At 39.2% G+C, this 288,358-nt stretch overlaps 5 protein-coding genes across 7 annotated transcripts; 3 read left to right on the top strand and 2 right to left on the bottom strand.

Annotated features, from left to right (window-relative positions):
* Nucleotides 1–43,756: 43,756 nt before the first annotated feature.
* On the bottom strand, nt 43,757–71,645 carry ndufaf6 (NADH:ubiquinone oxidoreductase complex assembly factor 6). The gene is made up of 9 exons (XM_006791751.2): nt 71,432–71,645; nt 69,323–69,422; nt 68,943–69,065; nt 68,656–68,712; nt 68,215–68,317; nt 67,247–67,380; nt 55,425–55,526; nt 49,957–50,013; nt 43,757–44,773 (listed from the first exon to the last, which is right to left on the bottom strand). The coding sequence occupies exons 1-9, from the start codon at nt 71,635–71,637 to the stop codon at nt 44,645–44,647; spliced, it is 1,011 nt and encodes a 336-aa protein (XP_006791814.2). The 5' UTR covers nt 71,638–71,645; the 3' UTR covers nt 43,757–44,644.
* A 393-nt stretch (nt 71,646–72,038) lies between these two features.
* On the top strand, nt 72,039–98,998 carry nagpa (N-acetylglucosamine-1-phosphodiester alpha-N-acetylglucosaminidase). Of its 2 annotated transcripts, none has more exons than XM_006791750.3 (12): nt 72,039–72,236; nt 75,998–76,203; nt 76,367–76,634; nt 78,668–78,807; nt 81,224–81,332; nt 85,316–85,444; nt 85,618–85,823; nt 87,270–87,317; nt 87,652–87,780; nt 89,975–90,106; nt 92,986–93,067; nt 96,178–98,998. In XM_006791750.3, exons 1-12 carry the CDS (start codon nt 72,154–72,156, stop codon nt 96,443–96,445), a joined length of 1,800 nt encoding a protein of 599 aa, XP_006791813.1. In that variant the 5' UTR covers nt 72,039–72,153; the 3' UTR covers nt 96,446–98,998. The 2 variants fall into 2 exon arrangements, with proteins under 2 accessions (XP_006791813.1, XP_087704508.1); XM_087848382.1 differs by lacking the exon at nt 72,039–72,236 and adding an exon at nt 72,295–72,370.
* Nucleotides 98,999–114,489: 15,491 nt separating this feature from the next.
* On the top strand, nt 114,490–126,358 carry tp53inp1 (tumor protein p53 inducible nuclear protein 1). The gene is made up of 4 exons (XM_006791747.3): nt 114,490–114,717; nt 117,239–117,628; nt 121,167–121,704; nt 122,060–126,358. The coding sequence occupies exons 2-4, from the start codon at nt 117,496–117,498 to the stop codon at nt 122,280–122,282; spliced, it is 894 nt and encodes a 297-aa protein (XP_006791810.1). The 5' UTR covers nt 114,490–114,717; nt 117,239–117,495; the 3' UTR covers nt 122,283–126,358.
* A 5,584-nt stretch (nt 126,359–131,942) lies between these two features.
* On the top strand, nt 131,943–139,051 carry ccne2 (cyclin E2). 2 transcript variants are annotated; one of them, XM_087847814.1, is made up of 12 exons: nt 131,943–132,068; nt 133,565–133,604; nt 134,260–134,344; nt 134,453–134,506; nt 135,320–135,462; nt 135,768–135,903; nt 135,991–136,137; nt 136,246–136,341; nt 136,438–136,572; nt 137,135–137,246; nt 137,380–137,537; nt 138,803–139,051. In XM_087847814.1, the coding sequence occupies exons 2-12, from the start codon at nt 133,591–133,593 to the stop codon at nt 138,914–138,916; spliced, it is 1,194 nt and encodes a 397-aa protein (XP_087703940.1). In that variant the 5' UTR covers nt 131,943–132,068; nt 133,565–133,590; the 3' UTR covers nt 138,917–139,051. The 2 variants fall into 2 exon arrangements, with proteins under 2 accessions (XP_087703940.1, XP_087703942.1); XM_087847816.1 differs by lacking the exon at nt 131,943–132,068 and adding an exon at nt 132,826–132,856.
* Nucleotides 139,052–146,759: 7,708 nt separating this feature from the next.
* Nucleotides 146,760–286,829, bottom strand: si:dkey-22o22.2 (neural-cadherin). The gene is made up of 34 exons (XM_087848380.1): nt 285,591–286,829; nt 229,833–230,021; nt 225,028–225,253; nt 222,625–222,829; nt 217,044–217,155; nt 216,103–216,352; nt 215,508–215,650; nt 209,860–210,032; nt 209,608–209,776; nt 208,871–209,041; nt 207,131–207,303; nt 204,665–204,832; nt 196,959–197,208; nt 195,715–195,842; nt 195,445–195,631; nt 195,147–195,290; nt 181,918–182,201; nt 177,931–178,560; nt 176,842–177,838; nt 174,435–174,528; nt 171,003–171,187; nt 170,285–170,523; nt 165,969–166,246; nt 164,905–165,119; nt 162,706–162,833; nt 162,475–162,578; nt 162,044–162,155; nt 159,031–159,211; nt 158,449–158,615; nt 157,897–158,152; nt 157,289–157,469; nt 156,832–157,082; nt 154,301–154,458; nt 146,760–152,510 (listed from the first exon to the last, which is right to left on the bottom strand). The coding sequence occupies exons 1-34, from the start codon at nt 286,552–286,554 to the stop codon at nt 151,839–151,841; spliced, it is 8,784 nt and encodes a 2,927-aa protein (XP_087704506.1). The 5' UTR covers nt 286,555–286,829; the 3' UTR covers nt 146,760–151,838.
* Between the last annotated feature and the right edge of the window lie 1,529 nt (nt 286,830–288,358).

Genomic DNA, 288,358 nt, shown 5'->3' with positions numbered 1-288,358 from the left:
ATGCTCCAACCTTCACAAATAATTTTGGCTTGCAAAGATCCGATAAATCTTTAAATCCTACAGAGCTGCAACACATTACAGTTCACACCTTTATTATCAGTCTCAAAAATCTACAGTAAGAAATTTTTACAGCCACAAGATGAATAATTAGCAGAAGAATAATGTTTGACAGAAGCTAGACTTTCCCAGTTTGCAGGTTTAAAAATAGGTTGTAAAACACTGGTGAGGACTTAATCAATAAACAATGCTCGGTGTCACAAACCTCCCATCACAAGGTAGCGTAAGCCTGTTTTCAGAAACATGAGGCATTTTTAATGGGTAATTTGTAATGGGTAAATGGCTATTAAAACATAATACAGCCAACACTGCCTTAACCCTTCATGACAGAGAGTCAACAAGGTGCTGGAGAAATTGGCATGCAGTTGACACACAGTTGCTGCTGATTTGTTGGCTGAACATCCATGATGTGAATCTCCCGTTCTGTCACATCCCAAAGGTGGCCTGTGGGATTTGAGATCTGGTTTCTGTGGAGGTCTATGTCGAGTACAGTGAGCTCATCGTTATGTTCAAGAAGCCGGTTTGAGATGATTTGAGCTCAGGAACATTCTGCGTTATCCTGCTGGAAACAATAATCAGATGATGGGCCCACTGTGGTTATAAAGGGATGGATATTGTGTCATAGTGGTACTGGTATTAAGGGGCTTAAAGTATGTTAGGTGAAGTCCTCCCACACCATTACCCCACTAACAGCAGCCTGAGCCACTGATACAAGGCACGAAGGATTGCTGCTTTTATGTTGTTTAAATCAAATTCTGCTGCTATCATCTGTATCATCTGAATAAGCAGAAATTGAGAGTCATCAGACTGGGAAACGTTCATGTCCAGTTCTGATGAATTGTAGCCTCAGTTTTCTGTTTTTAGTTGACAAAAGTAGCATCAGATGTGCTATAGCCCACCTGCTTCAAGGTTTGAGGTGTTGTGCATTCTGTTCTGCATACCTTGGTTGTAACAAGTGGATATTTGAGGTAGTGTTACTTTCCTATCAGTTTGAAACAGTGTAACCGTTCTTCTTTGACCCCAACAAGGCATTTATGTCCAGAGAACTGCCACTCACTGGATATTTGATGTTTTTCAGACCATTCTCTGTAAACCCAAGAGATGTTTGAATGGGAAAATCCCAGTAGATTAGCTGTTTCTGAAATAATTCGACCTGTTCGTCTAACACCAACAACCATGCCACATTCAAAATGACATTTTTTCCCCATTCCGTCTTGACCATGTCTACATTATGTGCTGTGAGGTAATTGGCTGGTCAGATATTTGCATTAACAAGCAGTTGAACGCGTACTTGATGTGAAATTACATATAGAAAAAATTTAAAACTGAAAGGACAGTCAGTTTTCATGTCAGAGGCATCGTTAATCAATGAAGCAATGACAGATGAAGTGTTAACCTTCATAATTCCATTATAATATCCTGCTAGCTGGGAGTCTTGGGTCTTGGCATTCATCTAGCTGTTACTTTAACTTGTACAATCCACGTCAACATTTTAACAGAAAAAGCACGCAGCCGTTACAATCATTCATAATGTATATTTAAATATTTTGATACAAAATTACAAATATGATATTTTGCTGTGCTACCACAGGCTAGCACCAAAAACATTACAACACTGAATTTCTGCAAGAGGTTTTATATACCGGTATCAACCCATGCCGATGTGCCACGAGTGAGTATACTCAGTGGCAAACCCTGAACTCTCTCTCTCCTTTTTAATTAAAAATGCATCAGAAAGTGGAAAAGTCGAGCAGAGCTACAGTCCACCTGCTGCCTGACTGCTGTAAAGTTAGGATGCATTAATGCCACTCTTATTTTTATGCATGTGTAATGACAGTTAATATCAGCGACTGCATACACAAAAAGGTAATATTGATGTAGATGGGTTATTTTCCACTGCCACTGTGACAACATTATGCTGCTTAAAAGCAAGAGTAATTGTGTGCAGTGCTTGAGTTGAACACAGGCTAATTTGCGAGCGCTAATCAAGCCACCAGACCCCCTAACACACAGACGAGGCCTATTTGGTCCCCTGCCAGTGATGACTCCCAATCTAATCAAATATCACTGTGTAGGAAAAGGCACAGTTCACAAAGGTACCACCCTGCAATAAACAAAACCCCAAGAATCAGATGCTAATGCCACATGTATACACCACAGGACTCCCCCAGAGAAGATCTATACATGCTCCGACATATAACAGCTCTTTTAGTGGCACGAGGGAGGGTTACAAAATATTAGACAGGGGGATTTAATGTTGTGGTATTGCTGTGTGGGATTGGTTTCTTAGTCTTGGGCAATTTCACAAGAGAATTACTGGCTCTATAAGTATTGAACAAGTGTTATTTAGAGCCCTGTGGCGTGCTTTGTGCCCCTGTACAATGACTTGTATTACTTCATTGAATTCTGTAATTGACTGTTAATTAGTTTGGTTAAGCTCAGTTTGTTCTCTGTGTCATCCTCAGCGATTCAAGACTCTTTTGAGGTTTCTGTTACAGCAGGGTTACACTCACACAGACCTCCACACTTTGCTTAAAGTAGATTTATTACCATGTTTCATCAGCGGGGCTTTGTTTTCATTCCCCTTGGAGCGAGAGGAGGGATGGGAAGCACACATTTTTCACCCTGAAGAAACAAAAGGATGGAAAAAAAGGCTATTTTTCTGCAACTGAGATGGAAGGGGAGAACAAACACTTCTATGAATCTCATGCAGCGTTTAATGACATCTTATGTGAATATGCTTGTTGTTGTTTTAGACAAATATTTTTATTTTTTTTTAATTTTTTTTTTAAACCTGTCCCGTTTGGCTCTTTTGCCATCAGAATTATTGTCTAAAGGCGAAGAAAGATGCCCAACGGATTTTCTTTCCCAAATTGACCATCCCAGCTTTGCCGTAATGGTCCATTTGATTCACCTTTTATTCTTTATTTTATTTTCACTTGCTGAATACGGGACAGACTTGACTGGGGGAAAGAAAAGGGAGAAAGAAAGAGGGAAAGAAAAACAGTTGAGAAGAGGGACGGGGGAGAAGGGCAAAAAACAAAAACCAACAGAATAAGCAGAAAAAAAAAAAAATACATGTATCGATCACCTGGATCACCTGTTGAGAAAGAAAAAAGAAAACAAGCAGAAGAAAACGAGAGTAATAGAATAAACAACATCACAATGATATATGGGAATATGACAGTAAATACTAAATATTAAACATTATTGTGCAGCACGTAAGATCGACAGCACAGTGTGCTTTGAGGTAGGAGCCAAAAAGGGTGTAGTTTGTGTGTGTGATCACCCGTGTGTACACCTGTGAGCATGGACGCGCTTGTTTTCTTAAAAGGTTCCTTCATGTAATGATCTGCTAGAGGGTGTGGGGGGCCACTGCCCCGTCCTCCAGGGCATGAAGCAGGTATGGAGGAAATCAAAACACCAGACATCCAGAGGCCCCCAGAACACAAGAGACCAAGGAAGACCAACAGAGGGGCAGCCGTGCCACTGTCCCAGAAAGAGCTGAGGAGAGTCCCAGATGAGAGGTAACCCAGCAGCCACGGAGCAGAAGCCAGGGGGGGTTGCAGTGACGTGCCCGTGAGCCCCGCCGGCAGCCAGCTGTGCCTGAGTGACCGAGCCCCAGGCCGAGAGGCCGGGGGCACCCCACCTCCGAAGTGGCCCAAGCGAGCCCCAGGCTCCAGGCCCCGATAAGCAGCCGCCAAGGAGTGAGCCGGTGTGCACCTGGACGCCCACCCCCGGACACAAAGAACCACCAACGCACCGATGTCTGAGGGAGTCCGCCCCCGGCAGGGGAAGTGGTGGGGGGAGATAGGCCTCTAAACCTTGGAGGGCCTGAGATGTCCTCAGAGAGATGGCGTCTGATACCCAACCTGACATATATACACAGACATACAGGCACACACAGATACAAACATCCATTCCCACCCTCATGCTCTCATATGCATTTACTCCACACTCAACCAACGTGGAGACAGACATAAAGAGACGCTGTACACACAATCACACTCCCTAAGCGTACTCTACGAACCGGGTCTAGGTACCCTTTCCCCTGGAGGGGGGAACCGCACCCAGACCCAGGTTGTGTTACCCTTTTCCCTGAGGTGGGGAGAAGCAGACCGCCCCGACTCCGCAGCAGCAGGGAGGCCCCACTCCCTAGACAAATATTTTTAACTCTGTTCCTCTAAAGCAGGTGTCGCCAATCCCAGTCCACGAGGGCCGGCGTCCCTGCAGGTTTTAGATGTGTCCTTGATCCATCACAGCTGATTTAAATGGATAAATTACCTTCTCAACCTTTCTTGAAGTTCTCCAGAGGCCTGGTAATGAACTAATCATGTGATTCAGGTGTGTTGACCCAGGGTGAGATCTAAAACCTGCAGGACACCGGCCCTCGTGGACTGAGATTGGGGACCCCTGCTCTAAAGTATCACAGTTAAATAGTAAGAAAGTCACCTTTGTGAACAACAATTTATTTATTTTTTGTTGAATTCGAATGTTGAGTTGTTTGAATAAAGAAAAGGAGGAGGGGAGATCGATTTGTGCGTCACTCTGAAAAAGTCATTCTGTTTTAAAGGGGTGAAAATAAGCTTTCATCATGGCTATTGTTTTGGTTGTTCTTTGCCGGTGGAGAGAAATATTTTTCCAGTGAAAATTGCTGTTTTAATTCACTTTTTTGTTCCCTGTAATTATTGTTTGTGCTTCATTTTTTAAAAGCAAATGTTAATTTTGTTAATGTTTCATTTATTTTATAAGGTTAAATAAGTTGTGTGAAATACACTTTTGTCATTAGCTAACATATCATTATGATATGCTTATCATAAGGGTGAGCTTATCACCCAGAAGGGTGATAAGCTCACAGCAATGCAGGTGGATGCTTCTCTTGGAAGACCAATGTGGACATTGTGGAGGACTATAAATATCTTGGAGTACACATAGACAATAAACTGGACTGGGTTAAAACCACCACTGCACTCTACAGGAAGGGCCAGAGTCGTCTCTATTTTCTGAGGCAGCTGAGGTCAGTGTCAGCTGTGTTCCCACCACCATCCACTGTGTGTATATATTGTCTCCGATCCCCTCATTGTAGCTAAGTTCTGTGGTGCTGTCTCACTTTTTGCCTTGCTGTCAGTGAGTCAGTTTATTTTATGTCTCTGGTTGATCTGGATCTTTTGCTGATGCTTTTTCTGGGATTAAAGCTGCGATTTTTATTTCAGTTCTGTGTTGCACAGTCCTGCATTTTTGGGTCCACAACTCCACCTGCAGCACACTTACACTGCAGCCATGATAACAAAGCCATTCTCTCCTTTGGTTCCCCTCCACTGCAAAACTCCATTTTGCTTGAAGTGTCATTTGGAGTCATGGCACCTGTCACAGGTGGTGTTTAAGTGGCAGGTTTATCAGGCAGGAAACTATGGTTTATTTTTCCATTTGTTTGTTTTCCATTCGTACCTTTCAGTTTTGCAATTGGTTTTGCTTTACTTCCACTCACTGGTAAGCTTAACTGTCTCTGCCTTTTTTACTTCACTTTTCACCCACACCACCTGTGACACAGTGCATGGCTGAAACATCCCTGCAACTCTGACGAAACAGAATATTTTCATGGTAGTGTGAACAGCCTGAACAGAGTAGTTGAAGTCATTAATAAAAAATGTATTGGGTGATAAAATGTGCATTAAGACTTGCTTATCATAACTTTGATATGTACTGATTTCAAAAAGTCTTGTGTGATGTTTGATTTGAGCTGGCAGGTCATGGTTTGTATTAAATATGAAATGAAGATTATTTCCAATCAATTTGCTCCACATTTCCATCTGCTTGCTGCATGTCTGGAGGGTTTCTTTCTTTGGAGGGGAATGAGCACGGCTGTTCAATAATCTAATCATACTGCCAGTCAATCAAACGAGTTTGTCTAATTGAGACCCGAGTGCCTCTCCTGTCAGCAGGAGCTCTGACTTTTTGCATCAGGCCATGTCAGTCTGAGGACCCAAAAGCAGAGCACTGGTTCAGATGCCAGTGCAGAAGAGAGCTGTTATTAAAAAAAGGGTTTTTTTTATAACAAGTTTGAAACTGAATCATAAGTGGGCTTAGGCTGACAGGAAATGGTGGCAGTCACGATAAGAAGCAGGCAGATGGGTGCTGTGAGCAACACAGGCTCTCCATGAGATGTCTGAGAGAGACACTGGAAAGCTGTGGTAACTCGAGTGGTGCAGAGTTGGCCTGCACCCTAGTTGGTTAGAAACAGCCCCAAAACACAGAGAAACCTTTTCTCTCCAACAGTCAGTAAATACTCCAAATATTGTTTTTTAGTATATGAGTTGAGTCCAGTATACTGTGAGTATTTCCCAGATTTGATCTGTATACAGTAGATCAATTAAATTCAACTCTACTACGGCTGTTTCATCTACAAAAAGATATAAAATTATTAAACAAATTATTAAATCTTAAAGCTTATATGTAACTAAGGCTTAGCTGGTGTCTCGAAACTAAAAATAAATATCTATTGTTATTGCTTTTATTTCAGTAGCTGTGCAATCATTGGATTCTTATATGTAGGAAAAAACAATCTCATATAATCACACATTTTGAAAAGCAGCAATATTTTCACTTTTGCTCCATCTATGCTGTTATACTAACAGGTACACTTTTGTCTTTGGTACTAAGTGGAAGACAAACGCCATAAAATTAGAAGCTTTTTTTATCATATAGAAAAGTAACCTTTCATTATTTCATCAGTTGCACTCCTCTTCCTCCTCAGTATCTGTATTTTCAGTCAGGAAGAGCTGATCGTCAGGGGAGATGAGGAAGCGGAGAAATTCCTCTTTGTCACTTTCCTCATTAAAGAAATCTACAGGGCTCTTCCTTGACATTACATAAATTTCTTGTGCAGTGGGGAAGAGCAACTTGCACCACCTTCCTTTCTTCTCCATCACGTTATGAGTAAAGGCTCCCACCTGTGCAACAGCCCTTTATGAACCGAGCCACTCGGGAGCCGGTATCTCTGCTTGGGCCAAATGATTGGATTGGAAATATAATCTTTATTCTTGGAACTGTTGATCTTGTTACCCCAGAGCACAAGAAACCGATGTAATGTAGAAGACCCCTCCTAGAAATGTTCTAGGTTTTTACTTCAGATTGAATTTTCTTATGAACATTTTTATTGAGTTTTGTTAGGAAAAAAATGTAACACCTTCTTAATGTTTTTTCTTTATTTTCATGGCTATTTACATTGTAGATTTTCACTGAAGACATCAAATGCTTCACGGTGGGTACCATGCATGTAGAGACCATCTATTCACCTTCTCTGCATAGCACAAAGATTCGGCAGGTCGAACCAAAGATCTCAAGTTTGGACTCATCAGACCAAAGCACAGATTTCCACTGGTCCAGTGTTCATTCCTTGTTTCCTGGCCCAAACAAATCTCTTCTGCTTGTTGCTTTTCCTTAGTAGTGGTTTCTTAGCAGCTATTTGACATAAAGGCCTGATTCGCTCAGTCTCCTCGGAATAGTTGATGTAGAGATGTGTCTGCTACTGGAGCTCTGTGTGGCATTTATCTGGGCTCTAATCTGAGGTGCTGTTAACTTGTTGTTTCTGAGGCTGGTAACTCGGATGAATTTATCCTCAGCAGCAGAGGTAACTCTTGGTCTTCCTTTCCTGCAACGGTCCTCATGTGAGGTAGTCTCATTGTAGTGCTCGATGTTTTTTGTGACTGCACTTGGGAACTAGGGATGGGTATCATTTAGGCTTTATCGGATGCCGGTGCCAAAGCGGTACTTTTGAAATGGTGCCGGTGCTTAAACAGTGCTCGAACCAGTGCTTAAAGAATGGAGAACACAAACTTTGTCCTAAAACCTCTCATGTTTAGCTGTTTTTTTGTAAAAAGATAACAATTTAGCCTTTTCTGCAGCTATAGGGCATGTATGGTATCACTCTTGGCTGGAAGCAGCGCTTAAACAATGGAAAAAACACAAACTTTGTCCAAAAACCTCTCATGTTTAGCTGTTTTCCACTTTTTCTTTGGTCATTTCAGCCTTTTTGGCCAGGGTGAAGGGAGTATCTGCCATCAAACAAGAAGACAGCCACATGTAACTACGACTGTGTTTGCTAGTTCACCTTACATGCATCAATTTAATAACGTGGTTAGCCTACTCAACGTAATTTACACACAAACAACATTAAGCTACTCATCCAGAGAAGAACGGCTGCTGCTGCCATCATCATCTGTCATCATTTCTGCTACACTGCCAGGGCTGGGGGCCAGGACTCTCCTCTTTGGGTTCTTAGGATATGTTGCTATCTCCGGGTCCGATAACAGGCACCACACCCACAGTAGATGTGCTCGGTGTGAGGTCTCGCAGCAAGCTATCAAATATGGTGCATTTCTTGGCTTTTAAAAAAATGCTATGCATCGCCAGGTGTTTCATCAGATTTGAGGCATTACCTCCTTTGCACAGTATCACAGTATCACTTGTTGCAGGCTGCTGAGTTTGCATCTTTTGCTGTGAAGTACAGCCAGACTTTTGACCGCTTAGCCTTGGGCATTTTTAATCTGTAGCGTATGTACCTGGCCCCCCCTACTATCCTCGGAAAGGTAAAATGATTGGCTAGAATCCAAAGTGTATGACAGCTCAGGGAAAAAAAGCACCAAAATAAGGCACCGAAATGTGCGCTGCTTTTCGGTCTGGTTACTACCGTTTATGTCAGAACCCGTGCCATTATGGCACCGGATACCGGTACCCATCCCTACTGGGGACACATTCAAAGTTTTTGCAGTTTTTCAAAATTGACTGATCTTCAGTTCTCAAAGTAATGATGAACTGTCATTTCTCTTTACTTAGCTGATTGGTTCTTGCATAATATGAATTCTGTGTACCAACCTGACTTCTGGACAACACAACTGATGGTCCCAACCCCATTAAGACAGCAGGAAATTGCACAAATCTGTATGTTGTGCATGTTGAACAGACCCTGAACACACAGAGCAAACCAAACTGGAGTAAACTCTGTGACATAAATCTTCATAGGAAGGAGTTAAAGAGAGACAAACTTCATTATCTGGATGTCAGCAAGATGGGTAATAGGCAAAAAATGGTGAAAAACCTATTATGTACATATCCATTTTGTAGGAACTGGAGTGTGACTGATAAATTCTGAAAAACATCCCTAGTTTGTCCACCACTTCTTTCTTCTTCAGGATCGGTTTAAGTACTTTCTGTTGCTGGTGGGGTTTTTTGTTTGTGTGTTTTTAACAAGAAGAAGAACTCATTTGCTCTCTTCCTTTGCTTTTCCTGATAATGTTAGCAGCAATGAGAGGGTGTCTGGTTCCAAATTGAGCTGCACTTAGAAGTAAGTGATGAAAAAAAAGCTTATTTACAATGTCTAGGAATTTAAGTGCAGGTTACATGTTTTGCTCAGAAATACTGGAAAAGGTCAGACATTCTCTTTCAGGCTTTAGTTTCCTTTTTTTTTTTTTTTTGGATTATAACAGATGATTGACGGTCTGCATGCTGTTGCCATAAATTGTTTGTCTGGTGGTGTGTGAAGCTGAGATCTTTGGTCTTTTTTTAGCATTTGCTCTTTACATAGAACAACAAAAGTTGTGAAATTGATTCACAAACACTGTGTTTATGCCACAGCTGTCTATGGACGAACCTTTTTTTCTTATATCATGATACATATACCCAAACATGCTTACCAAAACCTGGTAGCTAATCAGTTTTTAAAGTCAGGTATTATGTTAAATTTAAGGTGGTGTGCTTACTGAAGCATATACCTGACATTAAATGTGAAATATGATCACCGAGAAAATGTTTCCAATCTGCTCGCTGTCTGGGTTTAGACCTCTGGAGGGAATGTGCCAGGCTTTTCATTAATCCAATTAGACAGACAATCAATTTAATTAATCACTATAATTGAGACCTAAGTGTCTCTCAAGCCAACAGCAGCTGCAGCAGCAGGGTCATTTTTAATCTCAGAGTTTTAACTAAAAGTAAGTTGGTAATTAATCAAAGAAACACAAGCACATCAGAAGTAGTTTCAAGAAGTAACTTTGTGTATGTGTGTTTGTCCTTATTCTTCACTAGCTCTCACTGACAATGAAAAATGTAAGCCTCAGTTATGTTTGTCATTCAGAGACAACAGGATTAAGGGCAAATGGGGGGGCATGTTTGGTGTTTGGTGCATGAAAACTTTAACAAATCCAGAAACCTGAAATCTCTCCATACTACATCTTCCACATGTACCTAAGCAAAGTGAAAAATCTCCAGCTACAATCTGAGTAGTGAACTCAAAAGTTTTGTGTGTGCTTTATAGATAACGCTCTGAGTGATTTAAGCCTTAGCTGAAAAGTACTTTGGGTGCTCAACAAGTATAGAAAAGCAACATAAAAGCATGACTTTCATTCTGAGGACCAGGGAGCTTGTGATTTTGCAGACTCGCTATCATTAAAAATGTCTTGCCATGATCTTCTCCATGTTCATCCAACAATGTGACTGCATTCATTCAGACTTCATTGGAAGTGGTAGTGAAATGTTACAACTACGATATTACTTTTCACTTTCACAGAAAAGTAAATGGGCGACTAATTCAAACATGAGGCCAGTGTGTCAGTGTCCAGATTAATGGCAGGGTTGGATGCCTCAAATCATGTCCAAGGCTGTAAACTGACAGATGATTGTGCAGACTAATTTTAGATACATATTTCATACCATACTGTACGCTATGATCCTTTAATAAGAAATGGCAAAATAAGGGATTTTTGAAAGTTTCGGATGTGGCAAAAAGGATTTTGACTCTAAGGCTACGTCCACACGTACACGGGTATTTTTGAAAACGGAGATTTTCCATTTTCGTTTTAAAAAATAATCCCGTCTACACATAAAGGCAGAAATGAAGGAAAACGCTGCTAGGAACATGCCAAAGCAACAGGTGGCGATATATTCCTAACCGTGCAGAAATGTTGGCCAATCAGAAGTCTAGAAGCCTCTGTGGGAAAAAGTAAACAAAGATGGGGCATAGAAGCAGAACCGAGTCGTATGTGTGGAGGGACAGTAACTGTGTGTGTATATGTAAGCATTTAAACACTGCAGAGAGTACAATTAACAGTAACAGTATTGTAGAAATTCATTTCACCGAAACAATAACGTGGTGCACAGTGTGACGTCAAAAAAATGCGCACACCTTTGACGCTGCGTTTTCTGCGTTTTCTGCGTCTTCTGCGTTTTTTCTCGTCCACATGTAAATGCAAAAACTGAGTTTTCAAAAATATCCACCCTGGCCGGAGTTTTTAAAATCTCCGTTTTCAGTGACCGAAAACGCCGGTGTGTGGATGAAAGGTGCAAACTCATAGAAAAATCTGCGTTTTCAAAAATACCCGGGTACTGTGGACATAGCCTAACACATATTTGACGTCGGTTTTGTGTGTGTGTGTGTGTGTGTGTGTGTGTGTGTGTGTGTCATCTCTCCCAGCAGCAGAGTAATCAGCGCAGCAGGGAGCTCTGTTGAGGAGCATTACAGCAGCTTGTGTCGATATGGATTTAGTGTCACTGTGCTGAAGCTGCACCAACGTGTCTCTGCCCATTCACAGCTAACAGCAAGAACCAGATTTAACTGCTTCAACCTGCCTCTAACACAGCCAGATGTTCTGTTTTAAGAAATATCACAGAAACTGTTTTTGTTTTGTTTTTTCAAGTCAGTCATGTGTTAAATCAAATCCCAGGCTGTTGGTGAAAGGGTTTGCCAGTGTAAGCTGTTTCTTGCAAAAGCCTAATTTTCAGTTAGCCAGTTAGCTAAACTCAAATCAGCCATTTAGCAATTATTACAAACAAATATGAACTAATTTATACACTCAGCAGGTTTTTCACACAAAACTGGATTCACTAAATGCTCCTAAATGCATAAAATATCATTAAGGAATTTCAGTTGAACCTGATGAATGACATGGAATCTTAAATAAATGAAAGGAAATGGGACTATAATTCAACATTTTGAAGTGTTACTTTGTGAATAAAGCCTGCCCATGAACACACTTTGAGTTTGCACATAGAGCCGTCTAACTCATTTGGGTGACCTGAAAGAGCTATATTTAAGAAAAGCCTACTGTACAACGCAGCAGAATTCAAGAGATTTTAGTCAAAATGAGGACCTGAACTTTCTGTGGAGGTACCAGTGGAGAACGGGCAGATGTTGTCAGTGAGGAGCTGGCAGACTGAACAAAGAGCTGCAGTTTGCCATGGTTGTATTTTTTATTGTATAAGGAAAATAGGATGAGCAAACAATTCTAAAAACACAGAAATAAATATGGAAGCTGAATGTTTTTATCAATGTTGGTGACAGAACAATAAGACAAATACTGAATGGATGAAAAGTAGAGAAATACTTTGGGGGTTAATTAGTTAATGAGTGTCAAGTTTGCCCGTCAGGATCTGGTGGGAACTGGAGCTGTACCAAACCTCCAGCACTCCACATAACCTGAGACATATACAGTCATAAATGGAGAGAGAGAAAGTATTTTGAGAAAAACAGGATCTGCAACTGTTTCTATGCTGACTATAACTTTTTTTTTTATCTGTTTGTTCTCTACCAATTTACGGTAGAAGAAAATACTTGGCTCTTATTTTTCACCTGCTATACGACCTAATTTCTAACTCAGTTTGCTTCTAAAGCTGGACATTTTCCTAAAAGAAAACTTTTAAACTAAAGTCCACTGTAGGGCTGGGCCACGTGCATGCGCAGAGCCACATGGTGGAAAAAGCATGGCCGCGACAGAGAATGAGAAGGGCGAAAGCGCAGATTGTTGAATGAAACGGATGAACCAGAATTGGTTTGTAAAAATGGTGCAACTTCAGTGGTGTGGAACTGGTTTGGCTTTCGTCCGTCAGATACACAACAAAGAACTATTTTTGGTAGAGCATGCTAGCGGGCCGTCATTATTACTGTTATTACTGAACTGATTTTAAGTGGTACACGGCACTCGAAAATCTGTCAATAATGTTTTAGTACAACTTTGCTAAAATACGAACCCAAACCACTTGATGGATTGTCGGAGCATTCAGGAGTCAGGAGCCTCGCGGAGTGATACGTACTGTGCTTCAACATAATATTACTGTATTGTATGTGTATAACCTCTTTTTAAGTTTTGAGGATATTATACATGGTTATGCTGAGGATATGTCGGCCAATTTCCACTGGAAATGCCTTTTGGTTAAACTGGGTTAAACTCAGCAAGGAATTTGCATTTGCACTGTTAAATCTTTATATGGTTTTAATGCACATAAAAAACAGCTGCTTGATTAAGTGAAAATACATTGATGGGGGTTTTTTTGGCACTAAGTTGTGGAGTTGTAAAGTATTTTGTCTCACGTCAATTATATCGTCAGTTATATCGTTATCACGCCAGTTAATAAGCATTTAATTTGAATTAAATAGCTTTAACAACAGTGAAAACTAAATTCCTGATTTTTGCCTTTATTTGACTGAATGAATGAATCAAAACTGAAAACATGACAAGTATGTTAATGATGATTGTCACTGCCAGAATGGCCGATGTGTTTGAGGAGTATGGACCCAAATGCAGACACAAAAGGGGCAGGACTAAAGTTTAACAAAAAGCGGGCCATTTATTTTGGCTGTTAACTACCACAAAAACAAAAGCACGGCAAACAAAGGTGAAAAACTAAACAATAACCTAAACTGGGAAGAAACACAAGACATGGAAAAGATCTAATGATCACCACAAACCTAAACATGAGCAGTGTGTATGTGTAGTTTGGTGATGGAGTTTTTATTATGAATGAATGATGATTTTTTATGAATTATTGTCTATTTCTTTATGTTTAAGGACAACAGGTGGAAATTAGCCTTTGGCTATAATCTGGCATGTTTACATTCATGTAATTTTTCTTTTTACATTTATGTTCATTAACATGCACTGTCCTAAATAAATAAATAAATAAACATGAGAAAACTGAGATGAGAGAACCATGATATCCATGGACCATGAGGTGAGAATAAAAGATGACCTGACAATGAACAAAGGGAGACAGATGACTTAAATACACAGAAGGGGAATAAGGTAAGTGGAAACACCTGGGGAAACACAGCTGACACAAAAGAACATGACGCCACAGGGGAAGCAAAACTAAACACACCCAACATGGAAACAAAACTTTCAGAATAAAACAGGAAACATGGAGGGGCATGAACTGTGACATGCAAGCTTGACACAAGAGACAGAGAGAGGGACAGAGTAGAGAGACCCAAGGGGAACCTACATAGATGAAGAGATAGCACATGACAAACAGAAAAGACTTATAAAAATGGAGAAAAGGTGAAACATAAACTAGACTAAAACTCAGCTAAATCTTAACTAATAATAACAACACAAGAACTTCACATATTTCAAATATAACATCAAAAATACAAAATAAACTCAAAATGCTGGGTCACAGCCCCAGCCCCTGACAGATGATGGGTTTCAAGTGAAGATGTACCAGTGCTGAGACTCAATAGCAGTGGTAGTTGAACTAAAACAGTAATGCTGTGGAGCAAACAGCTGAATTGTAGGCTAAAGGTTCATATACTCTCTATAAGGTGATGGGAGCTGAAGACTGTTTGCACCTCTAATGATTTTTCTTTGCTATTTTGCAAAAAATCTGAGAAGAGAAAATCCAAAGAATTTTTTTAAACCCAGTTGTGCCCCTCAAGGACAAGTATGAGTCACTCTTGAATAGGGTCTGTTATAAATAAAACACATGCAGTCAGGGACTGCATGTGTTTTAGCTCTATAAAATGTTCAAAGAATCTGAGAGGCTGTGAAGGAAGCTCTTAATGGTTGTCTTGCTGTGTATCAAGAAGGAAAGAAAATAACCATATTCTAACTAAATGTTTTAAACTCAAGCTCACTGAGAACAGAAAGCAGAAAGCGTAGCGATAAATCACCTGCAAGGAAAGAAAGTATCCAGCAGTTTGCTACACAGCTGCAGTTCTTCATTCTTCAGGAGGTATAATCAGATCGGACTTATTTCTGACCCCACTGGGACCCTAATCACCATTCTGCAGAAGCCTCACCTGACCTATGAGGCATTTGCTACTCCCATACAGTCAAGCCCCAATTCATCCATCACAATAGTCCCTCCTTTAAAACAGTTTGCAAAATCTGTCAGTCTAAGAATAAGCAGACCTATGCAAAACAGAAGATGGTAAATGGCCTGTATTTGTATAGCGCTTTACTAGTTCCTAAGGACCTCAAAGCACTTTACACAACCAGTCATCCACACACTGGTGATGGCAAGCTACATTGTAGCCACAGCCACCCTGGGGCGCACTGACAGAGGCGAGGCTGCCAGACACTGGCGCCACCGGGCTCTCTGACTCTCCAAGCAAGGGCTCGAACCGACAACCTTCCGATTACAAGGCAAACTCCCAACTCTTGAGCCACGATCGCCCGTAGAGAATAACTGAATATTGAATGTATTTTTTTATAGAATCATAAGTGAATGTCAACAAAATATATAAAATGTATTTTATGGTAACTACAGTAACTTAAGGGCATGCTGGTTGAAAATGCAATCACTTAATTTTGCCTTCAAGTGAATTGACGATTGAAAAATATCATTGAAGAATTCCTTTACTTTCAGAAACTTGTGGGTCGCTTTTGTGGTCTGCTGTGCGTTATTGATTTGCAGGGTGAAGCACTGTCTGATCAATTGTGCAGCTTAGTTTGAGCAGAGAACATAGCTCTGTGCACCTCCAATTTCATCCAGCTACTTCTATCAGCAATCATATCATCAGTTACACCAGTGACCTGGTTCAATTGACAGCCATACAGTCCGTGGCTCAGTATCCCCCACATAATGTTTCATAGATGAAGAGGTGCTTCAGAGCATGAGCTGTTTTCTCTTCCCATCATTGTGGTTGATTAACATGTTAATCTTTGTTTCATTGGTCCAAAGACTTTCAGGCTCATTTAGAACCTGTCTTCCTGTTTTTGAGCATAACCAACAGTTTGTACTTTGTATTTACATTCATGAAGACGATTTCTGATATTACACTTTGACAATAACAGAGTTTGAAGAATGCAAAGTAAGTATACCCTTGTTTGTTTTTGCAGGATGTTTCACAATATAAAAATATCTAATTTATCACAACAGATCATAAAAAAGTCCAACGTGTGAATAAAAATGACGATATTACAGATAATCCTCTCCCCTTCTGTCTGTCTTACATCTTTCTCCATCTCTGAGTGAACTTATTTTGCACTCTCTTCTGTCCCTGTGAAATCCAGAAGCTAGACCTTTAGCTAGCAACGCAGTGTGTGACAAACTCCACACAAACAGTTTTTGTTGTTGTTGTTGATCTTTGTTTAGCTGATAGAAATGACCTGATAGCTGTGATAAAAATTTTAAATTACTTGATTTTTTTAAAACATATAACTTTTTGGGGGTAAATGTAAGAAGTAGAAATTACAGACATTTGTTTAAAAATGTAAGGAGTAAAAGTGAAAAGATGTTGGAAAAATACATATTCTTTACTAGAAGGCTGAACTAGAATTGCTATGCGACTGGGACGGTGAGGAACAGCAAAGGGTGACCAGTTATGTAAGTTTTGGGGGGTTTACTCCCTAAGGAAAAGAGAAGCAGAGATGTGGCTGACAGACTGAGGAAGGGCACAAAGAAAACCCCAGTTAAGCACAGTAAATCACTCAAAAGCTCGAGATAAGCCTGGCTACTACTACTACAGACTGGTGTAGTGATCTGGCAGGGAATGGGTGAATAAGCTGGTGTGTAAATAGGCAGACCTCCAAAGGGACCTCATGAACACAGGACAAGCTAGCTACAGATGCTCATTCACACAGAGAGCATAAAGAGGGAGAAGGTTGCAGGCTGGCACCAGCGGCATGGATAATTTTTGTTTGTGTGCATGTGAATACATTGTCATGCTGCATTGATAAACTGTTTTTTGAAGTTTATCAAAGAAAGTCACAACACCACAGACATGTAAGGGGCGGCCAGGCATGCAGGGCAAACACAAAATCAGAGGCTCTGCCCAGTTGTACTTGCAAGCGAGAGAGAGAATATAAAGAACTGAAGTCGAGACAGCAGGTTTTGCCTGTTTCTGGTATCACCAGCTTACTTTTTTTTAACCCATTCATATTCTCATCAATGTAGGATGGCATATTATGTCCACATTAAGAAAAAATATATATTATTGATCATTTTGAGAATAATGTGGAATTTTAAGAAAAAAGTTTAAATGTGGAGATTAGTTGTCTCAAGGGAAACTGCCTCGGCTGCTAAACCCTCTACAAAATGCCTGTAGATGAGTTAGTGAGATTGTATTTTAGAATCAGATTTTTTACTTACAAGGAAATGATTTGTCTTTTAGCACATAAGCAGTGTGGTGATAAGTATAAGGACAGTAAAAAGATGGTGCAGAAAGCTGCATCTGGTCAGAAGGAAAAAAAAGAAAAGACATAAAGATATCGATGATTATACCGTTGTGCAGTAAAGAGGCTGTATGTTGTATCACAAGACACAACAAGACACCTGCTTGCTTTGTTTCACTCATCTGCACAAGGAATTTTGTAGAGGGTATAATAGTTTTGTGTTGAAACAACTGAAATCTCCACATTTTTCTTGAAATTTCAACCTTATTCTCAAAATGATGAAACTTTTTTTTTCTTAATGTGGCCCTAAATCGCCTTCGTATTAATCAATTTCAGCAGCTGGATTGTGCCCTCAATGTTTCCCTGGAGCACCTGCATCAGGTATTTAGACTAGAAATCATTCACAGTTGTTTAAGCAGGGAGACATGAACAGTTTCAGATGGCTACACACTCACAAAAATGCATATGCTCCCAAAAACTGGAAAGTGGCTACAAAGGATGCGGTGCATACCGGGTTAATGTGATTCTTTGCTCTCATTTAGCAAGAAAATGAGAGGAAGCTATTTTTCTTGGGGGTTATTTCCAGTTTGGGATTCATACACATGATGTGCAATAATGCCTTGTTTTCTTCCTTTTCTCCCAGTAGAGCAATCATAATTCCCTGCAGTCCATAGAGCACCTTGACTTTTAGATGCAAGTGTCATTTAAATTTTCTGAAACAACTGAAGCGGCTATTTTCTCTAAGAGGACAGTTCCTGTTCAAACTTTTCTCCTTCTGTCCACTAAAAGGTAGCTGGTTCTTGAACGCTCACTCTAAGTTAAGCGCTAAAGTTCCAGATGGATTTCACCTAAATTGACAGTTGTATTCAAATTAATTATATTAGATGCAAAGAAGTGAAACTTCTTGGATGGAAATGTCCTAATTATATTCCATAAGAAACTGAATCAGATTTAACTTCAGCTTATTTGCAACTAAAGGTTAAAGTAAAATTCAGTAATAATGACATATGGCATCAAATGTTCCTTCTGTTTGAAAACGATTTAATTAACAAATGAAACTGTTTCAGCAGGGTTCAATATGAGGATAAAGGTTTTGTGCTTTTTTCCACACAGCCAAAGGCCCACAGTCTCTGGTGTCGGAGGCTTAGAAACACTGAAGAAAAAAATTGCAATAGCGATCCTTATCTGAAACAGAGCATTGATTCGGTGAGGACTGAGTGCGTGCGGCCTGTGAAAGACTCTGTTGGAAAGTGCAATCAGTATCACTTAAAAGCTAGAGATATTCAAAAAGAGTGTGATCTGAGAAGCAGAATGACTGAAACTTTGCTCTTTAATGTTCAGAAAATCATTGTCCTCTTGGATCGATTCCAGCAGCTCATCTGGGCCACCAGCTGCATCTCAGTGATGAATTTTCAAAGCTGCTTCTCTTTTGGATGATGACCTAATTATTCATTATTCTAATTTTTACTCCTTTTCTCTTACACAATCCTTGACCTGGTCTGGATAATATGTAAAAACAAAGTTGGTGCCAGAAGGAACAGGTGCACTTTTGCAGGAGGCGGCTCTGTGAATTCATTACGTGGCGTTTATTCACAAACGTTCTTTCCTGGTAGAGAATAAGAATCATACTTTAGCCACGTTCTACCTCCATTAAGCTTCTAGAAGATAAGAGGTGCGTAATGAGAATGAAGCAGTCTCAAGAACAATAAAAACTGTCCAGTGCAGTAAACATAAACTGACATGGCTCTCCAGTTCTCTAATTACAATACTCAAAAAAATTAAAGGACCACTTTCTAAAGACACTATAACATTACATTAGTGACATTTCTGGTCAGTTAAGGAAACAAGGTGGTTTTTAAGCTTTTTCAGCTTCTTTGGCGTTAATGACATCAACAACACATGCACTAGAGGGTCTACAATGAGACAACCCCCAAAACAGGAATGGTTTTACATGTGGAGGCCACTGATGGGATCCCAGATGGTTTGCTGTGTCTCCCAGCACATTCTAAAGAGCATGTCAGAGGAACAGGACAAGCATTGCTAAGAGCTATACGAAATGAGCTCCTGCAGGCCATTGGCATGAATTTCTCTGTCAAATAATAAAAAGCAGACTTCATGAGCATGGCTGAGGGCCCAATGTCCTCTAGTCGGCCCTGTATTCACTGCCCAGCACTGGTATTCTATGGCAAATTGGTATTTAACAGTCACAGTGGTATAGTGTCTCTTTAACACAACCCAAGTCGAGGGTTAATGTTGTCATCGGTATGCGCCACTGCCCTCTCTGTGATTGTGTGGACATGTGCTTGCACGCTAGTGCATGAGGCGGGACGGATTTCATGTTTTACCAGACAACGTTATGGGTTGTACGAACACTGCGCGCTATGTTTGTTAAGCTGCAGCCGTTCAACCGGGCTTATATGGTTGACAAAGAGAAGGTATATTAAAGAATTCCTATTTGCCAGTGTGAGTGTGTATTCTTTTGACTATCCTGCTAAGTGTTTTTGCCGCCTCCTCTCAACCACTAAACACAACCCGACGTTACAGAATACCAGAAATAGGCAGGTTCACCACTGGCACCCTGTGGTTTTCACAGATGACAACAGTTGTAAAAGGGTCTGGAGAAGCTATAATTTGGTGGTGAATCAGTGATGGTCTTTAGGTATTGGGATGCAGGCAGTTCAAAGGAACCTGATTTATGTGATCGTATTATTGTTGGGTCTACCTTGCAATATAAATCGCCTTGAGGCGGCTGTTGTTGTGATTTGGCGCTGTATAGATAAATTGAATTGAATGTTGTCAGGCATGCATATAAGCATGTGGGGGCCATACAAACCACTCAATGCCATTTTGAGTTGCTGCAATTAAATTTGGGAAAAACCTACTTTTTTTCCACTTTGATTAATTCAGAGCTGTGGGTTGATTTTTTTCATTTCCATCAAATAATGTGGCATAGTTTTCTCCTAATATTCTTTTTCTGAAATCATAAGTTTAAGATTGCCACTCAGCTGGGGATTCTCAGCCAGACTGGAGCTCATGGAGTATTTCACACCCTCTTCTCCAGTCGTAATTTTACAAAATGTGATTTTCAGTGAACACACTAGTCTGTCAGCCCAGTCAAGTTAATCATGAGGTTAGTTTCTTCTCCTGCAGCTCAACGTAAAATGTTGAGAAATGTGGAGAAAATATTTTTTGCCACAATTAATGAAGCAATTTAAACCCGATATGAAGACCTAACACCAGGGAAGACCAGAGAAACAGAACTAAATGTTGCTGTAATGTCAGTTATAGTAGTAGTATTTTGAGACAAATAAAAAGTATGCAGTATTAGCTTTTATTTACTAAGAAAACATTTAAATTGAAGAAAAGTTAAAAATATGACCTTTCATTTCTAATTAATATTATGGATATTTATTTGCTTCTGAAAGATTTTCAAGGACCACAGAGATTATTTCTCACTACAGAGATGTTGAATTGATTAAGACAAACTACAAGAAAATATCAGAACTTGATGGGGTTTTTTTTTTAATCCAAACCAGTGACTGCATAGGCATATATGAGAAAACTATCCTACTGAAACTTCACTCAGTGTAACACTATTTTTATTTTCTTTATGGATTTATGCTCTCAGTTGTTTCCCTTGTGGAAGGCAGCACACTTTTTGTTGTTTTGGATGATTATGCATCAGTTTCTGTATCTGAGCTGATAATGCTTTGTTGGGGTTTTTTGTTTTTCTCTGAGTTGCAACACCTATAATCTGAGTCTTTCTGATTTGCTCATTGTGTCTTCTGGCCAGGACTGTATATGTTTAGCACCTATCAATATGTATTTTACCCTTTTCTTATCTATTTGATTGTTTTAGGGTTTTTTTTGTTTTGTTTTCTTAATCCATAATAAATAAATAATAAATAATCTTTTTTGAATTTCAATTAAATTTCCAATTCAATTCAATTTTATTTATATAGCACCAAATCACAACAAAAGTCGCCTCAAGGCGCTTCATAGATACAGAGAAAAACCCAACAATCATATGACCCCCTATGAGCAAGCACTTTGGCGACAGTGGGAAGGAAAAACTCCCTTTTAACAGGAAGAAACCTCCGGCAGAACCAGGCTCAGGGAGGGGCGGGGCCATCTGCTGCGACCGGTTGGGGTGAGAGAAGGAAGACAGGATAAAAGACATGCTGTGGAAGAGAGACAGAGGTTAATAACAGATATGATTCAATGCAGAGAGGTCTGTTAATACATAGTGAGCGAGCACCACTTTAGTCACTGTGAGGTTTTTTTTTAGTGCTTAATAAATAAATTTAGACCTGGAACCTCTTCCAACTCTTATCTAGGGATAGATTCTAATTTTGGGTGCAAGAGGTCCCACATCCAAATCTTCATAAGATAAGACACCAAAGAGGGCTGATGTTAAGCAGACAGAAGACACAGCTGAGTTGCATTAGCTGGCAGTTCCTGCTGCCAGTCCCTTGTCAGAATAACTGGCTGGGACCGCCTTAAGACGGTGGCGGCTACGTCACAATTCTGACTCATGGCATTTTCATGTTTTTCTGTTGTTTAAAATTAGATATGAGTACAATCATTCATACGTGGAGAATTGAACTTCGTAGTTTGAAAATGCGGTGGGGTACATTAAGTTCTGTCTCACCCCCATCTTCTTGAGTCAAGCTGTTTTGTCTCTTCACGTCCAGAAGCACCATAAAAGCACCATAATGACAACCAGCAGATGCAGTCATTCAGTTGCCCAAGTTAGATTCAGCTAAGAATCAAAACAAAATAGATACGTGAGATGTTCACGGAGTGAGTGAGTTTCAGGATGTGACATTTCCGAGCTTTCATTGTGCTTGATTTAATTTGTTTTAAGTTTTTTGTTCCCTTTATTAAGAAGTCGGCTGCAGGTGTTAGTTGAAGTCTAATTTATGAGTCTCTCTGAAGGGTTTTATATGCATCAGGTAAATAAATGGAGATAAATGAGACGAGATGTCAAAGTGACAAAATGAAAGGAGAGATGGGTCTCCGTGGCAACAGATCAGACCCAATTTGTTGTTGGAGTTTGTGCCATCACCTCCTCAGAATCTGCTGTGTGTTTCTCCTCTATTTAGACATGTAGCTGCATTACTTTCATATCAAATCATGGAGATGTTTTATTCTGTTTTTGTCTAACAGATCCCGATTTATATCTTGTGTGTTATCAAGTGAGCATCAAGCCTGTTTAACAACTGTTTTAACATCCACTTTTTTTTATCAATATTTTTAGCAGCTTACTGGAGATAAATTGTTGAATAAAATTAGTTAATCTTTAATCATACTAAAACACAGCAGGGGATGACATGGTGAACAGCAGCTTCTGCAAAGTGTTTGCTTAGCATGTTAGAAACCTTTGCATGATACTGATTTTATATTTTTCATATTAGTGCTGCATCACATCAAACACTCGCAAGATGGATCAATTATGGCAACTATACTGACAACAAAAAAAATCTGTCACCTTTCTCACCTTACTAATCTTCTAACACAGCAAGCTTTGAAATATGGAGTCCATAATCAGGTGGTACAACACAGCACAGACTTTCTTTGCATTAGCTGGCTCAACAAAACCTAAAACACCAGCTGCAGATAACAGATATCACAACGGTGGTCATCAACTTTCACTGTTAAGTTGGCCTTTCTGCTTCAGCTTATGTCTGCTCTCTATGAAAAAGGATGTTTTGGTCATAGCACAAAATGATCCCTATGGGTGCCACCTACTCTAATTGGATACATGTCAGATGATGATGATTTTTAAAAAAAAAAAAGGTCATTAAATGGTTAATAAAAATCTATAAAGAACATCAATTATATAAGAGTAAAATACTAAAGTTAATAATTTAAGTTTATTATTTGATTTCTGATAATCCTGCACTATCAGTGGTGCTGTTTTGGATGTTTGTGTCTTTTAAATTTTCTTAATGAGTCAGAAACAATATAGATATATTTTGGTTATTTCCAGTTTTTACTTTGAAGGTTACTTTTTCTCATGTGTTTTTTGGTTTGATTTACCTCCCCTGCTCAGTGCTTTGTGTGTGCATGTGTATAATCCTGTGCTCCTTTTATAATTGTCACTTTTGGGTTGTTGGTTGGTCTACAGTTGGGAGAAAATGAATTGTTCTATACAGAATGAAACAACGTTTACAACATGAAATTGGTTCAGAATAAAACATCTGAAATATTTTTTTAAAAATCCTGGAGAATGCTCCACTTCTAGACAACATTTTCTGAAATAACCTTTTTGTTGTGTTTGAATAAAGTGAAGTAAAAATAAATGTGTTTTACTGTTTTCAGAAATGCAACAATATTTTGTTTTTAAGGGTTTTTTTTTTTCAATTAATCTACGAATCCTTCACAGCATCTTCCACTAGATAGATGATAAAATATTTTATATTTTTTCATATTTTTTTAAGACTTTCATTATAAAGACTGAAACTTTAAAATGGACACATTAAAGGTTACTTTTCCATAGAGTCATAAATTGATTAGAATCAAATATAACAAGATTTATACAGTATCTGCATCACAGAACTAATACATGCACATTCTTGTCATAATTTGCATTTTTTGCTTAAATCAGTGGTTTCATCAGTAATCAGTCAGGTTACAGCTTAACAACTTACACAATAAAAAGTATATTCCCCAAGCACATACTCTATATACATGTAGTACTAAAACATGGTTAAAGTATCGTGGGTATCTTTTATATAGTCGGACTTTTAAGGGTTGGAGAAATGCACAATAGTTGAAATTATAAGAAATAACAAATGTGTAAAACAACAACAATGTAAATTGTGGTTCTTGTCAATGTGCTTTTATACACCGTATTTGCACTGCTGTTACTTCTGTGGTTGTCAACTCAGTGTATGTAGCACATAAACCAGTATTAAACTTAATGTATAATGAACACTTGTTGGAACACCATGGTTTTTATGTGGAAATGTTGTGAATAATACAAAGAATGTGAAAATAATTGGGTGTGTCAGAGATGCTGCAGAATCAAAGGCATGTAGAAAGCAGCGCCTTATCTAACCAATTATTTTGATGCCTGTGTCAAAGTCTCTTTGCTAAACCCACTGAAATCCTTGCTCGGCTATCTGTTGAAGGTTTCAAGGAGTCCAATTAAAATTCTGCTTGGTAAGCTACTTATCAACAAGAACATAACATACCCAGAAAGCGGATTTAATTTGTCACAATTACGAATAATACGTTTAAGTCACAGAAGTAAAGAAAGACAGGACAGAAGAAAGAAAATGTTTTAAAATGGGCTGTAAGAATTTAGAACTATTCCTGGAATTGCATTAAATGTATCAGGAAATATGTTCAGGACAGTTTATTTTAAATTGTAAAAAAGGTTGCATTAAAACAAGATTTACTAAACAGGCCTGCAAAACCTTACTTTTACATAAGAGATTTATTTTGCCATCATTGATCATTTTATACATTTCACTATTACTAGAACTCACTCATTGAATCAGCTAGCTAAATGAAATGAATGATTTTAAAACTAAAAGGATTAAAACAAAACAAATTAATATCTATTTGAAAGATATATTACATTTCCCAGAACCTTGACACATTCACTTTAGTCACTATAATTTTACAGAATGAATTGGTAAGTCAGGAATGTTTAATTATTAAACTATATGAAGCACTTATCACAGACAATCAGTCGATTCAATTCAAATAAATTTTATTTACAAAAAAAGTTGTCTCAAGGTGTTAAATATTAGAAGGTAAAGACCTTATAATAAATTAGAAAACCAAGAAAATCCAAACATTTAGATGATCCCCTATGTGAGCAGGCGCTTTGGTGACAGTGGGAAGGAAAATTCCCTTTTAACAGGAATGCAACCTCGGGCAGAACAATCTGCCGTGAAAGAAAAAGTCTCAACAAAGAGGTTAAACAAAAACTGTTCGTAAGTCTTGATGCCACAGACTGAAAGGCTCTGTCCCACCTAGTCATTAATCTTGTACGAGGAACAATTAGAACATTTCGCTCACTAGAGCAAGAACAACCTGTATTCATGTTGTCTACAGGTCAGAGAAAATGAATTATTCTCTGCAGGATGAAGATAAAAAGTTTACAAAGTTACAAATTGGTTCGGAATTAAATATGTGAAATTGTTAAAAGAGAAAAAAATAATGTTGAATATGATTTATGAAATAACCTGTTTGTTGTATTTAAGTGTATGCTTTACTTTTTCTGAAATGTAAGAATACATTGTTTTTAAATAAGTTATTTAAATAAGTTTTACAACTAATCTGCCAATTAGAAACTTGCAGCATCATGTCATGGAGTTATAACACACTGCTTGACTTTTTTTTTTCTTCAGTGGCAGTAATAAGCGTCATCACTAAACCTTCCCTCTTCCAAGGTACTTTTGGTTGGGCAGAAGTGTGGTTTGTCATTAAGTGCATGGATGGATGAATTACTTTCAGACAATCTTCAGATTCTCTGATGGTTTTTTATCCAACCATCCATGTTCTTCTGCTTAATCAGGTCTGGGTCACAGCAGCAGCAGTCTAAGTTATGTATTTTACAAATAGTTACTATCACATGCATATTCATCACACAAAGAATTTCACAGGGGTTGTACAACAGCTTACTACTGGCACCCTTTAATATCCTTCCCTATGGCACTATTTTTAAAATGATCCACAGACATTACAAAATACAAGCCTTGTTGTTAAGTTGCCAAAAAGACACAGAAGACAATGTACTTACATGTAGTGGTGCAAATCTAAATGCTAATGTGTTGACCTGATAAACAACTGAAGAAAATACATTACCCTTTAGTTTATGGATGGGAATTATTCAAAAGGCAGCCACTGAACAAACTGATATAGTCTCAGGCAATCTTCAGATTTTTCTCTTCTCAGACTTTATGCTCTGCCTACAGACACATCACCGCTGCTGTAAAAGCTTTACGCACTCTGCTATGCTGCTACATTTTGTTTCTTTGTGCAGCCGTGTCAGTCATTAGTGACCACACTGCCTTTAATGTTTACTAATGCATTCTCTCATTGTCAACAACAACAAAAACACCAGTATGGCTCTGCAGAGAGGTAATATGGGAGGCTGAAGGTGGTGACTCATCAGGTGGAGGCAAAAGTGCGACCTTGAATGTTAGGTGTCCACAGTTCAGCCATTTGGTGGTCCCTGCATGGATGTGACAAATCAGCCTGGTAGCTGATGTGAGCCGAACAAAGAAAACATGATGCCAAATAATGGCGCACAACATCAAAAAGTAAAGGTAAAAGTCTTCCATCTGTTCTTGAGCATATCCACAGACTGCTGGCTCTCTTAACCTCCACAGATTGACCTACAAGTGATAGCCATGGGTTTTTCAGGTTGGTGTTTTTGATTTTATCAGAAAAGAAGCTACTTTCAGCTGCTCCCTTATTCACAACGGTTCAGCACAGCAGGTATCTCAGCATATTTGATTTGACAGATTTTTACACCAGATGGCCCTCCTGACACATTATTGTTATTCAAATGTGTAAACCACCACACTATGGAGCCAAGGGATTTTCAATTTGAATATTAATATAAAAACTCTTTAATCAAAAATCTACAAAGTTGCCAAATGTCATGCACAGAAAACAATGAACTGAACAATGAATATACTGACCTGCTCACAATGTTGACAGTTACAGAGTACTACAGAAACCCAGAAGTTAGCCCTGATTCCCTTACATAGGCCCTATATAAATGAGAACACACTCTGTTACGGATTAATGCTTGGGATTCTTACACAGCAAGATAACCTCTACAATTTATTGTAACTTTCATGATTTTTAAACCTAAATTCAATAGCCCAAATCGTAAAGGCTAATGTCTGTGAAGGTTCTCAGTCATCCAGGTCATCGTAGTCAAAGGAGCTTGCAAAGAAAAGCGTCTGGACTTCTTTAAGTTACTTGAAGACGTTTCACCTCTCATCCGAGAAGCTTCTTCAGTTCTAAGGTCAAATGGTGGAGAGTCCCAGATATAAACCTAGTGGGAGTGTCCCCCCACAGAGGGACAAAAGGACCCCCTGATGATCCTCTAATCGCCTGAGCCAAGGTGTGAAACTGGGTGTGGGTCCCAATCAGCCAGAGTTTCGGGTGAGTTCATTGTGAAACCTGGCCCCACCTTATCATGCGAATTCCTGAGGTCAGATGGCCCAGGGTGTGAGTGGGCGTTAAGGCGTCTGGGAAGAGATCTCAAAACTGGATTATAGATGGCAGAGAGTTGGTGTCGTAAACAACCGCCTCTGTTCAAAGATGGTCGCTCACAGTGGACATAGATGGCTTCTTTCACTCCTCTTTCAAACCATCTGTCCTCTCTGTCCAAAATGTGAACATTGGCATCCTCGAAAGAGTGTCCTTTATCCTTAAGATGCAGATGGACAGCTGAGTCTTGTCCTGTGGAGGTGGCTCTTCTGTGTTGTGCCATGCGCTTGTGAAGTGGCTGTTTGGTCTCTCCAATGTAGAGGTCTGGGCATTCCTCGCTGCACTGTACAGCAAACACCACATTGTTAAGTCTGTGTTTTGGCATTTTGTCTTTCGGGTGAACCAGTTTTTGTCTGAGCGTGTTGCTGGGTCTGAAATGCACCGGGATGTCATGCTTGGAGAAAACCCTCCTGAGTTTTTCTGATACACCGGCTACATAGGGGATGACAATGTTGTTGCGTCTGTCCTTCTTATCCTCCCTCACTGGTGTCCGATCTTCTTTTCTGTGCCTCTTTGCTGACTTTAAGAACACCCATTTAGGATAGCCGCACGTTTTGAGTGCTTCCTTTACATGTGTGTGTTCCTTCTTTTTTCCTTCAGGCTTAGAGGGAACATGTTCTGCCCGGTGGTGTAGGGTCCTAATTACTCCAAGTTTGTGTTCCAGAGGGTGATGGGAGTCAAAGAGGAGGTACTGGTCCGTGTGTGTGGGCTTCCGGTAAACTTCGATGTTGAGGTTGCCATTCTCTTCAATGTGCGAAGAGAATGGCAACCTCAACATCGAAGTAAAGGCTAATGTTAGGCCATACGTGCACTACATAAACTGCAGGACTTTACTTATACCACAGTTAAACTTACCGTGTTTGGTGAAATTATGTTGAATGTTTTTGAAAACCGTCTCCGTTAAACCCACCATGCAGATTTTTGAATTTGCATATTGCAAGTAATAACAACAGTAATTATCTTCTAATTTGATTACAGTAACACAGTAACACCCAATGCTGTTTACGATTAGTTAGCTACAGATGCCAATAATTAAGCATTCATTAAATCAGGTTAACACAATTTTAAGTCATATACTCTATCGGTTGGCTTTTTGTTCATAAAAAGCCTGGGGGGGGGGGGGGGGGGGGGGGGAGATGCTACTGTCACCAAATATTTGACTATGCGGACTAACTATTTGTTAGCTGTGTAGGTATACTTCTGACTAGTGATGTGACGTTCTGTATCGAGGCTTCGAAGCTTGTGTCGAGTAATGGAGGGGGCGAACTTTGCCGTGAGCTACGACAGCGATATAAACCCCTCAGACTTCATTCAAAAATGTAGGTGTTTGATGGAGAGTTGCGGTTAGTGAGAGTTTGGAGACAGTTGGGAGGTTTAGGAGAGTGAGGAGAGAAAGTCAGGAGAGAATGGAGCCAGCTAAGAAGAGGAGGATGTCCTCCCCTGTGTGGGAACATTTTGATTTTATTCCTCCCAACAAGGTATGTAAATTTCTACAGAAGATGTATTTTCATAATACTGATGGTGCAATACAATTTATGTTAAGCGGCTTTACTTTTGTACAAGGTGAAGTGTTTGCTATGTGCCAGGGAGCTGGGATATAACAACAACACCTCATCCATGCTTAGGCACTACAGAGCTTTGCATGAGAATAAGGGGAACACCGATTGTGGAGCAAGACCAGGTGAGCCATCAAATGCCATGATAATATAGCATGCAGTAATGTTACTAAATGATATAACAATATTATACAGCTGTAATAAGTTACGTGTGTGATATTTATATTTGTGCTTTGTTTTTGTTGTCTTTCCTCAGGTGAACAATCTCAAATAGATAAAAACCTGGTTAGCATGGTGATTGAGGACTCCCAGCCATTTAGCATTGTGGAGGACAAAGGATTTAAAAGATTTGTTAAATCATTAAATCCTAGCTAGGTTCTCCCCAGTAAAAGGTCATAAAAGCAGTGAAAACGTAGTTTTTACAGAATAAAATGTGAACAGGCAGTGTGTAGCTGTCCATACCTCAACGTTACAAAAGCACAACCACTGTCCACACCCCAACCACACCTCACCTCACAGTAAATGATCATTTCCATTTTAAGCATTTCCAAACGATCATTTTCCATACTGCCAATATAAATATACACAGTATACTACCATCACTACAATATACATGTTTTACACACTCCTTTTGTTGTTGACATTTACAGGCTGTGTGCAAAAGGCCACACTCTTCAAATTCATGCCAACTAATATTTTTACGTCCAGTAGATGTCCTACTAGAGCAAATGAAGCTTCAAGACGCTTTGTGCTGGGGTGAACCAATTGGATGAAAAGCTTCAGTGCTTCATGAAGCTTCATCTGCCCATCACTACTTCTGACTGTAGTAAAAGTGTTGGAGAAGACTTAAATACAGACTACAAGTACAACGCCGGAATAATAAAAGATGCATTTATAAATGACAAAGGAAGGCACTACTTACAAACAGGGCTGACAGGCTACTGGAGACAGCTGGGGAATGAGACACAGCTGAACATAATTAACACAGGTGAAAACAATTATGGCAGGACTGATAAACAAGTAACTAAGGCTACGTTCACACTGCAGGCGAAAGCGCATCAAATCCGATTTTTTTTTGACCCTATGCGACCCATATCCGATCATGGTCTGACAGTGTGAACGGCACAAATCCGATATTTTCAAATCCGATCTGGGTCACTTTCGTATGTGGTACTGAATCTGATACATATCCGATGTTTTAGAAAGCGACTGCTGTTTGAACGGTCATGTCGCATTAAATCAGTCTTTTACGTCACCGACACAAGACAGACGCCCGAGAAGCGCCCGAGAAGACATCGTGAACGCTTCCTGGCCATCCAGTGTAGATGTTAGTGAAACTGTTGGGAAGACAACGTGAACATTTTATTTGTATTGTTTCTGACAGAAATCTGCAACTATCCTTTGAAGCACCGCTCCTCTCTAAAACAGCAATAAGGATAATTATTAGGTTATTTACATTATTATGTAATTATTATGTTATTTACATTATTATGTAAATAACAAAATAACTTAAAGCAAAAATTGGGAAACGTAAAATTCAAAGTCTTTATATTAAGGGCCAGAAGTCAAACAATACTGTTTGCTCTGGGTCTAAACAGCGCGTTATGTGTGACGTCTTCTTTTGCGCATGCGGGCCGCTTTGAGCGTTCACACTAGAGCGCGTTTGCTGTCGCATTTTATTTGTAGTGTGAACAAGCAGACAAAAAAATTGGATTTGATCAAAAAATCGGAATTGAGCATTAAGACCTGCAGTGTGAACGTAGCCCACATAACAAAATTCTAAACACAAAGACAAGACCAACAATAGGTATGACTAACAAACAGGAACACGCTGAAACAGAAAGATAAGACTCACAGAGAAACACAGAGGAAACTAAAAGTACTACAAAGAATAAATTTTAAAAACAAAAATGTGAACAAAAACACAGGATAGTAAAACTAAAGCTCAACAATGGAATAACGGTAAGATAAAAGGAGCAAAAGATTAAAAGACTAACAGGAGGAAGCAAAAACTGAATCACAAAACATGAATCCAAAGCTGAAAAACATAATTAGATTCAGACAATATAAGGGGTTTTTCAGATTGTCTGTTTAAGTTATTTAGGAATTTGTGGAGCTTGGTTGGCTTACAAACTTTGTGGCTCTTTGACATTATTTGTTGATGGGCTTTTTTTTTTTTTTTTTTACCCTTTTAGCAATTTCTATTTTTCTAAAGCACCTGCTGAAAAATCTATACTTCATCAAACTTTCCCCCAGCGAGTGAGCACAGAGCTCTTTCCCTCTGTTCCTTTCAGTGAGTGGGCACCCAGATGGAGGCTGTGCACTGTTCAAGAGAAAAAAAAGAGAAATGTTTCTAAGATTGGACGCACTTTAATTTTTACCCATGAACTTAATGAATCGATCCAGAATCATGACTAGTTCACAAAATGCCTGTCAAATTCTGTATTTATAACTTGCTCTTAGACGGTGCTGAAGCTGTTGTTCATGTGGATATATTGGAACTTTGGGTCTATGGATACAAATAAATAGATTAAGGTTTCTGGATGTTTACATGTTGCCATGATGCTACAATTACTGCTCATGAGTTGATTGTTGGAGGTCTCTGCAAAGACAAAATTACAGATATTCATTGCTTCACCCTTACATCCAACACAACATTGCAGTATGCAGTACAATAACCATAATCTGTTATCGTAATCTGTTTATTTTTTTTAGAAAATAATTTATTTTACTATATATATTAAAATGTAGATTTATTCCTTACCAAAGCTAAACAACCCAGTAATATCACCGTAGTACTGCTGTATCACTAGTATTTGAACTGAAATATCCTGACAAACTGTAACATTTAATGTGCTGCATCAGCTTAAGAAATATGGAGCTCTTTTTTTGAACTCATCCCTTGAGGCAGGAGTAAAGGGAAGCTACAGAAGGCATGGCTTTTAGTACCATACCAAAAGTAATGCATCTAGATCATTTTAAATATTTACATTTATTAAATTTGCTTCAAAGTTTATGATTAATTTGAGTAGCATGCCTTGATACTACCGAGTTTGACCACCTTTTGCTAGCGCCACAAAGTTACTGCAAATTTGAGTCTACTTGGTAAAGATGACATGAAGGCTTGGATGGACTTGGGTGAGGCAGAGATGGAAAAGAGGCTGCAAGGTAGAGTAAAAGATGCACAGTGTGATTTAAAATATGCAGAGTGGATGCTGATTGGCTCGAAGAGGCTCAAAGAGGCTGACCAGAAAGATGACTGGACTAGAGCAATGATGTCATCTGCTGCTTTAGTGTTTGATGTGCTGTGCACTCAGAGATGCTCTTCAGCATGTCTCAGTTATATTGAGTCTGGTCATTGTCATCAGACATCAGACATCAACAATTCATTTCAGCCCAAAGAACTGCCATTCATCAGATATCTTCTCTTTTGTGGACCATTATCTGCAAATCCCAGAAGACACACAGTTTCTGAAATACTTAGACCAGCACATCTGGCACTAACATTCATGTCACGTCCAAATCATATTTCTTCCTCATTCTGATGCTTGATGCCTGAGTTGTGTAATGTTGATAAGACATTTGCCTTTAACTTATTTAACATCAGCCAAAGTGGCTGTTGAGTGTATCTTATTAATGTGACTACAAAGTGCAGTGTAACGTTCAGATATTTGCATGCACTTTGTTCTTATTATATCTACATGTTTTCCATTTATTGCTTCTCACTTTCTGTCTCGACCTCCTCATTCAAAAGAAAAAAGAACATACACGTCTGGAATTGTAAACATAAATCCATTTTACTTAGTTCAAATCAAACAGTTTAAAGGCTTTTTCTTGTCTATGTTGTTGTATTTGTTTTTTCATTTTTATTCTGTTCAAGGATAAAAGAATTGATTGTCTTCTTCTTTTGATCTGACAAGTCTTTACTTTACCTGATGTCCTCACTATTGCTTCTCAAAGCCACTGAATAGTTGCTGAACTGAAAATAACTGTACTATTTTTTTCTTTAATAGATTTTATACAGATGATATTCCTAACTTGGTTATTCTTACTTTTTTTTTTTGCTTTTTGCTTCATAACTTTTGCACTGTCCACTTCCTGCTGTGACAAAACAAATTTCCCATGTGTGGGACTAATAAAGGTTATCTTATCTTATCTTATTTTCACAGCATGGGCTGGAATGGGAAAAAAAATAACTCGGTCTTCGAACAACATTTTTGTGTTTTATGATAACCATGTTAGAGTAAGTAATACCATAGGGAAAGATAAAAAGAAATTACTTTGTATGACACACAATAAGATATAAAACAATCAGCTGCCATGTAGAATTGTTATGCTATTTTCATTCCCAGTCCAAACCATAACCAAAAGACAAAACATCTTCTTCATAAGTTTTAACACATAGGCTTTTTTCTTTAGTGGTGCACACACCTGCAACTGTTTAAATACTACTGATCTGAAACACTATTTTGTGAATCTTTATCTAGTCTATTTGCAAAGTGACTGCCCCATGTTCCATGCATGTAAAGATAACACCATAGCATTGTGCTATGTCACCACATCACTCCAAATCAGTAAAAACTGTATCGTCGTTCAGGAGTTTTTATTTCTGGAAAATCTGCCATTTTCTGCTTGACTAACTTTTATCTTTGGCATCTGTAGACTTCAGAGTTTGATATGTTTCATCTTATTTTTATTTCCTGCAGAGCTGATATATGTAACCTAATAGCTCCTGCAGGTTCTGCACAATTTTGAGAGAGGATGATTTCTTTATGCATAACCCAGCTGATTAGTGTCAAATAGAGCACAGCTGTTCCCTAGAGATAATGATAGGATGTTTAGTGCTATCAGTCCTTGCTGCCTTATTCCAACTCTGATCAGATGCAGATCCAACTTATTTTTTTTCTCCATTTTTCCCAAGCCTGTCAGATGTCAGTGCACTCATTTCGCTTACAAACCTTTTCTGCTGACTGAAGCAAATAATGGCTGTTCCTGCTCCCTTAAGATGCTCCTGCAGAGCAACTGTCACCTAAAGCAGTCAGCGCAGAGAAAAAGTAATAGAAGTTTCCAGTAATTACCTTCTTTTAAGTCCAGCAGATTCCCGGTCAACTTCAAAATCCATTCAACTGTGCTTTTTAGCTCCTTCTAGGCAGTAAATCTTATCATGAACTGATGAATGACATTTGAGATGCTGTTAATTACAAGTATCTTTCGAGTGCTAGCAGCCAATTAACAGATTTTTTCCAGATACTCTGTCCCAAAATGGTTAAGTTCAAGTACCAAACAGATGTTATACCCTCAATCTTTTTGAAGCATCATTTGCTCTCCTGAACCATCCCCCAAGACTTGCGTGTTTCTGAATTACAGCTCACATGTTTGCTGGCATATCAAAAGCTTCTTGATACATTTAAGCTCTTCCACTGCACTGCAGCACTTCTGAAGACAGTGAATAAAGTTGGCATGCCTTTGACATGTTCAACCTTTACTAAGAGCCATTCATGCATGTTTCTATATCTGCAGCTTTGAAATTTATTTCATTATCAAACTGCCCATACAGCAATTCCTCCTCTGTCATGAGCTACGTGTTGCCAGTCTACATACAGGTTTTTGTGGCTGCCCTCATGCGTATAGCAATAGTAAGATGAGACACTCTTCCTTCTCCTTGGTTTTGTCTCCCACACAGTGAAACGCTCAGATGGACGCTCTGTATGAAGGAGCATCTCTAGAAGTTGGACTTTGCATGTTGCAATTTCATTATCTGATTTTTGTCTATGCAACAGACTATAGAAATCATAATCAAACAAATAATTCAACATTGGCTGCAGCACCCAGGATTAAAATATTCTTCTTCTTCTTGGTGCTCCATCTTTCGAACCTAGTTTGTATGAATTAATGTGTTAACTTGTCTTTGTTGTTAGTTCATTCCCAGTGTCCAACAACCAATTACAGCTGACATTCACTTTTATTATTAGTATAAAGCTCGGTGCTGTCAGCCACAGTGCATGCAGAGACATTAAAGATTGATTAATCTGTTGTATTTTCTGAAAGACCGAATTGTTGCTTTTTGACCTCTTCAGCATTTGAATGAAAGTCTTTAAGAACAGTTTTGTTTTATGAAACTGACCGTAAGAAATTGGTTTTCTTGGGGCTGCAGTCACACTACAAAGACCTCATGGATAAATCTGAACAGAAGTCTCCCTTCTGTGTCTGTGGATTGGAAAATTAGTCCCACAAACATTGCCTCAAGCCGGAAAAAAAAACGTCACAGGTTGAGTTAAGCTTCAGCTGAACACACTGATCTGTTGTGATACGCTGTCCTGGTGGTAATGCAAATGTTTGTTATTTCAAGGAATTTCAGAGTTTGGTGTAAAAGTCTGATGTTTGGTTCTTTTAATCTATTTAAATTGTGTTGTTAAAATCCACCATGGTGGTGTACAAAAATTGTGTCTTTGTCAAAAACATTATGGAGGGAACTGTAAATTATTTAAATAGTCCCTACATCTGTCTTCACTTAAAGCTGATAAGCCAAACCATGAAGCTATGAGGAAGGGTTGTTGACACTAGCTTAAAAAGAGAGGTGACAATCAGTGAGCAGCAGCATCAGAACCAGAATACTTTATTAATCCCTGAGAAAATTATGTAATTGCCTAAACTAAATGAAATAATACAATATATCACCAAGTTCCAAAATATAGTAAAATATCTTTAATATGTACAAATAGTTATAAATACCCCAGTGTATAACACAAATTAAATATATATGGTTGAAAAGTAGCTATCATGCAGTGAAAAAGCGTTCGTGGAAAATGATAGAGAAGGTCAGAAAGAGCAGCACTGAGTCTTTATGGATCTAGAGAAAGCATATAATAGGGTGCTAAGAGGGAAACTATAAGAAGCCAAGAATGAGAAGTATGTGAGGGTGGTGCAGGTCAGGTATGAGGGCAGTGAGACAGTGGTAAGGTGTGTGGTTGGAGTGACACAGGAGATTACATCAGGATCGACTCTGAGCTCAGTCCTGTTTGCAGTGGTGATGGACAGGTTGATAGATGAGGTCAGGCAGTAGTCTCTGTAGACTATGAAGTTTGAGGATGACACTGTGAGTATGGAGCAGTTGGAAGAAAGCCTGGAGAGGTGGTAGTGAAGGTGGATGATTTTAAATACCAAGGGCCAGTGAGCACTAGACACTGTGCACAAAAGAAGTGAAGGAGCGAGAGTGTAGAGAAGGTGGAGCACGTGGAGATGAGAGCCAAGGGTGATTTGTGACAGTAGCATAGCAGCAAGAGTCAATGTGAAGCTTTAAAAAATGGTAGTGAGACCTTCCTGGAGGCCGAGCTGGAGATTTTCATTGGGAGTGATCAGAATGGACAAGATTAGAAATGAGGTTACATTTGACATGGTTTGGACACGAGGAGAGGACGGATAGTCGATATATTGGGGATGTAGAATATGTAGGAATGTTTAGCTGATTTAGAGTTGAGAAATGTGTTAACATAGAATCTAGAATTATTGTAGAGACACTGACACTGCCTTGGATATAAATGAAGGCTGGACTGTGTCATGAACTTAGGAGTAGATTGTAGGAAACCCTCCCCCAGCTGAACTGTGAAAGTAAGACAAAGAGGAGTTAATGCTGAGTGGAAATTCCCCAGAGGATACCTGGGTGGGGGTCTCAACATTTGTAACTGGATAACTGTGGTCTGGAAGGGAGATGGGTTTTTATGACCTCTAGGGAGTCACCTACACCCACAGTGTTTTAACTGTCACGTACACACATCCACACGCACACTCACTCACGTGCACTCACACATACATACAGGTACGCACATACATTCACTCACGTGCGCTCACATAGGCATACGGGTACGCACACACACAGGCATTCACGTGCTCGTGCATAGACACAGACACAGAGTTTGCAGCACACCGTGGGGGGAGGGGGGGGGGGGGGTTATGGTAGGGTCGCCCCTACAAAACTGTGTTTCACAGACAAAGGAGTGAAGATTTTGCAGAGGGACACACCGGCCTCGTCTTCCCTTCTAGAAGTGCATGCTTAAATGAAGATGAATAAAGATGAATAAAGGTTTTGTGAAATAACTACTGAGTTCTGGTGCCGTCTCTGGATGCCTCGACGAATAAAAGAACCGGGGTAAAACTGATTTTGCAACAAATATGGTGGTTCCAGGCAAGATGAAAAAGAGGAAGATCACAGAGAGGGTTCATGTATGTAAGGAATAACTGCAGAGGCTTGGTGTGTCAGAGTAAGATTCTAGGAAAAGGGTGAAATTTAGGCAGCAAATCTCTTTGGGGTGAATATAAATATTTATTCATGACCGTTCTTGTCTCTAAATATTGATTTTTCTTTTTTTTTCATAACAGAACTAATATTTATCTGCTTTTGGCATCACTAAAATTAGCACTGCAATTAAACACAACATTTGTTGTCTTGTTGCAGCAGTATGTAGGAGGGCTCTCTCTTTTAAAATCCCAACTTCTAGGAACAAATGTGGCCTTGGTGTGTGTCAGGGCTCTCGTGGTCTGATTCTCGTTGAGGTCTTCAGTCCCATAATGGAAAACACATGTAAATTAGAGCAGCATTTCAGTGACTCTAAAAAGGTTCACAATTATATTGAATGGAATTGTGAACACCCCGCCTCTCGCCCTATGACAGCTGGGATAGGCTCCAGCGCCCCCCGCGACCCTGAAAAGGATAAGCGGAAGCGAATGGATGGATGGAATTGTGAACAATGAGGCAGATATGAATTAATTAACGCTTTCTGTTCTCTTAGTGAAAAGTAGGTGCATCTGCTGATGAAAGCAGCGAGCTTCCCTCGGTCATAGTTAGTAATTACAGGTCTTGGTGCTGACAGTGACAGCTTAAGGCGGAAGAGATGAGACTTAATTATGGACTAACGAGACACGTGCCACGTCAAGGTGAGGGTAGGGTGAACAACCCTGCTCATCTTAAAAACCATTATCCAACATGAGACCATTTTGATTTGTTGCTCCTGTAGGATCTACTTGGCACACTTACAGTAAAGGTCATGCATTTATCTGTTTTGGCTTTTAGTAAAAGTCTTTTCAACCTCCTTTCTTATATACTTGCAGAGTAACACATTACATTTCTTTGCTTTTTTTTTTCCTTTTGAGGAGCTGAGTTTTATGCAAATGTGAAATTATAGAAAGCCTAAAAAACTATAGAAAATTGTCTTCAACCTCTTAGAGCTCCAATTATGTTGTATGTTGATGAATGTGAGAGGATGGTCAAGTTAGACTTCAGGTTTTCATTAACTCATTTGAACATCTGAACCCAGGTGAGTTTTTCTTTTAATCTTGATATAAAATTCTGTCCACGTGTTTCAATAATCCATGAATGTCCATGAGGTAATATTTAATTTTATGATCTTATAAATTCCTTTCAGGCACATACACAGTGGGTAGATACCGTGAAGTGCATTGAGCTCAAAAAGGCATAATTCTCATAATTATCAGATTTTGCATGAAATTAATTTTAATGGCATCTGAATCGCCTCTTTATGCTTATGAACGGCCTGTCCCTGCTGTCCTACAGCTGACAGTAATCGCACGTTCATAAACATGCTACACACAAGTCCCATCTTCTCTATGCCCATCTGCTCAGCCATCAAAAGCTAATTTACATAAACAAATCTCCAGATTGTGGTTCAGGTTGTGCTAAACTATGTTTACTGGTCAAAACCTATTTTGTGTGTTCTTTAAGTTAAATTAAATTATATTTATGTAGTCCCCAGTTCACAACAAAGTCAATTTATTCACTAAGATAAAGACACTACAATATTAGAAAGTGAACTCTTGGAACTTGGTAATGGTTTACACAGACTCTGACCAGTGCACAGCCTTGCATTTTCACCTTTCCACCTGACCCTCTGATTCCAACATGTGTTCTCCAAAGCATACCTCCACCTCTCCAGGCTCTCTTGCACCCACTCCCTACTTACACAGCAGGACAAAGTGTTGTCAGTGACCCTCATTGCCCAAAGAGACTATTACATTGTCAAATACAGAACTGTAAACCAAAATCAGCATCTTCCTGTGACCTTCTTTTGTTATGTAAATTATTCTAAAACTGAACTGCATGCACTTTGCTGTAAATAATAACTCATTAATGAAAAATATTTGAAGTAGTCTCTAGATGTATGTCTCCGTTCTTACTTATATTTTTTCACAATTTATAGCCACATTTTTGTTATTTTTGTCAGATTTTTAACTGGTCTAATCCGGTGCTTTTGTACATTATAATGACTTTATGTCTTACAACTTGCAAGTTTAATAAATAAATAAACAAACATGATTTTGCCGGTGCTAACATATCTGTAGTCTCTGTGTCAGGTTTGGCATAAAAAGGCCAAGCGTCTGAAACCACACACGTCATAGGTGGACCACATTAACATGCTAATAGCATTCCAAGCATTCAAGATAACTTTCATTTTTATTCATTTTGTGGCACTGTGGGGTCGCTCGATGCCCAGAGGTGAATTTCCCACGTGATTTCTTTTTATCATAAATGCACATCTCATGAAATATACAAAATGACACACAGAGCCACAAAAACAGCATCAGGATTGTGCAAGAAGATTTTAGTATTTAAATCTTTGCATTTGAGCTACGACCTGTCACATAATGTACTGTCCAGTGTTTTCTCCTTTTTTAAACAGGCCATGTTTTCTCACCACATAAACTGATTTTAATCAACCTGTTTCAAACATTTCAACACGTGCTCAGAGCAACTGCTCTGGAGTCAGAGAGGCTTAAAGGCTTGCTGATATCTGTGGACGTGAAGGAAGCAACCAAATCGATCCAGATGGTCTGGGAATTTGTGAAGTTCCTTTAGAAAACACAACGCTGCTTCTTCTGCAATAGTTAATGAAATATTGCAATATGCAGTCCTTGATGTAAAAAGAGCCCATGTAGCCCACATGTTCCTAGAATGGCCATCATAGTTTTTTTTTCAGGTTCAAATTGGATTTTTCCAGCCAAGATTTAGCTGAAGCAGTTTTAGCAAGTACAGTAAATTTAAATAAAATATGAGATACAAGAGGCTGCAAACAAATTGCTCGTTTCTTATCATTTTTTTCAGACTCGATTAGCTAAAGGGATGTTCTGCTGTAAAAAAAAATTTCATGTTTTTAACCAGATCTGACAAGCAGAACGTGCTCCTCTAAGAGCAAAAGTCCTTCAGAAATAATGAAATGGGCTTTCACTCCACATACACAATTTATGCATCAAAACGTTTCTTTAACTCCCTGTGGAGTTAAAGCTTTTGTGGCTTTCCTGAACCAACTGTATATAGAAAAATACCTTGAAAAAATGTAAATTTTTCTCTTTTTTTGCTTCTCCTAAAGGCAGTTTTGACAATCTGGAGATCTGGAATTACTTTGGACTTGAAATGTGAAAAAAAAGAAGCAAATAGTATTTTTATATAGGAGCTTCTAGGGTAGGGAAAGCTGTACATTCATCTTTCTTTTGGACAAGGAAGAACTGTGACTATAACTCTTTGAGCTTTTTTTTGCATCGTCATAAATATCTTATTTAAATAATTTTTATACTTTTAAAGAAAGTTAAAATTGCCTCTTTTTTGGTTAAAACAAATAAGTATCAGAATCGGCATCAGAATAATTATTTTATTTCCTCCTTCATCCTAAGACTTGAGAGAACGATTTAGTGAAAACAACTGATTCCCTTTTAAATCACTCTGTGATTAAAATTTGGATTTGGGTTGGGATCACCACCAATGACAAATTCATTACTGAGCGATTTAGCTACATCTTAACTTTTCCAGGTAAACAACAACATTCCTAGGACATCATTGGTTACTTAGAAATTCACTAATCACAGAGCAACTTTGTTCTAGCTGGGGTTGGTGTATGAACCACGTGCAGGATCTTAGAAACAGCAAAGATCTGATTTTTTAGGGTGTTTTAGTAAGTGAATGACCTCCATCCATCCAACCATTCGCTTCCGCTTATCCTTTCCAGGGTCGCAGGGTTGCATCTGAACTTATTGATGTATTTTTGCTCGAGAGAAATGACGAATATTTTTCCAGTAAAACTAAAAAAAAGGAAGTTTAGTAAATGGTTTTGCCATCGAAATGTAGGTAATGCACCTCCGCGTATCTCAGAATTGCAGCATTTATCGAACGACAAGAATAACAGGCAGGTCAGCTTCGTAGGAAATAGCTGAAACTCATTATATTTAAAGGCTCCAGCGGTATTCTATCCCACAGACACAACAGGCATGATGTGGGGGTTGTTTCAGTCTAGAGAAACTTGATTGGTTGCAATTTCCTAGATGTTTTTCCAGCCTCAGTGTGAAACTGAGCTGACGTGCTGCAGCTCTTTCTTTTCTCTTCGGGGCTGTTTGGTTTGATAACAGCTGCAGAACATTAGATTTATTTTAGGTAAGACACCTGCTGATACAGTGACTGTAACACACACAGACAGAGGAACCTGTCTGAGTACGCCGATGTATTGTGCCGTAGAAAACTTCAGACTGCTCTCCACAGGACTGTTCAGAGATAAAATGTTTCGGGTTTGAACGGCCTGCTTCCTACGTATGCATCTTCAGTCTCATTACCTTTTGAGTTTCTGTACTTATATGTGGCTCCATTCTTTGAGAGGCTCCATGGGCCTCCTGAAGCCAGGAACAAAACTATATGAAAGCTTTGAGTCATATTTTCCTCTCCTGCCTCAGCAATTCTGCATTTAAAGGTAGGAAAGCAGCCTAAAAACCCTTGTATCAAACAGTCTTCGAAATTACTGGCAATGACAAAAATAACAGGATTACAATTCAGACTGTCTCCCAAAAAAAATGCATAAAAGTTTTGCAGAATTTGCTACAGTTGCAAAAGCTTTCCCCAGCTTTTCTTGTATTCTTTATAAGGTTGTATTTTTGTAGTTTGTAGTGTACTCAAGACAGTGAGACAACGTGGGAAGCTGTGAACAGACCAGCCGTACAAAGTATCAACAGTATCCAAATGATGGATAAAGACACCTAAGTTAGTGACGTATAGCATAATGTGAGAAGACTCACAGTCTACTTACTTTTTGCCGGTAAAAGCAACAGGACTTTTTTGGCAGTAAACTTTCATCTAACTTAATAATGATCAAATAAAAAAAAAATGACAACAGGTGAAAGGTCGACGAGTGCTGTGTGAAGTCGGCTTAATGGGGTTTTTCTGCTACAATCTCACTACTGTGGTCCAATGTGTGTTCGGCTGACAGCTGCTTGGGATTTTATAAGTGGCCTATGACCAGAATACTCACTCTGCCCATATGAAACTCTGATGCTTTGACATTACAGCTGCCAAACAACAGCATTAAAACACGGATCTTTGAGCTAACAAAAGGATCTAATGTACTATAGGCTGGTATAAGAGTTTAGTGTGTGTCAAAGGTCCCTTTGCAGCAAGCTGAAATGACACAGTTGCAGAAGACTGAATGTATTTGTAGGTAAGGTACTGACAATAAGAAACATACAGTTGAAGTCAAAAGTTTTCATATGCTCACATGCTTCATGGACATGAATGTTATGGTAATTTCGGGCTTTTAATGATTTTTTGAAGTGTTCTTTTTCCATACTGGAATCATTATAAAACTTGTCTAATCATAAAGACAATTATTGGGTTAACAAATTTGAATTCTGATTTTCTCTAATCCACATAGGGTCAAAATTATAGCTTTGATATGTGTTTGCGATCACTGTCTTGGTGGGTGTCCCAACCATATAACTGTTGATTTCATTTGAAGTTGAAGAATTTGGAAATAGTCTTCCTTCTTCATTATTCCATCCAAGGCAGCAAACAGCCCCAGCGCATGATGTTACCACCACCACTGAACATTCTAACCAATTTCTGATCTGAGGGTGACAGTTTGGGTTTTCTTCAGACACCTTGGCAAAGTTGTGACTCATCTGAATAACTTGCACTTGTTTGAACAGATAAACTCTAAATCAGCAGTTGTTTAAAAATGGCTCAAAGAGACCTTCCCAAGTTGGTGAATCTAGTGAGAGCTGTCAAACAGATCCTTTTATGCTGCCAAAGATTGTGCACCCAAATCTTGCTTTTAGTATGCTGTACAATCATTTTGCCCTGGGAAAAGAACAGTTAAAAAAATTTAAAAAGATGTACTGTCAAAGAAGAAACTAGGACTGTTCTGGGGGGCCACAACAACAAGCTTAACTCAATTTTGCTCATATTATTTTTCTCTCTTCATAAGCCTATTGGTGTGGCCCTCCATAACAGTCCCAGTTTCCTATTTAAGCTCTTGAGAACATTAATTGTCCAACCCTGGTCTGGCAGACTTTTACTGAGAAACATCCACGTGTTAATGCAGTCAAGCAGGCATTACTTATAGCTTCAATTCATCAGTTACCCCAAGCTTTATACTGCAAGTTGAAGACCCCAGCTCCTATGAGAAAGCACTCGGCATTTGTAAGAGCAGAAGAGACAAGAGAATCATAGGGAAACAAGGACAAAAAAAAAAATATTGCAGAGTTTCTTTTTATTTATTTTTTTAATGTAACCGTCCCGAGGTCTGTCCCTCAGGCTCCTGTCAATTCCACATACAGTAGAAATCATATCGGTAGCACAGCTCACAACAGAATTAACACGTCTGCTACATGTATTGTGTTCCTGGGGAGGCATGATGTTGGTCACTAATGTTTGAGAGTACCTGCAGACAGTTATTTTCAAAGTGTTTTTCTTAAATATTCACCTAGAGGTTTGTTTCCAACCCACCTGACTGCTCCGGTTTTATCACCCACTATTTTCTCAGATCTCAGAAGCTGAAGCTTGAAGTCATACCTCAGCGTTTCATGTTTCAGTGAACATGTCCACAACAACAGCACAGTAGCAGCGTCGTATTCATCAAATAGACACCTTGAAATAACACTAAAAAGCTACAGAGATGTAAAAAAAAAATTATGTGTGACTAAAAATAGAAATAGATTTTAGTGTAGGAAGAGAGTTAATACAAACAATGTACAAGTCCAGCTCGGCAGAGGTGACTTCTAACATCCCACAGGTCTCAACTTGTAAGTTTGTGTTTATTACAGAAACGACGAGTGAAAAAACAACAACAATATGACCCAATTTGCAATTAGATTTTTCTGTAAGCCACGAGAAGACATCTGATCAAAGTTTTCATACATTGTGAATAAAACATTACACAAGCATTTTCTGATCAGCATGGCAGGACACCTCCAGTGAACTTGTGGATTAAACAAATATTTCAAAGATATAAGCTGTTGTGGGAGCCACAGACTTTGTCTGGTATGGTTTGTGGTTTTTTGGTGGTAGTGGTGAGATAAATCCCCTGCACTTCATTTCCTGCAGCAGTCCTTAAAAAGGCTGAAGGAAGAAGAGAAATGAAGTCAATAAGTCTTCTTCCAGGAGCGGATGTACAGCTGGATTGGGAGAAGGGGATTTCTGTTCTGTAGACTCTTGTGGAAAACATCAAAATCCACCCTCCTCACTCTGTGAAGATAGTCCTCCAACACCACCTGAAGCACACATCACAGGAGAGTTTGGTTTCAGCTTCAACAGGTTTGACCTAACAAGCTCCAGTGTAAACACCGACTCATCTTCCTACAGGTATTGTTCATATGGATATGACTCAGACCTTCATAACATGGTTTAGTTGTTGGCTTGGGTCCTTGAACAAGTTTTTAACTGCAATTGCGGTAGAAATAAGTAAACACATACACCACTGGCCATGTCTTTTTTTTTTGCCCCTCCATATCCTGTGAATCACTGAGCAAAATGGAGGTGAGTCAGAAACCTGAAAGTAGCCAAAAATTGACTATGGCCACAGACGTACACTACTGAGTCTTAAAAATGCTATTTTTATGGTTTTATATTTGGGTATGGAGGACAAAATTGCAGCTTGACTAAAGTAGGAAAACAAACAAAATGTCACCATATGATTTGAAAACCATCTGCATGACTACATCAGATAAGAGCATTTTAGCTCTCTTAGAAATCTGAGTGATCTAGGTCATAAAGAACTTTGCATTCATATTGCTATGGCATTTGTCCTCAGCTCTAAAAGGTACCCTCTCAACTGTAAGGTTTAAATAAACTACTCATGTGTTAATATAAAAGAACCTAAGCGGCGGTTTGTGCGTTTCATGTCCCTCAGACTTCACTAGGACTACTCTGTTTTTACCCTGCTGTTTCACATGACTCATCCGAGCCTGCGGTTCATTTAAATCAAATCGTCGGCGCGGTGAGAAAACGTGAGTGTCTGTGGCTTTCTTGTGCGGGCAAGAACACAGAGCTGGAAAAGTATCAAGCACATGCATATGGACAAATAATACAAGTCCACCGCAGAGTGAATATCATAATCTACACTCAGGAGAGCAGAGTGAGTTTTGCTGCAAACTGCAGAGTTGGAGAGCTTTTCAGCTCTGTGCTGTAGTAGATGCAGGTCAGTACATCAGCATCATTATCATCTAAAATCATTGTTTTAGAATCAGAAAACAGCTTCTGCATGCAGGTATAAACAGTCAGCTTAAAACAGCGTATTCCTTTTAGGAACCACTTGTGAGATAAAAGCAGTGCTGCATTTTTAGCTACTGGGAAGTATTGACTAACCCTTTGGTGAATTACATCACTTCAGTGTTGTAGAGTAAAAATTTCCAGGTACTCACACTTTAGTAATGCTGTTAATAAAATTTTAGAAACTTTTTTTTTTTGGTAATTCAGCTTTAGTCATATAATGATGCAATTTCATCTCCAAACAGATGAGCTGCAGTTTGCTTACACAGCACTTAGTGCAAGTTCTTTACATTTTCATCTGAATACATCTACTCTGAAAACACAAGATACATCCTGAGTTGGCAGATATTTGATGATGTATTGTTCAGATTTTACGCAGGTAGCAACATAATGACATCAATAATTAAAAACAGGTGTTGATTCCATAAGTTGTTAGTTTTTTGTAGGCAACAGTCTAACATATTTGGAGGACAATAAAGCAGATTGCTTTGATTGATCATATTGTGCTTCATTCTCATGGTACCAAACACTTATTACTTTAAATTCAGTACGCTAGAGTACTAGTGCATCTCAACTAACTCAACTGTGAAAAAAAAAATTATTTTTAAATAATTTAAGTCAAAAAGGTCAACTTTTACATCTTCTATATCCACAACACAAAAAGTGAAACACCTCAAGCTTTAAAAAAAAAAAAATTGGTTGAGGCTCCTTTATCACAAATTACTGCAGTGATGCGTCATGGAGGTGAACAACTTAAGTTATTATTGATCTGTTACTGAAGCCCAGCTTGACTTGATGATATCAGTTTCAGCCGTTTCTCATCTTCCTTAAATGTTCTATTGGGTTGATGTCAGGAGAGTTGGCTGGAACACTGAAGCACAGTAATCGCATGCTTAGCAAACCCTTTGGTAGTATTTTTGACTTTTCTGCTGGAAAAGGACTTTGCATCCTCATAAAGCTTTTCAGCAGACGAAAGCATGAAGTGGTCTAGAATCTCCTGGTAGATGGCTACTTTGGACCATTGAGCACGAGTCCAGTAGTTCTTCTCCTTAGCCCAGGTATGACACGTCTGTCTTCTCTCATTCAGGAGTGGGCTGATAATAGTTGTGGCTTCTTTCCTGAAGCATGGTGGCCCTCGATGCACCGACACCAGCCTCAGTCCATTTCTTGTAAAGCTGGTATTGACTTTTCTTGACAATCCTCTCAAGGATGAAGTGATCCATGTTGCTTGTGCACCCTGTTTCTGACAAAGTTTTACTTTCCAGTCGATTTTCCATTACCTTGCTTTCATACAGCGCTTGAGAAGCCAGCCTTTCCAGAACATTCTGTGACTCACCCTCGTTGTGAAAGATGCTGATGATTGTCATCTGGACAACTGTCAGGTCAGTGTCATCCCTGTGATTGTGGTTGTGTGTATTCACACTGTTTAAATAGTTCTAACAAAAAGGCTTGAAATTTTCACTTTACATGTCATAAATATAGAATTTGACAGTTTACTTTTTAAATTAAATATTAAAAATGAACTTTTTTAAGCTATTCATTTTTTGAGATAGACTACAAATAACAAGGATCAAAACCCTTCTTCACCTCTTTGAAAGCATACACACAGCAAAGGACTCAACACATAAACACATAACCCTTTAAAAAAAACAACAACAACAAAAACAAAAAAGCAGGCAGCTTAATCACAGCCTTTCTTGTGGACACTCAACTCTGACTACAACTTTTATCTGCATCATGAGAAAAATACTTTGTTGCATACTTGTCTGTTCTAAAAGTGAATTTCTAAACTACCATCTGTGATTAAAACCTTGCGGGACTTGAATCATTGGAATATTTGAATAACGCTGAATCTGTGATTCAAACATTGACCTGAAATTTTATCTATCAACTTCTGTGTCAAACTGACCCAGCTTTTATGCTGAAGATCACTGCTGGTGATAAGAGCTGCCTTTATAGCTACAAGTCACTGTCCAAATAGTGTTTTGATTAAGAGTCCACAGTGCCCAAGTCCAGAGGCAACAAATAAGGTCAGCAGTGCAACAATGAGCATGCTCATGTTTTTGTTTTTAACATTGTGTGCCATCAATTTTCCTCCTCGGCTCAAACTGCAAATGATGAGTAACATCCTGAGGCATCTTGAGAAAAGACATTCAGCTAAAATGAGTTTTTTGGCCATAAGCAATGATTGCTCACTACCAGGCCCAGTGGCCAGATGTAACCACCATTTGTTGTTTTCCCCAAATGACAGCCAATCTGAAGGGTTGTTTTCACTCTTCCCTGTATATGGTATACAATGATCAGGCATAACATTAGGACCACCTGCCTAATACTATGTTGGTTACCCTTCTGCTGCCAAAACATAGCCCCGACCTGGTGAGGCATGGACTCCTCTTCACCCCTGAAGGTGTGCTGTGGTATCTGGCACCTAAAGGTTAGCAGCAGATCCTTTAAGTCCTGTAAATTGTGAATAGCCTCCGTGGATCGCATTTGTTTGTCCATTATATCCCAGAGATGCTCGATTGGATTGAGATTTGGAGATCTGGGAGGCCAAGTACTAACACCCGAAACTCATAGTATTGCAGGATGCATTATCCTGCTGACAGAGGCCAAAGCCATCAGGGAATACAGTTTCTATGAAAGGGTTGGTGCTTTCAGTGACGGATGGGGGGTCAGCGTGGGCACCCTGACTGGTCTGCAGCTATGCAGCTCAACACGCAACAAACTGCGATGCAATTTGTAGTGTGACACCTTTCTATCAGAGCTAACATTTACTATTTATGCAATTTGAGCTACTGTAGCTCGTCTACTGGATCAGACCTGCTTTTGCTCCCTGCATGCATCAGTGAGACTGTCACTGGTTCACCACTCGTTCTTCCTTGGACCAGTTTTAGAAGATACTGATATGCACACTGGGAAGACCCCACAAGAGCCACAGTTTTCGTCTAGCCAGCACAATTTGGCCCTTGCCAAATCTTTACACTTACCCATATATTCCTGCTTCTAATACAACAATTTTCAGGACAAAATGTTCACTTGAAAGAGATGATCAGTGTAATTTACATCACCTGTCAGTAGTCATAATGTTGTATCTGCAGATCTGGTTTAACTGTGCAGTCACAGTTAAAATCAAGTTTTCCCAAACTCATCTTTGGGTACGGCAGCTCATTGGCACAGTGGGTTTACCGTTTATGTGTTTTTTTTTCTGCCACTGAATACATAAAATTTAACAGATTTTTAAAATATGCAAATTAAAAACTATTTAGGCTTTTCCAAAATTAAAAGTTGAGCTTCCAGAGATATCGCATGTAACAGCTGGAAAACTAGAGAGAGAGATATTTATGTGCCCTAATTTTAAATGTTTTCTTCTTTAAGCAGAACGCCATCACGCTTTTTTTTTATGATTTCTCGCAATTTACATCATGGCTGCACAGAATAATCAGTTCTGTGATCTCTCTGCGGATCCTCGTTTGTAAGAAGGCCTAAACTGCTATTGCGTCTTACAAAACCATGACTTGCATTCATTTTGAGTTAATACGCAAGACTTCTAAACATTTTTAAACCTCCATATGTGATCTGTCCTAAAAAGAGAAAAGTGGGAAATCAACTGGGAAATATAACGTAATCCAATGCAGAAGCTCAACTAAATACAACTTTATGTCCATAATTGAGGTCATGGTGCTGGAGGTGCACTGACTGAACTGCACTGCTGTTAGTATTCTGGATACTGGACACCTCATTAATATCCAAGAGAGGTGATGTGGATTTTCAATTTCATTATCTTATTTTAGCCCCCCAAAATAAATCTTACAGATATAGAGCCGTAATTTTCAAGCCTAAAGATAAGAAGTGATGAGGATAATATGTTTGGGCGCAACAGAAGCCTGAAAAATCGCTTTGCCTTGGCCTCAGTGGAAGTCTGTTTTTCTGGTAGTCTTTCTGAACAAAAAAGAGGAATCCACTAGAATAAATTGATGGGCTCACTTCTTAAAAGTTTTTCATAGGAGGTTAATTAAAGCTTTGAGTCATTTTAAGACTTTTTTTTTTGGGCATATTTGACATTCAGATCAATTTTTCTCCAAAATAAATATAGAGCGATTTTATACGAAGCAGTTCAGGAGGCATACAGAGAAATGTCAGCATCAAATTGTCAAAGAGCAAACCATGACCACATTATTTGACTTACAGTGGGGAGGAAGGCTGGAGTGGCAGCTGCTGGAACATTGTGGCTAAAGGATCGTGCCTGAAGGAGAGAGCACAATAAACAAAAATTAAATGGAGAGAGAAAAAATTATCTACACTCACCCACACCAAATATTTTAAAACGCGCCCACACCGGCCTTTTAGGGTTGCTTTTCTAAAGATCTTTCACCCACACAGAAACAACAGGAAACGGTTACATCTCGTGTTTGTCTGCAGTCACACAGCACATACCTGAAGCTGTGGGACGGACTGGTTACAGTGAAGAACTCAGGTCTTTTTTTTGTTCTCTCATGGACACAACTTACACATTTTTGTGCTTCTGTTGTTATACAAAGGAGCAAGTGAACATATTGACACACTGGCAGCTCATAAACTACACTTGCTGCACTGAGTCGTCAATTAAATCACTTTTTTATGAGCTAGATGACTTCTGCGATTTTCGCCCTGGTTATTGGCTTCTCTTTAATTTTCAAAAATAAATCCGACATATTTGACTTAGATGAATGAAGTTTGTGGTATACCACACCGTAACCAAGAATGACAGTAGAGACTCTTACAATGAGCAAAGATGAAACATGTATGCATTATTTTGGTGGTAATTTGTTTTTCATGGTTTCTTGGGAGAGTGGCTTGTCAGCTCCGACACCATATCGATGGTATGCAGTGTATCTTTTAAAAATTTGATACTGGACAAGTGGAAGTCAAAAGCGATGGCGACAAGTTCTATCTTATGCTTTGACGTGTCATCAATGTTCTTGCAGAGCAGCATGACTCCTACTGGGCGTTTAGGGAGGCTGAATACTTTTTCCACACTTAATCAAATATCCCTGAATTTTCAATCAATTTTTAAGTGGTTTGGTTAGACTTATTGCTCCATCTTGGGCTACCCAATTTTCATGCAGTTGATTCTTAACAGTAAAAATAAGCATATAAGAAACACTGGCTAACTTAAAAGCTGCAGGTCAAGCTTAAAAACATCTTAATACAGGAAAGTACCCGACACTTAGATCCAGCAAGGCTTAGAATACGGTGATGAAGTGTGAGACCTTACTAGCCAACTTACTTGTAACTCAAAGAAATAGTAATATGAAAAAATACAGAAGGTGTTTCACCATAACAAATGCACAGCATGTTTAAACCCAACCATTTTTTAAATTATTCCTTAATGTTAATTTTGAGATTATATAAAAATATTGACTTGTAAAGAGAATAGTTTGCTTTTTATCCTTTTAATGAATTAATTTTTGATTCAAGTTTGGTCTTATATTCAATTTAAAGTGGCATTAAAGAGATTTTAAAACCAAAAAACAATGTAGTTGTTCATCTGGCTCACAGTAAGTGTTCCTATCACTGGTGTTGCTACACAAGTACTGCAAATAAGAACTAAGACCCATTGAGAAGTCAGTCTTGAAAAGAAACACATCAAGGACAGATTAATCTTGTTTCAATGACCAACAGTGTAGGAAGAGTACCACCTCTTTTAGAAAGGTGTCTGTAGAAAATACAAATGTGACTTTAAGCACACTGTGAATAAAAAAAAATAAAAAAAACCATTAGGAGTCATCATTAAAATTTCCAGTTGTTTTAATCATTTTAAATATGCATTTATTTTAATTATAAAAAAAACAACAACACACAGACACACTTTCATATTTTTGTGGGGCATCTTATTGACATAATGCTTTCCCTAACTTATTGTAATCCTGACACTAAAACCACATTTTGACTCTTAAAAATGGGGGCATTTGATCCCCAAAAACATATGTAAACATACCACACACACAAAGAGTCATTACTTGCATAATTTGTGTAAACTGGCTCTTTGGTTAATGGGTATAGCCACAATAGGAAAATAAATAACATTACATCTATTCATGGCAGAGAAATCATTTACATTTTATTGTTTACACTTTAATATCACACGTCCTTTAACTGTTGGCGACACTCCTAACTGGTATAAAAAGGCTCAAATTAAAACAAGTAACTGCTGATGAATGTTTGGGAAGCCACTTAATGAAAAAGCCTCCTAAAGTACAAAAATCAATGAGGCATGTAAGTGGAGGTTAATAAGTCTCCCAACTAATTAGCTCCCAACTAATTAGAGCTACATTAGTTAGACAATACTCAAACTCAAGACATTTCCAGGGCATTTTCAATGTGCAAGACGCACATCACAGCATGTCAAGGCATTATGCGTCACTGGTGTTCATTTACGTTATAGCACAGCTTTTTGTTCATGCTGTTTTGAGTGGATTAAGAGGTGTTCAAGAGTGTTATAAAACACAGTAATGCGGAGGAGAATTTTACTTCATCTCGTCTCTGAAACGAGTCATAATTTCAATCAACAGGTGCTGCAGAGGCATTATGCAAAAATATACGTTGTGAGCTTGGCCAGCATACTGGACAACACTGACAAATTAGAGGAAGAGCAACACAACGACAGAGGTAAAGACCAACAAATTTTATGTTATTTTTGTTTGAAGTTAAACACAGTTTGGAGTTCAAACATAACCGTGCATATGTTGTGTGGAATTTGTTTGTGAAAGATCCAAATGTTTTTATTATGCAACTTAAAATACACTTTGTAACTGCGGAATATTAGAATATTTCTAAAAGCTACTGTGGTCAGCTGTTTTAAGCCCCAGTCACACACGGTTACAGACCCACGGACATTCAATGGGTTGCTAGGGGAAAAAAGTGTAATTTTATATACATGAATGTATATAAAATATACACTCATGGTTCCAGTTACTATGTGAAATTGGTCGCAAACTGATATATCCCGATCACATTGCTGTAGTTGCCTGTATTCTGCAGGGAAGATGCTAACTTGTAGTGAGCATCTTCCCTTAGCATCTTGCATGCAAACAACTGCCAACTACTTGCTAACTGGTACTGAAACTGTGTTGCGCTTTACTACTGCAATAGTTATGTATCAAAAAGCGCAACTTTTATTTTGAAAGGAGATATTCTCCATTTCCCGACTGCTTCGAACTTACTCGAGTTTCACAACTGCTTTCTCCATAGTTGGAAAATGTTTGCAGACAAGTTGGTGTCTTTCATGCAAACTATCAGCAACCTACTAGCAATCAAAGCATTCACGAGGTTGTTTTTGGTTTAAAGCCCTCTTTGTGACTGATTTCACCTCCAGCAACTACCTACCGACCCATCAGGAAATACAGTGGGGCAAAAAAGTATTTAGTCAGCCACCGATTGTGCAAGTTCCCCCACTTAAAATGATGACAGAGGTCAGTAATTTGCACCAGAGGTACACTTCAACTGTGAGAGACAGAATGTGAAAAAAAAAAATCCATGAATTCACATGGTAGGATTTGTAAAGAATTTATTCGTAAATCAGGGTGGAAAATAAGTATTTGGTCACCTCAAACAAGGAAAATCCCTGGCTCTCACAGACCTGTAACGTCTTCTGTAAGAAGCTTTTTTGTCCCCCACTTGTTACCTGTATGAATGGCACCTGTTTGACCTCATCATCTGTATAAAAGACACCTGTCCACAGCCTCAACCAGTCAGACTCCAAACTCCGCCATGGCCAAGACCAAAGAGCTTTCGAAGGACACCAGGAAAAGAATTGTAGACCTGCACCAGACTGGGAAGAGTGAATCTACAATAGGCAAGCAGCTTGGTGTGAAAAAATCAACTGTGGGAGCAATCATCAGAAAATGGAAGACATACAAGACCACTGATAATCTCCCTCGATCTGGGGCTCCACGCAAGATCTCATCCCGTGGGGTCAAAATGATCATGAGAACGGTGAGCAAAGATCCCAGAACCACACGGGGGGACCTGGTGAATGACCTGCAGAGAGCTGGGACCAAAGTAACAAAGGTCACCATCAGTAACACACTACAACGGCAGGGAATCAAATCCCGCAGTGCCAGACGTGTTCCGCTGCTGAAGCCAGTGCATGTCCAGGCCCGTCTGAAGTTTGCCAGAGAGCACATGGATGATACAGCAGAGGATTGGGAGAATGTCATGTGGTCAGATGAAACCAAAGTAGAAATTTTTGGTATAAACTCAACTCGTCGTGTTTGGAGGAAGAAGAATACTGAGTTGCATTCCAAGAACACCATACCTACTGTGAAGCATGGGGGTGGAAACATCATGCTATGGGGCTGTTTTTCTGCCAAGGGGACAGGACGACTGATCCGTGTTAAGGACAGAATGAATGGGGCCAAGTATCGTGAGATTTTGAGCCAAAACCTCCTTCCATCAGTGAGAACTTTGAAGATGAAACGAGGCTGGGTCTTCCAACATGACAATGATCCAAAACACACCGCCCGGGCAACAAAGGAGTGGCTCCATAAGAAGCATTTGAAAGTCCTGGAGTGGCCTAGCCAGTCTCCAGACCTCAACCCCATAGAAAATCTGTGGCGGGAGTTGAAAGTCCGTGTTGCTCGGCGACAGCCCCAAAACATCACTGCTCTTGAGAAGATCTGCATGGAGGAATGGGCCAAAATACCAGCTACTGTGTGTGCAAACCTGGTAAAGACCTATAGTAAACGTTTGACCTCTGTTATTGCCAACAAAGGTTATGTTACAAAGTATTGAGTTGTATTTTTGTTATTGACCAAATACTTATTTTCCACCCTGATTTACGAATAAATTCTTTACAAATCCTACCATGTGAATTCATGGATTTTTTTTTCACATTCTGTCTCTCACAGTTGAAGTGTACCTCTGGTGCAAATTACTGACCTCTGTCATCATTTTAAGTGGGGGAACTTGCACAATCGGTGGCTGACTAAATACTTTTTTGCCCCACTGTACATATTTTTCTAGTCACCAGAGATTCCTATGTATCTAATGCATTGGGAAATTAGGCCTCCTGTTTTTGTTTATTTTCGTGAACAGTTCCTGAAATTAACAATAAGTGCCAATGAGCTTTAAGCAAAAGCAAGGCAGTCACAGAGTGGCTGGATGATGAGAAATATTCAAATTCTGTTGTTCAGGTTTAAAACGCTTCCTCTATGGTACCATATTCTCAAATGAGCAACAACTAGCCCTCAAACTCCCACTCAAACTTCAAAAACCACACAAGGGTGCTTACTCATCTAATGTGCTCTCTTGCTCTCATCCCTTACCTCTCGGGAGAAAATGAAAATAGGTCATTTGCTATGCACTTTATGTTGTTTCATACACCTGCAGGCTTGTGGCACTTGTTTCAAATGGGATATGGTGCTGAGTGTTGAGTTAATTATTCTCAAAGCTTTTCTTTGATCTGTTGTCCCTTACTTTAGACAAAAGCCTGCACCAACTGAGTACATGTCGATGCATATGTAAATCCCAGAAGCCAAGTTTCATAAACTAGTGAATCATATATAAAAGTAGCACTAAAAAGAACATGTTTTTGCCATGTGAAACATCTATACAGGAATATGCCATGTGCATGTGCATGCAATGTAGACCTTATTGTGTAGGTGAAGTACATACATGTTGCAGGTGCACGTGAGCCTGACTGGCGATGTCATACACAACATCCCGAATGTTCTGCTCCCGGCTGCCGCGGATGAAATCCTCCTGAGAAGCTCCGTGCTGGAGAGACACACAATAACAAAAAACGGTGATGTTTGTGCATTCAGTTCACAGCTGTTGTTTCAATTTAACAACAAAAACCATCTCTGCAGTTCAGCTGTATTCATTGTAGCTCCACTTCCCACACGAGCCGAGTCTTCTCTTTAATATGTTGAAAAAGGTTTAAAAGCACCGAGTTGGCTCCTGGAGCTCTGGCAATAAGTGTGACATTGTGCTATGGGGTCATACCACCCCCACACTTGAATACTAAAAAATAAATAAAAATAAATAAATACACACACTGTAGCAGTGTTTACATTACAGTTTTTTTTAACTTGTCAATAGATAAAAATGCTCTGCTTTGCCTCTAGTAGCCCCTAGACATCTGCTGAACTGCAAAGGATGTTAATTTTATGTTTGGTTCCAGGTGCCTTGCTTCAGTGCGTAGTCTGCTCCCATACAGCACCAACAGTGTGCAACATTAGCGCCTCATCATTTCAAAGAGTCCAAAAAAACAAAGAGTCCAAAACCCATGTGTGACCATCTTTTTATATATAGTCTATGGTCACACGAAAACATGAATAGGATACTGAGTGCAGGCCATTTAATGACCATAGCTGTCTTTAAGAGCAGAGATTTTGTGGATGTTATACAGGAAGCATTTTGTTGCTCCTTGATATTCTTATATTGGAGCCTTAAGTAGCAAGAAAACGGTATTAAATGACATTTTCGTATAAATAAGTATACCCTGTTAAAAACCATGGCAATTTCCATGTTAGCACCATGTTATTACTGTGGAAAAATTTTGCACGATATAATAGTTTTTTGTTGAGAACCAGCTGCGCCTGGCAGAGGTCTCTTCCTGTTAAAAGGGGATTCGTCATTCCTGCCATTTACCAAGCACTTGCTCACAGAGGGGGTGCGATTATTTTTACCCTGGAAGATAAAGCACTTGAATTTTATTGAAATGAATTATTTACAATTCAGTGACAATATACTTTTTTTTAAATTAACATAATGTAAGCATCAAATCCTTTGCAATCCATTTAAAAGAGGTAAACACTTCAGTTATTGGTGTTTAGTGCAGTAACTAACGTCACACAAAATGCAGTTTGACACCCCAACCCCACCCCTTTAAAAAAAACAACAACAAAAAAAAAAAAAAAAAAAAAAAAAACAGGTCACTGGTAGAAAAAATAATAAAGTGTATATGCAGAAATGCATATCAGAACAACCAATTCAATCCCAGACTAATTCCTATTTTTCCATAAATGTATTACCCTGGATCCAGATAAGCATGATTTTCAGAATTCCTCCCACCTTTCCAGCGACACTAGCGACTGTGTATGAAACTCAACAAAAAAGTAGTGAACATAATCCACTGTTACAATCCCACATTTAATGTCTACTCGTATTCCTGTTGATGTTGAAAGTCTAGCAGGAATGTTGAGCCTATTCCAAAGTGGAAAACACATTCATGAGCTAAGATTGAGATTTTATTCAAGACTTTAATTCCCATGCAAGGGACTAAATTTTGTGCTTTTCCAGACCTGCAGACATGTCGCGTTTTAATAAGTTCTTTCAACTTGTTGGATGATGTGGTATTAATGCAACTCCCACTGGTGCGTTTGTATATGTGGCCACACATAATGATGTGACAGCAAGTCATGGCCACTAAGAAGAAGAGAGAAATCAATGGCTGGTGTCCATTATTGACATCCTGCAGTTTGCATGGATCATTAAAGCAGCAAAGCCTGTTCTATTTATTTCACATAAACTGAAAGCATTGATTCCTCTGCACCATGAGCACTTTTCCTCCAGCAGAATCTAAAATATAAAATCTTACATCCATGACCATTTGCAGGTTATCTTATAGCTGAGATATAAAAAGGAACAAAAGTGATATTTACAGCAGAATTTAGAAAAATTATTCCCTACAAACAGAATTACATTAACAAAGATTAATTCTCTTTGTCTGTAACATCTTTATATTGTTCTGTGATTATTTAATGAATATTTCATGACTCTTATGTTTGGTTGGTAACAATGATATATTCTTTTTGTACCTAAAAAAATATACTCAGGTGTTCAAGGGTTTTTGAATTGAAATAAATAAATAAAACTTCAAGAAAACTTGAGAAAGTGCTAAATGAGCTTTTGGGAGACACACAAAATAACTGTTTCTGTAAACATGATAGGCAACTGTTGGACGTCTGGTAGCCACTGGGACTTTGGAGAGAACAAAACAAACTATGAAAGTTTTGCTGTGTACCAACAAAATTACATTGAAATATGTCACAATAATTCAAAACAATGGGGAAAAAAAGCCCAGAAAGCCACGAAAAGCTTAAAAAAATTTTTTTTCCATATTTGCAAATCGACCGACAAAGAAAGAAAGAAATTGCCTTCAGACCACATGGTTGTGTGATTAAAAGTTTCAACTTTCAGCACATAGCATGTAATTTTTCTGAAACCGGACCTGTAAATCACAACTAGGTTGGACCTCCTTTGTCTTTAGAAGTTCCTTAATTCTTCACGGCACAGATTCCACAAGGTGCTGGAAACATTCCCCAGATATTCTGGTCCACATTGACATGACATCCACTATTTGAACCTCCTGACCACCACATCATACGCTGATCTACTGGATTGAGATCTGGTGACTCTGTGGGCCATCTGATTCATTGTCATGTCCAAGAAACAAGTTCCTGACTTTGCACATTACCCTGCTGTAAGCAGCAATCAAAAGATAAATCAGTTAGTATTAGTATTAAGGGACACGACCTGTAGCGATCAGCCTAAAGTATGGACACGAGGCAGGATGGATCTAAGCTTTTATGTTGTTTTACTAAAACATTTTGAACTTAACATCTGAATTGAACTCACACCAAACAACGATTTTAAAATCTCCTAAAACTGCCACTCATTAGGTATTTTCTCTTTTTCCAGACCTCTCTGTAAACCCTGGAGACTTTGTAGGAAACTCAGACCAGCCGATCTGGCACCAACAACCACACCCCGTTCAAAGTCATTTAAATCACCTTCCTTCCACTTCCTCCAGCAGGTATGGGTTGCCACTATGCAAATGGCTGAACAGATATTTGTGTTACCAAGCTACTCAACAGTACCTAATAATGTGACCAGTGAGAGTATATCTGTCTTCTCTCTATTTAAATCTTTATTGTTTTATTTAAAATCTGTTGTGGTGGTGTAGAAAAGAAAAAAAAAAAAAAACTTTCTTCAATAAATGATGGGCTTTCCCATATAATGTTGCATAATTACACAGTACAAAAACGTAACAATAACATTTATATTAACCATGAAACAATTTACAAGCTGGCTTGATTTGGAAAATGGAGACGTACTGTATCATTAGTTAAATTGTCATTTGTTGTAATCAGCATCTTTTTGAATCAAGACAGGTTTCTTTTTGGACACATCAGGAGATAAAAAAAAAACCAGACATTTGACGAAATCAGCTATCATAAGCTTTTATTAGCATATTCACCACATACAATGAATGACTGTTGGATTAATAGTAATTATTAAGTATTGTTAGCCCTATATATGATATTCTGGATTACTTTAAAATATTTGAGTAGTAGGAATCATAATTTAGCAAATGGATATCTTCATTGTTCGATATAACGATATATATCGGATGACGATATAAAAACGTCTATAGTTTCATTTTACGCTATCGTTTGTTTTGTGGTGTCGCAAAATAAACTGTTTACAGCTATATTTTTTCATCGTTTTGATGGTCACTGTAGTGGCTATATTAATTTCTTAAAGTTATCTCTTTCTCTTATATTTAATATAACCACTACTGACGGACAAGCGCCTGTTTTTATGTGTTGTGGTTTGCAACAACGACGGTAGCAACAACGACGGTAGCACCATCGCGTGTCCGCTTGTTTATGTTCCACATAAACCTTTCACAATAAAGCTCAAGATCCTGTTGAGACTTTTCAAAATCAACTGAATCACGTGAAAGAGCAGATTATTTACAGATGAGAATTAAAAAAGAGCCGTCAGGTGCTAAAAAATAAACCTTAGACTCAAACGTTAGAACAGGCTTTCCCCGCAGCACGCCGTGTAATAAATACTCACAAAGAAAACGGCGGCTGTTACAACTTATGTCTAAAAATGTATCGTTTCATGCATCGGTTAAAACACTCGACTCCAGCTACATGACGCGCATCTGGAAACACTTCCCGCAAGTCGAGCTGCCCGAGATTCACAGAATTGACAGAAAATGTTAAATATTTATCGTTATCGGGACGATAGAATTCTTATATCGGGATATGAGATTTTGGTCATATCGCACAGCCCTATGTGTTTACATCTCAGACAAGCAGATAGTAGGGACTAAACTGAGACTCTCAGCTCTAGGTCTGCTCTGGGGGGGAGTTGTGAAGGATGAGCTATTGCGGGAAAATAATGGAAAAAAGAAGAAAAGGAAGAAAAACAAGTGGAAGGTAATAATAAAAGTGACGTTGAATATGACAAATTATTTCCAGGAAAGATGATGAGGGGTTCCTGACCATCCAATTACCTCTAACCAGACTACCTGCAGTGTCTGCCTATTATCAGGTGTGTAATTTCTACCTTTTTCTCAGTCATTTTCAGAATTCAAGCATCAATGAAACACAAAGTCACACAACTTGTGTACCCACACTGCCCAGCTGTTACACCGTGTGAGTGAGAAAAGTCAGGTGACAAAATCCAGACGAAGCAATTTGGTCCTGTGTTTGGATTTGTTATTTTTGCACTCACAACATAATATTTATGAATGTAATGTCGGAACTTCGACAGAGGCAGACAGATATTGAGCAGAGTGAAGAATGACTGCAAACAACCTACAAAAGCTGTGCCGCAGCTTGTAGTTCAAGTGTTATTTATGGTGCCAAATGGAATAAGAGCACAAAGGTGATGATATCTCACTGCCAGCATAACTTCAATCAATATTTCATGTGCCTCATTTAACAAAAGGATGGAACAATCCAGACTGTTAAAGCTGTTGCTATTCTGAAAGTCCTTTGTGCCAATTTCAGAAAATGATAGAAGCTTATCATATGCCAGTTTTTTGCTGTATTTTTAAAGTGGACTGTTCGATGCACTCACACTCACTATGCTTCAAAAAACGAGAATGTCATTTAATACCATTTTCTTACTACTAAAGGCTCCAATATAAGAATATCAAGGAGCAACAAAAGGCTTCCTGTATAACATCCACAAAACCTCTGCTCTTAAAGAAAGCTATGGTCATTAAATGGCCTGCACTCAGTATCCTGTTCATGTTTGCATGTGACCATAGACTGTATATAAAAAGATTGACACACACTGGTTTTGGACTCTGTGACTTGAAATGATGAAGCGCTAACGTTGCATAATGTTGGTGCTGTTTGGAAGCAGACTATCCACTGAAGCAAGGCACCTGGAACCAAACATAAAATTAACATCCTTTGCAGTTCTGCAGAAGTCTAGGGGCTACTAGAGGCAAAGCAGAGCACTTATATATATTGGCAAGTAAAAAAAAAAATCCCACTAACAGCACTTTTCACATCCCAGTTTAGCAACTTTTACAACCCTATATCCTCTTTTAAATTACTTTCCACTCAATCAGTGCAAAACAATCACTCTGAATAATCTGTACTTCATTTAATTAAAACATCCACCACATAAGTAGCATAAAATAGGATAGATGATTACTGCATCCATTCTTTTTTGCTGCCCTTTATAAACATCAGGCTTTCTATGTGTTGTACCAATCACGGTGTTTCCTGCAGTGAGTGATGGTGATTGAAATTCTACAAAGGGCACTGAACAGCCTCCTGCAACTAAATCTGATTTAAGTTGACAAGTGTATAAAATACAATTGACATTTGTGCATACTATTAAATTTATTTCAATGAAACTAAATACACTGTGACCTCGTGCAACAAGTGAGTGGGATTTACCTTTAAATCTTGCAGATTTTGATGCACGTCACTCCCTGTCAGAGTGCAACAGAACTGAATGGAGCTCACAATGAAATAAACTGCAGGACGTCAGTCAGTGTTAATGAATAAAAGATGAGAGAAAACTCTCACTGTTCAGACTGTATATTCTAGTAATCCTGCATGTAAATAGTTCTTTTACAGACTCAGGCAATTCACAGCCTTTTACGGTTCAAGTAACAGTCACCCACACGCATAGTATTTTCATTTTGTACTTAACAAGGTGCTTTCGCCATCACATAAAGATGACACACATCAAGTTTTTATTTTTAATGGAGGATTTAACCCAAAGCCCAAAGGTACTGTGACATGCTGACTGGGGATCAAACCACCAATCTCACAATTTATGGACAATCTGAACCACAGCTCCTTAACCAACTGTGGGCTTGTTGGCCCAAATATTAAAAACAGTCCAAATTCTTTCAACCAATAAAATGATCCATGTAGTGCATAAAGTATCGGTTAAAGTACCAAGTATTAATCACTCCAGTTGTCTGTGAAAAAAAAAGGTTTTATGAGATCGAGGCGATTCAGAGGTTAACAGCAAATTAGCTACCTAGGTGACAGCTACAGATGACATGCCTACAGTCATGTGAAAAAAATATTTTTTTATATATTTTTTTCAGGAATCTCTGCAGTCGGGTAAGAAAAATTTAAGTACACCCACACAGCTTCCAAGGGAGTTAAGAGAGTAAGCGACAGGTGCTGCTAGTCACATGCACTTAACCCTCTCAAGGCAGGCGTTGCAGATTTGCAACAGCTAAACACTAACAACCTGATTACCCCACATACATATTTTATGAGTTTTTTTTACTCAGAAGTACCACTGCAGGACGTGGTTGTGCATTAGCAACTAAAACTTAATTTGAGCCTGAGAGGGTTAACTGATAATCAGCAAGAGTGAGCACCTGTGTAAAAGCCAGATGTTTGGGCAGTTTGCCAGATTGGCGCATTCACGTGTGTGTTAACACAATGCCAAGGAGAGGACGCCCCAGCAAATTCACTCCAAGGTCTGACTGCTCAGTGAAAGAAACTGCAAAAAACTCAAGAGCTACATCTCTGCAGGCCTGATGTGATACATCAGCACAAACATCCCATGCCAACTGTCAAGCACAGCAGTGGAGGTGTGATGATTTGGGTTTACTGCATTGTGCGTAGGGCTGGGCTATATCATACCGTTCACGGTAATACCATGTAATTTTGGGCAACGATAGGAAAATGAAATATCGCGATAGAATATGGGTAAAACGTGCATGCGCAGTGCCTTTGTTTACATACGCACATGGCGGCGACGCAGAATGAGAAGAGCAAAAGCGGATCGTTGATTGAAACGGATGAACCAGAATTGGTTTGTAAAAATGTTGCAACTTCAGTGGTGTGGAACTGGTTTAGCTTTCGTCCGTCAGATACACAACAAAGCACTATTTTTGGTAGAGCATGCTAGCAGGCCGTCGTTATTACCGTGTTGTTTGGAAAATACAGCACACTTAAAATTAATCCTTTGATTTTTCTGAAAATCGACAGAGCCCCTTATAATCCCGTGCGCCTTATGTATGAATTCTGGTTGTGTTTACTGACCTCGAAACGATTTTATGTACACGGCACTCGAAAATCTGTCAAATGTTTTAGTACGACTTTGCTAAGCTACGAAGCCGCACCGGTTGATGGATTGTCGGAGCATTACGGCTATCGTAGGCAGGAGCCTCGCGGCGTGATACGTACTGTGCTTCAACATAATATTACTGTATTGTATGTGTATAACCTCTTTTTAAGTTTTGTGGATATTATACATGGTTATGCTGAGGATCTGTCGGCCAATTTCCACTGGAAATGCCTTTTGGTTAAAATGTCAGCAAGGAATTTGTACGGTTACATTTTTATATAACTTTAATGGACATAAAAAAACAGCTGCTTGTTTAAGTGAAAATACATTGATGGGTTTTTTTGCATTAATAAAGTTGTGGAGTTGTAAAGTATTTTGTCTAGTGTCAATTATATCGTCAGTTATATCGTTATCACAAATTTGCAAATATATATTGTGATAAATATTTTTGGTCATATCGCCCTGCTCTAATTGTGCGTTGACTGAACTGCTGCTGTATACCAAAGAACTCTACCGTCAGACTGAAATGCTGTAACAGGACCTCAAAAGAGCTGTGAACAGAAATGTGCAAACCTCAATGAACTGAAATAATGCTGCAAACAAATTCCTCAACAATGATTTGAGATGCTGATAAAGTCATACAGAAAATGATACTACCAGTGGTGGCTTTACAAGTTGCTGAATTATGGGGTGATTACAGTTTTGGTTCTCATTTTCACAAGACTGTGACACCACAATTATAACTTTGGAGATGTTAAAGACTAAAACCTAATTACCATTGACATTTGGAGAGTTACTGCAGTTGGCTGACATAACAATGTGTCATCTTCTGGGTAGCTACAGAGTGTTTTTTAGACTAGTACATTAGCACAGTGAAGCTCTAGGATGAAGGTTAAATTTTCCTCCATAAATATACATAAGGATGCTCAGCAGGCAGAGATAAATGCCAGAGCTTGTGAAATTAGCCCATCCATAACACAAAAGATGTCATTAATATGCAGTTGTGTGGTTTGGATTACTTGCTGTGAAAAAGTTTTGATCCCAAACTTCATGCCGACCCTGCCAAAGAGTCATTGGAGAACAATGTGAGCCCATCAGCTGCAGCATACACTGTCAGTTTCTAACTAATCCAGGTGATTGGACCTGGAAACAGGGTTGTTACCTCATCTAACCTAATAATTTAACAAGCAAATAAATATGAAATATTTTTTAAAATAAAACGCAGCAAAAGAGAGCAGACCTCTTAGATCCAGTGGAACCTAGACATAGATAGTCAGAGCTTAAAAACCCTCTTTGGGGAAGAACAGCAGCTATTGTAACAGCAATTTGAACAAATTCGATACAATTACAGCCCATTAGACTTAGTTGAACAGAAACATCCCTGTGTTAATCAATAAACCCTGTTTATGTGGCATATTACAACCATGAAAACAAATCAGATGTTTTAAAGCCTGTGTAAGTGCAATGTGTGATTTAACTGCAAAGGTTCACATGAGGCTGTGGTGTTGTTCTAACAGTACTATAAATCCAGCTTAACCAGTGAGCTGTGCTGGAAAAGCATTTTCTGTTGCTCTTCAATATAATTTGCTATAACATAAAAGTTTTTGTCCTGCCTTTGTGCTCCATCCTTCCTATCCAGCAAAACCAAAAAAGAAGAGGTTACCAATTAAGTTTTAATATTATATTGTGGTAATTGATTAAATCTTAAGACTCATATATGAACTGAAATTTAATGAAATTCAATCAAGCAAATCTTTGTAAATAGAAACAAAAAAGAAAAGATTTATGGTAATTCAAAAGATGAATGTTGCATGAAAAAAAAAAAAATCAGATCCCCTTGTGAATTTTTGCAGTGATTTGATTGACTGTTTAAACAAGATTGGCTCTTCAGTCTACTTACCAGCCCTCTTTTCCCTCCTCAACTTGCTCCCCTTGTGCTTTTTTAAACATGAGTGATTGTTCGAGTATCGGGACAATTTATTCCATCACGCCTGTCTGCTGTGTCCAAGAAATTCAACTCCTGTTTGCTAATTGAGGGAACATTACATTATAACATTTTGTTAGTTCATTAGTGATGTGCAAGTCACCCTGCATGGATAATATGAGCTGAAGTGTGCATGTGTACATGTGCAGGGTATTACAGCACAGCACACCACCAGCGCCCTCTTAAGGCAGCAGAGGGAGATGACATGAGGTAGGTTTTGTCACAAGGCTTCGAAGATTTTAAGGGCAGCACCTGCATGCTACATTCAATAGTCCAAACGCATCTGCACAGTAAATACAGCCCAGCGCATCCTGGCTCCCTCTGCATCGCCGGATTGTTATTGTTCTGGGTGTGTGACAGATGGCTCAGCGTGTGGATGCAAATTGTTTAAGGTGTCATTTGTTTTTCTGCTGTGCCTGCAAATATGCAAACTAAGAGGGTTTTGCCATATTGTTGTTCTGTAATAATGCCTCACTGTTTTGTTTTCAGTTTATGGTGGACAAAAATTTCAACACTGTTCCAACAAGAACGTCACTGACAACACGTCAGAGTCGTGCCATGAGCCGGTCAAATGTTTGCCGGCATGTGTGGATTGCCTTATGTTACTTTTGTGAGGAAGATTCAGACTATGCTAAATATGAAGTAGCACTTAAAAGATCCTTCACTGAAAGTACTCTTAGGTTTCTGTTACAAGGCTAGAAATGCTTAAATTACACCCATGCCTTCTGAAAAAGCCTTGCAAAGTTTATATGCAATTCAGGCTTCAAGTTTTCACATCGCTCTAGTGTAAACTGGACCATGATTGGCTTCTAAACTGGATGTGATGTTAATAAAAATTCAAAAAAAATCCTGCTTGCATACACACAAAAAAACCTTTGATTTTCACGGGACTTGATTTAGTTGCCTGAGTAAGGCAACGTTAAGGTAAACACTAGGGTATGACTCTTGGGAAATGAATTTAACACAATAAATAAGAAATAAATAACAAAGGCACAATAATCTGCTGATGATGATGCCAAAAAAATCATCTGGCTCAAGTCCTGAATTTGTGACAGGACTTGTCATGGTCCTGTCACATCAACACCATGGTGAAAAAGGCCCGACCGTGTCTCTACCACCTCAGACGCTTGAGAGACTTCCAACTGCCCTCCAAGGTGCTCAGGAACTTTTACTCGTGCACCATAGAGAGCATCCTGACGGGAAACATCTTAACCTGGTTTGGGAACAGCACCATGCAGGACAGACGAGCTCTACAGAGGGTTGTGCGATCAGCTGAGCGCACCATCCGCTCCGAGCTCCCTGACCTGCACTCAATCTACAGCAGGCGGTGCTGGACCAAGGCCAGGAAGATCGTGAAGGACCTCAGCCATCCCAACAACGGACTGTTCTCTCTGTTGAGGTCAGGAAAGCGATTCCGCTCCCTGAAGACCAACACAGAGAGACTGAGCAGGAGCTTCTTCCCGCAGGCGATACGGTCTCTTAATCACACCACCACATAGTACTGACCCACACATACGGTTCTTACACACACACTGGACATTCTGGACTTTGTTTACACTAATTCGATTAGATGCGTGGTCATCTAATCGAATCACTTCATCACTAAATCACTTTAAGCATATTTGCACTGCACAAGACACTTACAAATGTGGATTGCACAACATTGGACATTATATTTCTTCATTTCCATTTAATACTTGTACAGCTGCTGTTATTGTGTATATATATATTTATATTTCTTCATACATTCTTATATATTTCTATACTGTGTATTGTGTATTTTGTTGTACAGTCATTTCATTTTTAACTTTAATTTTTATATTTTATTTTATTTTATTCCTTCCTAGTTAAATTGACCATTTTTAAATGTTATATTTATTTCCTATCTTATTCATAGCCTTTTCTTTTTTCTTTAGGTCACGAGCAGTTGTGTAAGCATTTCACTGCATATCATACTGTGTATGACTGTGTATGTGACAAATAAAATTTGAATTTGAATTTGTTGATTTCCTGGGTTTGATTTGGGTCAACAAAACCAGTTTATCAGACGTGTCACCTTCATTAAAGTCTCAACAGCTGCAGCTCAAACCTCACCCAAGTTTTGGTAAGATCGCTCGTTTGGGCCTGAAATCAAAGAAAAAGTTCAACTTACCAACATGCAGATGTCCATGGGCAGGTAGACTTTCCGTCGGCTGCTGTAATAAGGAGTCGCTCTCAGACATGTTATGATTCCCTGAGCTTTACCGACGTGACTCGCTGCGTGGTCCGCTTGGACATTTTTGACACCTGCAAAGAAAGACAGCCACACAGTTTGGCATCACCTACTATAATTCTTTTCGTAACACCAAAGTACACCAATTAAAGCATCTAAAACAGACTTTTCTCATTTTGAGGGGCCCAATCCTAACTATAGTCCTTTCATTTTGGATGTCTCCAATTCATAATCCAATCTGACACCTATAAATTTACTTCAGTGTTGATTAAATATGTATTTGGCACATTAGAGTAATAGCCACAGCCTTCTTCTAGCCTCCTGGCATATTTACTTACAATGTGACACAATTAGAGGGAGGGGTCTGCTGGTATTACAGAATAATGAATCCACCAGCACAAAACACCAGAAACAATATTTGGCAGGATACAGAATGCAGAAAGAAGACAAAATAAACAACAGACCATTTATTTTGACCTATATTTAAGTTTTTAAATGGCTTAAATGGTGAAAAGGAGAATTTGTGCTGGCTAAAATGAAACTTTGCTAAGAGGGTTAGAAGAGCTGGCTTAGGCCGGCACAGCTGTCAGAGCAGAGACAATCACTGGTGTGACCAGATAATTTCCCTTTTCACACTCTGTTAACTTTCACTCTCATATCCAGTGAAATGCTGCTGTGTAAAATCCGGCTCTGATTAAAGAAACCTGCAGCCACACGGGCACACTGAAGTGACAACACACAGGAGAGCTGAAAAAAGGAAACTACTGGATTTTGACTGGATTTGTTTCAGCAAACAATGACCCATAAAATATGGATGGATCTGCCCAGATAAAGGTCTTTAGGAGGGACTCAGGACACCCCTCAATTTATAATTACTGTTTGTCTTTTAGCTATCAACAGTTTCTTACCTAAACACTCCAGCAGGAGGTAAATCAAGGATGACTGTGTGTTCTCTGAATATGCCTCCAGCTCCTGAAGGTTCCTGTAGGCTCTGTCATCCAAGTCCTTTTCCTGGTAAAACAAAGTTTTAATAACAGAAATGTCACTTTTCCCATTTTTAATTACACTAAACGGCAGCTGGCAAGTTTAGTTTTTATTTCCATTAAAATAAGGCATTATTTAACCTCTACGGGCACAGGATGCAACCATCTGACAGGTCTTGTAGATAACCCACAAAGCGAAAATAATAAATGAAAAAAAGCAAAATATACACATGCAAAGACAAATTTATATTGTCACATTTAAGCAGTTATTCGTGTTCAGTTTCACTCATCAACAAATTCATTTATTATATCACAATTTAAACTTGCAGAAAATTGAATTTAATGATCATCTTAATTTTGTCTTACTCTCTCTGTTATGATCCTCAGCAGCCATCTCTTTGTCAGTTTATGTGTCCTCACTGCCTGAAAAACACCACACAGACTGTTAATTAGCTGAGATGCAACACTGATTCAGATTGGTGCCCCTCAGCTAATTGAAGCCGAGGGACAGAAACACAGAAATCCGACACACTGCATGGCACGTTTAAAACTGAAATAAGACATCCAACATCCTGACAGTGTTTCCCCTACATATTGCTAACATGAAGAAAAAACACCTTAAAATACTCTGTATTCTGTTGGCTAATATTTACCCTCCACAGCTCAGTGCTGACTGGTTGGTTCGGAGGCTCATCTCTGTAGATTTCTTCTATAGCCGTCTTCCAAAACTGCATTCGCATCAAACCAATGGTCTTTTGGGAAACAGAATCCTTCACCTTGTAGAGAAACAAATGAGCAAAACAAATGGTTGACGAGACAGTTTTAGAAGGACAAGGATCTGAAATTAGCCACTGTAAGGATTTCATTAAATTCCTTTCTTTTTTATTTTTAATTAAGAGGAAAGTCAGGATAGAGGATAGTCAGGAATAGTGGCGGTATAACAGTAGCAGCAGCGGCAGTGACGCAAGTAGTAGAAAAACAGCAGTATTATCAGTAATCATTCTGCATTCAGCCTGATTGTACCAATACCTGCCTGTGCCAGCTCCACATTAAAGGCCCTCAGAGCCAGAGCAGAGCGCCGTGCCTTCTCTGGGAGGAGGAGAGAGGACAGGAAACCATCATAGTCTCTGGACCTGAGGAGGAGAGAGAGAACGAGCTGATAGGAGTGCCGGGAAGCAGGAGATGAGATTTCATGTTTTATCCAAAAACATTTTCATACCCATATAACAAAATAGTCCCATTAACTTGGTACTTCTGTATAGCCTTTTTTGACAACACTGTAATTTGGCACAAGTTGGACAAGATAACTTCAAAAGCCACATTTTAAAACAAACACTTAAAAAAATTAATAAATAGGAGATTAAACAAACCAATTAACTTAAATATGTTCAAACAAAAATAAGTTCACATCAAACACAACCGAAAGAGCTTATTACCTCCAGTGAGTTTCTGACAGTTTTACTAAAAACTAAACAAAACTACCTGCAAATAGGGATCCCAGGGAACAGTTTGGGATCCCAAAATATTAGGAAGTCTTAGTTGTTAGGGATCCTTTAAAAAAAAAAAAAATTCAAGTGACCCACCCATATTCCTACAAAATAATAGTATTTTGAAATGATTTTTTTTCTAAAACATTTGATCTGCAAGTTCTCATATAAGAGCTCAAGCAGCCAATGTTAATGGGTGGAGAAAATAAGGGCACAATATGTCTTTTTTTCTAGCACCATTTAGAAATTGTAATATTAGAGATCAGCTTTATAACATAGAAAAAGTGAGCGCTGCAGATTTTGTTTAATCTTAGTGACGATCATATATATCCAACAAGGGGAGGTATGTGATCCTCGTAGCCTTTGTACAGCTGTTGTTTCCATTTTAGATCATTTTCTGAAGATGTCAGGATTTAAATAATGATCATATCAGTTCATAACAAAAATACAACTGGTAGTTTCTCATTGCAAGCATAAAAAGGCTTTGTTTTTTTACAGGCCTCATTGAACTGACCAGCAATGAAAACCAGAAAATCCAAGGAATCCAGTGCAGATCTAAGGAGAAGTGTTGATTTACACAGGTTGGGGAGGTCTCTTGGAGCCATTTCTAAACAACTGCAGATTCCAAGATCATTGGCTTAAAAAAATGTATGAAAGTACAAGTTATTTGGATTTGTCACCACTTGGCCAAGGTCTGGAAGAAGACCTAAACCAGGGGTCGCCAATCCCAGTCCCCGAGGGCCGGTGTCCCTGAAGGTTTTAGATCTCACCCTGGGTCAACAAACCTGAATCACATGATTAGTTCATTACCAGGCCTCTGAAGAACTTCAAGACATGTTGAGAAGGTAATTTATCTATTCAAATGGATCAAGGACACATCTAAAACCTGCAGGGACACCGGCCCTCGTGGACTGGGATTGGGGACCCCTGACCTAAACTGTCGCCCTCATATGAAAGGAAATTGCTTAACGATGTTCAAGAAACCCACTAACCACCAAGGCCCAACCCTGCCATCAGAATCAGAATCAGAAAGACTTTATTTATCCCCAAGGGGCAATTAAAATACAACAGAGCAGCAATACGTTGAAGATAAGGACAGGGCATAAACAGGCAATAAGAGTGAGATAATATGAATGAACTATAAACTGCTGGCGCATCAGCGTCACTGTCCACAGGAAAGAGAGCTCTATATCAACAAGGACTGAGAAGTGAGAGAGATTATCCCTAACACAAATCAAAACTCGTTTTGTAAGGATAAACGCCACTGAAAATTTATGGAATAAGTTTAAAAGTCACGAGCGTGTCAAGAAACCAACCATAATCTTTGCTTTTTTAAAGTAATTAAACCTGTATGCTGTATAGTCATTCTACCCTGGAAAGTAGAACAATTTAAAGAAATCATTAAAATGACATACAAATTATATTCATTTGAATAATTGGTGTATGTAAACTGTATGTGTGCGATATTTGAAAGAAGTCTTGCATAGAGATGTGTCCCCACAAAACTTAAAAACTTTAGATTGCTTCTATATTTTATTTTTCAATAACAGGACAAAGTTTCTTGCTATAAGTGACCGGATTATATCTGCTTTCTATAAACACAGATTACCTAATTAACCACTAACCCAGTTTGTGTTGCTAGCAGTCAGACCCACCTAACCAGATCCAGGCAGTACTTTTCAGTGTGTTGTGAGTCTCCCGTCGTGCTGGTTGATGTCCTCACACTCTGTATTTCGGCTGCTCGCTGGATACAAACACTATAAGGTGATATTTTCCTCTGAAGACCATAAACCAACCGGGCTTTGCTGCATAATAATCCATGTTTCACACTAACACCAGCCGCCATGTTCCCCTTTACCATGCACCCCGACCTTGTGTTACATCAAAATAGTTCCCCGACTACCTTGAACCAGCAGATTTATTTATTTATCAATAAAATAGCCAGCGTCCGTGTTGTTAATTAATTTCCCTAGTATATTTGAAATATAAAATATAAAAAAATACATCTGATTTGTTAATTAGGTATAAAAGTCCTAATTCAATTGAACTTATTGTGGTTACCGGTAACACCACCGGATATGGCATGACCCTGCTGCCAAAATAAGAGCCGGTATCCTATACTCACATTTACCACAAATAGTTTATGATTAAAATAAGGGGAGATTCTGTTTGTTTTTGAATGATTTACGAACATATTACAAAAAAGACATGAAATAACTTCCATATCTATTCTTCTGACAATGATGTGCAACATAGCAACCATTATTTTGAAATTTAGCAGGAAAAGAGGTTTGTCGTGTGTTTTCTGCTGGCTTTGATAAGGATGTGGGATCCACGGGAGGAGACAGGAGTTTGACAGGCTAATTTTCCTCTTCATATGGCAACAGAGTCGGTGAAATGTACGTGTGTCTGGCTGCTGTTGTGGCTCTGTGTCCGGCTGTCCCAGACCACAAATACCCGGTAAGGCGCTACTTCCTGGTTGAGCTAACCGTTATATAGAGTCAACTGCTAACTAACTGTTGTTAGCCAAGAATAAAGATTAAAAGAAACGTGTCTTCTTCATTTTCTTTTTCTGGTTAAAAAAATCACTTGAGGTAGGTGGCTGACGATATTTCGGGATGAAGTTGACTTAATGTACAGTGTTTAATTACCTACACGTCAGCATACAAACTTAGGTAAAGTCACTTGCCAGCTGTTGGGCAACAGTGTCCAATGTTTAAAGTCTTATCAGAAGAGTCCAGAGTTTACTATTCACTCTTGCGGCTATTCACTATTAACCGCAAATACAGTACGTAATTTAATGTGCTTATTTAAATACACCTAATAATAAATAATAACAGCATTAACAAACACGTGTAAGTCATTTGTGGTTGGCTCGATTGAATGTCTTCACACTAACTAACAGTGTTCTTTACACTTAACTTTTCCCGTGTTTCTGTGATTGCAACTGTACATAATATTTATTTAACCCAAACTTTTGGTCACAAGATCAGCCGTCATGTTTTTGGTTTCATTTAACACGGAAGTTGACGGCTGGAGAAAAATGTTGACGCAGTTGGATTTATTGGCCACAAGACGGCGCTGATGTATCATAAACTTGAAACTTAAATTGGATCAGTTTTGATATTTGACAGTAGCAAGTAAAGCCTAAATATCATTCTTTTAGCCAGAAACGTTATGACTTCTCCTAAAATTAACCAAAATACACAAATTACAATAATTTAAGGTTTTATACTATTGTACAGGTGCTACAAATTTTTGTACACAGAGGCTCACCACTCTTTGAATAAATGTGGGTCAGTTTGACCCATATCTATTCAGATGGTTTTTAGATCCAACAATCATGTATGTGTATTTTTTTTTATGGGACAGCAGTTACAGAGGTTGAGGGAAAAACCGGAAAAACAGGTACTGAGCTTTCTCTTGGTAGCCTAGCTTCTTTCCACTGTCTAAATGCATGTGTGTCTGAATAAGTAGGAATTCTGTACTTACAGGCACATGAAGTCTATGTATTAAAGTGTTATATAAATGTATAGTTAAAAGTGTGACTTGTTGTTAGAAGCTCTTTGAGGTCAGTTAGACTACAAAAGTACAATATAAATTCAAGTACATTACGAGTCCGTCAGCGCTGACAGGTGCAAAGCACAAGAACTCACAATGTAAGAAAATATACAAACAAAATATAAGCCAGTATTCTACACCTAATGAGATTAAACTAATTCAGAACAGCTGAGATTAAACACTCTCTGAAATGGAACCCCCTTTGCTTTGAATGCACATACTGATTTGCAATAAGCAAGTTTTATATTCTATATGTTAATATTTAATTAATATTAATAATTAATTAAGAGGTAAAGGACTGTGTTTAGTGGTTGCACTGGTTATATATTGGTTATACAATAAATCCTAGTAGTTCTAGACATTCCTAGCACAGCTCAACTGGTATTATGAATACACTGTTATTATTAAAGATATCTGCAATAAATAGTTAAATAATATTATTAGAGTTTCAGTTAAATACAGCAAAGGAACAGTACTAGTGGAGGTTACAAATTATTTTCCTATGCCTCGGACAGTGGACTCATCTCTATGCTTGCCCTGTTAGACTTGACTGCAGCATCCACTGACCACAATGTTTTACTGCAGAGATTAGAACATACTGCTGGTATTAAAAAGAAACTGCACTGGAATGGTTTGAAACATATCTATGTGCAGTACTATCCATGCATGCTTGTAATACTGCATACATAATCTTTGCTATGCAGTTGATACCCAGCTATATTTATCTGTGAAGCCAGATAACACATTTAAGCTACAGGCACGTCTTAAATATATAAACGCCTGGATGTCCTGTAATTTTCTTTTCCTAAATTCAGAGAGAACTGATGTAATTAACCAGATACTCACCTAGCAACACTGTGAGAAATCTTATTGCCAGGATATCTCCTTCAGTGCTCACATTAAACAAATGTGTAGGTCTTCCTTTTTCATGTAAGCAATACCTCTAAAATTAGAGACATCCTGTCTCAGTGTTAAGCTGAAAACTAGTTAATAGATTCTAGGTTGGACTAGCTTTTTTTCCTCTTCTCTTCCCCAAGTTGTCGTGGGGTTTTTCCTTTCCACAATCTCAAAGTGTTTGCTGATAGGTGGTCGCTTGAATGTTAGGGTTTTCTCCTAAATACTGCAGGATCTTTACCTTACAGTATAAAACAACTTGATGTTATTGTGCATTGACACTGTAAAACACACCTTAATGAAGAAACTAGAGGTAGATGTTAGGAGGTCCAAACAGGTGGTTTGAGAAAGAACATTTATGGCCCTTTTAGTGGAAAAAATACTGGCTACAGCAAAAGTTCTCAGTAGGGAGGGTTCATTTCAGCCAGGTTGGTTCACATGCAAACTCAAATGGTGGAAAAACTGCCAGCTGGCCAGTGACATCGTTTTTATTGGCTCTGGGCCATCAGGCTATTGGTTTCATTGAAACCTGAATAAAAAATATAGTTAAAAGGACCAAAATATTCTTACTGGGCAGTGGGCATACATACAAGTTATTTGTTTTGTATATATACTTCAGAATATAAGAATTCTAAGAAACCAAATTAAGGAGTAAGAGTTCAACATTCAAGTAATAATGGGATCTTTGAAGATTTAGAAGAAAAAAAAAACAGGCTGCGCATGGACTATTTTTGCATGACCCTGAGCAGAAACCACAAATCAGCACTTTTGAAAACACATTCCTTCATGTGATGAAACTGTGATTTGACCAGCTAAGGCTGTGATGAAATTTGCTCCATTAAAATATGTCCTCACATGATTTATTTGTTTAAAGATTAACACGCAAATGCGTTTTTTATTTCCACAGCGTCCCTAAGGGGAAGGGGTTTTTTGTAGCTCTTATTTTTGGAGATGTGGGAATGTTTTTCTTCCTCACAGAGAGCCAATGGGACACACTGAGCTACTAAAGGGTTTGTTGACATTGCATGTTGGTGCAGTGGATATCAGGATTTGTTATTTTTGTTGCTTTTATTTTTCTAGCGAAACTGCAGCATCTAATATTAGTCGAGGTGTCTGTTTTTAACACATATTTGTTGGCTACTAACTAATGATTACTAATGATTTCAATAATTGTATTTTTTTTATTATTATTGTTTTGGTTATAAAAGCATGGAGCCCCTTGTAATCTCAAAGAACCCATAGTAATATTCAATTTGCTGGCATTGATCAAAAAACTGTCCAGAATAATATGATACGTGATAGGTTGGCAGTATATGACAAAACAAAGCACCAGAGCTTTGTTGTGAGAAGCTGGAACTAGAAAATATTTGGCATTTCTGCACAAAAACGTACACAAAGATTCAGTTATGTCTTTATATCAATGAAGGGATTAACAGGTCCGTTCATTTATCTGTTTTTTTTCCCAGTAAAACCTTTTTCAGTCTCCAGACAGTCTTGAAAGAATTGTGATGGAACATTGTCCAACTATCTACTAAGTTCACTTGAGAAATGTTATTTCTACATTGGCCTTTGTGTAGAGACAGGGTGTTTCCTTTGTCTGTCTATAGGTAGAGTTCTAACATACAAACACTTGGGTGCAACTTGGAACCAAAGGCACACCCACACACACATAAAATGTTTTTGCATGCAACACCTGCCACAGGTGGCACTTTCTAATTGACTTTTGTCACTTTCAATTAAGACCAACAACTCTTCTCTCGTTGCAGAGAGTCTATGGACGATGACATCCTGCTGCCGTACACACAAGGCCACGGCCCCTCCCACTCTCATCGCTATGTCAGGGATTGTCAGCCCATCATTCATGGCAACACCACCTATGAGAGTTGGGCCTCCAGTAACCGCAGCGGGCAGCCGGTTGCTGAGGCCAAGTTGTTTGTGTCGAATATTCCGGGGAGCTCCAGAATTGTTTATGGTTAGTGATGACATCATAAGTTAAAGGAACAAAAAATAATATCAATCTCTGGTGTTTGATTTATTGATCCCTCCCCCTTCATCTCAAAGTGTTGGCAAGAATCCTTTATTATATATCACTGAAGATTCAATTTCACCTCATCCTGCTGCGGCTTTCTTACCAGGACACATGACAGTGGTCAACGACCCCCTGAGGACGGTGTCTGTGTTGGAGCCAGGGGGGCCAGGCGGCTGCGAAATGAGAGTCAGGGCAACAGTACGAGAGACGGCTGAAGCGGCTGAGTGCCTGTATGCGCAAAATGCTGGTTTCTTCAATACAGGAACAAAGGAGTGTCTGGGAAATGTGGTGAGCAACGGCAGGGTGGTGCGGGACAGTGGAGGACTGCAAAATGCCCAGTTTGGAATCAGAAAAGACGGCAGCCTAGTGTTTGGGTAAGAAATGCGGCTTGAAAATGTAAAACAGAGAAATCTATTACAGTGATTGTTGATTCACCATTAGATCATAGCCCCAAAGACAAAGGATGAGTTCATCCAAATACTCAAAGATATCTGCGTGACCAGACATGATCCGAGGTGAGGTAATGTTTTATATGCAGTTTTACAGACAGACAGTACGTTTTCTCCTCTGACAGGTGTGTCTCAAATACCGTTTCTGTCAGGCATCTGTGCTTTATATGGCCGACTGTTGGATATTTTCCTGAAAAGATAAAAATCCTAAAACAAAGGAAAAAGATGTTTGTGTCAATCCAATTTTATATATAGCACCAAATCACAGCAACACTCACCTCATGGTGCTGTATATTTAAAGGCATAGACACTACAATAATACAGAGAAAACCCCAACAATCAAACATCCTGGTATGAGCAAGCACTTGGGAACAGTGGGAATGAAGAACTCCCTTTTAACTGGAAGAAATGTCTGGCAGAACCAGGCTCAGGGAGGGGCAGCCATCTGCTGCAACCAGTTAGGGGGGGTGAAGGGAGCAAGACAGGACAGAAGACACGCTGTGAAGTTACCAATAATTGTAGAATTACTGCTAGATTGAGCTCTCAGATTACAATATTCAACGTACAAGCCAGCATTTATTTTTACAAGGTACAGCCCACTTTCACGGTTTGTATCATCAGTGTTTTCAAGCAGCCAGAAACCACACCGTGAATAAAAACAAACCTCTTTCCATTCCCTCTTTGTTCTTATCTGTACCTGACATCATGGTGTTAAAATATCTTCTCACCTCTGCCTCTGATACTGGCCTCTTTCAGGTTTTGTCCCAAGTAATGCACATTTGCAATACAGTGACTTCCTGTTTGCATAACTTATAACCTATGCTCTTTTTTTTAATGTGAAAAACAAAAGAAGATGAGCTCATGTCTGAATCACTCACTGATCTAACTAGTGTTTATCATTGTAGCATGTTAAATCAGTGGAAATACATTAAACTATTGTCAAGTTGTTGTAGAAAAAACTGCATATCTTTACATTAATGCTTTAAAGAGATTCACATTAAAATTGAACTAGAAGTTAAATAACACTCATATGTGAAGCCACCACATTTTCCTCGATGAACAAAAACAAACATCTGCTCATCGTCTATCTTTAAACCATGAAGTACTCGATGTAACTTGTTTGTTTGATAACTGAGGTCAGAAATGCACATGATGCAACATGATGTGGTTTGTGTTGTAGGTCACACTCCCAGGGAGCGAGTGGACCTCAGTAAAAAAATAACCTGCTCACAGTCCTGCTTGGGCCCTTTGTGCCGTTCATGACCTGTCAGTCGAGCTCATAATAAACCTACCTCTGATTTAAAATAGGACGCATTGCTTCGCCCACAAAATGACAGTTTTAGGTCCTAGTTTGAAGTGACTGTTAGGCTGTTTACACCTCCAGATAGAGCTGAGCTCAGTTTTTCTTTGTAGACACAGTGTCCAAAAGTTCAGTAGCCTTTGTCTACTAAACTAAATCAAGTACAGAGTCCAAACAGCTGTTTGCTGTTTGATATGACTAATAGGCTGTTAGATAACTGAAGTGTTGATGTCTGTGTGTGGGTTGTGTTGTTTTTTTTGTTTGTTTTTTTAAGAGATGCATCAAACAGCTACAGCGAGTACAAATGTGGGAACCACTGTGCTATGCTGTTTTAACGTTATCCCTCTAAGTTAACAGAAATGCTGTTAAAGTTAATAAAGCTGCCTGAACCTAAAGTGGTAAAAAAGAGGATTTGTTAGTAGTCGTAACACAAAAGTAAAAAAATATTCTTTGTTTTCTCTGGGGTGCATAAAAAACTGTGCAAATTGATGTCAGACATTTCAGCCTGGACTAAAGTAGAGGATTACCTACCAGCATTATTTATCACCACAGATATCAAATATAGAAACATGAAATTATAATATGTACTACAGTAGTATTATATTTATTTTATTATTTATATATTTTTTGAATTCCTTTCTCCCCTGTTACCGTTCAGGTATCTATCTCAGGATGACGTTTTGGATCAGTCCAATCCGTTTGTCCAATTAGTCAGCGGGGTGGTGTGGTTACTGAGAAACGGCGAAATTTACATCAATGAGAGCATTGAGGCCGAGTGCAACAAGACACAGGAAACAGGTAATGATGCAAATCCACATCCAGCTGTATTCATTTCTTTGACCACATGTATGTATAAAGGTTTTCAATCGTAAGATTTTAGGATTTGAGAAATAGAGATATTTATAAATCTTGTCACGGTATACTGATATTAATGGTGACTAGTTATTAACTGAAGTTAAGCAAATAAAAGTAAAGGTTGATTCTGACTGGTAGAATTTTTTTAAATGTTATATGGATATTGCAGTATTATCTGTAAAATTAAGTCTTATTCCACGATACTTGCATAGTGAAAATTTGATATTAGGACCGTCCTAACCCAGATTTTTGGTTACGTTAAACTGTTTCATGGCTCCAGCCTGTCAGTAACCCCCCCCCCCCCAAAAGAAAAAAAAAAAATTCTCAGGATTTCAGTTAAAAAAACAGAGTTCATCAAATTTATTTTAGATTACTCAATGCTTGTCCAGCATCATTTTCTCTGACCTTGGAATTGTCTGGGGCTTATTCGATCAGATTCAGTAACTAACTGCCTAGAGTACTTCAGTACTGGCATAACCCAGAGGCCTGTTCATAATGCCCACAATGTCTTTACATTTATAGACAGCTAATTCTTTTACATTGTCTGTGCTTACACTCTCTGTCTTCACTAAAATTAACAGCTGTTATCATGTGTGTAGACCCAGGTTTTCTAAATCTAGCTCTGAACTAACACAGGGGGGTGTGGCATGGCGCCAGATGATAAACATGACACGTCTAGAGTCATTTGTCTTACACAAAGAACAAACTAATCCTAAGCCACTATAGTCGTTATTAAAGTAATTTTTATTTTGTCTTATTTAGCCTTATCTATCAACCCATAAATTTTTTTCAAGGCTGAATTTATAACATGGAAAAATATAGAGCAGCGCAAGAGCCATGGTGCAGCCTTTCATGTGTTGCCCATTAACAGCCAGTACACTACTATATGTCTCTGTGTACCAGCTAGCTGGAATAAGTAGTAGTTCTCAGTATTGACTGATAGATATTAGTAATGACTAAATGTAATGGCCAAAAACCACATTACTCATCAATGTCATGCAGCTTGCCTTAATTTAGTTGTATATAGGGAACACTTACAGCAACCTTAAATTCGTGAAGTGTTGGAGCACCTGGCTCCCAGAAAAAAATTCAAAGGTCACGACCTTATTGTTTCAATAGCTGCTGCCTTGTTCCTGTAGCCAACAGTTGATCACAGTATTTAAAGCTTTACTGAACTGAACTGGCACCCTGGATTGACCCTTAAATCAAACCATACTGAAACAAAAAGTGATTTTAAACATTGTTTTGGAGCAAAGACACAACATTGAAATAATATTTTTATCAAATTTTATTGGTCATTCTAATAAAAGTAATTGCTTTTTCTTCATTCATTCAGTTAAATGTTTGGTCTTGTTACTGGGGATGTATGCTTAAGTGGAAACCCTATACAGGGGTGGGCAATTCCAGGCCCCGAGGGCCGGTGTCCTGCAGGTTTTAGATCTCACCTTGGGTCAACACACCTGAATCACAGGATTAGTTCGTTACCAGGCCTCTGGAGAACTTTAGGACATGTTGAGGAGCTAATTTAGCCGTTTAAATCAGCTGTGTTGGTTCAAGGACACATCTAAAACCTGCAGGGACACCGGCCCTTGAGGCCTGGAGTTGCCCACCCCTACCCTATGACATAAACTACACTGTAACTCAACACATTTCTGACTAATTTTCACTGCAGTTTTTGAATTTATCAGTGAGAGAATAACAATCAACATCTCACTATAAGGAATATTAATGTCAGCTTCAACATAAGGACTCACAAATGTCAGCAAATTCCTGAAAGGACATTGATGAAACTATCAGTATGGATGTGAGGGGTGTACAAAGAAATGGTAGAACTTGAGGGAAAAGTATGTTGGCCCCCAAAAACAACAAAGAGTAGGGACCCAGGAGGGAATAGGGAATATAAAACGCAGGGACATGACCACAAGGTAATTGACACATAATGCACCAAGCACAAACATAAATGCCAGCAGCAACGTTGGGGACTTACATATTACATTGTAGGCTCTACAAGCATTCACTGCAGAAGTTTAAATCAGCCATTAGCTTGAAATAGCAGCACTGAGGCATTATTGAGTCATGTCTTTGTAATGCATCATTTGGATGTAAAGGCATGGTTAGCAAAAGGTGTTAGACTTTAAATTCCCAAATGTGAGGTCAGCATAAAAAAGACAAAATATTGAGTTAATTAATCACAAAACTCCTAATCTGGAATAACTGGTTCATACTGGTGTGCACATTTCTGTAGATCCTGAGTTCTATGGTGGGATAAATCCAAGACAGTTTGATTTACGGTAACAGGTTTTATTGAACTGTTAATCGTACATCATAATTAAAAAAGCATGTTCTCATATTTTCACAGGGGGTTTCCACACTTTTGTGGATGTAGTTTCAGCGAGGACGGCAGTGGGCCACGATGCAGAGGGAAGGTTAATCCTGTTTCATTTTGATGGACAGACAACAGCACGAGGGTAAGAAAAGGAAAGGACATAAACAATGTTTACAATGCTGTTTTCTTTTTAAGAAATCTGAAGCAAGAAGTAGTGATGAAATTGAAACAATTTGTTTTAAAATTTACCACACAGTGAGTGGGAAGCTATCTACTCTCCAACCATTAGAAAAGAAACGGCAAACACGGGTGTAAATGTAAGAAAAGAGTCAATTTATCCTGTTAGCTTGAAGTGATTCACTGGTGTTTGAGTCAACACAGGATGTCCCAAGTGGGAATTTAATATCCAGGAACCGATTTCACACACAGTGAAGACAAAAACAACCTCCATGTACGTTGGAATGTCTCCTGTTTACTTCAGCTCATTGAAAGACTTGACATGACCATGAAAATGACATGTTGACTGTTTGCATATTTTCCACCTGCTGGTTTTCTAATGTTGAGACAACGCCAGTCTCTGTGATTCTTTTGGTCCTGGTAGAGATCACACTGAGATGTTTCCATGTTTTACACAATCCTTTTATTACCCATTATTCTTACAGATGCATCTGGAGATCAGCACACTGCATTCCTATGCAGTCCTATGCTAAAGGCTGATCTAAAGAACTCCACACAACAGTTACAGTTATAACCTCTGGTCTCCTCCCCCCTACAGTAAACACCCCCACAATGGAAATACACTAGTACAGTGGCCAAGAGTGCTGACACCCTGACCCCCATCTCCTTAGTGCCCATTTGCCCTTTGTCTGCCCCTCACCCTCAGTAACTCTTGTTTCATGCCCTGGGGGTGGGGGTTGATTGTCCTCCTGCCCTGTACCTCAGTTCTTTGTTCCCATCCCAGGCCTTTTTTCTATTTTGTATTCTTACACTCATTAACCGCAATATTATAATGTTGCAAGCAATCACAAACTATATTCTCTTTACCTTTGATGTACATTAAGAAATCTATTCTCAACACTAAAGATGTTTAAAACCTCGAAAAAAGTGAATCTTTAAAATTTGTTTTATACCAACACCAAACTTAATCCATGAGTGTTTATCTTTTGTTGATCTTGTGACACAAGCATCTACACAAGGACTTTGCCCAGATAAAATACAGCCTAACACTGGCAGCTTCCTTGTTGAGATCAGGAAATATCAGAGAATAAGCAAGACAAATTACCTAACGACCGTCTAACAAAGACATTTTGGCTGATCTGGGCTCAGTGAGCAGCCCTAAGACCCTCTCAAACTTTTCACAACAGGTACTGGTTTGGCTGTAAGGTATTGCAAACATTTTGCAGCAACATCCTACTGATCAGTTTTTATTTTCTGATTACTTTCTTTTTTTAAACCATAAAAACAATGAGAACAATGGAGGGAATTATTGTCACAACACCAGGGTACAGCACCGGGTTTTATAAATGTAGGCAAGGTTGCTGCATTGTTGTTTTGTTGTCAGTCAGTAAAACTTCACACTGTTAATGGCGAGGTTGAAGAGGTGAAGACTTCTGGCCGTCAAGGACAAAAGGTTCAGAAATAGCCAATCAGCTTTGAGCAGAAACAGCCAAGTTAGCACTGAGCAGCAGTTTCCAGAGCCTACAAAGGATTAGATCTGCTTTTGCCTCCCCCAGGAAACAAACAAAAGAAAGAAGACCCTCAGGGATGGCTCCTGAACTCATAGCGCACACAAACCCCCCAGAGGTATTTTGGTGGGAAAAGGCTTAAGAAGACACATCACGAATGTAAACACATGCTCAAGCGTAAACACACAAAACACACATGAACACACACAGCTTATTCGACCTGCTTGTTTTCTGTCTTGTAGGTTTGTTTTGACAACAAAACATCTGTTTTTTAGAAGCAGCAACAATAAAAATGAGTCCACAAACTCTGCAGAGAAATGATATTTTCACAAGATGCAAAAAAAAAAAAAAAAAAAAAGTTGTTTAAAAATATAGCTGTTAATTATAGATTAGTTTAATCAATAACAACATCTCAGGACAGCATTGAACAACAAGATGATGGACTAATGCAGGTCGAGGTCATTTGGAGGCTGAAAAATAAAAACAAGCTGACAGTGAATGTAGTAAACAGGGGTTCTGGTAAACAGAGATCCGATAACACTATCAGGCTTATATTAGCTCAACCCTCTTAGATACTCCACCAGTCAATTGCATTGATCTAATTTTCCCTCCACCTTTAGTGCTGTGACCCCACAGACCTGCACTGACTTCAGATATTCTATTGTTGTGTTTATGATCGGGGTTTCAAAAGCACAACAATCGGACATGTCTGAACGTGTCTGCTGCCCTCTGTATATCTCTGCTCAATATAGGGCCACCTCCCACTCAATAAAACATGAAAAAGTCAGGTTGAAGGAAGCTGTGACCTCAGAAACTGACCTCTAGTTTCCATGAACGACATGCTAGTTCTTTGAAATTCTTAACTAGTTCTAGTGGAGGTTGCCATAGATGATCAGCCAGTCAGACACTTAATCTATGATTATTTTCACAATTAATTAATCATTCTGAGTTCATTATGTGATGCATTGATTAGCATTGAATTGCGAGACATCTTAACTGTGAAGAACCACTTATCCACAGTACAGTGGCCATTTTTGGACTTTTCAGCCTAATCTCCACACGCGATTAGTGAAATAATCAGGCGTCTGTTTTAGAAATTTGGCCAGACAAACCTAAACATAAAGTAAAGTCCTTAAATGCCAACAACATGAAAATATTTGACTGCAGTGTTTTTGACTCATTGCCTTTTGAAGATTTTGTGTTTTGTATATACTTTATTTCTCATATTATAGTGCCATTGTCACCACGATGATGGTAAATCATACTGAGTAAATGAAAAACAATAAATTTTGGTATTTGTTCTTCTTGTATTAATTCTGACACAAGCAGGTCTGCATGCTCTCATGATCAAGAACATATTTCTCTTCAGGGACTAAAGAGATTATCTTTAGTTATCATTTATCATTTTTATCTTAATCTGCATAATCTTAATTATTTGCAGAGTTTAATGGTTGTTTCATTCCATTTAGATTAACAAAACAAAAGTTAAGCCAGACTACTGAGATGAGGTTTTGTCATCTATTGTCACAGTTTCAATTTTAAAGTTACGTCATCTACAGCATCCCACACCTTTCTTTTCTTCTCTAGCCTTGAATCCTTGAAAAGACTCACTCTTTTTAAGGTTGGCAGGCAGGTGACACATGAAAACCTGTGGCAAACTGTGACTCCACTAGAGTTGCTTGCATCATTCACAGTGGAAAATAATGGACTTTGGTGCAGGCCCCCAGGTCATCTTCTGTCTGTAGCAAACCATGATAGCTCCTCTCCTTTAAAGGACACTGTGTATTTAGGCCAGCTGTCTTCTGCATGACTGCCTCTCAAAAAAGATTTAAATGACAGAGGGGGGCTTCTGTGGACACACACACCCAGAGCTACCGTGTACCCGAGGTGACCATATTAAGTATATCCCCCTCCCCTTGTTGACATCATACAGAATCAAGATCAAAAACACTGTTTGCAAAAGACAAATTGGAGACTAAGCTTTTAGATAGCTTTTAGAAGTAATTTCTACTGTCTGAAATATATAATCTTTGACCAAAGATGTTTGAATGTTTGTATACAGTTATTTGAGATATTCTTGTAAATGGATATCTGTTTTGTTTTATTGTTTTTGTATGTGGGGATGAGTATGCAATGTACAGCAGCATATACCAAGGAATTTGTAGCCCAAGCTAATGCAACACCCATGCATGTTTGTTTCCATACAATACACAAAGCTGAATCACTCATGCACAAGATTTTGTGAGAGAAACATGGTAGTTACATAATTACAAACACAGAACCAAAAAAATGTAGACAGACAGAACAGTAACAGATGCACCAGGCTGTTTGGCAGTCACTGATTCTGACACGCTGCCAGTATGACTAAAGTCCTCAACATGTCTATGAACACAATGTTTGTCTTCAGTTTTTTCAGTGCTGCTTTTTTTTTTTAACACAGTTTGAGTCTTTGGGAGATGGCTGATTTCCTGAAGGAGCATGGAGTGATCAATGCCATTAATCTGGATGGGGGCGGATCTGCCACCTATGTTAAAAATGGCGTTTTGGCCAGCTATCCATCTGATCATTGGTGAGTGAGTTGTCCCTTCACACTTGTGAAACTTTACACTTACTTTTTTATTCTCCAACATTTAATGTTAAAGTGTGGATATAGGTGTAGAAGATAAATAATAAATGGTTGATTTTTTTTAATAGACTTTTTTCTGTCCTTCCATGCTGTCAACACATCTCCTTCCCTCCCAGTATTCCAGATAACATGTGGCGCTGTGAGCGAAAGGTCTCCACCATCTTGTGTATCCATAAAAGACTATGCCAGCCAGCAAACTGCAGCGAGCACGGTGACTGTGTGGACGGACACTGTCTGTGTCATGATGGTTGGCAGGGTGCTGCTTGTGACTCTTTGGTGTGTCAGCCATTAGCTTGCCAACCCCATGGCATCTGTACTGCCAGTAAGTATGAAAGTGCTGGTAAAGATAAAGCAAAATAGCAGGATTACTTATAGTACTGTAATTCTAAACCTTTAGCCCTGTAAACATGTCATCAGTGATGTACTGAATTTGAGTTTTAAAGCTTTTAGTGCAGTTGCAGCTGGTTTAAGAGTAATCTTTGTCCAATGTCTGGGTATTAAGAGTACAGCCTTTAAATATTTCCAGTCATATTTGTCAGATAGGAGTTCCCCTGTGCATTTAGGACAGTATTCATTATGTGTGTCCCCACTTGGTTGAGGAATACCTAAGGGTTCTCTATTGGGATCCATTTTTTTTTAATATATGCTTCTCTTGGGGTCTATTTTTTAAAACAACAACATCTCCTTTCATTGCTTTTTAGAGGACCTACAGATAGGTGTACACATTACACCTATACTGACCTCTTTACACTGACTTGCAGTCCATTTCAGAATCCAGTTTAAAATTTGATTGGTTCTTTTTAAGAGTGTCAGTGATTTGGTGCCCCCTTACCTAACAGAACTTTTGAGACAGCAAAATCCTAGCTGAGCACTGAGGTCTTTGATATCATAGATCCAGACTTAAAATCAGAGGCGATATAGCCTTTTCAATGGTGGCTTCTAATCTTTGCAACAACAAACCTTTTCACATAAGAGCTGCCAAGTCTCTTAATCATTTAAAAACACTGTGAAAAACCTACTTTTTCTAGCTTTGGGTCTAGTTGAGGAGCCAAAAGTACTCTGGCTTTTATTATGCAAAATACTTAATTTCTTTGTTTTATTTGATTTGTGGTGTGTATATATATAATTGTTAATTTTGTGACTGTTATATATAGGGTATATTTTGCATAACTTGTACAGACCTTTGGTCAAATGAGGTTGCTTAAAATGTGCTATAAAAATACATTGAACTTGAATTGACTTAACGTAGGAGCATAGATTGTCTAGAAAAGATGTAGCCGCTATGATGTACGTGTTGTTCACCACATATGGACAAGAGGGTTGAGTGCTAAGTTACCAGCAAACACTAGTAAGCTTGGTTGGCAAGCTGCCACAATAAACAGTACTTTTGAAATCCGCAGACATGGATATCAGCTAAGTAGTGCAAAGTAACAGACTAATAAAATGTAGAATTTCAAAACTGAAGTCCAAACTTCACAAACATAATTAAAAAGTCAGATGACTCCAGTTAACAGATGTGAGTTCTAGCTGACAATGATTGTCAGCTCAATGTGTAAAGACATGCTCCAAACTCCAGAATCGGATACAAACTGCAGTTTGACTTGAGTGGTGGAAGCGTAGAGCAGCACAGTATTTACAGTTATATATCAAGCCTGCCTAGAGGGGATTATTATAAGTGAAAGATCAAACTTGTTTTCCCCACTGATTGTTGACTCATTGTTTGTCCTCTGTGATTCATGTCTTTCTGTCTGTTCCATCTGTGTTGCAGATGGCTGTGTCTGTGATGCTGGTTGGAGAGGAAAGAACTGCAGCCAAGGTAATCAAAAGCCTCATCTAGTCACACATACGCAAGAATGCAAACACATGTTTTTGTTCTTCTATACACATACGCAACCTCATTAACTTTCACCAACACCAGCCTCTAATGGTGAGTTATGGTTTGATTAAATATGGCATTTTACCCACCCGTGTGGGTCTGTTGGTCATCCCACTGCACCTTTACCGTTGTTTTTTTTTTCATTTGTGTTATATTTTGTTTAAATGTGTATGTATGTTCACACATTGTTTGATTGCTGTCCTGTGACACAAAAATAAAACACGCTCCTTACATGAAACGTCTCTGTTGTTTTGTTTTGTTTTTTTGTTTGCAGAGTGCCCCGCTGGTTTCTATGGTGACGGCTGCAATCAGACCTGCTCTTGTGTTAATGGCGGTTCCTGTGACCCCGTCCACGGACGCTGCACCTGCCCTCCAGGTTTCCATGGCAACTACTGTGAGCAAGGTAGAGCTATGCATGCTAAATGTCACTTCACCCAGACCTGTTGAAAGTCACTCGGAATTTTAGTGGAAATAAAAGGATTTTCTTTACTGTTGTGTTGAACTATTGCATGTATGTTCTGTCACATGTGTTGAACTGCAACTTGATTTCCATCCATTTTTATTTATGCTGTAGAAGGAAATCATTAACTAGACCTTTGCTGTGTTGGCTAGAATTCACACCACTTAATACAAGTTAGTATTATGTGTCACATGTGGATCACACTATGGTCTTCAAGGCATGGTCAGGTACGAAGGGGCCAAAAGTGTGCCAAGAAAATATTCCTCACACCACCACACCACCACCAGAGATAGAGATCATTGATATAATGCAAGATGGATTCATGCTTTCAATTGTAACCTTACCATCCAAATGTAACAGCAAAAACTAAAACTAATCAGACCAGGCAGCATTTGTCCAATCTTCTGTTGTCCAATTTTGGTGTGAAGGTGTAAATTGTAGACACAGTTTCCTCTCCTTGGGAGGAGTAATGGCACCCAGTGTGGTCTTCTGCTGCCGTAGCACATCTGCTTTAGAGTTCGACTTCTTGAACATTCAAACATGCTCTGCTGAAAACCTTGCTTGCAAAAAGTGGTGATTGGGGTTACTGTTTCCTTCATGTCAGCTCAAAGCACTCTGGCCATTCTCCTCTCATATCTGGCATCAAGTAGGCATTTTCAAAAGGAGAACCACTGCTAACTAGAGCAGGGCGATATGACCAAAAATATTTATCACGATATACATTTGAAAATTTGCGATAACGATATAACTGACAATATAATTGACACTAGACAAAATACTTTACAACTCCTCAACTTTATTAGTGCAAAAAAAAAAAAACCCATCACTTAAACAAGCAGCTGTTTTTTATGTGCATTAAAGTTATATAAAAATTTAACAGTGCAAATGCAAATTCCTTGCTGACAGTTTAACCAAAAGGCATTTCCAGTGGAAGTTGGCTGACATATCCTCAGCATAACCATGTATAATATCCACAAAACTTTAAAAAGAGGTTATACACACACAATACAGTAATATTATGTTGAAGCACAGTAGGTTTCACTCCGCGAGGCTCCTGCCTACGATAGCTGTAATGCTCCGACAATCCATCAAGCGGTGCAGCTCCGTAGCTTAGCAAAGTTGTACTAAAACATTTGACAGATTTTCGAGCGCCGTGTACATAAAATCATTTTGAGGTCAGTAAACACAACCAGAATTCATACATAAGGCCCACTGGATTATAAGGGGCTCTGTCGATTTTCAGAAAAATCAAAGGATTGATTTTAAGGGTGCCGTATTTTCCAAAAAACACGGTAATAACGACGGCCCGCTAGCACGCGCTACCAAAAATAGTGCTTTGTTTAGCTTTCTGACAGACGAAAGCCAAACCAGTTCCACACCACTGAAGTTGCAACATTTTTACAAACCAATTCTGGTTCATCCGTTTCATTCACGATCCGCTTTCGTCCTTCTCATTCTCCGCCATGTGAGTATGAAAACAAAGGCACTGCGCATGCGTGTTTTACCCATATTCTATCGCGATATTTCATTTTCTTATCGTTGCTCAACATTATACCGGTATTACCTTGAACAGTATGGTATGGCCCAGCCCTACTGCTAACTGGATATTTTCTCATATTCAGAACAGTCTCTGTAAAGCAGACAACCATATGTTTGTGTGGGGAAAATCCCAGCAGATCTGCTCTTTCTGAAATATGCAAATCCACCAGTGTGGCACCAAACTGCCTTTTTCCCTACTCTTATACTCAGTTTTATACTCAACTTCAGCAGCTTGTTGTGACCATGTCTACATGTCTAAATGGACTGAGAGGCTGCCATGTGATTGGCTGACTATATATCTGTATTAATGAGCAGTTGAACAGGTGTATCACAAAAAAAGTCTGAGTAAAGTCACTCAATAAACTTTTTGTTTTCATTCATGCTTTTATTTTGGCTGTAAAAATGAAACGGGTATTAAAACTTTTCAGAACTTATTTAAAAGATCCGACGATTAAACTTGATTGAACAGAAACAGAGAAAAACCAACTTGACGACCATTTCAGTCACAAAATGAACCATTTAGTTTGCTAAATTTGTTTGTTCTTTATTTAAATATTAAAAAATGTAAATTCACTTCATTTTTTTCTCTTTCTTTCAGTGTGTCCTCTGGGTTTCTACGGTCTGTCCTGTGCTCATGAGTGTCAATGTGAGGATCGGTGTCCATGTGACCCACAAACAGGAAGCTGCAACACCACACTGCCAGGAGGCACCAACTACACCTTACACACAGGTACAGACCAAGGTTATTAAAGTTAACCAAGGTAATTTTTTTTTTAAAGCTACATAAAGCCTGGAGTGGAAACAATTTTTTTTCCATACGTTTATTTAGATTTGAGATGTCTACACAACTGTGAGGCAATTTGATTTTAAAAGTGTTTCTATTGTGATATCTTCTACCTGAACTTTACCATCAGACTGAAAATAAAGTAAACTGAAAAGAACTGCTTGAAATAAAAAGAATTCACACAAAGTTGTTACAAAACTGCAATAACTCCTGTGCAGACCCATATATAGGCACACATACTGCTTGTACACACAGGGTCATATGGTGGTTGATGGTAGCGGTAAAGAGATGAACGAAAGCCTGTCCTTAAGCTCTCATCCAGCTGGTGATTAGCTGCAGGGGTTTTCACGTGAATGAACAGTTTGAATTTTTTTTCTATGCACAGCGCCTCTGTTCCTTCCTTTTCCCTCATCCCTAGCCTGTTCGTTACACCATAACTAATTATTAATTATGTTGCGAGTTGTGAAAGCAGGAACATTTATGGTTGTTTTTGTAGAGAATTTGAAGTGAAACAAGATGCAAATAACTCAGTTTCATCTCCTTTGCCTGCTTTCTTTTGGGCAAAATTCACAGCCAACATACAAGAGAGGAGAAAGATGAACTAAAGTATTATTTAATAGATGCCTTCTGACCGAATCACAGCAAGTAGCAACCTTTTAAAGCATGTGGTTCCACAGGGTTGGAGACCAAATCTTATGTTTAACATACTTTGCTGTTTCACTGTATCACATTTCAAAATGTGGTCATCTGTACTGTGTTTCAGTGCAACTGAAGTCCCACTGTGGTGTTTCTCATTTACATTTTTCTTTTTCTTTTCTTTTTTCCTGTTAAACAGCTGAGCAGATATTAAATACTGATTTGCCTGCTGCCCATAAGCACTACACATGTACACATTAACCAGCTGTCCCTACAACTGGTTACTTTGTTTCAAATAAATTTCCATTTGTTGATTCAGTCATTCTCTATCACATCTCCTTAAAGTAGGGTGAGATACTCACACAGTGAACATAGTGTAAGAAAGTGAGAGAATATGTGTGAGAAAAACAGTCAGTGTGAGAAGAGACACTAAAGTAATGTGACACTATGTAAATCAGCTTCAGTATGTGTGTGCCTGAGGAGAAAAGGCAGAGATGGTGTTTATCATTGTGTTGAAGTGTGCATATTCTCACATGAGCAAATGATTCAATATTTGCAGAGAGCAGATGTAGAAGCAGCTCTGTCTTTGTTGCCGTCTGTCTAAACAGAGGAGCACCGTGTCAGCTCATCTGGGAGGACTGGAAATGTTACTCACCTGCATGTCAGCTCTCAAAACTTTCCACTGTAACTCATACGGTTATGTCTTTCTGCTCTACAATCTGTTTTCACAATATTAGGTACATGTAGCCAAAACTAGTACAGTGAATATCCTCATAAAAGTTAGTAATGTTCAATCATTGTTTATTTGAAAGAGGCTTTAATTCCACTTTGCTCTCTACTTGTATTACATTATACCCTTTAATGTTATCATTATCATTGGTGTTGTTTTTTGTGGGGGGTTTTCAGCTTTCCTTTTTTTCCTTAAATCCTATCCTCTCAAGCACCGTTTTGAAAAATATTTCCATCCACACGAACACATTAAAACACAGTGTCAAGGGCTGTGAAGAGCAAACCATAGCAGCAACAGATGGTAATATGACCATAACTGTATAGAAATCCTGGCCAATCAGACGCCTGGGGCAGGAAGTTATTATATAAACAAAAGACGGCGCATAGAGGAAGAAGCGAGTCTTGCATTTGCATTTGTGCGCATGTGTCCACATGCTTAAAAAAAAATGCAGATAATATCGTTAACAGAAAAAGTATTTTGTCTACGTCCACCATTGCACAAAAGCAACACTTGTGAAAATAAGAGAAATTCCACAATTATCTGATGTTTTTACTGCTTCTGTTATGTTTCTAATAGAAACAACAAAAACAGAAAAAATTATCTCAGATACCGCTGTATCAGTTCAAACCACAAACCTACGATTCATATCTACCAAATGGCCTTCCTACCTTCCTAACTGCATGCTCTAACTATCCATCCCTCCAGTGTTTTCAGTCTCGTGACAACACATCTAAAGCTGTGTGCTACATGGGAGAACGTGAAGCTTTAAATACTGTCTTCACCTGATTCTGTTAACATTTTCCAAAGTTGACTTATGATATCAGTGTTAAAGACATAGTAAATTAATATTCAAATATGTCTCTCTAAGCAGTTTAACTCATTGGTCGATGCAATATTTTATCCAACAATAACTTAGGAGATGAGGTCTGTAGCAGGCATCGTGTGCACAAAGCCAACACAGAAACATAAACCTCTCCCCAGAGGTGCACAGGAGCGGGAGACTTAATTCAGAAATACTTTTTCTAAGAGTAACAAGTTGGCAAAATTTAGTGTGACTTGCATATAATTATCTTTGATTTCTTGCCTTTGTTTCTGATTACTGATTTACATGTCCAACTACATCAGTGATAGTCTGAATATCTATAACTGCGCTGGAAACCTGAGCTGCTAATAACTACTCCAGTATCCCTTTAATGGTGACAGCCTGTAGGTTAAATTTCATACAGAGCTGATATAAAAGTAGGCCATGCTGCTCTATTTGGAAAAACACCAATTTGAAATCCAAGGTTTGGCTGTGGAGATTTCAATTACTGGTGGAGCAGCCAGTGTAATTGTGGCTGAAGTCTGGGTTAGAAAATTACCTTTTCATGCAGGATGGGATTAAAAACACTGACCAGCCACGGTCAGTGTCCTCTGTCATTTACTTGTCTCTTGTTCTTTTTTCCTCACCTCACCATAGCTGGACACTGCCTGGCTAGAAAGATGTTTATATCTTGGAGGCGAGAAGAAGACGCTTACAGAGAGCGGCCTTATTTTACAGAGTAAGTGTCAAAGGTCACACAACATTAACCCACCCTCCCCTGTCACCTTTCACCCTGTTGTGCATCTTGAGGTCTTTTCAATAAATTGTCTTCCTTTTAAAAAATAAAGTGGTTACATTTTGCCATTTTGATACTATTTTTAGCATCGATTTCAGCTCTCGATGTAGTATTAATGTGTTAAATAAGAAGGAATATGAATGGGAATGAGGTTCAAGAATTCTTATTCACCCACACTGGCAGCACACAGAACCAAGAACTTTTAAAAAGCTGTTTGTGAAATCTAAAGCTTTGGCCATGTTCCATGTATATATGGTATTGCTATGTATTCAGAAAATACAGAAAATTACAGATCCTGTTAATAAGTGATCCAGTTTTTTCCTCTGCTCTAAATACTGTAGTTCAGTTTAATAATAATAGAAAACATCTGAAGCAGCCCAGACCCGCATTTGGCTTTTTCTCTCACACTCTCTCTTTTACATGTAAACAAGGCATGTAAAAGACACTCTGGGGGTGGGATGCATTCACTGGCCTCATTACCTTTCACATGGAAGTGAGGGATTGTTAGTTGTTGCTATGGTTTCTAATGTTTGGTCACTTATGTAGGAAAGGACATGTTTAAAAAGAACTAATCCCTTTAAACCTTATTTGTTAAAAAATTGGACACGTTCCAATTTGTTATATTCAGCAGTAGTCAAAGTGCATGTCAGCGTTGAAATCCCCTTCCCCCAGGGCATTCATTTCTTGTAACTTTCCAAAACCAACTCCCACTTCAGGCAGGGATCGATCAGCTGCGACAAAGTAGGTGGAGCTCTGTTATCTTTAACTGTTTCTGTCCCTTATCATCCAAACAAGCATGTGAAGGAGATACTGACTCAAGACCACGGTAACAATAATACCACCAACTTTTCAGTCTGGCAGTTAAACTGATTAGATATATGCAAATGTCATGCACAGTCTAATTGAATATTAACCAGTTTTTAACCTGCCTCTCACAAATAGTGTAAAAATCTGCCAATTCAAACATGCAGAGCTCCACATTATGATGACCTCTTTGTGAATAAGAAGGCAGCTGAAAGTAGCTTTTTAAAGCAAGTGAGCAGTCGTCCTGCACGCAGCTTCCTCCAGGTAACTGCCTCAGTACTGACAGAAAGTTTCTAGTGGTCAGAAGAAACCCTGAGCAGACTATCTCATGTTGTGTGCCACATGTGAGAAATGTCTCAGACTTCTTCTCACGGCTTGTTGCTTTTTCCTCTCACTACTTACTATCAGACAAGGAAAAGTATTTGTATTTGCACTTAACGTCTTTTTATGTTATTTTTCAGTTTTAAGGGAATAAAGGGACTGAGTTTACTTTCACAAAGGGTTTTTGCAAACCAGTGAGCAAAGCCACTGTAATAAAAGCAGACTGTTCATACAATGTATTAGTAGTGAGGCACTGCACCCTGTTAGCTTTAGTAGTTGATTGTCATGACAATTTATTTACATCCATTGCACATCTGCAGCCAGGTTACAACCAGGTTTCCACATAAGTTTAACTGCCCCCCCACCCCCTTCTTTTTTTAAAAGGACCGCTAGTGTTGAGAATAGATTCCTTAATGTACATCAACGTTAAAGAGAATATAGTTGTGATTGCTTGCAACATTATAATATTGTGGTAATGGGTGTAAGGATACAAAATAGAAAATAGGCCTGGGATGGGAACAAAGAACTGAGGTGCAGGGAAGAAGGACAATCAACCCCCACCCCCAGGGCATGAAGCAAGAGTTACTGAGGGTGAGGGGCAGACAAAGGGCAAACAGACACTACCTTAAAAGGAGGTGGGGGTCAGGGTGTCAGCACCTTTGGCCACTGTACTAGTGTATTTCCATTGTGGGGGTGTTTACTGTAGGGGGAGGAGACCAGAGGTTATAACTGTAACTGTTGTGTGGAGTTCTTTAGATCAGCCTTTAGCATAGGACTGCATAGGAATGCAGTGTGCTAATCTCCAGATGCATCTGTAAGAATAATGGGTAATAAAAGGATTGTGTAAAACATGGAAACATATCAGCGTGATCTCTACCAGGACCAAAAAAATCGGAGAGACCGGCGTTGTCTCAACACTAGCCAAGTATACAGGTGTCCACAGTCTTATAGGCTTTTTAATGTGTATATATAAGTTTGCATAACAAAGACTTCAGGCAAGGAAAATGTTGCTGTAGTGCGATTGAAGTAAAAATCCTATTTAAACAGAACTGACACACATAGTTCTTTTGTAAAATTCACTGGAGCTGAAATGGTTAGACATTTGTTTTTTGTTTTGATTGGTCACCAGACATTTAATGGGCACGCATTTTGTAATATACAATAGTTCCTAAAATGTTTGGACTCTTGGGTGAATAAAACAAGTAATAAAGATATAAGTAGGTGCTTCAGGAAATGATAAATGTATTACACTATATTCTACATATTCTACATAAACAGAAGGCTAACAAATTAGTTACGGAATTAGATACATTGGAAAAATACACTTTAACCCTAAAGCAGTTATTTTAGCAACTGATTTGGTTTTTACCAACACTTATAATCCAATTAGTAATTTTTAATGGCTCCTTTTTCTCTTTAGCATACCCATAACATTTTCTTTATATATAGTAAATGTTTTAAAATAGTCTAAATATAGTTTTCCCAACTGATGTCCATCAGCTACATTGTTTCCATTGTCACTTTGGGCATTTAATCTCCCTGCAGCAGTAAATCTTGCTACTGTAGGACTGTTAGCGGTTCACTATAAAATACTATAAAAGTGGAAAGTAACAGTAAAATCAAAACATTTGATGTAAAAAAACATGCACATATTTCCCACAACTTTATATTATCCCTGCCATACAAGTGGGTCAGTTCCTGTATGAAAAGGTGTTTAAAGTTGTAGGAGAAGGAGAAACTGCACAAGTACAACTACAGCTGTGGACATAATTGAACTCAGTCACTCAGTAAAATCCAGTTTTAAAATGAAAGCACACTGTAAGGAAACCTTGCTTGCTCTCATTACAGTGAGCCAGTGAGTGCTTTGTACTGATACATGTGGCTTCTGGATTCATCATTGAAATGATCTAACCTCCTCCACTCCTCAGGCGAACGTGGCTGATCATCACCCTCACCCTGGCTACTGTCCTCTCAGCCAGCCTGCTGGTTCACCTCGTACAGGCCTGCCGTGCCGTTTCAGTGGCATCTCACTTTCCCGAGCGCAAGGATTATTCGTACGTCCCTCTGAACAACATCAACGGAGTCACTTCATGTGCCAGAGGCAACACTGAGAGAGCTGAGAAAGAGGATTTTCAATTGGAGGACTCGGACTCTCAGGATGAAATTTGGTCTTCCTCACACTCAGGGCAGTCGTAGCTGTCAAGAGGACCAAGGATAGTGAGTGAAGACAGTTATTGCACAAAAAGACAACGCTGAACTCGGTAATCCTCTGCTTTATTTGCTCTTCTTATCAATGACAGGTTTCTATCAACACTCCTGATAAAATGAAACTGAAACTAAAGGACAAAGCACAGCAGCTTTATTGCAGTCTTTAACCCACATACATGCCTAAGGTTTTTGTTTACAGCTGTGGAACTTGATCAGCAATCTGAATGTCTCCATTCCAGCTAAACTCCAGCAAAACCACAACTTGAAAAGTTGTGGTTTTGTGAAGAACTTTAAACTCTTGTCAGGAATCTGTATTACAAGATCACATTAATGGGTTATTTCACTTAAATGTCAGTTAATTATCTTTCCACTTAGTATAAAACAGATATTTTTTCATAGCTGACTTTTTAGAATCAGATTTAATTTGAACGCATCAGCAGTATTTTTAAGATCAGTGAAGCTATGTAACCAAAGAACACCCAGACTGTTGAGCTTACTTTATGATACTGATTCCTGATAGGACGAACTTTTCCACGTGTTGTAATTTAATCAGATGAAGAAGACGAAGATGAAAACGTTTGATGTTCCAAGCAAAATGTGGTTCAATCAGACAATTTTTAAACAAGATGATAGAGTTTACTCAATTTGCACTGAGCTACATGTTTGAATTTCAAATATCTATGAGATAAATGTGAATAATCCCTTTGAATTTCTGTGTAGAAAAGTGCCAATTTTATATTAAATGTTATTAAGAAAATTATTACTATGTCATTTATAAGAATAATCACCCAGAGTGTATTTATGAGATGATTTATTTTTGTTTTAAGCAAAATAAAGTAAATATCACGTTTTGGTTGTTCAAAGTAGAAATCATTTACTTTTGTTTCTATGTTCACTTTCAACCTAACACAGTTGTCGGGGCCATTATACTCGCTGCTCTTGCACTCAAACAGCACCATCATGCAAAAGCAACGTCATCTGGTCGGTTTGTTAGCATTTAGCATAGTAGTGTGCTAATATTGTATGCTAACTGAAACACCACCATAAAGACTGACTGCTACAGTTGTCAGGAAAAATAAATTACTAAAAGAGTTGACCTTTTAGAAAATCTGGCTGCAAACACAGTGAGATGTGTTTTAAAGCTTCTGAGTAAGCTAGCAAAAAGATCTTGAGTTTTAACTTGTGCTGGTACTATAGCAACTGGTCTTTAGATTCTTCATTACCAGGCTTTAACAATAGTGTTTTGGCCACTGACTTGTTGGTTTTGTGGTGTCTGAACCAATCATATTTAGACAAGACGTTATGGTACTAAGTTGTAAGCAAGCAGGCTTGGTTAGCAAACTGTATCCATAAACTGTAATACATTGAAACAGAAATCCACTAATTACCGCTAATTAACAAACTTTACTAAACTAAAACTTCTCTCACGAAAACTGAAGTGCAAACTTTTTGGACAGCCTCTATCTCACAAGAGACCATATTATCCAATAGCAAGCATGAATTTATACAAAAGTACCAACAGTACTCAGTTCAGATCTAGTTCGATGATTTGATCCAGAGCTAAAAATGCTTTTAATGTTGTAAAATTGGGCATTTTAACATGAAAGTCTTCTGGAGCCAGCCTCAAGTGGCCATCAGAGGAACTGCAGTTTTCAGTTCACTGGAGTTTGCAGGCTCACTGGTATACGATAACATTTTTAGCATTAGCTTAAAAGTAAAATCATCTTGTTAGCATGCTAACACTATTGTATTAGTGTCCTGTGTTATATAAAGATTGTGTTTGCATGGAATTAGCTCTAGAAGTGACTTCAGTTGGCTGTTTGGGAAAAGTAAGTCTGACCACCAAAGTCAGTGGGATTCTGGGGATTCTGAGAAGAATCCACAGAACATTCATCAAGACGGTGAACCAACAGGAAAACAGGCTTAGCTTCTTCTGTTGCTAGATGTTTTGTGAAACTTATATTTCTTGATTTCTTCATTCTGCACTAACTGTCAAACAGCACAAAGAGAAGGCACTGGGTCATGTTGATGTTTTAATTAACTGTTTATGGAGTGATTTTATGCATTATGCTAACTGTTAAAGCCTATTTTGTAGACGCACTTGTCTTTTTTTTCCTCTCACTGACTGGCCTTGTCCTGTCTTTGTTTATTTGTTGTTCTATATCAGCATTGTGTTTCCATGAGGAAACTCTAGTGCTGCTACAAAGTGACAAAGTTTTAACTGTGCAGAGATAAACAGGCTGAACCTTCACCTGCAGGTGACTGGAGCATACAGTTGTCCTCGGACCTTAACCATGAGCTGCTCACTTGTCACTTTAAATAACTTTGTCCTACTTTCACTTTTACATTTTTTTTTAGTGATGATTTTTTTTTTAACTTGTTCTGAGTTTCCTATCTTCAGCTTTTTGTGTGTTGCTTGAATGCTTCACATTTTATTTGGCTTTATTTGAGAAAATAAGAGGGAATTGAGGACATTTGTATTTCTGCTCTGTAAGACAGTCTAAATGCTGGACTTAAGATTTTCTATTAATAAAATACATTTTTCACTCTTTATGGGAGAATCTATTATTTCTCTTCCTTCCCTGGGAAACATACTGTAGCTCCGGAAGGCATTTTCTTTCTCTAGCAGTCTAACAGTGACATGAGACTTTCATCATTTGCGGGCTCTGTATATATTTATGGATTCTTTATTTAATTGCCAAATTAATTATTTCCTAAGGCAGTTGCAAGAAACTTAAATGCAGTTCTAATTATGTTCAAAACTCACGGTCCAAAAGCATCCACAAAGCAATCAAAGGGCAGACCAGTTACAGGAGAAGGCAAAATATATAACTGGAGCTAATTCAGGCACAGTCCCCTTAACTTATGCAATCAAATGTAAACTGATTACAGAAGGAGTAGAAGGATAAAGCAGGACTAACAGGAAAGATAAAAATATTTGAACTAGTTATGTAGTTCACCATGGCGCTGTGGGGATCTGTGTATTATACCATCAGCTGAAGAATTGGGTCACCACTCATATGACATCTGGACACATAAAACATGCTACAAATACTCCACCACTTGCATTAGCTACTCTTACGTGATCTAACCCACACAAATTGCAGTCATCATGCCGTTAGACCAACACACTGTTGCATAATATACACTGAATAAAAGGTGATATTTGCAATAACAGAATGCTTTCTCCTTCAATGTTTACTGATTGCAACTGCAAAGTGAAGAACACCCTTTACACCTCAGTGTGGCAGTCACAAAGATGAAATAAAATCAACACAGTATACCAAAAAACAGAGGACACTAAGTCCTTTATACACTGCCACTCTGGTATGTGGACACCAGTGTTGTCAGTTTATTTACTTGCATGTTAACTTATGCAACCAGATCTTACAAATGTAGGCATCAAATTTACTGACAACTACACGTGTAAAATTAAAAAAATCATAGCTGTAAGTTAGTTTTGTAATAAATAAAAAATCCTTCAGACCTCTTTTTACTTTGAATACATGCGAGTGCACCGTTACATAAGAGTATGGACATTGCGTATGCTTACACTAACCTATCAACTTGATATTTGCCACACTTCTGTACAGGAAGTATGGGAAATGTAAGAGTGTGTTCAGTCTCATTCATCTTCAGAGAAAGAAAACCCATGCTTTTAAACTTAGTCATCCAAATAGTTTCTTCACTGTAAACCATCAGCTGTGGTTCTGTGAAATTAACAGGAAAAGCATTCAATAGAATATTAAGTCAGAAAAAAAATGTTTGTCTGCAGAAAGGAATGCTTTTGTTTGCTTTGCTGAGTTAGGCTAAAGGACAGCAGGCCATAGCTTCACGTTTAACAGAGAGACACGAGAGGCATCATACTGCTTTTGAATAAATACAGATATTTTCCCTAATGTCAGCAGGAACCAAAGTAACATCAATGTTTACAGTACCAGGACAAATTTAGCTGAACCAAGCAAGTTTATTGTTTCTGTTCCATGGATAAAAAGTTATGTGACTCTCTGTAGAGGACCTCCTGTCGGTCTCTCTGACAATGCTCTCCTGTTGATTTCTTTTATTTCAAGCATTCCTAGTTAACCTACAATGGGTATTAACACTGAGCAGCTGCTGACAGTCGCTCTGCAGAGCTCCACCATGTTTAGCAACCATGTTAGCACTGACCATCTGTGGAGAGAAACACAGAGTTTGTGACTCAGCAGTTTAGTTGGCTTCACTTCCGCGTTCATCTCAAAAGGTTCACAAGCAAACCAGCTGGAAAACAGGTTATGTAGATAGAAGACTCTCGCTTGTTAAGATTTTTGAAATTTCAGGCTTCCCAGCCAATCATAGCAGGAATACAGGGGTTTATACTGCACAAACTACCCTAACGTGGTATGTCACTGTTTTGCTACGAGAGGGTTCCACATGACATATTTAATTGTAACATATATTTTAAAAAAAAAGAAAACTGCTGTTTATTCATCAGTTATGTGGCATCATCACAAACTTCCTTCTGCATCATGATGAAAACAGTTGTGCAAAAAAGCCACACATCCTTATCTAAACATGAAATAAGAAAAAAATGTTTTATAATATAATTTTTGTCATAATCACAACTCAAGGTGTCAACATGATTCTTATTGATGAAAAACACAAATTTACAAATTTCACTCTTAAGAAGTCTCAGAGAGCAGCCATTTGGCTTTTCTACCTTTAAAACCCGCCTTCCAGCTATATCCTTAATCACCTGTGAACAGCTGCTTTTGTTATGTAAATAAGGTGGGGCCATGCTGAGCCACTTGGAGTGGTTAGTTTCCTGAGCCACAAGGAAACTTGTGTTTCAGTTTGCCATCTTAGGGAGAAATCAACACACATGGGTGTATTTCCTTTGTTGCTGAGATTTATTGATAAAAACAGTACACAAAAAACAAACAACCATTTGTACACATATTTACAAATAATAATAAAAAGTGAGTGAGTACATTTCAACATTTTCAGCAATCACTCACAATCCTGGCACTGCCATGGTATCTGTAGTCTGCATTTACCACATGTGTATCTGTAGCAGTGAACACATCGCACAGTGGCATGATTGTTCTTACATTTGTGTTTGACCTGACACATGGCTCTTTTTCCAGGGCTAGGTGTGGAGGGTTGTGTCCGAAGCAACTGTTCTTTTTTTGCCTTCTTCCCAGCTACATGAGAGTGAGCCAACTCTCTTGCAAGCTCCACCAGGAAGTCCACCCGTCTTTCCTGCGTCCCGGTGCATGCTTGATACAGCACATGTGCATTCAGTGCTGCCATGTCAATCATGTTATAGAACACGGCAACTGGCCAGCGCCGTGTTCCTCTGCGGACAGTGTACTGCCGCACCATCTGGTCCATCACATCCACGCCACACTTTGTGGTGTTGTAAAGGGTGACAGTGTTTGGCTTCTTTTTGGTGGTGTTTTCAGTCTGAACCACGCTGTGCATGCTGCTAAGAATATAGACTGTCTTCTTCCGTTTGGCCGCATACGCCGTCAGCGTGGCAGCAGAGGTTGAAAACACCTAAGAAATAAGATAAATTGTTATTTCCATAGCACTTTTACACACAATGAAACACAAACATAGAACCACAAAAGACCTGCAACATACCCGAGTGGTGAATTCATTGCAATCTGTGTGTCTAGTGGATTGAGGAATTTCCCGGCGAATCTTGTTGACTGTGCCGAGGATGGTGGTTTTCCGTCTAAGAAGTTTTTGGGCAAGTGAAAGCGATGTGAAGAAATTGTCCGTGGTAACATTTCTGCCCTTGTCTAGGAATGGTTCCATCAGCCTCATCACTACATTTTCAGACAGTCTCTCCTCACTGGGACGATTGGGGTCCTTGCCTAGATATGGGAAGACATTGCAAATGTACTTGGATTTTAGGTCGCAAGCCACCCAAAACTTGATCCCAAACTTGTCAGGTTTACTTGCAATATACTGCAGGAAACAGCACTGAGTCTTTGATGGGAAAAGCTGTTCATCAACGGTGATATGTAGACCAGGGTTGTAGCACGTGATGCAGTTGGTGACAAATGATCCCCACACACTGGAAATTGCAGCGAACTTATCAGTCTTTGCTCGATCACTGCGGGTGGACCTGTCATCAAAGCGTAGGTGTTGCATGATGTCTTGGAAGCGGTTTCGCGACATAGTTCCAATGATCTGTGGGTTTCCCAGGTTTGCTGACCAGCAGTCACGTAGTGATGGAACCCTAGTAACCCCCCGCAAGATGACAACTGCAATAAATGCCATTAGCTCAGGGAGGTCCATGAACCAATGAACATGCTCCATTTGCTTTGCATGTTGAATAGTCCATTCTTGAATGCTATGAAGCATGTCAAGAGTGATGAAACACAGGAAGCTCTGAAGGCGACTCGAGATTCTTTTCCTGGCCTTAGCCGTTGGCTCTCCATCTGCAGCGTACGCTTCTATTGGGGTGAAAGGGAGACAGGTCCCCACCTGTTCTTCACGCCACACTGTGCCATCTTTTGCTGTCTCAGTCTCCAAACAAGCTCTCTTTTTAGGTTGAGAAGCAGTCTCCTCATCTGCAGTGTGAACAAATTCAAATTGTGAGCAATGGGAAGGTCAAACGAAATCACAAATGCATGCATAGATACTAATTATAATTCCAGTATCTCCTCCTCTGTATCGGAATAATGTCTGAAATATCTTACTTACTACATCCACTTACTTGTTTGAAATGAAATAGGAAATGATATGAAATGAAATGTCTTCCTAAATAAAAAGATACAACTAGAGTTAGGGTTACTAGCTAACCCTAATCCTGCTCTGCTTTTTTAGTATTTTTCACTTACTTGTTTGAAATGAAATAATATAAAATGAAACCTAACCGGAAGACTGATCAGACAGCTCTGAGTCCGAATCCGGCTGAAATTCTAGGTCTTCTCCATCCGAGTCACAAGGGTTGACTTCACTCAGGATCATTTCCAAGGTCTGCTGAGTGGTGAGTCTTCTCTGCATTTTCTTTCCTTGGAGAGGAGGTTCGTACACCACAGAATTCGTCAGGGCAATGAAGGATTAGGCTAAATGCAGTGAGATTGTATCCACCTCAACAAAAAAGGAAGTTCACAGCTTTTAGCAGCTCCACCTCCTACACACACAAACAAAGAGGCAGTTGGCAGTTAGAAATCAGCAATCATTCACACATCCCCACTCCCCTAAAGAATTCTCAGGTAACGACCCAATTTACATATGAATTGATACTAAAAGAAGCCAAGTTAGCTTCCACTTGGCTGACAGAGGGTTAGAAAAGTCTGGGACTTCTAGTGTTTAATTAAAAGCTGCTGCAGAACAGTGAGGATGCAAATCGGATGCAAATTCTTTGTTGCCCAACCTCGGCTGCACAGTAGGAGGGTCGTCCATTAGCTAACTTCTAATCTCAAGGTGGGTGGGTCACTCCTCACCGCCTGCTGTTCACTTAGCAAAGCGTCATTGAGAAGAAACAATGGATCTTCCCACTGCATCCAATGGCTAGGCTGGTGCTGTGAATGCTACCCTGTCCTCATTGTATCCGTATGAATGGGTTAAAAAGGGATTAAATGTTTTTGTATAGAAACTCCATATCAATGCAACCAATTTACCTGGTAATTCTAGAGCAGTTAGTTTCAAAGGTACATTTATCCACATACTGTAGTGTAGGTCCTTATTTTAAGTATAGAAAGTTTGGACGTGGTGTCATTCTGGACTAATAGGAATTTTATTAATATTATCATTCAATTAAATGAGGAAATTTATAAGTCATTCAAAAGTGTCTGCATTCTTCTATAAAGTCATTTTAAAATGAAGCCAGAAAATGCTGCTTGGTCATTAGTGAGTAAATATATGTATAAAAGAGGATTTAAGTGTCCGCACCTCTACAACACAACAACTCATCAACACATTTACCTAATTTAAAAACTCACATGCATTTATGCCTTTTTTTTCTAGAAACCTGTTCAGTAATGTTTCTGAAGTATTTAAATGCTTCTTCCTTAACTTTTTTCAACATTTGAATAACCTTTAATGCTGTCTTGCAAAATATTAAACCATAGTGTCATTGTGTACAGTTGCATTGCTTTTTCACATGCAGTCAAACTCTTTTTCCCAAGCTGTGACTCATGTTCTGCCTGCAATTTCCTAAAACAGAAAGGAAACTGTCTGTGTTTTATAACTTCACCACTATTATTAACTCACTTTATGAGCAGCAGGACTGGAGCTGCAGCCAGCAGAAAAGGGGCATTAAGAGCCAATGGCCTGCTGGTTCTCAGCACCTTGTCCCGCCCCTCAGTCTGCTCAGCTCAGCTGATGCAACTCAAGAGGAGGATGTCACCTTTCAGCTTTTCAGATGTTTATATTAAAACAGCTTTCAAGCTTTCTATTCTGAAGAAACTATGGGAGGGACCTTTTCCTTTACTGCAAAGTTAACCATCTGCACAATGTGTTTCTGATACCAGTACATCAAACCCTTGTTGGAATTCTAAAGCAGCATTTTTCCACTGGGTGTGGATACATGTTTGTGTTTGTGGTCTTGCATGTAAAGGTTATAACGAGTTCGAGTGATACTCCGCCCCATCTATCAACAGCTCGAACGCTCAGGTCCTGTAGGCTTTTAATTTCTTTGCTGATAACAAGCAGCATTTTGAATTCATTGCTTATTCATGCATTCAGAGTGGACACATCTCAGACAATTACTGCAGTATAGTCCTCTCCTCTGTCTGTATACCCTACATGGCCAGAATCAGCTGATCCCTTAAATAGCAGGCCCAATAAAACACACAACAGCACTGACTAATGTACACAACACATTTAGAGAGTATAGCTAGCATCCCTCTAGAAGGATTTACTGTAGTCACTTACGATACATCATTTTCAGTGCATACTTTGAGCAATGTGTTTTTCATACAAGTTGTTTTGTGGACCCTCAAGTGGGTCAAATACCTTTGTACATTTGTGCAGCTTTTATGGGCATATACAAATCATAATAATGGAATATGAAATCAGATACAGCTATATTCACCCTTTTGTCACTGTGATCATTGTAAGATGCATTTAGTGTCTCTGATTACAGTCTTTAGAAATACAAAAGAGTTGCTAAAGAGTCTTGTTTGAGGGACAAATAATACATTTGTGTAATATCTGCAGAAAACTGTATCTATTCAAAATCTAAAGCCCTCCATTTTTAAACCACGGGAACTTAGAAATATTATGTTTGAAAGCTTTACTACTACATGTTTGTAAGATAAAGTATAAGTTGTCATTGATCGTCGTTAGTTGTGAAGCTGTGACCTCTTATGCCTCAGAGGTCAGTGTGCTACTCCCAGCCTGGCCCACATTCTTCTCTGCATCTGTACGTCATGAAGCTAAAGTGCATACTAACAGACAGACGGCTTGTCCCCATAGCAACAGTCAACATGGAGATTGTAGTGGAGATATCAAAGATAGGCACGGCTGTGGCACTGATTCAGTCTTTGAGCACTACGGTCACCCCGGTGTGTCGGCCAGAACACCACTTAAGGCCAAATTGTCCCAGAGTAGGAAAGAAGGAGGGAGCTTGAGGCTCCGTTTGAGGCCCTTTATTGTCACCACTCAATTTCTGGGGCTGTAAACACAGCGGGTGTACATAGGTGTGTGTGTGTGTGTGTGTGTGTGTGGTTTCCTACAAAGGAAATAAACAAGGGAAAATAACGATAAATAAAGAGAATAGACAAGTCAAAAACTCAAACATAAACATAATACAATATAGTGAACATAATCACATATAAAGATCAGAAAAATATAATACACTTCAAACTGCTCACACTATGCAACTAAACGGCATTAGTGCGAGGTTAAACAACCGTCAATATACAGGAACTACTTTCGGTAGTTGTACACAATAAAAGCGTCCGCCATTATAATCCGCTATAGTGCTCTTATTGTGAAGGGCAAGCGAGACCTATTTTATTAGTTCTCGTACCTAATTGTTGCTACAAACTCCGCTACGTCAAAGTAAACAATCACAAGTATCACATACAACATACAGAGAAGGTCTGATAACACAGGATTGACATTATGGACATACGAGCGACCGTACATGCGTCAACAAAGCTAAACCGGGGTAAGCTAACAACGTAAATTAGCATATGAAATGAGGGTGAACTCACGCGTTCCATGCGTGGCCTACCGCTCCAACTATGGACTACATTAGCTCCTAAATGGTAATATACTACAGTACTGACACAAACAAAGGCAAAATAGAACACAGGTCACTACTTACTTGTCATTTACGCACACATACATTCCCCAGGAATCAGTGCACCCTCTCCGGACCAACACTGCTCATCCGACATTAAACTGCCCACCTTACTAACCGGATGATGTCACTAGAAGGTGGGCTGGCCCAAACTGACAGAAGACTGAATATTAAATGAACTTTAAACTTATAAACTTAACTTTTAAACTTATAAACACCAGTAAAAGTATTCTATGAACTTTGGGGCCTTTTATACAGAGATGATACTGAAAACATGCTGAGAGGGCGCGTTTACTTCTTTGGGCGTTGCAGATGTAAAACAAGAACTGTTTTGATAAAGTGTTAAATTTGATTTAAGTTCACACTGTTTATAAAAGATGGATGTGGCCACAGTGACATTGCTTATTGGGTTGATGCTTTCGACCATTTGTGCCATCTTGACTGTTGAAAGCTTATGTCGCAAGCAAGGGGTGGATCTGACTGAGAACAACACTCATATGGTAGTGGCTTGTCAATCACAAAGTGGCCTGCTCTGTGACACATTCCCTGCTTATGACCATAATATACTAAATTAATATGATGCTGTATTGCGTGACACTTGAAACTAGCAACCTAGACCATAAACCAATCAGAAAAGTATTTATTGAGATCACTGATAAAGAAATGTTCTCCTAAATGTCTACACAACTAGTCTTCTTCTGCAACTTGTATAGAGTTTAAGTATTTCCTCGTAGTTTTAATTCTGAGACTGCACCTTTATTTACAGATAAGAGTTAGTTCTAGATTTATCAAGGAAAATAAAACACAATTACATATTTTGAAATTTATCAAGATCACAATGTCTCAAATGACACCATGTCTTTCATAAATTCCAAGTTGGATATATAATGTTCTAATGTTGGTTCTTTAGGATTATACCTTTGCTTATGCCACACATGAAAACGTTTAACATCTCCTTAGATACATTAATGACAAGTGACCAGTTAGATTTACTCAAGGTGTTTGTACATCACTTACTGTAAGAACTATTTTTCAATCATTTTATTGTTAATACGATTAAATAAAATACACAGTCGAAGAAAACATAAGAAGAAAAAAAGCACAAACAAAATCTTGCTCTACACTTGATGTTAGGATCGCTTAGGATCGGACTAAATTAACACACCTATCCTAAAAACACATTCTTTCTTACATGTACACATAAACTATGCATGCCCGTGCATGTACATATACATATGCATAAAAACTGCACATTAATATGAAAACATCCACACGCATGCTAAGAAAACACATTTTGCATTTAATTGTTGTTACACGTTACTTGTGTCATGTTAGCCAACATGAATTACAAATATGACATCACAGTTTAATCATTACTGAGTTCATTACAGTCTTTTTCCCATGGGTCTCTCAATAGTTTTACGAGTCCGGATGTTTTAGAAGTTTCTGTAAATACTTTGATACCCTTGCTCCACCTTAACACTCACCACTGCTGGAATCCCTGGAGTAAACTGAATTCTTTACAGTCACCTTTCAAAGTTGCAGCAAGTATCACTTTAGTATGAGGACAAACAGGTTCTGGTAGGTTCCTGTGATCACTGTGCAGCATATACGTTACTCAGTGTGTCTTGAATGACATCAGAACAAAGTCATTGACCTCTGCCGTCTGCTCGCCGAGGACAGAATTGTGCAACACAGACAGTGAACATTAGCTAGATTACATAAAGCCGCAGCAGAAGGACGGCGACTGTGCATTGTTGTGACGGATGAATGTGTAGTGTAACACACACAGTACTTATGTTAGCAAGCGGACATTTGGTTCATGACACTCCTGTTTACTTACGCATACCGGGGTTTGCGTCACTCCACAGGAATTCCTTAGTAAGTCTAACCTGCATCTAATCTTACCCTCATCTTATCATAACCTTAAACCAAGACCAAATCTTAGCCATTTAAGTTTTGAGATCTTTTTTGTTTGTCGCTGTAAAGAAGTCAGCTTCTGATTGTATGAAAATAGGTGTACATATGTCCCCACTGTGCACGTAATGCAAACGCACACACACACACACACACACACCCACAGGACTGAGAATATGCCTCATTAGTCCCGTAGTATTTGTTAATAAGAAACAGCTTAAGTGAACAAACTAGGTGTTCGTAAGCAGGGAACAAGCCTTAATTTAAAAGACACTGAGTACCTGAATTAGCTCATCATCCACACACCCACTCTCCTTGTGTCAGTTCATGTCTCACTACCTCTCAAGTGTTGAGGTTTAATTCAAAAAAGACTCAGGAACTTCCCAAACAAGCTTGTCATTACAGAAGAGTTCAGAGCATATTTTTTGGAACTGCTTTTAGAAAATTTGGTCCTCTGGTATGTGTTTTTGGGGTAGCAGGGCATCGAGAATGTGGTCAAGTCAACAGAGTGTGTGTGTTTTCGTGATAATGAAGGAACAAGTCACACAGAATAGCTTACTGATTAAGAGTTTCTACACAACAACAATAAAACTCTGTGGCACTGAGTTCTGTTGAAAACAGCAATAAGACTTAGAAATTAAAGAACGATAATGCTATTGTTTCAGTCAAGTCAAACATTGTAATGTATTTATTTAACAATCCTGTAACAGGTTGACATCACTACATTTGTTTTATCTGTCCTTTCAATACCAAGAATGCTTCTAGTTTTATGATGCAAGTTAGCATTATGGGAGGATGCAGCAGCTGTGATGTAACAGTGCAGAAAGAAAAATAAAACAGAGCAGTTGAGGACATCTTATCAGCGTTGTGTTGTCAGAGTGGTACAGGTGCGTCCTTGTGTTTTGGGAAATGGAAAAACATGGTAGGCTAACACGTCGGTCCTATGTTCTGCGTCCCTGTATGTTTTTTCGACATGGATGTTCCACTGGAATTTCTGTTCTGTTTGCTTGAACCAATCACATTTCTTCTGTGTGGATGGTGACGACTGTAGAAAAGTCAGGCATACTGCCAGGATTAGTGGCTCTGGACCAGAGAGTCCACTTAAAGTGAGTCCTAACAATTGTTATTGAAAAGTAACTCATCCGGAGAGCTACAATTTGACTATAAAGAGTTTAAAACTAACTAAAATTGCACAAAGATGCACAAAATGACCACAAGGACACACAGTGATCCCAACAGGGAGCAAAACAACCTCAGTGACCCATAAGCCACTGCCAAATGGCAAAAAATAATGACAAAAACTCAGAAAACAAGCTCAAACAGACATAAAGCACTCAAAGGGACGCACAAAGCCACACAAAAGATGAGTGAAATACAAAAAAAGATAGAAAACAGCTACAGGGAGAAGAAAAAGAAGAATGACAGGTAGACAAAGCAAGATTAGGGAAAACAAAATATACTCAAAACAAAGTGACAGCACAACCAGTGATCCCTTATGCATTTCACAAGTTGATTAAACTCCATGGTTTTAAAGAATTCTAAGTAGCCAGATGTGTTCAATAAAGTTAAAGAGTGTCATGTTGGGTTCTGAAATGTAGAAGAAATATGTGAAGAACAACAGTCTAAAATTACGTAAGAAGAGTAAATATACTCAGTAGCATTCCAACCCTGTAACATCTAAAAGTCAATGAGTCAACTTTGAAACTCAAACTTTCCACATTTGAAGGAAAAATAGAGAAAGCAGCTGGAGAGAGAACAAAAGAGAGAAACTTAAGCTAGTCAATATTACAAAAACCTCAAAAACAAAAGCATGAACATCAAGTGTAAATATTTAGTAAAAAGATTTGAAAATATAACATATGGATTGGAAGGAAAAGACTAAAAGGTGGAAATTTAATGGGACATTTCAAAGGGAAACATCTATTCATAAAGACTGCAGTGAGCCTTGTGCTGTATGTCAAGTTGCATACTTCAATATTTGCCATTTTGAGTGTTCCAAAGTACATTACTAATACCTGGGCTGTGTACTAATAATGGTAAAAACTATTAGTTAACGAGTTAACAATCCAATATGGCAGCATTGAAGGTAAACAGAAGTAAAGCTGTAAACTTTAAATCTGTGCTGCCACTGTTTTTTTTGACTCGCTAAATACGCTATGCATAGACCACTGATCAGGCTTTATCCATGAATGTCCTGCAGAGCAAAAAAAACAAGCATTGTGCTGTATTGCTAGTGATACACACATTTTTCTACTATGCTAAGAAGCAAAATGAATCCTGCTTTTCATTGCTTTTCTGACTTTACATCTGGAATGCACTCAACTCAAAAGTGACGTCATTCTGAGTTCTGATATCCGACTTCTGAGTTAAAGTCAACACTGGCTATGTGGAGGTACCACCGACCGGGAGGAATACATTTTCAGTTAATTAGGTGGCACTAATGCTATCAAGCTAGCTAACAGCGCCATGTGTTGTAGTCTTATTTGATATTTGTGCCAAACCACAGCCGACACAAGTCCAGTTCCTCTCACGGCCAGCTGAGGCTGGCTACAAGAATGAATCGATCTCCATAGAGTTACGTATTAAAATACTCAACGTAATACAATTAATAAGGATGTTTACAGCCTGCTACCTGCTTTCATTCCTTCATTACAGCTCACAGAGTAGCTGGTGAGTGTTTATAAAGAAGTCGCTGTATTTCATGCAAACTAAAGGTGACTGGGGCAATCTGCTGAAAATCAATGCAATCACAAGGAGGTTTTTGCCAAGCAGACGGTGATTTCTCAGTGTTTGTCAGATGGCTTTGGACATGTCTCTAGGCCTGTGACACTGGGCCTTATTCACTTAAGCTTACATTATCACCACAATTGTCAACATGCCCAAAATGGAGGAAAAGTTAATGCCATGTGGTTAGTGGTTACATGACTACGAAACCTTAATGGATACCATGAAGAGGGCTAAGTAAATCTTTTATATACAGTCCGTGGTTCATGCGTATTAAGTGTTTTTATTCCACATGTAAAATGTAAGTATTATGCGTGTTTGAAAGGAATGACAAGTATCTAAAGTACTACAATCATTGTACAAAGAAATACAGTCACCATCAAAATGCCTGTAATCATTTCTGATAAAAGGGAACATGTTGTGTTCCAATTCTGTTAAAAAACAAACACTGATCAAGCAGGAGTGAAGTATACATAGTGTACTATGTTGAAGTGTAGTAAAAGAAATATCACCTGCCTTTAAGAGGTTGAAGGTCAGCACACAATGCTCCTCATGTTGTGAACAAAGTTCTTTTAAAAGAGAATCATTCTCTTTTAGTCTTTCGTATTTGATGTGATTTCATTTGTGGTATTGTTTTCATCGTTATGTTTTTTAAATGTCCTGTTCTGAAAAGCCCTCGTGTCCCTATCGTTGGCATTTATGACCACCATGACAATTGATGTGAGCAATATCCCATAATGTACTAATATGAGGACATTTTTAAAAGCGAGTACTTTCCACTGATTATCTGTTTATAAAGCTACCTGCACTTGCTGGTGTCCACAATAGAAAATATTAGTTGACAGACCACTTTTGTCTTATCTACAATTGCATTATAGCATGTTATATAGTTAGACCTACATGTTTATGTTCACCTTATAGCATTTATGAGAAAAAAAGTTGTCTGTACTTTGAACACCATAACATCTTCATAAAACAACTTTATAGCTGGAGATAAAGAACAGAACATACTGGCGGTTCGAGATGCATAGAAGAATAACACAACTTCCTGGAGGCCTTTTGTCTGGCCTGATGGCCCTTCCTCCACAGTGTGGGTCGTGTGCAGGGCAATGGGAGGATGAGATTTTTAAAAAGGGGAAGGGGTGAAGGCTGGGTTTCCTACTTCCACCCTTCCGAAGGTAGATCCTATTAAGCCTGCTGCTGACCAAAAAAACTGATGTTATCTCCATCCTGTTAACATGATTTTGAATTTGGAGCCAAGTATGTGAGTCAGAAACTTATAAATAGTGAAAATTAGAAAGAGGTGCTGCATATTTGTCCTTCTTACTAAAGTCATGTTAATATAAACACTCACTCAAACTGATTCCCTGATACTTGATGTGGTGTCTTGGAAACTGCAGTGGATACCTATGACAGCTGTTCAGAAAGAGTGGTATTAATCCAGTTTTAAATACAGCACGAGTAAATTAGTTAAAAGTAAACTGTTAATAAAACCGTTATTAGAATGGTGACATTATGTTTATCGGGCTGCTGCTCTCTGTAAAAACGGGTCAGAGAATCAGTGGGAAAGTATTCAGTTTAAATGGAAAACAGTGCAGTGCAGGCCACACTGAAGAATTCCATTCATCTAAACGTGAAGACAAATCCAGCATACCATGTACTCTTGACATGTCTAAATCCAACAACTGTTCTGCAATAGTTGTTCATAGTATCTGTTATTACTGTTGGGACAACGCCGGTCTCTGCGATTCTTTTGGTCCTGGTAGAGATCACGCTGAGATGTTTCCATGTTTTACACAATCCTTTTATTACCCATTATTCTTACAGATGCATCTGGAGATCAGCACACTGCATTCCTATGCAGTCCTATGCTAAAGGATGATCTAAAGAACTCCACACAACAGTTACAGTTATAACCTCTGGTCTCCTCCCCCCTACAGTAAACACCCCCACAATAAACCCCCACTAGTACAGTGGCCAAGGGTGCTGACCCCCTGACCCCCATCTCCTTTTATGGTAGTGCCCATTCACCCTTTGTCTGCCCCTCACCCTCAGTAACTCTTGTTTCATGCCCTGGGGGTGGGGGTTGATTGTCCTGCCCTGCACCTCAGTTCTTTGTTCCCATCCCAGGCCTATTTTCTATTGTGTATCCTTACACCCATTACTACAATATTATAATGTTGCAAGCAATCACAACTATATTCTCTTTAACGTTGATGTACATTAAGGAATCTATTCTCAACATTACCAAGCCTAGAATAAAACATAGTGTGCAGTTTGAACATAAGAGTATCGACTTTACAGCTGTAGCTAAAGACCAGTGAAGATACCAAAGTGTATCTTTAAGGCCTTTTATTTGGAACTGATGGCCCTTCCTCCACCTCTTCGGTTGGGTGCAGGGAGGGTGATAAGAGGATGAAGTGTGAAACATGGGGGAGGGCTGCATTTTCTCACTTTGCATTTCTGAGGATTGAGACTGCTGAGCACAACACTGATCTTTACTGGATTTTTGCATTTCTTTTATGCTGAAACTGGAAGGGGACAAATATAATGTGGAAGCACATCAACCTTTTTTGGCTTTTAAACTGTTAAATATTAAGTGCTGCTGTAGCATTTTTTTTTTTACTTAATCTTAAAGCAAAAACAGTTACTCTACTGTAAACGTCACAGATACTCATATTACTTACAAAAAGCCCCAAAACTTGTGTAGTATGCTCTATTTATGTCTAAATGTCAAAACTAATGCAATCATTCCTAACTCTAAAGTAAATGATGAAAACTTTATTCAAACCTCGCTGTGTAATCGTATTTTAATAAAATTGTAAATCTGATGACTCTAAGGGGTGTTTGAACGGTTAGAAAACAGGAAACCCAGCGGCTGGACCCGGATATCTGCTCTGTTATGTAACATTAACTTGTTTTGGGGGAAAGAAACACACATACACACATAGTCTTGCTCAGCTGAGCGCTTTGTCCAGTCATGTCCCTTTCTTTTTCCTTAGGAGAGGGAGGAGGGAGTCACGTGGGTTAGTGACTGCCCTTAACGCTCGTTTGATTGGCCCCTCGAGGGCTCCGGTTGGCTCCTCCCGCAGAGAGGCGGTCCTTAACGACGTCACGGCCGATCAGCTGTTGAGCTCCACAACAACAACAAAAGAAGGCGCAGTCGGGGGCTCGAGGAGGAAACGGGACTGAAAAGAAACGCCGCACTGTGACTCCCGATGTGCAGTCCTTAAAGTAACGTTTTTATATTTTATTTCTTCCGCGAAGAAACCTCAAGTTTTTCTATTTTTCGAAAAGTAACGCATCTACCTCATTTTTAAGGATTTTAATCACGGTTTGGACTCGTTTACACCTCCTCCTCCTTCTGCCGCAGGTGAGCTCTTTGTTTTCATCTCGGTGAATATACCCGGCCCCAAAGCCTCTGATTTTGGTATTATATATAAATTGCATGCACATAACAGGAGAGGCACTTGGTGTTTTGGTAGATATGCAGCAATTAAGAAGCTATGCTCCATTATTAAGCCTTAACTGTGCGTTTTATTCGGCTTTCTCTGCCGGTGGCTTTGGTTGCGGTGGCTCTGCACAGCTTTCTGCCTTTGCTCGACTTGGACTGGAGTAAGTTTATTTTGGGAAAATATTTGATATCATATCATACGGAGATTAGTTAAAGTGAATATGCGGTCCAGGTCCAGCACTGTGCGGGTAGAATTACAGCCTCCTCCTCCTTCTTTCCTTGTATAACCATCGAAACCGGCCAACACTCTTAGGGTGCTGTAGCTCCACATTATTACCGAATCACTTCAGCTTTTATCCCCTCACAGTCTGGACGCCAAATCACATTAGCGCTTCGATCAGTCCATTGAGAACAAACTTAACTTGATAATTGGTCTTTTATCGAGCAGAGGTGTCAAGTATTCCTTTCGGTAATGACTATTTGCTGCTTTTGTCCTGTAAAGTCAATAAGAATCTTTTTTTTTTTTTGGGGGGGGGGGGGGGGGGGGCTTGCGAAATAAGATGGCATCCCCAAACATTTTTAACTATTTTCACAGAAATTAACATTTACAGAAATCATCTAAGGTGAAGGTAAAAGCGTGCGCCTTTTGAGTTTAGCTGTGTATTAACTCTTGTTTGCCAGCTAAAACGTGGGTAATCTGTATTTTATCCTCCACTGAATCCCACTTTATGGGTTTATTCTTAATCCCGCAGACCGCATACTGTATAGACATCTTTCTTTTACAGCCCGTTTCGCACTCAACACCCAAACAAAGCGCGATCTGATGTAATAGATGCATCAATTGCGCTGACGTTCAGTGACCCGTTTAACAGCATTAATCAGGCATTAACCGGGCTTTAACCAAGCCCGGGAGAGCTTTTCTTTGTGTATGGTTATTATTATAATAACAGGAATAAAGTCGTGTAAATGATTTAGACCTATCCTGAAATGACCTGCCGTAGGAGGGTGAGCAGGGGGGATGAGAAACAGGTGCTGCAGATTATCAGCCTGCTGTTGTCGGTGTGAGACAGTGAGTCAGTCAGAAGCGTTTTCTGTTTTCTGTCCCTCACAGCTGTTCGATGTTTACAGAGGCGGGGTTAGATTGTTCTTGAAAAGAAGAACGCTTTTTATTCGCTATGTGCCGGAAAATACGAGATGTAATTAAACGCAGCACAGCCAGAGGCAATGCGCCTTCAAGGGTAGGGAGAAAAAAATCGGATATCTGGGCTAGTTTGCTCCTGATGAGAATTTAAGCGTTTTTATCCAGTGCCGTGCTTTGTTTCCGCCTCCTACCGGTGATTACAGTTATTGTAACTAGATGTTTAAGTGTTCGTGGATAAACCATAACTTATCGTGAGTCATTTTGCGTAAGCAGAAAAAAAGTGCCAACAGATATATGAAATTAAAGTGTCACTTATCCACTGAGAGAGCTCGTTACTCATAACAAATGATTAGGTTGTGAATGATTTAATATAAGGCTGTTATTACAACAGTTGAGCTACTGCAGCTGTTAATGCAGTGTTCATGTGTTGCCTGACACACCTATACATGAAGTATGATGAAATTGCTTATCATATTTGCCACATTTTCTTCAGTTTACATCTAATTTACATGTAATGGAAGTCTTATAGATGATACATTTGCATCTTGCACCATCGTTTTTTTGTTTAGCCATAAGTAATGTCTATAGGGCTATCATGTGTCTCCTTATGGTTTAAACCACCCCACCACTACCTTATTCACATGGGGCTTAAACCCTGGTCTGCACTTTATCAGTTGGACAGTAAAAGAGTTCATTTGGACAGATTACATAAAACCTGAATTTGTAGAGTGAAGGCCAAAATAAGGGGGGGGGGGGGGGGTGTCAGTACACTTGGCTTCAATCTGCTAATATCTGCCAGTGGGTTCCATTTACACAGCAGCTGTAGGGTGACAGTGACACTTGTGACTTTTCATTTCTTTCTACTTTCCTCATGTGAAAGGCTGTAGTTAGGCCAACAAACAGGCTGCCAGCCAGCTGTGTCTGTACGTCCTCTGAGCACAGCAGATCCTTTATTTGCACGTGAATTAAACACAGACAGGACATCTTTTTTCTCCGCTCGTTTCCTTCAGATCAATAACTGAAGAAACTGCAGCTGCTGCTCATGACCATCAAGTCTGACAGGAAATTAATCCATCCCGGAAATTTGTGCAGCTAGAGGCGAATACTAACAGGCTTGTCATTAAAGTCGTTCTTGTGTGTGTGTGTGTTTGTGTTTAAACCATTTCTCTGGGAAGCCCTGGTGTGTTTTCAGGCTCTGTCCTAACATCTTTAATGAGGGATGGGGATGTGAGGCCTTGTGTGTAAAACCAGCACCTGTAAATGTTTATAACCGAATCCTCATGTTTCTCTGCCTCTCAGGGCTTTTTTTTTGAAGACTTTTGCACTCACTGAAGCGATCCTGACGTTGAGCGATGTCCAGCCTGCGCCTGCTGGCCCTCAGATGATCTATGACCACAACTTATTGATGCACTTTAGCACCTTTACGGAGCCTTCCCACTGCTGTGAACCCCGCAGCTGATGACCAAAACGACCGCAACACCTCCCCGCCGTCGCCCAGAGCCACGCGCCTCCCCCGACCCCTCCCTCATCCTCACGCCCCTGCAGGACATCTCAGGATGTTCCAGAGGTTCGCTAGTGCTCTCTTTGGGGACAATGTGGAAGAGGTGAGTCGAGGCGGCAGACCTGGGGACGGCAAAGTGGAGGAGATAGCGGCGGAGGATGAAGACTGGATCCTGGTCAACTACCTGAGTAAGTCTGATTCTCACAAGAACTAGTTAATGGTTCAGAATCTGTAATCAGCCAACGCCTTGCATTAGTACCATAAAGTAGAAGGTAAATAAAGATTTTGACACGCAGCAGTGTTTTTAGAACGACTTTGAGACTTGCTTCACTTGTTCAGCTGTCAGACAATGCATTTTTGTTCTCAAAACACTGTAAACTAAACTATGAAATGAAAGCTGACTCTAGCAGGAGGACACTGAGGAACAAAGGGCTCAAGCTCCAGCATTTCACTATATGGCATATGTAAAAACTTTGGGTTAAATAGGTAAACAAATTAGAAACACACACACTTCAGATATATGCATAGCAAGTGTTAAATGCCATGCATATATGCCAAAAGTAAAAAAGTCAATCAGTTTAAGGAAGATTAGAGCAAGATCCACCCCCTGATGAAGAAGACCGTGAGTTCAGGAAAGGCTACTGAGCTAATCCAACTTGGAGCAACCAGCTAGAAAGACAGTGTATAACTTTAGAGTTTTTTAATGGCAGGTAAAAACCATGCCAAGTTTCCAGTGCAGTCTGAGACCATAAAAAGATTCCAGTCAAAACAGACACGACACAGAGGAGTTCAACAAGTCACCCACCCACACACTGTATGCAGAAACATGACACACTGCAGTGACTCCCAAATGGCTCTGGATGATTCTTGGCACAGCTTTGGTTTGGTGTTAACCCACAGTGGGTCTTAACTTGAATTGACACCCCCCCCCCCCCCCCCCCCCCCCAAAAAAAAAAAAAAAAAAAAATTCCATAACCGTGTGAATATTTCTGGCACGAGGGCCGGTGAGAAAGAGAGGCTGTCTGACTCAGTTCAAGCTGGAGGGGGTGAAGAGGTTGGATGTCAGGCAGTTTATGGGCAAGTCAACCTGCAAACGGGTCAAACAAAAGTGCCTGGAGAACCAGATGAGGTAAAAATAGGTCCCAGTGCTTCCAGGAGGTAAACATGTATGGGCAGAAAGTTTCCTCGAACATCCCTCCACTATAAAAACACCTGGCTACATCATATCCGTGTCTCCATCACAAAGATACACCATGCTATGTTTTGTACAAGGCTGATAGAAGCTCAGTGTATTTGTGACTCAATGTTTTGTTGACATTTTCTGTCAGGTTTCTCACCAGCTCTGGCTTGAGCTGATTTAAGGGGGACTTATTATTTATTCTATTACAAACATTTGTGCTCTTAGATCTGTGTGGTGAAAGAATTGTGTTTGGGTTTTATCACATAAGTAAGCATGTCAAGAGCAATATTTTAAAAATGAGGATTTTATGGCCTGTCATCACTCATGCATATTATCAAGTGTGAATACAGGCTCATGAATGTGCCACACACAGTGTCAGAAATGAGTAAGAAGTAATAATGTTATAAGAAAGTATGGCTTGAACGTTGCAAATGTGGTTGAATGAGGCCAGGAGCTGAAGAAGTCTGGTTAAAGGTGATGCTGTCTGTTTGCTCTGCTGATGCTCTGCATGCTCTGAGCCTTTGTGGTTCATGGAGGAGACAGGGTTATGTGGGGGATCAGCTGGTCCTTTCATAATCTGGACTGACCTCATTAACCCAATGTACAGTGAGCCCAAGTGTACAAAACACTACATGCACCCCATTCTAGAGCTGGAGACCTGTTGTCAAGTTGACACTGCATACCATGAGCTGCTGTATTTGCAAACGCCTGCAGCCTCCGCAGGAAGAGATCAGCAGCTGATGGGGCTCGGACAGTGGGGGCTGTCCCACTGCTGCTGAGAGGATAAAGTGAGAAGATCAGCTGCTGCGAACTGAGTCAGCACCTTGCAACCTCTCTGGCCTGTTGTGGGTAAACAAGGACTCCTCTGTGAACTCCAGGGAGTCAGAGCCACAGGGCGGTGTTAATGTCACGTGTAGAAATTGAGCTTCAAACACTCCAAACACTGCTCTCACAGTAAACAGGTGAGAGCACTGAGGTCAGAGGAGATGGCCGATGAAAGGGTGGAGGTCGAAAAACCTTTATCTTCATTCTGTGTGTTTGATGACCACCAAAACATTCTAATAACAATGTTCTTTACAAAAGTAAGGCCCCATCCTTGAAGAAGACTGAAAACAAGCAGAGATGTCTGCTGTGTCGACACAAAGTTATTTTTAACATCCAGTCTGCTAGCTTGAGATCATGTTGGCCTTCCACCTCACAACTTCCTGTTTCTCTGTGAATCATTAGAAGCTGTGGCTGGATCAAAACAAGAGCCCGACCCGCAGCTTTTGGCAAGCCTCCAGTTTTGCATAAGATAGCTAGCAGCGCAGGATGTATGCGTGCTCGCTGCACACGATGATTTATGTGCAAAGGAACGAGCAGCGGTTGTGTATGCTGCTTCTTGTAGAGAGAGCTTAAGTTGCTCTCCCTGGGGTTAACAGCAGACAGACATTTTTGCAAATTCAAACAGAAACATGCGTGCAAGCCGTGGTTCGTTGGGCATGCAATGTTGAGCTGTCAGCCTGCTTGCAGCAGTTTGGCTGATCAGCCTCCAGAAAATTATTGTTTACATCTGGCAGGTTCCCTTCTGCTGCGTGGCCAAGCCACAGTGCCGCCTGCTGGTACACTGATGACATTACACAGGCATTTTACTTTAAAATCAAAACAACAGCTGGAACAGTAAATGACCTGTTGCATAAAGGAGTTTGGATTTATGATGTCTGTAAACCAAATGGTTTGAGACCTCATAGGGAAACATTTTAGAAAAGTAGGGCGCAGAACATGTTTACAAAGATACGCTGTAAAGAGAGGGACGCCTATTTTTGAATCTCTTTTCACTGGTTTGTGTATAACCAATGTATTTTAAGTTTATATGAAAACTTTTTCCAAAACTCAAAAACAACATTTTATAAGCCAAGTTTTGGGTTATTATTTCAAAACTTCGAGTTTGGTATCTTAAAATTTTGATTTATTACCCCAAACTTCTGTGAAAATAACTAAAAAATGAGAAAATAACTTTTCAAGTTAGTCAAAGTCCAAATTTTGAGATAATGACCCAAGGTTATTTTTAAAAATGGATTTATGTTTTTATTGTTTTTGTTTGTTTTTTTTTAAATAGTTTTTCTGTTTTTAGTCGTGGAAACAAGCTTCTACAAGTTAATGACATTCACCACCACTGCCTCCTGGAAGGTCAATACAAAACAGGCCTTATTGTTTGACAGATGATGGCTTTAAAGATGCTCAAAAAGGCACAAACACTGTCATGAGGTGCAGTTCACTCACAGTAGCAGACACCTAGCTTCCACAGCAGCTTGTATCCTCACAGACCTTTCAGTCAAAGCGGCCATGCCTTAATAATGAATAGGTTTAAGCCTTAAAAGCCTGTTTTTGTAACAGGTTGTTCACATGACTGTTTCTGCTGTAAACTGCCTGTAAGAGCATGTGGGGAATGACTAGTACTTGGTACTTTTCAGATACAGGTGTTACTTTTTTGATAAGACATAAAATCTGATGCGTCTCTAGTACTATTTTCATTCCATTAATGACACCTTCATCTCACCCCTTAGCTGAAGCCGGCTCCAGCCAGTGTAACGATGGCCACTCGGGATCCACCATCATCCAAGATGAAGACGAGGAGGTGGAGGCAGAGGATGAAGAAGAAGAAGATGATGAGCTGGTGATGATCCCCTCACCCATGGGCATCCCACCTGTCCGTTACGCCTCCTGCACCTCCCTCGACTCAACGGCTGACACCGACCTGGACGGTGGTCCAGATGAGGACGAGGAAGATGATGAGAGTGGGTTTCTGCGTGTGAACACCCGCTCTCTGCAGGAGAGCTGGTTTCTTACCCCCCCACCCTGCTTCACTGGGCGTAGCACCTTTCCCATCGTCCTGGAGCCCAGCCCTCTGGAGAACCTGCTAATCGAACACCCCAGCATGTCCGTCTACACTCACCACAGCATCCCACGACTAAACCATGACCCCCTGCCACAAAGCTCACATGAACCAGAATTGAATTTTTCATCCGATGAGATAACTGCGAGCCTGGCAGCTTTAAGTGGAAAGGAAAAGGCCAGAAGAACGCCAGATGGCTCTCGCCACAGGTAAAATCTGGGCTCTGTCCATGGACAGAAATTTCATCATCATTGGAAAATAGATTTCAAGCTTGGACATATTTATAAATGTGTCCAAAAGTATCAAATGGACAACACTTCAAAGGCACTAACTTCGCAATAGCCGTTTTTAGTGTTAGCTTATCCAGTCGCAGGCTTTTTGAGACATTTTAATAAAAATAATCTACTAACTGAAAGAGCACACACTGTAGCAGATACTTCAAAAATGCTCCTGATAATTGGATATAATTGTAAACCAATGCATGTTCTGAAGCAGCTGTTAAATTACTTGTGCATTGTGCTAAAAACTAATCTGCCTTCTTCTGAAAACTTCTGCCTCCTGCAGGCCAGAGGCGGCAGTTTCACAGCGGCGCTCCAGTCTTCACTCCTCCTGCTACGCCGCGGCGCTCTCCGCTCAGGCCGGCCTTGTGCAACAAAGGCCGGGAAACCCCACCCAACGCACCCAGCCCATGTCCCGCAAGGCCCTGCGACGCCTCAACCTGCTCCGCCCCCCAAAGGCCAACACCATGCACCTGCACCAGCCCAGCCAGAAGCATCTCAACTTCTGAGACATCCTCATCACTATTCATCATCATCATCATCATCATCATCATCATCATCATCATCATCAACCTCAATACTTTAAGCAGTACAGGAATGTAACACTGGCCACCCACAAGCATTCATCTCCGTTTTCTTTCATCTTCTCAACAAACAAACACCAGCAGCAAGTTAACTACGGCATCAGCCACCACTTACACACCTCACACCTAATTTCTCCTGAAAGCTTAATGGGTGGTGAAATCGGGAAGGTGGCTGTTGACTTTTTATATCAGTAATGTGGCCAGTGAAGACTTTTTCTCCCTCCCTCACTTCACTCCCCGCTTCCTACTCCTCTTGATCCATCCTCCATCCTCCTATGTATTGATACTGAGAAGAAGGGATATGTAAAGGTCATAATGTTAACCCCCCTCCCCTCCCTTTTCACAAGACCATTTCTTCTTCTATTTCTTCAGAGCATTGTACGTCCAATCACAGAGAGAAACAGAGGTCATGATGACTTCTCTTTCTTTTCTTTCTTCTTCTTCTTTACGGTCACCTTAATGTGTAGAATCAATGCTGTAGGTCACTTTACTAAGCGGCAGGTTCACTGTGTGGCAGGATGGTCCAGTGGTGTCACTTCAGGGTCTCACAGTGGGACTGCTGGTCATCTAGGCAACTTTTTGGGCTGACTGAGGGCAGTAGGAGACATTTCAGATCCTAAATGACTTGAACATAGACAGTGCAGCCGGACAACGTTTTCATTTAATCAATGCAGGAGTATTGGAGTGCAGTGTTCCCAATATGTTGCCAGTGAAGGGCTGTTCACACTAGAGGATGAAGTTTAGGTGGGTTTAAAGGAAAAATTCCCTTTATGTAATCTCACGTGCTTATAATCAGTGATCTGTACTAAATGCTCTGTTTGTGTCTTGAGTAACTTTCCTGCATTTTAGAGGAGAACAGGGTATGTCCATAACAATTGTAGGAACAGAAGCTCTGCTTTATTACAGCTGACTTTAATATAATTACGCCTTTTTGATGGTGAAAGTTTAAAGCTTTATAACATCTTTATTACAGAAGAAAAGTGCAACATTTTGAGCCTCTTTATAAGTGCAATACAAATTCTCTTCTTTTTATTAAAACACGGTTCTTGCTGTTATGTTTTAATACTAAACGCTTCAGCCAGACTTAAACACGTGCATTCAAAGGTTCTCCTGTGAAACTGGAGGGTGTGTTAACTGAAAACAGAGAGTTTCAGCAAAATTAGAGTCACGTCTGAGTCAAACCTAACTATGTACTGTAACTGCTTTGCCTGTTAGTCCATTTTCTGCTCTCGTACTTTCAGACGTAGATTTCTAGTTTCTGTGCTGCAGTTCTCTCTGTCATTCACTTTGGTTACAGAAGGAACTCGTTCCCTTCACCCAACCTTATGCTGTGTGTGTTTGACTGATTGTTAAAAAGCTACGGAAACACCACAATTGAAGCCAGTAAAGCAAAACACAGCTGTATTAAAGCCTTTTAAAGGGTATTTTTCCTTTAAGTTCCTGCTTTTTGAGCTCTGCAGCACCACCAGAGGTGAAAAACTTCCACATTGCTCATCCTGCAGCTCCAGCTGAACCTGCCTCTGACTTTATAATTCAGTAACTTTTCACGATATTTCTTTAAAGGAGAAAAAAAGAAAAGAAAAAATGGAAAAAATACTGGGTTAAATATCACTAAACGCCTTGTTTTAACAGTAGCTTTGAGATAAATAGAAATGTTAAAAAAGTATGTAAAACAAAAAAAACTTCCAAAAATATTTTTTGAAAAGAAAAAACAAATTACATATCAGTATGAAGTTGGTATATATGCGTCCATGGTTTCTTGCTTAGGTGTGTTTGGTTATGATAGTGTGCAATCTGTTGCATGGTTGTAGAGTTTTGTTAGTGTCATGATGGTGGGAAAAAAAGAAAAAAGGATAATTATTATTTTCTTTCTTTTTTTCTGTTTTGTTTTTGTTCTTAAATGAATCTGCAGTCCACTTCTCAGGGTCACAACCAATCACCTTTACTCTTTAGGAAAATGCAGATTTACTTGACGGCTGATGATTCTTTGTGTGTACTCGGACTTTTTCCAGCTATGTCCCTGCGTGCTTTCCCTCTGTGAAAACCTTTGTGAGAAATAATCAACTTCTTATTTAGTGTCACAGAAACGTCTTTTGGTCCCGGGACTGTGAAATGAACTCTGACACTGTCAGTTGACTGTTGGAAATCCACCAGGATGGAGAGAAACTTTTGGTTTTTTTCAGCTATGTTTATATATTTTGCTCAACTGTACCTAACATGGTTTTAGAAATGTACCTTATGCTATTTTAACTGTTCTCTTTTCCATGTTAACGTAGTTACATTTCGTTAAATATTTAAACCAAAAAAAAAAGTAGCAGCGATCTTTAATCTCTCCGTAGTTTTATTATACTGATGTTCTTTTTTAAAAATTGTTTGAGTGTTTGATAACAGCTCTTGGTTACGGTGCTCTAAAATGGTAGACTGTTTAATGGTTTAATGTGTCTGCTGTAGGGATAAGCGGAGCCCAGGCCGAGTCACCACACTGCAAAAGTTGAGAAATAACCAACCTTATAGAGTGACTAAAACCTTTGGAAGACCATTTCTGCCAAAAAAAAAGACTATTTAAATATATATAGGGTAAACAGGTTTAAAGTAAAGTTCTGGAGCATGTATATTTGTCTGATGTTAAACAGAAAATTTGACTCAGTCTGTGACTTTTTATAACTGAAAATTTGTTCCAAAATGTTTCATTTTTTTCGGCAACCATTTTTGTGTTCGTAAATAATTTCAGAACAGGTGAAGGACTCTACATATAACTTCACATTTTGCTTATTTATCAACTTAAAAAAAAAAATTCATTTCCTTACACACATCAACAGAAATCTACTAAACTGTAAATCTGCCTAACGATGATTTTTTGGAAACCGATCCTGTTCTGAAGATACGGAGATGCATCGTGGAACGAACACATATTATGGAGGAAAAAAGATTCAGTCACTTTTAATGGAAACTGTTGCAGTGTGGTCTTCTAATCGCCTTGTAAACCTGACTGAATGTCTCTAGTAGAGTTTCTGGGAAGGTAGCGTTGTTAACAAAGCCCTGTAAGGCATTTTTGTTATTTACTGTAAATAATCGTAAACGGTAGTAGAGTGGATCTCTTGTGTTTTCAAGCTTTTTTTTTCTTGTCCTTTCTCTAATGTCTCTCTCTCTGCAGTGAGTTTTGCAATTACGAACGATGTTATTTTGTGTCATTTGATTTTTTGAAAAAGAGAAACTTAAAGACAGAAGGGATCGGAGGTTCCTCCTGCTGTCAGGAGCCTTAAACGATTTATTTGTTTTTTTTGTTCTTTTGGTTTTTTTCTTAGTTCTTAGTTCTTAGTTCTTTGTTCTCGGCTCATCTCTCCATCATTAATCTAACAGGGATTTGTAATGCTTTTTGTTCAATGCCTTGAAATTTGTGGATCACGTGCCTTCCAGGTTGAAATGTTATGATGACAATGCATCAATGAAGAACTTGAACTCGTTTTTCTTTTTGTTTAACTTTTTAAGTGGACGTAATAATAAATTAAAACACACAGACAAACATCAGAAACCAACTATGCATCATTCGAGGAAGCTCATATGCTCTCGCCACCACCATCCGCCCAGCCCTTGTACAGCTTTTATAATGACTCGACAAACCAGACAGAATGATGTAGCAAAACCTCTTTTTTTCTCCTATTGTTTTATTTGTAAGTGTGAAGAATATTTTATGGCATTTTTCCACTAAGTGTTAGACTTTTTGGGTTTTTGTTTGTTTTGTTTTGTCATTTTTTGCTTTTCTGTGTAGTTTACTGGAATAATACTGCACTTTGCCAAAAAGACAAAAGGTGTAGGACTTTTAGGGTTACCTTTTTATTTATCAACATAACTGGTTTCCTTTGTATTTTGGATGTATGACAGATCACTCTGTTCTGACATCAGAAACAAAAAAAAAGCTAATTAAAAGTGGGGTCATCTGTTTTCACACTGTAATAGTTAATACATGTGATCTCTTATTAGCCTCTAATAAATGTTTTCATACACAATTCTCTTGTCTTTGTCTATTTCTTTAGCCTCAGTTTTGCTTATTAACACAACAACCAAAAGCAAGAAATAACACATAATAGTGCAGAAGATAACTTCATATTCTAGGGAGTGCAGTGGTTAGCACTATTGCCTCAGAACAAGAAGCTGCTGACAAGTGACTGATGGTCTTTTTCAAGCTAGTGGCATCAGATGGACAAAATGCACAAACTGATGGTTGTATCCACCTTTGAAACAATGTTACAAGTATCTGCTACATGACCATATTACCAAGAGCTTTAAGTATTTCAGTCTAAATTTTAATTCTATTGAATCTATATAGCTTGAATCAATTATGTGGAACATGAGCAAAGAAAAAAAGAGTGCATTTTTTAAAGTAGCTCTATTTTCTGTTGTCTACATCGTAGAGAGTAACTTTAATGCCACACCTAAAAAGGGAAAATGAGTACAGTCAAAGGTTAAAGTGGATTCATCAGGTGGAGGAACCCTTAAATTGGTTGTAGTGGCTCAATGTGGAGAAAAGACTCAAAGCTCACAATAGTTTTGATTGTGAGCTTGATTGTGAGCTTTAGTATCAGATAGCTCTCCTCACCAAACAGTCCACCCATCTAATGGCAACTAGCAGCCTTAAGTACTTTCAGCTGTCGCAGGCTAAACCATTATTCTATTAACAGGTGAGTTCTCAAACCCAACCTTCCACCACATTATACAATAAATCAACTCCAATAAATAAATATCTAAATACATTTTTCATTTTCATATGAATACATATTTTACACTTTATCCTTACACCATACCCATTATTATAAAAACACCACACTCTCTTAACCCATGGCCTCTCCCAGAACCTTTAAATGGTGTCTGGACCCCCAAGGAAACATTTGCCCAAACACCCTGAACAGGACACAAGAAAGAAAGGTGAGTAATCGCGTCTTAAAGTCACTTCTTTGCACCACCTTTATTTCTAGATTTTACACACACTTGCATTAGTTATCCTTACTGGTAAACCTTATTTGCTCTCAATCACAACCTTTCCTTTTCACAGACAACCACCACATTTCTTGATGAGGAGCAGCTGTGCAGGACCTGGAACAAATTCTACCAACTGATTTTAAAATACACAATAAATATTCAATAAATAATTAAACTTTGTGTGCAAATGTTCTTCCTCTGCAAATCTATGCTTAAAGTACGATGCTAAATAAAGTGCTAGATAAGGTGCTCCTAAAGTGCTACACAAATTATAATATAAATAATAGTAAGGGAGTCCTCTTCCTTACACTGCTCTTTGTGGATTTACACAATGGAATTAAAGAAGATGTAAGCATGTGTTTCATTAGCTGTCCTCTACACTTTCAGTATACTTTTATACTAGACGTTATACTAGATGGTATAAAGTTTGTATGAATCTAAGCAATATCAGCTTCAATTCATATTGATCTCTCTGCCACACTTTATGCAATCTGTCTCTGACCAGGAACAACACAACTGCTGTGCACCAGTCCAACACGCTCTTCCTTGCTTTAAATCCACCACAGTACAGCAAACTAACCTGTTTATCCTACACTGACCTTCAGTAAACTTTACACCTTCAGGTTATCAAAGTCCTCCCTGAGCAGATTTTAACTTTTAATATAACCTACTTTCTTCCTCTCCTGTCTTTCTTATCTTTTTCCATCTCTAAGTAAAGTTACCTTTCTTTCTTTTCTCTCCCTGTGAAATACACCAGCTGGACCTTTAGCTAGCAGGCAGTGTGAGACCAGCAGATTGTGTGTTTACTGATATTTGTTGAGCATTTAGAATTACCTACGCCTTAAAAAAAAAGTTACTGCCTTAATGCTCGCTCCTCTTCTGTAGCTATCTAGGTGCCAAAGTACTGCGACCACAGTTTATGGACATCTGTACTTATTCCTGTGTTGCACCAAAAAAAAGAGGCCACCAAGGAACTTCAACCCCTGACCATAGCACTACAAATTATGCACAACTTGCATGGTTTTGCATCTTAAATCTCTTTTTACACGACAACCAATGTTCCCTCTAAGCTGAGCGCGTGAGCAATCGTGCACTGCTGACAGGTCTCCCCACACAGAAAACCTGGAATTGGAATTAAAGTAAATACATGTATTTATTTTATTTAGCTGATTTTCTGTGCGCGGAGACTGTGTCAGCAGTGCGCGATTGCTCACGCGCTCAGCTTAGAGGGAACAGTGGCGACAACCCCTGGTGATTGATACACTATTAGGATTGCCTTTCCTGTGTTACTGTTTATATCAACTCCCCTCAAATACCTTATACCTAAAGTAACAAATATTTGTGTGAAAATGTGGGGAGTAACCAAAAAATATATATAAAAAAACCCTCAAGTACATAAATGTGAAAAATGTTCTTTAAGTGCAATAAAGAAGTATTTGTACTTCATTACGTCCCACCTCTTTACTGATGCTGGCTATTATCATTACTTTTATTATGATCACAGTCATACAGATTATAATGTTATATTCATTAAAGATTTCAAAAACATGTATAACAAGGAAATGTAACAATTATGATTCATTATTAGCCCAGTATAAGTAAGTAATTGGATAAGACAGTCAGCTTCAACATTACAATGCTGTTTACACATTATATTATCATAACGTATCACACTATTGTCTCCGCCCAGGAGGTTATGTTTTCATAGCGTTTGCGTGTGTGTAATTATGTCTGTAAACACAATAGCTCGAAAAGTTTTCAATGTTGAAAAAACTTTGCAATGATGTAGAATGGGATCATATTAACAAACCATTAAAATTTGACTTACATCCACCAAGGTCTTCTAGGTTAATTTAATGATTTAGTGGTTGAAAATTGACCACAAAAAACACCCAAAAACTTAAAAGTTAGAAACTGTTTGCAATCTGAGAGTTTCTTTTAACTAATATTATTGGTTTACTTGTCTGGACCATTTAGGTGTGTATTAATACAAGGCCACAATCTTCCCAAAAGTTAACATTCAAGAAAATCCACCCCAACGTCAAACAAATTCTTGACAGTACAATTAGAAAATGACTAAACAAGTAAATCTTGTTTGGATAATCTGAACAAACCACAAGTCTGTTCAGATGAAATCTATGCATCTGAAAACCAAACACAGCATATCAGCAGAAACACATCATACCAAGCGGTGGAGGGGTGAAGTTTGAGCTTGTTTTTCAGCAGCAGGAACTGGGCATCTTGCAGTCATTGAGCAAACCATGAACGCCTTTGTATACCAAAGTATTCTAGACTCAGATGTGAAGCCATCTGTCCAACAGCTAAAGCTTTTGGTAAATGGAATGGATTTTCCCCCCATCAGAATGGTGGAAAAAGAAAAGAATCAAGGTGCTGAGATGCTGACTGAACCTGACTGAAATGCTATGGTGGGACCTCGAGAGAGCTGTGTAAATACGAATGCCTGTAAACCACAATGAACAAAAGCAACTCTGTAAAGAAAAGTGGGCTCAAATTCCTCCACAACAAAGTGAGACACTGATAAAACCATACAACAAATGATTACATTAAGGTATTGCTGCTAAATGTGGTTATACGAGCTACTGAATCATGAGTGGTCTTAGTTTTACACAGGACTGCACAGAATCCTATGAAGATTTTCTGTTTCACACAACTATACACTCATAAACACTGTAGTTAATTTTTTTTCAACACTGTTAAAATTTAAACAGTGTTTTAATTATGCATCATAATTAAAACTAATGAGTAACCCATTGTACCCACAGGTAAAAGGGAGCTCTTGCACAAAAAGTTGATAAATTTGAATTTCACTGAAATATTTTTTCACCATGTGAACACACATGCTAACTTAATTCCTGACAAACAGAAATTTCTCAGGAAACATCAACTATACTGTATTTAAATACAACCACGAGGACAAACGCTGTTCTCCTGCCACCCTGCCTTTCACTGGTCTTAGCTCTCAACTCAACAACACCTGTTGAACTGAATCGTGATTGTTTAGTGTTTCCACTGAATAAATTAATATAAAATATAGAAATCTAGACTATTAACTACAAAACTTAATTTGTGAGATTTTTCCCTCAGTTTTTTTTTTTTGCAAGTGCTACTACCTGTTTACCTTTGGATGGCATTATGACTTAGGTTTAACACCATAGCTGGCTGTACTAGGAATGATAATAATGCTATGTAGACAGCTATTTAAAACTATATTTCTGATGATATATGAATATTCTAAATATCACGTTACTTTGGATCTCTGACCCATTCTTCATGATCAAATAAGGTCAAACTTTCGTAAAATGCCTTCTTTTTTTTTTATTTTAAACTATGCTTAAAATTCTCCTGCCTACATTTAACATTCGCCTTTCGTTCAAGGTGACTCGAAAATGAAATAACTTCTTAATGTACAAATTACAAGAACAAAGAAAACAAAAAGAATATGTACAAAAAATACTATTCCTTTAAAATTAAATACTGCCTGGAGAGGAAGCTGCCTTTCCGGAGGGTTGTGCTCTCAAAGTGTTTGTTGTTATGCAACTGTTTTGTGTATTTACAGCCATTTTGTGTCTACTTATGGTTATTTAATGTCTCTCTGTTGTTCTTGTAAGACTCTTTTGAGCCCTTTGTACTTGTTGTACATCTCTTCTTGATTTTTAGAAGTCTCTGTAGTAGTTGACTGTGTATTGGCAGCTGTTTTATGCCTCTCAGTGATCTTTTTGATCCACTTTAGTGTTGTTTTACATATCTATATTCTCATATTATCTCTTCGTCTCTGACTTTTTTGTAGTTGCTTTTTATCTATTTATGAGGTTTATATTAGCATTTTTTTTTAAATATTTGTGCCCATTTGTGTTTACTGGTGGCATTCTTAATTCTTTGGCTCTTTGTTTGTGAGTATTTGTCTCGGTTTTTTTGTTTTTGTTTTTTTACACCACTTTATTGTTGTTAGGAGTCTCTGTAGTGGCTTGGTGCCTTTTTTGTCAGTTTTATTTTCTCGTTACTAGTTGGTAATCTCAAGTTATTTTATTTACTTTCTTATAACTGCTGCTCTGCTATTGTTTCGTGAAGCAATTATAATTGTTGTAGTTAAAAGTTGGAATTAAGACACAGAACAGCAGCAGCTTTTCAGCACTTCTTTTTGACAGCAGATGCACGTGGTCCTCTGTTTACATTCTGCAGAAGGAGCACGCGGCTGCAGCTGCTCGCCTTCTCATTGGCTCTACGTCATGGAGCTCCCTCCCACAGGCGGGACTCGGATGCGGAAGGAGTTTCGATGCCGCTTAAAAAAGCGAAAATAACTCCACGGATTGAAATAATTACCACCTATATCTATTGCTAGTATACTCAAGGGTGTCTACGGAATCGTTAAAGTTTAACCGGAATGTACAGAAAGTGGTGTTTACTGCATAATTCATACTTCAGCTCGGTGTCCCTTAGAAATGAACGGAGGCTCCAGACAAACTGGAGGCACAGCCGGTTTACCTCCGTCCTGAGCCTGTCAATAAGCTGTTTTATCGCGGTCGAAGTTATAATAACCCGATTAGAACCGTCCAGTTTTGCCGGTTTGTACAAATCTCAATTCGTATTTAAACGTTTAGCGCGTTTCTGTGAACCGGGAACGCGCATGCGCACTGGCAGGAGGCAGGCAGATGCGGATATAAGGATTGGCGCCGGCGCCACAGCTGATGTACTCATTCATTCTTCACTAAGGAGGTAAGAGCATCAACTCGGAGACTTCAGCTATATGAATATTTATAGTTTAATATTTTATGCCTCGAAGCTGCTTAACCTTTCCTGCGGTTTTCATCTTAAGTTTCGTATTTAAGTCGTCGTTATTGGCGCAAAAATGATTCAAATGCAGACTAAAGCGGGGACTGCTTTCTTGTGTTCTTGTTGTTTACTTGTTTTTTAACTGCCCGAGCATTGTTTCCACCTCTGATGTAGTCTGTTCTACTTTAGTTGGCTCTTGCATGTCGTGCCAGATGTGAATTTAGAGGGAATCTGGCATTTTGGTGGAGATTCTGTTAAAATACTGAGGCGTGGAGCTTTAAAACTTTGTACAAAATTACGTCCTCACGTTGTCTTTGTCATTTGTGCACGTTTCCTTAAACCAAGCATTTATTAATGCGTTTGCATGCAAAAGCTGTAGATGCCCAGTTTAAGTACACATCGGGGTTAGCTGGTTATTGTTGACCTAGTTAGGAGTTACCGAGCTAAGTTTGCTAATTACAGTAGCTCCCCTCTGTATCTTTGGCCTGAGTTCGGTCTCAGTTTCTCCGACTTTGTAGCGCTTAAAAAATCCTCTTGTTGACAAATGTGCTTCATAAGGGTTTGTTTTAGGTGTCCAGGTGGCTTTAAATTATATATAGTTTATGTTAAGCGGTCTTTTGGGCTATTTTAACCCGGCAGGCTTGGAGCAGTTTCGGGGAGGTAGGGCTCAAATCCTCCCGCTTCTACGCTGCGGAAATTGGCGCGTCTTTGAGTTTCAACCCCGAATTAAAGTTAGTATTTTGTCGATTTCACTCATTCTAAATACACCAAAGATGTTTGGAGATGTATATCGTGACGCTGAAAATGGTAAATTTGATCTGAATTGCGGGATTTTTCCGCTTTTTTTGTTCAAAATCGAGGGAAAAACCAGCCCCCCTCTTTTCTGGCTGCAGATACCACACTAGCTTGCAGGTCCTGCCTGGCTGCTTTGGCTCTGTAATTATCACGTTTTTAATCAGTTTTACCTTTTCACTCTGAAATGAGACACTTCGTAGTCCTTATATGCAGTCTGTCGGCATTGTTAATTCCCCGTTCTCGGTTTTTATCGAATCTCCGTGGCTCCTAAAATGGTGGCCACAAGCTAACACTGCATATGTTATTATAAGCTAACCATCACTTGTAAGCAGGTTAGAAGTGAACCTACAAAGGGATGTCTTGTTATATCTGAGGTTGTTGAGCGTATTAGGATCCAGCTGTGGATCATTCACTTTTAAACGTTTTTTTTTTTTTTTGGTTGTATATGATCCTATAGCATCAAACCAGATGCCTAGTTGCATTGGGGGGCATTTGCTTCAGAAAGGGCCCACTTAACTCTTGAAAATTTCCACGAGAATTTGAATTATTTGTCCCAAGTGTTTGTTTTTTTTTTTTTGTTTTAATATCTCTGTTCACAGTGTTAATATTGAATTTAATATAATCTCTCCTTTTCTTCTTTACAGCGGAGCCATACAATACAGTCAGCACCATGTCCAGGCGCAGGTGAGCACCTCTTGATGATTGTTCTGAAACTGGGGGCCCGGAGGTGAAGTGGAGCCACTACCCTACAGCAAAGCTATTAAGCACATTTCTAAATATGCATAAACTGGTCCTCAGAGATCAAACTCCAGATGTTTATACATCAGGAGACTTTAATGACACCATTGTTCAAATTAAGCAGAGATGAGTGACTGGAGGTGAAAACTAATAGACGTTTGTATAGTTAGATTGGATCACATTGTCTGTTCACTGTTGCTTTTAATGGTTTGATTGCTGAAAGGCATAGTCTGTTGTAAATGTGATTAGGTTTTAGAGCCTACAGTGATGTCATACATTTTTGTACTTGTCACCAGTTCACAATCACATGTAGTAAGATAAGGAAGATGGCCAGTCACTCAAATGTAAAAGCTTTAAATCCATCAAGCTGTAATCACCCCTTTCTTTAAATGGGCGAAACTCCTAATACAGTTGCCTTGCTGATTGCTTTTGTCTCCAGTCACTGTGGCCCAGTCATTCATTATTTCCATCAATACTGGTGTTTAAGTTGATCGCCAATATTTTTTTAAGGCTGGCTCTAATTGCAGATTAATTCGATTAATATTTCAGTGAGCAAGAGGCAGATTCTTATTTGACCATTCTTATTTAATTTTAATTTCAGTGATCGCATCACGCTTCAAGCCAGAGATCCAAACAGCCCCGTCACACCAGTCGTCACAATCACGCTGAGGAAAAGAAAGACTGAGGTTTGTTTCTGGTACTAGCTGCAATCCTGCGTTTCAGTTTATCAGTGTTTGTCTCAGCTTTGTCCTGTTTTTAGCTCAAAGACACATGTTTCTGTCTTTCTTGTTTAGTGTTCTAAGAAGAAACTACAGCCCGCTGCCAAGAAACAAAGCTATGAAATACAAGTAAGTACTGCCCAAATGATATTGATGCTTAATGACTGTGTGTTTGTTACTGATAAGAGGTCAGCCCAGTGTGTCTGTGTTGTTACTTGTTTATCTGTCTGACTATCCTGTGTGTGTGTTTGTCAGCCCAGCTTTTTTTTTTTTTTTTTATTTATTTATTTATTTTTCTTTAAGGAAATTAATTAAATTTTCACCATATACTACATAGTAAAGCTTTATAGTAAATTGTCTCTGTATTTATAGATGGAATGGGTGCCTATAGTCAAAAATGGGCTTTGTATGAATTGCTTCCTTTTATTGAATTAAAATATTTTATTTAACTATTTTCTCTCATGACTTGATACATGGTCCTAAGTGACTTATTTCTGGCAGATTTGTATCTGGATAAGATCATATTATAGGAGTAGGTGAAAAGGTTTCAGTAGTAAATTTCCAGTCGTAGCCTTGCACTACCTTTTATTCAACAGCAGGTGTCGCTGTTTAGCATGATATGAAACTGAACTTCACAGTGGTGGTGTAACGTAGAGTCCTGCTGTAAAGACTTGCGACACACACACAGATGACACTTAATATTTAGGCAGTGTCAAAAATGACAGAAATGCAGCCACAGATTCCACAGAAAATCATACATTTTGCAAATTTGACATTGTGACTAGGTGAAGTCACAATGTTGAGTAACTTTGATTTGTTCAGAGTAATGGGATGTGCCAGATTAATCCCTTTTTAGTATGTTAATACATCTGCTTGCCCAACAGTCAGGTCCGGGAGTTTCCGTCTCCTCTTTTAAATTCAAGTTTTATTCTTTCTTTCCAGAAGTGTTGGTCAGAGGATGGAGCGTCTCCATGCATTCTCATAGAAACTCCCCACAAAGAGCTAAAACCAGCAAACCCGTCCAACTTCAAACAATACACATTCAAGAACCTCTTCATCAAGGCTTCGCCCATTCCTCATCTCAGGTAAGTGTAGCTTTTACACCTCAATAGGGAGGTCGTAGCGCAACACTTAATATTCCACAGCTCTATTGTTCTTGGAGATGTTGCTCCACCCAACCTGGTATTTCGGGTTCAAGGCCCTCAATTACAGTCAAAGTCACTTTGCAACTAAAAATCAAGTTTCAGATTTATCCTGTTACTTGCTTTGTCTGCAGAACTCGTTAATTCACCTCTCGGATTTTGTCCAGTCTGTAGTCAGTTGTTAGCATCACTGTTGCATGTACTTACTGACCAGCATAAATGGTTAAAACTTGCCGTTTCTCTTCCAGTTGGGCTAGTTCGGACGATGTGTGGATCAAAATGCTTAACAAGGAGCTGAAGTACGTTCATGACAAGAGCTACCTGCAGCGGCATCCTAAACTGCAGCCCAAGATGAGGGCAATTCTCCTGGACTGGCTGCTTGAGGTGAGCATGAAAATCTTTAATGTGCAGAAATTCGACTGTTCTGGTTTTGGATAAAGACTCAGCCTTTATGTCTGATTGCCTCGGCAGGTGAGTGAGGTGTACAGCCTTCACAGACAGACAGCGTACCTTGCCCAGGACTACTTTGACCGCTTCATGCTCACTCAGGAGAATATCAACAAAGACTACCTGCAGCTCATTGGCATCACGGCGCTCTTCATTGCCTCCAAGATAGAGGTGAGTGTCTTCATTCTTATAGAGTCAGATATTTCTGATAGTTAAACCTCTGTTTGTGCTGATGGCGTTTAATCTCAATAACCAACTTTGCTCCTTGTTTCTCATCAGGAAATCTACCCTCCTAAAACCTACGAGTTTGCCTATGTCACGGACGGTGCCTGCGACCAGTGGGACATCCAGCGCACAGAGCTTCACATATTAAAGGTACACAAACTCATCTACTTCACACTTTCTAATCTTGTAATATTGAGTGGTAGCAATCAAAGTTTCGGTATTGACCTCCGTGTTGCTGTCCCATAGGCGTTAGACTGGAACCTGTGTCCTGAGACCCCCATCTCCTGGTTGAAGCTCTACACTCAGGTTGAAGCCCAGAAAAATGGAGTGAACTTCTTGGAGCCGCAGTTCTCCCAGGAAACCTACATCCAGATCACACAGGTACTTTCAACAGCTGCTACATTTATTTAAATCCTCTTTTTCTGTTTATCCCTGTTTATTTATCTGTTTGAATTAAAAAAAAAATAATAATAATAATTGATGCGAACACTTTCTGATTCAGTATTAAGATAAGATAAGATGACCTTTATTAGTCCCACAGGTGGGAAATTTGTTTTGTTACAGCAAAAGTGCAAAGTTATTTAGCAGAAATTAGAAAACACTGAAATGCAATAAAATAAAATACTATATACAATAGAATAGAATAATATATACAATAGAATAAAATAGAAATACAAATGCTATATACAACTGAGTAAGAAAATACAAAAGTACAACTTCGTCAGAAGAATTGTACAAGAATTGCGCATATAGCAGTCTTATTGCACGTGTGAGGGTTGGATCAGCTGCAAAAGTCTTTGTTGTGGAGTCTGACAGCAGTGGGGAGGAAAGACCTGCAAAATCTCTCCGTCCCACACCGTGGGTGCCGCAGTCTCCCACTGAAGGAGCTGCTCAGTGCTGTCAGAGTCTCTGATTATACTGATCTTTGACCTGCATGTTGCAGCTGTTGGACTTGTGTATGATGGACATCACCGCGCTCGACTATAACTACAGCGTTCTTGCCGCAGCTGCCTTCTGCCACTTTTCCACCTTTGACGTTGTTCATAAAGTCTCAGGTGAGTTTCCCCATTCACATCATCAGATTTGATTTCTATTTTTTTTTTTTTTTTTTTTTTTTTTGCTCTATTTGTTGGTGGGATACTTTATTTTATAACTTCACTCACAATCGTTAACTCGTTTTTGTCTCAGGTCTCACATGGGATAGTGTGTCTCAGTGTTATCAGTGGATGACTCCCTTCATGGAAACACTGCGATGTGAACCCAAACCTCAGCTCAAGAACTTCCCAAAAGTCAGAGCAGATGACAGACACAATATCCAGACACACGTGGCCTATCTGGACCTACTGGTAAGAAAAAGTAGACAGAAAACTCAGAATCCTTAGAGCAACGCATGTAAAGTCTATATAATTGAAAGTTATTAATTCTTTGGCTCAAATTTCGCATTTGTACAGAACCGGTGCAGGACTCGAGCCCAGAAAGGGGAGAAAGAATATAACTGAGGCCACTTAAATTGTTTTACCACATTGTAACACTTATTGTTATTGTCGCTGGAAAAATAAGGCACCAATATCAGGCTTTTACCTGGTAAAAATGGTACTCGAGTTTTAAAAACTTGCCTGATCATTCAGGGTCTACTTGGTATAAACATTAGGGAATCTGCTTAATCCGGCTACATGTGTTCATCCATCAATGACATGAAAGCTTTGAAATTTGATTTTATGACTGACTAGACAGTAGGGCTGCACAATTAATCATTAGAAAATCGCGATCTCAATTCATACTTATGTGCGATCTCATTTCCAAATGACAACGATTTTAAAAAAAAAAAAGAAAGAGAAAAAAAAAAAAGATGACGATTGTACCGCATTACCGGGACATAATCTGCCTGAAAACAAGCACTTACTCTTCCTGCTCAACAAATGACAATGGCGGAGCCTTATACCACATAATACAGAAGCCAGCTGGCTGCTAAAATTGGCAGGGGAAAAAACAACGGAGAGCACGTGAGAGATGACGAGAAAGTGACAGGAGAAAATCCGCCCCGGTCACCCACCCAAACATCAATAACGGGAACCTTATACAACGCTTCCCTATACCCGTCAAACTCCCGCAGGCACAAAGAAATTACGGAGGCTATCACTTATCACCTGGCTAAAGATATGGCTCCCATCAACACTGTGCAAAACGAGGGATTTAGGGAAATGATCACCCTAGGCAAATGCTACACAGTTGTGTCCTGCAACTATTTTTCTATTGTTGCACTACCGGCTCTATGCACGCAGTGTCGAGCAACGGTGGAGACGGAATTTCAAGCAGTATAACATTTTGCGGCAAAGACAAAATGTGAGACATTTATTGTTTTTATGTTCAGTCTCAACTGTTAAGAAGTTGATGTGCTGTTAATAAGTGCAGTAAATATTTATATTGGAAAAGAGAATCGTGATCTCCATTCTAAGCAAAATAATCGTGATTCTCATTTTATGCAAAATCGTGCAGCCCTACTGGACAGATTTGTTTTTTCTTTTTTTTCTTTTTTTTTTTGTGTGTGTGTGTGTTAAAGTATATGATAAAGTGATTTTAATTACTAACATGGAACTGTTTCTTCCTGCAGAGAAAAGCTCAGGAGTGTCAGATCTCCGAGAGTAACGCCGGTCAGCTATCACCTGTTGCCGCAGGACCGATTCTGACACCACCCAGCAGCACAGAGAAGCCACCCAATCACTGACCAGGACAAACCCAGAGAGACGCGCTACCTCTCCTTAGTCCGATAGGAGCCACTCGCTGAATGATGCACAATTTTGGGCAAACTGACCTCATGTAGCTTTGTGTGTGCGTGTGTTGTTGATTCTGTTTGTGTTGTGTGGTTTTTGTTGTTTTTTTTCTTTCATTTTAATTTTAATTTTTTTTTTTTTTTTTTTTTTTTTTAACACTAAGATCAGACTTTTAGTAGCCATGGCGATGAATTGACAACGTTCAGCTGTGAAAAAATTGGGATTTGTCCCTGTTGACAATCCTGCCAACAGTATTGTGGTTAAAGGTGACGAAGGCTAAGATCAGCGTGTTCACGTTTCCATTCAGGTCTGACTCCTTTGATATGGTCAGAATGCAGCTCACAGGCTACCTAACTTTAAAAATTTTTTTCTTTTTTTTTTTTAAAAATATACAATTAGCAAATGTTGGTCTGAATCAGCAGCAGCTACTTCAAAACTGATTTTAGCTCGACCAAGCCCACAGATTTGCAGGGCAGCAGCTGTCATGGCTTTTCTTCCTTAGACTGGTTTTGGTTTGAAAAAGAACCAATCATTTCATATCTGGGAGTTTCACTGGTGCTATTCTTCTAAGTGATGCCTGCTTTTGAATGGTGCTTCAGTCCATCTTCTCAGGAAGATGGAAAGACTCATTTCCTGTGGTGTGTGGGTTGTGTGTGGGTTTTTTTTTTTTTTTTTTTAATTTTTATAATTATTCTTTATTAAATTGAAAGGAACCTTTGCTCTGAAGAGCTGGATTTTGAAATTTAGTGTGATTAATGTCCCCATTTCATTTTGAATCTCAATGTGCAGACCTGCTGTAAATTGGCAAGGTGGCAAACTGCTTGATAATGAACTACACAATGAGTTTCATAGCTTCGTGGGTCAAAGGAATAATCTCCTGATTTGCTCACACCTAAGTGTTTTCATGCTCGTGACCTGTTGGTGGCTCTCTCCCCCCCCCCTCCCCGTATTATATAAACTGTTGCAGCCTTGTTGCAGACTCTTGTTACATTCCTGTGAAACTTGATGATTGTGCAAATTTTTTTTTTTAATTTTAAGTGCTTGTATTTATTGAGCCTTAATATGTAATAGGAAAAAATGTTAATATGTAAATTCTTTCAGTGATTGAGCTCAGTTTGATCACAGCCAAAGGCAAAAGCTATTTATGATTTTGCTGACGCCTGTTGAATTACAGTTCTTTATAATATGTTGTACACTAGCCTGTCATTAGTGCCTTTTTATGAAAATATTAACTGTATTGATACATACTTTAGGCTAAAGCAAGCCCAAAGGCTTAGATCGAGTAAACCTGTGACTGGAAATCTCTGCAGTGAACCTTCCACCATGTAAACTGTACATAGAAGTCAAAACGATGAATGTTTCTTTAAAGCATAAAGCAATTCTGAAATGTTGTGGGTGTTTTTTTTTGTTTTGTTTTGTTTTGTTTTCTTTTCCTTTATTGGAATGTCTTAAATAAAAGAGATGTGACGAAACAAGTCTGTTTAGTTTACAGATGAAAGTTACCAAGACTTTGTTGGGAGGGCATTATTTATTTTTGCATGTAATGTGTTCATTTACATGCAACCTCACACTAAAAACATCACTGCTAATAGGCCAGAGGGAGGTTAGGTGCTATGCTTTCTGCATTGTGTCTGGGTTTCATATTTATGAATTAGATCATCTTAAATAATAACTCAGAAGGAAAAATATACATTGTACATAACCTCATGTTTATTGTGGCTTCTATTATACACAGGGTTGTTGCTTTGAGAAACAAAACCCATCCATGTGACTAATATATTTTAAATTTGGCATACCATATTGGAATATCTTCATTACAATTGTGATAACCCTGGAAAAAGTAGAACAAAAAAACAAAACAAAACAATGCGGGTTTAAAATACTAAATTTCACAAATATCATATATATATATACATATAATAAAAATCCATTTATTTTCCTTTATAATGAATATATGCATGCACACTGGAAAGCTGTCTATATATTTACATGTTCAGAAGGCTGTTGTAGTCAGCTACAACTAAACTAAAAGTAAGTTTGAAATGATATTCCAGTTTACTGAAATACTGTTAAGTTAAAATGATCATATACTTAAGACAAAAATGAAATAAATTTATACAGGGAAGATATGAAAAGTATTTGGGAGCATTTTAATTTATCAGAGTCACTAACTCATTTGGTTGCAAAGCCATTTTAGGTTAGTGCCTTAGTTCGTGGTCTTAAGTCATTACAGTGTGAGATTTTTTCCTCTTTCTTTCAGTCCTAAAGGGGTGAGGACACTATATTCATATGCAGCAGCTTGTGTCATTAGAGGCCAGCTGGGCTGTTTGTGGGCTTTTAGCTTTTAACCATCTTTACAACATCTTTGTTAAGAATAATTGTTTTTGATGTGGACCTGTGAGTCAGGGGTGAAATAAAAGCTGTGAAACACTTCTAAGGTTTCACAAACCTAACGGGGAATGTGAGGCTCTGACTGGGACATCCAACACCTTTCATGGGTGGTACAAACAACAGAGAATCATCTGCTCAGTACTGTTATATCCTTATGGTAAAATACCTTTAGGACCAATTACTCATGCAGCTTTTTTTGTCTTTTCCATCTACTGAAATGCTACAGTGAGCCATCTTTGCCTCAAATAAGCATTTCTTTGAATGTACTATAATTCTAATGTAAAGTGCAATAAAACTTCTCTGTTAGTTTTCACACTTAAGTGATGCAGGAGCATTTGTGGTAGGCAGCGGGTGTCAGTTCAGCGTGACGTTTGTTCGCAAAGCAACCTGAGAGTCTTACTTCATAGCACTCAAGTGCTAATAAGAGAGAGACAAAGAGAAGTGTTGAGTATCTATACTTAAGGATTTCACGAGTCATAAAATAAACCTGAAAACATATCGACAAGCCTCACACATATAACCTGTGACTTCCTGAGTGATTACTCATAAATAGAACTAAAACAATTAAGTCAAAGTTCAATTCAATTCAATTCAATTTTATTTATATAGCGCCAAATCACAACAAATGTCGCCTCAAGGCGCTTCATAGATACAGAGAAAATCCCAACAATCATATGACCCCCTAAGGAAATCAACTTTTGATTACTTTAGTTAAACAGCTTTAGCACTTACATTAGCATGTGCATGTTGTCATCTTTTTCTCCTCTTCATCTGCCTCCTGCTTTACTACTACATCTCCACCCTCATTTTTACCTCATCCTATTCCACCTCGACGTAGGCCTCATCTCCTGAATCAAAGTCAGAGCTCTAACACAAGATGTGCATAAATGGCTAAACAGCAGCAACAGCTGGTTATAAGCTAACATCCCAGCTAATGTAAGGGTTAGTGTCAGATAAACAATTTGATTACATTCTCACATCATATAGTAATTTATTCCTACGATGTCCAACAATATTAGATCCACATCTAAGAAAGTTTCACTAACAGTGGTAAAAACAGCATTCTTACCAACAGAAAAGCTCAGGATATCCTCAAAATTGTCCTCATTATAGCTTTTATCAGACAGAAGTGAACTTCACTGGCTCATCGACTCCTATCGGACTCCTTTCTCAAAGTTTTACAGCCAGAGCAAATACACGTGGACACACACTGACAGCTGAGGTAAACGGCAGACTGATAACCTACACTCACTACTCACTGCATGTGAACAGTGGCCAGAATTTGAGGTGGTCATCAAAATGTAAAATACCACCAAATGTTTAACTGACACAAATCCATTTTATAATCCTGATTTATTGCTAATTGTTATTGTTAAAATACAGTATATACAAAAAGTAGAAACGCTGTTGTGGGTGTAGTCTAAATTTAATGTTTTTGATCTCTCGACTGACTAAAATGTTTGTCCTACAGTAGTTAGGTTCATAAACTTGAATTGAAAGGGGTACTAAATTCACTAACATTGAGCAGTGAGATTTTACACGCTGTTACTTTAACTCACCTAAAGCCTGCAGTGTGGGCCTTTTACACATACACTGACATCTGTTACATTCATGTCCTTCCTGTTTGTTTCATATGATAGCAGCCCAGGTAAACCTGTTATAGATGGCTTACCAGAGCCAATAAGGTGAACAACCAGTGCGGAGAAAGCCACAGCATCTTGTGGAGCCTTTGGTGGATTAACCTAATTTGGAAACGTTACCTGTCTTTAATCTATCCTAAAGAAGTCAGAACTACAGTCATGGTTTTAGTTGCTTAAACATGTTTTTACAGTTGACCCCTAGGCTTTTTTTTCCAACCCTTGCTCTCCCACTTGAATGTTGAAAGTAGGTAAAGTTGTGCCAAAACCCCTGTGATGTTTAAGCTAAACTGGACATCATGTTAAACCTAAACTAATCTAACCTAACAACCTCATTGTCTCCATCCTAGATTCTAGTGATCTGTGATGATGTGTGTGTTAGACATAGACTATAGTGGCAGACAGGGGCCCCTCATGTGTGCACCTCCCCTAGAGTGAGTGCATTGTGTGGGCCTGGGAAAGCGTGGCTTTAACCTCCTCACACACAAACTGACCCCAACACACACACAGTGCTCAGCTTAACTTAAACATGAGAGAAAATGATCAATTCTATTGCCACCATCACTCAAAAAGAAGGAAATTCACAGATACTGAGGTAAAACAAACTTAAACTCAACTGAAAGACAGAAAGATAATAAGGAGTTGCATCAGCGGCAAGAGCCAAAGGCTGACAAACGAGGAAAGAAATGAGAGAAAAACACAAATGCATGGTTTTGTTGTTTTTATAAAATTAAGGAAATTATTGATTAAAACCAAACATATAAATGTATTCATACCTGGATAAGTTATAAAGATAGGCGTCTGACATGATGGGTTAGAGGTGTTTCTCTGTAAAGGAAAGTACTTGTAGATTAGCCAAAAATAAGCTTGTGTTTCCCAAATCATAAACTGAAGTTTATGATTTTGTAACGTTATGTCGACTTAAATTGTTGGATGAGCAGGAAGCAGACTGAGAACCTCTTGTTATAGAGGTCCAAGGCAATGCATGCTTCTGCACCACACAGTGTGTGTGAGACAGCCCTTATAGATACCTAACATAGATACTTACTCTCTAACCCTGATATTTGTTATTTTTCTCAATCTTGCAATTATTTCTCAATTTGTTGAAAGTGATCAGTTAAAAGATCCCGTTAAAAGATAATTCATTCTTAAGATATAATAAATCCAAATGTATGGTTGCACGAGGAAACAATGAGCACCTCCAGACAAAACATGAGGTCTCAAGATGTCTAAAATATCTTCACTCTCATTGGTTCACAGAGCAGCAGCTGCATCAGAGCACGATAACCTCTTTCCATTGTTTGTAACAATGCATATGCTTCATGTCACTCAATATCAGCTCTATATGTGTGTCAGACGGGGGCATTAGAGGGAGGGGGAAGGGTCTGAGGCTTTTTCCCCCTAAAAATTATGACAGTTTTTAAAGATTTTTAAATACATGCATTTAAAAACACAAAAATAAAGAATCGTGAAGTCTCATCTCAGCAGGAAGACCAGTGGTTTGGTTATTGTAAAGGAACCAAAGCCGAGTGCTGTTACATCATGGAGTGAACAAAAATTCAAGCTTAGCTGAGAGAATTCCCTCTGAAAACTGACAAACTGACAAAAAACCTCTGAAAAAACCCCCTCTCAGTTCGTCTTATAATCGGAAGGTTGCCGGTTCGAGCCCCAGCTCCGACAGTCTCGGTCGGTGCAAGTGTCCTTGGGCAAGACACTTCACCTGTTGCCTACTGGTGGTGGTCAGAGGGCCCGGTGACAGAGTCTGGCAGCCTCACCTCTGTCAGTGTGCCCCAGGGCAGCTGTGGCTACAATGTAGCTTGCCATCACCAGTGTGTGAACACGTGTGTGGATGACTGAATGTAGTGTAAAGTGCTTTGGGGTCCATAGGGACTAAGTAAAGCACTATACAAATACAGGCCATTTACCATTAAAGAAAGCTCGATTTTGCAGGATCATTTGTGGTGGAAAGGTTTTCCACCTAAACGATTAGTTTAATTGTTGTGCTGATTTCATTTCAGTTTTGCTCCTTTTTCCATGCTTTTAAAGTACTTCTCATTTTACAGTCAAACATGTTATTAGGTACACGTAACTAGTACTGGGTTGGAGCCACTTTTGCCTAAATTCTTCAATGCAAAGATTCAATAGGGTGCTGGAAACGTTCCTCAGAGGTTTTGGTCTATACTGACATGATAGCATCAAAGAGTTGCTGGAGATTTATTAGCTGCATGTCCACAATACAAGTCTCCCATTCCAACACATCCCTGAGGTCCATCCATTTTCTTCCACTTATCCAATTAAGGGTTAGGGGAGGGGGTGTGGGGTGTGGGGTGGGTGAAGTCTATCCTAGCTAGAATACAACAAGAGGCAGGGTACACCCTGGACAGGTCACCAATCTGACACAGGTCTAACATAGACAGACAGACAGCCATTAACACTCACATCACATCACCAGTTAACCTAACCCCACTAACTGAATGTCTTTGAAGGAAGCTGGAGTCCCCGGAGAGAACCCATGCAAACACGGGAGAACATGCAAGCTCCACACAGATGGCGGTAACTCTGGAGGCCATTTGAGTACAGTGAATTCATTGTCATGTTCAAGAAACCAGCTTGATGATCTGAGCTTTGTGACATGGAAGTTGCCATCAGAACATAGCTACATGTGGTCGCCTTGATCGTGGCTACTTGCTTAAATGCACTGAGTTGCTGCCATGTGATTAACTGATTAGCCGTTTGTGTTAATGGGCAGTTGAGCAGGTGTACCTAACAGAGCGAGAAGTGACGCTGTAAAATGACACAAATGCATCTTTATTCCCTGTGATTACACACATTCTCGAACAAAACCAAAATGTTTTAGTGTTCGGGCTCTCCTATCCCTGCTCTTTGCTAACAGTCTATATATAATAAATAAATGTCAATTATGGTGCTTTTGTGAATATTTAAAAACCAAAAAAATGAAAATCGAACAAAAAAAATCTTGAGGTCTACTTAAGCTCTTGTCTACTTTTATGCTTTCAAGGCTTCTTGCTCTAGGTAAAAGCAAGGGAAAACTGAAAAGAGCAACTTTTTAAAATGAACATTTTAGAAATATTTTGATTTGGTTTTAAAAGATAAATCAATAAAATAAAAAATATTAAAAAAAGATGATCACACAAAAAAAGCCCTATGCAGTGTTACCTATTACCACGTGGTGGCAGTATTGCGCCATATGTGTAAATGGAAACTTACTGTGATCTCTCTTTCTATGTGTACAGTTAGGTTTTTGAGCTTTATACATTGAAAACGTAAAACACGATCTCCCACTATGTGTGGACAAAAGTCTGGTCAGCTCTTACAGGAAAACACACCGAGTCCCACTCTAAGTAACAAATGCTGGGAATACTGGGCAATGTGTAACTATGAGTCATAAAACAAATCTTTGAATCACTGTGAGCCATTTCTGAAGTACTATCATGCCATATGATTTTTAATGTATGAATGTTTTTCTGTGATTAATTTTAAGAGTAAATGCAACAAACCACCACTTTCTAAAGCTGAATCTAGATCCAACTCCCTCAGAAAGATACATGGACAGCTTCAAGGATTTTTAAAAAAATGTCCTTTTATCCTTTATACTAACTTTCTTATTTTATTTAGTTATTTTTCAACTTGTTCTCTTACCAGAGAGTTAGAGTGTGTGTGTGTGTGTGTGTGTGTGTGTGTGTGTGTGTGTGTGTGTGTGTGTAAAACCACTGAACAAAAACACCAACATATAAATCATGTTCTTGGGAAGAAAAGTTTTTCTTTTTAATTAAAAGTCACATACAAAAGGAATATTCCACATTAGGTTGCTATAAAACGTTCATTTGTACATCTTATTATACAGATCAGCACAGCTCTGTGGTAAATGACACTTTAAACCTTTACTCTAATAAATGCATATGAATTCAATAAAAATGTTCACGCATCTGTGTTAAACAAAATTCAACAGATGTTGCACACATACAGGTCAAAACATCTGAAGCTTCACAATAGTTTATAAAAAGACACCTGTGTTATTCTATTTGGATGCATAGCTTTAAGTACAGTTCTTACAAGGCTTTTTTAAACATTTTTTAAAATTCATTTTCCAAAAGAAAGGGGGGGAAACCACTGAATTGAAAACATCTTATCTGTAGAATCTGTCTACGCAGTACAAATCTCAGAGCCTAGCAGGCAAATATACTGGCTTTCGAATTAAAAAAAATTATTCTGACTGTATCTGGAAGAAAACCATGACTACGTAAGTGCAAAACCTTTAAAATATCAGGAAATGTTTATCTATGTTGCCATTTTTGCTGGCTGAGGATTGAGTTACGCCGAGTTCTGTGATTGTACTTTACTTGCTCAGACTTCCTCCACAGGTTTTCTCACTCTCTCTATTTAAAAACTACATTCATCAGGCGCTGTAATGACAATATACTTAGCCAAGAGGTAGGCTGGACAACAACCATCAGACACGACACTGATCTGCAGCCAGAACCAATAAACATTTGGCTGCTTTAAAAGTTGAAGAAGGAAAAGCTGGTGTCCTGTTGTGCACACGAGAGAAGTCTAACCTCTCCTGTTCTGGTCCTCATTTATCAGGGAAATCATCTAAGAAATTTACCGTCAAGGATGGCAGCAAAAAAACATCAGGTAGCTTCAAAAGGAACAGAACAAAATGTTTGTGCTCTAAATCAAACAGCCCATTTTACAGATATGGAATATGAGAAGATTATTAAGCAGCCACTAAATAAAAACAGGGAATCAGTGCTGGATTTGAGAGAGTTTAGGTCAGGTTTGCAAGAACAGAAAGTATCAGTGTTACTCGCTTTGAGCAGTGCTCATTGGCTCAAGTTTGGTCACTTTATAATGGTTATATTCAAAACAGCGCTGATTTATTAGCTGCAGAGCATTCCGTGCACACACACTCGATTTTCTGGTACAACATGTATAAAGTTTTAATAGAAACTGGTAGAAGCTTGTTCTGCATTCACACCTACTTATTAGTATTTTAGAGGCTGCAGATACTTTAAACTGGAAGTTTATGAGCCCCACTCTTAATTTTTCCTAACAAGTAAGCAGTTTAACAGTGGCCATGTGACATCAATAAAGTTATATACTGTTAAATAAAATTTAAACAACAACGCAGTACAGACATCTTGAGTCACCTTCTTTATATTTTGCTTCCAAGCACGGTGGTGCTGAGAAATACTTCTACAAAGTTTTCCAAAGGTCTTCCAGAGTTTTTCTTTGGGCACTGGCTGTTTTTTCCATTCATTTTCAGTTCAATCCTTGTACCCGACTACTTTCAGGGGAAGGCTTTTTTGTTTGTTTGGCCATATATATGGATGATTGAAGCATAAAAGGCACCAAACTCGAGGGATGAAGCAGTGTTGTGTTCATAAAACCATCAGACCTGTTTCCATTGAGACAACTAACAGACAACTTAGCAAAGAACCAGTTCTAGTTACAATTCATCTTACAGCCATCGATAAAGCACGGTGGAGGCTGTGTCATTGTTTGGGGCTGCCATTTAGCCAGTGTAGTAGGAGTCATAGCCTGGCCTTCCTAGAGCCGGAACTTTAACATTACTGAACGATCATTCTGACAGAGCAGCCAACGTCAAACGAATATATGGAATAACTGGAATGAAGAATAAAGGTGGTCTTATTGAATATTGACTTTCAAACAGTGCTTATCTATTTCCAAGCAAAATATAAAGAAAAGATAGGTGACTCAAGACTTACTTGCACATTACTGTATTTTAGTAGGATTACTTTATAAGAGAAAGACTTGCATATAGTGAATATCCTGCATTTTCATAAAAGGAAACAAAGTAAGTAATTTTTGCCTTTTTGTTAAAAGCCATCTTCACATGTATCACAATTTTCACTTCCAGCTCACAGCAATGTCTGAGCGTGACTTAGTTTCAGTACCTCTGGCTGCCATGTTGATTTCCAAATGGATTCACAGTTTCAGTGTTTATATTTGACAGCGGTTCAGCCTTCGGAAACACTGGTCTAACAGGGTGCTCCCTGTTTTTTTTTCATTTTTTAGAAAAAGCAAAAATATTAACAGTGCACGACCAACTGCAAGTGAAAAGGAGCTTCTGGGGAGTTTCTACACGGGGGTTACAAAAATAATGTCATCTGAAAACATACTAGCAAAGCTCATTTTACACGGTGGAGACGCTGTAGGCTGCAAAGTGTTTCACTTCGTGAACTCACAAGGCTTTTAATTGTTAACTTTCTACGTCTTGAAGATGGAGAACTGACTCGCCTGCTAGTGCAACAAGAACGGCAAAGAGAAATGCACGCTGGTTACTGGAGGGTTTCTTGAGGTCAGGTTAATCTGTGGAAACGCAGAAGGTAGAGAAGCAAAAAAGATATTTCTTAGGAAAATAAAAGCGTAGAAGAAAAGCTTGACCTTGGTAGTGCTTCTGTATGAAATTGAGTTTTTGTTTACAGGTGTGGAGCTGTGCAGGAGGGTCAAAAAAAAAAAAAAAGCCATGCCAAAGATAAAAAGATTCAAATAGTACTTTAAAATTCCCTGAAAGAAGAACTCGGAGCTGTCTTTGTTAGATTTCTACATCAAGTCCTTCTTACCAGACTATTTCTCTAAATACAAAGCTCCCCTCATTCTGAACATTTCTGACATAATTTGATGTTATTTTCCTCCAGAAAAGAGAAACTTTTGACCTTGAAAGTCTGCATTTTCCATGGAACGAAAAACAGCAACCCACAAACTGCCCTGATAATTAAATAAACAGAGTACACCGCTTCTAAAAGGAAGAAGTACAAGCAAAATAAATAAAAGCTGAGTGATGTATTCCTGTGTTAAGCTCAAAGATGAACTGGTAACCTCGGTTTTGAAGAAACACGAAGATCACATAATGAACCTCGCGCCCTGTCTCAGCTTTTCTGTGGCGATTAATCTACACGGGGGGAACAGAGCTGCTGCGTTGCTGCCCCACCTGAGAGAGATTTTTTTGTTTCATATCAGGTAAGATATGATAATATTCAATCCCATTTGTGCCACAAACATACCGAGAATCAATTTAGAGATAAGACAATCTTTCTTTTTTGTTTTAGTGGTGCGTTTTGAAGAAACACCGTGGTGGAGCTTGCACTGAAATAAATGAATACACAAAAAACTCGAGAAGGTCAGTGAGAATGAAGGAAATGTCTGCCAATTTGCCTTTTACTTGAATTGTCTCCATTTTTTTCCAAAGTTAAAACATCAGAGTAATGCGATTACAGCTGTAAGTCTGCACTTACAGCTGCGATTTATGACTTTGGTGACATTTCTCAGTTTGGTTTACTCACTTTAAAGTTTCTCTGCCCAGATTTCCTGTTTGCTCCACATGACACAGTGACCACAGCATTACAGACAGTGGCTGGACCAGAGTCCTTAAGGGCTGGCAGCCAATCATGGCTGATAATTCTAAGTAACCAATCAAACTCTCCAAAGCCATACAAGTGTTTTCAGTCATTGGGGCAGACTGAACATCCTCCTTGTTGTTACCTTAGCTTTGTAGCGTATCTGCCTGACACAGCCAAATGTCTTTCTGTTCTTTTTTCAACTAAACCAGTCAATATTTAAAAGATGATACGTTACAACACAAATATTTTTTTTCATGCGCTGGTAATAACTTCAATATCAGTGAAGTAAATTTAGTTTATTAGATGTTCATGATACTTAAGTAAAGAACTTTGATGTTGTCTTAAGAGCTTAAAAATGAGTGAACTGAACTGAAAGAAGCCTCTTGGAAACGAGGTGAAACGTTTCCAAAAAGTCCAGGTTTCAAGCTCTTACACCGACACGATTTATGTTGATAACCGTTTGTTAAAATCTGTAAGAGTAAATACAAGTATGCAAACATATTTCTTTGGTCAGTTACTCTGATTTGTTTCTTTCCTTCTTGTACTTGCATGGCCCAACGTGTCAGGATTTCTGAAGGATTTACAGATGGCTTTTGCACATGTCATCCCAAAAACATGGTGATTTTTTTTTAAATCTGGCTGTTGATAAAAGTTTCTGATTTATGGAGTGCTAAAAAGACTCATGTGCCAACAAATTCAGAATCTGACTTTATCTATCCATTCAGATTCCTGTAAGATTGTGCAAATTGGCACATATTAAGATATAATGCCTCACTTGCATATTGAAACATTATATCCTTAATGTAAATAATAATCTGGGTAAATTTCATGTTGATCTATGAGTTTTTACCCTGTTTACCTGGACGACGCATGATATCTGTCATTTATCACCTGTTTCTACTTGTAAAACTCTCTTGAATAACTGCTGCTGCTGAGGGCTCGTCCCTGTCAGACAACTCTGATAAGAATGCACAGTCCTCCCAGCTTTGCTTCTTCTGCTTCATTCATTGTGTTTCTGTTCTTAATTGCTTCTTTATGCCTCGTTATTTTTAATTAATGTGGCAAACTCATCTTGCTTCACTAAACTCTGACATGAACCATAATCTGACATTTAATTAGCCAAAAGAAAATATGAAAATATCACTTGTTTGGACCAGTTTGCTTAGAGACCACAAACTGTAAAGGTTTACAGCTGAAAATCAAGAAAAAGGGTGGATTTGTTCAGGACAAACAAATTCAAATTTGTATGTCTTTAGAACAGTGAGTATATTTATATATATTTCAACATCAGAAAATTAATATTAAAACACATATTTTAAACATATTCCCAGCCATACAAAACAATACCTGACCAGCCATCCTTGTTTTGTTTTTTTTCCAAATTTGACAAGATCACAGCACTGAGTCCCTTTCCACTGTGGCAAATGTTCTATGAGTGTGTACTTGTATTTGGGTAGCACCCTCTAATGGTGATGTGGCAGGGGGTCATGGCTGTGGCTCCTCTGTATGTACGCCATTGCATCCCTGTATGTGAGGGTCAGCTGTGGTCGGTCGTACATCTCACTGAGTGCCTGAAACTTTGGGCCCCATCGCGAGAGTCTGTCATAAACAAAACCTCCATCATCTTCCTCCTCTTCCCCGTCGTCCCGATCACCGTCGCCTGTGTTGATGTTTCTATGGGACACTGCGGACCCCAGTGAACTAAGGCTTCCTGCCGACGACCCGGAGCCTTCCACGCACCAGACGTGGTAGGCGTCTGGCGGGAAAGCCTCATTGTCATTGTCTGCCTCCCAAATGATTCGCGCCACGTAGCTTCTAAAGTCCACGTGGGAGCGTGAGCCAGGCGGGGCATCAGTGTAACTGCCTACGTCGCTTGTCTCCACGTCTCTGTTTACATGAGCAGTGTAATTAGCGTAGGTTGCATCGCTGGTATAGTTGGCGTTGGCGGCATGCTGATGGTGGTGGTGATGTGGGATGCTGAGGTAGGGAGCACCTGAGCTGCACGAGGAACTGGATGGATGAACCTCTTCCTGGGAGCCCGGTGAGGATTTGATGAGCGGAGCGGTCGTGCAGGAGGATGACTGAGACAAACTGGAGCACAGTGGACGCTTCAGCTCTGTGATGTCATAACCGTTCTGGAAGGACGGAGGAAAAAAGAAGATACATGGGTACCTATTAAATCTGATGCTTAATTTTAAAATTTGTATTTTTTTTTACTGTAGTTCACCTAGTGGTCAAATAATATAATTCCACATTTTGGTTTTACAACTTCAGGAAGGGGTGCTAGGCGAGTTCATTCATAATACATTAAAGATGCTAAGACATGACATGACTTCGTGTCTGAAAGCTATGCCAACAAACTTTTCATGAATATGGTGGAAATGTTCCAGCTTTGGTGGCCCTTGAATGCTAAAAAAAATAAATTAGATAACTTTATACATGCTTCCCTTAGGCAGCATCATTAGAAGACATACATTTTCACTGCTATGCAGATGACACCCAGCTCTATCTGTCCATGAAGCCAGATAACACACACCAATTAGTTAAACTGCAGGAATGTCTTAAAGACATAAAGACCTGGATGGCCGCTAACTTTCTGCTTCTTAATTCAGATAAAACTGAGGTTATTGTACTCGGCCCTGAAAAATCTTAGAAATATGGTTTCTAACCAGATTCTTACTCTGGATGGCATTACCGTGGCCTCCAGTAACGCTGTGAAGTCATTTTTGACCAAGACATGTCCTTCAACACACATATTAAACAAATATGTAAGACTGCTTTCTTCCATTTGTGCAACATCTCTAAAATTAGAAATATCCTGTCTCAGAGTGACGCTGAAAAACTAGTTCATGCATTTATTACTTCCAGGCTGGACTACTGTAATTCATTATTATTAGGATGTCCTAAAAACTCCCTGAAAAGCCTTCAATTAATCCAAAATGCTGCAGCAAGAGTCCTGACAGGGACTAGAAAGAGAGAGCATATTTCTCCTGTTTTGGCTTCCCTTCATTGGCTTCCTGTTAAATCCAGAATTGAATTCAAAATCTTGCTCCTCACATACAAGGTCTTAAATAATCAGGCCCCATCTTATCTTAATGACCTTGTAGTACCATATCACCCTATTAGAGCACTCCCACTCTGCAGGCCTACTTGTTGTTCCTAGAGTATTTAAAAGTAGAATGGGAGGGAGAGCCTTCAGTTTTCAGGCCCCTCTTCTGTGGAACCAGCTTCCAGTTTGGATTCGGGAGACAGACACTATCTCTACTTTTAAGATTAGGCTTAAAACTTTCCTTTTTGCTAAAGCATATAGTTAGGGCTGGACCAGGTGACCCTGAATGCTCCCTTAGTTATGCTCCAATAGACGTAGGCTGCCGGGGGATTCCCATGATGCATTGAGTTTTTCCTTTCCAGTCACCTTTCTCACTCACTATGTGTTAATAGACTTCTCTGCATTGAATCATATCTGTTATTAATCTCTGTCTCTCTTCCACAGCATGTCTTTGTCCTGTTTTTCTTCTCTCGCCCCAACCGGTCGCAGCAGATGGCCGCCCCTCCCTGAGCCTGGTTCTGCCGAAGGTTTCTTCCTGTTAAAAGGGAGTTTTTCCTTCCCACAGTCGCCAAAGTGCTTGCTCGCCTTGAGGCGACTGCTGTTGTGATTTGGCGCTATATAAATAAAATTGAATTGAATTGAATAACCCAATCAGCGTGCCAAATTTCAAAACTTACTTACTTACAAAGAAGAAGAAGAAACACTGGTTAGTTGTGGGCTCAAACACAGGATGTTTGTAGACTATTATTTGATTACCTGAGATGCTAAAATGCATTTTTGACGGTGAGTCCTTGATTCTTAAAAAAAAATCAACTGTCATGTAAAATGCAGAACATTGTATCCATTTATTGTGTGTGTGTGTTTGGTTCTGTGTACCTGGTCCTGCTCTCCTCCTCCCTCTTCATTGTAGTTGAGAATGTTTTCTCGGATGTCCTCCCAGCTCTCATGCTCAGCAGGGATGTGGTAAACTCCTCGCTTCCTGAACTTATTTCGGCTGCCTTTTTGGTTCCACACTGTCACTGCCACCAGCACCGCTGAGCGCACACACACGCACACACACATGCACAGAGGAGGATGGTATGAATATGCATCTCTTCGTAAATGTGCTTCTGCACCACCGGGACAGACATTAGTTTCCTTCCTGTATATTTGAAGCAGTGGCTCATTAAAGCTGCTCTGTGGAGTCATTTAGCCTCAATAAATCAGTACCAAGTTCATTTAGAAACATTAGTATAATTACGGCAAACAGGTGAAAAATAAATGAGGCAGCCATTGGGAAGAGTATCAAATTCTAACAGCTTTCTACGCAGCATTTTTATTGAGACTACAAGGTCATTTGTGTTTCAAAAATCACCTAGAAGATATTTAATCTGTTCATGCGAGACGAAATGAAGGCTTCTGATGGAAAAACACAAACCATAACACAGTAGGTGTGAAGCTGAGGGAAACAACCGTTCACTGGTTAGATTAAGTTGATATATGAACAGCTTAAGGGGCGAATGGTTATTTTGTAACATTTATTTAACTGAATTCTCTTTGCGTCACCACAGCTTGTATTTTTAATGATTAGTGCTCCCAGAAAAAACTATTGATCTTCAAACATTAAAGGTCTGCAGTGGAGATTTGACCTGACCTGGCTGGATGTATTGGCACACTATTTTGCCAGCTTCCATCTATCTAAATAAGTTTAATTTCTGTTGATTATGCTGCCAGTGTCAATCAGAGATGAGTCATCACATGACTCATACTGAAGTCAGATGTGAGTCATACATTTGGCAAATTTCATCTCCTCCTACCGTGAGCCTCTGGTCGTAACCTGAATCTCTCAGCCAAGACTCTGATGGTCATACCACAATCTCGGCTCAGAACCAAGGTGATCTGGCTTTTTCTGTCAGGCCCTCACTCTTTTGAATATTCTTCCCTCTTTAAAGACACTTTTTTTGTGAGCATGCTTCTTCTGTGCCTCTAATTTAAGTTATGCAGATATTCTCCTTTATAATTGTTCTATCAAATTCTACCGCTGAATCTTTATTTTAGTTAACCAGTTTGTGGAAATTTGGATTTTCTTTATTCCCCACTTTTAATCTTCTTGTGCTGCCAGGATTCCAACAACTAATATTGTTTCATCTTTATCTCCTCTTAGAGCATGAGTGCCCCAGGTTGGCACGTACTGAGATGTGACCCTCTGTTTTCTGAGACAGAGAACATTAACCTTTTTCTCCCTCACACAAGACTTTGTCCGGCTCACTTTGGCCTCTTATTTCTGACCTGCTTCCTCTTATAAATAGAACGTTTGAAAAGTAGGTGGGAGGGGCTTGAGAGACTGTTACCCACCCTCCCTGAAATCATCAAGAGTCAAAAGTAGAAAAAAAAAAACAGTCTATCTTAGAGAAAAAAAAGAACACTTGTACACATGCTGATCTAATTTACTGAAACATTAATCACAACAGAAACGAAACAATTATAGATACATTTGCAGACTTTAGAATTCTGAGTTTCAAAATAACCACAGTTTTAATATAAACTACTAATATTAGAGGTGGGAATCACCATACATCCCACGATACGATATTATCAGAATACTTAACGCACAATACGATATTATTGCAATTTTTTTAAATATTTAGCGATATTCAGATTCTGTACATAAAGGTAAACTTTATCAATATTCATTTTATCTAATATCAAAGTCTCACACTCAGTCTTTCACTTATTTCAGTCAGTTTTATTGTTGACAAACTGAACGGTTTGTATTACAGTCTAGTCCAACTTAACTGAACGCAACCATCTGGTACAATTATAGCTATTCTGAACTATGCAATCTATGAAAACTATGAAGCCCCTTCAGCAACTGAAGAATTTGAAAGTAAATTAAAACAAAATATAATTTTACATTAAATAAAAAAGTTTTAAACTTAATTAAAATAAAACATGTCTTAAATTAAAATAAGTAAACTGTCATGTTTATTGCTGCCAAAAAAAAAAAGTTAAACACATTTGGACAGTGAAGGAATGTCAGGATTCTTGCTCAGAAAAAGGATCAACATGCTCTGAAGTCAGAGCACAAAAACCTTTTTTGTAACAAAATATCGATTTCTGCTGTCCCTGTATCGATACATTATTAGCAAACAAAATATCACGATACTACACAGTATCGATTTTTTTCCCCACCTCTAACTAATATGCCACCATACTTTCCTGGAAACAAAACAACAGCATAAATATTTCCCGTACTGTTAGTTATATTGTGTAATTCATGACAACATCAGAGTTTATTGTGTGAGGTTTGATTTAGTTCAGTAAATTATGTGTCATTCAGATGACTATAAACCAAAGAACTTAAGCAAAGTTTACCTCATCGTACTCTCTCTTAATTTCATTCTGTTAATGACTCTCTTTGCTCTTACCGAAGAAGACGAGCAGACACATGCTGATGGCCAAGATGGAGCTGGGGCTCAGAGCGGGCAGCCGGTGACCTTTGACCTGCCCCAGCTCGCAGCGTTGACCCCTGAAACCCTCCTGACATTGGCACCGGTAGCTATCGGGCGAAAGCGGCTGGCAGACACCACCGTTACGGCAGGAAGAAGGTCCACAGGGCGACGGCGCGCAACGCTGCTGACCTGAGTCGTCAGTCACGGTTACCTGACCACCAGGACACCTGGGACATGATGGAGAGCAGGACAGATGACAAAGTTAGTTAGCTGTGGCACTGAAATGGAAATAAATTATTGGAAAACTTTATGCGTGACTTCATAGGAAAGACAAAAAACTTTTAAGAAACAAAACTGCTAAAAGAATGAATGAATAGCTTCCCACCAGTGGAAGCTATATAAGTGTGCTGCTTTGCGTTTGTGTGTCATTTACTTGCACTGGTGTTTCCTCCATAAGTCGATGCATCGCAGCGGGCTGCGGCAGGGCTGGCTGCTGCAGGCATTGCTAGAGCACCCTGAGGTGACACCACGTCTCTCCAGCACCGTCACCAGATCCCGGCTCTGGCCATCCAGAGGCAGGACGTGACCATTAAATCGAACATCCCGCAGACAACCTGTTTGCCAAAAATTCCTGTTTAGCATTGCGTCCAATATGGTTTTTAAGATAAACTATTCAAAAATAATGCACTTGTGATGTAATGAGTGAAACTCAAGAGCTAAACTAACTAATTGCAATGCTTTATCTTGAAAGAACAATTAACACAAAAACTTAAGGAAAACACAATCATTGCTTCAAGAAAGTCATTTCTGAGTTAACTCTGAATTAAGCATCTGCACAGCTATAAAGCCTTTAAAAACTGAATTCTAAGTTTTCCCGTAACATCGTGAAAGAAAGAATAAATCCGAAGAGAAACACAGTGTATTTCAAGAATTTAAATACTTGTTACCATAGCTGTCAGACACTTAAGAGTCATTTTACTCCATTCAGAACTCACTTGAATAAACAAAGACTTTTTTTCTGAAATGAGATTCAGCTCTCACCCTGGAAGTCAGCCTTGTCTGGTCCATTACCAACCATTAGGCTGGATGGATGAACCACGATCTCCCTGCGGCTCCCCAGGCGGGCCTGCACTTCCCTCGAGCCCCCGCCGTGCTCTAACCGCAGGGTAAACATGTTGTCATAGCGACTGAGGCTGACCAGGACCCACTGCCCGACATCCACCCGCTGGCCGGGAAGCCGCAAAGCGTGAGCGCCGTCACCAAGGTTGGCACGTACTGAGATGTGACCCTCTGTGATCTGAGACAGAGAAGAACACAAACCTTAGAAAAAAGCTGCTGCTCGGGGATTTAAATTCTCGCAACAAAATCTGTCATGTGGGGAAGTAAAAACTGCCACCCATTGAAAATGCATTCATTATCTAAAAATGGTGCAGTAAAAGTGCAGTATTTGATAAAATGGTTAAATGTTCTTTAAGAAAAAGTGAGATTATCTCGATAAGTGGGTCCTGTTTAAACTGTGATATAAGCAGGCTTATTTTTGAGGATGGCTATCATGTGAAAGGTTAGTCATTGTTGTTCTACAGGTGGACTGACCTCCAGTACGATGTATTCATTGGTCTCCCGGGACGTCGCAGACAGCAGGGTCCCTGAGGTGGCTCTGGTTCGGACGAGCAGCTGAATGTTTGTGCGTCGGGAGATGCCGCCTCCTCTGAGCTGAAAGCGTACCACACTGCCCGAATCGAAGGAGAACTCTGGCATGGCTGAGGGGGGAGGAACATATAAATGTTTAAATTGTTTCACACAAAAGGACAAACTTGAACTATTAATCTTCTTTACAGACTGAAAACAAAACATGTACACATAAGGAGGTAATTGTTTTTCACAGACTGTTTGGCCTAACTGCTCTCAGTCAGATCTAACAGGTACAACACTGACTGCTTGCTGTGGATGTCACAATTATTAAGCCGACCACAGAGCCCTGGAAAAGGAGTCAGACTCTCTGTGTGTGCTATTTTAGGCTGACGGGCTTTCTTTGCTCCAAAGTTTCACAGCTTTTATGTCCAAAGGAATGTTTCTAAAATTTCCAAGGTCCATAGATCTAATTCTGTATTCCCAAAACTAAAGATTTAAAAGAAGAAGCTGCACTGATATGGACTGAAATGCTCTGACCCTCACCCCTGTCACACTTGTGCCCCGTGTATCCAGCGTGGCACTCGCAGCTGAACGAGCCCCAGTCTGCGAGGCAGGTTGCGTGAATCCCACATGAGGGTCCCGCCGCCGTCACGCACACGCCGTCTGTGAGCTTACAACCTGGGGTGCTGTCCACACTCTCACCGGGAGATCCCAAATCATACACCTAAGGGACAACAAAAGAAAGGAGGGAGATGATTATTTGTTGAAAAAAAAATATTTACACAAATTTTCTTTTATATCCAGCAAACTTTCGCCACATGCTTTACAAAGGAACCCAGTGCTGCCTCTGGTCATGTGATCCGGGCTTTTATTTTAAATTCTACCGTTTTCCTTCTTTATTTCTGAAATAGAAAAAAGACCAAATTTGACATGCACTGAATTTCTAAATGTGCCCATTCTTTCTGGTTGGCAGCCATTTTCGTGCTGTGTCAATCTACCTTAATGCATGAGCTACAAAAATGTGTTTTGAATTTTTCCGAGGGAATCAAGAAACCAGCTTTGATTACAGAACAAAGAAAAGCATGTAAGGCGGGGGGTTCTGTTTCTGTCTCTTTTAAGGTTTTAAAAGCCTCTTTCTACTGTCATAAAAATTTGGCTTTGAAAAGTGAAACTAAGGGGTTCCTCCTCAATGGAGCATGAATGTGCTCAGCAAACCTCCCACAATTCCTCACACATTTCTTCTACATAAAAAACAAAAACAAAAAGACCCCAATTGCTTCCTAATGGTGGCGCCAGAGAGATTTAAAAATGTTGGGCTCTGGATCAAAGTTTAGGATGGACAGTCTGATTTTTTTTTTATATGTATGTTGTTGATGCAGAGCTGTGAGCTTTGTGAAGCTTTGAGGCTTCAAGTGTGCTAATCTAGTTTAAAGTGGAGCTATTATGGGTTTCTTATCTTCTGTCATATACAGTTGGATCCATAATTTTTTGGACAATGATGCAATCTATTGTAATTTTGCATCTGCATATAACCCCACTGGATTTTAAATCAAACACTCAGGCTTTCAGCTTTATTTCAAGGAGAGTAAGAAAAAGTATATCTTTAACTGTGTAGGAATTACAGACTTTTTTTTTTACATATACAAAGTCATACCAATTTCAGAGGCTAAAAATAATCAGATGGTTGACAAGCAGTCTGATAAGGCCAGCTCTCGGCTCTTGATGGTGATTAATATTGTCATCTCAGGCCCACAGCTCTGGCTATGAGCACAGAATCTCCACCCACCTGATGTTCAAACCTTCTGTTTATAGAAGTAAACCAATGAGAAGAAAGCTGGCTTAAAGGAAGCGTGAGGAGCCAAAAGGGCTTCTTTCAGACAGATGATGAACCGAGGGGCTGTACCAGTTCCCAGCATTAGATAAATAAGGATTTATTTGAGCTGATTTGAGCAAAACTCATCAAGCACCTAATAACAAAAAGATGTAGCTCGACATGAGCATAGAGATCCCCGTTAACATAAAAAATATTTATGTCTATAAGTTTAAATTGATTTAATTTGAACTTGGTACAAAATAACAGCTAGAGGATGGAAAATACGCTGATACCTTCATGCTGGGTTATGCCAACTTACCATATTTAGAAAGAATAAATGTAGCCAAACCCTTAATTACTCACAGAGGACTTTTGATGCATGCTGAAGGCAACAATAGGCAGGTTTTCTCACAAGCTCAGTGTCTCTGCTTCTATGGTTACTGCATGAGCTCACAAACTGGGGATCTTGTACATGTATATTTATTGATCTTGAATGTAAGAAAACATTAAATAAACCCCGTAGCACGGTTAGAACATATGACCTCTATGCTCACAGGGCACAGCTCGATCAATCAGTCATCGCTTACAAAAGCACAGTAAAAGTACAAACAGATCCTGGTTAACTGACACCTCCGGTGAGGTTGTAATCAAACAAAATGACTGCTTTGAATCACTTGCTGAGTTTGTGAGATTCCCCATCATCAGTCACTGCACTGTGTGGAGTCCTGCTTGACCTTTAGTGCAAGAGCAGTGATATTGCCCACTGAAAGCAGTCCAGCACCCCTCTCACACTCTTCAGATTCACAATAAATTGCATACATGAGGTTAGAAAAGGAACCACTTTGCCATATTTGCCATATTTACCTTCCCTGTTTGGTGCATGTAGAAACAAAATCTTCAGTCTTCAATTAGAATTTGATACTTTATTAGAGTGCAAACACGACCACTGGAAGAAACCTTTAATTACCTTTAATCCCTCATTATTATCACTATAAATCATTTTATGTGGCAATGTTTTGCTAAAAGTTGTTTTTTCATTTTTTAATGCAAAAAACTGTAACTCATCCACCATCTGAAGGCAGAGTTAATCTTACTCCTGTAAAATCAGAGCATTAGACTGAAGGAGGCATCCCCAAAACACAGGGGATTGCGGTTTGAATGAGGTGCCACAGTGACAGGCTGATGGTAACATACTTCCACATCTTCTTGTCTAAAAGCTGGTTGAAATCTTTCCAGGGGACTATTTTGGGATATTTGAGAAGTGACTGAGGTTTGCAGCAGTAAAGGAACCACAGCAACGCGCTGAGCTTCATGAGGACGAGGGAGGTTCTTTTCATTTATGTTACATTTTGGACTGTGATGTTGTTATGCTGGCCTTGGCTGAGGAGCCGAGCCTAGATCACCATCTGTCCAACCACCATCCCTGTGGTACTCACAGGCGCTCAGATAAACACCATCACCATCCACCAAGGACTGCAAGTGAATACATGCATGAACAAACACAAACAGGTGCAGACCTGCAGACATTAAAACTGCATTTAAGGGCCAAGAAAAACACCCACACACACACAAAAAGCCTAATGATCTCTGGGATTAAAAACAATCATTTAAAGAGGCTTTAAACAGAGTATGGCTATTAAAATCTAATCATTTACATTAAGGCTTTTTGCCCCCAAAATTGAACACATTCATGTCCCCACAATAGGAACTCTACAAACCAACATGCTCATATTGTAATATTACCTGACTGTCGACCACCAGGTTGCGGATGCAGCCAGTGAAACTGCGGTAATGTCTGTGAGGGGACATTTCCTTCACCCCTCCCAGCTGCAGAGGCTGGAAAACATTCAGATACCTGAAGAGGAGAAGAAATAAGGAAGGGAGGAAAACATCAGGAAGAAGTGGAGGATGACAGAAGAAGGGAAGAAAAACAAAAGGATTTGGAGCAGTAGTAGTCAGAGGATTGGAGGGAAAAGCAGAGTTGGGAGGATGATGTGAAAGAAGAAGATTCGGAAAAGGAAAAAAAAATAAGGATGAATTGAATGAAAACAAAAATAAAGGAAAAGAAGAAAGCAAGAGAAATGTAAATTGGGTTTTTCACAGCAAAGTTTTAGAGTTTCTGTATTAAATTTGTAAGTAAGCAGTGAAATCAGCGTCTCTGGGGTTGTTCTTACTTCTGATTTCCAGGTGTCTCTCCTGCAGCTCTACAGCTGGACTCATCTGTCTCCAACTCATTCACAGCCACCCCTCCACACTGGTCCAGGATCAGCTGGACAGCCTGAGGACAAACAGAATGCACACCTTTACCTCATGTAGCACACCTTTTCCTCCTATTTTACAAGTTTTCTGATTTCCTGTTCCTTTGTTTCTTTCAGTCATCCATTCATGCATCTGCTGTGTCTCACCTTTCCGTCACTGATGATGTCGAGGCGATGCCAGCGTCGGTCGGTGACAGTGGATTTGGGAGGAAACTGCAAAGTGAGTGTTCCTGATCCGTGGTTTATGCTCAGAGCTGGAACGCCGTTTCTCAACTCTGAATGGGGAGTTGAAAATATTATCTTTGTTTTTTCTTTTCCATCTCACGGTAAACACACACACACACACACACTACAGTGACCCAAATACAGAATCCCAACAGGCCTAAATAAACAATAAAGTCAAGTCTGTAAACATCAACATAACAAATGTGTAAAACAGGCTGGAAAATATGTTTAGAGCTCATAAAGTGAATTTTGAGGGCTGCCTTACTTAAGTTGATGTGTGCAGTAAAATTGAACACAGCTTTGGGTCATTTAATACCCACTATGACAAAAAAAATATTAGTTTCTTGTGTCTTAAAAGTTGACGCATGCCCTGACATCACTTCTCCTTATTGCTACGTAAGCTTCTGGATCCCATCAACAACTGCAGTAAGCCACTTTATCAATTTTCTCTGTGAGAATCTCCCAATATCCTTTCATCTTCTGCTGTAAAATGTGTGCGTTTGTGTCTATGTGTGTATGACCTGATCAACCTCATAGTCACAATATTGGACATGTAAGTGCAAAAACGCTTCAGAGAGATCAATCCTGCAACTATCTTTGATTTTCCCCTCCCCGGACCACTGCAGCAACAGCCTGGGTTCAATAATTACATAACTTTAATGCCACAAGATTATGCAAGAAGTGTTCGAAAGGCCATCTGCAGGCTAATCCATCAGCACCACATTAGGACCACTGGGAGCTGACATTAGAGTTTATGAAGCTCCTCATCCACTGAGAAACTGTCTATACAGCAGCGGATTGATGAATGCTTTGTGTTTGCTGAAAAGCAGGACCGGCAGCACGTTCCCATCAGCACTGCGAGATTAGTATGATTGTTATAGAGCTAGGAAGTTAAAATAATTTGTCAGCTTTCAGCAAAAGGGTACTGAAGTTCAAGCAGAATGTGTTTGCTGCAGCAAATGAGCCACTCTCAGAGACTTCTGCAAGCATTGCAATAATCACCTCTGTTCCTCATTTCTCTAATGCTTTGTTGGTTAATAGATGATTCTTTTTATCTATATCATACTAAACCTAGCTGAAAACTACAATGACTAGCTGATAGTCTAAGAGTTGATAAATAAAATCAGAGCCATCTGTTCACTGAAATGTGCTGTTAGCTTTGAATCACGACAATCTCTTTGCTGGACCAACATGGTGGTTGTGTGGCCCAAAGCTTATGTACCAAAGTGTTGCACATTTGTATTTTTATTTTGCGTTAAACTGAAAAAATTAAATTAAAGGACATCACAGGTCCAGTAAATGAAATGCATTAGCCACATCAATCATCCCAGAACACACACTAAACCTAATAATTTGAATTTAATTTGATCATTTTCAGCCTTTGTACTCACAAACACCTTCCAGAGAATCGATTAGATAAAAAATTATATTTAGACAGTGGAATTCAAAAGCCTTTACAGTAACGATCTAATCTAACCTCAAATCCACATATGTCATATAACAGTTCTGACTTCAGAACATCTACAGTACAATGTGCCACTTACCGAGAACATGACGTTATAAGCTTTATAAACATGGAAGAAAACCCATTAGATCAAATCAAGGCCTTACTGTATAAACTGTGAGTTCTAATGTCACCTAGTGCATAATGGACAATAAAACATCTCAAAGGTTTTGAGAGCTGTTGTATAGCTGCATGTAATCAGTGGTGCATTTTCTGATTCTTCGTCGGATTTGTCACTAAGTCTTAAGATGCAAAGAATACCAACAGAAGGTTAGTAAGGGTGTCTGTAAATCATTTATTTATCAGACTCAACACCGGCTCACACTTTCATGTGTGTTTTTGCAGCTATTTAAGAGCACCTTTACTGTCACACTGACATATTCAGGCCAAAATTTCTACTTCCATCCAAGTGGCTAACTTCAACTGAAATTACTAGATCTGGCCTTATTAGTTTATTTGAAAATACTGACTGTTTGATCTTCATAGATCTTCCGAGTAGAACTCTTTGGATTTGTGTTTTAATTGAGTTTGACTCCAGAGCAAAGAAAGTTAAGACGTTAACTCTTAATCTACAAAAGTAGAAGCTTTACACACGAGAGCCTCAGCGTGAAACTCACCAATGGCAATGAAGTCCTCCTGCACCCCAGAGTGAACATTACCAAGCGGCCCATTGTAGAGGAGCAGCCCATTGGCCGACTCAGCCAGGAACTCCAGGGAGATGTGGCTCTGATAGCAAGGTTTGATGGGAGGGAACCAGGCGTAACCCTGGCCGCCAAAGCTGTGTTTGGTCTGCTGACACTCGGGGCCGTCATACATGGGAGGACACTTGCATCTGAGACAGAGAGTTAATCTACTTTATTTTCTAATTATATTATTTATTTTATTATATTTCTAATTAAAGACTTTTTACTGTCCATTAGTACTGCTGCAAAGCAAATTTCTTTTCTGACAGGTTCATATGAACTGAGAGAGATCGACAGACAGAAAGATAAACAGACACATAATCCACATTCAAGAAACCTTAATAGAAATGCTTAAAAAAAATAATATAAATCTATATTTGCCAGTGTTGATAAGTTTTTCAAGTGCAAGAAAAAGAAAGAGAGCAATGGAGAGTGAGTCATCTGTCAGCTTTAGCAGCTGAAATGTTTCATCCAGTATCTCAACCATTAAAGTCATGTGACAATTCAAAGTCAGCCAGCTTACTTTCAGCTGAAAATGAGGCTTTGGAGTGTTATTACTTTAAGAGAAATCTTCTGCCTCTCTTTCAAATGTTTGACAGATATACCTAGAGTTAATCACTGAACAAATACAAAATTTCTGCGAGCTTCACAAGGTGACTTTAACTGTTCAGGGCTTGAATCTGCCGCATACAACCGGCAGACTTCTAATCAGTACCGTCAGGTGAAAACTATGTAAACACAGAGCAGCCACTGAGAGAAAAGTAAGAAAAAGGTGATTCACAGTATCTCATTATAAAGAAAACTTTCCCTTCGATAACAAGTTTCAAAGACACAGCACTTTAGAGACTCTACTTGCTGGAATCAGATAAGTGCAACAGTTCAACCTCCAGGTAACATACTGGAAAAATGACATGTTCATATTTAATGTCATCCTGGATGCATTATCATTTGAAGAATTACATGGAACATGCAAAGACTCCTCCTTGGCTTAAACCTACCGGTATCCCAATGGTCCGTCCTGGCAGGTGCCCCCATTGAGGCATGGGTTGACGGGGTAAGCAGAACAGGACAGGTGAACTGCCTCACGGCCCCGGCAGCCACATTGCGCAGTCAAAGAGGCCGCCAGTGACACCAGAGAGATGTTACCAGAGCTGAGAGCCACCGGTGCCTGGCTGAATGAAACCTCATTGCTGCAACCTCCAGACTGGCTGCAGTCTGTGTATGGGCAGTCATCCGCACCCACCTGAGAGATGGACACGCCCAGAATGGCCTCCAGCTAAAGGTGATAAAAAAAGGAGGACAAACAGAGGAACTTTCAAAATATGATAAGCTAAAAATAGAGACAAACTATATAATGAAACAAAAAACTAATGAGGGAAAGTAAAACAATGTTGAAACAAAGTAAAAATAGCATGGAGCAAAACGGAACCTCAGCTCAATCAAAGATAGATAACTCAAGATTTTGCTGAATGAACTGAAGAAACACTGCAAAAATGGGACAAAATTTCTCTGCAATGATCTGAAGGACTGATAAAGTCATACAGAAAACAATTACTGGTAAATTTGGTTCTATAAATCACCGAAACATGAAGTGTACTTTGATATAGACAGGAGTTCATGATCAGCTCAAAGAGTGTACTGACCAGGTTCTGTGGCCCTTAAACCAAACCCAAATCAACAAGTCTCCATCAGTGTGCTCCACAATTGATATGAGGTGTTTGTGTTGATATCCTGTGTTTGTTTTTTGTCAAATGCGGTACTGTGCATTATGGCCAAACCCTGCCTTTGGTCATCTGTCCAAGAGGCTTGTCTTTTGTGTAGACGCAACTTTTCAAACTAAACTGCGCTACCATGTTCTTTTCAGAAAGAGGTTGAGGACAAGCCATATTTGTTCAATCTTTTTCTAACGTTACTGTCATGAACTTGAACATTTAACATTTTACCCAAGGCTGTGAAGTCTCAGATGTAGTTCTTGTAGTTTCTCTGAACATTTCACAGTCTGACCTTAGGGAAGATTTTTTGGGATGCCTGCTGCTAGGAAGATTGTGGCACTGTTTTAATACACGCCTATAAAACAATAAAACTTCTGTAGTTTCATTTGCTTCTGCAAGTGTAGCGATTTCTAAAAGAAACAATAAATGTGTACTTAGTTTTTATAGGACTGTTCAGAGTCTGGTGAAAACTTTCTTTTCCACATTGTAGGATTGTAGGTATCCTCGAAACTAGGATAAGCTTGGCCAACCAAAACTAAAACAACCATGAAGCTAAAATTTAAGCTGGCGTTTGGTCCAAACCCATGGACCAAGGTTTCACACCTTGGCATTTTTTGTCTTTGATTACACTGATGAGTCCAATTCAGTTAGGTATAAAGCTGACCTATGATTAAGCAGAGGAAATAAAACTAAAACTGAAATGAAGATGAAAAATGGCACACAACTAATTAAAAATCAAATATAAGCCCACCAAGACAGATTAAGTGTTAACTGTGTCGTTAAACTTCAAATAAGACTAAGTACTGTGTGTGACATGAGTGAAACTAAAACTAGCGTGGGGGGAAAACAAACTCAAACTAACAGCATTGAAGTCATGAGCTCTGTTTGAACATATTAGAGAATTTCAGAGAATGACAGGAAACGTCTTTGATCTGATGTCTACCTGCATCAGTGAAATCTGAATTTACTCTATTTCCCTTACTGTTATTTATGCACTTTGGTGTTTCTCTGTCATTTTCTCTTCCTCTTAAAGTTTTGCTGTCATTTGCCAAATTCACTCGCTTCCCTGCTTGTCATCCTGATTCTTTTCTCTCGTTTTGTTACTTTTTTGGAGGGGGGGTAGGGGGTGAGAGGTTTTCATCAGAGTCCCTCAGGGTTTCCTGTCTCTCTCCAACTGTGTGTATTCCTTTTTTTGGGAGTTTAGCTATTCAGCTGACACTCTCATCCACTGTGACTTACACTCCCCAGGCACGGCTTTAGATTTTGGCTCCAGAGCCAGTTTCAACATCGTCTTTTTTCGTGATGACTTTGTATCTCTCTGACATTTTTGTTCTTAATCAGCCAAGACACTTTTCCTCTTAACCCTGAGATAATTAAAGACGTACCTTTCATCTTCAGCATTTGATGGAAGTTATTTTAAATCATGCTGTGTTATTTATACTTTAACTAATTTTTATTGTTGTAGGTGCTGATTAGGCTTTTGAGCCAAGTTGCATTAAAGCTGGAGATGTGCTAACTATCTGTGTCTTGACACTTTGACAGGATTTATGTTAGCTTCAATATTTGAACAATATTTGCATCTCTGGTAATATGAAGGCTTTTCTAAACACACAATATGTAGTTTGTTTTGCAGTTATGTCTTAACATAAGCATTATGTACAAAGTACTCAAGTAAAACTAAAACACTGCTAATACCCTGCTGTAGAAGGCAACAGTGTAGAAAATTTGTATACTTCAAGAAAATCATCAAGACACCCCGACAGCTATGTAACCAAAGTGGGAAGGAATTATGTACTTATGTGTTATACTTCTACAACTAAGTCTAGTTAATCAGCAGTAATGCCACCAGGCAATTATTTAAACCTTGATTGAAATGAACTTTACTTTCAGGATATTTAAAAAAGTGTATTTATTACACAAACAGTCACAATATGATAATAAAACACATGCAATAAGGTGTTAAAGGTTCCTTTCAGCTTCCTTTGACTGTTTTGTTTTTCTCTTATACTGTCTCTGGTGTTATGTATTTATTCCCAGTGCTGTAGTGTTTCTGTGTATATTATCAGTATTATTAAACACTATTATTTAATCATTAAGTGAAATAGCTTTCTGATGTAATTTCCTGCACTGTTTCCTTCATGTGAGCATATGTAATATTGATTCACTTTATCCCCCAGCATATAGCTACCCCTTCTTGAGGCTGAACCTGTTCTTCTTCCTGTTAAAAGGGAGTTTTTCCTCCCCACTGTTACCAAGTGCTTCTTTATACAGGTTCGTCTGAGTGTTGGGGTTTATCTCTATTATTTTTGGGTCTTTACAATATAAAGTGCCTTGAGGCGACTGTGGTTGTGATTTGGCGATGTATAAATGAAAGTGGATCGAATTAAACAGAACCAGAATTAACTGAACTGAATCGAGCTGTGTGTATAAACGGATATTTGTACAGACATGTATTATGACAATACATTACACATTTCTGAAGCTATCTTTTGCTCCATTGTCAGTAATATTAGATAGTTATGTTTTAGTAATATACTTTTCAGTTTTTGCTCATATTTTGGTTTTATTGGCCACTTGGAAGCAGAAGTAAATTATGAACCCTACAGTGCATATAGTAACTGAAGATGTTAATGTGAACTGCAGTTATATTACAGTATGCTACAAAGCTCTCTTTCTCCTAATAGATTTATTCACATTATTGCTTTGCCAGTGTCATAACTTTTATGCAGTCTTTTAAACAAGACGTCAGCTGAGCGACAGCTGACAGTTAGATATTTGATCTAGCTCGGCTGTCTATGTTTGTGCAAGTGTGTTTATTTAATATGCATATTTATATGATTCACCAACTGCCATCATCTGCCTGCCTGTCACAGAAATGAGATCAGAAGCAGCTCCCAATGCTTTAATGGTAAATTTTCATATAAAAGTATACAAGTGTGTACATATGCACGCAAGTATGTGCGTGCACATGTGGGTGTATCACTGAAGAGAGACATGCTGAAGCAACATGTCCACATATTAATGTATGATCAGTTTTTCACCTTTCCACGCATGTGGGTGTGCATGAGTGTGAAATGGTTTACACTTCGTGTTAAATATCTCTGCTTGTTGAACTGCACATATGAATATGTGAATGTAATGTTTAACTGAGTGTAATTAATGCATCATTAATCCTATGGCTGAAGATGTAAACAGGATGGCTCATTTTTCCTGTCAGTTCACCACGTTTACATTTTCACACTTCACCTTGCTTCACTTTATTTAGCTTTTGCACAATTATCTGTTTGCTTGTTGGATTGGGACACTTCCTCTTTGATTTTCCTGACCGAAGAGAAAGTAAGTTCCTGAGATTTCCAGTAACAAAAATCACAAATTAGCCTTTAAAGGTTTCGGATTAAATAACTGTTTTTTAACTTACAGAAAAAAATGTAAATAATGGATTTTTATTAAACATCAAAAATGTGCTCAAGAATTGCCACCTTTCAACTGAAACACTAGAGAGAGTGGAAAAAATGCCAAAAAGTATAATAATTTAATATCATTTATATTCCTACTTTTAAATAGTTTAAAGTGTATTTTCCAGACTCTAAGTCTTTCCTCACCTTGGCCTTGTTTGCTGCCACGTAGCCGTGCAGTTTCTCAGCCTTGTAGTAGGGAGAGCCGTGGGCAGCAAACCAAACATTAAGCGCCCTCCCACCATGTTTGCTGGCATCACCCACAGAGAAGATCTGGACGTTTTCCGGCAAAGTCTGCAGGAGTTCAGCCAACGTCAGACCCAGACGGGAAAAGCGACTCTTCTCACCTCCACCACTACTACTGAAAAACTCCTCCACTGTCAGGTCTGGAAGAAGAAGAAGGGGAGGAGAACAGATTTGTTTACTAGCCTCATAAATCACCATGGGAAATTAGAGGCAGCATAAAAAGCAGCGGACAGACAGAAATATCCTGATACTACAAGTTGAATGAAAAGGTGAATAAAACAGAAGGAAAAAAGGGAAGAGACAACAAAGTCTGAAGAGATGGAGCTGAAAATAAACAGCAGGGAACACAAGAGATGATAGAAGAAGAGGAGCAGGGAGTTATTTCCAATATTGCGTCTGTGTGCCAATGCTGATGGAGCCTGATCGAGCTGACAGCCCTGAAACTGAGACCCTGAAGCACTGTGCCACATCGACAGTCACAGGAGGGTGTAAATGTGCGTCTTGTGTCAGTGCGCTGAGATGTTGTTAAGTCATTTCCATGACTAACAACTGTTTTGTTTGAGGATAAGAAGTGTATTTTCATATGTTAACAATTTGACATCTTCACTTTGGGACTCACTGCTCAGGCGGATGGAGGCAGCATGCTGCAAGGCAACGTGGTGCAGCTCTGTGACGTCTACTTGGGCGGTGGAGGTGACGTCTGGCCAGGTGCTGTCGGATACACGAACCTGCAGGTGGTATGAGCCGGGGGGAGTTCCCTCCCTAATACTGAGCTGACCCGAGCTCTGGTTCAGACTGAACAACCTGAGAGAGCGAAAGAAAGATTAGTTTGACTTATTTTCTGTTGCTGCTTAGATTTATATTTGTTAAAATACATCATATCTGCTGCTTTCTTGCATAAGAAGCGGGTGCTATTTTCAGTCCCAGCAAAAAAAAGTGTGTGTACCGTTTCGGATTTTCGATTTATGTATGTTACATAAATACTTATGTCTGGATTTCCAAAAAAAAGCAGTGCAGAAATACACTTTATTAACCTCTTCCACTCTGGAGGTCTGTCTGCAAGGAACCATTTATTATATGGCTATTAAATGTGTGATGGATAGGTTGGATATTATAATTGTTGAGCAGAATTCCTGCTGCAGAAAATGTATTAGTTTAAGGACTTATTGTTATAAGGCAAATACAAATTCAGACATTTCAGTGAGGAAAATGTAACGTCAGTATATGAGAGGCAGCTGTTCCTCATGCTTGGAAAACCAAACACATTCATAAAGTTCCCAGTGAAATCTTCAATCCGGATAAAATCTTTCTCAGATGGGATTTGTCAGATCAAACTCTGACCAGATGGAGGTCAGCTGTTGAACATGGATCCAGGCCGGTGGGGGGGACTCTTGATCTGGAAAACTTTGGCAATCTCCGCTCTGCTGCACTACAGAGCGGATCCCAAACCTGGCGGAGAACATGTGCCGCTGGCTCATGTTAATATTTAACCTCTTCACACTGAAGTGACCTTCAGAGCTCAGACTAGACCAATTAATTAAACGTTACTGAACTGAGGCCAAAATGAGTCTGCGGACGGCGCTTGTGCTGCCGCTACAAAACAAGCTCTCATGTACCATCTCCTGGAATACCGTCACGCTTGAGAGATTTCCAAACATGTCAAAGCACTTCACAGACAGGAAACAAATGAAAACATAACATACCGATCAATTCCAAACAAATCGCTGTCTGCTGAGGCAGAATGCTGAGGTCTTCTGGTTATTTTGTGCGTTTTGTGATTTACTAAATGTCCCAAAATAGCACTTTTTAAATTTTTTTTTTAGCTTTGACATGTTTTTTGCCCAGCACGGTGGCACGGTGGTTAGCACTGTTGCCGCACAGCAAGAAGGTCCTGAGTTCAATTCCATCATCAGGCCAGGGTCTTTCTGTGTGGAGTTTACATGTTCTCCCCGTGTTTCTGTGGGTTCTCTCCGAGTACTCCGGCTTCCTCCCACTGTCCAAAGACATTAGTGGGGATAGGTTAATCCAAATTGCCCATAGGTGTGAATGTGCGAATGGTTGTCTGTCTCTGTGTGTTGGCCCTGCGACAGACTGTCGACATGTCCAGGGTGTACCCCGCCTCTCGCCCTATGACAGCTGGGATGGGCTCCAGCGCCCCCCGTGACCCTGAAAAGGATAAGCGGACGCGGATGGATGGATGGATGTTTTTAGCCCCTCAGGCTCCTTCACCTTACTAGAACGCTTTTTCATATTTTCCCCTAGATTGTATCTTTTTATATGTAAATAATATTCAGCCTAAAGCTGATCTATACTGTGAACAAACTGCTATCTGCTGTATGCTCTGATAAGGGGCGGCAGTTCAGGAGCATCTATGGTAATTCTCTCTCTCGTGGTTCCTTTGTTCTCGGCCATTTCTTGTCGTCTCTTGTCGTCCCTCTTTACAGGTATCTCATTAGAAGAAAAGGTGGCAGGGAGCGCAATCAGGCTCTCCTTTCAATGCGTCCGCGTGAAACCTTGCCTCATCAAACAAAATGAGTGCGCCCTCACCGTGCTTCACTGGGAATTTTCAATACCGCTGGTTATGAAGTATTAATAGCACTGTTCCTGACAAGTCAGATCCCCTTTTCTATCTCTCTCCTTCCTGTCCTCTTCCCCTTCATTCCCTTTCACTCTTTCTTTGTTTCCCCCTTCAAACTGCCTGTTTCTCTGTCCCAATTTTCTTTTCTCCCCTTTGTCGCGCGGCACCTTTGTACTGTCTCTCCCTCTTTATTTTAAATCTGTCAGCTCCTGTGCAGCTCTTTTATTTTCTCTCTTTTTCTCTTGTGCATTTCTTGCTGCGTGTCACATGAGAAGGGACACTTTAGCAGGGAATCTTTTCTGTATTAGTCCCAACACATCGTAAAACTACTTTACATCTGTCGTTCTCTGGATTCTTTCATCCTAAACTGGTCACAATATGCTCAACAGGAGTGTGTAGATTGGTCCAAATCACACTGTATATTGTGATATCGTGCATACATCTTTAATCCCAACAAAAAACATCATCTTGTCATTCATGTTTTAAATTGTTTCATTCCTTGTTCAGAGTTTCGTGAGCTGTATTCTACATTTACGTTGGTTTTCCAGTGGAAGGTGCAAACGGTACAATTTTACATTTTGGATATATTTTATAGTCTTATTGTGCAAATTAAAATCAAAAGGAACATCTGGTTTGCATTATTATTTAATTATGAGTAGTACGTTAACTAGATGAATAAACAAACAGATTTGAAATGTCACTGCTTACTTACGATATTGCACAACCACAATCCTAAGCTACAAAGGAATACATTGAAACTGCAGCCTGTCTGGAGTCATAAAAAATGCATCTGCCTGCCTAAAACAAAGCAGCATTTCCATTTGAGAACATTCAAAATGTTTAAAAGAACCAGCCTGTATCTGTTTCCATCTCTTCTCTTCATCATGAATCTCTTTCCTGTCCTCAAAGTGTTTACACGCATGATTCTCTGTGACTTAAGCTGAACTCCAGACAAGGTCCAGACGATCAGGTAAGGACATTATCTGAAGTTGCACTTCCTCACATTCAGAGCACTAAAGCAGATCATATCAGATGTGTTTGCACTGCTGGAAATTCTCATCTTGAGGACGATTACATGAAGATTTACTTTAAAGCGGTGAAGGGTCAAAAACTATTTAACGCTTGATCTAACTGGCTGCCATGGACGTTTGTGTTCTCACATATGCCTCAGCTGGGGAAGGACTAGAAAAGTTCAGGGCTGCAGTGCATGTGGGAAAATGGCCTTATTCAAATTTTTCTTCTACTTCTTTTCCTTCCTGTCTTTTCTTTGTTTCGTCTTTAATTGTGATTTAATTAAAATAATCTTTCTCTATATTTTCAATATTATTGCCATACTTCTGAGGTTATCTATCTCTCCTTTTTTTTCTTTTTGCATTACTTAATTTATCCATCTGTGCTTTCACCTCCATCACTCCCTTTCTGCAAGTCACCTTTCAGGCATCTCAGAGTTTTCAGCTGATGAGATCAAAGTACCTGGTTGGTTTGCCTTCAAAACGGTACACTTTCTCACTCCAGTCATCAAGGTCGGGGGATTGAACTTGTCCGAGCACTGCCGTCTGGAGAATACCTGTCAGGAGGTGGGAAAAAAAAAAACAAAAAAGTCCAAAAATGTATTAGCTTTGAGAGGAATTAGTTTTGAGCACAAAGGGTCCCTCCGGTACAATCCAAATATTAAGAGTGAAGGGAAAAAAGTAGAGGCTTCTTTAAGGAGATAAGGTGACGGGCGATGCCTCATTGGCACACACGGTCATGGTTTGATGGCACAGCAGTAATATGTTCACGCATTAGTTTCCCCCTCTTCCAAAAAAAGCTGAACACAGCTCTGTAATCTCTTTAGCCGTGAAATCAGCTGCCTTTTAAAAAAGCCTCCTGTTTATGTGCTCATCAAACCCGGGACTTAAGCTGGTCTTAATTGTTTGCTTCATGGTATGTTGTTAAGGTACGTGATGGATTCATATTAGCAGGTTAATGCACTTTCATGTGGAAAGGCCCTCGAGAGGGAATTCACTAAAAATACATTACAGAATACCTTAGTTTTTCCAGCAAATTACAGAGGGCCGACAGATGGTATGAAACGCTAAATAAGTGATGTGGGCTGGAGCAGGAGGCTGTGAGCAGTCGACTGTGACAAGTACAGTTTTAACAACATGAGCGGAGAGCGCTCAGAAGGTGGTGGGAGGGCAACTCGTGCTCACTCCCAACACATTACATACTGACGCTTGGTCAGGACCTGCAGGTGTCACATGTTAAAACATAGTGGGTAACGCTTTAGTGTCATTTTTCAATATTGAAGGCAGTCTGGTGGACTTTAAAAAGTCCCTAAATGTCAGAAGGAGACAGCAAGAGACCATAATTAAATGCGCTCCGCTGTTGAAGGACGCATCAATATGGTGACCAAGAAAACTGAGGAGATGCTTGCTGCAAATGGGAGAAGTTTGACTTGTAATGTGTGATTAATGCTGTGAAAGAGCATAAAACACAATCTGTTCCTAAACCTAAATAGTGACAGAACAAAAAGGCAGGCATCTCAGTTGGTTGTAAATGATAAATGGCGATATATAGCGCCTTTCTACCTCAAGTCTCATTTACCCAATCACACACATTCATACAGAACTTAATCTATGCCTAGCTTCCTAACATTCGCACACACACTCGCACTTCGATGAATGCATCTGGGGCAACTTGGGGTTTAGTAACTTGCCTGAGGATAATTCGGCATGAGGCTGGAGAAGTCGGGGATCAACCGAGCTACCCTCCTGGTTGTAGTTGTGTGATTATGCCTTCCACCAGCTCAACTGCATCCATATTTTTTTCTTATGTGGAAAAATGAAAGTATGGGTGAAGACCCTAAACACTGCACTGAAAAATGGCACTAAAGGGCCACTCAGTGCATTAAACGCTTGATGTGAGGAGATTTTTATGTGATAGGGTGGGATAATAGAGACCTAAAGGTTTAAAAAGAAACCATGCTGAATCCCTCAGAGTGACCAGGGAACTTTTAACTGGGACAATATAATATAATACATTATGTTCTGGGGTAAAGGCGTGTTCAAGCAATAGTACACCCAAACTTTCTCCACTGGAGTGTAAAATACTAGACTGAACGGTGAGACTCTCATGAAAGAAAAATCCAAAACCAAATGAATGCCTAAATTTTGTGGATACAAACAGCACACATTTATTTAAACATCGTGTTTTCATCAATTTCCAGTTTTCAATCAGTTTTCATCAGTGTGCAGCTAGTTTACATTTATTTTACACTGGTTCCCTTTGATGCCTCACTAAATCAGAGAAAAGCCTGGGGCCAGTTTCACAGTTTTTGCAGCTACTGTTCACACCACAAATGTTAGCAGCATTATGTTTCACAAATCACTGCAGCTCACAAATTACAGATAAATTTACAGACCCTACAGGGCTCTTGCATGCTTACTGTTTTTACAAATGAAAAGCATCGCAATGAACAAAAACACTTTGTTTTCGCAAATCACATTGTGCATTTGGCAAATTTAGTGAAACATGTCCACGTTTAATTTTCTCTGTTCGGGGACAACAATGAGATCACTGAATGAAAATGTCATAGATGCAACAGATGAATAGTGGTGAACAATGAAAAACTTGCCGTCACATCTAAAATCAACCCTTTTTTTTGACACAGCACGCTTCATGTGATCTGTGTGTAGTTTTATTTGATCATGGCCATGAAAAAAAAATTTTTTTTCACAGACTAGGACTTCAGAACCTATTTTCATAAACCTCAGCAAACTCTGTAGCTTTGGACATTTGGAACCAAATTATGTAATAATATATATAGGTTTCATGGAGCTAGTCTCAAAAATGAAGCATTGGAATCCTCACTGAAATAGATAAAAACAAAACATACCTTCATAACTGTAGACAATAAAGTTGGTGTGTCCAGGTGAGTGGGGATGATCATTCCTGTCGCCGATCACAACTGTCAACGTGCTAGTAGAGCTCATTGGAGGAGAGCCGCTGTCAATCATGAGAATTGGGAGGCGGTACTCCTTCTGCCGCTCACGATCAAAAGCACGGAGCGCGGTGATGGCTGCGCTTCCGTTCCGAAAGTCCGTCAGGTTAAAGTTGGTGGCGTCTGAGGTGAGCATCAGAAGCCGTATGGAAAATGGCCCACTGTTGGTGGAGGTGTCGCGATCGGTGGCATGAAGGAGCAAGGAGGTTTCATTCATTCTCACTGGCTGAGGCGCAGCTGTGTTCTCCCAAACAACAGGCTTGTAGAGGACCTCAAACTCTGGCCCGTTGTCGTTAACATCAAGTACAGTCACCACAACAATGGCAGTGCCAGTCAGGGGGGGAATCCCTGCGTCTGTAGCCAAGACCATGATCCTGTGCTGTGAAATTTTCTCCCTGTCCAAAGAATCAGCAACTACAACCCAACCAGACTGGTCCACCAGGAACTGATTGTAGGGATCTGACTCTTTGGATATACTGTAAGAGAAACGCCCATTTTGGCCAGAATCTAGATCAGAAGCTGTAACTTGAGCAACAATTGTCCCCACTGGCACATCTTCAGACATAGCTGGTGACTCATAGAATTGTGGAAAGAAGACAGGAGGATGGTCGTTGGAGTCTTCCACTTGAATGAGACAATAGGCGAGGCTGAAGAAATCAGCATCTTCGGCCTTCAGGGTCAGATTGAAAGTCCTTTCGTTAGGCTTCTCAAAGTCAACTTTCTTCTTAAGTTTTATTACGCCACGTCGATTCACTTTGTCTGTCTCCACAAAGAACTTTCTGTCTTCATCACCACCTACAATGCTGAAGGTTACCACAGCATTCTCACCCTCATCTCCATCTGTGGCAGAAACTACAAGAACCTCGCTATTCACCTCAAGGTCCTCAGTCACCTGATCAACACATAGAAGTAAGTGATCTATTTACATGCATCATTGGTAAAATAAATGTAAATGTTTAAAGAAGGTTAGCGAGGTTGACTCACCTGAGTATTGTAGAGTCTCTGAGTGAAGATGGGTGGATGGTCATTGACATCTGAAACCATAATGGTGGCTGTCCCTGTCCCTGCCAAACCCCCTCCATCACGGGCCTCCACCACTACCAGATACCGGTCCTCCATCTCCCTGTCCAGAGAGCGTAGTACTGTGTAGATGGTGCCCGTAGTGGCATTGATAGAGAACAGGTTGAGGTTGATCTCGTTGCGAATGTTCTTGATGATGCTGTATGTGAGCAAGGCATTCCTGCCCTCATTGGGGTCATCCAGATCCATGGCACGCATCTCCATGACGGATGTGTCTGCAGGTGAATTTTCAGGCACTTGACCAACAAAACAACCATCTACTTCCAGTGCTGGGCAGGGGAAGAAGGGAGCATTGTCATTGATGTCTCTGACTTCTAAAAGTACATCAGCAAATCCTGTGAGACCTGCCCCTCCCTCATCTGTGGCGAGGACAAGGAATCTCCAGGCAGGGCGCTCCTCGCGGTCCAGTCGACGTTGAGCATAGATTCTTCCAGTGCGCTCATCAATGGTAAACTCACCACCAGCGCCCTGGCCATGGAGGGAGTAGCGAAGAGCACTCTGGTCAGCTTCCTGATCGGGATCTGTAGCTGATACCTACAAAAATTACACAGAAATATAACGGTAAAATAAAATCTAAAATTCTCAAAACACTGAGTTTGTAGTTCAAATTAAAAATGAAAGATCAAACTTGCTGTTACTAGAAATTTCCAGGTGATATAAAGCACTGTGTAAATGTTTCCCCTGATTTCTTTCAAGGAGCCAGGCTTTCTGGAAATATTTTAAAGTGGTCTTAAGCAATAGTTCTCCAGGCTTTCTGCACACTGGCTGCTTCTTCACTCATTTTGAATCCACTCCTTGTACCTGATCATTTTCAGATGATTGTTTTTTTCCCTAAGCCAATGAATATTGACCTATGAACCATTTAAGCATAAAAAATCCCATCTATAACTCCATGGATGAACCAGTGTTGCATATACACATAACGGATAGCTTAGCAAAGAGCTATCTTTGGGCACATTTTTTAACTAGCAGTCTGCAAAAACTGCAGGTTCTGTGATGGTTTGGGTTTGCATTTCAGTTACTGTTATTGGGGATTTTGTCAAAATTTGTCAGAATTTTGAACGCAGAAAAACACCATCAGATTTTCATTTACACATTGCCTTCTAGCCTGTCTGATTGGAAATAGTTTCATTTTTCAGCATGGCAATGGTCCCAAAGTCACTGCCAGTGCAATAAAATATACCTAGATGGAAAAACAAACAATGGAATTTCCCCAGAGTCAACATTACTGAAGCAGAATAGAAGGCAGCCAACATCTAAAGAAGAGGTTTGAATGTCCTTGAAGAAGCCTGAAGACCACTTAAAGAAATGATGTGAAAGCTTGGCTAAGAGAGTTCAGGTTGTGTTGAAATATAAAGGTGGCCATACCACAATATCAATATTGCTAATATCACAGTATTACCAATACTAATGGTCCCTCACATTAATATCCTAAAGTATTATGTTGTTAAGCGTAAATAAACATATTCATTCCTAACTTTTTCATTTACTAGGAGCACATACTTTAAAAGATACCATTATTGTTAACTGCTATGGTTTACCTTAAGGAACTGTTTTAATATTTGATGTTTCATAGAGCCTTTGACAACCTGTTTCTGCACGAGATGACAAAATTTATGTCACACAGATTCCTCTGGACACACAGATGCATGAACTGTATTCTGGGCTTTAAGCCAGATGCTGCATTTTATAACATCAGATCTTTATTCAAATTATTTGAAGTGCTTTTGTGTATGAAATGCTGACTAGTCCCCATTTTCAAATTGGAAAAGTGGAAAAAGGGCTGAAAATATCTTCAGAATTAAAGCATGAAACGTATTGCAGACTTACTAATCAAGCTTTTGATGATGTTGAAAATAATTTTAAACTTAAAAAATTACAAATACATAAAAAATAATCATCAAAAAACACCATCTGAACATTTCCTTGTTAAAAAAGTGGCTTCATTATAGAAGGACTGCAGCAAAAGTTAATTGCAAGCTGTCACATTTGTCGTCGCAAGTCCATTCAATAACATTTTTCTTCTTTAAAGAAACAGTTTTTTTTATTGTTCTTTTATACATCAGGCAGTTTCTTATTAAAAAAGCTGAACTGCTTTTTCATTATGTACAAATGTCAAGCCCAACAAACAGGACACGAGGCACGGAGCTGATTGCAGCAGCTGCCCCTGCACAAGGGGACTTGCCAACACAGGAATAAACATTTCTCAGTTGCTTTGTCCTGTTTGCTTAATTAACCAGCCTTCCTGCTATCTCTCTGAACAAGGGGACAAGAGCAGCAGAAACGAGACGAGCTCTCACATCTGTCAAGGAGACACACAATGCAATTAAAAGTTAATAGACACAGACAAAAGCAAGAAAAAGTACACTTTTACCCTTTCTCTTCCTCTTTTCTCACCAGAGGGTTTGTTTACAGAAGGCTTTGAAGTCATCCCCCCTTCCTCCCTTCCCCAGCCACCTCCCCCATGTGGGTTCTTTGCATTTCTTGACAACGTGATGCAGGTACACAATATTGAAGATGAGCAGCCGCGGCACCGCAGAGCAGGCTGCTGCGCAGGTGAAGTCAAAAAATATTCATTTCAAATTGGATTTTCCCCTCTGTTCGCTATCTGCTGAATTATATTTGAGGGCAAGGGCTGAAAGTGGCGGGCGTTAAGGGAGGCCCCGGTCGCCGCGTAGCAGAAAAAACTATCGAGAGCGTTAGAGAGGAACCAAACGCACATCAAATCAATTCCAGCAGGCGAGGGGAAGCAGGCCCAGGTTGAGGACTTGGTGACACATGCCTCTCTGACAGAGATTACTTCCCTGGCCTCCCAGACGCGCTTCCACCTTTTTAATCTGATTTAGCTTGGCGGCACATGCATATTACTGTGAATTACCGGTGATAGGTGTGACGAAATGAAAGCCACAGGAGGAGGAGGCTGACTCTGACTTTTCTGAAGCAACTTTTCAAATGGCAGGCAGTTCCTGTCAGGAGGTTTTGGTTGGTTAAACACTGGCGCCTCTGTCAGCTAATATTGTGCTAACCAATTTCATACATGTGCGATGTGTTAGTATGTTGTCACTTGATCTCAGGTAGGTTTTTGCTCCAGGCTAATACAGCTCGATGTTCCTAGTGTAACAAACATAATTAGGTTTGTTTTCAGTACATCTGATACATTTTCACATATTGTTCATATAAACACAATAAACTCCTTTATCTTAAAGATACGTTTGGGAGGTGCTACTTTCTCAAGTTTATATGTTAAACAGTTTCATCTGGACTGAGTGGACATGTGATCAGTGCTTACGGCTAAAGCTAATGGCTAACAGTTACAAAAAAATGAAAACATGGCATCAATCCATCCATTCATGTGTTTTGTAGTTACGCTGTATATGGTCATAAATTGACTAATCCATTATTTTGTTGTGTGAAAAGAGTAAACGCTGGGCACTTATTAGTAGTGGAAAACAAAGAGAACTTAGCTTAGTCTGGCTCTATTTGGGCTTCTTGGCTGAGTTCAGTCCTATACTGTTTATGGGAGTTTCCTAAGAGCAGCCAATCAAATTCAGCTTAAACTGTTTGTAAGAATTTGAAAAAGACAATGCTGTGAGTGTGACTCCTTTTAGCAGTTGCTCTGTCTGTTGCATTGTAAAAGTCATAAAAATTCCCATTAAGCATCACCAGAAAAGGAAATGTCAAATTCTTAAGAACATAAATTGCTGTTTAATTTTATATGATTTTGTATAATTTTTTATGACTCGACTAAAACCTGAAAAACCGCATTGTCTATTCTAATGTCAGTGTTTTAAAATCACAACTGAGTTGATTATAGTGAACATAATCCGATCTAAAATGACTAATAAGAGTCCTTTAAGTAACTTTTAATACGACACAAACAGATTCGCTAACCTCTAGGATGAAAACAGGAAGCTGGGTGAGTTCTTCCATCACAGCAGCGTGATACTCGGTCTGGCTAAAAACTGGTGCCTCATCGTTGCGATTTACCACCTGAACGACCACCAGTGTCTCGTTCTCCCACTTCCCGTCTGAGGCCACCAGCCGGAGCTCGTAGCGCTGCTCCATCTCATAGTCAAGAGGTTGAGCCACAAAGATGGTGCCCACTTCAGGTTCCACGTCGAAGGTGCCCATGGTGTTTCCTGATGTGATCTGGTAGCGCAGCTTGGCATTAGCACCTGGATGGAAGACATTAAGCACTTGTCAGTTTTTTAAAATCTTTTCTACAAAACTGATTTATCCGATCATACTGCTTAGTTCTGGAGACGAAGATGAAGGAGGAGGATGATCTTCCTGTTGCTTCCAAAAAGGACTGTTTAATTTTATTGAAAGAAGAAGGCTGCAAAATCCGGCACATATGGTGAAGAGTTGTATATGCTACTATCACTCAGATCAGTTGAATGCATCATTGTTGTGTTGCATTTTTGCTTTGGTAGAGTACGAGTTGGGCTTTCTAAAACTAAAATTTCACCTGGTAACAGGGGCATAAATAAAGAAGCTTTTGACATTTTATAAAATATTAAGTTATCATAATTACATATAAGTGTATAGATGTGATACTAAAATTGCAACACTAATGACCAGCGTCTCATGTTATGCAAATGCTCTTCCTGTGGTGCTAGTCTGATGAAAGCTCTAATTTTTAAAGATCAGTCACAGTCAAGTGATTATCACTGTGGTAAAAATGTCTCCCATTTTTTCTTATCTATTCCCCATTAAAAAAATAAAAAAAGTTAACCAAAAATGTGAACCAAAAATTGAGGTAAGACCCAAACTGTGGATTGAGAAAATCCTTAATCCCCTGCACACAAAATTATAATAAATTGAGGTTTTGTAAGAAGCCATAATATAAGCTTTCTGGTCAAATTCTTCAGTAGAATCAGGTATTTCTCTTACAGTTGGGGTTATTAATACCTTGGCCTCCTCAAAATCTCCTCACACAAACAGTCGTTTCCCCATCACGCAATTCATTTTCTAGAGACCTACAGAAAGGCTCAGAATTAAAGTAAGATGTGCTTTTTGTTACAGCAGAAACTTATTCTGTTGTGACTATTTAAGATTTAGGTCCATTTAAATTGGATATTATGAATAGACACACTTCTTGTATACTGAAACTCTCACACGTTTTCCATTGTGTTTCCAGAACAGATGAGTCGGACACGAGTCGGCCTTTAGTCGGCCCGAGGGTCCAGTGAAAGGTATTGAGAATGCATCCTGATCAGATACCACTCTCTCACCTCTGCTGTCAAAAATGTAGCTGTTGCTCTACTCAGAGAAAGAGTAAAGACTTCAGATATGTGGTGGGAACCCACATAAGGAAACTAATTTCATATATTATTTGCAACCACATATTTTCAGTCATGACCACAGGTGATGGCCTGAATGTACACTGACTGTTCAGTCTGCAGCTTTTTCCGCTCACCACAGCAGCCAGTTATGATGTCTGCTGTACCGCTCACTCTCACTTCAGTTACCCTCACTACTAAACAACGCCTCAAGAACAGCAGCTCACTTGGGACATCGACTCACTTTCAACTCTGACACGGTTACAAACTGTAATTTCTTCATTTCTCTATTGTCTGCCATTTGATCCCATCTCTTCCTGCAATCTTTGGTCTCCTTCCTGCTTTTTTTTCTGCTCCTGAAGGACTGGTCGCAACAGAAAGTGGCAAACTTCTGAGAGCACTGTTCTTTAACTGCATCATGCGTTGTTCTTGGTGGATTTACCCGACAAATGTCACAGGGACAAAATGATTTTCCAGAAGGAGAATAACAAAAGCAAAGTCCTCTTTCAGTTGCTCCCTTTAAGGGTCGCCACAGCAAATCATCTGCCTCTCACCTTGTCCCCAGCTGACTCCTTCATCCCACCAACCCCATGTTTGTCCTAAAATAATAAAAGCAAAGCGAAACACCCTTTTCTAGTTTTTACCTTTACTATTTCTACTAATATTTTCAATCACACGTTCAGTGATTTTGCAGACTAAAACTATGGTTGGCTTTTATTTCAATGTGTGTTGTAAATACACATTTTTTTCCATAAGTTCTCTAAGTATTAAAAATGATTCTTTGAACTGATGCCACAATATTTTTCTATGTCTTGCTAACTGCTTTGATGTCGAACCCCAACCAAAAAGCTTGTAAAAATGAAAATGATGTCATGTAATGCAAGTAAAGTCCAAAACAGAAACTTTATATTGGCTAGTTTTAATTAAGGAAGTATAGCAGATTATCTGCTAATTGGAAGGTTGGTAGATCAATCCCTGGCTGCTCCAGTCTCCCTGTGAAACAGACTGAACCCAGATCTGCTTGTGATTCATTCACTGGAAAGTTAAAGTTAGAAAGAAAGCACTTAGATAAAAACATTCTTGGGTGAATGAGACATGTTGTGTTGAGTGCTACATTAAAAAAATAAGCACTAAATAAGAATCAGTCTATTTAGATTTAATATCTAGGGTCAAGTGGATTAATCTATGTTACTACTCCGGCTCCCAAATGCCGAATCTTGATGTTATTCTAAGCTGAAAACATATTAAAGATTCTGCTCAGCAGAGTAAAATAACCTTCAGTCAATGAGGCGATACTGCCTTCCTAGTAAATGGAGGAGACCCACTCTTGGTGACATTCGTAGGACTCACAATGGCTTATCAACCGTTTAATAAAACATAAAATAACTGAAACAGCAGTTTTTAAATTATGGGGGAAAAAAGTAGATTTCCATTTTCTTATAATGTGAATACACTTTTTTGGTGACTTACATCTTTGCCTTAAATGCTTTGGTGACCAGTTTTTGAAGATGAGTTTACATGAACCACAGTGTATAAATCCAACTTGACTAATTTCCCCCTCTCCTTCTTCTCTTCTCACATTAACAGTTCTTTAGTTTCCTTTCTTTCCTGCTTTCTCCATGTGCCTCCATCCCTCTAGCCTACCGTTTCTTTCAGCTCTGCTGTGCAGTCCTGTTTTCTTCCTTTGATTATTTTTTCTTGCCACAGTCTTTTCTTCCTTCCTTAACTCTCCTTCATGTATCTTCCTCCCAAATCTTTTATTCTCCTCCTACTTCCTTTTGTTCTTTAGGCTTTTTGTCCACTTGTTTTGATAATCTACTTTCATCCCTCTTTCCCTTCACTTCTTTCATCTTTCTGTTGCTTTTCCATCTCATTCTCTAGTCTCTTTCCTTTCCTTGTCTTTCCTCTGTTGGCTTTCCCTCTACTTTCCCGATGAACTGAAGAAATGCCAGCACACACACACATAGGGACATGGTAAACATGGCAAACACATCAGATGTATGTTCAGGGCCCAGAGGCAGGTCTGTCTTGGTCCGGCTAGCTCTCTGTTTACCGGCACCAAGGAGACTTTAGGAGACAAACACCATCTGTGGAGACATGGAGGACCTTCATTACGACACTGGAGAGTGTGTGTGCTCGTGTGTGTGCGAGGAAAAAGCTTAAGTGCACTGGTCCGTCACAGCCTCCAAGCACGATGTGTTGTGACACTCAGCGAGCGAGTTAGAGTGTGTGTGTAAATGTGAGTGTGTGTAAATGTGTGTAAGGAGAGTAGCTCCAGCGGTTTTTGCCTCCGGCAGCCTCCCTAATGATCAGTCTGGCCATATGGTGTTGCCCTCTTAACACATACACACACATATGAACACACACACACGCACATGCTAGGGGATAGAGCTGATTTAATTCGCAGCCTAGCAGGAGGCCCAAATTGAGATTAAGGTCAGATCTCTGCTCCTTGTGAGGTGGACCGGAGGGGAAAGTCGTCCCTGAGCAGTGACTGCAGGTTGACACTCTGAAGGACTAAACTCATATTTGGAGGAAGTTTCATTTCGTTTTACAACCACATTAGAAAATATCACATGTTGCGGCCTCAGATGCCTGCAAGAGATACTGTGGATATTTGAAATTCAGCTGGCTGCAGTACCCAGAAATCTTGAGTAGAGCCATGTATTTATTCCAACATGACAGAAAACATTAAGCCTGATATATGGTGGTAGATTTTGGAGTAAGGTTTCCCCAGTAATCGGTAAAACGCATCCTAAAATGACAAATTCGAACACAAATAACCAAAAGCTAAATATACAGTGTAAAAATTAAATATTAGTCTGCTGCATGACTGAGCAATTGGAGGGTCCAAAGATATTAGACCCTCCAGACATATGCATCTTCCAGGTTGTGACAGATGGTGACAGCTGTGGTTCCAAAGAGACTTTCGATGCTATAGAAATCTATGTGAAAATGACTTTCTGTCTTGATCGCTGTAAACACTGACGTTATGGGCTCAGTCACTCATTTTGGGTCATAGTGAAGAAGAATTAAGTCTATTTTCCAAATCTTGGTCATACCATGTTTAAAAATCGAAGGTTATCTGTCACTCACAACTAATTAGTTAATGGGCATGTGGTTTCACAGTCAGGCTGTCCCTTCTCATCACATCTGTTTTTTTGGGTTCTTTTTTTTTTTTTAGCAAAAGCAAATATGCTCATCTTGAGGCTTCAAAAGAGGACTTAATGAATAGATACATCCATCTTCTCCTGTTATTGTGTGATCAGCACACAGATTCTTTCCAGATAGAAGGTATGTTAAATTTAGTAGCACTATTCCTGCTATAACTGTTATTCATGTCATAATAAGTTCTGTAAATATTAATTTCTGACTTTTCGATATAGATTCTAGCAAGGTGCTAGAAACTCCTGAGATATTTCTATATTGATATGATCTGTAATATTTACTCAGCACATCAATGATGTGAATCTCCTTTTCTACCACATTTTCAAGGTGCTCTGATCTGAAGAAGATCTGTTGACTGTGGAGGCTATTGGAGAACAGTGAAATCACTGTCATGAAAAACAAAACAAAACAAAACAAAAATATCTATCTATCTATCTATCTATCTATCTATCTATCTATCTATCTATCGTCTGCCTGTTTCAAGGTGTTGTGCATTCAGACATACTCCTTTGCATATTTGGTTCTAATGAGTTGTTACGTGAGCTGATGTTGCTTTCTTATCTGTTCGAATCAGTTAGAACCATTTTCACCCACAGAACTTCCAATAACTGGATATGTGAAAATTCCAGTCGATCACAGGTCTCTGAAATACTCCGACCAGCCCATCTGGCACCAACAACCATGCTGCATTTAAAGTCAATTAAATCACTTTTCTTCCACATTCTGGTGTTTTTTTCCTCTCTGTCTACATGTCTAGATGCACTGAATTTCTTCCACGTGATTGGGTCATTAGATGCAGTTGAACAGGCGTACATAACAAGTGAGTTTAATTGACAATTTAACTGATACAAAACTAAAAAAATAACGCTCAATGTTTTCACAAGTAATAAATATTAGTATAGTTTTAATTTCATAAAATGTAAACATAGCATTGGCCTGGAGATGAGGAACTGCGATAGAGCATTAAACACTGATTACTCATAAACTGTGTACAGTGGTTAGTAAAGATGATGCACAGGAAAGGGCAAAAGCATGGGATTTTTGCATTTTCTTATTGCACGCAAATCATCGTGGAGCATCTTAACAGTCTGTCTGGAGGATAATCAAGGCCTGCAAACAATTTGCAAGTATAAAGGGGGAAAAACTCAGATTTCTGGGGCTCTCCTACAGGACACATCTTTAAAACACACTGTTTCATGTTTATTAGTTTGAGGCTATGGTTTCGTCTGTTAGTAGGAAAAGCTAGAACAATAGGTATGTGCACTGCTACCAGCAGATGATGAATATTTTGCTAAAGACCAGATGGAAGGTCTAATACAGAAAGGTGTGTTACAATTGTATGTATAAGTATGACAAACACCTTCAACATTAATTTTGGTTTTTCTGGGCTTTGACCTCATTGTCCCCCCCTCTCCCTGCTGAGCTAAGGTCAGGAAGCCAATATGGTTTCCTGTTGTGAAAGGGTGATACAAACTTACCACCTCAGGGGACTCAGAGACTGCATTAAAGGCAGCAAGGAGAAGAATAAGCAGCTCGCTGAGGGCTTAAACACTGCTATGATTAAAGCTGTGTTGCAGTGACTGAAGTGTGGTATCTAAATGCAGCAACAAACTCAACTTAGCAAAGAGGCTAAGCTTCATTTAGTAGAATTGTTACACACTCTGATGGCTTGACTTTGGACTGCAAATCAGGAACCTTTGTGTCCCAGATCCATCCAATCCTAACCATCATAACCATCACCTCCATTCAGTACAATGTAAAATTACATGACCAATCACTCACATTCACACATACCTCATTAGCTCAACTTCACTGCAGTAGTAGGTATTTGTGCATGTGTACTAAACCCAGGGGCGACGCGAGACTGAAACGCCAGACTCAGCAGAATTTTAAAAAAAGCCCCTTGATCTCATTACAAGATGATCTTAGTTCGGCAGTTTTTTTACACTAGTAGGACCAAATTTACCCAGAAAACACGACGGGTGACAAAAGCTGCTGCGCCTAATCAGCTTTAGGTTGGAGAGGAGGGGGGTAAAGAGAGGTAATCTAAACCCGCCCTTCCCCCGTCACCTCAACTCTACCTTCGGTTATATTCCAACAAACGCCAAATCAAGCTGAAACAAATGCAGGAACTATTCAGCAAAGGAAAGCGTTGGCGTGTGTGTATGTATGTGCGCTTAGTCCCTGGTAATTGTGTTTGTGTGACCTACAGTTTATGTCTGGAATGAAGGTCACCGGTGCTTCAACATCTGTCAGCTTCAACAACAAACTGTGGTCATAATGTACAACACACACACACACACACACACACACACAGCTGCAGCCAAGGTGACGGCTGCTTTGCTGCATTTTAGAGGATAAAACCTTGAGTTCTGTTTACAGCTAATCAAACTTGAGATTGGAGCTTTCAAGAGTTTGATTTTTTTCACCTTCAGTTACCATTACACACACACGCACACTTTTTAATCTGCCTAACATGTACACACATGCTCTACACATGCATATAAACAATGTATCTGATCTCCATATAACATGGGAAGGAATCTGACTGAAAAAACACCAAAATGCATCAGAGGTAAATGAGCCTAAAATTTGCATAGCTTGCAATAAGATGATAATGAAAATGACTGATTTGCCATTTTGGAAACATGGACATGTTCACAGTAGAAGAATGTGAATCAGCTTGTGCAATAAAACACAAGATAGATAAAGCAACTTTTATGCATTACATAATGGAATACAGCGAGGACTGCAAATCAGTATGGGCTAGAAGTCCGTGCTCACTATTCACCACCATATTATTTTCCAGGAAAAATAAATCAACAGTTCGATGACAAATGAACGACAGATTTGTCGCTTTGCCAACTGCCATTTTTCAAAAGGCGACTGACTGATAACTTGAACAGACCTGAAACTAGAAAGCTATGGGGAGCAAGTAAAAAATTGCAAAATAGGACTAAGTTAAAAAAAAGGTCAGAGTGTGGCATGGTCTATGAAAACAGTTATTCACGGATATCATTTTTGTATTTTACAGTAATGATTGCTTTGAGTTCTTTATTGTTATTCTGTGAACATATGTGATAATGTAATTACAAAAATGTTCAACAAAATATAAATAGAAGCACATTAAAAATATTGCAACATAGCACTCTTAAAGATAACATTAGGAGGGCAGATGGCAGTGCGAATGTTTGTCTACCAAAGTGTTGGATTCTGCTAATCTCACAATAGAGACAAAGCAGTAAGAGAAAGTAAGTGACACAAGGTATTTCTCTTGTTTCAGGAAACAGTGAATCAAACGCCCGCATGTCTTCTAATAACTGTAATTACAGAAATGCAAACATCGCAATTCAGTGCAGCCACTGAACTGCAATTGTTACTTTTTAAGATACCGAGCTATAATCTATAAAAAGCAAATCACAAAAGAGCAACAACAGAGCAAACACTGAAAACAATCTAATTAAGGTTTAGTTATATCTAACCACCAAATATGACTAGAACTTAACAACCGAGTTATTAGAAGTAGAAAGATGCAGTTATTATGGATATATGATAAATATTTACAAACATTTCACCCTGATCTCCCTCTTTTACGCTCACAGAGCTGATTCAGCATGGATCAGATCTGGGGGTTTAGTTAATCTCACCCTTAACAACGTGCCTGTTAGGAAGGTTTAAGGGATATTTAAGCCAACACGGCTGGTTTTCTTTATCTGAGCCTTTGGACCCCCAAGTGGTATAGGGCCGAGGAGTGTTTGTTGATTACTACGGGGAGTCTCTGGCGAGACAAAAAAAGTGGGGATAAAGCGTCAGCAAGAAAAAAAGGTTAAAGATTTGTACAGCTTTTTGCAATCTTAGCATCTCTTAATCCTGTGTTCAGCGTCTTTCAGAACCTCACGGGATCAGTCTGAGGGGGGAAAAATACTAAATCTAGACATTTCCAGGAATAAGGCCACATAAAAAAGACAATGCAATAAAAAAAAAAGAGAAAAATAAACAAAACAGCTATTTTAACTGACTGACTGAACTACTTTCAATAAAAATTAGAAAGCAAAGCAGATTTTCAGACACAAGCCTCAAAATATGGAGCGCTCCCAGAGAATTTTTTTTTTTTTACAGGGTTTATGAAGGGGCTCAAATAAATATGAACCGTAAATTAATCAACAAGTCAAGGGCCAGAAAATAAACTGAAACTTCTGTTTTCAATATATTTGTTTTCTTATATTAATCAAAATTAGGGTCAAGTGGGCCTGGAGTGAGGGGTGGTACTTCCTGGACAGGTTACCAGTGTGCTACAGGGCTAACCTTCCTTTTTTCATACCAAATATTTTAGTATAAATATTTTTTAAACTTTGCAGTAAAGAAATAGTTATAGAATAGTCTCTAACGTCCCATCACAGTGTAACTTTTTCAGCTTGTGGGGATTTCTGTTTGCATTTAAAATGTTACTTTTATTCCTCCTCATGTTTTGCGGGATGTAACCCTGTAACTTTATAGATAATAACATCCTTATATGACTTCATTTACATTATGAACAGTTGGCATGTGTCAGTCAAATGTTCCACATGAAAAGGCAAATTTAATTTTGACTCAGAAGACTATATGATCAACAAAAAAAGTTAAATGTAAGTACCTTTGCTAACAGACCGCTTTAATGGCTTATTTGAATGTAGGATTTCTGTTTTCAATAACTTCAATTACAACTGTAGTTAGAAAAGAGCTGATAGATTATTACTTTGTATTCTCTTCTAGATAAGTCTGACTATCCTGCCTACCTGTCAGACCACTGAGTGTTTTTGCTAAAGATCTCAATATTTTCTGGGTATAGTAATTAGTAGTCATAGAAATAACAGACAAACTAAAAAAAAAATGAGAATCACAACTTTAAAAAAGGGATGTGCATTCTGCAAATATGACATGACTGATGGTATTTCTGCTGTCATTCTGGCTTTATGAGTCATGCAACATGGTATTTATAAACTCTCAGTTACACATTACCCTGCTGCTACCAGCCAACACGCAAAAGTACAGGAACGACTTGGACTGAAATTCATCCAGATATTCTTTTAAGCGCTATAGCTTGTTAGCGATGCCTATAGCAAGTTTGGTCGAGTGCCGAGGTGTTCCTTATTTCTATTTTTAAGAAATTCAGTAAATGGCTTAATTCGGAAGTCGGCTCAAACTATGGGAAAAAGTATTAAGAAAGGAGACAGTGGAAGACGAGTGACTGGAAGTTTGGGGAACTCCTCAGGGAATCAGGGTGAATATAGAAGATAAATAGGAGGTAGACTGTGTCACACTGTATAAAAGTATATTGCAGTCAACAAGAAAAAATAAAGGTTAAAGATTAAAAAAAGAAAAATAAATAATAAGACATCACTCTTCTTTACTTCACTCATGCTCTGAGTATAGAAAACCTCAGAGGCGTTGATCTGACGCCAACAGCTGTCATTAAGAGAGAGAGTAGAAGAGAGAGAGGCTTGTTTTTTGTTGTTTTTTGATATTTTTCCTTTTTTTTTGCCTCCTGGTGCTTATTGGTTTAGAGCGGAGGAGGAAGAGGAATGAGGGACAAACACAAACAAAGAGACAAACATCAAAACCGCCGACCTCAAGGGAGCAGCAGCACTCGCTAACGAGCTGTGACAGCAAGAGAAGAAGAGAGAAGGAGATAAAACAGAGGAGAGAAAATAAGGAGAGTGGAGACGAGTGACAACAGTGAGGAGAACGGGGACTAATAAATTAAGAAAACTGAAGAGCATGAAAATTTTAAAATCAGTTTTTAAAACTACGTAAATGTACTTCTGTTAGCACTGACACAACTACCCAATTACCCTCCAAAAAAAAAGAAAACAAAGCAAACAACAACAAAAAAGCAAGAATACTTTCCACATAACCTGTATATCAAATATGAATGGAGCCACTCTGATGTTAGGTAAGTAGGTTAAACCAAAAATGCTATAATTCAAAATACTGTCACGTAGATTAAGGTAATTTAACATTCTGGTGCTTCCAAAATGTGGGAGGCGAAGCTTGAGAAGCAATGTTTACTTATCTAACATTATCAGTTTAACGAAGCTAAATTCTTATCAGTGTGAGACTAATTACTGTTAACCAAAACCTACCATGCATGCCACTTAGATTAAAGAAAATGCACTGATTTGAAACATAATCAAGTCAATTAGTTTTTATAAATGAGGATTCTTTGTCATGCATAAAAGTTAGTCATGGAGTTCCACAGGGTCCTGAGTTGGGACCAATACCTTTTAATTTACACATCTCAGGTAATATCTTTAGAAAACAATGCATACATTTCCAATGCCATGCAGATAATAACCAGTTGTATTTATTTGTGAAGCCAGATGACACAAATCAGTAAAACTATAGGCACGATATGTAATTTACGATGTAATTTACAGGAAGAGCTGAGAACATGCTCTATGAGGAGGATATGTTCTTCAATGTGCACATAAAACAAATATACAGGAGTGCCTTCTTTCATCTTCATAGCATTGTCAAAACTAAACAAAACATCCTGTCTGAAAGTAATGCTGACAAACTAGTTCATGGATTTATTATGTTGAGGCTGAAATACTCAACTGTAATTTCTCATTATCCGGATCGTCTAAAAGTTTCACGAAAAGCTCTCAGCTGATCCAAAACACTGCAGTGAGAGTACTAACAGGAAATAGAAAATGAGATATTTCTCCCATATTAGTCTATTTTAACTAGTTTTTCTTTTTATCTACTTCCCTGTTAAATCCAGAATATATGAACTGAGTTCTTCCTTCACACTGTCACTAAATGCTCACTCATAGGATATCATCTCATTGTTGGGGGTTCATCCTTTAATGCAATATGGTTTTCACCTTACAGTACAAGGGCCTTGAAAGAGCTCTTTGAATAAAGTTGAATTTGAATTCAGCTCAATAAAAAACATTTCTGTTCACGTTAGTCATCTGGACACCTATGGGAAGTGTAGAGCTTAAAAGTACACATGTTTTCATGTGGTATAGACTTGGGCTTTGTATTCAGTTTTATTGTGAAGTCTGAATACATTTAAACGGTTTTATAATTAGTACACAATGGAAAACAGAATAAAACTAAGACTGCTACCTCTATTTGCTGCATTAAACACAGTAAATTTACTTTACATAAGTAACTATAAATAATTAGTTAACAGTTATGAACAGATGGGTGCCACACTGGTTCTCGTGGTTTTATTTAGATATTTTTTAAAGAAGCATTTACAACTGGTGTAGTAAGTCAGAGGGCGCCACCGGTCAGAGGGCCCGGTGGCGCCAGTGTCCGGCAGCCTCGCCTCTGCCAGTGCACCCCAGGGCAGCTGTGGCTACAATGTAGCTTGCCATTGCCAGTGTGTGAATGTGTGCGTGAATGGGTGAATGACTGAATGTAGTGTAAAGCGCTTTGGGGTCCTTAGGGACTGAGTAAAGCGCTATACAAATGCAGGCCATTTACCAAATTGTACTTTCAACATTTTTCTGGGTCTTTCAGTACAATCAAGCCTGCAAACAGAGGAGTCAGCCTCTCAGCCAATGGCGATCAAAAATAATACAAGTTTAAGGAACTTTTGTTGGTGTAATTTTGCTACATCCATCTTTAATATACACTCTGTGAACTTCAACTAATGACCAGAAACAACAGAAACTGCAAACATTAAGAGTGCCATCAAAGATCATTTACTGTAATCCATATTCTGCCACACATCTAAAGCCCGATTGTCTGCACAACTGTTTACTCTCAATTCAACAGAGCATTCATTTTCATTCACTTTGTGTATGTGAACCACACTGGTTAAGCGTGTCCCACTTTGTATTACATCAACAACAAGAGCGGACTGAGTGATTTGCAGGTCTGAATAGATAATGGATAATATCATCCACCATATAAATCCTGTGTGGTAACACTTTAACACTGATCAAGTTTTCATGCGAGGTCTCACAACAACAAACTGGATAATTTCACTAAAGCAGGTAACATATTAGTTTAAACCTGGGCAGCCTGATTTTGAATTTAGACACACATAAAAACAAACAAACAAAACCTCTTCAAATTTATTGCCCACAGTCGCAATAAACAGCAGTAAAAATTAAGTGGTTTTTAAGCTATAAAACGTAGGTGCACTTTTGTTAAACTGATCCAGACTTTCTAATGTAAGATTTTACAATAAGACATGACCACCAGCTATTGCAGTGGAAGAAAAAAAATAGTCACCTTGTACAGAGCAAAGTTTATCTTAAGAAAAATCAAGAGAAGAGACAAATTCAAAAAAGAAGAGAGCAGAAAATTAGAGTGGATTGAGACAAGAAAAGCAGAGAGGGGAGAAGAGGGGATGCAAATCATCCAAACAGAAGCAAAGAGGCAAAAAGACGAGAAAGATTATATAAAAAAAGTATGAAAAGCAAACAGCGCTCAATGAGAGAGGGGAGAGACGGAGAGACAGAGAGGGAGGCACCAGATCATTCAGTTCACGCACCTAATTTCTTGCTCAACACTTGTTTTTATGACTAACTGCACACTCAGTCGGAGACTTTGATCAGTTTGACTGAAGTTCACATGAAATCACAAAGAACTGACTTCACTGCCACCACTGACAGCAACTACAACAGGTGCATCCCAGAGAGACAGAAAAACTGCCAGATTCTAACTCACCTTCATCCTCGTCGTTGGCCGTGACGGTGATGAGGACGAAGCCGACCTCCTTGTCTTCCTCCACGCTCACCTCATACACCGGTTGGGCAAATGCCGGGGCGTTGTCGTTCACATCGGTGACGAAGATCCTGACATAGGCTGTGTCTGAGTCAAAGTGGGACGGAGGCTTTGCTCAGGAATATAATTTCAACGTATCCAAACACATCCAAGATTCTCTAGACTTTCCTTTTATAAGGTCTGCAAAATGATCTCTTCTATATTAATTGGACTGCACGCCTTCTCTCTGATTGTGCGTTACCTGTGTTAGGCTGGCCCTGCTGGCCTTGTCGGGCCGACTCCGAGCCGTCCTGTGACTGCACCTCTATCAGATACGAAGCTTTCTGCTCACGGTCAAAAGAGGCTCGAGTGAAGATGATCCCACTGTGGGAGTCAATGCTGAAGAACTGAGAGTCCCCACTTTCATCCTTCAGGATCACATAGTGGATCTGAAGAACACAGAGAGATGCAGTGAAGCGGAAAAAGAACAGGAAGTAGAATATCATTAACGATCAGTGCAGATGTTTCTCACCATCCCGTGCAGACCAGAGTCCAGATCAGTGGCTGACACCTGAGCCACAGACGTGCCCATCTGCGCTCCTTCGGGAACCGTGGCCTCATAGGTGGACGACAGAAAGAAAGGAACGTTGTCGTTCACGTCTGAGGGGAAAAAAAACAAAAAGAAACAGTAGGAAAAAATATCCTTTATTTTCCCACATTCATATTTTTTTGTTGTTGAAGGATCTGGCAAAAGAACACATACAGCCTGTCATGTCCATGAAAGCTGATTAAAGTGGATTAAAAACAGACAGAGAAAGAAAATGCTAGAAGGAATGGAAAAGTGAGCAGGAAATAAACAAAGACAGAAAGAAAGAACAAGCAAGACAGAAGGCAGAGACAGAAATAAGATTGGATTTTTAAAACACCAGTAAAGGAGATTAAAAAGTAAAGATGAATTACAGTGAAATAAAGCAGAAAGAGACAAAAAGGCAAAATTGAAAAAAAAGTCCATCAGAAAGTGAAGCTGGACTGTGTCTACCCTCACTAATGAAAACTGAGTTATTAGTGAGGAATTATCCTCCAAACACCCTGAAGAGTCCACAAAGCAGCTTGTCAGCTCACTTTCAAGCTCCGCTAAGCCAATTACAGCGTCCGATGTGGGTTTGTTCAAAGCCAATCAAAGTCAGGAAGTGTTTTCTCCTCTTTCCTTCTCTCCACCCGCCTACAGATGCTGTTTGGGAAGTGAGTCACTGTTAAAGGGAGACGGCACAGAGCTGACACCACCGGTCGCTTCTGTTTTCTTCTTTTTCTGCCAGAAACGACCCTGGATATGAACCGCACTTCATCACTCTTCCTCTTCTCGTCATTTCCTCCAGCTTGTCTCTCATTACACCCGAGTTTCTGTTGCTCACCAACAGCTTCTTTACATTTGATGGTCAGAGCTGAATGTTGACTTTCATATGGAACTAACTCTGCTACTCATTTTAAAGTCCTTGTAATGGCAACGTTTAAACCAATAATACATTGCTCTGTTTATCAATATAGCATATTTAGAATTATGAACATATCTATCAATATGCAAATAAGTCAATGTCTCATCTTTGAGACTCACTCACACTGGGTGGATATAGCCAACAGGGGCCTTGTACTATTTAAATGAAAGAGCTGTAAGTTGACTGGTTACCTGTACAAACCTATGGGACTGAATCCACGTTTTTGACTACCAGTCTGGCTAAAGGAGTTGAAAATGTTTGACCCTTAACCATACAAACTCACCCGTCACATTAACATAGACTGTGGTAAAGGAGGCGAGCGGCACAGCAGCGACATTCTGCACGCGCACTCTGAGCGTGAAAAAGCGCGTTGTCTCATAGTCGAGGTTCTCGGCTACCAGGATGGACGCCGAGCCGTCGGCCCGGTTTGGTTTCATGTAGAACCGCACTGGCATGTTGGTCTCCGGTACCTGACCCTCCTCCAGGTTGTAGGTCACCCTGGGGTCACCGAGGGGAGATGTTGCCTTGATGGTCTGTTGACAGAGGGAAAAGAACAAAAGATATGTTTTTGTATCCAAAAGAACCAGCGTCTGCTCGCACATTATGACTGTGTGCGCCTGAGCTTCCTAATGTCACGGTTTTTCCTCATCACTTTGTGTGTGTCGCTTTTCCACTGAGAAAGGGGCAGAGTGATTTGAAAAGCAGAAGAAAAACTTGACAGGAAATGACACTGTGAAATATACTGATGTCATGCACACCAAGGGACAGCAAGCGTGAGCTGGCCATTGAGACTTCACAGACATGGTGGATTATACAGAACTTACCTTTGTAGTGAGGGAGAGACTGAAATTCAGATTTGAAATTCTCTCATGGTACAAACATATTTCTCACATGAGAAAGACCCTTTAAAAATAGTTGATAGCATCAAACTTGTCAAACTAGTAACTTGCTTTTCTATGTTTTCCATCTTTTCCACATTAAATATCTTGGTATCTTATTTTTATTTACCTGCGTTGATCCTCAGTAATGATCACTGTCAAGGGTGTTTCAGTGTTAAAGTACAAAGTCGGAAACTGCAGGAGCCTTGGGGACATCCTTTGAGGATCATATGATGGATTTCAAAAGTGACTGCTGCTCAAATATTCCAGATACATTAATGAGTTATAGAGTTCTCATCAATGCTAAAGCAAAGCATCCAGCTTGCTTTGATTATCAGAGAGGGAATTATGTGGCAAATCCCAGCTTCCGTGTTGAACTGTGTATCATTTATTAATTACTAGTAAATATATTTATGTTATTATTTATTTTAAATGAGCACCACCAAAACAAATAACAAATAACTTGCTTCTCACGTAGCTGGAAAATCTCATTTAAAATTCCTTTGCCAATTGTAACATCTTTGGGTGGAACCAACTTACTCTCACCCCAGGGTGTCAATTCATGCTTTTCTGTTAGATTGAACTGGCCATTCAGAAATATGCACAAGGTGTCCTTTGGCTTAAGTGCCGAGGTGTAAGTGGTTACAGCAGAATGGAGAGTGAGAGACCAAGGTCCTCTTTAAAGAGTGTCAAAGTCTGCATTTCGAGCTTGGATGAGTGACATCCATGAGACTTGGGGTATGTATGATATGCCTGAACATACAGAAGTATATAGAGGACAAAATACTGTGGAAGTAGTTAGACCTTTATGTCTGAGCTTTATGGAGAAGTTTAGAACCAAGCTGTCATGATTTGAGTACACAAACCTCAGTTTGTGTTCACAAATCAATGTTCAAGTTAGAATTGCGAAGAATGCAGCTTCTGATACAAGTACTAGAAGGCGGCATATGGGAGAAAATATATAAATGCAAGATCTATAAAAGATATATAAAAGAAATGCTGCAAGATAAGAGATTGCAGAAGACGAATGTAGGTTTGCTCAGATCTGATGTCATGCCTTTGGGTCTTAAAATCCAGTTTGAAGACTTTAAAAGTTTTAAAAATGTGTGTATTTTTAAACAACCTTTAATATTAACTGACATCACTGTTTTTGTAAAATTCAGTGTTGTTATATGTAGCCTGGTATTTGGAGTTGTTTTTAAAAGTGCATCTTTTTCAAAAGCAAGCAGAGTTGGTCGTTTCTGACTAGAATAGGAACAGAGATCATCAATCAGACAGATTACATGCAGTGCAGACAGAATAAAAGATCTCCCATATACAGACACTGAAAACTCATCTTCTCAAACCTCTGTTTACTCCTTTTGGGCTTCGAGTTTATAGAGACAGACTTATCTCCATTTCTGAAGCAGTTACTCCCACATTGCGTTATAATCCGTCAAAGGCAGAAGCCAAAGAAGAGTCTGTACTGGTTCATGATGACATCATGTTATCACACAGCTGCTCGTGTCGACAACGAGGTCGTACATCTTTATAACAGCTCCAACGGCTTCCAGATCTTTAAACTATAACACTCACCAGAAAAATGACACCCTAAAATACACAACTACATTTCAAAGAATGAGACGTTTTAACGGCCAGAGGTGCAACTCAGTCCTTCTATGGAAATAAAGCTCTCGTGGTGAAAACTTTCCAAAATACCCAAAAAGGATTCGGTTTCTGCTTTGTTGATGTTTGTCCTTTTTGTGTTTTTTTTAAATAAAATATGTGTCTGGATCAGAGTGTGTTGTCCTGATCTATTCTTCTACCAGCAGCAGAGCTTTTAAGACTTGTGTTATACTCCTGGCAGTAGACTAAACTGACCTTAGAGTGAGAAAGTGTGTATGTGTGTGTATTTATGTCCTCAGGGAAATGGAGTCATAAATCTGTTTACACAGTCACATTGTGGAGATATTGCTCCTTTCGGGCACAGAAATTAAATCATTAAACTTTATTACTATAAACTTCTTGCTTATGTTCAGAATGAGTTCAGGTTTAGGTTAAGGTCATAGTTAGGTTAAGTTGGAAGGAAATGCACAAAAAGTCAGTATAATGTCCTTTGAAGTGATGGAAATATGGTGTGTGCTATTGTCCTTCCTGACCACACACTCCCCACCTTGCTAAGGAAGGGCTGTATTTTCCATGGCTGAGTGATGCCACCTCATTTTACAGTAGCTATGACCTGGATTGACTGTGCGCACACACACACACACACACACACACACACACGAATTTCCAGTTAATTGACTCACTTTGATTTTTACCACCACAGTTTTTGTTCACTAAAGTGCAAGTGGGCTCATTTATTTTGATTGTAGCTTCAGCTCAGATTCCTGTGTCCACTCAGCTGCAAATAAAATATGTCAGGTGGTCTCGGTAGCAAGCTGCGAAGAGGGTCATTGTATGAGTAACAGCAATTAATACGGAAGCATTCTTGTATCATTAAAGCAGGATTTTTGAACTGTTGGACAGTACTGTGACCTGTTTAATTAGCAGTTTTTCTGGTAATAATAATTAATGATGATGAAATATGCTTTTACTGGAGGGAGCATGCATGATTTTTTTTAAATCTTCTTACAACGACATGACTGAAAAATCAAGGCGAAAGCAAGGGCTGTCTATGCCTGCTAAGATCCTGCAGGCAGATGAGTGGGAGAGAAAAGGTTGCTGACGACCACTTACGAATAAATCTTTTCTTAATTCAGTGTAACGGTGCATCTGTCAGCCTGACCGCCACATCTATAAATGGTTCCGTAAAATGACCACTATAAATATAAAGTACAGTCAGTACAGAATCATTTAACCCCTTTAGTTCAGGACATGGTGGCTTCGAGCAAAGACTGAAAGCAGGGGAGAACCTATCTCAGCTCCAGTGTAAGGAAAGAAAATCACCTCTGAACAACCGTCGCCCTTGTCGTCACTTCCACAAGAGGTAACATGTTTCCCCTGAGTGAGAAATGCTGTCTGCCACTTCAAACACTGAAACCCTTTCAGTCCTCAGACCCAGTGACCACAGCAGCTCGAACAGTCTCAATCTAATGCATTTACCAACTACTTAGTATGCTGGGATGACTACACACTCTCACACACAAGAGAAAAACACTTAATTCTAACATTTAATTCTTGCCTGCTTTAAATGTATATTTGCATGCATCCCTGTTCTGCAAATATTATTGCCACTGTGCTACTTCTCTACTACCTTTCAGACCATCTATCATGCAGTCTTCCTCCACTTCATCTCCATCTTATCCAGATTGCAGAACATCTCAACCGAAGCCACTTCAAGTCATTTGCTAACTTTGTTCCACTACAACTGTCTGAACTCCGGGGGTTCCCATCTCTATTTCCTACTTTTCATATCATCTGCTCTAAGACGTGGATTTTCATCAGAATCTATTAACCGAAAAGAATTTTATGTTACACGCTGTTTCTTCAATTAATTTCATCTTTACTTCCAAACGATCTCTCCTTATTATATTGATTTTTAACTGATGAGTATAAAATTGACTTTTAATCCATTTTGCTTTCTTGCAGCAGTTATAAAAGGACGGTCGGGACTCTGACTTTCTTGTTTGGTTTTTCCATTGGTAGTCTCTTAAAATTTTTAAACAGGATGTTAATTTAAAATCTCACAAACAGACCCGAGATGAAGGCATCCGGTTTCAGGTGAAGAGTTGCGCGAGGGTATGTTAGCGGAGCGTGGCTCAGCCTCACAGCAGGCCGAAGCAGCAAAGTGTATGGAATCAGGACTAATGAGAAATCATCTCATTAGACATCGGTGCAGCGTGCTGAAGTTAAGCTGATCAGTGTCTGCCTTCCTCTCCCACACAGATTAATGCCCGTGGAGATATCGCAGCAGATCGCTCTCAGCTGGTGCGGCTGGTGCTGAGAGTGATTCAGCAGCTGGAATACAGATTGCCCTGTCAGCTTCAAATGCTAACAGTTAGCAGTCAGCTGAAAAGGGTAAGGTGGGGTCATCAGGGTTGGTGTGTGTGTGTGGTGTTTGCAGGGGTCTGCTCCATTTTTTGATGCTTACATGTGGTAATTACACTTTTAATGGCTCCTTTGCTTATTTATCTGGCAAATAACATAATTAGTGTTTCTGCCTCGTGTGTTTCATGTCTTATTATCTCATTTATCAGCCCATCACGTGGGTAGCCTTATTAAACTGATACAAATCAACCGAAAGAAAGAGATGGACGGTGTCTTCCAAAGCCCTTCCACCCCCCACCCCCCCACTGTGCTCTCTGTTATCATATTCCCTGTGTTTTCTGGAGCTGAATTCAAAATGTAGTTGTTCTCGTTTGCATAAATTTCTAATAAAATGAACCAAAATACCACACTGTAGTATTACCCATGCTGACATTTAACATGAGTGATTACATAGAAGGTTCTCTGGCCCATATGCCCGATGGCGACTGGATTGTTTATCTGCAGTCTTTCATAATGAAAATATGGTGATATGAAAAGGCAGACAACTGTCCATCCCTATTGCACGTTATTCAAAAAGCTGCAATGCACACAGGTCAGAAATTCCTTCATTTTGTGTGATACTGCAATACATCAGACGTAATCTCTTTTATCAGATGCTCGAAATGAACTGCTTTTTATACTTTCCAAATGATTTTTAAGCATCAGTGGATAGCTAGAAGATAGATTTTAAGGTAAATCTAAGAGAATATTTAAAGTCATTTGTGGCCATGAGAGAAAGTGTTTGCATAAGAGCGAACACTAAAAACATCAACAGGATGAGGAAGAAAACAAGAGGAAATCAGCTGATGAGGAGGCCTATTATAACATGCGACTCTCACACACATAAGCAGGAGATGACTTCAGCTTATTGATATGGAGATTTAATACACGCGCGCACGCAGAGCAGCTTCCACCTCTGCAGCGTTTCCCTCCCTCTGCCTCGTTAACAATGTGATTAACAGACCTTATTAAGGCTGCTAAATTTAAAACAACAGTTCCTCCTCAGCGCAATTAACACCGCAGGGGAGACAAAGGAGGGAGGAGGAAGAGAGGGAGGAGACATTTCAGCCTTCCATTGTTTTGTATATGTAGCCAGGTTTGGGTAACTTAACATATTTGTCCACTGAATTTATTGCTCATAAAACATTATGTATACATGGTTTCAACATGCAGACCGATGATTCTCAGTTGATCACAGTTTTTTGTTTTTCCTTTGCCAGTATTTTGTCCAACAGTTGTGCATCTGGGCTCAGCTTTCAGGTAATACTTTTTGACAGGGAGAGCGTAGTGGAAAGGTTCAGCCTTTTCTAGAGGAATGAAAAATGAAGGAGATGAAACATTGATGAAGGGAGAAAAAGCTCACTTCCACAGTTAATTTGAACAAAACAAGACACATTCAACAAGGAACACATTGGTGTAAAGTGTATTCTTTCAGATGCAACTGGTATGATCTGATTAAAGGAGAAAGCTCGTGTTATTTTATATTTCTCCTACTGTCAACATAAAAAGACCAAAATCCACACAGCCTTTTTTTATCCATCTTTCAGTACCATAAAGCTTTCCTTTGCCTAATTTAGCTCCCCCTCCTCACTTCTTCTCACTGCATCATACAGCCTCTGTCAGGTTAAAGACGATAATTAAACCTCTGTTTTTCTGAGGTGATAGGAGTCCATTGTGACGCTCCGACAGCAGGTGTAATTTTCTTGCTCTGCTCAATCATCTCTGACAGATGGAGCTGTGGGTGGGAACCCCAATCACCATCATCGTCTTTTCAGCGAAAACACGGTGTCGAAAAGAAGCACAACAACACACGAACACACACAGGATTACACTTACCCTCCAACTATTTGAAAACTGACTAACCTCCATGAAATCGAGCAGCTGGAGGGTAAAAACTCCTCTACCTTCGAAACCATCAGCTTAGGAATAGGAAGCAAATTAGGATGGAGGGATCAAAAGAGGAAAAAAAAAATCACCAGAGGTATACAAGCAAAGTGTGTGTGCACTTGTGCGTGTGTGTGAGATTGCAGTGAGTCAGGTGAGACAGACTCGGGGCGGGTTTGTTGTTTGCTCGGCAGAAAATATTTAGAAGTGCTCGGCTAAACGTGCTGACACAGAGAGAGAGGGATGGATGAGCTGGAAAGTGAGGAGAGAGGGATGAAGAAGAAGAAAGAGTATCTCTAGCCTCCGAGGGGTGCTGTGCACAGACGTGAAGCAGGATGTAAATGAAATAGAACTCTTTTACTGCTGCAGGAGGGTGACTGAGTTTAAATATTCCTCCCTTTTTACGAGTCATCCCCTTCTCTCGCCCATGTCACCTCCGAGCTCTTAGGGCTACTGATACTGATGAAAAGAAACGTGTGCTTCAGTTCCCAGACCGGCACCTTTTCAGTCATACATTCACAAGCCACTTTGTTATGTACACCTGTTCATTAATGATCATTTGAACAGATCTAATCAGCCAAACTGGCAGCAGATATGCTCACGATGACCCGTAGAAGCTCAAACCAAGCATCAGAGTGAGGAAGAAAGGTGATTTAAGTGACTTTGAATGCCAGACTGGATGGTCTGATTATTTCAGAAACTGCTGATCCACTGGGATTTTCCCACACACAGAAGTCAGAGGAGACTGGCCAGACTGCTTTGGTAAGAAGTCAACAATAACTTCAATAGTAACACTTAATACAACGGATAGGCTATAGGAGCAGAAGACCACACTGGGGTCCACTCCTGCCATCTAAAAACAGCAAACCGGGGACACAATTTGCACTGACTCACCAACATTGAACAATATAAGATTGGAAAAAACCCTCCTCTTCTGATGAGTCTCGATTTCTGCTGTGACATCTGGATGGTAGGGTCAGAATTTGGCATAAACAACATGAAAGGATGAGTCCATCCTGCCTTGTATCAGCGGTTCAGGCTTGCACACATTGCATCACCAAAGCATACCCAAGTATTGTTGCTGACAATGGGCATGGAAGCACACCATGTCACAAAGCTCAATCCATCTCAAAAAATGGTTTCTTGAAAAGTGAAAGTTGAATGTTTTTTAGTTATCATTTTACCATTTCAGGGCTCAATGTTCTCATCATAAACTCACCACTATCTTGGCATCTCGGACGGTGTTTTCCGGCACAGTGACCCAGTATTCGGACTGCTCCCACTGTGGTGGCTGATTGTGGACGTTTGTGATGATAACAGTAAGCTCCACTGAGCTGCTGCGGTTCCCTCCATCTGAGGCCACAATCTGCTGGTTGATTCTGGATGTCTGCAAAGAGATGAACAGGGAGTAATTAAGATCAAGGAACTCATGATTCTGATCAGAACATTTTTGCTTTAACAAGTTTTACCAAACAAATAAGGGTGTTTGCTATTTAGAATTGATTTGCCTTTAAAACTTGGTCTTGTTATCTTCAAAATCAAATTTTAATGATCAAGTAGCTCTTTGATAGTTTAGAAAGACCAAACACTTGTAAAAATTGTAAATATTTAAGCAGAGAGAGAAAGAAAATATTGATCCTTTAGTTTGTTTGCAAAAAGTGAATCAAGAAAGTGGGTAGGGATACATTTTCCTTTGCTAAATTATTGACTGAAGTGCTGCTAAAAAGAAAATGAGAGCCAGAGAGAAGAAGAACAGAAAGGAGATGACAATGACAAAAGAAGAAGAACAGTAGGCATCATTCATCGCCGACGTTAGCTTAACAGACGGATTCGCTTCATTATGGATTTTCAGTTTGACATTGTAAGATTGTACTGAAGAGAAATCAGACACACATAATGATGACAACCATTAAAGATTTAAAACAACAGTCTGTTTGATGCAACTTTCATTCCTCACGCAGTGGAAACATCAGAGCAGCTGTTGCTGTTGGAAATAACTTTGACCTTGTGACCTCATAACATCCCAGTTGTGTTTAATTTTTTGCATTGCCTTGTTTACATGCCGAGGATATGCTTTATGTGCATATCATCCAGCTTATTACATTTATTCATTATTAAAAAAATGTTTTTGTGTTGTGATATGGCCCACCATCTGTGCTTCCATGGAAATAGCACAAGGTCATCATAGCTGGACAGGGTTTAAATAGATTTAGGGTGACATTTACAATTGGATTGGGGTGGCTTGGAAGCTGTCGGGGTGAACAAAGTGCATAACCGCTGTGCTTGAATACCCTCCCTATAAGCCACTGTTTCAGAGAATTATAGGCCCACTTCCAAAATCCGGCATTAGTGTAAACTACTAATGATACTTATGCACTTAGATAATGGTTAATATTACATTTGAATCCTGCTAGACTTATCTCCAACGTCTGATACCACTAATCATACCATTCTTTTTAACAGATAACAGAACTGTGGTGGTATCAGTTCAATTCAATTTTATTTATATAGCGCCAAATCACAACAACGGTCACCTAAAGTGATAACTCATCATCATCAGTGCCTTGCTCTCAAATGGTTTTCATCATACTTATCTGACACATATGTTAGAATTCATATGCACCTATGGAGTGAAATGCGCCTCAAACGTGTTGCAAATGTGTAGGACATGATTTACAAATGTGTACAATGAATTGGTGTGCAACTTTTAAGGACTCAGGAGCGCATGCCTTGATCCACACACAAACACGAAGCAATCTGACCACACGTAAAACTACTTTACAAATGCGTACATCCCGACCTAAGTAAATACTATTCATTTACGCACAACCTACTAAGTTCGTCTTCCGATAATTTTAGGTTTCAAAAACCTTTCTGTGCGTATCCTAAAACTACACGTAACATCTCACAGAGATACTCACAAATCAAGTGGCATTCCACATGGGGCTTTGAGACTAATTTCAGCTGTAAGATGCATTCAAGTCCCAGTGTAAAACTGGGACATCTGTGTTTCCACTGCATACGTGGCATTCTCTCTTTTTTTTTCCAAATAAGTTGGATGTTTCTTTTACTAAATAAACAAAAGAGCTCGTAACCTGTTTATTTGAAAACATAGTTACAGTTACAGACTGTACTCTGCCACATGCTGAAATATTCAGGATCATTCATTATGCAAACATCATTTCATTTCATTAAAGAATGGTAAGATTATCATCAGTGTTATTCCACCTGGATTATATCTATATTCAAAATATACAGAGATTAGTTCGCATATACTCACTGCAGAGGATGATACACAGTGATGTACAATCATGGTGTCCCCCCATCTGCAGCTGAGCATGAGTGACTTTTCCCACTTTTTCCAGCAGATTATTTCAACCATATATAAACCTCTATTCAGACTGTGAAGTAATTTGTAACTGTGTGTTTTGAAAGTGCTAATAGTGTTGTTATTATTATAATTATAACCCTTATTGTAGAGATTGGAGCTGTCTGTAATTTGTTGCAGGGAGTCAAAGCACAAAACATTGCTCTTTTTGAGGATGGTGTTCAATTCCAGGAAGTTTTAGCAATTTGTGAGAATGAAATGAGACAGTTTTGATATGAGAAGCAATTTTGTAAGTGTGGACACTTGCAGACATTGCATCATGCTGCAGCATGAAGAGGCTGCTGATGTGCTGCTGACCTGAGAGATCGGATGGTTGACATAAATCCACCCAGTGCTGGGGTTGATGTGCAGGTAAGCCGGCTTCTGTCTGGACAGTGAATAGGTGATTGCTGCGTTGCTCCCCTGGTCATCATCATGAGCTGCTGCTCGCAGGAAACTAGTTCCAACTGGAGTGTCTTCTCTCAGAAAGTCTGACAGGGAAAACATCAGCTGTCATATGGGGAGCGAAGTTCTACTAGCACCAGTTTGAGTTACTGCAACTGCTACTACTATTACAGGAACCGCTATGGTGAAACACTGTGTATGTCTAAAGCACGACTACCCAAATCATTACAGTTGACTGAAAGCAGTGTAACATTATGTTCTGTGTTGGTAAGCAGGTATTATAATAATGGAAACACAACATTGTGCCGCATCAGCAGACTGTCACCTCATTTTGTCATTTCTGGGTCTCACTCTGCAAAGTCAACAGATGCATTTTTAAATTTATGAATATAACCTCCAATCCTGCTGACTGTGATGTGTGTCAGCGCTGATCAGACAACAAAAACAACGAGCAGCGACGAGGTGCATTTGCCTCTGTAATACTGCATTTTAAGCATTATGTCAATAATAATGTCCTTTTCACAGTCGCGGGTCTCACTGGATACATTTCAACTGAATAATCACGTCAGATCCTGCTGAGTCTAATGTGTGTCACAGAAAAACAACCAAAACCAGCAGGAGGAGCAAACACAGGATTTTCCTTTCAGGGTTTACTTTGACAAACAAAGAATCTTACATCACCATGGTGAATTTCATTTGTTTATATTATGCCAATTAACATTAATAGTAAGATATTTTGCTGTTAGCATCGCTAAATGTGCAGGATTTTTAATACACAAAATGATTTCATTTTCTTTTTAGATTTTTTTCTCTTTGTTGTAATTTACATCGATTTATGTGATTAATAGTTGTGGAATTGCTTTTTTTTTTCTTTATTAAATGTAAATCTATGTCATATTCATATGGTTCTTGTTGCTACTCCTATCTTGCTTGGTTACACTTAAAACAGCCCAGAGTTATAACAGGTACCAGGGAACCCAAGCCCTGTTTAGTTCTAGAACCAGAATTTACCAGCAGAATTTATTTTTTAAATTCATTTACTGAAGTTTCAGTTTGTGCTTCTTTTCATAAAGTTGTTTATATCAACTGTAAATATGAAAACACTTAACATAAACATGGTGTGGGTTTGCATTACCAACTCAAAAGATAGCTGGTGATTGTGTTGTCCCTTAAGCAGAAAATCTTTGCACTGAAATACATGTTGATAATGATGTATGGATAACTAAGAAAAGTCTAAACAAGCTCAAGATTTCCAGCTCATTTCCATCATTTTTAAAGGAACACATACACACTCACAACTGCTAAATAAATGCATGTCCCAGAAACATTTCAATCTGCCTCTTAAATAGTTAATGAGACACTCTGTGCGTTTCTCTAATCGGACGAGAAGAACTTCTGACACTATGCTTATCAAAACACATATTTGCACAGATAGTAAACAAACAGAGAGCTCTGGGACCTGCCAGCAAACATTTCATCAGTCCTAAGGGGTTTCCAGGATTACAAGGATGCAGATTGATGCGTGATGGTGACGACAAATACACGGTTTCTACACTTCCTCTGCTCCCTCAAAACACACAGCTACAGGATGTTTTTGTGTTGAACAAGAAGCGGACGGACTAAGTCACTGGGAGGAGTCGTGATGGTACTCACACTGGTAGCGGCTGTTTTCAAATTTTGGGTCGTTGTCATTCTGATCTGAGATCTGCACTGTGATCTGACAGATTCCAATGAGCGGCTCTTCTGCTTGATCGGTGGCCGTCACAGACAAAGTATACTCCCGCTGACGCTCCCGGTCAAAACTCACTGCTGTGGTTATCACACCTGACACACAGTGAGGACATTAGCACACTTAGAATATCAGTTTGTCATTGTTTGGACTGAATTGTAAAGCTTTTCTGATATCCAACAGTTACTGTGTATGTAGAAACTTTTGAAACACACATATTTGATAAGACAGTAAAACCTTAATCACTTAAGAAACTAACTCAAAGAGGTGTTTGTGAATGAAGATTCCAAGATTTTTGTTGGATACGACCAGAAAGGACAGCTTTAGAAATGAGCATACCAGAGGAAAAGCTGTGGTTGAGCGTTTTGGAAAAAAAGTAAGAAAGAGGGCTGAGATTTTGATAATATATAGAAAGGAGGGATTGTGACAAAAGAATGTTAAACATGGAGCTGCCAAGCAGGAAGAAAAGAGGAAGACCATTGTGAAGGTTCATGGATGTAGTGAAGGAGGAAATGCAGATGTTTGGAGTGACAGAAGGAGGTGTGAGGAATATGGTGAGGCAGATGATCCACTGTGGAAATACCTAAAAGGAGTAGCTGAATAAAGAAGCTGTGGAAGAACTGTTTGTAAAAATTATAATGAGTGTTTCTGTAGAGCTTACCAGTATCAGGATCAATATCAAAACCAGATGCCACTCCATCTCTGTTCATTATGCCATATTTGACCTCTCCATTGACGCCCATGTCAGCATCATGAGCCTGGACGCGCAGGACGAACGTTCCTGGAGGCTGATTCTCCAGGACTGCTGCGTTCAGGCTATAGTTCTGACACTGACAACCAAACAGCAAAGTCAGGGGTCAGAATTTGTCATTTAATTTGCAATAACGTAAAAATAAATAATAACTCGACTCACCTCCTTGAACAGTGGTTTGTTGTTGTTGATGTCATTTATTCCCACAATGACCTGCGCTGAGCTGCTGAGTGGGTATGGCCCACCAGATGCGTTGTCATCCGTGGCAGTGATGTTGAGGACGTACTGTGGCCCCCTCAGGCGTGGAGGAGGACTCCGCCGCAGCTTAATAATACCTAAACACACAAACACAGGTGGGGCAAATCAACTAGGGTAGAAAAGGTTTTTTAGTCAGATTCGAATTGAATATGTGCAGGTGGACTTTCTGACATTTCTAAGAGTTGTAATATAATTCACAAAAAGACTCAGATCAAATTGCTTGGGGCTAAATTTATACCTTCAGAAAAAAAGGGACATAATGAAAGTTCAAGTTTTATCTTGTGACCTTTTCAAGCCTTTAGATTGGGCCACACTAAACTCTATATAAAATAGCTTTATCCTTTAGCAGCTACAACACTTAATGGTCAGTAGCCTTTTTGTTATTTTGTGCCTTTACTTTTGTTTCTTTTACTTCTTTTACACCATTTTTGTCTTCAGATAAAGTCCAAAAGTAATCAACACATCTTTAAATATGACAGAGGGCTGGTGTTGGTTGGCGGGGCTCATGGTTTCCTTTTATTTAGCAGATTTTCAAAAAAATAAAAATATAAATCAACATTTTCTACAGGGAGAAATACAAATTTCAGCTTCTTTCATGTTTCATCCAAAAGTGGTTTCTAATGCCAGGGGACACTGTTCACTTTACACGTTCCTCTGGAGGAGAACACAGAGTGTAAGTGCTGCTGTTTATGCTTTCCCTCAAAGACATCATAAAAGTGAAACTGCAGGATGTTTGTGTCTTTAAAAAGGGCCTCAATTTCACCTCAACTATTTGACATTTTTAAGTCACCTTAACAAGACATGTAATTGCAAATTATAAACGCTCACTGACTTTGCTATAAATACACTGAATTCTGTATGGAAGTGTTTTCAGTTGGGTGTTCAGCTTCTTTTTTCGATGGCATTTACACTTTACCAGACTATTAATATCTCTCGTTATGAGATGGCAAATGACTCTGTTACAAAGGCTGGTGCACGCCAAGTGTTAGATGAAGCATTATTAATAAAATTGAGTGGCTCAGTTACAATACCAATTCCAAAAAAAATTGAGATGCTATGTAAAATGTAAATAAAAACAAAATGATGTGCAAATCTTACTAAACCATATAGAACATATCAGTTATTTGAACTGGAGGAACATTTTGGAACTAAGTAGAATAAGTGGCATCAGGTCAGGAATATGATTGGGTACAAAAAAAGAGCATCTTAGCAAAGTTAAAATTCTGAAGACTTTAAATATCTCATCATCTACATGAGAAATCTCTGTGGGGACAAAGATGAAAATCAATATTTCGGTCTTTGGGACCTCGGGCAGAACTCCATTAAAAACACGAACGATTCTGTCCTGAAAATCATTGCACAGACTCAGGAAATGTCTAGATATCATTGGCTACAAACATAGTTTCTCCAAAAATGTAAATCAAAGCTCTATGATGCAACAGTCTGGTCCAAAGCTCGTTTAAAATGGACTGAGACAAACTGTCCTGTGGTCAAACAAATCAGAATTTGAAATTCTTCTTGAAAAACATGGATGTCAAATCTTCTAGACTAAAGAGAAGAGGGACCCTCTGGGTTGTTATCAAAACTCAGTTGAAAAGCCCGCATCTCTGATGGTGTTGGTATGGGGAGTCAATCAGTGCCTGTGGAAATGGCAGCTTGTACAACTGGAAAGGCCCCATCAATGATTAAAGGTATACACAGGTTTTAGAGCAACACATACATCCAGACAAAATCTTTTCCAGGGAAAACCCTGCATATGCTTAACAATAACAACTCTAAACCATTTACTGCATCTATTTCAGCAGAAATAGTGGAAGAGTCTGGATACCGAACTAGCTGGTCTGCTGTCCAGACCTTAGACCAATTGAAAACACAGCAAAAAAGTCAACCGAGGACAAAGATGAGTCAGGACTGTTGAACAGCAAACAGGAATGGACCAACATTCCTCTCACAAAGGTCCATCAACTGGGTTTATATAGTTCCCAGATGTTTATGGGACGGCCCTGTCTCAAATTTTGTGAGACCTGTCGCTGTGTGATTTACCCTAGAAATGGTACATTTTCTCATTTTTTAAAAATTACTATGTTTTCTATGTTCTACTGTCTATAAAATATAGGTTTATATTTGCATATTAATGCAAAGATATCATGTTTTAATTTACCTTTTTTACAGTGTCACAACTTTTAGGTGTTTGGAGTTTTATATAATGATGTTATGTTCTTTTAAAATTTGTTACAGGCTATTTTCCTGGTTATTTTCCCATCGTTTGAGTTATACGCATACAAATGCCGAATGTCTGTGGATGGAGGCTCCCAGCTTCTGTGTCCACAATGGTAAAAGCTTAAGTTGGTGTAAAGGACAACTGACACGTTGAGCTTAAAAACAACAAAGATGAAACGCATTGCTGTGATGTTTTCTGCTCTGTGGGTCACCAACAGCACAGATTGTTGGCACAAACTGCAGCCAGTAAAAAACCTCGCATTAGTTTAACTCGGGCCTAAAACAAATGTCATATTTTTCTGCGCTAACAATCACTTGCACATTAACATAACAGAGCAGCAGTGCAAACAAACAAACAAATAAGCTGCTTTGGTACAAACATGAATAGAGACACAGAGGCTGGGAGAGAGAGAGAGCGAACACATCTACATGAAAATACTTCAGTACTCTTTGAAGTGACAAAGCAGAACAGCCAAGCAAGCCAAAGGCCATCTGCTGCTGAAGAGAGTGTGTGTGTGTGTGTGTGTGTGTGTGTGTGTGTGTGTGTGTGTGTGTGTGTGCGCGCGCGTGTGTGTGTGTGTAAGAGAGAGAGACAGTCTTAAAATATCATTTATGTGCAAATGTTCATGTTTATATCTCTTTGTGCATGGACGCATATGTGTGTGGGGGCACAGAGCAGTGCAGCAGTGCATGCTGGGTGATAAGGTGGCACAGCGGCTTAGAGAGAAAAAGACACATACACATGAACACACACACACACAGATAAACATGCAAAAATATGACTGAACATCTCACTGCTGCATATGAACTTTATCTTTAAAGTGTCTTTCTCTGACATACACATTTATACTTGTACTTTTGTGAGAAAACTCATGGACATGATGCAACCCCTGGCGCCTCACCCTCAGTGAATACAGTTTTTTTTTATTTGCACACACATACAACACAGTAACATCCTTTAAATATGAATGAATCAGATAAGGCAGGAGAGGTCAAGAAGCAATTATCTACACTCAATTTAAAGTATAAGGAAAATAAACAGCGCAAGGGAAAAGGAAACATTCAGAAATGCAATGTGATTTTAAAAAAATCACAAAAGAAAAAAAGGATTCGAAATAGTAATAAAATGCCTACAAGCTTATCTTCTTGTTGTCAAGTGGTCCCAATCAGTAAGTGTGTGTGAAAGGTGTTCACCTTTACCTAAATGCAGTATGAAACAGTGAGTTTCCCTTTAATCCTAAAATCATTCTGCCCCAAACTGAGAACCAATAAAAAAATATTCTTAGCTCAAACTGACCCTCACAAAGATACAGAGACAAATATGTAAATGAGTCAATTATGTCTAATAGTTTATATTCTAATAGTGTATATATTCCTGCACCGATTCCACATTTGTGTGTTCATGTTCTTTCTATTTATGCGTGCTTGGGTGTGCGTGTTTTCTAGGGGGGGTTCACTGGCCTTGTTAATGCTACCAAGCTTTATCCCAAATACTCGTCACCATGGCAACAATCACTTTATTCTGTGAGTGTATATGTGTGTGCAGCTTGGTAGAGCGATCTGAATGCTGCTGCTGTGTGTATGTGTATAAAAGTTATTGTTTGTGTTGTTTGTGTCTGTTAAAGCTACTTTGCTGGCAAACAAATAAAATGCTCATAATCAGTTAATGAGTTTTTGTGCTATTCAAAGCAGACATCGCTGCTGTCGGTCCATGGGATTATATCACAACAAGTACTGGTCATAGGAAGAGACTATTTACTTATTCTAAAAATAATTGCATTTTTTTTTACTGTCTTACTATAATAATCATAGCAAATGCATTTAGGTCTGTTCCTTTTAGATGCATTAATCTAGATGAACCTTACTATATAAACTGCCATTTCTCTTGATGTTCACACAGTGTAGCAGTGGAACAGAAACTGTCAATCAAAAGGCTGTTTGTCTGTGTGCAGCTGTGATGCACTGAAAGTGACCAATCGTAAGATGACCAGAACATCCCTTGGTTTCTGCTTGAAAACTCTTAAAAGCCAGATCAGTTGGATTTCTTAGGATATTTAGTTTTTTTTTTACCTTTATAACCACCTGTTAGCGTTTCTACCTTCCATGTCTCATCTATTTGATCGGATGAAGATGACTTGCAGTGTTTTGCTTTGTGCTCTGAGAGATGCTCTAGTTGTAAAACATTAGTGCATGCATATACATTACGTAAAGTCTACATAATTGTTCATGAGTCATTTAATAAATCTGAACTGCAGCTCAGCATTCATTAGCGTAATTAGCTGCTCTTTTCCTGCCCCCTCAAGAAAAGTTGAGACTGGGTAAACTGCAAGCATGTCACTACTAGTTGAGTTTGGTCAGAACCACTATAATTAAAAGCAGATTGTTATTTATGTCTGCAGTAATTTTAACTTGGTGGCATTTCTCTGCAATGGCAGTGGACATGACACCGATTAGTTAAACCCAGGATAGAAGCACATGAAGTGGCTTGCAGCAAGTGTGGGGAGGGGTAAAACCTTATCAATAGTGTGCCCTATATGAGATATGCCAGTTGGATGTGTAGAAGGATATGAGATGAATCATCAGCCAATGAGGGTTGGCGTTAAGATCAACCGTTATCTGATGTATTTGGACTGCCAATTAAATTTGGCTTTGTGGTTTGCCTGAAAACCTGTTGTGCTCATTTCCTAATAAGCAAAATGCTAGAGCGTACATTTATTTTCATGTTATTTAAAGCACTTTGCAAGTACAGTTTGTGAAGTGCTATATCACCACCAAACTGGGCCACCTTCAAACCCCCCTGCCACCTGCTCCCGGATCAAAGACTCCTTAACCAAACGGCCTCAATCAGTCCCACTCAGCCCCCACCTCTCAATGCAACTGTCAGTCAGCACCAGAACCCCACAGAGCTGGACCTCAGTCCCCTACTGTATCCCCTGGACACCTATGGCTGTTCACCAAACCACCGAACCAACATCATAGTCAAGTATGCTGATGACACCAACGTGGTTGGGCTCATCTCTGATGAAGATGAGACAGCATTCAGGGAAGAGGTAGAGAACATGTCCTGTTGGTGCTCAAAAAATAACCTGAAGCTGAGCTCATAATGGACTTCAGGAGGCTCAGACAGGTCCACGGAATCTGTCTCCATCTTCAGGTGTCTTGGCACCCACATCTCAGCCAGTCTCACCTGAACCCACTTCCTCTGTGTCCTGAGGAAAAATAACCTGGACTAGAAGCTGCTGCTGGCCTTCAGCTTCAGCTGCTTGCTGTCTTATTTGTGTTTACATAAAAGAAGAAACACATTTTATGTACACCAGCTGCCTCTCCCTTACCCTTCTGGTTGTCAAGCAGGAAATTGCTATCCTCATTGCCTCCAGTGATGGCGTAGGAGACGCCATCTCCGTCCGGGTCGTTGGCATGAACGATGGCAACCAGAGTGTCAGGACCGGCATCCTCACTTAGGAAGGTTTTATAACTGACAGAGAGGAAGAGAGGAAGATGTGTTATTTCTTTACTGCATACAAGCACTTTGCAGACGTAAAGAGATGGAGGATGTCATGAAAGGGTATTAATGTATGAAAAGAAAAATAGGCTGATGCCAGAATGAGGAAAAAGTTCAATAAAAAAAGTAGAAGAAATAAAAGTGTGAAAGAGACAATGGAGCGAGAGGAGAGGTGAAGATGAAGTGAAAACAGATGGAAGAGAACAGTGGGATTAAAAATAGATTCTGAGTTAAAAACAAACTTAATTAACAGATTGACTCTGTGGGCGAGAGACCCAGACAGCGACAGGGGTGAGGCAGGAAAAAAAGAGAGAGAGAAAACTCATAGCTGATGTTCATTATTAAACAAAGTTGTATTAACAATTCAAAAGGGGACAAAAAATGAAAACTGCTGCAAAGAGTAGAAGAATGAGGATAATTCTTACACGCTCTGTGAAAAGATGGGTGCCTCGTCATTGGTGTTGGCGACTCGGATGCGGATTGAGGCCGTCCCGGTGCGAGGGGGTGTTCCTGCATCCACTGCAACCACCAAAAACTCATAGATGTGATTAGGGCGCTCATAGTCCAAACGACGGGCGGGGCTGACCACACCCCCAGATGTGATGCTGAAGTCACTGCTGGGAACGAAGTATGAGATCTCCGAGTTTATCCCGGAGTCACAGTCCCGGGCAAGTACTGGATGGGAGGTGGGTAGGGTGAGGAGAAAGGTGAAAGAAGAAAGAAAATTAGTTGTAAAGTGCAGAAGATAACACGGGGTAAATAAGGACCAGAAAGAAGGGCTCAGAGAAGATGGTTGTAAAGATAGAGGTGAGAGGAGTAGGAAACAGAGATGAAGAGATTGGATAAGGTGGAAAAAGAAGAAGAAGAAGGGAGACATTTTTATTAATAACTTAGTTTGTACAGTGTTGTAATGTATGTATGATTATGTGTACTTGTCTGTCTCTGTGAGGACCAATCTGAGTTTGCAGCCTTGAGATTGATGTAGTTAGTCTTCACTGTAGGATAAAATCTTCAAAGACATGCTTGAAGGTTCAGGCATAGTTTTAAGGTTCAGGTTCGGTTAAGGAGCTCAGTAATGTAGTATGTCAACAAGAGTCCTCGCAAAGATAGAGGGAAAAATAAGCATGTGTGTGAGGATGTGATGCTGGCTGTACGCCTAATAAGAGCAAAGCCTCGCTGAAGTTGGAGTGTTTGATCTCAACCAGTCACCAGCAGCTATGACAGATGGCTCTGACTCACACACATTCACACACACACATGCACACACACACACACACACACAGATGAGCTGTACAGTCTAACCACAGGTGTAATGTGTTGGTTTTGTGTTCACACAGACCCTACTTGACAGATCAGTGTGTGTTACCTTGCAGCAGTGAGGTTCCAGGTGCGATGCTCTCAGGTATGTTGTCTCTGGTGTAGATAGAGTGGAGAAACTCTGGTGTGCAGTCATTCTCATCCGTTATGTGTACAACCACCTGCAGGGAGCATCCCACTGTTATTATCTGGTATCAGATTATACTTTATGTTGGTTTCATATTCATTTCAGCGTGAGCCAGCAGGAGTGAACAGGTGAGTTATTTCATCACAGTAAGTAAAGCTTTGGAAAGTATGACACACAAAAAAAGAATTGGGTCACACATAATCACTGATTCGACTACATTTCAATGACTGCTACAGTAGATAAAGATGGAGCTTTATCTGCTGATTTATCTGCTTTATCTACACTCCATGTATAGTGGCAACTCAAGCTGCGACTATACATAGAGTGCTTTGGAAGTTTTTAAATGCTTTCAATAATATTTAAGAAAAAACAAAAGCAGTTTCAATAGATATAAATTATTTTATGGCACTGTTATAGTTTTTGGTCTCACTTTTCTTTGTAGAACTGCATTAATGGAGCTACAATGGACACTTTACAAGTGATCTGATTTTTAAAGGCCCAACAACAGCACATCAGGTCTGGACTTTGACCAGGACACTGCAAAACTATGAATGAATTCCTTCTGAGCTATACAAACATGGACCTGGTCTCATGCTTTGGATCATTGTGCTGCAAAACCCAGCTGTGCTTGAGCTTGAACTCCTGTAGGTATTAAAGTTACTGCACTGCATATCTATCTATTACACTCCAGTTTTATAAAATTCATAATCAGGAGTCTTCACAAAACAAAGTTAACTTAGGGTTCTTAAATTATTTGTCCTTTATTTGTCATGTGCCACTTATTTCTGAATAAAAAAAAGCCATCTTCATGTAATTTAATGGTTAAGCAATGATTTGACAAACACAGCTGGTAGGGATGTAATCAGTTTTTTTCAATTTGATTACAAGAGCAGTATCTTGTGATTATTCAGGGTGGCTTTATTTTATGTCAGAGTTTTTTTGATTGTATAATGCAGTTTATTATGGGATACACACACAAAAGAAGAAATCAGGCAGACAAATTCTATGTTTCAGGTTTATATTAAACTAATCAAAATCAAAAGACCCAATCAAACCGGTGCCTATGACAGAATGAAAAGAAAAACCATGAAGATGTAAATTTAAAGTAATTTTTGTTTTGTTTTCAGACATTTTCTATTTCTTATCACAAGAAAGTAGAACGTTTAGTGTAAAATTCACAGCAGACACTCTGACTTTATTAAACGTATATACTTTTCAAGATAATTGAAGCAAACATTGTGAAGACATGTCCTCTGGTCGAGGATGAAAAATATTTTCTCGTTCTCCCCACTTCTCCTTTAAACATCCTAAACCTTGAGCCTCTGCATCATCACCTCTCTGCTGTTTCAGTTTAGTTTCACCCACTATCCCGAGCTCTTGGAGCCCAACCAAAATGCTATTTTCCATTCCCATAAAGCCTGATTTAACTGGTAAGGCTGCAGACATGACCACTTGAGCACAGATTTTCTCGGCAGTCCTGACCCTTCGACACACCACCTGTTCAGTAATAACAGCAGGGCAGAGGAGAGGCAAGCAGAGAGGATTTAGATGCATGACTGCTTCTGCAAACATGCACTGAATATTTAGAAGCGTAAACAGTAACGCTATTCCTTATTAGTTTTTTTTTACATCCAACTCAACAGGTGAATATGTATTTCCTGTTGAAAGACTGATACAAAAGAAAGAAGCACATACACACTTTTTTAAATCGGAGAGACACAAAGGCAGAAGCACTGACTGCAGTCACTGTGGTGCAAATAGTAATCACTTGATAACAGTAATTACTTGATTTTATCCTTTGCTGCACATGTTTTGTGTGACTTCTTTTTACTGACAGAAAACATTTTTCATTTCTGGAGGATTCATTTGTGCATGAAGAATAAGAGCAAGTGTTTATTAGTAATAGAAACACTGTTAAAGTTGAGAGCTTTATGAAACACCACAACCACACTTTTTCTGTACTTGTGCCAAACTTTTAACATCTGCTAAGAAATTGATTTCATATGGTTAATAGATTTGACCAGTTGTTACTCGAAAGTGATAAATACAAAAACCAAGTACAAACACAAAGATAACACCGTTTGACAGGCATGAAGAGCTTTTAGCTGAGAACTTGGCATTTCTTCTGTTTATCCATCTACAGTACTGTTGATCCCTCTATTGTTTGCCGAAGCTTTATCAGAAATGGTTTCAACTGAAGGGTGGTTGGGAAACTATTGTTAAAGAAGGCGGAGAGTAAAGGCTAAGTTGTGCCAAATTATATAAGAACTGGAATGAAAATCATTGGAAACGGGTCTTCTGGAGTGATGAATTCAAACTTTTTTTGTTTCAAATTTTCATGAGTATGTACAGAGGTGGTCGGAAGAAAAGGACAAGAGTGAGTATGTACAGTCATTCATGGTGTGGGGCTGCATTTCAGCCAGTGGTGTTGGAGATCTAGCCTCTGATCTCCCAGCACGATATCATAGCAAACCATGTAATAGACAGGCCGGTCCACCGTGTCCATTTCACGCTTCAGGCCTCTCCAAAGAGTGAAATGAACACACATGCACAAAATTTAGTACCAGCAGGGGGAGATACTATATTTAAAGCCAAGAGGTCGCTAGTAACTAGTAAAGTAAGGGATTACTATTGCAAAAAAGGTAATTAGATTACCGTTACTTTCCCGTAGGAACGCTGCGTTACTGCGTTACTAAAACCGTAATTTTTTTGCGAGAATGTCTCATGACAGTGACCTAAGCCAATGCACTGTCCATGACAACAGCTGTGTGCAGATCAACAATGGATCATATATGGAGTGTGGGAGAGAGTATGAGCGTGCAGCATTTAAAGCGTGGAAGTACTGACCTTACTTTGAGTGTGATTCCATAAAAAGTGACAAAAACATTAGTGTCCGTTGTGCGTGGGAAGAAAACTTATTTTTACAGCAACAAAAAACCCTAAGCAAGCACCGAGTGCGCAACGACTTAACGGGAAATTCACAGAGAAACTCGCGGATTCTTCAACTGACCGCGGCACACCTGCACCAGGGTAAACCTCCGCCTACGCACTCCTGCTTTACAGGTGAAAATAGAGCGAAAGGACCGCTAGTCTTTGACTTTATTTATTTTCTGCTGTGTTTTACTTGCATCTATTTGAAAGACTGAGTGTAAACACAAAAAATATTTTATTTTATGTGCTGGAATGTGCAGAAAATAGGTTTAAATGTTAAACTAATTTCTTCAAGTCAGAGAATGGTTCATATAATTTTATTTTTGCTTGATGCATAAAGTTAAAAGATTAAAACTGATAAAACAAGTTAAAAAAAGATACTTTTCCATTTGATTACATTTTGTATGATGGATTATGCAGAAAAAGTAGAATTGGGCTGAAAGATCTATGCTTTATCACCTCTTCAGGTTATAAATTGTGTTTTTAAAAAGTAACTAAGTAATTAATTACTTTTGAAAAAAGTAATCAGTAAAGTAACGGGATTACTTTTTTGGGGAAGTAATCAGTAATTAGCTACTGATTACTTTTTTCAAGTAACTTGACCAACACTGGTCGCTAGTGAGCAAGGAAGGTATGAAATACATTCCAGTGTCCTTCATCACTAGAGACAATTAAGCTAGGTGGCTAATATGTATTTAAATGTGTTAATAATGTCTGTTTAAACACTTTTATGTGATTAATTTCATGGTAGCCTGGAATAAAAATATCTCCCTCTGCTGGTACTGCAACTTGCATGCATGTCCATTTTACACTTTGGAGAGACTTGGTGTGTCTATTAGACAGTTTTGGATCTCCACCAAGTAGACAAAAGGTCATGTACCTAAATTTTGGGGAAAAATTCCCATCAGCCAATTCCCATATACTGGGTGAAGACGGATTCTTTATATAGTTGAGGCAAAGACAAGTGTACTTATAAACTAATGGTTCAATAACAAACCAATAGCTGCTCACTGACATAATATATTTTTTAACCTAAATTCCCATCTCTGTTATATATTTAAAGAAGTTTTTCCTTTACAGGTGGCAAAGAGATGCTATTTTAGTGTGTTATTGAAACTATCTTGAAGCCTTGGGGTTTCTATATTGAGAAAATTGGAAAAACGTGTGTAGTCTACATTCATATTATATTAACAGTCAAAAGAAGGTACTAAACTTGACACCAAATGTCAATATAACGCTGTTGGACTGAACGATGGAAAGAGACAGAGACATGTTGACGACTTTAAAATGTCTGATGAAGCCAGAGGCAATAAAAACCGCAGAAGCTACAGTAAGGTGCAACATAAGCAGTGCTGCAAAACCCTCTCTCTCTCTTTTACATGCACACGCACTCACTCACACACACGCACGCACACATGCACACACACACACACACACTGGCATGCATGAACAGGGAGGGCATTTATAGTGAATTAGCCAGCCAAGCTTATAGAGCAGCAGTGGCCTTTGGGGGACACTGGTAGTTTAGCAGCTATTCTCTCTGTGTCTCAACCATCTGGACACTGAGAGCAGGTGATAATGGATTTCTCTTGGTGTGTGTGCTTGTGGGAGTGTGTGTTAATGTGAACAGATGTAGATATCTGTTGTATTAAGTCTTCAAAGCTTACTCTGAGGGTAAAAGTCAGTACTTAGCAGCCAGGCTTTTGCACTTTACGTATGTGTGTGTGTGTGTGTGTGTGTGTGTGTGTGTGTGTGTGTGTGTGTGTGTGCTCGAGCCACATATAATCTATTATTGTGCAAACCCTGTAACAAAATAAAAAGAAGGCTCCTGCACCACAAAACTGCTGATTCCTAAGTGATTCCTAAATTCTGAACGCAGCTTTGAACTTGTGCATTTCACTGAGTTTTCATCATGAGAGCTTCACGGGATGCTCAGCAGTTTGTTTTTAGTGGTATGCTTGCAAAATAAACACATAAACTTAATAAACAGTAAATGAAAGAGTTGCATCACAGCATCTGATTCAGCAGCAGCACTTTCTCATTTTAAATTAATGAGTTTTCATCAGAGAAGTGGTATGCCGAACTGTCATGGGTCAACACCCTTACATGTTCTCAGATATGTGTGATGATGAGCTGTGGATGTATTCCAGAGGCTGTGGTAACACTTACAACTCTGTATTGACCTTCCAATTCACACCATCATACTCCATGGCCATCATGTGATTCGACTGTAAGAGTTTAATATGCCATTGATGTGTGAACACTTAGAGTGCCTACCATTCTCCACCAGTTATCAGATATAATAAATTATTTTCAATCACCCTCTAACATCTGTTTTCAATTATCAGGTTGTCTGAGTGTTATTTTTCCCTGGTTATTGTTTTAACTGCAGTGCACGGGACCATAACTTTGTCCCAAAAGATAGAGCTGTGTGTTAAAGCTGTAGCTACATGCTGTTGACATGGATGTATTAATTTAGAGCTTGCATTCACACATGAAACTTGTAAAAGTATTAGTCACTTTACACAGATTAATAGATAGTATATTTGCATGCTTGGTAGTGTAGATGTACCTCTGCCACGCTGCTAAGGCCGGTGTCGGGTTCAGAAGCTCGGACCTGCAGGGTGTGCAGGTTGTGACCACTCTCATAGTCGACGTTCCTGGTGAGGCTAAGCGCTCCGCTCTCCTGGTTGACGCTAAACAAATTCCCTGGATTAACCAGTAGCATGTATGAGAGACTCTTCTTCTGGAAGGAGACAGCATGGACAACTGCAACTCTGCATGGATGTGGACATAAACACACACAAAGCAAGAAATTTAAGCAACACTAGCAACAGTTTTCTTACCAGAAAGAGAAAATAAAAGGAAAAATAGACTTGAGTTCTCCAAGATTTTATGAAATCCTCTTCTTAGACCTCTATCGTCTGCTAATCAGATAAAATACTGTGTTAGTTTTAATGTGTGCACCACTTCACAGTCAGCTCCAAGTCATGTCTTAGCATGGCTTAGCAAAAATACTGCAGCCGCGGGGGAACTGTTAGCTAAGCCCCCTAAAAGTAGAAAATATTGAGAAATTTCCATAACTTTTGTAGTTCTTTAAATGTCATTACACATTGGTTGTGACATTTCCTTACCTACTTTAGCACTGTTGTTATTTTTATTGCTTGTATTCCTGTTTTTATCTGTGTAAAGCACTTTGAATTTCTTTGAATGAACTTGGTGTGCCTTGCCCAAAGTATAAACATGACCACAGGTCTGCAGAAAGCTGATCTGCATTTCTTTTTCCAAACAGACTTATAAAGTGAAGAGGAGCTGTGACGTGCTGGTCGAGCTCCAGTGCTGCGTTTAAAGTCTGCAGCCTTCATGGATTATTCTGAACTCAGACACCATTGCAACCCGATTAATCAATTTAACATAAACTAACACACACGTATGCACAGACGCACATACGGTCAGAGAACACGTGCATGTGAGGACATAAAAACAAATAAAAGGGACATAGTGGAAGAAGAGACACACAGAAACCACATGCAGAGATACACCCACAGACACACTGCTCACAGGGTGGCATGGATACTTGGATATTAATACAATGTGCTTTGCGCCAGCAGCCCTGAGGATTCACACACACACACTCTCCTTCATGTTTATCCAGACCTCGCTTTTAATAAATATTTGAATTTGCCACACTTTCAAATTCTCAGCCTCAGGCCACACTCATACATCTGGGTCCTCTTCAACCACCTCCACCCACCCCAGCCTTCTCTGCATCATCCCTCTATCCTTCATTTTCTTCTCTTCCCTCTCCTTCCTTCCTCTATCATCCCTTCATGCTCTCCACATCCCTCCACCCCTCCCTCCTCCTTCTTCTTCTTTCCTTTTGTCTCGCTCTACAGGGCTCATCTTTTCATGCATCACATGACATGCAAAGCAAGGGAGCAGGCACACACAGACAGACACACATATGCACAAAATGCCATTTTCACATTCTGTGTCTGAGGCAGTGGAATGCAAATCGTGTTTCTGTATATATGGAGTCAGAAATATAAACAGACACTTTTGTTAATAAAACCTACTCACAACAATAGTACCAGATGTAAGATTACAAGTACTTCTAATATGTCTCTCTGTGTATAACCCTGTCAGTAACATATACAAACATATAAATTAAAAGCACATAAAAGTGGTACCTTTTGGATCACTTCTAATGCAGTTGCTTGATACAAAGCAGCATAAGGCGCTGTATCAAAACTTGTACTAATGGATCATACAGGAATTATGCGCTTAGTATTTATTTTTATGTGTTAACTGCCAGGCATTTTGGTTTGTACACATCTGTACATCCATGCAAAGGGTGAACCCGTCATTGTCAATAGACCACACAATATGGCGTCTTCTGGTTTAACTGGTGTAACTGGTGGAGGCCTAAATGCTAAAAATAAGACTTCAGAAAAAATTTGTCGAGTAGAGAAGGATCTGTAACAAGGAATGATAAGAAAAAGAAAAACTTAACACTATCACTTTCACCTTTTACTTATTGAGGTTTATATTTCAAAAAGCATGCGTGTAGCAAAAAGCTTCTCTTAAGTTAACATCTTATACTGCAAATAAACATCCAATGCTATTCTTTGGGAGTTTCACTGTATGTATGCACAAGGCATATATTTCTAAAGAAACTTTCTGACTGGTAAACCTGTGAGACCTAATTGACTTGTGAAGGGCTGAAATGTATAATAGCAGTCTGGCAGTTTGGATGAAATGTCTCAGATGCCATCTTGCATTTTACAGGATTTAAAAGATTAGCTACTAAGATCTTGACGTATTACAGAACCTTTGAGTGTCTTGGAGTGTATACAACTTACTAAATGTGAAGCCCCAACAGCATAGCCAGGTGGTTATAATGTCGTAAGTGTTATTCACAGAGCATACACGCAAACAAGGGATAACAATCTGTCAGACTGCTGTAGGGACTCACGGTTGGCCAACGGGTATGTTCTCTGGTACATTCAGGCTGTACGTGGAGTTGGTGAACTGCGGTGGCCGATAGCCTGCAAGGATAGCAACAGTGGCTGGTGGCCCTTTACGACCATGTCCATCCACTGCCTGAACCCGAAGGAGGTACTCCTTACTGGGGGTCAAAGGTCGACCGGTTGTCCTGATCTCCCCAGAACGATGGTCCACCTCGAAGCACTCCTCATCACCTTTATAAAGAGAAAAGGAAACTCTGCCTTTAAAAACATTAATTTAAATATTAGATAGATAGATAGATAGATAGATAGATAGATAGATAGATAGATAGATAGATAGATAGATAGATAGATAGATAGATAGATAGATAGATAGATAGATAGATAGATAGATAGATAGATAGATAGATAGATAGATAGATAGATAGATAGATAGATAGATAGATAGATAGATAGATAGATAGTCGCCACAGCTGTCCAATTATAAAATTAAATAAGGCAATATGAAGCTAGAGGGATTCTCTGAGTATGTCTATTTCTGTGTGTGTTTGTGATTAACACTTTTTGAAGAGTCCCCACTGGAGAAGAGAAGGAAGAGGGAAGGGCGCAGTAGAAATGTGGAGACAATTTGACAAAAGAGAAAGAAAGCAGATATGGAAACTTTGAGAAGAGGAGGACAAGAAGAAGAAGAAAAGTACAGTTTAAAGTTTGCTTAGCCTCTCTGTCCACCATAATAACTGCCATCATCACCTCTTGGGCTGGTGCAGAGTCCAACAATTTCAGTAGCTTTCATCCTATATCCTATCTATTATTTATTTCTAAAATCCCTGAGAAAATCGTTGTTTCTCAGGTTCTTGCTCACTTGTTTGGCAATAATCTTTTTGAACAGTTTCAGTCTAGTTTCTGTCCCATTGATTCTCAAGAAAACAGCCTTTGCAAAATTCACCAATGACCTCCTGATAGCAGCAGGCTCTAGTCTATTAACCATTCCTCTTCTTTATTTCCATTACTATTTATGCAATTGCAGACTATCACACTATGTCCCATAATATCCTTCTTGACAGACTAGCCTCTACTGGAATTAATAAACCACCCTTAAACTGGTTTAATTTCCATTTTTAAATCCTATCCTGGTTCAGTCAACTTAAATATCTCAGCTGAAATTTTCATTTCCAGTTACTATCACTTGTTCTCCAGGGATCTGTTTTGGGGCCTCACCTATTTATCAACTGTCTATTTCCTTCTTTTGTAAAATTATCAGCATTTCAATTTCCATTGTTATGGTGATGACACCCAGCTCTACCTGTCAGCCAAACCTACCACCACTCTCCCAGCCACCTTCCTCCAGGAAATCAAATCCTGGTTTTTCTCATTGGCACCAAATCCAGAATGTCAAAAATTTTTCCTCCCGATTGACAACTCCTCAGTTTCTCCTTCCCCTCAGGTTAAGAGTCTGGGTGTCATCCTTGACAGCACACTTATTATGTCACTTGGTCCTCATACTGCCATCTTTGTAACATTAATACATAAAGACATTAATGTCTGTCTGTCACAACCAATAGTACTCCCATCTTTATTCACACCTTGGTTATGTCCTACATGGCTTCCTGTATATCTCTTTCCCTCATATCCATCCATAACTTTCAACTGGTCCAGAAGTAGTCACAGAGGTTTCTCCATTTATCACATCACATCTGTTGTTCAGCAGCTTTGTTAAATATCGTATTGATCTCAAGATTCTGCTCCTCACCTTTAAGGCAATCCATAACCTCCCTCTGCAGTACCTCTCTGAACTACTGCACGTTACACACCCATTCACATCCTCAGGGTTTCTTCTTCTCTTCTTCTTACTATGCCTTATGCCTGTTTGACTACCAAACAGTTGCTTCAGTTCCTCTGTTCCTCACCTCTGGAATTGCCTCCCATGAAACATCTGTAACACTGATTCTCTTCACTTTCAATTCCCATCTCAAAATGTACCTCTTTAAACTGTCATACTCTCTCTGCTGGCCTTCCACCTGTCATATGAATCCTCTGTTCTTAATTACTTTATATATTTTAAGCTTGTTTTACTGACTTGATTGATATTTTCTTGGTTCATTCTTGCACTGTTTTAAAACTCTTTTGTGTAAGGTGACCTTGAAGGTTTTGAAAGGTACCCATTACAAAATATGTTTTTATTATCATTATTATTATTGTTAAAAACAAAGATAGGCAAAGTAAGGTACCACTCACAAAGGCCTAGACAACATCCGCAACCCCTAGACAACTGCTAGTTACTAAAAAAATATTTATATTCCCCAATTGGTTGGTGAGTGGTTGGTGGCTGATGCCGAGGGAAAGTGGTTACAAAGAGGGTGTTACACCGAAACCCTTCCTGCCTGCTGCAGCCATCCATAGTTTGCATGGAAGATGTGTCTTGTCTGCATAAACGTGCTAACTAACCACAGAGCAATAGTGAAACTTGTGAAAAAAGTGTGACACACAACGAAACAACGAAACAAAGAGGCAAAGGCTGTATGTAATGAATAGAAAGAAGATGAAAGGTTAGGATGGGCGGATAAAAAAAGACATGAAGGGCAGAGAAGAATCCCCAGCTGTTGACTGGAGGGTTTTGAACCAGCAGCTGCATCCAACCCGTCAATCATCTTCTCTTGTTTTGACTGCTGAAGGAAGATTTGTCTGACACTTGTTTGTCAAAGTCTCACTAAATGAGTTCTGGTTTGCTTCTAAAGCTCCTACAGATTGCCTTTATTGTCTCACTTGAATAATAATCTCTTTTGAATTGAAATGAAATAAAACTGATTTAAAGTAAACATACTTATACTTTTAGGTTTCGTTCAGAGACAAGAAGATGCATATTGGTTTCTTGCCCCTGATTGGCATAGCATGAAGACTAGGCAAGAGGCCAGGGAACCAGCTGGCAAACCTGTCCAAAAACCGAATAACAGCACCTCTAAAAGCTCACCGACTGATGCTTTATAACTGCATCCAGTGACCTAAAATATCCAATGACATGTCCAACTGTTCTGGACAGACATGTAATATATGGTAGTTGGTACTATAGGAAGAAATATATTTTACTGTGGAATAACACTACTATGATTTTGTGGAACTTCTGAAAATAAAAACTGATATCTGTCAACCTCATCTACAGCTAGAGACTGCTATAGATTCTTAAGTTGTCGCTTTACAATGGAACCATTAAAATTTGAGATTTTCATTACAAATAAGTAGGATTTATGGTACCGCATTTGAGCCCCCTTGTGTAGGTATTTGACTATGCAGAGTGAAAGATTTTGGGTATACGGATGTGCTTGCGTGCACTTCAAAAAAACAGAAAACCCCAACAACAATGCTGACTGGTTGAAAGTTGGGCCTAAACAGGAAAGGGAGAGACAGCTGAGTTTATCAGCAACATAAAGAACACAGAAAGTGGTTGAAGTGGAAATTATTTTTGAAAGTTTCACTTTATAACTTAGGTCTTCTCCTTGGTTGTTTGGAGGACCAACTAAATATAAAAAAACATATTTTAAAAAATCTTGATGGTGACGCCTGACAGGAACTGGATCAGAACTTTGAAGATTTTCCATATCAAATACAAACACAAAAGGCTAAAAGTTTACAGTTTTATAAGAGTAGCATTCCTGATGATTAGATTGTTGTCTTATTCATTTAATTCTTTTTTAATCTAAGTTTAAATTAAAGTGAGTCTTGCAACTTGGTGTTGTTGTAAGTCTATAAAAACATGGCAGAAGGGAATGACAGTGATTTATGTCAGTTTTCTAAGAATATTTTGAGTATATTGAAGAATAACAGAAGATTTTGTAGATATAAAAAAGAACCATTTGTTTCAACTTTTATTTTTTTTATAGTACAGTGATGTCAGTGAGTGCACACTGTTTTTAAAAAGAGCCACAGAAACTGAAACTTTTACCGCATTTTTAAGCCACTAAAACAAAAACTGCACATTTAGGATGCTGTAACTGATTAAAATAACATTAATGCCCCTAATTGGCTTCACTCACTCTACGTGAATATCTTTTCACATTGGCATGATGTTAAAAAAACATTTTTAATATAAATTATTGGATTATTCATTCGTACACATGTAGTCACATTACGCCAAGGGGAAGTAAGAAGCTTTTAATAAGAAAGCATTAGAAATTAGCTCTCAAAATATCTCCCCTGTACTTTCCTCCCCCATTTTTTTTCACTTAAAAAAAAAAAAATCCACAGCCACCGGCGCCCATCCGCCCACCCTCTGACTCTCCCACTCGCTGCCTCTCCAGAGACTTCCCTATTATTCCTGAATCTGGGAGCGTTCTTTGCCCCAGGGAGCGATTAACAGCGCAGCTCCATCCCGTTCTTGAGCATTTCTTTCTCCCTCTTCCATTTGATGGTAATTGAAATTCAACAAGTCAAATTTTTATTTATAAATCACTCTTTTGAAAAAAACAGGTTTGTCACACAGAGCCTGGCAGAGCTGCAGCAGACCTAATTACAGATACAAGCGGGAGATAAGAGCAGGAACAAACACATGACAGGTTTTTAGAAAAACTGACTGAAAAAAGATGGAGGTTTGACTGTGGTAGGTAAAAAACACCCCAAAACAATGAAAAAAATACAAGGAGTTGGGCGACTGTTGATATTATAAAAGACGTGTTAATGCATTTGAAATGTATTTTTCATCTTTGAAGGGTTCTTAACATCTTAATAGTTCATTTTCAGCATATACAGTATGCTACATGGAAAATATTTATATAGTCATTATGCACAATACAGCAATTAAAATAAGAATTTAACCACTCACCTTCAAGTAGGAAGAACTGAGGTCGTCCTAGTGTCCCATCTCGTTGTCGTGCTGACAGTCGATACACTACGGAGCCTGGTGTTGCATCAGGACCAATAGCACCCAGGTAAGGTGAGGGAAACATCGCCCACTGCAGGTCAGCCTGACTAGGCATGCTCAGAGTTAACCTGCACAGGTACCAGTCATCACCTGGATAAGAGAGTAAACAAATATGACATTACTACATGTAACTGATTTTTTTTGATAGCTCTGAATAGCTACCATACAGGGATTAGGATTATGTAGCTGTCCTTCTGAAAGGCACGGTTGCATTTAGCCAACTTATTACTCCCCCATGTACCTGCTGCACTCTCACTTGAAAATAGTTCAATTGTTACAACACCATTAAGTTTGTGAATGTTACTTCTCTCATAAAATCAAGAAGGAGGTGAAACTTAAAATATAAGAGAATGGTTCTTGCTGGTATTTAAACTGATCTGTTTATTTATGTATTGTTAAATAACCCTATTCAAAACTACCTTTCACCCAATGACGGCTGGGATAGGTTCAAGCCCCTCATGACCCTGAACTGGATAAGAGATGGGATGGATAAATGAATGGATGGAAAGAAGCATTTTTCAACTGAATACTAATCTTTATTGAGCCCAAAGGAAAATTCATAACACTTCTATAACCAAAAAAGATAAATGTTTGAAAAATATCCTCAGAAGACAACAGAATCTGATTTAGTTACTTGGCCAGTACTGTACATACATTTGGTTTATGTTATGGCTTCTTATCCAGTATTAGTATTGGATAGTATTAGTATTAATTCAATGATGCAGTTCAATGTTGACAAATAACCACTCTTTTTTAGCCTTTGGTTTTAACCAACTGAAATATCTGACTGTTGAGCTACTAAGGTGACCAGTCAGTTTCTATATGTGTCTCTCAACCTGTTTTCAGACACAGGAAATCAAATAACTGCATATAAAATATTAATTATCCACAAAAATATGGACTGTAGTGTCCATGAAATGGCTTTGTATTAAGAGTATGCAGTATGTATTTACAAGATTACAAATCTAAAATCCACATTGTTAGTAACACATTAGCCATATAACTGCTAAACATCTGGTTTTAAATCAGGTCCATGTAAAATATGTCATAGAAATGCATTTGCTTTTAGAAATAATGACTCTTTGTACTATAATATACAGTACCAGTCAAAAGTTTCAATTGATATTGATTTAATAGATGATTTCTGTGCATCAGTGTTTTTATATGTTTTTATTTAAATGTTACCTAACAGTCTCCATGTGTTGGTGGTTGTCTGAGTGCTTCAACTGCATGGCTGCTATTGTTGTCTCAGCTTTGAAGTGACGAAGCTTGTTAGCTAAGCCAGCTGCACTCGTTCAGACAGTGGTTCAGCCAATGGGGACAAGGTGACATCGCTCAACTTCTGTCATTTTTTCCTCATCTCTCATCATCACCTTGCTGCTCCACAAGAGAACAGTGAAGGAGTGACAGGGAGGAAGAGAGAGAAGGAAGCAGTTCCTCCAAAATAAAACAACAGAACTTTCACAAGATCACAAAGTCACGCAGCAGGTGCTCCCATTCTCCCAGTCAAAAATACACACACATATACACACACACGCACACACGCATGCACGCACGCACATGTTTTTTCTCCATCCAAAAGTCAACTCTCTTTATATATTTTGTTGTGTCGTCTGGTTCTGAGGAGGCATTTGTTTGGTTTGAAGGTGCTTTGGCGCTAGCTGTTGTTTTGGCTCTTGTGTCGTTTTGCAACAGCAAAGGAGACAACAGCCTGAACAAGAGAGGAAACTTCACTTCAGAGAGACCAAAGAACGAAAAAAAAGAGATGAGGAGGTGGCAGAAGAGGAGGTGGAGGAGGGAAGGAGGTGAAGACACAATGGTGTCTACCTTTGTTTCTGTCTTCTCTGAAGGTCTGTCAACAAACTGAACATGAGAGGGAGAGGGAAAAAGAGGAGGACAGGAAAAAGGAGGCAAATGAGACAGGGACATGAAGGGAGACAAAGAAGTAATAATAGAAGAAGCAACAGGAAAACGGGAGAAATGAACAATGGGGTGAAGCCAAAATGGGGGAAAATAAGGCATAAAATGCAAAAAAATAAGAATAAAGAAGGAATATGGTGAGCATAGATGCAGAATGAATAAAAAAACAACGAGGAAAAAGAAAATGTGCTCCATCTTAGAGCTACCCATCAAATTCAAGTACACAAACACATACTATTACACTCAGTGTGACTGGCACTGTCAGGGGATCCCATTATCTCTGAATCTGCATCACCAAGAAATGTCCACAAATCAACAATATCCTCTATGTATTTAACTCTGTGGTTTGTGAATCGCATATTTTTAGCTTCAGTAATCCATTATTAGTTACCTGTACGTGAAAAAAAAAAACACTAACAGAAAGCTGTTGTTTCTATAATGATTAATATTCATTCTGTATATGCCAAAGAAAAATGAATGTCCTTTCAGAGAAGAACAACTTAATCTGAAAATAAAAATATATCCTATTCCAGGCCAAAGCATGCTGTGACTATGATAAACACCCATAAATAAAGTGGGAAAATGAGCAAAACGCTCACTAAAAAAAGTTAAGGAGATGAGGGTGAGGCGATAATGAGGACAAAATCTTCCAGCTTAGCGCTCCACTGTCCTCTCCCGCATTAGCCGGCCTTGAGTTTTTAGTCAATGCATAAAATCCAGAATAATCAAATCTATTTCTGTCTGTTGTTTTACATATGCTGTGCTGTGGGCCGTGCATGAAAGCCAAATGAAGTCTGTCCTATTATTATGATAAGCATCAACACGTTCAGATGCAGTGCCAGCGGTCAGCACATGTGTCAGCCTGGGCGAAAACTATAAAGCCAACCTTACTGTATGGAAATACAACTGCAGGGGGGGGGAGCGAAGTGGACACAATGCCTCCTTTGTACCTCCAGGCTGATAAAAGGTCACTGACACTAGAATAATGGCATTTGATATATGATATAATACGTAGTCTCTGCAGGGTTACACTACAGCTTGTTTATCTGTATTAGTGAGTGGAACACAAACAGCAGCCCCTCCTACATAAGTAACACTTTTTTTTGGAAATTTTACATTTTGTATATTATTTAGGAGTCTACACAGATAAAGCAAATGAAGAACTTACTGAACACTATGGGCATTAGAGAATGTCCCTGTTAGATTAAAAGAGTTTTGCATTATGGGCACAGTGTAATATATTTTGATGGTAGCCCAATCAGTGAAAACAAAGGGTCTCCAAACATCTTTGCTGCACACAAAGAACAGTGGACGAATCATCTGTCCAGCAGCCAAGACTATTACAGAATGTCATGACAAGGAGCTTAATAAGAGCTGGAAAATAATGCCAGAGACAAGAGGCAGGAGATGAGAATGTGGGACAAACAGAAAGAATTAGCTAAAGTGCTTCTGAGGGAATATATGCACGTGGAATACACGGCAGGCTTTTATAAAACCATGGTTTTGTAGATTCGACCTCCACAGCTGTTAAACCGGTATTTCATCTCAACATACATCCTAAAATGTAAAATCTTAATGTAGTTGCATTTCAAAAATGTGACTTAAAAATGTTGGACTGCCTTATTATTAACAAGTTGGATTGTGTGATGATTCAGTGACTGCAAACTGTACTTATCATAGTTCAGTTCCTCAGAGGATGGTCTGTCTTTCAAAAATGTTATTTCTATTGCAATGTTTCGGAGGGAAACACATTTGTGACCACATTATATTTGGCATAGACGATGGGTTGTATATGCGGCATATCACATGTCATTTCTTACATACATAAAGTATGTCTACTTTATGAGGCAGTACAGTGTTATTAAACCTTTTAGTCATTCTTTAGAGGTGCTCATAGCATTGGCTTAGGTTCGGGTGAAAGTTTTGGTTTGTTTTAATGAAATATACTTTCTAATGAATATTTACACAGTAACACAGACAGGAATCAGCATGTGATACCAGCCTCTGGTATGACGGTCTAGCTCTTTGTATCCCCTCCATCTACCCCAACTATCTCCTGCTGATTCCGATGCAGTTCATAATTATTGTGCTTTATTCATTATAAAATACTTCATATAGTACTGGGACTGGTCCACATCACACCGAAAGGAGTTACTTGGCCACAGAAACCTGTACAGTGAGACAAGTTAGGTTAGTTTGGAACTCTTATTGAGCCAGCAGAGCATTTTTAATGCATTAAGCACCTCAGCTCTCAGTGACCCTGCCTCTAACCTTCTGTTGTCTGCCACTTCATGACTGAGTTGCTGTGGCTCCTAAACAGTTTCACTTTCCAATGAATGCACTTAGAGTTGATATTGAAATGTCTAGAAAAGAAGAACACACAAACTACAAACTGATTTGTTGCCACAATTGATTCTTATTACAGTACAACCTAGACAATCAGTGAACTCTTTAAGTGTTTGCAAAGGCAGACTGCATTGCTAGATGCTTGATTTTATACACTTTGTCAATGAGACTGAAAACATCTGATGAGAGGTATGGCCCAATTCTTTTTGTACATATAACATTTAATATAGTGACCAATTACACTTCACCTGAATGTAATGGGAAAAACACTTCAATCATGTGAAACAAACAAACAAATGAACAAACATTCAAAAAATCCCTTTAATTTAATTTAGTTCTAGCACCATCCTCAGGACAAACCAGTAGCAAAATGACATCTATGTTGTTTTATGGTGCAGTGTAGCCATGAGCTACAATTACAACAATCCAATTAACTTGTCTTTTTTTTTTTTTTTTTTTTTACACTAAACTGTGGTTCTAAAAGAAAAGTATTCAGGAAATGTTGCAACAACTTGCTCTATCCTGCCAAACTATAGCAATGAGTTTAGTAAAGTGGAGAACTCGCTTATATAGCTTTAGTCCAGCCTTGCTAGCACCCAAATGTGCTGAACAGCTCCTTGATGCGAATCACTGAACTTGAGAAGTCAACGAACACAAGCATGCATGCAAGCATGCATATAAATATGCAGAGGAATGTCCGGCTCAGGGCAGGAGTGGGCCTGAAGCAAAGAAGAGGAGTGGAAAATGAGGACGAGTTAAGAACCTGAACACTGAGCAGTCATTCAGTGTTCACAACTGTTCATTTTCACAAAGGAATAGATGTGTTCTTTTCCTTAAACATGTCAAAGTAAGAAAGTAAAGTTATGTTGTTTTCTTTAAGATTGCTTTTCTGTTATGTCAGTTACTGTGACATAGCAAAAGGCCATTTCAGATGTATTTTAGTTTTTCTCGACTGTCTAACCTTTTAAGAACACATGAAGAAGTGTTATGTTCTGCTAAGCGTTTCATCCATGACTTATTTTATTCCTCTGCTTCTACCCATAACCCCTTGTGTTTTGGGGTAATTCCTCATCACTGGTTAAATTAAATTTTCATGTGCAATGAACTGCACCACAGTTTTCGTGTTAGAGGACTCAGTGAATTACTTTACAGAGCAGTGGTCTGATATGATAAACTGTATATCTTAAGAACACGCTGCAGGCTCTCATTGATGGACAGTCAAGTGAAGAAATTCAGGACAGTTTAACTGATCTTACCTTCACAAACAAATTAACCTAAATTATATTATTATGTGATATGTTGTTCTATGGGGTCTCGGAAAAATTACATTTCAACTTGTAGTTCTGACCATTGGTCATTGGCCACTGAGCTTTTAGATCTTGGAATTACTGTAATAGATCTAAAGTACCTACTATTGTAGGAGGTCAAACGCAGTGGGGACCACTGCTGTAAACATTGCTTTTTATTTGGTTTCTGATCAATTTTCATTTTTAAACAATCTATTGTTCTAGGTTAACTAGTAAGCAGCTATTCTTGCTTAATTATCTAGTGAAAATAATGCAAAATAAATGTTGCCTTGGAACCATTTCTAGTCCTTGAGCTCTCACTGTAACGCCATTGCATATTTAAAGCTCATACCCAAACCATACCTTTCAGTTTCTTTGTTTACTCCACGCTTTCAGCTACCTGGGGAAAAGTTACCAATTGCTATTCCCAGGGCAAATGGTTCAACCAAGACAGTGTGAATCCTAAGTAAAAGAACTCCTTTTTCCAAGGACATTTTGCAGCCAGTAGCTGGCAGATTTACATAATGAAAACAAGACGGGTTGGAAACCAGACTAAATGCAAATGGTGTCACTATTCAGCAGCATTCACAATATTCAATAGATATTAAATTCATAAAGATAAGTAAAAGCCACAAGCTTCTGTGACACTTTAATATTTTAAAGTGTTGGGAGAAGTGGCGACTGACAAATACAAATAAGCCTCGGCCATCATTTGTTTGCAAAAATGATGAGGCATCCCATGATAGCGCACACACACGCACATACACACAAATGTTTTCTAAGCAAGTAAGTAAAAAACAGTATAGTACAACAGTCTTGTTATGCCATGGGTCCCAGCTGGACTTCACCACTGAGAAAACAGAGAAAACTAATGTTTGGAGAAGAAATACTGCTCGTTTTTCATCTCTTTGTCTAAAATTCCCAGTCTTCTATCCTCAGACTGTCAACGCTACTGTGTCTGTCATTTACATCTCAGTCCCTGCTGAACTCCTTTCAGACTGTTATGTTGGTGTTAGTTTAATGTAGCCTGCACATTTGCCACGATATATTCCATCTTCAATCCTATATTAAAAGTGATCCTTTCAGGTAAAAAGGTGACAAATCAAAGCAAAACATGGAGCCCTGACTGCTTCAGTCGGGGACTCAGATGGCTTTGTTGTTCTGTTTTGGGGAATTCTGCAGGCATCATTTGGATCTTCTAAAATGAAACTGTTACTACATACACACTACACACTTAATAAAGAAACACTGTTTGATATCATCTTTATCACATGATGAAACATCCATCCATCCATATCTATCCAGACAGGCGTGGTTTCCTCCAGGATGACAGTACCCCGATCCATAATGGCGCCAGGGATAACTTAATGATCTGATGAAAATGTGTTTTTCCCAGTCAACAGGTTTCAGTTTAACATCTATGAGACTGACGTGGATTGACGTGTTAAACGGTGCTCTCGATCACCATTATCAAAAGACGAAATGAGGACAAATCTTTTGGAAGAATGGAAGATGTTTAATTTGTCACTTCCCTGTATATAACACACGTTGGAAGAGGCCCGAGCTCTTTGTTTCTGTTCTGTTTGTGTGTGCTGACTGTACTTGTCCCCTGCTTATCTGATAAATCGGTTTGGCTGCTGCAATGGCCTAATTTCCTGGCAGAGATCAATAAAGTTTCATAAAGCTCTCAGCGGTTCAAAATCCCTCACCGTCTGTTGTGTTGAACACTGACTGTCCTAAACTAGTCAAACAGGAAGTGTTGAGAATGACATGTCTTTTATACAGCCGGATAAATAGTCCCAGTGAAGTGCAGCTAAGTCCATCTTAAGCCGCCACTTACTCATTTGAATCTCAATGCAGAGCGTGTCATGGCTTGTTATGCAAAACGAGGCTAAAAAGAGAAAGGGAATTGTGCTTTGTTTACACCAAACTCCATTCTGCTGTCTTTTAATTTAAATTCATTTATTTGTTTGGGGAGGGGATTTGTTTGTATGACACACAGCGTACCGGGATCAGAACAGGATGCAACCGAATCGAGAGGACAGAGGCACAATGAGAAGAGCTATTTTCTGTCTTTTCCCTCTGAGTCTCTAAGTTGAATGGCAGCTGATGCATTTAGCGTGAAGCTGAGCTGTGGCAGCCAACCAACGGCGCTTCAGAAATAGCTGTTGCTGGTGCTCGCAAGAGCTTCAATTAGAGGAGGGCTGGAAAACAAGATGCGGGGGGATTAAATTAAAATGTGGTCGCGCCCACAGGTTGTCACACTGCCGATGATGAAAGGTGATTAAAGTGAAAGATGTGTTTATGTGTAAAAAGCTTTTAACAAACCTGTTTGTCACAACCTGCTACGCAGAGCAGCAGGAGAAACAAACTCAGATACAAAAACAGGCAAGAAAGATTAAAGATGAGAAGAAAAGTGCAGAGATGTCAAATACAAGGAAAGACAAAACAAGCAGACGCAGATTCAGGCAACTCACCGACCCCCAGATAACCTCCCATCGCATTTAATTTTTTTTTGTGATGCTTCAAAAGATGAATGTAGGAAAAACCAAAGACGTTTGCTATGGAGAAAATCCCCAAAGAATGAAAAAAAATACAGCATATTCTCAGAATCAACAGCACAAATGTATATAAAAGACGAATGTTGTGCTGTCACATCCTTTCAATCAAGCTTTTTGGTGTAAAAAGTCAATGTAAGGAGGAGAAAGAGCTTAGCCTAACTTGGCCCAACTAAGGGCAAATGCCACTCTAATAAAGTTAAAGATACAAGATAAAATAAGCACTATTTAGAAGGATCAAAAGAGCTGACAGTTCTGTAGAAAACAGTCCCATCATTATGTATTTTCTTTTTTTTAAGGATTATTATCATACTAGTTTGAAAATAAAGAAGAAAGCTGATAAGCCCCAGAGTAAAACTCTGCAGACCTTTTGATCCCTTTTATCCATGATGTGTGTAGCAGGTAGGTTTAGACTCACAAACTGACACAACTGTATTGGGATTGCTGCAGTGTGCTATGCTACTTTGCGCCACACATATATGCACGTCTTTCTGTCTCTATGAGGATCTTTGTTGACATAATGTATTCCAAAGCCCCTTACTGTAACCTTCTCTATCATATTCAAACATCCATCCTCAGCCTAACACCCACAGATTTAAGCCCCTACAACTTATGTGCAAAACCATAACTCATGTGCACATGACTGCCATAGCGCAGGTGTTTACATGTATGTATGTGTTTGCATGTGTACGTGGGTGTGATTGACGTAGTGGGATGCGTCTCCGTGGTGACTCGCTGGGAGCAGGTGTTCAAATGGGACTGGTTGCTGGGACAACACGTTAAGTCTGTATCACACGTGAAAGCACTCTGGCTTTGTGACACCACCTGTGTCCGTGCATGTGTGTGTGTGCGTCAAGGTATTTAATATATCTGAGGAATTTGAATTACTTGAGTATATTTTGGATGATGAATAGTTACTGTTTGCAATTTAATGTGACTCAGTATATTCATAATTTTGATTTGTATTTTTTCATTAGTGGTAAGATTTATAGTGAAACTGAAAAAGCTGTGTAATTGAATGTATACATCTTTGTATATGTCTATCTACATAATCTACATTAATTAGCTCTTTGCATATATAGAACATAAAATATTAAGGATATTTTAAAAGTACTTGGCATTTGACCTAAACTGAGAATAGTTTTTTGTTGCTATGATAGCAAAATATTTATTGTATATATGTTGCACATGATTTTTTAAAGAATTCTAAAGAAGCAGAGAATCCTTTAAACCTCTGGTAGATGTAATTTACAGCCTACTGGCTCACCACCAACACTCTTGGTTATTACTACAGACAGCAATTATATTGACAGCATAATACAACACATGATGTAGAGTCATGTGTTGTATAACTGTATGCTCATTTCTGAACTCAAAATGCAGACTCAAATGCGAGTTACTCAGATTACTCCAAAAAAAATTACAAAGAGCAGGGGAAGTAAATGGGAAGTGTGGCATGATGTGACAAAGAACAATGGAAAACTTAGGCATATGGGAAATACCAGGGTAAAGAGAGACAACATCAAGAAGATGGGAAAGGGGAAGCAAAATTGGAAACAGGACACAAAAGACAGAAGCTACAAATAATAGTAAAGAAAGTAATAAAATGAGGGAATACCTAAAACTACATCTACAAATTACAAAAAAAGGGTTGACTTAGATGAATGAAGAAACCATGAGAACAGAATCATGGGAAATAAAATAAGATATAAACTAGAATACAAACTCAAATGATATGAAGACAGATCATACTATCCAGAAAACATATAAAAATAAACAGAACTGAAACATTAGACTCGCTATTGTACTACTGGTTTGTATCAGTACATGATTGTCTGCAAAATCTATACCATTTGGTATCATACATAACACAGTGTCATGGATCATGTTAACTGGTCAAGTAATTTGCTAAGCTTGTCTAGCATTTTAACCAAGGACTTACTAGTAGGACTGCTTGGCAACAACCCTCACAACCTCCAGTAGTCACTAGAGAAAAATGTCTATTCCTTGACTGGTTTGCGAGAGGTTGCTGGCTGTTGCTAGTTGAAACTGCTTATAAAGAGGGTGTTTCTGATTTTCTAAATGTAAGAAAAAGTCAGGCTAAATTGTTAGCAGCAGTCAGCGAGCAGATCTGTGATGATTTCCTGAATGTAACACTAGAAGACAAATAACAGTGTTATCAGCAAGGTGGTGGAACCTCCAAAGCATCTTTAACCCCAGGTACCCCCGCCAACATGATGAAAAAATCCACTATTAAAGCTGCTAGATTTCAAATAAGCAAAGAAGACATGTAACGCGTGAAAAGTGAAGCAAGGGATGCATGAAGAAATTTGAATCTGGCTTCTCCTTCCACAGTTGAGCCAAAGTGAAAGTTAAAACATCACTGAACAAACCCTCCTCTGTTTGTGAACCCGGCTCTCCATCTGGTCCCTAGGAGCCAGTGGACAGAGGCCTGCTGAATCCTAATTAACCACCTTATAGACTGGCCTACTTTACCTCTGCACACACACATATACACAGAAGCTAAAGTCCTGCAGGCACACAGTTAATTAAGCCCCATTTTTCACTGCTGATGAAGAGAGAGAGGGATAAAAGGGAGAGAGGGTGGAACGATGGAGAGAAGACAGAGAGAGAATCCGTGTTTAGAGCTAAGATAACAAGGCAGATAATGATGAAAATAACAGATGACAAGAAAATAAAAAATCAATGCACAAAACTGCCTGTTTGGAGGAGCAGAATACAAAAAAATGAAGCAATGTAACAGTAAACAGAGCTATTATAACTGGATTGACATTTAAGAAAAAAATTAGTGAAGCAAATCAGGAAAACATTGAAAGGATAAAAAAAACAAACTTAAAGCTATCACAAAGGCTTTCATATTTCATTTTCATTAAAAAAAATCAAGCTGAACTCTCTCCATCACTTTTTCCATTTTATTTTCAAAAACAACTTCAGGTTTTGTGGGTATTTGGCTTATCTCACCAGTTGAAAGTGAAATGACCAAAGGCAGATTTTATTAATTTGTTACTCAGTGGGAGGTGACACATAAATCAGAGGTAGATAAAGTGAAGGTAAGATAAAACATCTTGATATTAATGGTTACCCTGTGCACAACAGCTAATATACGTATATAAAACAAATGTTTTTACATTTGCTGTTGCTTTTAGTTGCAGAAATGTAACTCTTACACCCTGTTCTCATGCCTCGCGTAGTCATTTTAATTGAATATAGTGGAGTGTGACATAGTAGCATCAGCTGTGTAGCTGGTCTGCATGTTTTACACATTGAGTTTAGCCACAGGATTAGTCTAAAAGCAGTGATCTAAAATGTGCTTCTGAATAAGATGTAGTTCCTTTAGTTTATTGTGCTAAAGATGTTCCCATTCTGTTATTAGAATATAGACTCTCACATGTTAAAGTCAACTGTTTTGGTAGTAATGTGGTTGCACATTTCTACTCACTAATGTCCCTACAGATGTTGCTAAAATGTTAATAAGTACTTAATAAGTAAGTCTTTAGGTCCTTAGGAAATTTATAATTGCGGGTACAGCACTTAACACAGAGTAAAAGAGTGCATTTTCCACAAATGGACGTGTAGGTCTATTTTATGTTTATGATCACTATTGTCATGCGATGGGGACTACAGACTGGCAGTGGTTTGTAGGAGGAACCGGGACAACATGAAAACTCAATTAAGGTTTCATTCTGTGGTCAGGGCAGAGCGGCTGAAAGAATGAAGGAGACAGAAGATGCAAATAATGGATGGAATGATGGGAAAATGGAAATGGAAGAGAAGAGAGATATCCATAATAGGGTGAACACTGCAGGGCAACACTAAGTTCTGACTGAACCATTTGCATACTTGAAGTGCATCACTCTACAAAAAAAATTATTAAATTATTATTAAATTAAAATTAAGTGGAAAATATTCAAGATAATTGCCAGTCTCCCAGGAGTGGATATTCCAGAAAATTTCCCCCCAAATGTTAAGCTCAGTGGCAAAGAGTGAGTATTCTAGGCTTGTTTTAGAGTCACGGGACCTGGACACCCTGCAGTCATTGAGTCAACCATGAACTCCTCTGTATATCAAAATATACTAGAGTTAGATGTGAGGCCATCTATTAACCAGATGACGCTTGGCTAAAATTACACAAGTACAGAAACAGAAAGGCTGAAAAACAAAAGAATGAAGGTCTCACAATTGTTGAAACAAAGTTCAGAGCTCAAACTGACTAAAATGTTGTGGAAGAACCTAGAGAGCGATACATAAACAAAACTTAAATGACAGTGGGCCAAAATATGACTGCTGCTACTGCTGTGAGACAATAGAGCAAAGGGGGGCAGGAGAATGGCAATAGAGTGTATAACACTATCTAAGCTGTACTATCAACTATAAATAAAGAAAATAAATAAGTAGAATACAGTGCACATGAGTTTTATTACTAACAATTCCTTCACGCCAAAGTCTTACCACTTAACTTTAACTGCCTGGTTTCAAATATTACAAAGACCAATTTCACTGAATCATAAATCAAGTGGTATCTTTAGTTTTGAAATATATTTTTAAAGGATAAATTTTGTCCGTTACCATCTTTTCTAACTAATTACTATGCTTCACTACTTGGAAAAGATATTCATGTAAATAACAAACCCTAATATGCTTGTGTGGATGTGCATACTAAAGTCTAGCTGCTGCAATACCACAAACTGGAGAACTAGAGATAAATAAAATGGATCAGATGAGACATAAGAGTGACATAAATTAAATATGGCTGCTGTGTCCATAAAGCAAATGATGACATCATTGCATCAGCCGCTGTTGTTCAGTTCACAGCGAACTGAGGCAGAAACTAAGCGGCGCTTCGCTCGGTTGGCAGCAAAGATCCCCGTTTCCCACGGAGGGAAATATATAGCCCTAGGGGGTCCCCTGTGCTCAAGAGCCTCAATGCCCACCCAACCCTAGGTTCAATCCATAGAGACAAACAGTGGATCCATGGGCCTGATTTCTATTGACACAACTGCAGAGAGGATCAATGACACAGGAGGGTAAAAAAGGGGGGATAACGAAGAAAAAGACTGGAGGAGACATACATCAAAGGAAAGACAGAAAAGAAAAATGTCAAAAAAGATGAGAAAGAGGGAAAAAAAGAAGAGGAAAACACCACCGCCAGCTAAAATCAAACAGTGAAATATCTAATGGAAAATTCAGTCCACTTAATTCCTCTATCTGATCTTCCCTCATGATTGGCTGGATGAAACAGTTATGGGGAGTGGGGCAACTGAACGGGTCAAACAGGATTTACCGATAACTCAGAGCGTTTGTTTTAATCTGCTTGGAGGCACAGACAGGTGGAGCTTGGCTATATACCCTCAAAAAATAAAAAGAGGAGAGTTCCAGCAATCAGAGGAATGCATTTGGTGTGTGTGTATGTGTGTAAGAGAGAGACGGTCAGATTGGTTCTGCAAGAGTTACACCAGAAGATGAAAAGACGACAAGAGAGGCTGAAAACATGAAAGGATGGGTAAGAAGTGCTGAAAGGAAAAGAAAAAAAATCTAACATCTTAGTGTGTAAATCTGTTAAAATCAAGAAAACCTCGGAAAAAGGAAGGAGGGAGAAGAGAAAGTAAAGACAATAAAAATACAATGAAAGGGTAAAAAATAGAGAAAAGACAGACAGCAGTGAAAACTAAAAAAAAAAAAAAAAAAGGCTAAAAAGATACTAGAACTGAACAAATCTTGGCCTGGAAATTACCATCTATCCTTTTTATTAACTGTTTAACCAACCCTGCCAAGACACGAAATTACAAAACAAACAAACAAACTTCCAAATTCCAGAATAGACCACAGCAGACATTCCCAGATTCGGCTAAACAACTAATTGGAGCAGGATAAGACACAAATGCCAAATCAGACTGGACGAGACGACAGACAACCCCATTAAGATGGGACCAAATCAGAATACACTGAACCAGGCTAAACTTCTGTGGATACAAATTTTATATTATGTCTATTTGTTTTAACAACACCGAAAAAGGTTAAAAGATTGCTATTTTTTTCTGGAAGTTTTGTGGAGATGGTAAGGTTTTGACTTTGGACGGATTTATGACAGATTTTCACTCAGTCCAAAATCCAGGATATGTTTCCAGTTATTTCTGCAGATTTCTGCAACCAATAAATATGTTACTTTCTATACAACAATCTATGATGTTTTATGCAAACCACTGAGTGTGACACTCTAAGACTGAAAATGTCCACTGTTACCACCATATTTTAACATCATGTCATCCTCCACATTTCTGCTTCAGACATCAAACTTCTGCCATGATTGAGAAAAACACCATATGAATCAAATTTTAATTGAATGACTTTATTTTGTCACAAGGAAAAATACTCCAGGCATTAAAACAAGGTTTTATGACTAGATGACATAGATGACTATGGTTTTTTGTTTTGCTTTGTTTTTCTGAACAACAAATTCCAGTTAAGTCAACTTTCCAATCACTTTCTATTTCTCTAATGTCAGAGTTCTTTGTATGAGTTCCACAAGAAATGATTTAGTAGCGACTGAGCCTTTTAAGAAAAATGTTTCAGCAATTTGTACAGTGGGAGGGTTTTCGATTCAACAAAGGTCAAGCAAAGTTTTTTAAATAATTTTTTAGAGGAGTTTGTTATGTCAATTTTAGCAGCCTTTATGATTAATAGGCATGTTGAGGACCTGTTTTCAGGTCTTAGGCTAAGTTATGTTAGGGCCCGTGGCCAGAAGGTAGCAGGTTGTGAGATATTTCATAGACTTAAGTTGTGTCTGTGGTAGATTTACTCAAGCTGTTCGGCATCTCTGACAGAGCGTTGTCACGCTGACTGACGAAGAAGAATCCAGTGTGATGTGAGAAATAGCGGCTGTCGTCTGAATTATGAATATCGGACGACTTTTGTCAGCCATTAAAAAATAAAACTGTGAAAGTTTAATGCAGCACTTCATTGATTATTGATGGAGGAACTCCAACACTGACAACTGTGGGAATGTGAAGTATGTGGGTCTTCAGTTTTAAACCTATGTGGCCATGCCTCTGACTCGTGCCTCCTCAGTATTAGTGCGTAGATAAAACATGCAAAAAATTACTTTAAATAAATTGTATATTAAAAAAATATGTCACTCATCAGCTGGTAGAAGACGTCTGCAGGTGGGCATAAATAGCAGCCACATAACCTTCAGGGACTTTATGGAGTGCAGCTGTGGAGCCACCGGCTGTACATCTGGGTAACAGTGTGTACTTTAGTGCATTTGTTTGTGCTTTTATGTGTTTTGTGTATTTGTGTCATCTCAAATCTCTCTGTGACAAACCCTCTGCAGTTCTGATGGAGTGTGAGTATGTGTCTCATGTTTGAGCTTTCAACTCATGGTGGGATTTCCTCACTGTGACTCAGATGTGTGTCTGTGTGTGTGTCTGCTTGTTTGTGTAAATCTGTTATCTCTCACCATCATATGGAAAGAATGAAAATAATCAACAATAGAAGAAAGCTCCAGTAGGAGTATGCGCGTGTGTCGTTTGCCTAATCAATGGCACTTTTATTCTTTTGCATGTTTATTCATGTATATGTGTGCAGTTGTTGATTTTTATGCAGTTTTGCTGTTTGATGTCTCTAATGCGTAACTAATTTGTATCTTTCACAAACTGTTTTGATATTATCAAACTTTTTTCCAGGGGAAACCTTTAGCAAATCTTACCCCGATCACTCCAGTTTGAATAAAGTTTAGTTAAGATTATAGCGTTGAGTAAAATTGTAAGTTTATTGTCTTCTCTGTAAAGTTTTAGGCTGAGTGCTTCCGAAGTATTACGTTGATGCAATGTGCCTGAAAGTATTATTCTGACTTCTGTTAAACCTTTACTGGTAACAGCTGCATGTAAATGCAGTCATGCAACCAAGCAGGGGTTATGGTCCTGCCACAAATTTAGTAGTGGACATATGGTATAGCTAGCTTTATGTGTTTGTTCTTTTCTGTGTCAACAGCACTGGTGCATGAAGCCAGTGTTGTTCCGGCAAGAGGTGTAAGAACTGAGTGGCCTAAACAGAGCCCTGACCGATACCATTGCTAGGACCACTATCGTTCATTATTGATATCTGAAAGGAAAAAAGGTTCAACATTTGGTGGAAAGAATGAGAACAAGAAAAGTGGAGTTCGTTAATTACACATTCGTGCCCATATCCATGCAGTTGTAGGGTCCACAAACATTACAGCTTGTGTATAGAGGCAATGGCTTGTAATGCACATCTACTGACAAAAGCAAAAAGTTTACTTATAACAAACCCCCAAAACAAGATGTTCTAGTCACCAAGCATTTCTTAACCAAACAACTAAAAAAAGGAGATCGAAACTAGGCTTGAGTGCCATAGTCCTCTTTAGATCACCATATGGTGCTGCTGACTTCTCCCTTATTTTACCCCAGAAAATGGATCTGTTTGTTGATGCCCATCCTGACATAGTTCTCCTATTTATTCAGGCTTAGGACCAACAATACAGGTAGACTGGTCTCTCAAACTGGGGATCCTCCATGTACAGTGGGGCAAAAAAGTATTTAGTCAGCCACCGATTGTGCAAGTTCCCCCACTTAAAATGATGACAGAGGTCAGTAATTTGCACCAGAGGTACACTTCAACTGTGAGAGACAGAATGTGAAAAAAAAATCCATGAATTCACATGGTAGGATTTGTAAAGAATTTATTCGTAAATCAGGGTGGAAAATAAGTATTTGGTCACCTCAAACAAGGAAAATCCCTGGCTCTCACAGACCTGTAACGTCTTCTGTAAGAAGCTTTTCTGTCCCCCACTTGTTACCTGTATAAATGGCACCTGTTTGACCTCATCATCTGTATAAAAGACACCTGTCCACAGCCTCAACCAGTCAGACTCCAAACTCTGCCATGGCCAAGACCAAAGAACTTTCGAAGGACACCAGGAAAAGAATTGTAGACCTGCACCAGACTGGGAAGAGTGAATCTACAATAGGCAAGCAGCTTGGTGTGAAAAAATCAACTGTGGGAGCAATCATCAGAAAATGGAAGACATACAAGACCACTGATAATCTCCCTCGATCTGGGGCTCCACGCAAGATCTCATCCCGTGGGGTCAAAATGATCATGAGAACGGTGAGCAAAGATCCCAGAACCACACGGGGGGACCTGGTGAATGACCTGCAGAGAGCTGGGACCAAAGTAACAAAGGTCACCATCAGTAACACACTACAACGGCAGGGAATCAAATCCCGCAGTGCCAGACGTGTTCCGCTGCTGAAGCCAGTGCATGTCCAGGCCCGTCTGAAGTTTGCCAGAGAGCACATGGATGATACAGCAGAGGATTGGGAGAATGTCATGTGGTCAGATGAAACCAAAGTAGAACTTTTTGGTATAAACTCAACTCGTCGTGTTTGGAGGAAGAAGAATACTGAGTTGCATCCCAAGAACACCATACCTACTGTGAAGCATGGGGGTGGAAACATCATGCTATGGGGCTGTTTTTCTGCCAAGGGGACAGGACGACTGATCCGTGTTAAGGACAGAATGAATGGGGCCAAGTATCGTGAGATTTTGAGCCAAAACCTCCTTCCATCAGTGAGAACTTTGAAGATGAAACGAGGCTGGGTCTTCCAACATGACAATGATCCAAAACACACCGCCCGGGCAACAAAGGAGTGGCTCCGTAAGAAGCATTTGAAAGTCCTGGAGTGGCCTAGCCAGTCTCCAGACCTCAACCCCATAGAAAATCTGTGGCGGGAGTTGAAAGTCCGTGTTGCTCGGCGACAGCCCCAAAACATCACTGCTCTTGAGAAGATCTGCATGGAGGAATGGGCCAAAATACCAGCTACTGTGTGTGCAAACCTGGTAAAGACCTATAGTAAACGTTTGACCTCTGTTATTGCCAACAAAGGTTATGTTACAAAGTATTGAGTTGTATTTTTGTTATTGACCAAATACTTATTTTCCACCCTGATTTACGAATAAATTCTTTACAAATCCTACCATGTGAATTCATGGATTTTTTTTTCACATTCTGTCTCTCACAGTTGAAGTGTACCTCTGGTGCAAATTACTGACCTCTGTCATCATTTTAAGTGGGGGAACTTGCACAATCGGTGGCTGACTAAATACTTTTTTGCCCCACTGTATAAGGCAAATACTACTACACCACAGAGACACTAACATCACAAAATTCTAAACCTCAACCCCCAACTGAGAAAACAAATAACAAACTTCAAGGCTGTTGGAGAGTCCTATCGCCACTGAGACCCGTTGCAATTTTTAATGCAATTAACTATGGTCAGTGCCAAAATTTAATTTGTTATTTATTTAATGAAGCTACATCCTGACCAGTTTTCATGAAATTTAACCTGGTAGTTTTTTAGACATCTTGCTGATGGACAAAGAAAGCAAACTATACTAAACAAACTACCTCCACTGGTCTTCACAGTGGTGGAGGAGCAATGTAAATGATATAACTATACTGATATCCCAGTTTGAAAGGAGCAGATTCTCTTGTAATCAGTTTTTCATTTAAATTAGATTAAAATGCAACAGTCCATCTACTCCTGGTCCATTGTGTCAGGACACACATGCATAGACATTGCTCACAGTTTCAAAACATAAAAGCACACACAAACCCACTTTATAACACAAAGACACACATGCACACACAACAACAAGGGTATTTTAAACTGAACAGAATTAAGCCACTTTCTTTCAGAGATAAACTCTAATGCACTTATGATTATCTGCACACAAAGAGTTGAATTTCTATCTTTGCGAGGACCTTCACTCCCAGGCCCTTTACCCAACTATCTTAATAAAATGCATAGCCCCAACCTTAAAACTAACCTATACCTGAATCAGCACTTGAACCAAATCTTAAACCTCTGAACTCCTTTTGAAGATTATACACTAACTGAAATATTCTTACCTTCCTAAAATGTCCTCACTCTATAGGTCTATAACTATGGTCCTCACAAAGACAGGTAAACAAGTACAAACAAACACACACTCTTCTCTGCAAATCTGGTGACTCGGCCGGGTGATCAAAGGCTTAGATTTGCTCCATTGTGTGGATAAACATCCAGCTTTTGAGACACTCAGGAACACACTCATCCAACACAACAACACAGAATAACAGACACAAATTCGGCCAATTTGGTCCAATCTTCCAAAGCCGCTACTTTGGCTAATTCACACAGACGAGGGCTGCTGAAATCTGTGAGACCAAAGCACTTTGTTACGGTGGTTGTGGACACCCGGCGGTGGTCCTCCTGAGCATTTTGCAGCCCTCAGATCAATATAAATCCATTGCAGGCAACTGTGCAGTTCACTGCTAACCTAATTGTAACACAGCAAAGCGATTGTGAAGCCTAAAAGTGGTGAAATCTGTTGAAATATACAGTGCAAAATGAGTGAGAAAAACCTGTGTAATGCATCTAAGGAGGTTAAAATATGTTGCAAATGACAACGGCACAATATTCTCTTGATATAAAGCTTCCTTAGAGAGCGAGTGTAGAAAGACCTAGTAACACGGTTTTAATCTCTAAACTATGTGACTTTATGTCCTTTTTGTCAACCCTGTTGAAACTATGGCTTCCTTTGCACCATCAGTGATTCTGTCAAAGTCATTTATCCTTAGTAACTCTGCTATTTGCTTCATCATCTGCCTCACCCTGGGTTTACCTGCCAGTTAACAGAGCTGGCAAAGGTTTAGTTTTGCAGACAGTAGTGAAGGCTCAAAGATGAGAATTTTGATAGAACTGAAAACAAGATGCAGGAAGGTAAATCACTATGCAGAAACATGTATAACCCCCAAAGGGGACCAAAATTGGGTGAACTCAGTTCATGTAAAAATGAAATGAAGTTCTTACCCACAAAGCTAAACTTTCTAAACAACCAACAAAATTGTGGTAAAACTGCAGTTCCTCTAACAGCCACTTTAGCCTGGCTGATTTAGACTTCTGCAGGAAATCTAAGTTGTAAATTGTGACTTAACTGGAAATCTTTTCTACGTCGTAACATTCCAAGTAACCTGACGTGCACCTACTGAGAAATGTAACTAGAGGTTGGCTCGATACAGTCTGCAACTAAGAACTGCACAGTATAACACAGTCAATTCCTCAGATTCCTGGAGACACATTGCTGAAACTACTGAAATGGACAAGATGAAATGTACGCCCGCCAAAAAAGACTGGCTGGCACTGCTTATAAAACATCAGGACATATAGTAATTAACATGTAACCACACACAAGCACAAATGTGGGCAACAGTGTTGGCCACTTACATAGGACTCTACAAAGGCTTCCTGCAGAAGTCTAAATCAGGCATTAATCCTCTTAGACTCTCACAGTAAGATGCTAAAACTGAAAAAGAACATTTATAGCCATGGTTTTTGGTTCTAGAAACAGATAGTATATTAGAGTTATCAGTTTTAACCAGTAAAAAGAAAGACCACAGCAGTGAACACACAGGTATGGGATTGCCATCAATCCTCTATCCTCTCTAGGAAACAAAACAAATAAGTGTGATATATTTCCAGCAGCTCATTTTAAGGGAGCTTGTTCAGAGTGGATCATGCAAAAAGAAAAGAAAAAAAGAAGGCTAAGGTTTTTTCTCTTCCCAGCTGAGTTAAGAGAGATGGTGCAGGTCAGGTTAATTGTGTCGAGGTGTGATGGTTGATGAGGCTCTCAGAGTGGAGGGCCTGTTTGACTAATGAGAGCATCTGTCGAGGCACAGCAGCCTGCAGCACGTGCACACGCACAGACACGCACGCACGCACACACACACACACACGCACACGCACACACACACACATACACAAACACAGAGTGCCGGATGTCCCAGGAGAGAGGGAACTCTGTTCTCTCTTCACTCTCATCACAGTTTCTGTCATCTCCAATCTGCCTCCAATCCCATCTCTATGACAACGTTTCCCTTTTCCTCTACAACTGCTACAGTGACCCATGTAAGATCATCATCACCTCCCTGTGAGACTGTCATCCACCACATTGCTGCAGGGGTCAAATGTCAGTGGTTGGTCAGGAAGAGAAACTCCAAATCAACAAGTTGTAATCTGTGGTGTCCAGTTCAGTGACTTAAAAGGTTCCTGAAGAGGATTATGTTGATACTTAACCATTTGGATTCTGAATATTCCATCAATTTTCCCAAACCAGACTTTAAAATGAGATTTATCCCAAATCTGTATCAGCCAGCTCCAACATTTCACAGTGACTATGTGGGGCTCGCTCTTCAAGGAGAGCTCAATCATTAAATCAAACGCAATATGTTGTGAGCACATGGAATACATACAATAGGAAACATGTTTTGTCTGTATCAAAAATGCTTGTTTAATCACAAAATACATTTCAGTGTCGTGACTGAAAACCTTTTGGTCTGTCCATAGACTCCCATTTAGCCGGAATCGTTAAAGGGAAGTTGAGACATAACTATATTATTTGTAAGAAATTAACACATAATGTAATTAATTTTTACCACAAAATGGCAACTGCACATGTTTTATGAGCAAACTGTACTTATTTGAAATGTATATTGCATTTTTACAATTAATTGTTTTCAAATAGATTTTTTTTTCTAGCAATTTTTACGGGGCAGCACCCTAGCGCCCTCTATTGGTGAACCACCACTGGACGCATCAATTTGGCATTTGTTTTCTTTTTAGTGTTACTATAATCAGCCGACCTAAAAGGTGGTTCTTATATTTACTCATAAATATCCACATGTAAACGTGTTATTAGGCAAGGTTATTTCATATGACATATTTGATTTCATATACATCTTGGCTTAAATTATGTTGCATTGTTGTTGGTGATACTAACGCAGCTTTGTTCTTAAACTGAAGTGAAAACGTTGAAAATGACCAAAATTGGAGTTATGAGGTTTTTCCACATGACAAACAGTGTTCTCATTATGTCTCACTTGATCTTTCTCTCTGCCCCTGTTGGACTGAAGAGCAGAGTGAAGATGACTCACATCAAAGAGACAGTCAAGAAAATGTTAACGGCTGACTCATCTTCACTGATGGCACACGTCAGCGTTTGTGTGTGTATGTGTTTGTAGGTAGTCTATTGCTCGCTTGCTCTGGTGCGCTCACATCTACTCATGCACGTATAAAAACTTTGGGCTGATGCAGTACGGAGGATAGCTCCATTTTTCTTTAAGGGTGATAGTAACCAATAAGTAACAAACAATCAAGAACTGGCAATCGTCAAAGTTATGTTTTTAAAGAAGTACCTTATGTACACATTTATGCATCTGGCAAATGTCTAATATAACATAATACACACAGCAATGACAAGAAACAAAAAGACTCCAAACAACCACAAAAGCCTGGTTGCAAGGTTGTTAGATTCAACGTGGGTGTGCCTTGGACATATATAGGTCTAAGGCACATTTCATATTTCTGTGTCCATTTTTGTTTTCAAGGACAGATTGTCACAATCTATTCTTGACCAATTTATTATTTTCTTTTTACTCATTTCAAACTCACGTCATTCATATTTTAGCTTGTGCACAGAATACCTTCTCCATGGTGGATTCAACTTGTGACTTCAAAACCTGCATCTGAACTCTGCTCAGCAGCAATGGTGTAAAGTGACTCAGTGTCAGCGCCTCAAATGCCAGAGTTGACTGGAGATAGAAAATGCTAAAGTGTTGTGATGATTTGAGCACATCTTTTTATTTCATCAGCAACTCCAGCGCAACCTGTCAGACTGTACCATGAAGCTGCATTCATACAAAAACACAGCAGGACGCTGGCATCGGTTGGGAGAGTGATGGAGAGAAGCTGCTGATGTGTCCTTTGAATTACCACAAAATGAAAAAGCTTCACCTGCTCTGACCATATGAGCCGCAGAAAGTAAACTTATGGTGACAAACATATTGTCAAAATAATATAAACTTCCACGAACACGTTGATTTCAATTCAACTTTGTTTACATAGCCCCACATCACAACAACAGTTGCCTCAAGATGCTTTATATTATAAGGTCTAGACCCTACAACAACACAAATAAAACAGAGGAAACCCCCTATGAGGTTGCTTTGGCAACAGTGGGAAGGAAAAACTCCCTTTTAACAGGAAGAAATATCTCCAGCAGAACCAAGCTCAGGGAGGCGGCGCCATCTGCCATGACCGGTTGGGGGTGAGTGGATGAAGATAAGGCAATGGTGAGAGAGACAGATATTAATAATAGTAATAATAATCTAAAATGTTAACATGATATTTTTCTTCATGTATTGGTTTTAGTGATACATAAAAGTTATTTGAGTGTTACTATGAGCCTTAATAAAAACATATATAACTTTGGCTTCTCTGTCTTAAAACATGTTTGTTAACTAAAAAGTATTGAGGTTTAATACAGAGGTATAATACTGCCACAAATGAACTACACACACACACACACACACACACACACACACACAGAGCAGAAACTCAGAAGTGTCACATTTGATTGGTCAGAAGCTGTTAAGTGGCCCTGGTTAATTAAAGAATGGTGTGTGAAAGAGAAAAGGAAAAAATCGGTAGCTGCCACGCTGGAAGAGCTAAAAGACAAAGCACATAAGAGCAAGGAATAGACAGAGACGGAAAACCGCCGCAGAGGAGGACAAATGGAGAAAGAGAGGAGCAGAGTGGGATCAGTCAGAGCGATAAAGATAACACCAGGATGTGACAGAGGGAGCCCAGAGGAAGAGACAGAGGGACTCAGCTGACACACAGAGTATCGTCTAATGGAGCTTGGCTCAGAGGAGAGACAGTGCTCTCGTCCATAATGAAGCCTGAAGGTCCAGAGGACTGTGGTTAATGAGAAAACTGGAATCTCTCAGAAGAGAGCCAGTCTGTGAGAGATACCTCATCCACTATCGCTGCAGATAGACAGCTTAGGAAATCAGCTTAGATGATGATCACAGAAAGATCACTACGGAAAGAAGAATCACAGATGAAAAACTGAAACTATAACACAGAAATTCACTTATTGGAAAAGAAATTGAACATGGTAAACATTAACACTGATACAGAAAAGAGGAACATATCAATATGAGAAGACAGTGGGTACAAAATAGATACAGAGAAAGAGATGAAATGAGGAAAAGCTGGCAGAAAAGTGAATGAAACGAATAATGAGAATAAGACAAGCGGTTGGGGGTGGGGGTGCAGAAATGAAGAGAAGCTGAAAGCAATAACGGGCCTAGTGGAAAGGAAAGTAAAGCAAAGAGAAATTTAGATGAGCCAGAACAGGATGATGATATGATAAGATGAAACAAGATAAAATCTGAAAAATGATAAAAGCAAAGATGACAGGATTATTAGAGAATAAAGGGAACACAGGCAAAGTAAAAAGAGGAGAGCTAAGGAAATGAGATAATAGATGGAGGAAAAAGGGAAGACACAAAAGGAGAAATATAGAAAGGACAGAGCAGGGCGATGAGGAGAGGGTAGAAAGGGGAGGGGAAGAAATGACAGAGTGGTCGAAACATGAAAAAGAGAAGAAGCTGAGGTGGAAGACGGAGGTTTAGATCATAAGGATAAGAAAGGGAGACAGAAAATGGAAGATGAAAACTAGGGATGGCATATTGAGGAGGAGAATAAGGAAAAAATGGGAGTATGAGATGAGGAAAGGAGATGACAGAATGAGACCTAAAGAGGAGGAAAGTCGAGGAGAGAAGGATGAAAGAAGAGAAGGAAAAGAGCGAATGATGACAGGAAAAATGGAGGGTCCAGAGGAGGAGAAGATGACAAGAAGACAAGGAGAGGAGGAGAAGAAAGGAGGAGTGGAAGAGAAGGATGTGAGAGGAGGAGGTGAAATGCTAAATGTTGTAAAACCTCCTCCGATCACAGAGGAGCAGAGAGGAGTGCCGGCAGGCAAACCACACACACATACACACAGATAGACGCGCAGCCTGTAGCTGCTTCCTGCGTGTGTGCATGTGTGTGTGTGCGTGTGATGCAAGCCTGCCGGGCTCTGCTGTAATCGAGGCCGGATGGACATCGGGGCTAAAAGTTGCAGCAGCCCTGCAGGCTGTGATGTATAAAACACACACGCATACACACACACACGCATACACACACACCCATGGGGGACAGACAGAGTTGTGTTCTTTTTTGTTCTGCTTCATTATATTCTCAATCTCAGTATTACTTTCTTTCCACAGATCTTTCTTCGGTCTTTCACCATGTTGAGTCTTTTTTTCCCCTCATCCTCCTTTCAACTCTTCATCTCTCTGCACTTTCACATCCCCCTCTACCCACTCATCTTGTCCCGCTTCTACTCATGCCTTTCTTCAGGTCTTCTTCTATGTCTCCCTTACGGTCATCGGTCATATGGCGGTCAAGTTTCTCTGCTAGGAGCAGAATAAAGTGCTGTTTTAGGGGTAGTGACAGACTAAACTCAAGTTATTATCATTATCTTACAAATTGAGGTTGATGGCTGGATAATTTTATCAAAACAATGTTTTAATTTTGCTTGGCTGAGAGAGCGCTATTTGGGGAAAGCCCCGTGCCTGTAATGTCAGGTCCCTTAAGTGTGAGAATAATAAGCCTGACCAAAGTGTTTGGCAGTGAAAACAGATGGTACACATTTAAGGCCAGTTGGGACTGATGACAAGTCATTAGCATAGAGTTGCGGGAGTTAGGGTAGGAACTGTGGTCATTGTGAATAAGTTGAAGTATTTTTTCCAAAGAAAATCAATTACATCTGTACCCTTGCCTGTTAACTATAACCCTGCAATGCAAATAAGTTCTGCTCCTATAGGACAACTCTAAAGTATTTATAAAAATGCATGAAAATTAAAAAAATGGCAACTGCATCCATACTTCATACTCAGAGAACTGTTTTAAATGCAAAGAGGAAATGAGGAAATGTTCCCAGTTGTCTTTTCCACAACCCTCATTGAACAGAGCAGGGTGCTTAGCTCTGCTACTGTTCAGACAATCCTCATAATTGCTGGGTTAACAAACCTGGCAGATCTGGCATTGGCAGAGCAGTGCAAAACTACTGCCAGGCTGGGTCGGGAAACTGGGATGAGATCTTTGCGACTTGTAGAGACATTGCTAGAAGAGGTCATGAGAGCTCTTCTTAGCCTCTTTGGGGTGTTGCTGGGGACTTAATCTGCAGGTGGTCAATCATTTTTGAAACTTGACTTTCCATAATTGTCTATTTGTGCTCTACAGGTAGAGCAGGATGTGGAAGAAGGATTACTGTTATCTTTTTGAACACCTGTGTGAATTCTCTGAAATATCGAAGAAGACTCTGTATGTGGTAGCAGTGAAAGGCTCCAACAAAGCATTACTGTGTGGTGTCCAGGAGTCGAGGCTGTTTGGTGTGTTGGCTCTGGGGTCATCTTCTAGGGGCAGCTGGAGATCCCTGTATTAAACTCTCATAGAGAAACACAGTCCAGATCTCTGATAGACTGGCGCATAGCACTCTAGCTAGGAACAGAAATGTGGCACATATGGGACAGGGCAGGGCAGGAAGCCATTGTGTTTTCTGTTAGGCTAAGGAGAGACTGCAAGACCTCTGGCTTAGCTGTCTCAGATTAATCCCCATTTTATTTCTTTGTTTCAGCAGTGGCTCACTGATTCAGGGGTATTTTTGGAGGACTGTTTCTAAAAAGTTTTTGTGGAGCACAGTGCATATAGTTTTCATATAAACTGTTTCCTTTCTGTTTTATATTTGTAGCACTTTGGTCAACATTGTTGGATGTAAAGTGCGTTATAAATAAAGATGCTATGCTATGCTATATAGAGGCTAAGATGAGCCCCACTCATCTCAACTGACTCACTAGCAGGAATCAAATGAAGGGACAGCATCAGTAAAGGCTTGGTGATGTCCAGTGGTCTGGTGGTTGTGTGACTTAAAAAAGAATTTGTGTATTATAAAATGGTCTTTGATGTGATGTTTTGACTTGGAGATTCAATGGTTTCTTTTGCAATGTAGCTGAAGAAATATTAGTTCATCATTTCAGAGAATGGCTTTTTTTTTGTTTTTTTCTGATTGGGTGTTTGCAGCAACTGTATATATATTAAACTTTCTTCTTAATTCTCTTGGTGTTAAATATTAGTTGAACCAATAAAGGATTGGTTAAAGGTCAAAGGTCCCTTCTCCTCCCCTCATAAATACTATAAAATATCCATGTTTTTTTCCCATGACATCAAATGGTGGAAAATGAAAAAAAGTAAAAACTTTGATATTTTTTCTCTTTGGGTCAGAAAAAGAGGGAACAGGTAACAGCAAAGATGGAAGGAAATGTAATTTCACTCCAGAGAAAGGTGGTTCAGAAAAAAATCCTCCAATCTGTCTTTCTTTTAATTTAACTTTCTGGCAAGAAAATTCCCAGCATCCTTTGTTTCTCATTAATTTGCTCTCCCTGTTTCTCTCACCCCTCTGCTAATTATGCCACTGGAGCCTTTGATCTGTCCGTTAACCCCCCGTTAACTGAACAATTAGTCAGCAGCCATTCAGGTGAGGATTGATCCGAGCCACTCGGCGCCTACAAGGCTTTTAATGGATTTAATTAAACTGCCAGGGAAGTGTGTGTGTGTGTGTGTGTGTGTGTGTGTGTGTGTGTGTGTGTGTGTGTGTGTGTGTGTGTGTGTGTGTGTGTGTTAGCACCCAAAAGGGGATCTGAATAAAGCGAGACAAGCCTGAACACAGGGTTGTCAAGGAAACGCAATTAAAATGTGAACATACATGTGACGCTTTGTTAAATCACATGCAGAAAGTGAACAGGCAACCCGAGGCAGACAATTAAGTCCTAAATATTTTTTCTTCATGTAAACCATGAAAAAACAGATTCATACAACTAGATGTCCTGCAGTAATTCAGCTTTTTTTTTTTTTTTTTTTTTTTAAATTTGTACATCATCAAGTCTATAAGTCCTTCAGTAAATTTTTTACCTATTTGGGTCAGTATGACAAAAACACATTCCTATTTTTACCATTAAATAAAGAGATAGTTGATGTTTGACCTGCAGTAAAAATGATTTAAGAACCCCGAATACCCCAAACCAATCGTACCAGCTAAAATATAACTCTAGAGGTATCACAGAGAGGCTCACTGTCTACAAAAGTCGGTTCATATCAAATGTCAACTCAATTAGGTAAATGCTACTATGAAAAGATTTCAGTCCTGTTTTGCTCATCTAAAAATCGCCTAATGTGTTTTATGATACTGCATCACCAGAATTCACTAAGAAAACCCCAGCCTGATTAATTCTTAAAAACCACTTTTCTTAGGCTTTTAGCTTTTAGTTTAAACCGAAACGACAGGAACACAATATACATTTTAAATTAGTTTGAGGAAAAATAGCTATCAGAGAGAAAGAGGACGAATTTGCATCAAACTCCTGCTTTGACAGCTGCCACTCATTCAGCCTGACTCACACTGAGCTCTTCTAAGGTCAAAGGACAGTTTAAGTCCCACCCACTACGTGTCAATCAAACAGTGAAGGGCCAGAACCCAAACAGCATCATGCACAAGAAATTACAAGGGGACCATTAGGTAGAGGGCCCGATTTCCATATTACAGGTTAAAATAATGCAAAATTACATAGGTCAAAAACATTGACAACAGTATTGAACTTAGTAAGTTTGAGGTATTTTTACTTGGAAAGGGTCTTTTATGATTTTGTGTAATGTATATACTTATTTTATATACAAGTTTATATATATATATAACATTAATTCCAAAAAGACCATCTGCCAAAAAATTCCGCCATTACTGTAAAAAACAAACAAACTGTATTTTCTGTGTATTGAAGAGACGGTTAGAAGAGAGACAATGAAGCGGACAGAGGGCACTGAGGGCATGACAAACATAGTGTTCATGCCCTCTTTCGTGTCAATAAAGATACATGCACGCACACACCTCTGCATCAGAACAAGCCCTGTCTGCTTTTAGTCATCACCCATGGGACCTCAGGGCCCCTCCTGCTCTGTTACTCCAGTTGTTTGCCACCTCTGAGTCCCCGCCCCCATTAGATGTGATTGACAGGCAGGGTTAAAGGACAGGACTGTTGTGTGGAAATAATGATGGAAGTAGAAAGAGGGTGAGAGAGAGGGGTGGCCAACAAGAACAACTGTCACACTGACACACTTTGGATCTGAGTGCTTCAGCCTACAAGTCAAGGATTGCAATAATAAGGAGATGAAACTGTATCAACGAAAAATGGCAACATGTTATCATGCCAGTGTGTCAAATTCTGCAAATTCTACTAGATGCTTGGTTAGGTTTGAGCACTCAAACTGCTTCTTCACAACATAGAGTTCTTCACAACCAACCCACTTACCCAGCCATGTACATGAGCTAGGAGTGACAGCCTCACTCTTGCCATGACCTAATATGTCACGCAGAAGCACTTTATGCTTAAATGTTATGTGCCAGCAGATTGGCGAATGGGAACAATAGGAAAAAGGGGTCCGATTTTTTTCTGCTTCTGCTACTATATTATACCAAATACACAATTATCTGATTGTGTCCTTTTTAAGAACACAAAAGCTCTTAAATACTTGGGAAGTTTCTCCAAGATCGACATCCTTGAAACCTTATTTGCAAAAATAGGAACACGGACAAGCAAAAGCAAGATTAAAATGTTCCTGAATAATCAACGTGAGATTAAATGTGCAATATGAATAATTCCTTTTTCTAGGAGTTAGTTAACCTCGTTATCTGTGACAGCCTTAATTCTTCCCTGTTTGGTTCATTTCTGCAGTAATCATTCATTATACAATGATTTCATTGGTAGCAGCAAAACACATCATAGGAGAGTTCAGTAACTACTGCAGGTTAAACTGATATAAAGCAACTCTTTTAGGCCTGAATATGGAAGACTACAGGTATAAGAAAGAAAAACAGACTCATGAAATGCTGGTACTCTCCCAGTTAAGAAGCTGGTCTGATTTCATGAATTGATTCTGGCTTGAAAATAAGGTAAGTAAAGGTTTTACTAATTCCAAGTTTCTTCAAGAGAAAGAAATATCACTCTAAAATAAACACCTTGAAAGCTCACATTATCTCATATTAACTCGTTAAATTTTGAGTATTTCACCAGCGTATACCAGCATAATATTAGAATACACAGAAACTAAAGAGCCTATTGGCCCCTCCTCCATCTATTATTGTCCACTATGAGAGCATTTCCTCGAGAGAGTGAGCAGGAGCAATGCTGTATTAATAAAAGAAGCAGATATTAGAGATGAGTATTATTTGTGTAGCTCTCCTGCCAGCTCACAGCTGCTGATCACTTTAACAACCGTCGAACCAGAAATAATCCTGCACACATAATCCCGGGTATATGAACACAGACAGCATGTTTGCTCTTATTTATCTGCTGGAATCAGCTAACAGATTTAACACCACCAGCCTGTTACACTCGTGACAGAGGACTCACGTTCACGTCCATCTGCTGCGTGATAATATCAGACCTCTGAAACCTTGCATATAAACTGAGACTGAATGGGGCTCCACAGGGCTCCTCACCAGCCTCCCACCAGATTAACAAACCAGGCATCTGGTTTGACTTTCAAGGCTCATCTGATTACAAAAGTATCAGATTAGAATAATTAAATGAGGAGGATTCTTGTATCTCTGCTGTTAACACAAACAAGCTTTAAAAAAGGACCACGGCAAGATGCGCACACTTATATGTATGTGGTGTATCTCATATTTTAAATAAACTATGAAACAAAAGCTCAAACGTTTTCTGGTTCCAGCTTATAAAATGCAAGAGTTTGAAGATCTTCTTTAAACTTTTAGTTTAAAATATCAAAAGAATCAATAATCAAATCAACTAGTAGGTTCAGACTCTTCACAACACTCACATTTTCATTCACATTATCCACAGTTTCCTTCCAACCTCACATCCCATTGACATAAACCCATCATGTCTGTGTGCAGTAAACATGAACCCCTCCACCTCTCTCCTGCTTTGTCTTTGCCCTTTAAATGCTGTGGCAGTTCTGAGGGGCCCTGTGCTGCTGAAAGAGATCTCGACCTCGCAGCTGAAGGGGCTAATTAAGCCGACAACGAGGGCTAAAGAGCGGCACAATCGGTCTATTCAGCAGCTTAGACTGGCACCTCTCACTCACAGTGTCACGGCTTTTGTCTCACTCAGGGCTGGGGTGTCGCGCCTCTGCCTGATCTGTGGGTGTGCTCCGCTGTGTTCGGGTGTTTTGGGTCCTCAGAGGCAAGCGCGAGTGGAGCCTTTGTGTTTGTTTGTGTGTTTGGAGGGTTTGATTGACAGCAATTATGGGAGAGTTCAGAGGAGGGCATGATCCTGTGTGCGTATGCAAGCTCTCTTACACGCTCCAGAAATGCATGCACGCACAAGAAAAAAAAATGCAAGTATAAATACATAAAGGACAAACAGAGAGACAAATGTATACATATTGCAGGTGTGCTGCAGACTAACACATCTTCTGTTCATCTGTTCTCAGCTTATATCTGGAAAATAAAACTGAAAGAGGGTGAAAAACTCCAGCAGGGTCTCACTCTGTTGGGTTTTTTTTCTTCTTCTTCTTCTTTCAGCTCTGAATCTCATTGAGGGCTCTGTAATTAGAGAGAGCTTAATTTGCACATGAAATGATGCAGTGTCTTCAGCCCACACTGATGAGAAAGAAACATTTTTTTCTGTAGCAGCTCTGTGTTCACATGAGCAGTTTGATCCATTGAGTAGTGAGACTGGTGATATAACTGTCTGGGGCTGAAGGTGAGTTAAATGTAAATGTAACGTCCAAAGATTTCTTTTAACAAGATTTTATTGTTTCTGATTTTAATGTCACTTATCTTGTCATACTGAGAAATGTTTCACAATGGATTTTTTTCTTTTTCTTATTCTAAGTTCACAAGCTGACAGCAGCACACAATCAGGCAGCCTCTTTCATTAAATTTCTAACATGCAAGTGACTTTTAATTGCTTGTTTAAAACTTACAAGAAACACAATGCAATTAACTATGATCTAAAATAGCATCAGAGTTTACAGGTTTGCTTTGGTGTTATTTTCTAATAGAACTATCTCAGTTATTATAACATCTCATCAAAAAGGTTTCATAAAAGTTGTATAAAATAGGTGTTGCAGAATATACATATATATATAATTTTTTTGAGACTTGTTATACACTGCGTTTGAAATGTGATTAGATCACTAAAGTTTTGAGAGATTACTGAATAAAATAAACCAAAAAGTTTAATAAGTCAAAATGTGTTTTTATGTGCCATGTTTCTTGTATTAAGAGTAGTTTGAGAGTGGAGGATAAAAATGGGTTCTCAGTTTTAACACTTGGAGAATCTGTTCTTGGTATCGTCAGAATGTATCTCGAAGCTTCAGAAGTTTTATTGCATTGACTGTCACAATGATTTGAATTCCCCTAGTTCTGCAAATAACACAAGATTCAAGTGATGCCTGTTTGATTTCTTTAGGTTAAACCGCAAGAACAGAGTAGGTTAATCCTTTCTGGTGTGACAGCAGGATAGGTTGCTATTTCTTCTAATCATCAGGGACCTGACAGAGAGTAAAGACAGTAAAAGTAAAACTTCTCAAAGAGGCTTTCCAATGTGATTACAATATGTTGTTCTCACAAATATATGACGGTGGACTCTGAGACTGAGTACAGTAGCACAATGTTTTTGCACCACATACCCACCACTGCAAATCTGCTTTTTTTCCTTCTGATTTGTGGTACAGACAGCCAGCTGAAGCTTAATGATATAAATAGCATGAGTACCTGCTAAAAACATCTTGCTGCACTTCCTATAAGTTATTCAGTTTTCCTAAGATGACAGATATACCACTGGTCTGCATATATGTAAAGGCTGATAGCAAAAGTGACACTGAATTTTTTAACTTGTTGCTCAACTTGTAAAAAGTGTGCTAACATTCAAGGCCAGATAAACAGAAAGCTTCACTTTCACACTGGTCTCATCAGTTCTCTCCTTTGTCCTTCTAGGATGGAGACAGGAGACAGAGAGCGAGTGTGAGAGAGAGAGAGACAGAGTAGGAAAACAGAAGAAGAACTTATAGCCTTGCTAATGAGGTGTGGAAATGTTATCAGAGAAAGGACTAATTATTTTCTCAGCATAGTTAAGACGCAGAACTAATCCTGTTAGCATGGAGGAGGAGGGTGGAGGAGAGACGATGGAGAGTGAAGTGAAAATATAGAGCGGGGAGTGCAAAGATGGATGAGAGAAAAGTAAAAGTGTGAATGAGCGATGTGAAACCATCTGGGATGGAAGGACAGAGAAAGGTGGAGAAACGAAAGCGAGATATTAGAACAAGATGACTGAAGGATAGAGAACTTATGAATGGATAAAAGGGAATGAAAGAAAAATGGAGAAATACATTTTGATATAAGGATAAAGGAAAGGAAGAAGGATGGAGAAAGATGAAAAAAGCATGAAAAAGATTGGAAGCAAAAGAGAAAGCAGGGAGGATTGAAGGGATGGATGAAGCATAAATTAAATTAAGGCTGGACAGAAAGAAGCACATAGAGGGTAAATAACTATAACAAAATATGGGAGGAGATGGAGATGAAAGGATGAAACAAGATGAATTGATAAAGTGGAATTGAAAGAGAAAAGAATTGACAGCTAAAATGTTGACTGAGGCAATAAACAGCAGTGGAACATGATGAAGGTAAAGAAAGTTGAATGGCTGAGAGGGAACGACGGAAAGGAAGATGGAAAAAAGAAGGAGGAATACAGAAAAGGTGTAGATGGATGGATCAAAGAAGGAGGCAAGAAGGAAGATAGAAAAAGATGTAACGTGTCTGTGAAGGTTCTCAGTCAAAAAGATGTAACGGTGTCTTTTCATGCTGGACTAACAGAATCTGTTCTTTGCTCGTTTATTTTCCAATTAGTGAAGCAGGAAGTCGTTAGTGTAGCGACGCTTCCTGTTCTAATGATTAGTGCCAAATCTGCATTTTTTTCATGTTTTCTTTTTACATTTCTGCCCTGTTTCTTCTGATCTTTGAGCTTTATAGAGACAAATTGGGTGTTAGCAGAGTGTCGCTGTGCTGCTACTGTGACACATTTAACACACACACACACACACACATTAAAGAAAGAGTGTTCTGATTTTTTTAAATAATTACAGTAGGTTAAGAAGCCACAGAATTTAGTATATAATGTATATTTATGCATATACAGATTATTCTTCATTTCTGTTCATCTAAAAAAAAAAAAGTAAATGATTATATATACATTATTAAAACAACTTAATTTTTCTAGCAGCTTTCAAAGGAATTCTAAAAGACGCTTTAAACCAGGAAAACAAACAGTCCATGCGTCAGGAAACATTCCCGCTACTCCATTAAAATGCACAGACAGAGCAGGAAACTTATGATGTGTAATGTGTATACTCAGTGAATCTTAATGCTATTATGTTCATATTCCTTGTGCAAATGAAAATTGTGACCTAAGGGTAGAGTGATGTAAAGGTCACGGGGGCATTAAAATCACTGGCAAATGTGGAAACATGAACATCCTTAATGAATTTCGTGGCGATCTGCCAATAACGTTGTAAGATACCTTGTGGAAGAAACTGACATTTGTTCCTGGGGGTGGAGGTGATTGAAGGTCATATTGAGGACAAAATAATAATTTGAAAATATCTCACGACCTGCCACACACCGGATTTCAACATTTCTCAGCTAGAGGAAACATGGTCAAAAATCATCAGTGTTCATCCTCTGGGACATTTTACCATTAGGAAAGCAGCCATTACCATTCAGTTATTGTAACCATCAGTGCACTTTATTCTTCTCATACTATTATGCAGGCTTTTTCCCAACAATTCAGCCAGCACTTTTGCTCCATAAGCAAATTAACAGTATTGTATTATTAGATGGATTGGCTGCTGAAGATGAGTTTGACTTGTTTTAATGGCAGCACTGTGCCTCATGCCAAAGATGACAAAATAAATTTAGTCTAACAGAACAAAGTGGCTGACTCAGTTATAAAATGTAACTCTGAACTTGTGTTTAATGTTTATGCTTATAATGTCACGTATTTTTTGCCTCACTCCTGCTTTGTTCTGTTGTCGCCACAATATTTTAGAAAATAGTTGCTTTTTTTCAGTGCATTTACTGAACTGATGATATAGGAAAAAATGTGCCACAAAGAGATCAGCTGCACACTTGGAACTGTCTCTGGCAGCATAATCTGTTTGATGTTTGCATGTGTTTGTGTATCTTTGCTCCTGTCTTTCTGAGGACTCATTTGAGGTGGTCTTTTTTCACAAAGTGAGGGCATTTTCACCCATCTTCACTATAGGAGTGACCCTCCTATGGCTATTTGATGGTTGAAATCAATCAGAGGATATTGAGTCTTAAGCTTAAGCCAGCATGGAAGGGACTTCTGCTGCAATGCAGCCAACAGCTGGTAAATGCTGGCTTCAGTTCAACTTTGTTTACTTGTTCTGAGTAAAACTTATACAGTTTCACCTTCTCTCAAGAGAGAATTGGTCATAACGGATTGTTAAATGTTGGCTTCTCCTTAAAAATGTGATTAAGGACAAACCACTGAGGTTCACTATCAAGATTTTCAAAGGAACATGCTGCTTAATTTTAGAGGGTTTAATGTTTGTAATTATGCAAAAACAATAGCTAATGTACACCAGTCAGTGTTTCCAGTAAGCTTGTGTTGACTATGGGCAACGCAAGCAAACAAGGCATGTTTCATGCATGAAACACTCCTTATTTGGAAGACTGATTTAAAATAGAAAATATGGTGCCAGCCATAAGCTGCTGACTTCAAATTAGCTTTAACATAAACCACTGTGTGATGTCACACTTTGCTAACCTTGCCACAGCCATCTTTTCTATCATTTAGTTTTGGTGGGTAAGGTTAGGTTTAGGGGCTAAGGACCTCATAAAGGAGTATAAACGTGTGTGTGTGTGTGTGTGTGTGTGTGTGTGTGTGTGTGTGTGTGTGTGTGTGTGTGTGTGTGTGTGTGTGTGTGTGTGTGTGTGTGTCTGGTGCCTTATCTCTCCCAGTCGCAGGCTGTGAAGCCCTCCAGAACATTCCACCAGCTCTGAACACACGGCCAGCTGGCACACACACACACACACACACACACACACACACACACACACACACACACACAGTAGCCTCACACAACCCGGCTTTTGGCCCTCACACGTCTGAGGATACATGCACCCCAGGCATTCGACGGCAGGAGAAAGACAGAAAGAGAATGAGGGCAGAGAAGAAAGAAGAGGAAGGGAGATGCAGATGAGAAAGAATAAGAAAAAGGGAATCACTTAAAATTAAAAAGAAGGCAGAGACAGCAGTTACAGAAAGAAGCAGTAAACATATTTAATAATAAATGATCAAATATTTAAAGCAAGCTTCTCCAGAGAGATGAGGACAAAAGAATGAAAGAATGGCGGGAGGATGGAAAAATAATAAAAAAAAAGAACAGTGAGGAAGGAAAACGATCCCCATCTTTACAAACACTGCTTGATCAAAGCCACCTTGCACTTCTTTTGAGGTATGACCTCAGGCCCTGCTACTGCGACCTCCAGAAATCTAGAGTGTGTGTGAGAGTACTTGTATTACTGTTTTGTGTGGACATAAATCTGTGTACACAGTCACACTGCAGGGACCCTATTTTCTTTTGAGGACAAAAAGCAAGACCTTAAAATTTTAAATCAGGTAGTGGAACTGAAACAAACTTTGTTTGTTGTTGAGAAGTTAAGAATGGAATGAAGAAGATCAAGATGAAGCTAAAGAGATCAAAGAATAAGTTGAATAGAAAAGGAAGCAAAAGAGAAGATAAGAAAAAGACAGTAGAAGATAGGAAGGGTGAAAGGCATTAAAGAAGTGTACAGGAGGTATAAGAAAGGGTGTAAGAAATAAACTGATGAATAATATGAACAAAGGAAAGGAGAGTTTGGAGACAGGAAGGCCCGAGGAAAAAAAGAATGACTGGCAGGATGTAGAACAAAAAAATGAAGATGACTAGCATAAAGGGATGGGTAATAAAGATGAGAAGAAAGATGGAAAAAACTATTGAGGGTATAAGGAAAGCTGAAAGGGAGAAAAGGGGAGAGAGCAGAAAAGGTCCGGAGATGAAGAGAGAGAAATCAGGACAGTGAGGAGAGCAAAAGAGGTGAAAAGGAAGAGAAGAATAAGCATATCATGGATATGGCGAGAAGAGTAAAAGAGGGAGAAGAAAGAGTGGTTGGAGGAGAGGTTTTTGAAGAAGAAGAAATGCCCTGTAGGAGGTATTGGAGGTGAAGGAGGTCTGGCTCCAGGCTGTATGTTCAGCTTTACTTGGTGAAGGTTGTTTTGGGCTCAGTGAGACACCACGCTGAGTCAGGTGTGCGTCTGTTTGTGTGTGTGCTTGTTTGAGTGATTCATGTGAAGTATTTAAACCAGGACACCACATTTTTTCCATTAGATGAGACAAATGTTCACTGTTATCCTCTTGGTGGGATTTCGATATGTTTACAAGAAGAAAAAAAAGAGTTAAGGTGGACAAATTATGAATACAGTCACCATTTGGTGCTCAAAAGAAGACTAAACTCTAAATGTACACTTCTCAATAAAATATAAAGGTCCTTTAACAGACGTCTAACTCCAAACATCTCTGCTGTTAGTGGAAGTTTAAATGTGTTCTTTTCCACTTAACTGCAGATTGCACATGCTCCAGTTGTCAGTTTCACGAACAAAGCCACAAAGTCACACTGTGTATATGACCTTTTATATTTATCTGGAATTAAATATCTAGACGGAAATTATTTTTCTCTCTAGATCTAACCAGTCTTTTAGAATAGCATAAAGTTACTATCGTAATAAAAGGATGGATTTGGGGGACAGATGACCAATATGGATAGCACAGATTGCACCTTTTAGCTCTAAATCTTGGTATGACTTTCAAAAGCTCAGTTTCATTATTTGTGTCATGGTTTTGTCAATTCCAGTGTGAATGCTATCTTACTGCTCTTTTATTTCAACTGTTGTTTCTATTGTTACATTTTTTATCACTTTTAAATTTTTATTTTTCCTTTTATAATTTTATCTCTTTTTAAATTTTTTATCATTATTGAAATTTTTTTCTTGTTTTTCATTTTCATCGTGTTATTCATCCTTGTGAGTTTTACCAAGTACTTGCACTCACAAAATGGCTTTTTCATATATGTTATATATGATCATGATCCCATTATGAACATATGTTTTAGGTGAGGAAAAGGAGGAAAACTTTCAAGTTAAAGAAGCTGGATTCACTTTGCAGACATTGCACATGTATGGCTAATCTGTGTAAATTTGTGTTGCAGTAACACAAATGGCCACCAGGGAAAATTGTTAGTTGTCTGTAAATTGTAGCATTTTATTTTGTGTTTCCAAACAAGAAACACAACAAACTTTAATAAGCCAAAAACTTCACTGTAGAGAAACTGATAATAAGGTATAAGCACATGTTCATTCTTAAATAGAGCTGTCCTTTTAGGACAGCCTTTGTCATTGGGCCTCTTTCACTACATAGACCTGTTCTTACATGTCCACATGGCTGCTGTCAGCTCAATGAAATGCTCCAATCCATCATATCCCTTACTCTGTCATCACATCTTAAACTCCTGACACTTACTATGTTATCTGAGAAGTCACTTTTGAGCAGTGTTTTGTGGGAAATGGAGTCTCCAGCGGGTGCGTTGACAGAGCTGCGTCACCCTGGTGCTGCTAGAGTGAGACGTTTATTGCAGCTGACACACAGGAATTCACTCACCTGCTTTATGCACTTTTAGCAGAACAACAAAAGAGAGGTGATTGTAAAAAAAAAACCTACATCTTCTTTTCGCTTTATCTATTAAATTTGTATTCCTTCTACTTCATAATGCATGTTTACATCCCTTGCTATTCCATTATTATTAACCTTGTTTGTTTTCATTTTCTTTTTTCCTGTCTTTAAAACTATTACCACGTGGGTTAAGTTTAATGAAACTTCTTACAGAATAATAAACAGCGGCTGATGAGATGGTGTTTCAGCTACAGGACCCCACCATGGCATCTTTCATCAGAACTGTTTCTGTTCAAATATAAGACCCCCTTTCCCCCAAACCCCCAGCTCCCCACCGCACACACAGACACACGAAGAAACACACTTTAATGCAGAGACCTACGTTTCTTCACGTCTCATTAAACAAAGTGAAGCAAGTTCAGGGTTTCCAGCATCGCAGTGATGACAGAGCCGCTGGCTGTTTGTTTTAGCTCCTAAAACTCATCAACACACCTGCAGCCTGCTCATGCAGAACAAACTACACCTCCACTCCATGAACACTCAGCTGTGTGAGGCCAGCTACACATTAAATTCAGTGAAATTCAATTCAGAATGTCTTATTTATCCCTCAGGGAGCAATTTGAGGGAGCAAGTTTGTCAACAAAGTGTACAGGAACAAGTCACCTACACGCATTTAAAAAAAAAAAAAACAATCTAAAAATACCAATTTTGAAGCTCTTGTTTAAGTTTTTTCTTTCTGTTTGACAAATCAAATCAGAAAATGAATTATGTTATTAACTTCTGAAAAAGGCTAAATTACTTTTTGTCATCATTCACTGAGTTACTGCGTAATCTGCCAAGAAGAACAGTTTCCAAGTATTTGTCTGGAGTATTTAGCAAAATGAATGATGTTTGGACAGTTTGGCTTCAAGAGCTTACCTCATTCAGTCACTCAGCCACATACAGCTCTGTTTTTAACCAGCTCTGTGTTCTCTCCTGCTTTCAGAGGCACAGGTAAACTCTAATAATAAAGGAGTAATCAATAAAAACTAACCATCAATGTATTCCATACGATTAATGACTGGATGCTATGATTACATATAATATGAATCTCTCTGTGTATCTCTTTGCCTGCGCTGTAACGAGAACAGCTGCATCCTTTTCTGCTGAATAACTGATCAATGTGTCTTTTCAGGTCAAACCATGGGCTCAGTAAATTGTCATTATGCAAATCCTGTTCATTCCTTGCTGATATAATGTAATTGACTGGCAGCTCTTTGATTGACATAAAACTTTCCTGGCTAAATACAGCAAGGTGTTGGAAAATATCTGCTTCTTTAATTAAGAGTCAAGCTTGGGCACATACAAATTAACTGAATGGAGCCAAAAAGACCACGAGGTGCTATTTCATCTTGAAGTATCCAATTACTCGGGTTTAAATGTATTTTTTTATTTATTTATTTACCACTAATAATGAAATGAAACCACTGCACTTGTATTTGCTTTGAAAATGAGGCACACTGAATTTGCTACAGCGCTGATTTACACCTCAGACTGATTTCTTAATATGACCCCAGGGCTCATGGGTATTATATAGCTCTCATACCAAAAGGCTGCAATGTTTAAGCTTATTTAACTATAAACCAAAGTTACTCTTACTGCAGTGACGGAAAATGGAAATTCCATGTGATTTAAAAATCCAGAAAAAGATATATTTTAGTTTATTTGGTTTCTGTTTAACTCTGCAGGCTGACAGCCATGATCACATGATTCTCTGTTTTTTTTCTGTACAATTTCATTTGCATAATATCAAATCAATCAAAAACTCTACATACATATGCGGCATGTTATATTTCAGATTTCTCGAAACAAATCATACCAGCCCACTCTGTGCTTGCTAATCAATATTAAAGCATAAAAATATGCATAGTTTAAAATTTGAACAACACTCATGAAACAAACTCTTCCTGTTTTACACCACACTCTACAACCAGAGCGTGTGTGACGAACTGGTTCACCATCGCTGCCCCAAAGGGCTAAAAAACTCAACAACGAAGACAACAAAATGGCCGCTGCATATCTTCAGTAAAACACTCTCCAGCCTGGAAGCCACTTTGAAATCCATCTCCTCCTCTTCCTCCTCCTCCTCATCTTCATCCTCCAACTCCCTAAACATCAGACAGAAAAACCAACAAGCTCCGGAGGGGAAAACTAACAGAGAAACATCCTCTCTTCTTCTGTTTTGTAAAATGTTTCTTCTTCTCTGTCTCTCTATGGCTCGGCTGGATCACAGTGATGCATTTATATTTGACAAGTGGCATCAATAAGTCAGCAGGCGTGTAGATAGAAATGTCCTCACACCTTCAGCACACCAGTGTTCAGCGGGGAGTGTGCATCGGAATGTGAGCGCATGCATGAATGTTGTTTTTCTACAATTCTGTTTCAGAAATGTCCTCCCTGTCTCTTAATGTATTTTATTTCTGTTCAGCGTTTATCTCTTTGGGTGCCTATATTTATGTGTGAACTGAAAGTACACGCACATCAATTATACCTATGCAGAAGAAAATGAACTTGAAGTTAATTACTTTATAAATGCAATTAAAGTGTGTTATTTCTAACCTGCTTGTGTTTTACATAAAGTTTTGAGGGAAATTAGAACAGCGATGCGATAAACTGTGTTGATCAATAAGGGGTAATTAAGTCCAATGACATTTCTATTATTAATACTAGAGTTTTGAAACCTCTGCTTTTTATACATGCACTTCTGCTTAACCTTTTCAGGGTCACGGGGGCACTGGAGCCTATCCCATCTGACATAGTGTGATAGGCGGGGTACAGCCTGGACAGGTCGCCAGTCTAACACACAGAGACAGACAACCATTCGCCATCACATTCACACTTATGGGCACTAGATTAATCATTTAACCTATCGCCACAGCATATCTTTGGATGGTGGGAAGAAGCAGGAGTACCAAGAGGGAACCCAGGCAAACTCCACACAGAAAGACCCCGGTGAAATGGTGGAATTGAACTCAGGACCTTCTTGCTGTGCGGCAACAGTGCTAACCACCGTGCCACCTGCTTTTTATATATGAAAATTAAGTTGCAGCATTATCAAGTCCAGTATAATATCAAGACTTTCTGTGGAATTTAAAAGGTAAAATGAATATATCCATTAACATCAGAAGAAATAATTGCACATTTATAAGGGTTAGTATAAGATATTGGCAAAAGACAAGATAAGGGTTTTACAAACAAAGCTAATGCTGAGGTGACAGAAGTGGCAGTTCCTTATATGGCCACTAGCTGGCTTAAAAAGTGATTCAATCCCTATAGGCTCCAGGGTTAAAATAACTGAAATAAAATGAAATAACGAACGATGGCTTTCTGTACAGTTAATTGTAGAAAACAGATAATTCAAGAAGCCTGTGCTCAGAAAAGTGTTAATAAATATGTTACCACTAATTAAGATGTTGACAGAAGTGTCAACATGGCAACAGATATAAATGTTATTCAAAAGTTCACGCCATAGAAACAAATAGCTATAAATGCATGCACTTTGCTATTTAATATTCTTCTGCAGCATCTACCAAATGCATTCCTTCAACTTTCAGTTACATTTGATCAAATTTAAGAAAATTTAGTTATTATTCAGAATTCCTAGTTTTTTAGTACTAATGATAAGCAACAACTGAATAACAATAATAATATTATTAATAATATTTCAGCCAAAATGCTACTGTTCAAAACATAGCACATTACCAAAAAAAATCAATAAATAAAATTCATATATATGCACACACATAAATACAAATAAGCACACACATAAAGCACAATAAGAGTCACAAGAACAGGGTCACTGAGCACAGAAAACGTGCATGAAAAGATAAAACACAAACACGGCTCAGCTAGGTGTTACCAGGCCGTGGTGGCCGGACTGGTTGGCACGTTGACACACTCACACACACACTGTGGCGGACCCCTCGGGGTGTGAGGGAGCGAGTGGCGGCCGTCCTGTCAGAGCTGATTTGAGGTCGAGGTGTTTCAAACCCTAACCTGCTTCATATTGGATTACTAACCCTGCACTGAAGAGGTATGTGTGTCTGTGTGTGTGGGTATGTATGTGTGTGAGGCGATGGACATCTAGACTCGTGTTGTCATCCCTGAAGCGGCATGTGACAACCGTATAAAGTTTAGCCCTCTGTTGTTCCTGTAGTGTATGTTTGTGTGCGCGCTGCTCAGGTTGATTGCCATGCTACATCTAACTTTGAGAGTGTTTTTAATTAGAGGAGCTTCATTTGTCAGGCCAGTAGGTCACACGTGTATGCGTGTGCCTTCTACTTGTATCTCTGTGAGGACCACTTTGATGTTTAGACTGTGGACATAGGAAGGAGGGGAGGGTTAAAGTGGGACACTTTAGTATTGGGATTTTTTTTAACAATGTTGCTATGATGAAGAATCCTGGTGCAGATCAATTTAATCTTCAATTTAATCTTTTTTCCTAATTATATTTTGTACATTTGGCTTCCCACTTAACACTCGAAAAAATATAAGTTGATGTATCAACTCTGTCTCGGACACAGCTCATAGAAAACTGAACTGCTATTTGCAATTTTGTTGGGGTGATGATGCAGCAACTGGAGGAATTGTTTACTAACCCATTAGTGAAATTCTTAATAGTCTTATTATCAGTGAAGAATTTCATTAATAATAACATATTAGTGAAATTTAGAAGTCTTTTGTACAAACTTAATGGACATGAGGCATGGACGCCGTGACTTTATCATCACACAAACTTCCTTCACTGCTCAGAGTGGACGTGTCAGTGCAAGTGATTTCTTTTACGTTAATTTGCAGCATGTTTATGTGTGTGTATAAATATGTGGCCATGTGGGTCAGGTGCCATGGGACTGCTGTGTGACAGCTGGCATTGAATGTGTGCATGTGTGTGTGTGTGGCAGATGGACTGGTCAGACTGGAACATCAGAGGATATATGATATGAACATTGTGGAAAACACCTTCTGCTGTGAGCACTATGAAGGCCAAAATGTTATTGCGGCTCCCCATGATGTTTAAAGGTCCATCTGAGCTTAATGATGGTGTATCATTTTCACTGTAAAATTAATGGGGATTAAACATTTGCGCTCTTATTTATAAACAGACCAGCTTATTAGTTATTTTCTGCCAATCTGCCTTATTTTAAGAAAAATAGTAGTTTCTTTGTCTTCTTCACCATCAGTGAAAATTCAGACACTGGAACTGCTGAACTGCATCGTATTCTGAATCACCGTTTGAGATAACAAGAAGTAAATGCAACCAAACTTGACGTTTGGCTATTTATTTATTATTGTTTTTTACTATATTCTTTACTATAGTCTTTACTACTATTCTCTATATGTTACACAACCTGATTCTACTGATAGAAATTCAAAAGTACAATCCTGTTCATGAAGTGTTTTTTAGGGGAGAAGTTAACTACAACTCCAAAGTTTGGCAAAAACAAAACAAAACAAAACAAAAGAAAATCCAATCAAGACTTAAATCTGTGTCACAAAAATGTTTTGGTAAAAATATAATCTGTAAATTCACAAACCCATATTGCTTGGACAGAGAGGTTTAGTTGGATGTTGTCACTTGTTTTACCTCCAGGTGCAAAGTGTGAGCTAAATGTCTAAACTACAGATGTAATAATACCTCCTGCGTGTGTAAATCCATGACCGTATTTGCTACACATTTTTATTAACAGTACAATAATGAGGGGAGAAGCTTCTCAAACATTAGATGTAAAGGGTGACGGGAGGGGGTGACAGGAAGTTCAGTGTAATTCTTGCTTAGACCCGCAGAAAAATCCTGCTTTTACTGCTGGAAACGAAACTGCCTCCTGAAAATGTTGAATGTCCCCAATATCTTCTCTCCCATGGCTTAGCGAGAGGTGATAAGCAGCAAGTAAGCAAGATGTGTGTGCGTGTGTGTGTTCGTGTGTGCAGATGAAGCCATAATGAAAGCCCTTCTTCTTCCTAAAGCACACTAGATGAACTACTACTGCTGCTGCTGCTGCATCCTCCAGAGGAACTATTTCTTTGGTTGTTTGAAAAAAAATCTTTTTCCATGCAGTTTTTTTTATCCCCTAAAGAGTATGGTCTTTACATTTGAGGTCATAATTTCTTGATTTTATGTTCACATATTTAAAATTACTAACATGGACAAATTCCATATGCCTCACGTACAAAACAACTCTATCTTACTGACAAAGTAATTTTCTCTGTGAGTAATTACAATGGCTACAGAGAGAGCAGCAAACATTCCTCTTGAAAGATAGCTAGGTATATATGTATCTACAGTAGATAATACTATACTATATAAAGAGTAAATTTCAGATCCAAGAGCTCCATGCAATGTGTAAAAAAAAATTCTGTTGCCCAGAGAAATGACAGTAGTAGTGGTAAGAACAGGCCTTACCATTTCCTTTCTGTCTTCTGCCCCGATCCCCTAAAGAGACAAGTTCGGTGCTGATAAGGCGCTGAGTGGAGAGTATACTTTTTAATCGGCACAGCGACCTTGACTTGAAGCGGAGGAAGAGTGAGCCAAAAAGCGGACAGAGAAACCATCTCCCCTGGGGTCAACCATGAGGGGTGAGAGGAATAAGAACCCGAGGGAGACGAAGATGAGGAGGACAAAGCGAGGAGGAGTGTCATGCTGAAGATTGATGGACAGACCAGGACTCTGGAGACGCTAAGGTTTTAAACGTGATTCTTCATGCTGCGGGGATCAGTGAAGGTCATAAACTGCTGCTGGATAAAACTGACACATCACTGAAGTCTACAGTTCATCACTCTAAAAAGTTTCCCTCACCACTTCCATGCTGAGTGACTTCTCTCATCCTGCTACTTTGTAGATATCGCTTTCAGTTTACTTGTGACGATAGAGGAGGAAACAGTGCTTCTTTGACATATGGTTGATGATAGGTAAGTTCTATCAAAAGAAAAACTGGTGCAGCCTTAATGGAAGTCAACATCATCAAGTTTAAATGTGAAGTTTAGTGCCACTTACCCTATTATATTTTATACAGGTAAACTTTTTTTCACAGTTAAAATTTTCTTTATAGTATCTTTAGTGGTTTCTTTATCAACAACAGATATTCTAAAATCTTCTCATGGCAATAATTATGCAAAACGATTTGGGTTAACAGTTAGTATTAAGGCTTCTGTAGCAAGTTTAAAAATGTGTGAAAGGACTCTGATACGATTAATGAGTCAGTGAAGCTCACTTCTGACCACTGACAGCAATACTGATGTGAGTTGTTGAAGATATCCTAAAAATTTCTGTTTGTAAACATTGCCTTCCCCCAGCTGTTAGCCACTGTTACCCTCTGTTAGCTGCTGTTAGCCAGCATTAGTGAAACTTTATTTGAAGTGGCTCTAACACTGTTGGCAAATAAACTTTCACACTGGCATAATGTTAGCTTATAACCACCTGTTGTTGTTGTCATTTAGAGCCTGGACTTCAATTCAGGAGATAAGGCTTATTGTGAGGAGGAAAAGGATGACATTCTTTTCAGATGCCAGTCACATAGTCTCTTTTCTTCATGTTTTTACTTAATTGGTAAAGGGGACTCTTTCTCAGATAATAAAACATACATATGAACTATGAAAATATCTTAAGTCTGAAAATGCAGCCGCTGCACTGCACACAAATGAAAAGTTATCTTTCCCATTACCTTTGGCATTCTAAATATGTGACCAATCTCTAGCCACATACATTAAATGCAGTTGGGCTAAATAGCACTGTAGCCACTGTAGTCAAGATGGCAGCTTCCACAGACCATCACTCGTTCCTGTGTATTTTTAAGAGGTTAATTCTAAGTTTATGAGGAAGCATCAGTTTGTTGAAAGATGTAATTACACACTAAACAGTGTACATTTATGAACACAACATTGTTTTTTTATTTCTATTAAATTAACAAACAAACAAAAAAACTCGCTGAGTGTACCTTTAACTCAAAGCATACACAGATGCCACAGATCCATCTACCAACACACAGTGACTTCTGTTCTTAATAGTCATTGCATAGTTTTACTTTCTAATTGATTTTGCATGATAGGTCATTCGTCAGGTATCATGGTCTTAAGTTGCAACAGATACGTCAGGATTCAGGCTGATTGTCAACTTGCTCAGTAGCTGTCGGATTCTGTTAATTTATACCCTATGAATTTTCAGCCACAGTAGCAGCGCCATCCATCTCATTATCAATCCCCCCGTCTGTTTCCCTCCTGAGCTGTAAGAGAACAGCATCAGCCGAAAGTGATGAGAGGCAATTAGCAGGGACACGTCAGCGCACACACATGAACAAACAATGATGCGTAACAACCCCGAGGGTGTGCGTATGTGTGTGTGCCTGAGTTTGCATTGGGGGAGTAAGCTAACATGGAGAAGACAGATGTGCAACATATACATGCTACCAACATATACACACAGCTGAGGTCACTGTCCAGTTGTTTGCATGTGTGTTTTAGTTTGTGTGTGTGTAGGTTCACAGACAGGGTGTTGTTTTTTGATGTTTTCTGAAGTAAACACTGCCGTTCAGTTACTGAAGGGGAAGTGCGAGTCTGACTGCAGATTACTCCTCTCTATCCCTTCATTCATCCCTCCATCCCTCAGCAGGGCAAGAGATGGAGACAGAGGGGAGGAGGAAGTCAGTTTGTATTATCACTGTGTGTCGGTGCAGGACGGCGAGAAGAGCAGCTCGACTAAACCGGGGAGAAAAGACGTCTCTGTTCACTTCTGTTATATAATCCCCGCTCACACGCCGAAGCTTCATCTGAACAAGTCTTGTCGTTATTACTGAGTGTTATGGTCTTATTTTCTTAGAAAAAACATCTGTCGACCAGCACTTACAAACATCAAGCTTCCCTACCAGCCTTATTTATTCAAACTGAGGTACAAGAGCTTTAATTTCCGAAGAACTAATGCTTAAGAATTTTCTCAGGGGTAAATATTTCTCCAAATATTTTAGTTTTGTCAAGATGCCATACTTTGAACTACAAATCTTACACTCATGTTGACAGAAGGATTCGTCTTTTGGGCCCCACTGGTAGGTTGTTTTATGTACTGGACAGAAAACACAAAATATGAAGTACCAGTTATGCAAGACATATTTTGGGGTGGGGTAGGAAACTGTTTTCTCCTGTTTTCATCCCAGACCCTGTTTTATATGCATTTGCATCCTTTTTTTGATGAAAAATTACTGTGTCATACACTTAGTGCATTGCTGGATGGGCAAAAGAGGTCACTTTTTGTCCTGCTACATACATTCTTTTTGAACCCAACTGTTTCCAAAAAGTTTTCAAATGAGGTTATGCATGATGGGTCAGCAGCAAAAATGTTAAAGGTCAAAGAAAGAGCTGTAGAATGGCAAAGGAGAGTTGAGTAGATAACAGCAAAAAAGAGAGGGATAGCATGAATGTGTGTCTGTGTGTGTGTGTGTGTGTGTGTGGTCCTCAGTATGTCATATGCACACATACACGTCTCCTGTGGTACCCTGAGTGGAGCAAAGTGGTGATCAAGCCTGCAGCTTGTGTGTGTGTGTGTGTGTGTGTGTGTGTCTATCCTCTGAACTATGTTATTAATTAACCCAGATGAAAGTTTCTCAAGATCTGAAACTTGGCTCTATTGGGGTGTGTGTGTGTGTGTGTGTGTGTGTGAGTCTTTATTGGACAGAGAACATACGTTAGTATGTACTGTGCTTTGATACAGTGGATATGCACTAAATCTAACAGCAAATCTAGTCTGGGCAATAGCGGTATGATAAATGTGTATGTGAGGATTTCCTGGGGTGGTTTACATATGTAGTGGGCTGCACTACATTATGAAATGCTCCATATCCCTACTGATAAGTTGTCTTACTTAGTTTGAAAGATACTGAGAATCAGAATCAGAATGCTTTATAAGGAAAATATGTAATTATTATTTATATTCAGTTCAGTGTCACGTACAATGAAAGAAAGCTTCCAAATGTTTGCTAGTTGATCCATTTTGTTCAGTTCTGAGAGAAGCTGACAGTGAAAACGAATTTGTAAAAACACAGCCGTCTTGGTTGTCAAGCAGCAGGCTGGCAATCTCAGAGTTTTTGAGTTGAATTCTCAGTCAAAAGAACCCTGTGACATGTTGCTGGATGGTACATTGAAGCCAAATATCTACTTATTGACAGAATTAGTTTCCTGAGGGCACCAGGACACTGGTAGGAAGCATTCATTTTAGCTAATGACATCATAATGACGTGTGGAAAATATTGATTCGGTGTGCTGTAAGCGAAGTCGACGCTTTTGGAGCCAGTGATGCTTTGAAATCATAAACTAGCAGCCTTCAGTGGTATTGCACTTTAAGGTACTTCTGCACTGGGTTTACTTTACTGACCTCCAGGTTAGCACAGAGCTTTCTAAAGTGTATATTGACAGAATTTGCTCTAAATTACAACCATCAAAAACAAACAACAAAACAGTTTGAAGAACTTTATGTAATAAAAAAAATTAATAAATAAAGTTCCATACTGTATATGCATTTATTCCACATTGCTGCACTGGGTGTGTATTTATTGGTCCAGTCAAGATTAAATGACCTTGTCCTACTTGGTGATTGGTGAGCAGTCTTGCCCAAGGGTACAGCTGATTGGCTGTCAATAAGCTATTAGGACAACACAGAGAAACAGAAACAATGGGGAGGAAGAGTGATGGAAAGGTGGAATGGGGACAGACAAAGAGGAACGGAAAAGAAAAAACAGTCTCTGGTCCATGTAGTTATCCACTGAGATTCCAAGTTTTATTACAGCCATGATATATTATCATGATGATTTATAGCCTTAAAAGCAGGTTATATTCTTGTTTTCATACAGCTAGAATGTTGACAGGACTGAAGCTAAGGAATGCTAAGAATTAAGGAACCATTTTAGCTTCAAGCATTCTGAATACAATTTGCACGTACTAAAACTGACATTAGCATCATTGTTATATTGGCAAAATTCATCCCACAAGTAAAACTGAATATAGCACGTTTGAGCTAAAAACTGATGGATTTTGGAATCAATAATCTATATTCAAATATCTGAATGCATAAAGCTTCAGTATTTGTTCAATTACAAACTGTAAAAATGTTCAATATTGTGAATCCAGTCCATTATTTATGTGTGTTGCTGCTTTGTTGCCTTTTAAAAAGGTCATTCTGGGGAGCTTCAGCATGTGGTCACAGTAATTTATCCTCCAGCACTTTAGACACAGACACACACACACACACACACACACCCTAAAATACCAACAAATACACACAGATATCGAGACTACTGTGATCAATGTATGTGGCACTGACAAACACACAATCACTCTGATGCTCAGCAGCCTCGAGGACACACAGTCCCATAGTGTTTGGTGTCTTACAAAACACACATTCACACAAACATGTGGCGCTGTGGCAGGTTGCTTCCGGCCTCAGGCTAAATCCAGAAATAAAGACAATAGAATAAATAGAAGGGGGAAAAAATAAGTGCGTGTGTGTGTGAGTTGTGTGTGTATAGGTGTGTATGAGTGTGTGTACGTTTGTCACCTCAGGGCTGCCAAGCACAGAAAATCTGTAGAAAATCCTGACAGACCAGGACCATGTTTGAGAAACAATGTGTATGTGTGTATGTGTGTATGTGTGTGTGACCACCACACAAACACACTTTGGCTAAAACATTTAATAACAGTTAACAACAGTAGAGCTGCAGCTTAATGAGGGAACAGGCCCGTCGGTGTGAAGGCAGCTGCATTAATTGCAGCCAACAGGAAAGATTTTCTCATTTAAATATGCAAATAAACACATTTATTACAGTTAATGAGACAGTTAAAAAATAGAGGCTATGCACTCTGGGAAGTTTGTCTGAGTCATAGTCGCTAATTTCAGTTGGTTTTCTTGCTGCGTTCACATTTGATTACTTCACATGTTCACTGTTTCGTGCTTAAGTATGCTTGTTTTTCCAAGATTTGACAACATTTTATGACGTCTGAATCCAGCCCCCAGTATTCTTATTGAATAACCAATAATAAATTCCAATAAGTGGGGTATTCTTAAAGAATGAGAAGCTGCTTGGAAAATTTGAAAAGAAAAATTGAGCCTGAGCCCGGTTCTATTGAAAATTCCACCACTGCCAACTGCTTGCTCATATAGGCTTGTTTGATTGTAGGGTTGTATTATTGTTGGGTCACCTTGAGGCGACTGTTATTGTTGGTGCTACACTGAAAAAAAGGGATTGGCCATTTCTTGGATTTATGTAAGCATCTTGCGTGTATTTAACACAATTGCCTCATGCTTTAAAGTTAAGTGTAACTATTTAGTGTAGAAACTACATGATATGCAGAGAGGCTAGATTAAATTGCTCATATCATGTTCTAGTAAAGTAAGTCAATAATATAGCAATGTTAAATCTTGCGACACTGCACGGGAAGGCATCCATCTCAGTCAAGTCGAGCAGCCGCCTCTACTTTTTTCGGTATACCAAAAAAAGTAAATTGGGTGGTTGTTACATTAAAAAAGTCTACCTTGTAATTTGAACACAAAAATGTCATGTTTCTATCTTGAATGTAACCAAATCATGTAGGATCTGTATGAAATTCAACAACTTAATTTGTTCTTGTTGAGATGACATAATATAATCTAGTAAGAGTGGTTAGTTGCTGGACTCATGAAATTCACAAGATCACATGAGATTTCAAGCTGCAGGAAAATCACTGGAGTTATAAGAGGCAGACAACTGCACACACACCTCGTGCATGCTATCGCTATTTATTGGTAAATGGTAAATGGCCTGTATTTATATAGCGCTTTACTAGTCCCTAAGGACCCCAAAGCGCTTTACATATCCAGTTATTCACACACACATTCACACACTGGTGATGGCAAGCTACATTGTAGCCACAGCCACCCTGGGGTGCACTGACAGAGGCGAGGCTGCCGGACACTGGCGCCACCGGGCCCTCTGACCACCACCAGTAGGCAACAGGTGAAGTGTCTTCCCCAAGGACACAACGACCGAGATTGTCCAAGCCGGGGCTCGAACCGGCAACCTTCCGATTACAAGGCGAATTCCCAACTCTTGAGCCACGATCGCCCCATTTATTGTGGTTTAACCTGTCAAGTTGCCTCACAGCATCTATATGGGCTGACATACCTTTATCTTTATTAAGTTTAAACATAAGACCTTGCAGTATGTGTCGTGTAAAGCATTGATATGAAAGTGAAAGTGTAAAAAAGACCTCAAAGGCAGGATTTTTAATAAAAGTGTAGAATGCTACAGAGTGATACAAAATTCTTTGAAAACATGCCAGCTGAATCCAGCTGACATAACATGACATAGCCCTGTAGAGTTTGTATTTTCCTCTACTAAAACAACCTTTGATCAAACATCTGGGATATTTTTGTGTCCTAGTCAATTCCTGATAGCAATAATCTACAAAAACTCAAAACAACTTCACCAAAACACGACAATATTGGGTATACTGGCTATGGAGGTGGTTAGAATGACTGATTTTTATGGCTAGCTTCTTGTTGTCTTTTCAGTGGAGTTCAGAAAATAAATAGAAGAACAGATTGTTTTCAAGGCCCAAACCTAACCTGTGCTTAAACCTTAACTAAACAATCACCGAAAACAATACATATTTAAAAATCATCAATATTGCTTTTGTCTTATGTTTAAATCTGCAAATGCTCACATTGAAGACATTATTTATGTACAAGTGTCACAAGTGGAAGTCATAGGCATTGGATCTGTTCTGTTGTTTAGACCTAAAGATGTGTTACGTAAAAGACTGTTGGCTAAAAATTGCCAGATTTACCAGCTTTCAACTCACCACAAAATTATTTACTCCGTTGCTCTCTTTTTTGCCTACATAGAGGAAATTTGTTCAGTTACTAAAGTCATGGCCACAACACATGTAAGGAAACAAAGGCAGCTGTTATCATGTGTTTAGATTTATAAACAGTCAAGGATAAAGCAGAGTCAGTAGAGTCACCGCTATCTGCAGTGATGGACATCCTGCCAAGCAGTAAGAGAGACCAGTGCGTGTCTGTGTTTGTGTGTGTGCGTGTGGTGGTGGTGGTGGTGGTGGGGGGAGGGGGGGGTGTACATACACCTTGACATCTGTGTGCAATTTATTATATACAGGGAGTGAGGAGCGCGTGGGACTGCAAGAATTGTGATTCACATCTTCCGTCTTTTTTTTTTTTTTTTTACAATCTGCAAATTCAGAACTTGATTTTCTTTGAGTTTCTAAACTAAAGCAAGTTAATTTTTCAGGTCCTTGTTACACATTTTAGTCAGAAATCCTGCCTGACTAAAAGTAACTGATCCATTCAACTAAAAAAATACTACTGATTGATGAATCATTGTTAGATTTTTTTAATGAATAATTTAGATGTAAACTTGATGATTTCAGGGAAAAAGAAAGGACTCATCTGCAGATCCAGAGGTTAAACTTATGTTCTCTGTTTGACCGGCATTAGTCAGGAACTTCCAACTGCAAACTATTTAAACTACACAAACAGCATCTGCTTAGCCAGCTGACCAATCACAGACGAATGCACTGCCTCCACCAGACCGCTGCTGTTGCCCAGACCTCATTCCCACAGATCAAAATCGCAACCACAGCCGATGAAAGGCAGTTCTTCTCAATCAGCCGGCCAGTTTATAACACGCTCAATGCCGTGTCGACCAAATCACACACTCTTTCTCTGCAGTCACAAACCAGAGCCAATCTGAGCTCGGCAGTCTGCTTTAACACAAACACTGCTTCCTGTCTGAGGTTCTGGATCTGTTTTGACTTGTGTGTTCAGACCTGGGAGATCTCCAGGTGAGCAAACACAACTAATTTCTACAAATAAACATCGGAGATGCAGTTTGTATCAACTGATTAGCCAGATCTGACCAGGACACCCAGTTGCCAGCACAACCACCACCATCCAGATGTGAAGAGTTTAGTCTTTTGGTTAAACATTGACTTTGCAAAGTAGGGTGAGCACATTGGCATCTGGATGTCATTTCATCCTGTCAAACACATCAGAGCTGCAAGACACTAACACATTTCAGACTCGCAATATGTTAACCAGCAGATTTAATACTATTTTTAAATATTTCTTGGTTTTAAGTGAGTGTAGCACCAGATGTGAGAAGTTTACCTCTTTGAGGGTGGGGAGATTGTGACTGACAGATTGCTGGGATTGGGTGAGTTTTGTTAAGGGTCAATACATCCATATTTCACCTAAAGCCTAAGTAGAATTTCTTAGGCTATACAGCTTTCATTTGTCCAAGTTTTGACTTTGCTTGCTTCAGATTTTTGAAGACTCCTAAGTAAGAACTGGTCTTTAGGTAGAAAACATGTTCTTTTTAAACGCTGATATTCATCGCTGATGGTAAAGTAGAATAAATGTCTTTGCTTTTTGTAGTTTGTTAAACTCCTTTAAATAGGTCTTTGATCTTTCTGTAATTTCGAGTTATTACTCAAACTATGGCAATACTTATAAAGACAAAACTTGTTTTACGTAAATTTTAACACAGTGCACTTGGGCGTGAAAACACATAATTGTGTAAAACCTAGAGGCAAATTTGACCTAAAGAGTGCTACAACCGAAATAAGCTTGTACGCTCACCTTTAATTGCAGGAAAAGAGACAAAACCCTGCAAGGCATAGCTTATTTTAAACAAGTTTTTGCCTCTAAGCTTATATCTAAATCTTTTTTTAACCATGGCAATGTGTGATGAAAGAGTGGCACACATACGACCACATGAATATAGTTTGAAAAGCTGTCCTTTAACCAGGTTGTTATTGCTACATATCACAATCCAACCTTCACAACAGAAATGGCAGATTGGATTAGTCTTTTGGAAATCATGGATATATAAATATTTTATGTTCAGGCTGTGTAACCCTTGTGAATCCTAACTAATAAAGGTGGTGTTGAAAAGGCTAGTATGCAAAGCAAAACAAATTCTGTACAGGTGCTGTTTGCCATTTAAATAATAAGCTGCAGTCCAGTTTTTTCCTTTTGGAGAACTATCAAAACATGGATGTGTGTGTGTGTGTGTGTGTGTGTGTGTGTGTATGTGTGCGTATGTGCGTGTGTGTGTGTGTGTGGTAACTGTATTTTAAAAGTAAAATCTCTGTGTGAAGTGTGTTGACTTGTATATACTCTGCCTCACCTCGCTCTCAGTTCTGTTTGTCCTTTAACAAATTACTGGCAACAGTAATCTCACTCTGTGTATCTTACTCGCACAGACTTTCACACGCACACACAAGAAACACACACTTGGCAGTGCCGTGTGGAGTGTTGTAAGGAATGAATGAAAGAGTGGAAAGTGACCGTTGAGGTCGATTTAAACTCAGATGGAAAAAAGCCAAAACATACAAAAGCACGCGCGCAAACTTCTCTAAATGAATGAGCACCACTCAATTCTGAAAGGAAGATTCAGCAATAATTTTAGGGAGAAATTATTGCTGAAACTGTTAGAAAGGGTACTTTAAAAAAAGGTTCACAGGATTGTTCCTCCACATTACGATTACTAACTTTGGTTTTACCTTGTTGACTCCTGGCCCTACTTTTAAATTTTAAAAAAGAGAGATGTGGCTAAGACTCAATAAAATACACTTTGAGTACCACGTGTACGTCAACATTCAAAGGTAGACACCAGCCTCCTAAGGCAGCATGACAATCTTCAGGTAAGTCTGACTTTCTTTGCGCTTTTACGCACGAAAAGAAAACCAGAATTTTCTTACCTCGGAGGTTCTGAATCTTCACCACCACCTCGGCGGGCTCTCGCAGACTGCGCGCCAGGTACAAACGCCCCGAATCCCGCTCGATCTGGACTGGTGAGTCGGCTTCGGATATCACTTCAAACCACCGTTGATCGAACCTCTGGTCAGGAACTGTGAACACTAGGTCGCCAACTCTGACGTGGTCCGGAACGGTAACTGTGTAGGTCAGCTCTTCGGACAGAGCCCGCGGCATCCGTCGCGCTCTGTTGGACCGGCGGACGTTGATGCGCAAGAACACCGGCTCACCTATCAGTGCTACATCTCCTCCGTCCTTCACGTAAAGGCGCAAAGTCACCTGTCTGAATCCAGCGAGAGATCCTGCTAGGCTCACTTGTCCGTTTTGTGGATCCACGTGGAGCAGGTACAAGTCCGGTGATGCGTAAAAAGTGACATGTCCATTGCTCTCCGCGTCACCGTCCTTTGCGTCAAAGCGAGCCAGCTCGGTTCCGGGCGGCGTTAACTCATCTACTTCAATCGTCTTGTTCCCGCTGGTAAACCGAGGGATGTTGTCGTTCTTGTCGGACACCTCAATCTGGACGATGGCTCGTCTCCTCATACACCGAGTTGGCAGCTCCACCATCAGTTCGTACATAGCTATAAACTCCCGGTCCAGTGCTTTTGCGGAGACCAAACATAATTGCCCTCGATGGACCCGATGCCCGCGGTAGTGAACAAGTCTGAAATCTGACGCGTAATCTCCCTTCAAGCTGGCAGTGAGGTTCGCACCGGGGCAGTTTGCAGCTGTGACAGAAATTACCACCCCTTCCACTGGCGTCCCAGCTGGAGAGTTCTCCGCTATCTGGCCGAAGTAGCGCACTGGATGTCCGTGCTGCGCAGACAGACACACCGGTGAGACGTGAAGTAGCAGGAACGGGAGCAGGCATAGGGTGTGCAGGATAACCGGCCCAGTTACGGCTTTGGTCATGTTTCCATCAAACCCGTTTCACTTGCACAAGATAGCAAAGTGTCTGCTAACGGGTCTCTGTTTCTTAAAATGACCCAAACAAAAATATTTTACGCATAAAAAAGAATAGTTATCTCCAGGAAAGCGCAAAGTTCCCCAAGGAAAAAAAAAATCCAATAATCTAAATATTCCCATAAATTATGCCAGTTTAACTTGTAAATCAGTTAAATTGTCACAGGTAAATGTAATTGCTAAGAAGAGCTCAAAGTCCATCTAAAATGCAAGGAAAACATCAGTAACACTATCATTCAGCGCTCTCCTCTCCAGTTCATTAAGAATGAAATGACAAGAGACTTTTACGCGCAAATAAGATAGGTTTTCTTCCCCACTGCTATTTAAAAAATATGGATTAAGCAATAAAAGTATTATTAAAATAAGCAAGTCTTCAGAGCATATTTTTCTTAGTCCAGCTGCAGTATTTCCAAGTTGGTCCAGCGTATCTGGAGCGTCGCCACTGGAGGATGGAATAGACTAACGGGCACAGAGATACCCAACTGCCTCCATGTGGATCCGATGGCACCGCCTACCAGCGTGGAAGAGAGAAACTAATCACGAAGCAGGAGCAGCACTGAGTGACAGCATGAAAGACCCACCCACTGACAGGCTGAGTCAGCGGATGGGGAAAGAGAGCGGAGAGAAAGGGACCAACAGGGAGGTGGGGTTTGTGGGTAATGTTAAACCTTTCTCATCACGGCCATGGCAAATTTGAGACGATTTTCAATCAAAACTGAGGACCCCGATAATCTCTACCAGATTTACACAACACACGCTGATGCAGGTTCAGCAGGCCATTATAAAAAAGGGATAGTCTTTTCTCCAAATTAACTAAAATAACTTTTGTTTGTTGGTTTGCTTCGTTTCTCATAAATGAAACACGTCAAAAAGTATTAAAAAGATCTCAAGTTAAGTTAACCATTTGCTACATCAAGTTGCACAATAACTGAGGAGTAACCCCACATTGTTATCAAAACATAATTTTATTCCCACTATAAGACAAAACAAATCCTCCAATCTGTTGTGACCCTTATGAACATACTGCAGCATGAGATACATAAGCCTCTGGTTTAAACTGTCAATAATCACTGTTGAAACATAATTAATCCTTTGATTCATATGGTAATGCTATTGGTTTGGATTTGTGTTAAGCGGAAAAAAGCAACAACTAACAACAAATTAAATGTGATTAGGAAAGATTATGGTTTGACTTAAAATGAGAACTTTAATTTCATGCAACCATTACAGTCATCTTTACAGTAATAGCATGTGGTAAGGTTATAAAAGGGTCATGGCTAAAAACCACAAGTGATTATCAATTTGAAAATCAATTTGAAAGGGAAGAGTTAATTCCTGTGTTAACAGCCATTCATTAACCCCAACATCCCTCATATTGTGACGTAACTGTAGTGTCACTAAATGTAGTCATTTGTTAATGTCATTGCCAAACTGCTTGGCAGTGCAGTGGTTAACACTGTTGCCTCACAGCAACAGGGTTCCTGGCTCAAACAGGCTTGCTAGCTTGAGTTTTCTGTGTGGAGTTAGTATGCATGTTTTTCCTATGAAAGTCCAAAGACATATAGGTTTTAAGTTAACAGGTAATTCAGGATTATAACAACTTTACACTGCACTCCAGTGTTAGCTGGAATAGGCTCCAGCCCCTTGCCCTGATTATTGGTTAAGAAAATAAACAATCAGTCTCATAATGTTCACATCCACTAGAGGGCGCTGTCACATGAACGTCAAAATCTGAGATTTTGAGGCATTTACT

This window comes from Neolamprologus brichardi, chromosome 11 (genome assembly GCF_056152115.1).
Source record: "Neolamprologus brichardi isolate AB-2024 chromosome 11, ASM5615211v1, whole genome shotgun sequence".
Classification (NCBI taxonomy): Eukaryota; Metazoa; Chordata; class Actinopteri; order Cichliformes; family Cichlidae; genus Neolamprologus; species Neolamprologus brichardi.
Note: the sequence above shows the minus strand (reverse complement) of the source record. Positions and strands in the feature narration are given on the sequence as shown.

What these genes read in the sequence shown, in the direction of transcription:
- ndufaf6 (XM_006791751.2), bottom strand. Translation starts at nt 71,637, where the DNA reads ATGGTAAAGGGGAACATGGCGGCTGGTGTTAGTGTGAAACATGGATTA. An exon ending in CCTCCTGCTGGAGTGTTTAG is followed by an intron (nt 67,381 to 68,214) that starts GTAAGAAACTGT and finishes CTTTCTTTGCAG; the next exon opens with GTGTCAAAAATGTCCAAGCG. An exon ending in CCATGGACATCTGCATGTTG is followed by an intron (nt 55,527 to 67,246) that starts GTAAGTTGAACT and finishes GTGTCTCTCCAG; the next exon opens with CACGGAGCTTCTCAGGAGGA.
- nagpa (XM_006791750.3), top strand. Translation starts at nt 72,154, where the DNA reads ATGGCAACAGAGTCGGTGAAATGTACGTGTGTCTGGCTGCTGTTGTGG. An exon ending in GACGGCAGCCTAGTGTTTGG is followed by an intron (nt 76,635 to 78,667) that starts GTAAGAAATGCG and finishes GTTACCGTTCAG; the next exon opens with GTATCTATCTCAGGATGACG. An exon ending in GGACAGACAACAGCACGAGG is followed by an intron (nt 81,333 to 85,315) that starts GTAAGAAAAGGA and finishes TTTTTAACACAG; the next exon opens with TTTGAGTCTTTGGGAGATGG.
- tp53inp1 (XM_006791747.3), top strand. Translation starts at nt 117,496, where the DNA reads ATGTTCCAGAGGTTCGCTAGTGCTCTCTTTGGGGACAATGTGGAAGAG. An exon ending in GATCCTGGTCAACTACCTGA is followed by an intron (nt 117,629 to 121,166) that starts GTAAGTCTGATT and finishes CTCACCCCTTAG; the next exon opens with CTGAAGCCGGCTCCAGCCAG. An exon ending in CCAGATGGCTCTCGCCACAG is followed by an intron (nt 121,705 to 122,059) that starts GTAAAATCTGGG and finishes TGCCTCCTGCAG; the next exon opens with GCCAGAGGCGGCAGTTTCAC.
- ccne2 (XM_087847814.1), top strand. An exon ending in TCCTGGACTGGCTGCTTGAG is followed by an intron (nt 135,904 to 135,990) that starts GTGAGCATGAAA and finishes TTGCCTCGGCAG; the next exon opens with GTGAGTGAGGTGTACAGCCT. An exon ending in CAGAGCTTCACATATTAAAG is followed by an intron (nt 136,342 to 136,437) that starts GTACACAAACTC and finishes GCTGTCCCATAG; the next exon opens with GCGTTAGACTGGAACCTGTG.
- si:dkey-22o22.2 (XM_087848380.1), bottom strand. Translation starts at nt 286,554, where the DNA reads ATGACCAAAGCCGTAACTGGGCCGGTTATCCTGCACACCCTATGCCTG. An exon ending in ACTCTGGTCTGCACGGGATG is followed by an intron (nt 195,632 to 195,714) that starts GTGAGAAACATC and finishes TGTGTTCTTCAG; the next exon opens with ATCCACTATGTGATCCTGAA. An exon ending in GAGACACCTGGAAATCAGAA is followed by an intron (nt 162,156 to 162,474) that starts GTAAGAACAACC and finishes TCTCCTCTTCAG; the next exon opens with GTATCTGAATGTTTTCCAGC.